Genomic DNA, 288358 nt, shown 5'->3' with positions numbered 1-288358 from the left:
AGAAAAACTAAATTTGAAAAAAATACATTGGAAAAGCACATTCATGATGGGCGGACCTAATGAGGCGTCAAAGCAAAATGTCTTTTTCACCCCAAAGTGTATTGTTGTTCTAAAATAACATTAGAGATGTGAAAGTAATGAATCCGTCTGAGACCTATCAGCGGGTGGTGGAACACTTTCACCGTATGAATTACGTCACTGAACTTGTGTAATACAATGATTTTGTTGCTGTTGATAACTATAGCAGAGTACATTTTGAAATATATCTTCCACCTGAACACATGTGGTTCACTGCAAAGTATAATCAAGTTCCTTTCCTGTAAAGGAACGGCCTCCAGTAAAACAGTTTTACCCATTAAAATAAAAGGAGTTGCACCGCCTGTTTTCTATTTGAACACATAGAAAAATCAGCGCACACTAAACCAGATGACTAGCTGTTGTCTGTCTTTTCATTCTGATACAAACATGAAAGCTGGGTGGACCGTGACATGTGTGTTGTTGATGTGCCAGATTGAGCTGGCTTGACTAAACTATGATGACACCGTTGATTGTGAATGTTAAAAGTGAGCAGATGTAGCAGTAATGTGTGTTTTGCATTACAAATTACAAAGTTGAGTTTCCATATGAATTAATAATGTCACTGAAGTGTGTGGCTAGAGTCCTTTACATGAATTATTTAGTTTTTTCAACGTATTATTACATTATTTACAAGAAATTATGGTTTTACAATTGATCCTGACAATGACTGGGCTGATGCACTGTTGTGGAAATGGAAACTTTTGATTATCAGCAGTAATTATATTTAATTTACTTTATGAGATTTGTATTAAACAGAAGGCATCATTTATGTTTACAATAAGTGTTTGTAGGCTATTGCTAAATAGTTGCAGCCAATTCAATCCAGGCATTTTACACATTCTGCAATCTCTACATGTCAAGAGAAGTGAAAGTGAAATAAATGCCAAATGAAAAGACCACGTGATTCTCTTTATAAGTTAGTTATATGCTTGTAAGTTTGCGATACAAAAAAGTATTAGAAATCATTTATTTTTCTCACAAGGGGACACAGTCTTGGAACCATAAAATCTATGTGCCACAATGGAGGGAAATGCTCCAACACTGTAAAAGAAATAATTCAAAACATGAAAGCCTTAGCAGAGAACAACTGGCCCCATCAAGCAAAAAACATAACTCTAATGTTACTGCACTATGTTTTCCACTATGCATTCAAACCAGACTAAACTGCCTAAAAGAATGGGCGGTGCATTGCAATGATTTTGATTAGTACTGCCTTTGATCTGTGAGCAACGTTACATCATTAAATTCTGCATTCTTTGTTTGTTTTTGTTTCGTTTCACTAACTCAATAACTCTGGTTTTCTACGAGGTTGGACCAATTACATCAGCAGGTTTATATTGATGGTAATCATTTGAGGAATGCTTAATCAGAATCAGAATCAGAATCAGAATCAGAATCAGAAACTGTTTATTGCCAAGTACGTTACACATGCAAGGAAGTTGGCTAGGTGATAGGTGCGTACCAGTAAACACAGTGCAACAGCATAAGAATTTAAAAAAAAGAAAACATGAAAACGTACAATAAAGTATGGTAATCAAACAAACAAATAAGAGTACATCAAAAAAGTATATTGTTAAAATTAAAGTGTATATTAAAAGAGAAAAGATGTGCAGGGGTGTGTAACTATAAGACATTGCCCTGGGGATGTAAGTAACTGAGTCAGTGGGGGTCCCGGGCTTTATTGAAGAACCCATATGCAGATGGGAAGAAACAGTTTTTCTGGCGTGAGCTCTTTTTTTTCGCGTGAGTCCTGATGGACGGCAGCCTCCTGCCAGAGGGGAGGGACCCAAACAGTTTGTGTCCAGGGTGATAGGCGTTGTCAGGGTGCTGGATGCGAACAAGATTAATTAACCAAGTGACAGCTTTTTGCCTCAAGAGCTGAGGATAGTCCTGGGCTGTGTCTATGTTGCATGTTTGCTTGCTAATACCAATTAGACACGTATGAGCAGTGCACTGTGATGATACACTATTTTGGCGTAAGTATGAAAGAAATAATGTCAGCTGCAGTAAAGGATACAAAGTGTGCACCGATGGGCGTCAACTTCAATATTAGTTTGGAAGTGTCATTTCCAAATCATCAGTAAAAAGCTGTTGAACGCCAACGCACCCAAGGTTTTTTTACTGAACAAGCTGTCAACAGAATCGTCACACTATGCATACCGTAAACCACAACTTTTACCAGCTGTGAACTGCTTCTATGTGTCAAATAGTGTCAATCAACAACATACAGCATTCCAGACTCAGAACTCAGTCAGTATAAGTATTTAGTGGGATCAGAATACACACCATAAACTTGGCAGGTGTTAGCGCCGGTTGGTGCGTGGAGTCACTCTGCAGGTTGCTGTGAGTTTTATTGCATTTCCCAGGGAGAGCAATATGATGTCATCTACAGTTAAGACCCCTTTTCCTGGTTGGACAGCTGAGCTGGGGATAAGGAGTTTCTGTTCTCATAATAAACTCAACCAAAAGTTTCCTTCCTCGCTGTTGCGCTCAGTCTAGGTGTTTTCTTTTCTCACTCTGACTCTACCCACACCCAAACAAGCACACACTCTGTAGCTGTACCATATGTCTGAACAAAACTGTGCTTTAGCTGTTGACACAACACTTTCAGTTATTTGATCCATTTTTATTTATAAAATGAAGCCGTTCAAAATATAGCCTGCATTCATCGTAACTAATGAGACGTCAACAATAGGTAATAACATTTAATAATTTCTGCCTTTGTGAGAAAACACTGGCGTCTTACAACAGAGTCTTTACAAGACAAATAATTTAAGGACAAAATTAAAACATCAAAGAGGAGAGGAAACTATGAGCTGCTGGCTTTGTGCACAAGCTTAGGGCAGTCTCCACACATACATTTATAGAATCTTTAATATAAAAATAATCACAAAGATCACTCTTGAAAGAACTGACAGATGTGTTGACATGAATGATTTGTACTGTATCTCATTCTGCAACAGTAATGCTGTGAAAATGTTAGATTCACTTGATTGTTGTAGAACAATATTTGTCAGTTTAAAACCCACTTATAAGTCATGAGGAGAGATAGGTTCAAAAAGTCCTGTAGAAGCTGCTGTTTGGGTGGATCGTAATGCTGGAGCCCTCCATCTTCATGTCTGTTACACTTTCAATGTAACGTGTAGACAGTAAAATTCAAATTAGGTTGCCAATATAAGTTACTGTTTTTGCACCACAACAAACTCCAACTTTTATCTAGAATGTAGTTAATAAATACATTTTAAAAAAGCTCAGAAAGTGTTTCAATAGTTAATACAGTAAATATAAATCTGCAATTTTTAATCCAGGTATTATTTTGGTGAATGAAGTCCCAATTTGCAACATTTGAAAAAATGTAATATTCGTTAAATATACACGAAGATTAAACAGGATTATATTGTGTGACCTGTAGACATTTGTGTGATCTTTATGTGATGCTGTTTTGTGTCTACAATGTTCAGTTACCAAGTCAGTATAATACTGTATGATCCACTGTACTTCAGTGTCATCGGATGAATATGTAAATTAATGAAATAAAGCAATCTGGTAAAGTAAAGCATGTTTGTCTTTCAGCATCACCAACACGTTTTTTTCTTTGGTTCAGCAATACCTACATTTAAATAAACAAAGCACAACAAATAAAGAGTACCTTCAGCTAAATGAAACAACCCTCCTCAAAAAAACATTAACTGTTTATGCAGAGATACATGCATGACGCTACATCTGCAGAGAATATTGCAATTCTTGATATAAAAACAATACAGCATCGGAAACAAAGTCATACATTACAAATACGTACATGAGACATATACCGGTTTCTAAGTACTGTCTTTTCTGAGATTTAACAGTGTCTCCTGAACGGGGCCTTGCAGTTCCTTTGGGCATGTGGGACGCATACAGTGTTAGCAGCAGAAGAGTTCATTCACCAGTACAGAAGACTGGTGGTGTCTCCGTCTTTGTGCTGCGTGTTCATGTGTGCGTTTGCTTCACTCTGTTATATAACATGCAGATAGGTCGCCTGGGTGTCCACACCTATTACATTTTTGGCGGTGCATCTGTAAAATCCTGTATCCCTACTTGTCGGGTTTTGTATCACCAAGGAACCCTGTGGACTAAGGTAGAGGTTGCCATAGATACGAGGCTGACCCATCACCCTCAGCTGTGTCAGGTCTGGTGTTTCCCACGTGATCGTCGCCCGGGGTGTGGCTATCGTCTGGCACGGCAGCTCCACAGCAACCCCGGGGCGTGTGTATGTCACAGGGGAAGGCCCTGCTGTGATTCGTGGCGGGTAGGCTATGACAATGACGGGAACCGTGATGATGGAAACTGAGGAGGAGTCGCCACTGGTGGATCTGCAGGTGTAGGTGCCACGGTCGAACACAGTGGCCTGTCGCACTGTTAGTGTTCCATCCTGTTGGACAAGGTGCCTGTCAGAGTCACCACTCTCACCCCGAGACAGTACCTTGCCACTGGGCATGGTCCATGAGAGAGCACCCTGGGTGGATCCATGGGTGGGAGAAGCAGAGCAAGGCAGGTGAAGGGTCTCTCCATTAATGATGCTCAACAAGGGAGCTGTTCTGGTGCTCACTGCTGGCTCTTTGACAGGGCTAGTCACAGGGCTAGTGAAGCGGGGTGGAGGGCCAACTGGACGGGGTGCAGCAGGTAAAGACTGGGCGCTGTGTAGAGGCGCTTGAGTAACTGGGATTCTTGGATGGAGTGTCTCAGGCAACACTAGCTTTGAACTTAAGGATTGTGCTGGTTGCGATAAGGATCCTGAGCGAGGCGCCTCTCTTAAACGACTTTCCTGCACAGGCCTTTCCACAGCCGCTCCCCTGTGTGGAGATCCGGCCTCTTCCTGTGGCTCAGACACCTCCAGCTCCACCTGTATTCGCGTCTGTTCTCTCTCACCTCTCACCACACACACCAAGGTCCCTCCATCGCTCGCCCGCACTCCTCGCAGCTCCAAGGAGCCGTTTCGGTGCACAGTGAGTCGGCTGCCATAGTAAGGAGCTGGCAACACACCGTTACCGGGCAGAAGCCAGGCCAGACGGGGGGGAGGGGAGCCTCGGGAGGGGCATGGCAAGAGAACAGTTTGGCCTTTCACCACTCGCTGCTTCACTGTCGTTACCACAGCCAGAACTGTGTTAGTAGAGTTTTTAGTAGCTGTATCACTAGCAGATATACTGGTACTACTACCGCTGCTACTCCTGCTAAACGTATTTCCTCCGAGTGCGCCAGTACCAGCTCCATTATTAGACACACTGCTGCTAAAAACTCCAACATTTCTAGAAGTACCACTTATCCCGACATTGACTCTAGTGTTAGCATCATGACCAGCCTTTCCTGCAATGACTTCATTATTATTAGTTCCAGGATTCCTTTCTACACTTTCTCCTCTAACTGTGCTGCGACTGTTAACCACACTATTACTATTACTCACAATGCCAGGTCCATTTTGATTTATTCCAATGTTATCTGGTTTGATGTCTATATTCCTAGCCACGCTCACCGGACCACTGATAACACTGCTTCCAAGTTGTGTTGAGATTCCACTGACTGGCCTGTTCAAGCCATCTCGACTATGACTCCTTAAGGCCGGATTAAAGCCACTTGGTGATATAATAGTGCCAGTGTTTGGAACAATGTTCCTTATTCTGCCATTATGATCACTATAGCCATTGTTGCTGCTGTTATTGCTGCCATGCTTGCCATACTGATTTATCCCTGCATTATTAATGCTCACCCCTGATCTACTGTAAGGACCACTGCCAGGCCCATTGCTAGTACTCCAACCTCTTCCTCCGCTCTGGCCACTCAGTCCATGGTTAGGATCCTCCACCTCCAAGCCCACCACCATAGTCCTCTCCCCGGAAGGGTTGCTTGCTCGACATGTGTAGTTTCCCGTGTCGATCTTTTGAGCCAGACGCACCTCCAGAGTTCCATCTGAAATGGCCACAACCCGCTGAGGATAAAAACCAGATCCCAAACTTCGTGGGATGGCACGGCCTGTCGGGGAAAACCATGTAACTGTCGGAGCAGGAACTCCTGTGGCCTGGCAGCGGATTGTGGCGGTGCCCCCCTGACGTACTTTGATGACTTTGTGGCTTTTGTCATCAGTGAAGCTGGGTGGAGATGTCATCATGACCTTTACTTTGACCTTAAAAGATTGAATTTGTATGAAGGAATGAATTACTGATTTAATTTGCACTTTTATTTATTCCATGTTTATTGTGAATAAGTAAATCAAAGCATAATTAAATTATGTTATTATTATCAGCATGAGAAACTTTTTTACCTTCATGGTGTCTTGACCTCCTTGATTCTCAGCGTAACACGTGTACTCTCCCTCTTCTCCCATACCCACCGCTGGAACCAGTAACGTCCCATTGTCAAAAACAGTTAACCTCCGTGCTCTCCCGCCTCTGTCATCCCCCTGCAACACACTGTTCACCATGGTTCCATCCGGTAGGCTCCAACGGACTGCTGGGTCAGGCAGTCCTGATGCCTGGCAATCCACCTGCAAGGAATGGGATAATAATTGTTATCACTGAGAAGTTTTGTGGCTTTTATTTTGATGGAAGTTGAGCTGTTGAGAAATAAGATCTTCTTTTGTAAGGAGGATTGATGCATACTGTACTCTATTTTCAAGCTGTTTTAAGGCTGTATTTACACCCTTAAAAAAAATAAAACCCACAGTAGAAAAACACGGCTAAGCAACTCAAATTTAAATGCATAAAAAAAGCATTTGGAGCTCATTAACGTTTAAATGAAATCCTCTTTCACCCCGCTTGACATAGTTTTCATTAACCATTAAATATTTATGTGTGAGGACGTATCCCCTCAAGGCCACTGTTGATGATTCATAACAGGCTATGACCTGACAGGTTGTTCTTTTCTTTTTGAGTCAAAAAAAAGAAACAACCAAAGACTGCTTGAAGCTGTAGAAATGTTTGGCACCATGCCCAGTGATAGAAGACACCCAACACACATCACTGTCTACACAAAAAATGAGGAAGAAAGTTCAACTTTCTTTTAAGTTTTAGGCATGATTTGTTTCCAAAAGATGTGATCTGTTAATAACTGCTGTTTTTGTTAATTTAATAAAGATCATTATTGGGAGCTAGACAGGGATGAAAAATTATATAGATTTTTTTTTCATTTAGCTCACCTTCAGTGGCTTGCCCAATGACACCATCTGAGTGAGCGGCTGCTTAGGCTCGATCTTTGCAGGCTTGGTAGCCACAGAGACACGCAGGAGGCGATAATCATCTGAGACCTTGTTCCGGGCAATACAGAGGTAGTCTCCAGCATCCTTCTCTGTTACTCTCTGGACTGACAGAGTGCCATTAGTGTGCACCTTCAGACGTCGGTCAAAACTGAAATTCAAATTTGGAATACACGTGAGACATGATACTCAGGGAATTACCGCAATATAATTGTACAACCAATACAATTTAAGTGATTTCTTTTTTTCTCATACAGCCCACATCCCCAGTACCTGAAGTGCATGTCCACTAGTTTCCTGCTGGGGGTCCTCCAAATGATAATGGGTGATGGGTTGCCAGTTACAGAGCAGTGGAGCTGCAAAAAAAGCCCGTAGTGGACAGAAGTAACGGAGGGTGATGTTGAGACAATAATGGCCTTACTGAAGGGGGAGACAGGTGAGGGATGCAAAGCAGCTGAGGCTCTGCTTTTGTCAGAGGAGGAAGAAGAAGTAATTCTTATGTTGTTGACAATGCTGGGTGACACTTTGGTGTTATTCGTGGGCACTGTGGAGGGTGGGGAGAGAGAGGAGGGTTTTGTTTTGTTGGTGTTGGTCAAGTATGTGGGGGAGGCAGTGACTGTTTTATTGATTTTAGGAGATGAGTTAGTGGAACTGGGTTTGTCCTTATGATGTGAAGTTGAAGGAGATTTTTTTTCAGTAGCAACTGCTTTTGCCCCTTCACTTCTTTCTCCACCTTGTCTTCTTTCTCCTTCTGCCACCCCTTCAATTTCTACCCTCACTGTCCTCTTAACGGCCCCAACAGCATTACTTGCTGTGCACTCGTAATTCCCTGAGTCCTTTGGCCCCACTCCTCGAATATGCAGCGTCCCATTGGGCAAGACAAAAAGGTTGCCATGCAGAAACTGGGATGGGCGAACCAGAGTCCCATCGGGGATTCGCCAGCGCAGAGTTGGTGGCGGCGCACCTCGGGCAGAGCAGTGAGCATAAACAGGCCTCCCTGGAGACAAGAGCAGGTGTTCCTCTCTGGGTTGCTGTATCACCGGGGGCAACGAGGACACGTGAACACGAGCAGAGGCACTGGCAGCACCTGCTGAGTTCGAGGCCACGCAGCGATACACCCCTCTGTCACTTGGTAAAGTTACTGAGATGTGGAGGGTTCCATTCTTGTCCATAGTGATGCGGCCGGTGGAGGAAGCAGTGGAGGTCAAGGCAGAGCGATCAGGAAGAACCCAAGACAGCAGGGGGCTGGGAACGCCATCCGCCTGGCACTCCAAGTGCACCTCTCCACCCTGATGAATGGTAGCTTCTCTGTAGCTGGCCAGCTTCATCCGAGGGGGGCGGGTCCATACTTCCAGGGTGGTTAGCAGTCTATCATGGAAGAGTAAAGCACACACAAACTCATTTTAAAAGCTTGCACACATTTCAAATACACGTGAAATGAAAACAAACCATTAATGTCATACGACACATTAAGGGAACACCCGAAGGCATGCATACACAATTAGAACAGGAATCCTATAAACATGGCCTTGAAAAACATATTATTCAAGTTAAACACACATATTGGGGCATTTCAAACAATGTCATATAGAGCACATATTTCATAATACTCTGTAATGTAATTACTACAGAACATATTTCTCCCCCTAGTAATTTTAACTAAATAGTATACTTTGCATTAATATTCTGGTATCAATAGCCTCACCTGTCACGACCCAGAAAACTGTGTGCACTGCAGATATATGTGCCCCTGTCCTGCAGCTGAACATTCTGGATAACAAGGGTGCCATTTGGCAAGACCTCAAAACGGTGAGCCCTGGAGTGGATTGACATCACTGCTCCTGAGAGAGAGAGAGACAGTCAGACAGACAGCAAGCAAGAGAGAGCAGCAGTGAGGAGACAGAGTGGAAAAACAGAGACAAATTGGGGAAGAAAGTTAGAGAATGAGTAAGAGACAGAGGAAAGGAGGATCAGGGACATGCCGAGTTGCACAGCATGTCGTAAACCCAGTGATGCAGTGCACAAAATGTTCCATTACTTTCATGCAATATGTCTTTCCCACATGGCAAGCAGGAGAAAAAGCCTATTGTGTGCAAGCCAGTGCGTAATGCTGGGTGTTAATGGGTTATTTCATCAGTGTAATATGTGTTCATATTCATTAAGTTATAGTACCTACTAAAACTGAGGCTGATTTTCCTTTCACATCTATGACCTCAAGTAAATACAAACCTTTACTTATTCTGTTTTTAAAGGTAAGGTCTGTACTTTTTCACAGCATAAATGAAGTGTATATTCACACATAATTAAACATTTCTATTTTTCCCAGCATAGTTGAAAATGTAGGCCTGAAGTTTCAGAGAGCGGGTTTATTGAGTAAACTGGAAAACTTTATTGAGATTTTACATCAGTCCATGAACCAGATTTGAAATGTAGACATTTAACTTAAACATAAGTGAAGATAAAACTGAACCCTGATTTATACATAAATTAATTTAAGGGTGTTTATTTTCTTCGAAATATGCACATATGTGTGTATGCTGAAAAAAATGATGCTGCACTGTCCGTACCTGTGGCGACCTTAGTCCATGTGATGGAGGGCTTTGGCTGTCCTTGAGCTTCACAAGCCAGCCTGGCAGTGCTTTCTGCTGGGAACGACACTGTCCTGACGTGTGGGTCTGCAATCATTGGTCTGGATCTCAATACTGGGGCCTATAAAAACGATGTAGTAAAGAGATTATAGTGGCATAGTAATGGATACTAGAATTTATTAATCTAATCTTAACAGAAATGAAAATAGTAAAAATAGAAAAATTTACATTATTACCAAGATGTGATCAAACATAATTTGGCTGACTGTATAAAACAATTTCATAGAACAATACCAAACCAAAACAACAGATCAATAAAAACTTAGTTTAGGGGATACGTTTATTCCCAAAGGTTATCTAACTTTAAAACAGAGAGTAACATGAATATGTAAACCCTTCAGTAAAACCTTTTGAAAAAGTTTGTGATTACTATTATTTCATTTTTGAACAGTAAATATTTTTAAGCATTGTTCAGGCTCATAAATACAATACAGCAATACTGTAATCCCAGATTTAGAATCATTTGGGGTGGAGCCAGTGGATTGGTCTGTTGCATCTTGCCAAAAGAGCTCTGGAAATGAATTAACAATTGATTATCTCAAATCCCTTGTGATTAGAGTCTCTAAACACATAATGTTGCTGATTATGGAACATGTGTTTTTCATCTCTTATTTAGATCTGGCAGAGACTCCGGTAGAGCTCTGGAAAAGCCATGAAATTGAAGAATTGTCATAAACATCCCTTCGATTTAATAGCAGGTCCTGTGGTTAAAGATTAGACTATTTCCAGATCTATTGTGCATTTCTGTTTTACCCAAGGGCTTGCACAGTCGGGTGTGGTGTGTTTGTTTGTGTGTGTGTGTGTGTGTGTGTGTGTGTGTGTGTGTGTGTGTGTTGTGTGTGTGTGTGTGTGTGTGTGTGTGTGTGTGTGTGTGTGTGTGTGTGTTTGTGTTTGTGTTTGTGCACCCGCACGTATGTTTTTTATCTTTTTCTGGAACAGCACTCACTAAGAAAATAAATGTTAATTTGAGTTCTACTTAGCTGACACCAAAGAAAAATAGCTTTATGTAAGGTATATGAACTGCAATCTACATTTAACAGCACACTTAAGGAATGACTAATTAAGTGAATGACTGAAAGCAAGGAGCAGACAAATGGGAAAACATTACACAAATTAGCAATTAAATTAACAAATAAAGAATACATTGTCACTCTAACTTGGCTCTTACTCTTGTTATAATCTATGTGCTTGTTTTAAGATCCACTTTGGGTACTAGAATCCACAAAATAGCATTACAGTGTTATATTAATTGATTTGAACTCACCCCAGGGGTAGCAGGAAGCAAAGGTGAGGGGAGCCAGTGTGGCCTGCTGCCGTGTGAATCAGGAATAGAATTGGTCACAGGGTTCTTCCAGTCAGGAGAGGGTCGACTCTGGCTTGTACCCCCAGAAACAGGCTTCCTTCTGGGATCAACATGGACAATGCTCGGCCTCTCTCTGGATGATGCTGTGCTACTTGTTGATGTCATTATTGTTGTTGTAGTAGTAGTTGGTGATGTACTGGGTATTGTTGCCCTTGCAGTAGTTGGAGAGGTTTGGACTGAGGTGGCAAATCTAGTACTACTAGAAGAAGAAGTAGCTTTAGTAGTAATAGTTGTAGTAGTGGTGGTGGTAGGGTTAGGAGTTGTGGGAATAGCTTTAAATGAGATTGTAGTACTTGTAGAGGTAGTAGTAGTAGTAGTAAAAGAAGTAGTAGAAGGTCTAGTTGAGGAAGTACTAGTGGAAGTGGGAGTAGTAGATGTAAGAAAAGGAGTGGTGGTAGTAGTAGTAGAGGTAGGAGTAGCTTTAGTACTTCTGATAGCGCTGGGTGTTGGGATAATAATTGTAGTTGTAGTGGGCATGATGGGACTTGTAGTCATAGGAGCACCCGTTGTGGGAAGTGTGTCATCACTAGCTGTAGTAGTGGATGTACTTGTAGTGCTTCCATCAGAACTAGTAGAATGAGTGCTCTTGAGAGTAATAGAAGGGGTTGTTGGGATTTTTGCAGTAGTTGTTGTGCTGGGGACTGTAGAGGAAATACTGGAGGAAGGAGTGGGTGGGAGGGAGGTGGAGGAGTGGGACACATATGGTACACCCGACAAATTCCTCCACAGCTCTTCACTGTGTTTGCTTGGGGGTATATCAACATGTTTGCCTAAGGCTGTGTGTGTTTGTGTGTGTGTCTCTATGCCATGTGTATGTGTCCCGGTGTGTGTGTATGGCTCATGTGTCTGTGCCATTGCAGTGTGTGAGTGAGTGGGTTCTGTTGTCGCTGTGTTGAAGAAAGTGGACCCTGCAGTGTCTGGGATGTTGGCTGAGTGAGTCACCATGTCTATATGTATCTCTGTGCGAGAGGGGGATAATGAGGTTAGAGCAGAGGAAGCTGAAGTCAAGGAGGGGGAGGCAGATTTTGAAGTGGAGATACCATTAGTGTTAGAAACAGGGGGAGACAGAAGATTTGGTGACACAGTAGTCCAAATATGGACACTCTGTGTCAACGAAATAGCTGGAGATGTGGTTGTGGATGCCAGCAACATCACATTATTCTGATTTGTGGTAGTGTCCGGTGTTGCAGTTTGTGACCTTGGGTTCGTAGCGTCAGGGAGAGGTCGGGGTGGGGTCAAAGGGCGCCCCCTGGGCCTGTTGATGATTCGTCTTCGCTGTCCGATTCTCCTGCGAGAATTCCAAGGGCTTTGAGGCCGCGAGTTTGGTACCAAATTAGGGAAGAGTCCCTGTCGGGGACTTTGAGGCCTGGCCCTAGATGGGTTGGTGTTTGCTTCTGGCTCATTTCCTTCACCTGGTTCTGGGACGATTTCATTTGTTCCTGAGATTGGCTTAGAGGTGACTGGTTCTTTCTGTGTCTCTGGGTTTGTCACTGTCTCGGACTGTGGAGATGCTTTCTCTGTCTCTCTCTCTGCCTCGTTCTCACTATTTGTCTGTGTATCTGTTGCCGCCTCTGTCCCTTTATTTCTCTCTGTCTCTTTTTCAGTGTCTGTATTTGTCTCTGTGTGTGTTTGCATTTCTGTGTGAATGGGATGAATGAGCTGTAAGCCTTCCTCATGTAGATCAGTGCCATCAACAGATGACCCTTCAGTTTCTGCTTCCACCCCTGATCCATTAGCTCTACTGCTTTCTGTATCATGACGTCCCTCCTGTCTTTCTGTGTTTCCACCTTTGCCTCCTCCCTGTGGTTCAGCTGTGGGCTTTCCTGCTTCAATGGGCTGGCTGTTATTGGTCTTTTGTCGTATCTTAGCCAGGAGGTCAGCCCATTTCTGAGGGTCTATCCTTTGTTTGTTTGTGGTAACTCTATGTTTGTTCTCGAAGCGATTTCTTCTCCGGTCATTGGATGGTAGTGGCCCTTCTCCTCTTCTCAGAGAGCCTTCTCTAATAGGTCCAAGTCGTCTGGGTTTTCCGATGGGATAACGTCTGTTTTGAGGAGGTTGTAGAGGTCTTGGGTGCTTCCTTTTGCCAAAAAGATTGATCTCCTCTTCTTCCTCTTCATCCCCCGATCCTTCCTCCACAAGTAATGGAGCTCGTATCTTGGTTGACCTGCCAGCGGCTGACTGTGGCCCTGTGGGAAATGAAGTCCTAAGCGGAGGGAGGTAACGTGAGTTTACCTCCAGATGCATGGACAGAGAGTCACTACCGTACTGGTTCACAGCAATGCAGCGGTAATGACCAGCATCCCTCCGTGACGGGTTAGGCAGAGACAGACTTCCATTTAATTGTAGAGTGAGCCCACCTGATACAGCTAACCCCCACTTTACTATGTTTCCATCTGGTAACACCCAACTCATATGAGATGCTGGTGAACCAGATGCCTTGCAGGACAGATTGATAGGCTCCCCAACATTTCCAATGACAGGAGGTCCCACTTTCTCTCCTGAAGGCGGTACAGAGGACTCCTCCACTGCCAGGCGCAGGGGGAGAACATCTACATCCATGCCTGCCCTGGCTATGCAGTGGTAAATTCCTGCATCTGAGAGCTGTACTTTGTGTAGAAATAAACCAGAGGCCAAAGCCTGGAGCCTACCATCTAGGCTGCTGGAGGGGGAAATTAGCATGGATCCATCTGGGAGAACCCACTGTACTTTGGTTTTACCAGAACTTAAAACAGGGCATGATAGCTCCACCTTACTTCCTGCTACCGCCGCCAGGGCCGTGGGGGTATGATTAGTTGAAATAAGCACCCATGGGTGAGAGGTAGGGGCGGACGTTGAGGGATGAGAAGCAGGGTCCGGATGAGCAGCGACTCTTGTTGAGTATATAAGTTGGACTTTGTGTGGGTTAGACTGCCCTCTGTTTAGTTGAATGCTAATGGCTGGCTGTAGCAGCCACTGTGGAGTGGCTTTAACAGAAACTTCGACTCCAGTGTGATAATATCCATCTGTCTCTGCTGCCTGCCTGTAGCGGTATGCCAATGCCGGGGCTTTACTCAGCATGATCTCCCTCTCCAGGCGAACCGCAGTCTCACTGTAGTAAGCGAGAATCCTCCAAAGATTTTCATAGCTCTGTTTCTCCACAGGGCACTCCAGGGAGAGTGACAGAGCAAGGGGGAGAGGAGAAGAGGAGGACAGAGAGAGATCTGGAGGAGGAGCGATATCCTGGAACTCTGAAGAGTGAGTGATGTTGCATCCCAGGTCGACACTGTTCCCCTGTTGGTCAGACAGACCCAAATAGGCGGTGCCTAAAGGCTCTCTGAAGGATTCACTTGATTGGATTTCACTGAGGTCTGTCTCTAAAGGTGTGTCTCTTCCTGGGGAGGAGATAACAGGCGAGGTGCACGATAGGTCAGTATGGTCAAGCAAGCCCTGACCTTGAAGGGAATTGGGCGAGGCACAGATTGGACACTGAGGGCCGCTGGGACATTTCATTAGGCCTAATTGAAAGAGAGAGGCAGAGAAAATCATGTCATTAAAAGAATCCTCACCATCTCTGGCATATCAACTGTTTATAACAGCATAGCAACTATACAAACATATTAGTGCACATTTAAGCTATCTGCACATGTGGTGTCATATATTAGTCATGCCGGCTCATCTTAAGCATCTATTAACCTCTCTATATTTTACTAATTCGTTATGGTTACTTCATCTACTCATAAATCAGAAAATTGCATCACTTCATTATTACACAGGAATCATTAGCCTATTTTTTTTTTTTTCCCCCACATCAACGCTGTCATCATAGATTAGTCATGGCAGGTTAGGTCTGCCATAATGAGACGCATTTCATGGTCCAGCCCTGTTTCACATCTCAATAACAGCCACCAGACACACTGGATAAGAAACAGAAAATGAAGGAAAACAGAGAAGTGTGTGATGGAAAGCAGGTGTAGAGATAACAAAACCAGATGTGTTATAAAGTGACTTTATCTCATTCTATAATCTGGTTGGATCTAGATTAAATAGTTTATGGACTGGAATTATCAACAAATTAGTCTTCTCTCTCTCAATCCCTCCCCCATGTTCCTTTTCACCTTATCTCCTCATCTATTTCTTCTTCTTAAGTCACTCAAGCAACCACATTTTTGCATCTTTTTTGACTGAATTAAACTGGCTCAGAGGCATAATCAATGACCACTATAAAATGTGTGTGTGCACATAGGAGACAAAACAACAAATAAAACAAATATTTTTTCAGACGTGACAGTCACCTGGATGAGCCAGACTCCAAGTGAGAAACCAAGTCATCCTACAGTCACAACTCCACGGATTAGCCTGCAGCACAACAGTCTCCAACAGAGGTGCTGTCGCCAAGATCTCTCTGGGCAGAGTGGTTAGGCTGTTGTTGGACAGGTCTAGGTTTCTACAGGAGGGGAAAACAGAGCAAAGACCAGATTGTGGTCAAAAGGGGAGGGGAAACACCTAGTTTTAATAAAAGTCATGGATGAATAGATGAAAGAATGGTAGTGGGCAGTGAGAGGACACAGGTTAGGGGTAAGAATTAAATGTATCATTTCTTATCATCACCTTCATATTCTGACCAAAGTTATGCCAATACAAGTGGATCAAAAAACTGGTAAAGAAACAATGCTGTAGCTTTTAGTCTCAGAGGTGTATTCGTCCAAATACCAATAAACAGCAATAGAAATCTTACCTTTTTTCATCAGGCTATTAGTTTTCTTTGAAGAGTGTTTAAGGATATTACAACAATGATTATTACATTATGTCCTTTGAGTGTTAAAGCTCACCTGAGGGTAGAGATGTAATATGTATTCAGGAGGGATAGTGTGCACAGAGTGTGAGGGTGCAGCTGATGCAGCCTGTTCCCCTGCAGGCGCAGCAGCCTGAGGCTAGTCAGTTGGAGAAGTGCCCGGGGGTGGATGTGCTGGAGGAGGTTGTGATCCAAGTACAGACGGAGCAGTGAGGTCAGGCCAGAGAAGGTCAGAGATGAAGAGATCTCTCTCAGCTTGTTATAACTCAGCTTTAGTATCTGTGGGGGAGGGGGAGGAAACGGAGTGAGCGGAAGCAATGAAGGATTTAAGGAGTAATTAAATAATAAGCATCAAAGCTGATGAAAAGACCAAGTCTTCGCAATGATCATGAGTGGACACCACATGCTTTTAAATTTGAATTTATGACAAATGATGTGAGCGGAATTTGAATGAAGATGAAGGGGTGAAAAACTCTTTGTAAACAAAAATTACTAGAAGTCTACGGAAAAGTCCCTTCCACCAGCACATAAACTCACATGTAAAAATTGCAACAACAGCCCACAGCACATAACCAGAAAATGTATTAATGCTGTGTGATTATCGATTCAAAATTGAAATGATATGAAATGTAGCCCTTTATACTCTAGGGGATCCAATACTATTCCTGTTATGCATTGAGAACCCACTACATTTTAAGAAGGCACACCACGAAAACCATGTTGTGGAATTGTGTTTCTGTTAGGCTTATGATAAATCTGCTCTGCGGGGAGGCGATTTAGGCAGACTTTGGCAGAGTTCCAGCTGCTAACAGATCTTACATGTGAATATGTCAGCATATGGAAATATGGATGCTATTATCACACGATGGCAGATATATCAGCTTCTGCCTGTGAGATGAAGGGAACAATTGCTTGTTGAGTAATATCACTTCCCCACAGACTGTGAACTGTCTGTCCTTAGGTAGCTGCAAAAATGTCCAGTGTGTTTCCCCTCACTGAGCAGTGAAGAAGAATGACTGCACATCAATTATGCATTAGTATGCTGAATAATGTGAACAAAATCATATAAACTGTTATAATTAATTAACTATATTAATTTGCATACTGTTATCCCAGATAAAATGTAAAATTAATCATTTTATTTATCCATTTTTATCAACAATGTAGGGACCTTTCCTAATTGTACTATTTTGACAAATGTTATATATCTTGATTATCCCTGCATTACTCATGGTGCTAAAAACGTCATCTTCAGTTTAATTATACTCATCTCTCTAAGTTAGGGAACTATGTAGATTGTAAACTATATGTACAACACAAATAGAAAGTTTAAGAGCTGAGCTTTCTGTAACAACAAAGCACATTTGAAATAGTGCAGTAGCCCCTGAGGAATGATTTGAGTACATTCTATGGAGAATTTTCACAACCGTGCACATCAAATACCTAAATCTCCAAAGAGTCATAGGTTCAACATGTGAGGAGACAATGATTCATTTTCCCCATTAACAGCCATATATTTTATAATCCAGCATCAGTAGTTTGGTATGGCACAGGACATTTCAGAGCATTTTCAATGCTGGTTGCTGATAAGTCCAGCTCCATAATGTAGAACTGTACAACAAGAAGATGCCTCCGTAGAATCATCTACACTGCCTCAACATGTTGGGTGTCATCATCCAGTAGTTTGGTTTTGATTAGAAATCCCTCTCTTTTCAGTATTAAACCAGGATATTAATATAGGTTCAACACATGTTGGTGTTGCTCTTCTTTCTGTTTACCTGTAATGATTTCATATCTCTGAACGCTGCATCTGGGAGATGGTGGAGGTCGTTGCTGTGGAGCATCAAAAGCTCCGCCTTCCTAAGCCCAGCCAGAGAACTGTCATGGATCCTGCTGATGCTGTTGAACCTATGGGGGCACAGAATCAGAATCATCAACCTGAGAAGTCAGAAAGTCACCTAATACTATTATTTCCATATTAGCACATTAATTAACTTCAGCTTGACACCTTGATCCACACTCAGGGTAAATAAAAGCACTTTATCGTAAGCGCATACATCTATTGTGTATGTGCTTTAAATGCATTCCCTTACCCTAAATTTATGCGGCGTGTGTGTATAGGCAAGCCAGAAGGTACAGTAAGCAGGGAGCGAAAGGTACAGTGGACTTCATTGGCCTGGTAGCAGTTGCAGCTCCTGGGGCAGGCCTGCCCCATCGGCACTGCAAGTGTCAGCACCAGGAGAGTCAGTGGCACACACACACTCCAGTACATCTTCACTCCGCGAGAGGAGAAGCAACGCTGGGATTATCTCTGCCAAAAAGAGAAAAAAAGATCAAGATTGATGGAGGGCAGCAAAGTACACCACAGTGACATCTCAAAATCCAGATGAGAGCCTCGCTCTCCCCTCCTCTCTTTCTTTCTTTCTCTCTGTTTTATTCAAACAGCCCCCAAAACAAGGGGATTTGCAATCTGTAGCATACAACACATGAAAAGCTCTATCCGTAGATCCACACTAGACAAAATAGACCTTTGGGTTATCTACACACATGGGTGTGTGCCCAGTAGGATAATTGAAAGATATATTTCACCGCATAAACAAAAAAAAATGTGCAGGAGGATTTAATGAGAGTAAAGCAAAGGCATCAAATTAAACCCCACAGAAACTATCCATCTCTCTCCCTCTCTCTTATCTAATCTCACACAAGCGAACAAATGCACTTAAACCATTCAAACTCATCAAACCAACTGCAATAGCTTCGAGAGTTTTGTTTTTTTTAAACTCTAAACTGATTTTAAAGTAAATTACTCACTGTAACAAGAAGCATCCGAGATTGATTACTGTAATGCATAGCAATGGTTGATAAGAGTATACCTTGAAATCCTTTGGAGTTAATTCCCAGAATGATTCATTTTGCCCTTCAAATACTGGTTTTAATCCAACTGCACGTTTCGGAAATTTGATATGCAATGAACCAGTTCATTCAACAATAAACTCCGACATTGTTGAGCAAAGAAAGTCCCCCCCCTCAAAAAAAAAAAGGTTGTCACACAGGATGTCACTGAGGAGAGAGCGAGGAAAATGTAAAGTCAGACTTTTGTCAACTCCGCACAACAAGAAAAATCCTCAAAGTAAAACCCAACAGGTCTGCTTGCGCGTCTCATGAAAAGAAAAGTAGCACTGGAAGCGGCAGGCTGTGTGTGCGCCTTTGTGCGGATGACAGCGGATGTGTGTGAGTGTGTGTGTGTGTGTGTGTGTGTGTGTGTGTGTGAGCTTAGGGAAAGCGACTGGACTGAAGTGAACTTTGAGTGACGCTTGGGCTGAGGGGTTTGTCCAAGGAGGGGCTTTCTGGAAACACAGAGGTAACAAGTAATTGCGCTTCTCAGATCTTTTTACGCAGCATTTAAGCCAAAGAAGTGGACGTCCTTCCTCACGAGATGCAGCTCATTTTACATCACTCAATTGCTGCACAACGCGTTTTATAACTGCTCTGCACACTCCATCTGTGGTCACAATTAATTAGGGGAATGGTTATGTGGCTCTAGCTAGATGCAGCTCATCAGTGTCCTTCAATAAATACACTTTTCTTACATTTAGTAGAGCTACAAAAAGTGAGGCTGAGTAATTTCTTCCACCATGACTCCCACCTCCCCAGCTGTTTGGTGACCAGCCTAGAAAATTACCAAATGCAACTTCCTGATTTATTTATTTTTCTCATGTTTGGATTTAACTGTTCCATTATATATCTTCCGTAAAGTTAATGTCCCTTCGTAAATGTCCAGTAGCTGTTTCAATGTCTTTTTTGCACTGTTATGATAAAAAAAAAAAAACTCCATTTCATTCCCTGGTTTAATTTAATATTTGGTTGCCAAATTTCCTTGATGAAAAAATCTACCTAGCACCTGCTGAAGTTGTTTCTGTTTAGAAGGTTTGGGCCAATTATGACTTTTTTTTGTTTCTTTAAGGTCTCCAGCTACGTCCATTGAATCCCCATTTGACTCCATTCAGTTTAAGGGACAGTGGGACAATGAAGCCCAGACTGAACAAATACTGAATGTTCTCTTTCAGTAGATTCCTCTGACATAGCTCCAGACAGTTCTCCTGAAATGTGGGGTTGGGCAACTAAATAAGGGACTATTTACTTCATGTGATCTCAGATTCTCAGGCACCAGATAATGATCACACCTCCTTCTGAGAGACTTAAATGAAGGGACAACAAAAATAGATTGATGCTCCTCAGCTGTTGTCTCCTGTAAGCACAGTAACCCCCCACCCACCATCCATTTATGGCCTGCCTTTGTATGCCTGTGTGTGTGCTAGAGGCCCCTCCACATGTGTTTAGATATAAGTTTTTAACATCCACATTAAGTTTCATATACAGTTTAAGTCTGTTGACATGGGGGCAGCAGTGCGAGAGAGCAGCAGCAGATGTCAGAATAGGGTCACCACTGAATTCACACATCAGCTGCCTGAATAATGGATTTAAAAATGAATCTTGAATGACTGTTTACCCCCCTAGCTCCCAGTAATCTAATCTCCACCACCCTATAACCCTTGTCACTGGAGGCGGTGTTGGTGTGTGAGGGCATAGCGGTTCTTATGCTGCACCGATTCCCTGTTGTGATATGGCTGTGAAAAGCATTAGGCCCGATCCCAACCACTTCGTTATAATAGTCATCACTGTATTGGAATGTATTGGACCATAATAAATGAATCAGTGTCTGTCTGACTGGAAGGAAAGGAAGAAATCAAGACGTAATGTAATATCAAAGGCCCTTTGGGGGAGGTGAACCACTGAATTGATGATTGACTGAAGACAGAAGGAACAAAGAAAGAAAATGGAATGAAAGGCATTACTGCATGTTGTTGACTCATCTTACGGACAGAGATGCTAATAATTGTATGGATGAATAAATCAATGAAACTATGAGTGAAACGCTAACTGCCTTACAGTCCAAAATAAGTAAAGTTACAGTCTGGCTCTCTATGTCTGCCAGCGTCTCACACTGAGACTTTAAAAAGTACATTGGTCATCCCTTCTCTCTATCTTTTTGTCTCTGGGGTTTGGTGCTATCTAGGTCAACCAATGGAGTGCTGAGTCATGAATTCAGGAAGTAAACAACTCAGTGCAGCGATGAGACCAGCTTGCCGATACATAATTTCAAATCTTGTGCATTATGTATTCTTTTTGATCTGGCTTTGATGTGAGAATAAACTTTCTCTAAAGTCCTGGCTACAAAAATCATTGCATTCAATTAAGTAATGTTCGTCTCCCAGCTCTGATATTCGCATTATTGAACTTGACTGCAAAATGTGTTTCTTTCGTTAGTGTTTTGTCTCTTTTCTCTAATTACAGTACATTTTGTATCTGTTCTCAGAGTGTAAGAAAAGCTCAGAGCGATACTAAATAGTGGAGGGAGAAGAAGTTTTTGTACAGAGGTTCTACATTAAAATCAATGATCATCGTTTAAGTCATCTTAGTTTATGCATCTTAAAGTTCACATGGTGCACATTGCAACAAAAAAAAAAGTAAGAGAAAAGAAAAGAAAAATCATTATTACAAACTCACCCACTCTCTGTCAAAGTCATTCCAAAAAGTTAAAACAGGAATAGAGGGCTCAGAAATGGCAAGACGCCAACAGCTTTCCATAGAAAAAAACAAGACCTTTAATTACGTTGTTCATGACCTCATGGCTCCAAGCAGGTCGAGGCTGTGGGCTCATAAAGTGCTGGTTTAAGTCAAGAACAGGTTGTCACGACACTGACCTGACAGACAAAACACTCTCATCCAATCAGTATTCTTGAATGGTCAGTTTCCTGCTTGTGTAAATGCAAGATTGATATATCCAATGTGAATAAAGCATTAGTTTGATGCAGTTATTTCAATTCAACTAGTTATTTCAATTCAACTAGCTCAGTATGTAACAATGTTACAAATACATACACAAATATAATGCCACCTGAATTACCTTTTTTTAATCAAATAATGAGAAAAAATGTCATGTCCAGTTGCAAGATATTCAAACTGAAAGTCAAGTATATTCAAAATGTTAACTTCCAGACATATTTCATTTGTTTTCCCCTCAAAGTCCAGTCTTGAAATACAATAAAGTGCTGCAGGAATGAGTCGTAAAACACAGAAATGAGTCAGCATTTTTGCACTTCTGATGCCCTCGTCTTGAAGTCAATGGGTTTTTTAAATGTGTTTTTTGTTTTTTTGTGTTTTGAACATGTATCATAAACTTGTGTTTGCTACAGAGCTTCTATTTCCTGCAATAATCCAAATTCCAATGGAAAAATCAATTGGCTTTTTGTCGAGGGAACCAGTGCAGTGCTAACTTTCGTGGTGGGCATAAACAAATGTGCCATCCCTGCAGCACTCTATATCTGGAAGTCGTAACTAATGCAATCTTGTTTGGTACTCAAAGCACTCGGGCAGGTTAGGGAAAGATCATGGTGTTCAAGTATTGAAAAATTCAACAGTGACTGGCAGCATGTTGCCTTTATTACTATTTACCCTGAAAAGACAATCTTTCTTTACACACTGTAAATTACCAGGCGATAATTATGCACAATTTAATAAAATGTTAATTATATTGCATTAATCAATTCTGGCTAACTCTGTCACAGCCTTTAGAGATTCATGGTTTTCATGACAGCTAACCTTCCTGAGGTCTGACTTTGAAGAAGCAGTGTTCTCTCAGAGGGTCACACTGGGGCACCAGGTCCAGGACCTTGTGGTCTATTATTGATTTGAGGCTCCAGCACTCCAAGAGGTCAAGGCTTGCCTGGCCAAGTGAGAGCCTGGAGCTTAGCGGGCCATGGCAGGGGCCCACCGGACTGATGGTTGGATGGTCACAAGGACTTTCTTTTTTCTTTTACAATGTGTTAGCTTTTCTCTCAGTTGGAAACAAAGTTATTTGAGATGGCTAGCAGTGTTGAAGGCGATGTGGTTAAAGCCTCACTGTAGCAATTATGCTAAGCAAACACAACCTCCCTTGTGGCCTTGCTTCTGCAGTTTTTCTTGTACTAAAATTATAAAATGACAATTAATTCAATAAATATTTAGGTTTGATAAGTTTGTTCCAAGATGAATTTTGGGGGGTACAAAGAGAGGGGACAAGCTTAAAATCCAAACCCATGTACATGACAAATATGTGAGACGAAACTGACAGTATTTACATTGCAGAATAGTCAGTTACATTTGAGTTGTAGTTTCTCAGTTGTGTCTGGACACTGGCAAGCAGTGCTGCAGCCATATAAGGAGATACATCTGTGGTCACTGGTCATGGTCTGAGGGTCACATGGTTGGATCAGGGGTGATACATTCTGGGGGAAAACAACAATAAGATTTTGAGGTACTGTGGAGAAATGTGTACTATATGTAATGATCTGTGTGGTGTATACAGGGGACTGGCCCTACATTGAGTATAATTATTGGAGGTTGAAGAGGTTGAAGTCATTTTGTAATCAGTAAACAAACAAATGTTTGATCCTCATTGTACAACAGCAGGTTATTTGATTTCTGAAGGAATGTAAATCAGCTACACCCTCAAGTAATTGTAATACATTATACAAAAAAAGGAGTGTTATGACCCATAACTAAAGCAGTGACCCATCCTCAGCTGTGTGTACAAACTAGCTGGCAGGGTGGCTCTACAGTTACAGAGAACATGTTACAACCAGGAGATTAAAGCGTGCAAAAATTCATCCTACAGAAGTGTCTTTTTTTAGCATGATTCTGGATCTCTATCAGAGATTTTGTATCTGTAAAACTAACAGCAAGAATTATCATTATATGGTGTACGGCAGTTATTCATGTCATAACAAAAAAATAAGGATCTGAATGCTTGAAGGAGAACGGGGATCACTCAAGAGATGCACAAATATAGCCAACAAATTCCTCTTGTGTTCTCTTGAATGACACACAGAGCTTGTTTGAGTAAATCTCACACATGGGCAGCAGAGAAAGACCCTTGGATTTTGACCCTCAGGGCAGAAGAGAGAGGGGAGGAAAAAGAGTGAGCAGTTAAAAAAGAAATGGAGGGGAGAAGGTTAAGAGGGGTCCATCAGTGAGCAGGAGGTCTATTGTCTTCAGATGTAGCCATTATATTATCACCAGAAGGCAACAGTAAATTGCGGCAAAAAAACCACCCCACCCTCAGAAAGGAACATTTATTTTTTTTATACAACAGAAAATATAAGGGAAAGATCTGAGAGGAAAGATCTGGCAACCAGTTGTTTTCAAGTCTTTATTATAATTGTCTTATTCACTTGTACATCTGAGCAAGTGTAAATAAAAAGGGTTAAGAACTTGATTTCCCATGGGACCACCCATAATGAAACAAATCAATCACAGTACTCTTGTTGCGGATAAGGAAAGAATGGCCTTCAAATGTTATAAATTAAACCTAAGTCTTTCTGGTTGTGGTTCATGCAGGCTCTGACTTCCGGAAGAATAGAAAGAATAGATCAAATCAAGAGGAGGCGAGAGAAAAGGGGGAGGAAGACAGAGATATGGACATGGGTAGAAATATTGATTCGACAAGGGAGTTAGAAAACAAGTTGGTCCAGGCCAGGTGAGAGTGAAGGAAGGGAAGAGCTGATAAAGAGCAGAGACCGAGGGGTTTCAGAGGGGGTTGACAACAGTTGAAGATTTTAAATAGTGAGTGTTGTCAAGAGAGGTGGGGGCTTCTGTGTGGGGATCCTGGAGGCATGACGTCTGGTGGCCTGCCGTCCTTTACATATGCGCCCCATATCAGGGGCTTTAAATCAGCATGAAACACCAACCAAAAGAAAATGTCAATAACAAAAGCTTAGGTGAGACATTCCTTTTCTCTTTTTTTCTATCACACCTCTCCTTCGCCACTTTCTTTGGTTTTCTGTTGCTCCAACTGCAGTCAATGTGTTTGTATTTGTACACAAATTCGTCCAATAAAGATGATTCTGATTCGTGCTTGCTCTTCGTAACTGTTACTGTGACGACAGCTTATTAGAAGGGTTACACATGATTTCATTATACTCAGTGACCGAACAACATAAATGACTCAATGCTGTGCTAACTTGCTCTAATTAGACCAATGAATTATTTATGAAAGATGATTTGATTTCACGTTGTACTTTAATGTTTCTATGCAGAGAGAGCAGAGAGAGTTTTTTTTAACAAAACCAGTTCACGTTTGATTTATATGTCTATTGTAATATCAAGTGACATACAACCAATTATGTTGCTCATCTCTTATATGACGTAGATTTTCCATCTGTCTATCAAATGTGAAATCTATTGTCTTTGACATTTCTTTTCTCTCTTTGGATTAGTCAGAGTCTGTTTTGGTAAATCCTCCCTAACCATTGGTTAGATGGGGTTCATCCTGCTGTAAAATACACAAAATGTTTGACATTTTAGGAAATATGTTAATTTGCTTTCTTGCTGCGAGTTAGATGATAAGATTGATCACATTCGCAGATATGAGATTCATATCAATCTTCACATCCAAATCTGGGCATCTCTAGGATCTTGCTTTGACATATAAAGGATACAATTTGAAACACTGTTGCATTTTGGATAATGTCTGTGACTTACATTCATTTTGAAGATAAGCTACTGCATCGGGCTTAGACCCCAAATTCTTTGGGGGCCTGTTTTCTGCTGTGGCCCCTCACCGATAAGCACAGCAGCCCTATTTTATTGAATCTGGATCCTAGATTGAAACAAAATAATTCTCCAGTTGCCCTTGAAACAGTTGAGGAACCAGCAGTCTAAACAAGCACAGACTAAAGTGTTTCTTCTTAATTATCTGATACTTAGAGGTGACTTCATCTTAGCTGCAGCTATTTGGACAGTCAATTACTCCAACTGGTGCAGCTCAGCGCTCAAGTCCATAAAGTCCATTCACATGGAGGTGTGAATAAGCTGTCGTGCTAACTATCTTAAACACTTGGTTTTTAAGAGGTTTTCTCAGCTCCCTTGAATTCCTCTGGTCTTGTTTCCCAAAGTACTCATAGCCTGAAGCTAAACTGGAAGTGCAAGACCCTAAGAACCAATTTAGCAACAAAGATGACATTTAAGACATCTGAGAAAAAAGCAATGAAGCAGAGGTGTCACTTTGACTGTAATAGGCACTGGCATGGTATAAGTGGGCTTAATCTGGTTGAAATAAAACAAAGTGTAGATGTGTGTTGTCTTTTTTGTTTTGCTTTCCAAAATGGCATTATTTTTTTTCTATAAGTAAAACGTCTCATTTTAATGTTTGAAAAAGGACAAATGTGGTACTTTATTGATGCTCCAAGGAAATGTTTTCTGTACTGCAATCCCTCAGTGACCTGGGTTTAAAGCTCATGTTAACATACACGTGGGTGGGTGAATGTTAACATGAGCTTCAAACCCAGGTCATCAGTCCTCTACCCAGATCCTAAATTGTAGCATTATATTTGTAAGAATGTGTAAGAAATGTTGAACGAACTAAAAACTGAAGCCTTCACATCGTAGAGGACACAGAATGAGTTGTCACAGCGGTGACGGGTAATCCAAATTTTTCATGTTTTATTTTGGTTTAATAAGGTCAACATTAATACATTTTAAACTACGTCTTAAAAGTCATAGGTCACAGCTTGTCCAATAAAGGGATTCTGCAAACACAATTAAAGGCTGAGCTGACACCTCTTTAAATAGGAAAGAAATGGCATTTCACAGCTTGCCACAGTAATTTAGCTGGTTTACCTAAGAGTGCTATAAGTGGCAGCCAGCCAGCCAGCCCACAGACAGGGGTTGGAAAGGCTTAGCTAGGTTATATATGTGCACAGTGTCTCAGATCTGTCCTATTGTACTATTTGACAGACACAGACAGCTGGAATAGAAACATACATCTTAAATAGTACAATAATGGAAGATTAATCAGGTACATTATACTGTTTCAGACTGCAGGGTGAGATAAGGTTTCCTCTGGAGATGGGACTTTAATTTGGACCCAGACTATTTAAAGGGGTGGTTTCTCAGTGTAACAAATGGTTTAATGAAATAACTGCTCTTTCCATAAATTCACATTTACTCACAAAGACACCAGCGATACTTGAGACACACAGGGACACAGTTTTTATATATTCTCTCACTCATATGCACATCAGCACTTGAAGACATGCACAAAGGCACCGGAGCAGACACAGACAGAATCTGTAATTATCTCAGTGGAAATCTCTGACTTTTGCATTGAACCTTCACACAATAATCTAGACCATTTTATATAATAGCTAGTGTGCTCAGAAATGTGTTACCAAATACTAATTAAACTAATTTATAATATCACACAGGTGTAGCACATATTAGTCTCCTGACAAGGTTTATTGCATAATTAACAGCTAGCATTGCACTCACTTCACTACAGTATTTATCACGTACTTGGAAAGAAGAAAAAGAGATGCTGCGCTGAGTAACAGCATGTATTCTGCTCAGTGGTTTGGTCTTCATTCTGCCTCATCTTTTGAAAATGTTCCAGCTCTCCATCTGCATGATGTACTGCACATATTGTTTCCAAATCCAAATCATACTTCAATCCAATTTTATGGTGTTGCGGAATTACCCCTGTGCATGGCAGCCATGTGTGTCACATATTAAAGGGACTTGCTGGATTTAGCGAATAACTTTTGTAACCCATATTTGCATTCGCTGTAAACAGTGTAACCAGGATTAAATCTGCATTAAAGGCCAAAATTGGGAACAACTGCTCAGTTAATTCACAGGCTTTGTGTGACAACAAGACTAACACCAATTTAAAGTAGTTTAACGGTCTTTGTCTCCTCATGAAACTGTAGCTCTGTGTGTATGTGGCGCTGTGCTCATAATTTACTGTATACACTGCTGCTACTGTCTGACGTAGCTGCCATACTTCACACCACAACAATGACGCCAGAGAATGAAACAATGAAGAGTCCTGTGTCTGTGAAGGAAGTCATTTTAACTAAATGATTATGCTAGATTGGCAACATGCCCACAATGACAATGTTGGAAATGTTATTAGTTTTGCAGGTATTTGGTCATAAACAAAAGTACTGGATCAATTGAAATGCTGACCAGATGATGGAGCTAGATGAAAAATGAAGGGATCATAAAAGTTGTTACAATTCATCCAGAAGCAGGCAAGAATTTGTGTACCAGATGTTATTGCAATCCATTCAGTAGTTGCTGATACATTTCACTCAAAACCACAGATGTGGACCTCCTGATGCTGCAAACATCAAAGTCAGGGGAGCACCAAAGTCAGTAGGATTCATCCTCTGGGCAGAGGTGAAACTATTAACTAACAGCATTGCAATCCTTAGAGCCCAAGCACTTGTATGGCTCAATACAACTAAGTTTGTAGGAGACACATCGAGGTATTTTGACTTGTTTTCTGGTGCACGTTGAAGGTTTGTGAACAACAATTAATTAGCTTGAAACGCTGCTAGGGCGTTTGTGTCATTAGGGAGCTGAAGAAGTCAATTTAATTCAGTTCTGGTAGAAATACGATTCTTCATCTACTACAAGATCTTGTCTTTTCAATTAGCTCTAAGTGTGACTGAGATGGAGGGAGCTGATAAAAACCACTCTAGTGGAAATACTATCCTTCATACACAACAAAATTTTATATTTCTAATTACTTCAGACGAAAAAAAGTTGGGCATCTATCATTTTAGCACAACTTTCACATAGGGTAAGACCACTGTTTAAATATATGGGTCTGTTTCTAAATGCAGAAAAAAATACAGATTTGTCAACACATAATGACCTTGACCTTAATTCACTACTATTTAGGTAAAACCCAATTTTGGTGGATTAAAGCTGCTATAACCAATATTCTTGTACTCAAAATGGGTGAGTACCTGAGTTAGTAGAAACATGATTGTACCAAATTTTTGTGTAATTTCAAAAGTTTAGCTGACTGTTGAAAGTAACACCCAGGTTTTACATTACCTATGCAGCTCTGTAGTTTGGCTAGCTTGTTGTATTCAGAGGGTTTAATGGAGAGATATAAATGTGTGTCGTCTGCATAACAGTGAAATAAGATGGTATGGTGCTGAATGATATAACCTAAAGGAAGCATAAACACAGAGAAAATAAGTTGTCCAAGAATAGATCCTTGATTTATGCCACGTGTTGTCTGTGCAGTTGAGGAGATGAATGAATCAATTGAGACATAAAATGTTCTATTTGGGGTTAGGGTTGCAGATTAATTGTTGCAGCAGCAGGGAACAGGATTTAAAGACTTTTAAGCAATTTAGCTACAGAACCGAACTTGGACAGACATTTGTCTAAATGGAAAAAGACAAAATCTCCTTTTTTTGTTATTATTCTCTTGTGGGGTTTAGGCTCAATCAATTATTCTACTTTCTGCTATTCCTTCTTTAGGAAGCCAATAAATAAATAAATAAGGAGATTATTTCATATCCAAGATATAACAAATAAAGTATCAGCTTTTTTGACTACAATAGTTCTGTAAGTGAGATCTCCGTAGTTAGGATTAAATAGTTTTCACTAAAACAGTTTACAGTAATTGCTCCCATTATTCTCTGTCCTTGGGAGAAAAATAATGTATTCTGAATGATGACAGTCCAACAGCAGCATGATACTTACTGCCATTAAACCTCGTATAGATCCCTGTGCCACTTCCACTCCACCCAATACCTCATTCCTTATCTCCTCTCTCTTCTCCTACATGCAAATTTTTCACTACAGTAAAGACAGTATCTGTGTGTGTGCGTGTGCATGTGTGTGTGTGTGTGTGTGTGTGGTCTTGTCATTGTGCCTCAGCCCGTCTCCAGATGTCAGGGGCAGGAGGCCTGCAGATGGTCATCATTCCCCTCTGACAGCGACAGGAAGAGAGAGATTGGGAGAGAAACAAATAAAAGATAAATGAAGTATGTGACCATCACAAGAACAGAGAGAGAGAGAAGAGAGAGAGAGAGAGAGAGAGAGAGAGAGAGAGAGGAAACATAAATGAAGTATGTGACCGTCACAAGAACAGAGAGAGAGAGAGAGAGAGAGAGAAAGGAAACATAAATGAAGTATGTGACCAACAAAAGACCAGAGAGAGAGAGAGAGAGAGAGAGGGAAAGAGAGAGAGAGAGAGAGCAATAAAAGACAGTAAAGAGACTTTTCTCATCACAACAGTGGCAATATTGCTAACACTCCACTCTGCTTGAGGGGACATTCTGTACAAGGAAACTGGTGAAGTGAAAACACATCAGAAAGTTGTTCTTTACACTTGTAACCCTGCTTTGAAAAGCTAACACCACTTTTCTCACAGTCAGACTGAAGTCACACATTAATTATTTAAACATTTGCACTTGTTTGGCACATTTTTAAAGATGATTCCTTTGGAAAAAATGATGCAAACAACATAATAAATTCAATGAAAAAAGATTGTTGATGCAAAGTAAAAGTATTTTAGACGGATTATTTTTTTACACACAGTGATACTGTGGTATTTGGTTTTTCCAATATAAAGATGGCAGACCATCACAAGGTGATTCTTCCTGACCCTTTATGACCCAAACAGATTTTTGATATATATATATATATTTTTAATACTTCCCTATGAAAAGAGAAGATAAGCTCAGGGGGATGTTGCCTTTTTTCCAAGGACCTTGATAAACGCACATATCTGTCCATCTATCTATCCTTCCATCCATCTATCTTTTCTTTCTTTCTTTCATATGTGTGTGTGTGTGGATTTTTTCAAATGAGAAAAAATTACCTTGAGCACAGATGAAAAAAATCTTTAAGTAACCGACGAAAGCTTTAATGAACAAGTAGATTACCATAGAGAATATTCTTTTGATGTGAATGTTGGCATTTGGAGAAGATGAGGCACTGAAGAATGTTGGATTGGGCAGAAAGAGGAAAGAGAGGAATGGAAAGATGAAGAGAAGGTTAATGAGGAGTCTGACGCCCTGGGGAAACTTTCCTTGGCTCCAGACATACAATTGCACACACACGCACACACGCAGACACACACACACACACACACACACACACACACACACACACACACACACACACACACACACACACACACACACACACACACACACAAACACACACACTTAAACACCATGGTAAAAAAACACAGTAAAAGCTGTTAACCTAAAGCTCAGCTTATCAACAGGCCAACAAAACAGGAAGGCTAACCTCATTAACACGCTTAAACATACTCGCATCGCAACACAGTAACAGGACAACAGGCACTTTTGTGAAATGAAAACAAGCATACAAACAAAACATGACAAGGCAATGGCCCAAAGCCTGCTGCCTTGATGGAACTCCATAAATAAAGAAGAGGATGTACGTATTTCGAAGTGCTGTTGGTTTGGCTTACAGCATTTGTTTAGCACACTTGGACCAATGGGGTGTTTGGTTGTGATTGAATACTATTTTTTTTTTTACAGCTATATTTGTGAAAATACTCCAAAGTGAAAACATTTGAAGACAGTGCCCTCAAATTGTAGGGTGGACAAAAAAAAGATGATACAAGCTGGAAATGAAGACACTGGATGTGATGAAGTTTTTAAACTGTCTGTGATGGTATTGCGTGTATGTATTTGCAGCATGTTTCTTTATGTTGCAAATGCAAATGGGAAAATGTAATATTGCTTGTACCTGTATAGCGCCCTTCTTGTCCTCCTCGCACTAAAGGTGCTTTAACACTACATGCCATTTACCCATTCACACTCATTCATACATTGATGGCAGGCCAGCATGGAAGGTGCCGTCATCCATCAGGGCTAGTCAGCCATTCACCATGCCACATCGACTGGAGGAGCCGGGGATCAAACAACCAATCTTCTGATTCACGGACATGAATGTGTTTCTTAATTTGCTTTTGTTTCTTTTTTTGTTAAACATGATACAAGTACTGATGCCATTCCCATCAGTCTCAGCTTCACTTTATGTAAAGTGCTTATTAAAAAATGTTAGCATGCTAAACACTAAGATGGGGGACATGGTAAATATATTATATGCTAAACATCAGGTTTTCTTGGTGCGCATGTTAGCCTACTGATGTTAGCATTTAGCATTTAGTACCACAACAAAGTTGCTAGCATGGCTGTAGTTTCTAACGGGAGTGCATGTCAGGATGGTGTTGAATTTCTGTAAATTTCCCAAAGCAACAATCCATCAATCACACCAATGTCATTCCAATATTGGCCGTCAATGCAGAGGTATAAAGAAAAGCATGGTTTGAACTTCTCTCTTCTCTTCTTCCTTATTTCTATCACTTTTCTGTCTAAATGTCCTCCATTATTGCCATATTTAAACAAATATTGCACTTGTCCATTTGACGGTCTTTGACCGGCCTTTAAGTGTGGTTGGTCAAAACTACTCTTAGTCTTCTCTCAATTTGCTCCTGTTTTCTTAAGTAAGTTGCAGTGCCTTGAGCCCTCTGTAATCATTGTCAGGATGGGTGGCATCAATTGAAAGGACAATCCGGAGAAAAAATGTGTGGACTTTTACAAAACACAACACTCAACAGCACTTCCAGATTTATCCATATATGTGTGGGCATAGTCTTACTCAGAATCTTTCCCCACAGCCTCTCCTAAGTGACCTTATTCTCTACCTGACAGTATTTTAATCAGACATCTCATAGTCCTAATAAAACAAAGAGCATATCTGAAGAAGACGAGAAGGAGAATCATTCCTTTGTAGTGCAACCTTGCAAATATGAATCATTCATTGACCCTGTTTAAAACATCCCGCCTGGAGTTCCAGAATCTTTGATCATCACTGATGTCTGTCTCTACCTTTCTGTCTTCAGCTCTTTCCTGCAAGCTAAATGATAAAGATTTCAATCCGCAAGCTGCATTTAAAAGAATAGTGTGTGTCAAATGTCAGTGGGCACAATGGGTTTGTGTATGTGTGTGTTTTGGTGGAGGGCATGCTCTGTAACCTTTGAACAGCTGTAGTGAAGAGAGGAATGTTTCAGCTTTGTGGTGTGAAGTGATCGGTGCCACACACACATGCACTCACAATTATTCATGCCCACAGTCTCTGTATGACCTACTCAACAAAACAGGAAGCAAACAGACCCACAAAGTAAATATAGAGATTGGCGAAGGGTTGAAATTGTAATGCAAACCATATTAAACCAAACCAAACCAATTTTGTTGGTACTGAGGCACACTTTGGCAAAAGTGAACTTGGTCTAACTGGGGGAAAAAAACAATGAAAATCTAGTCATTAATACTGTTCAAGTGAGTTCAACCTTTTTTATTGGATATTTATTTTAGCACAAAATACCGATGGACAGCTGAGCATGCACAAATGGCCTGCCCAATACTGAATTGCTGATGTAGAGGAACTTAAATTCTGTTTGAGTTCAGTTATCCTCTTTTGGGCTAAAGATAATAACCGGCATGGCATGGTGCTTCAGACAACAATCAGACAACCAACCAGCGAGAGAGAAGAAGATAGAGATAGAAAGCTTAGATCCATTAATACATAGTCATAATCAGAGTTCAGATGAATGTCTGTGCACCATTTTGGAAGGGCTTCTGATGCTCTGTGGTATTCTGGATAAGGATATATGCTGTTTGAAATCATCAAATGAGACAGGGGATTTTGCATCCAGAGCCCACAGCGATCCTGAGATTCTCTCATGCTGGCAAGTCATTGAGAGAGTGGCCAGGAAATGAAAGAAGGACATGGAAAGAGGTTTAGTGGAGAGAGAGAGAGCATTATGAGTTGAAAGGATGAGGAGCCTAAAAAGAAGGATGAAAAGTAAGGTTGATGTAATTCTTTAGAGGGATTAGTGCTACCTTCCGCAGGGTTTTATACATTTACACATGGTTAAGCACACATACACACACACACACACACACACACACACAGCCACACACTTATATATATATACCTATGAGCATACACGTACACACAAGCAGGATTATCCTTATCCAGTATTGATCAAGTCACATCTGATGCTTTGTTCATGACTTCTGGCAACATGCATACTGGCTGACTCTGTCTGTGTGTTAGTGTGTGTGTGTGTGTGTGTGTGTGTGTGTGTGTGTGTGTGTGTGTGTGTGTGTGTGTGTGTGTGTGTGTGTGTGTGTGTGTGTGTGTGTGTGTGTGTGTGTGTGTGTGTGTGTGTGTGTGTGTGTTTGTGTGCACATGAATTTGCTGTGAGATAAAGCAGCCTAATCCTAAAGGAATGGAACATCTTCTCTCTTTCATCATTCCAACCCTCTTTCTTTTTTAACAACATTTAGGACAATTCAATGCTCCTCAAGAAGGAAGAGAGGAAATATAGAAAAAAATTGGGAGATAAATGTTAACAGAGATGAAGAGAGAGAGGAGATTTAGCAAGGGAAAGAAATGTCTATATTATATCTTGTCTCTTCTTTTTTCTGTTTTCATTCAATATTTCAGAATGTAAAAACAAGATGTCATATTACTGTACTATATACACAACATTATACAAAATTATTATTATTATACTAGTAAGAAAACAAATTGTTACAAAATCTCACTGCCATTTTATATTCATGATTTGTTTTTGATGGAAGCTTCTCTGACTGAGTTACTTTATAACAGTTGGATGTAATGGTACTGGTAATTGTGAGAGGCACAGAAGAAAGAAAATTCAAAAGATTTTGATGCGTCTATTAGAATGTCAAAGTGAATATTTAATTTTGTTTGAGAAAGTATTGAATTCCAGGTATTTGAGGTTTTTTTTGCAAAGAACTTGGTTTGCATGTCTTTATACAGACAGCAGTGTTACAGGAAGTGCTGCACTGCACATAATCGGAGACTTGGTACTGATCATTTTTGAAATACCATTGAGTTTACCTGTTTGTAGATTTCCAATGATTGGTGTACTTTTCTGTTATTCAGTTGGTCCAGAAGGGCTGTGCTGGGTGCTACCCTCTCTCCTGCCCTCTCTTTCCCTATAGAAAGTGACGATAACATGTGCATCCAGTTACTGCATAGATTTTACAATTCGAGAGAAACAGCCAAATACTAAATGAAAGGCAGAGTAAACCCAGAAACCGCCATAAAATACACACAACTGCACGTATATCAACAAGCACCCAAATACACATATATAGATAATGAGCGTGTGCACGTGTAAGAGTCGAACACACACATACGGCATTAAGCATCCGCTGAACGTATACAGAGCCCTTCACAAGACAGATGCGTTGGTAGTGCAAAGGAAATGACGCAAACAGGAAATTCTCCAGGATTTCCCACAGATCCCCTCCTCTTTATGTGGTGGATATCTGGTGGCTCACGCTTGGCCGTAAACATGTAAATAGACAGAAAAAGCTGGTTTGGTGAAGGAACAAAGGATCTGGATCAGACTTGTGCTGATGATTTTTTCGGTGTCGGAAATCAAAATGTAAGAAATGGCTTTTTGAATCACAACCCTGTTCTTGATTGAACAGGAACAACGACTGCACACTGTGCAAATAACACTGCTAACCACAGCATAGAGGACGTGAGCAGCTTCAGAGATGATGATTCCTTCTGTGAGACATCTGTAAGCCAAATAAGAACCTTGACTTTAAGATTTACAGGATAATTGAGGAAGGTGCAGCTTTTTAAAAAAATGTGGGATGAAAGGTTGCACGTTAAACATCCTGGCTAGCTTGGTCATAAACCACAAAGACAGGTTACAGTGTTAAGAGAACTACAGCAGAACGGATTTGCTGAGGATGGAAGGAATAGTTTGACATTTTTGTAGATTGAGGATATAACTGAATGAACCAAAATTGACCAAAATAACCAAAATGAGCTGTTATGCAAGCTGTGTGCGTGCGGTAACACAGGGGAGCAGAAGATTTCCATTGGGAAGAAACTAATACCAACATTACTTATGGTAAGCGTGCACTTATTCACCATGGGTGGTCAGTGGATTTTGAACCCTTAGCCTTAGCAGTGTGTTTTTGCCAACTCTCATATGCGACCCAAAGAGATTGATTAAACCTAATGCATCTGAGTAATCTTCAGCAGATTTTGCTCTCGGTTTTATGAGATCATCAAAGCTCTGCGTCCACTGAGTCACAGTCTTCTGTACCTCTGATAAAGAGCACACTTCCCTCCAATCTGTTCTCAAAGCATGACCTTTGAGAAAAACTCCCCGTGGCTAGAGCCTGTTTAGATCTCACTAATGCCTCTGATAGGAACGTCCACTCTGGCAAACACGCAGCAGATTTATGACCACACCATCAAAAGCTCTGTGATTACTCCACTAATGCAGACTTAGGAAGGGTTCGGTTCAAATGTTGCGGCCAAAATTTAATGTATACAATTGTGTAAAAAGCATTCATGTAAACAAAACAGATGGTTTCAAAAACCTTATGAACCTCAAGGAAACAATGAACACGAGTTTTAAATGTGATAAAATGTAGCTTTTGGGAAATTAAACAGTGAGAAGGACAGAACTGGTAAAGGAAGACAAAATAAACATTGACAGATCTTGTTATTTAGATAAACATTAAATACACATGAACATTTATCAACAAGTGAACAAGACTGAACAACAAGATTTCCAGCTGTAGTGAATGAGTTTAAGCTGCTTTCCGCCTGAAAGAAAACCACAGATCATCAATCCTACTGACACACACAAGCGCTCACACAAACTCACACACACACTGACACCGAGGTCCCAGGATGGTAAAATCATTGGAAATGTAAGGGCTTCTCTCCATCTAAATCCATGTTGCTATGACGACCACCATGGAGAGTATGTGTAAACTCCCGAGTTCGGTCATGGTTATGTAACAGTCAGTTGCTCCACATGCTCGGAGCCTGACTAGCTTTTATTTGTCACCATGAAAAGAATCAGATGATAACATCATCACTTCTGTTTCGCCTGTATCAACTCAGAGTAAAGGTGTGACACATATCTGACAATCTTTCTGGTTTTTGAATTGGAAGAAGCCACTTTGTGCCCATTTAAACGGCTAAAGGTGGATAAGATATGTGCTGCTCCTCCTGAAAAGGACATGAGGTCTGTTGCTGTGAGAGAGAGCTAAACAAACAAAAAAAAGGAGATCATAAAATAGGCAAACGTAAAGTGAAGACAAAATTTGTTTCCTAACAGACCACAGCCCAGTTCCCAAAATCCAACTAATGCAAAAGCTCCTTAAGTAAAGTGCTTTTTTTTAAGTGGGATCTTTGAAACCTGGTGTGTTTCTGTGTATGTTTGTATGTTAGAATGGGAAGTCACACCTCATTTACACATACTGCGCTTGTTCAGTATGAATAGGTCCAGTGTTTCGTGTAGTAGAGTAGCTGCTGGTAGCAATACCGATCACTGATCCCCAGGTACCAATACCCTCTTCGCTGGCCTGGAAACACACACACACACACACACACACACACACACACACACACACACACACACACACACACACACACACACACACACACACACACACACACACACACACACACACACTCAAAAACACATTATATAAACTCATACACAAACACACAGCTAACTAATATTGAAGCACTCATGAAAACAAGAAAATCACAAAATTATAATCAAGAAACAGACAAATAGCACAACCTTGACCACTGACCCCGCCCTCCACACCACCACACAGACACACACACACACACACACATATACACGGTTGTGTTTCAATCACTTTAGAGGAGATATCATTGACTTTCATTCATTTCCTGGAGACTTACCCTAACCATAAACGCTACCAGCATAATGATAACGTGAGGCTTTACGTTATGGGGGTTTTATCCACAAAAGGATGGCGAGTAAACAGATTTATGTCCCCACAACATAAGTACTACACGCCCACAAACACAGCTGTACAGGTATTACTGTAAACATCTCCTCCGGGCTCTGTGTGACCACCTACAGAATAATAATTACTGACACACGGAATCACTTTCACACAGAAGGGCTAGATACTATATGCACACACACACACACACACACACACACACACACACACACACACACACACACACACACACACACACACACACACACACACACACACACACGTTACGATGTATGCAGACAGGGCAAACACATACATATAAACATATGCAAACACTTAAGTGTACCAAGAGACTTGTTACATTTGCATTTTATTTATTTTTTCTGCACACAAAATATGCATATATGCACGATCCAACACACACACACACACACACACACACACACACACACACACACACACACACACACACACACACACACAAACACACACACAACCGTTCTGCTTAATCTAGTTTGTTTGCTCTCTCCTGGTGTGGCCTGGCTTGACCAGGTATGGTTTGGTTCTGTCTACAAACAGCAAGGGTATGCAGTGCAGAGAAAAATATTTTCTTCTCATTTTCACTTCAACCCAATCTCTCGAATTATGAACCATGAAAAATGATTAATCATGGTTGAGGCCCACCAATTTATATTCCTGTAATCTACTGCCAACGTTGACAGCTGTTTGTGTTCACTATTGATTAAATGTTACAAGCTGATTGGGCACGTATTCTAAATTATAGTTTCCTTTTGGATTGCTTATTAAACATAAAAAAAGAGAATTAGATCAAATTTCATCATTTATGTCTTGCAATGGAGAAACCAGACACACCCAGTGCCATGCGTAGGTGAATAAAATCTCAGCACAGATTTGTGTGTTTACTGGACTCCACGTTGTCCTGGAGTGACGCCTGAGCTGCAGGGAGAACCAGAGCCAAATATCCGGTTCACATTAACAGCAGTCCGCTCCAACACACATAAATGCACGGGTGCTTCCACAAACTAAATTCAAATTTAATTATTTCTCCTCTGTGTTGCTTTTTTAATTTGTGAAATAGGTTAAAGGTTTCATTCAGTCTAAGTTGTGTTGAAAGAATTAAAGAAAAGCAAGCATCTCATGAGTGTCTACTACTGTTTAAGCCAAAATTTGATCCCATGCACCTTTTCACAGGGGATTAAAAGCCAGAGTAAACTGGCCAATTTATTTTGAATTATCAGTAATGTTCTCAACAAAATATGGGTGAATTATGAGCCCAATCTTGATTGAAAACTGAAACAGTGGACCTTTCAGTTTTTTCCAGAGGCCCACTTCAACAAACATGACCTGTGGTGCATGAAGACACTCACAGCCACACACTACACTGCAGAGACATAGCATCAATCAGGTGAAATTGTTTGTGAGAAGATCAAAGAGTCAGACAAGATGAGGAGTCAGACAGAAAGGCAAGGATAGTTCATTTCCACAGTCAGCCTTTCACTTGACACCACCTTTCACCCTTAACACCTAAACCTTGACCTGAAGTGGCTGTATACGGACATAGAGGCGGTTCAGCACTTCTAGGTAAGTGCTAAGGTCAAAAATAGTTCATGTTTGATGAGTAAAGTTGACAGAAGGTCAAAGCCTTGGAAAGCTCCATTACGGCAACAACTAGCAGGACCAAAGTCACTGGGGGAATGCGTGCTTGTGATTTGAGATGAGAATAACTGATAGGAAAAGGGTGCATTTAAGACCCGCACACACCGGAGGATAAACAAACATCTCTTTCCATTGAGTTTGTATATTAAGGGGCCTATTTGTCCTTGTTACAAACACAGAAAATGCCTAACAGCCAGAACTAAGTTTTTATAAGCTGTAATACCAAAAAAACTGTGCCTTTAAGAAGACAAAATTGAGGCTTCAGCAGGAAGAATGGGAAAACTGTGGGATCCTGACACTCAGTTTGCCTACGTGTGCAGCAGGCATTTTGTCAAAATGTCAGTTTTAGGCTAACTTTATTACTGTAAGTTGCGCTTAACCATTTTGACAGTGTGCAACTTGTGTTATAGAGGAATATGGGTAAATCAGAAAGCTTTGCTGTCTTATGATTGCAAGTGCCTTAGCTGGCTCAAGTAGCTAGCTAACACATAGCTAGCATTGGAATGCTATTTTGTCCAATTATTATTTATGTTATTTACTGCACCCCTAGTAGACATAGGGCTTAATTAATGCTTTGACATTTTGTTTCAGTCCTTGGTTGCATATTATGGCGCCGGTTGTTTTCCCAAGCCGGTTGGCATCATTTCAGAGAATGACTGATGCCCTCTGTCTCTATAGAGTCGAGCAGAAGGCAGAGTTTGAACAACCTGCACGCTGCCAAAGTGCCTTTAAGAATCTGGCCTCTCTCGACAGATAGCTACAACCTGTAAGGTCATGTGACCCTCGCTATTGCATATTATTGTTTAGCAAATTCTAATTCACAAAGGATGTTACAAGTTTTTCTCTGTTCCTTAATAATAATAATTAAGCCTTTATTAGTCCCACAATGGGGAAATTATTTCTCTGCATTTAACCTATCCCGGAGGAGCAGTGGGCTGCAATGAAGCGCCCGGGGAGCAACTTGGGGTTAGGTGTCTTGCTCAAGGACACCTCGGCATGTTACCGGTAGAGGGGTTTGAACCACTTAAGGACTGGATGGTGTAGAAGGCCATCTTAAAGAAAAGTTGATGTACATTAAACTAAGCCAAGGTCACAGTCACATTGATTCCATATATCATAAGTCAAAGAGTTGCCCTAAGAATGGAATTTACAAAAAATTCTGGGGTTTGATGTAAATGGATGCATCTTATCTAATTGCTATTTCTTTAAACTGATGGCAGCAAAGTTTTTAGGCATAATTCTACATCGCTTGATCTTTTATATTACTATAAGTTATTGATCCCTTTGTAATTTATTCCTGTGGCGCTGAGTGTGGTTAATGTAGGAGGAAGAGGAGCCTGTCTGCAGAGGTGCATACCACGATCCAGAGTGTTATCATTTTTATCTATTCTAATGTGTGCGTGCACGTCTCCAAAAGCAATTTGTATCTCTTCAAGCTATAATATTGCAGTTATATTTTTCCTGACAGAGCAAATTGCAACTTGAGTTTCAACCCCGCAATGGTTGAGGATTAAACTCAGATGAAAGATGGTTATTCTAAGCAGGCCATTGATTCCAGTAAGAGACAAACCTTCCCTGCAGAGAATGTTGTTTGTCTAAGTGTTTCTCCAGCCAGAGGATATCAAACCACCCATGAGTCTGAATGCAGAGTAACATGCAACAAAAGACAAATGTCTCTGTCTGAAAAGTAGAATACCGGAGTAAATTCTCTGGCTGAAGGAAGAGCTACATTCCCAGACTCATGGCTATTCCATTGCAGGAAAACATACACAAGAAGAAGAGATTATGCAAAACCTCTTTTATATCATTTAAGGTAGAAAGTCTCACTGGTACCATTAAAGTGAAACATGCTGCTAGACAAACACACATGCAAACACACACGCATATAATGTCACACAAAGTCATGTGCATGCAGGGATGCAAGAGCTGCACACACAGAAGCACAGTCAGGGTTTTATTGGGAACAGAGGTAGTGGTTTGTACTGTGAGGGGCACTTTGAGAGTCACTAATGTCAGAGCTAAAACTGAAACACAGCCTCCGGTGGAACACGCCCCTAGACTACCTGTGAGACTCACACACACATACACACATACACACACATGCACCCAGTTACACTCCTACAACACTTTCTTGCAAACACACACCTGTTTGAGGCTCATGGCCTTGTTTCAACTGGCATTGACACACCTGCCCTGAAGTGTGAATCCATCAGGTTTGGCTGGGTCCATGTTTGTGTGTGTGTGTGTGTGTGTGTGTGTGTGTGTGTGTGTGTGTGTGTGTGTGTGTGTGTGTGTGTGTGTGTGTGTGTGTGTGTGTGTGTGTGTGTGTGTGTAAGAGAGAGGGAGAGAGAGAAGAGCGATGAAAAAAGATAGGACAGCAAGGAAGTTGTTTGAAGTGAATCTGAGTATGAGAATTTGTAAAACAATTGGATGATGACCTCTGCTGTGCAATGTTTAAAAAAGTGTTTTTTTGTTTGGCGTACAGCAGATATTGAATTCCATCGGACAATTTATACAACAGAGATCTGAGTTCTCTACAAGTTGTACAATAGTAGACTATTGTCTCCAATTCAACACTCAGAGACAGAAAAACAGGAGGACTGAGAAACAGACCCACATTCCTTCTGAGCAAACCTGGACTGCGACAGACGGGCTGTCGAAGCTGAAAATATTTTTCCCGGAGAAACCGTCTCGTTAAAGAGGGAGGAGAGTTGGAGTTGAAAAGGAGAGGGAGCAAGGAGGCAATAAAGCATGCAAGCCAGGCAGAAAGAAAAAAAGTCACAGCGAGCGAGAGAAGGGAGATGAAAGATTGCCGCTCTCCTAGTGTGCTGCGGCAGAGGGAGGAGGAGGAGGAGGAGGGGGTGGAGGGAGACTGTGAGCACCTTAACATCAAAGAAGAATATGAGTTTGACCTCTGCAGTAGAGGACAACAGGGTTTGACCCCTGGCCTCTGTAAAGATACAGTTACTTGGAAACATCTATGATATGACCTTGCACACTGAGTGGAACAAACACAGTCATTATCTGCCATTTTCACTTTTTGGTCTCTTTTCTTTCTGTTCTGCATGACTTACTCTGCATCTTTATCTCTCCTCTGTCTCACCCAAACAAATATATCCACTCAGCCTTTATAGTAAATAAAATAACCGCTAGTCAACTTTGTCTTTTTCACCCTGAAACACAAACACACACACACACACACACACACACACACACACACACACACACACACACACACACACACACACACACACACACACACACACACACACACACACACACACACACACACACACACACAAAGTCAGAGGTAAGCACGGGTGTGCTGTGAATGAGATTTCAATATTGCAGAGCTTAAAAAACAACTACAGAATAACACACTTGTCTCATCAGCCGAAATCACAGAGCAGAGCTACACTAGAGACAAGTGTCACCTTCTCTCTGATTGAGAAACTGCAGATTCACCCTGTTTGTTCAGATTATTAGTATTCTGTTGCAGAGCATGAGCACTGGTAGGAAGTCATATCAGCATAACCATCAAAACTGAGGAGCAGAATACAAAATTGCTACTAACCGGATCAACAAAGCCATATTCACCGACAGTTCCTGAAGCTTTTGGGGGGGGGGAAAATTCTCATTTCCTGAAGCCACCAAGAAAGAAGATATTAAAGTCTGAGAAGTGAACAGCATACTGACATGATGTTTTACAATTTATGGATAATCAAGTTCACTAGATTCAATCCCTTGCTGCCTTTTGAAGGTGCCAAAAATACAAAATTCCATTAAGAAACACTGTCTGTATTTTATTACTCTAAACAAGATATGTTCATTTTTTATTTTCAGACCAACTTGACTTCCACTGAAAACATTGTGAGATCAAGCAAACATTCAGAGGGACATTGTAGTAAGTTAGGAAGAGGAAATATAAAATGAAGCGATTGGTACACAATTAATCCCTGAATATCCAGGTTCTGGACGACAATGGAAGTAGGATTGGAAAGGTTGATTAGCACTCAAATATGTTTAGACTTTTTTTTACCATGATAGCAAACAAAATCCCAGTTAGGAACAACCCTATCACATTCTGGGGTGTTTGGTATACAGGCCTATGATCAGACAGCTTAAGGTGTGAACACTGTAAGGTTTACTCAAGGCCTCTACTACAGGCAGCTCAGAAAACTTTGCACCATCACAAGGTGAAACGGGAATACTGTTCAGTTATAATCAGATTTTTAGAACAGATTTGGGAAGTGTAGAATATTTGGAGAATTAGCAGATACACATCCAGGTAGGTATTTATCCCCCCCAGCTGTAAGCCTACCAACCTGAGTTACATCACAGCTCAGAGAAACACCTGGGTGTACTTTACATAACACACACACACACACGTGACCTTGCACAAATGCACCAAAAAAACTGAAGAATCATGTGCGCACAGCTTCATGCACATACCATACACAGCAATGTAAATGGCTGTGCACGGGTCTGGAGCAGGCTATATAAAATTAGTAATACATGAGTCTCTGTGGACTGCGGCTGTGCATCTGTCGAGTGCATCAGCACTCAGACGGTACAGTACCTGGCTGGCTGGCTAAGTGATTCTGTGTGTCTCATCTGTCTCTACATGACCAGACTGGATAAGCAGAGCCATTTGTCTAAAAGAGTCCTGTCAGTGAAATCACTGAGGCCAGAGCAGCTCCACTTCCTGGATGGATAATGAGCGAATGCTGTTAGGTGACAAAAACAGCTCCCATGAGAAGTGAGTAACCGTACTGCAACAGTAACAAAAAAGGTTTGGCATTGTTGGTTAACGACATTCAGTTAAAACCAGGTAGTAAAAACATGATTTTGCTGAAAGAAAGGCACACTATAGAAAATATAAATATATAATATATAATATAATTTCACTGTGAGCTATAATAAGATATAGGTAGCTCAATCAAGAATACCACATTTGAGTATTAAATTCAATGCATTACTTTAGTTAAGGCTGTCAAACTTTTGAAGTATCTCATTTGTCTGAGGCAGAGATGAATGTGACATTCTAAACAAACTGGCCTAGTTAACATGCATTTGTTTGTACAGTACAGTACATCAGGGTATGAGCACAATGCGACAGGCGCTCTGTAGCTCCTGTAACCATTATAAGGCAGACATTGATTTGATGGTTGGGGCTCTGAATTAGTAAACAATCACATAGAAAATGCTTGCAGTGGATACCTAGACAACAACATGCTGTACAGACAACCTACAGATTTTATCGTGTGCTTTGAGGGAAGTTATCGGCTAAACAGCTGACAGCAATTTACAAAATGTTGCCTCAGTTCAGTGTGGCTACTGTGCTAAGGAACAACCAACATGTATGTAATCAGCTTCTATTGCGTCAAGTAAAGTCAAGTGAAGCGTATTCATGTATCTCTTTATCAGAAAGCTCTTTCACCAGATTGAACTTTTAAAGTTAAAGCAAACAAGACAAACCAACTTGGCCAAGCCTAACACAAACACCAGCAGTGAAGCTGAGAGGACAAGGATGAACGCACCTGATAAAGCTCTTCAGGGACAAAAATGGAGGAAGCTTGAATAGAGGTAGTCAGACATGCCATGGCTGAGGCAGCGAAATGTGGCAGGATAAAAGAAAATGAGCAATAACACAGACAAAAACAATGAGGTGTTCTCTGCATTAATTTACCACACCGAGAAATTTATCTCATTTTAATATAGCGAACATAGTGAAAATGTATAAATGAGACCCAGTGGGAATACAGAGATACGCTGCATCCTGGAAATTTGGAGAACGGTGGCCTTCAGTGTCACATAAGAGGTTACATTGCAATACCAATTAGGTTGGTTTCCAGGGTGTTTGGGGGCAACATCATGGCTTACTACTGAGACCCTATATGTAACTGGTAAAAAGAAAACAGAAATAACTTTAGTTTTCTGCTTGCTAAGAAAAAAAAAAAAAAAAAGTCTGCAGGGTGTGAGATGATCGGATTTTATCTTCGCAGGATCACAGATAGCTCAAACCCTGGTAATGGTCCTACTGTGTGACTGTGCATGTGTGTGTGTGTGTGTGTGTGTGTGTGTGTGTGTGTGTGTGTGTGTGTGTGTGTGTGTGTGTGTGTGTGTGTGTGTGTGTGTGTGTGTGTGTGTGTGTGTTTGATAAGAGAGTTTTTGCAGTAAGGAAAGTCAAAGCCAAACTTCCTTCCTGTCTGAGTGATATCCCAGGCCAACAGTTACACACACATACTGTATTTTCATCTGTCTATCTCCCTCTCTGTCTCTACTTAAGGGCAGTGCAAACAGATCAGACAGGGAACATCCATGTGAATGGTACAAAAACACACACACACACACTCCTGTCTAGCGCCAGGACAACCTGGGAATAGAGGACACACTCTCCTCCACCCCTATTTAAGAAAAGATAGAGGGACAGTAGAAGTATTTTATTTCTCAGCAGAGAGTCTAGAAACATGAAACACAGACAAAAAATGTAACCATCAACCATCTGTGCAGTACATTACATGCTGAAAAGGAAAATGTGTTACAATCTCCTGACTCCTATAATTGTTTATGTTTAAAAGTTGATCTATCTGTACTATTTTTACCAGCAGATGTGACTGCTTCACAAAAACAATTTGCCAAATTATCCTTTTCGCAAAAAATACTCAAAACAGAGGCAGACATGGCTCACTAGAATGCACAACTGGCCTGAAATGTGTGTTATGATTCTGCTCAGAGTGAGCAAGCTTTAAAGAGACAGTTCACATAGATATTCCCCCTTGTGATCCCATAATTGTTATGCACTAAAATAAACAAAAACAGCACATTAGGCTGAAATGGAGGCATCCTCTCCTGCTGTTAATTATCAGCAACAATGCTGACCTCAGCTGGACCAAGTGTGTTACTGCTGTTGTTTACGCTCCTTTTTGGAAAGCAGCGGGCATCAGAGCAGGCTGAATTATGTAGAAACTCTGCCACAGAGAATAGTCTGATGGAGCATACAAACAAAAAGAGAAACGGACAGACAGACAGACAGGCATGCAGACAGAAAGATAAAAAAGGGTTAGATAGGCAAGACAGAAAGACAGCTGTAGCAGATGTATAAACATAGCAATAGAGAGGTGAGAGAGAGACATGGTCAACAGACAGAAAGCAAGAGAGACAGACAAACAATAAACAGCATCCCACGCTTAATTAATTAGACAGCGAAAACACCGCGGGGCTCTCGGCTTCTTGAAGGATATTTAGGCGTGTAACATCCTCACAGCAACACACCCACACTCAAAAACCCAGACACGTGCAAAAGCAGGCATGTACGCACACACGACAAGGGAACCTTGTATCACATCTCTTCACAGCTTTTAAGATGAGGAGAGGGGTGAAGAAAACAGGGATGAAAGAACAAGGAGGGAAGTAAATGAGTTGGGCAAAAAGAGGGGGAGCGAGTGTGGGAGGAGGAGGGAGGATGTGAGAGCGAAACAGAGGAAAATTGAGAGGAGAGGAGCAGAGATGGAGTGAAGATCAGATGAGAGGAGATGAGGCCCGATGAGGTAGAGATTGATGATAGGAGAAAAAGGAGAGGAATAGAGTGTGAGAAGGAAAAAAAGTGAAGGGATGCAGAGAGAGGAGGAGGAGGAGGGCAGATTAGATGGAAGAATGAGCCAAAAAAAAGAAGAGTAGTGAGATGCAGAGTGGAGTGGAACAAAAGGCGCAGGCAGGTGAGAAAAGAGGAGAAGAGATACTGGAGACGCTGTGACCTCACATGCTCGGCTGCAGTGACGCTTTGAAGATCATCTCAAGGTTGTTAGATAAGAGGGTTCCAATCCAGACGAGGGGGGTCGTGATAGTGGAACACAAACGGGAGGAGGGCCAGGAGTAAAAGGAAAAAGCTGAGGAGAGGAGGCGAAAGGAACCGTGAAGAGATAAGACGAGGATAGTGTAACATTGAGAGTGATAAAGACCGTAGAGAAAATGAGTCAGTGACTGAAGATGCTGTGAGGCATGGATCTGTGTGTGTGTGTGTGTGTGTGTGTGTGTGTGTGTGTGTGTGTGTGTGTGTGTGTGTGTGTGTGTGTGTGTGTGTGTGTGTGGATAAATGCATTGTCAGGCAGGCATGCATGAAAAGGTGCACTGTGTGTATGTATCAGCGCAATGTGGTATGTGCGTGGAGGCACACATTTGCATATGTGGCATATGTGACATGTGTGTGTGTGTGTGTGGGGGGGGGTGTCTTGGCAGGAGTGATTAAGTACAATGAGCTTGCCAGCCAGTAAACAACCAGACATGCTGTGTTCCATTCCTTAATGAGTTACCCTTATCTGTTAGCCTCCTCTCCTCCTTCCATGCACCCCCCCCCCCCCCCACACACACACACACACACACACACACACACACACACACACACACACACAATGACGGTTGACCCCCCCGACCAAGCACCTGCAAATTAATGTTAATGCCAACACGGTAAACATTGTTGAATGTTAGCATATTAGCATTTTCATTGTAAGCATGTTAGCATGCTGAGCAATCAACTCAAAGCATCACTGTGCCTATTGCAGCCTCACAACTCCACATTACACACGTATGGAACTGTAGACTCGTAGTCTTGTTCAAACAATGCTTTAGTTCAGTCTTTGTTAAACCATGGGGAGTAAAACATCCCACTCAGAAGGTGCCGTAAATCTCTGCTCTGCTTCAAGCTAACTTCACCTCCACCAAGTGACATCTAAGCTACAGTACAAGACAGGCAAGTTTCCACAATGGTCATTGCCACGAATCTGAGCATGGACTCCCTGACCAGGTTTTAGTTTACAGCATGTCATGTGATGTGGACAAGATTAATTAAAACTTAGATAATAAATGCTTGAGATTTAGCAGTCATCAAACACCAAAAAATATTACCTGTAAATAGTTTCCAGATGCTTCTCATTCCGATTTTTTAAATATTAGTCAGGATCTGTGAAAATGATGTGTGTACCCAGAAATGATGTGTGTACCAAGGTAAGTCCAGCCATCTGGACTTATCTTGGTACACACATCATTTCTGGGCTGCACTTAGCAGATGGACTTCACCACCTCTACAGTAAAACATATCCTGCTGAAATAACCTCAATCATGTTGCCACCATTCAAGAGAAAGCCAAGGTACAAAATATAATATGTTCAATTAAACTGAAAATGTGTTTCTGTGGCCAAGTGACTTTTGATTTAGTAAAAATATAGTCCACCATGTAGGCCGTTGCTCTGGAAATGTCAAATTGAAATGTCAACGTTAGAATGATTTTTCTGTTCTGCGCACCTAACTCTGGCTTCTCAGGTCCCTTTCTGCACACGCTGACATCAAACAAAAAACACCTGGTCATGACTTGAACTCATGCTTTCTAATGTGTTGCTGGCCATAAATCTAATTAACTGCAGTTATATCAGGTAAATGGGATTAGAGCTGGGGCAAACTGTAGGACACATCAATCTGGTCTGGAAGTCAGCCATTAATTTCGTTCTTTCACATCTTACAGGGTCTCCTTGGCCAGCTGGCAGGGGCTTCTGGTCCCAATGATTTACAGAAAAATCGCCCTATTTTGCTGCAGTAAGGACCTAAGTAATTACACAACATGTGCACTATAGATGCATACTATAGATAATCCATGTAGAATTATTTTGACAATGCTTTGAAATCTTCAGGAATAGTTTGATATTTTGGGGAATAAGCTTATTCGCTTTCTTGCTGAGAGTTAGATTAGAAGATCGATACCACTCATTTCTCTACACTAAATATGAAGCTACAGCCAGCTGCAGATAAGCTTAGTTGAGCATAAAGAAATAAAGCAGCGGAAAAAAGCTAGCTTGGCTCTGTTAAAAGATTAAAAAAAGGCTACCTACGGGCACCTCTTAAGGTTCATTAAAATTAAAATGTTTTATCAAAATACACCAAACAAAAGTGTACAAATGTTGGTTTTACAGGGAATATGTACTAAAACTATTTCATGGCCAAGAGCAGTGACTTCCTGGGGTCTTGTTATCACCATGAGTGGAGACTCCAGCAAGCCACTTATCCAAGCCGAGAAATATTCCAGCACATATTTACACAAAACACAACATTTTCTTTTGTTTTAAACAAGATTTAACATGTTAATCTGTCAGCTTTAATTGTGCTCTTGGATTGTTTTGTTATCTTTAGACAGAGCCAGGCTAGCTACGTTCCCTCTCTTTTCACTCTTAATGCTAGGCACACCAGCAAGAAAGCACATAAATGGGTCTCAATGTAAATTCTACCACTTTGTTGAAAATGTAACTTATTGATAACCAAAACCCAAATACCAATTTAAAACATAAGAACAACAATATCGCTGCTAATTTCATGTGTACTGGGCATCACTTGCCAAATTCTGTGGTAAGGAATCATATTAAATACTAAAACCAGAGGATGCATTAGCAAAGCTCTCCACATCTCTCTAAATTCCTATGAACAGTACCATACATATTCTGAATTAATTGATGACATACAAGACATTTAAAATGCTCATAAATTGTAAAATACTGATATTTTTATTTTTTCAAAAATGCAGCAAAAATGTTTTATGCTTGACACAATCCAGCCATCCGCTGAGTCAATAAACCCATATGAAAAAAATATTCAGTCAATCAAACATACATTAAATGTTATTTTTATATCATTTTGTAAAAGTTCTTTGCTTGTCATCCACAAATTGTTCAGCTTTCATTGTTCATGTATTCTGTTGACAATTAACTTAAATCTCTCATGAAGAAGATACTTAGGATGAGAGGAGGTTAAATAGGCCACACTGTGACAAAGCTGCATGTAGTCGCACAGATGAGGCTGGGAGGGGAGGGCAGGGTGGGGGTGCACGGGGTTAGGGGAAGGTAAGAGCAAGAAAAGAGGATAAACAGGGAAGTTATTAACAATATCAGGATTAGGGCCTTTGGTTAAATTACTGGTTAGGATCAAGGTTTGTGAGTTCAGGGTTTCCTGTTTAGTTGACTTTTAGGGTTTTAATCTTCATATCAGACAGAATTTGAACATTGGTAATTTCCTAATGGCAACTATGACAGTACCACATCTCTGGTACATGAATTGTCGATATGAATTGGTTGAAATAGATTTTCTTAAAACTGCAAATCTCAATTTGATGACACATAAAAGTAACCACCACCACCGTTCTCAAGCACTCGCTGTGAAGTCAGCAGAAAAAACCTTCAACTTCTCTCTGAAATTAAATCCATCATTATTTCCGCAAGATGTTGGTGGTGGCTTTTAATAATTCAATTCAATTCTTTTAAATAATGTGTAGCTGGCAATTTGAAAAAAAGTATAGCTCCATTAAGAGGATATTGAGGATGGGGAAAAAACAGTAAGTTTGGAGTTATTTGCCTTCAATGTCAAGTCAAACTATCAAGCAAAGACACGCTGATCGTCCCTCCTCACCTCCACCCAGGCTGCTTCTAATTAATCAAATTTGGCTCACAATAATTGACAACATGGTTGCAGATAGCAAACCAAACTCCAGGCTTTAAAATGTGGGTGACAGATTCCCGTTTTTCTACAGATTATGGGAGACACTGTGGAGATTTGTTAAGCTTTAGCAATTCTTGGTTAAACAAGGTTTTAGTCAGCATTAGGTAGTCAAACAGGGGATCTTCCAGAGCTCCTGGGGCCCCTGGTAAGATGTAAAACAATCAGACGGAGAAAAAAAGCATTCTCAACTTTTTTTGGGACACGCTGTGACTTGGAGCCCCCTGAATCTTCACCACCTGTCTGTCTGCAGAGACATTAATTAAGGTTGGGGTTATTAAGAATTAAGGGTATAGCCTTTAAGAGAGTTTAGGAGCAAGGGGGGAAGGAGAATGGGAAGGGATTAACGGGTTATGGTTTTTGGCTGGTGCTCATTCATCAAACCAATATTGCATTATCTACACAGTACTAGCTCATCATCAGATGGTCAAACAAATAGACAGTAGATGGTGTGAAAATGGCCTATACTTCAACTACTAAACAAGTATCGAGATGTTTACACAGTTAAGAATTATTGAAATGACTGTGCATAGCAAATATAGCCTTTAAATAAAAGTACTGTGCACATACTACCATTGGTGAGATAGAAAGACAACCAGCCTTGCTTCAGGACACCTATACAATAATATAGTAATATCTGAAATGAAAGCATTTATGTGGTTAAATAAGTCATGTTTTAATGCAACAGCAGGTAAATGCTATAAATCATAATATATCATCTGTATCTTTCCATTCTATTTACAAGAGTTTAACACATAGCTGGTTAGAGTGATTTGTCAGTAAGTCTGACAACACTTCAGAGGCCCTTTCATCTTCTGAAGCTAATTTCTGTCTCTTGGCACACTTTCCTTCTCTGTGTTTTCCATATCACTCCATCTCACTTCGTCTTTCTCGCTCTTACAGCTGTTAAATCCCTCTCAATAAAATCTTAATCTCTACCACCTTCTGACGAACTTTTCCTTCAGCTAATCTTTTTTTTTTTATAATCCCCTTTTCCTCTCTGTCTTTCCTTACATCCATCTCTTTCTGAAATTTGTTATTTTCTCCTCAGCTTAGTTTGATCCTTGGCAGATAGGGCCTTTGATCTTTTTAATGGAAAAAAATGCTACATTCACATTTCACAGGTTGTTCAAGTTGACATCAGCAGTCTGTGTGTGGTACTTCTTAACTCAGCTCTGCATCTACATCTGCATCTGCATCTGTGTGTGCTCTGATCAGTCTCAGCACTGCTTCAGCGTGCAGCACAGGTACAGTAGGAGATGTAAACTTATCCATTACTGCCCCTTTAGCCACAGCACTCCTCCTCTTCCTCCTCAGGTGTAGAAAAAGCAGAAGATTTGATATCCAAAGCAGGTTTAGAGACATTTGATGGACGCCTTGACTCATCTTGTGATGCATAGAACTGCATCTCCCGGGATCCAGTTTGTCTTAGTTCCCGACATGCAACACACAGCTGTCTGTCTTTTCATCCTGTTACTGAAAATGTCTTTCTGTCCCTCCATCTGAAACAATCCTGCAGGGTAATTAGTAGAGGTATTTAAGTCTGTTGTTGTATGTGTATGTGTATGTGTGTGTGTGTGTGTGTGTGTGTGTGTGTGTGTGTGTGTGTGTGTGTGTGTGTGTGTGTGTGTGTGTGTGTGTGTGTAGGTGGGTGGATGCGTGTGTGTGTTTGTGCATGTGATAGTATGAGTATGTGTGTTGTAATTATGTCCTTGTGTGTGCAAGTATCTTGCTGCGGTTATACACGAGTGGTGGAGTGTGTGTGCGTAGAGATGTGTGTGTGTGGCAAGTGTGTATTACTATATGGGCTATGGTGTGTGTATCCCTGGTGCGGATGCCCCATCCTCATCCCCACCACTGATCCAGGCGTCATGGGAGTCATCGGCGTCGCCGGGGTAACAGGGTGTGACCCGGGAGTCACAGGCAGTGATCCTGGGGTCAGAGAGGTCATGAGGGGGACGTCGTCGGGCGAGCGGCGCAAGGTGAGGGTGTAATCTGGCGGGCAGGTGAGGCGCACGGTGTCCAGTGTGCTGTAGATGTCCTGGGTGTCCATTCCGTCCAGGGCGTCCAGTGTGTCCAGAGTGTGATGGTGATGAGTGTTGTTCCTCTCGTCTGCTGATGCAGCATCACACTCCAGCTGCTTCACCTAAAAGGTTGAATGGTGAAGAAATTTCAGGAGTTAAAGTAATGGGGGACACAAAGAGACTTTCAGGAAAATAAACTGAATAATCAAATAATCAATCACTGCTGATACAACGGAGTAATTTTAATACCAATCAATCTACCAATTATTTTCTTCAATTATTAAAACGATTTTCTATAATCAATTATTCCTTACTATTTAATAGCATAAAATGTCATCACTATTTTCCAAAGCCCAAGATGACATGTTCAAAATGCATGTTTTGTCCAACCAACGGTTGAAATCCCAGAGAAAAATCAGCAAATCTTCACGCTGGATCAAAAGAATGTTTAGGCAAAAAGCACATTTCCTTCATTTTGGATTAATCATAGTAATTTCAGCTGTATAAGTCCCATGTTATTATGGTTGTGCTATAAGGCCGAAATCAATATCATAATATTATTCATATTTTTTTTGTTGAAATATATATTGATATGGCAAATGTAAGCATAATCAGGTTTAAAATTAAACTGTGTTCCATTGCTTTGCATTTCATCAGAAAAACAGGTGTAAAAAAACATATTTTAATACCATTTTCTAGAGCTAATGTGAAATTATCATATATTCACAATATATTCCCAAAATATCTATAACTAATGATGCTTAATTTTCACCCAGCTTTACATATAAATGAAAGCTATTTTAATTCAGGATGTGTCTGAAAATCATCATGTAAAACTCAAAGGGCAGTAACTGGCAACCACTATATCTGTGTGTTATTATCATTGGTTTGGAGATCTGTCAATCAAGCAAACACATCCCCAAGCCCTAATGTCTGTAAGCCTTCACTTCTTAAAATCAGCAACATGACTCGTTACAATTGAAATTTTCTGTTAAGATTCTAACTTCTTTGAGTAAATTGAGGGTTTACTCCAGTCAGATTTGTTCCAGATCCATCATCTAACAGTCAATCAAATCAAACTGTATCACTGCTTTTCGTCATCATTTAAACCACTCCTGACTTATTATGAATAATATCCAGGAGATTGACGCATATAGTGCCTAACAAAAAGCTATACTAATTCAAGAAGATCAGAATTTTTCTTGTCACAACAGGTTTACTGATGGGGCCCAAAAAGCTGAAAACACCACACAAAGATATTTCAAATAATCTAATGCAATTATAAAAGCAGCTGCGATGTCAAGCTTCATAACTGTGGTTTAATTGACAATTAACAGTATTTGTCTACTTTATACGACATCTGACATCTAGCACTCACTGTGGGAGATTTCAAAGCCATTAACTGAGCTCAAAAGAGGCCAAATAGTCAGAGGATGAATTGGAGGCAATTGGAAGCAATTCAGGCAATTGGACACAGCTCTCACACGCACATGCATCAAAACACACTGACGAATACACACACAAACACACACATCCTCGCACTGATGACGCCTGCAGATGACAGGCTGTGGCACAAGTGCTCTACTGGCAGCTTCTCCACTGGCAAGAAAGTAGTTTATTCAGTCACAACCTCAAACGGGTTTGTGTTACTTAAAATAAATATTATCATCATAATAATGTGTGCAATTATTAACAATAAGCATGATTATGTTGACTATAAATTAAATGTAGCTACAGCAGCAAACAGACACTCCACACATTGGCTTCAGTTATGGTAAAAAAAGAAATGCATACACAAGTACAGTGAATACAAAAGCACATGACTCACCTGTAATGACATCAGTCCCTCCCCTTGCAGGTGGGCAGCTACATCTGCAGGCGTGATGTCTCGTCTTGGGGGAGGAAGCGGACGTGGACGACGATGCTCCAGACGCCTCTTGTCTTTCTTGTACAACAGTGCTGCGAACGCGAGGATGTTAAGAAACAACAGTGAAGCTCCCACCGCAATCGTCACTGAGAGTTCAGTTGAGTAGTCCTCATTAGGGACGCGGACCCCGTCTTCCCCTCCACCTTGGCCTAACGCAGACTCTGGCGGCGGTGGAGTACCTCCTTGTGAACCTGGATGACGTGTACTGCTAGGCGGCCAACCTTTGGCTAGGCGCTTAGTGTAAGAATAAGGAGTGTCGTCCTGTGGGGAGGGACTGTGTGTGAAGGAGGACACCGATTGGAGAAGCTCATTGACATGATGCAAGTGAGGGACCAGCTGGAGCCAGAAGGAGATTTTGGTGGCACGGTAGTGGTCTCTGACACGGGGCTTTAGGCCAATATGGAGATACAGCTGCTCCTTAGGGGTGTATTTAGACCAGGCCACTTCTTCAAAACGGTTTGGTTTAGTGTGGATGAACTTAGTATCTTGAGGAACCGGCTGGTTTGGATCACTAGAAGGAGTGAAACATAATCAGTTATTAAATGACATCTGGATGGGTTGGTGGTTATGTACTTTTTTGGTTCTGTTGATATATATATATATAGAGAGAGAGAGAGAGAGAGAGAGAGAGAGGAAGTGAGAGAGAGACAGAGAAAAGTGAATACAAAAATACAGTTTCCACCCACACATTTACATTCGTTTACAAGGGTTGTATTTTAAAGATACAGGAATGTAGTGCAAAGACTGTGTGTTCTACCATAAAAACCAATATCTCATGCTTTTCAGTTTTGCAAATGTCAGAGACTCCTAACAGAGCTGCTGAAGAGTTTTTCTCAGTTGGCTACCCTCCTCTAGGGATATGACTTTCTCTCATGCTGTCCAATAGTTTCACCAGAGCTGGCACGAATCTTTCTTAATCAATATCAAAGTAACAAAAGGAAAAACTCTAGCAAGAAATACTTTCACAAAGCAAAACAAGTACCATATTCATGTAAACATAGCTCAAAGGTGATTCAGTTGCAGATCATTGATTTTTTCCCACTTAATATGTCTATTACAAAACCATTCAGTTACATAATGCACAGTTGAAACTCCTGCAGCTGTGTGTTGATAGTTGCCCCTTTAAAGACTGTAAAATAACGGATTCAAGGTGGATGTGTGTGTTGCAAAGTGAAGAAATCCTGAAAAATCACCTCTCTGACACATACGGACAGGCATTTATTTGACAATTTACGACTTATTTGTGTCAGCTGCGCAGAAAAGGCGTAAATGAAAGAGCGGCACATCTTCACAGACTTGCCAGTTACATTCTATATGCTCACTTGTCAATCAACACCTTATGAACGGCACAAAAAGGCAGCTAGCGTAAAAGACCTACCAGCACACAAACACACATGCTCCAGCTGAGGATTTATACACAGCGACTTACAAAATATACATCAGGGAGCATCATATCCTCTCCCCTAAATGGAGCCGTCGCAGAGTTCCATTACAATCTAAGGTGCTCTCAACCGGGTGAAATCTTTCTTCAGAGAAAGTTCCCCATTGATAATTGAGGTGCGCACTGAAATCTTTAAAACCCTCCGAGGTGATTTTGCTCTGCAGCTTGGTGGCAATCTCACTACAGGCTTTGTGCTAGAGACAGCTAACTTGATGCAATGTATTTGCTTTAATGAACCTGCTTTTTCAAATGCCAGAGTCAAAATATGTACAAGCACTGTCCTAATTTTGTATGTTGTGAGATAGCAAGGCTCTATGGTGATTTAGATCAAGGTCTAGACTGCAGATGTCTCTGTAAATCTGAAGAGCTCTCAATGGAGAGAGCCTCGATTGGATTAATTACTGGTAATTACTCACTTCAAGCACTGCAGAAAGAGGGTCCATCCTCGACAATTACTTTTATCTTGTATATCATGTCAGAGTGGAGAGATAAAAGGTGCTCTTATCAGTGTGGACTGTCAGGGTTCTTAAAGTTTTAATGTGGATCCTTTCTACAACTGTAATGTTCTTAGCTACCGGCAGATGATTTCACTTTCAATTTAATAAATTGGATCTCCAGAAGCTTTTTTAGCCACTGGCAGATCATTTTAATTTTGATTTAACGTATTGAATTAGCTCTCTGTAACATTGCACCAGTTTTGATCATGACTGAATCAGGATGCCAAAAGAGGGAAGAGAAGAGAAGAGAAGAGAAGAGGAGAGGAGAGAGAGGAGAGAAGTAGAGGGAAGGGAAGGTGAAATAGAGACAGAGATGCTCTTCCCCTTAAAATGTGACTAATGTAATCATATCAGAGTGGAATACTTTAAGAAATTTGATTTGTTAATCACAAACTTCTCAGAGCTAGATGACAAAAACAACAGATTCTATTAGGACAGAAAATCTAAGCTGCACAATATGTGACTGCATGTCACAAACTGAGGGACACATAATTAAAACATCACAAAAAAAAAAAAATTGAGATAGTGGTTGATTTTTAACACACATCCCCATGCACACACACACACACACACACACACACACACACACACACACACACACACACACACACACACACACACACACACACATATTCAGACCGTTTGGTTGATATATATTATATTGTATAAATGTTGTGTTATGGCCAATATTACTGTTTTTGCGTATTGTATAAATATATGATCAAAGTGTAGTTGCTGAAGTTGTTGTATGATGTTTTTGTAAAATTGGTTTTAAAAGGTGCACGCCTGTAAAGCCCTTGAATTGACTTGAATTGAACTCAATTTAATTGAATTGAGTTGAAATTGGGAAGAGAAGAGAAGAGAGAAAAAAAGAGCTGTAAAGAGAAGAGAAGATTAATCAAACAGTGGCCAATCTGTCATTCTTCTTTTAGGACATGGGCTTTGCTTTCCTCAAGGACTTTTACAAGGGGGTTCTTTTACTTTCTCAGCCAAGGTCCAAAGAAGAAAAGCAACATCAAGATTTTGACATGACAGAGAACCTGTGAGCACCCTCTGCCAAAACTACTGCTGCTTTCATGGTTGTATCTAAAGTACTGTCTTCTCGTCAGATGTCAGAGACCATTTGAAAGAAAAGACATTACATATCTAGACAGGCAAAGGATAATAATATTTCCTTTGCCTGTCAGCTCATTATTTTTGTTGCTCTAAAATTCAGGTGTTTTCCTCCTAATGCATCATTAAATCGCAGCTTCAATCAGTTTAAACTTCCATTTCAAATGAAACCTAGTATTTCTGAAAAACTTTAGTTTCTATCCAATTAAATTGTTACTTATCTTGATGGGGTAAAAAATGATAGAGAAATGGATTCAGGCTGATCTGTCTCCTGCACAAATTCCTACAAATTGGCACCAATGCATTTCCCCATGCATGCTATGTGGGAAATACATTTATAGTGCTTAATGCTAATAAAAACCTATTATCATCTCCTCGACGTTGTGCGGTTTTGCTAGTTCTCTCGTTGTGTGAACCCTGCCAGATAACTACACCCTATGTCCATGTTCATGCTAACTATCCATCAGTCCAACAAATTAAACATAAAGAAAACGTATAAGAGAGAGGCACTATGCTGTTTTTCTTGATGACACCACAGACTTGAGTCTTGGCTGTCTTATTTCGAGCCTGGAGGAGATTTGTTCCTGTAAAATCGAGAGTGAGCTGTCCACAGTTACAGCAACAACAGTCTGCGTTGCCAAGACCTTGTCTCTGCAGCGCTTCCAAGATGGAGGGTAATTTCTTCCTGACATCTGTGCATTTTCTTTCATGTTTTAAAATGTGATTAATTGGCCAGGCTTTCATTTGTTATCATGAGACATTTTCTACATGTGGGTGTGGATGAGATATTGAAAGCAGAAATTAGAAATGGTTTTCTGTGTCAAAGAAAGCAGGAATAAAGAGAACTGAGTCATGCTGAAGCTGTGCTTTGTTTGGTCTTGTTTTCTTGATTGTCTTTATACGGTATAGTCAGGCAAAAGGGGAAAACTCTTCATCCGACGTCTCACATCAGTGAACATTTTAATAGCTCACCCGGTCTTGGCAAAGTTGGTCCAGTAAGTCATGACAACGGCACTCAGCATCACATCGTTCTTGGAGAAGTTACAGTTGAACAGATCGGTGGGTCCCACCATGGGCACGCCGAACACGTAGGGCACCTATGAAGTCATACACACACTTTTTAGGATAGCGTACAGTAGGAGCCAACAGATTTACATTAATTCTCTTGACTGTAACTGAAAACCATAAGTGATTCATGACTGAATAAATCCATATTCAGTTTTCTAAGTCATCCCCAATCATCTGGAGTAAAATCCACCCCCACAAACCAGCAACAAATGCATGAACATACACACATTCAGGGCGCTGAACATAACATAAGCAAGTGTACACGTATACAAAGAAATATGGAGATCAAAGGTTTTCCAATTTGTACAGAGGAAAAGATTACTGTTATAAACTATAATCATCACAGCAGTAAATATACAGCAGCTTTTAAATCAGACCTGCTGCAAAATACATTCCATGAACACTTCAAGTATTTTTTGCTGTAGAGGATAGCTTGATTCCACTTATTAAGCACTTTGAACAAATCAATATGAAGCAGCACTTCACGGGTAATCTAAACCGAGAGCTCCTGATTCATCACATTAATATTTCTAAAATCTTTGGGACATTAGTCATCTTCATTTTTTCCTCGGTCTGAAGTACCCAAACCAAAATGTCCTATGTCCTTGGTATTTAATGTCATGTTTTGTTCTATCACTTTCACTACACTGCTACTACAACTGTCACTAACTTTATCTCTGTAAAGCATCAAAACACTTTCGCATCAATTTACCTCATCACCATGGGCAGAGTCAGCCCAGGGCGGCGTTGCGTCACTCTGGCAGTGGTGGTAAAAGGAGTAGAAGTAGGTGGGGGATCCATACTGAGCATGAAGGTCAGCTGTGGCGATCGCTGGCGCCACCCACTGGTGGTCCGTGAAGAGCGCTACCAGAGTCTTCCGCCGGGTTTCTGCATTGTCACGGTCTGCCCAGTCCGTGTACATGAACCTTTAGTGTACAGATAACAAGTTAGCTATCAACGAATCTATTAACAATTATTTTATTGTTATTAAAGTAAATAAGGGAATAAGTATATTTTGAAAACTATTCTTTTAAATATGCATTTGAAGGAATAGTTTGACAAATAGAGTTATTGGGTCTCTTACAAAGAGTTAGATGAAATAATTGACACCAAGTCACATTGACAGCAAGATTCAAAGATGTCACTTCTACCGGACAAGAAATAGTCCAACAACATAACCCCATGTTATACCACAAATTGTCAATTTTACACTGTGGTTCGTTGACCAACCAAAGTAACGAGATATTACATTTTAATCAGTAAACTGTAGATATACTGGTCGGCAGATTTAGTTACCATTGGACAGGTCAGCTGCTCTCTTGACTAGAGCTTCATATTAACCAAACGGAAATGACAGTGGTATCATGGTTTTCATCTATCTCTGAACAAAATGTCAAACATTTTCCTTTCTTTCTTTAAACTATTCCTTAAATACATTCAGACATTTACAGACTCACTCACCTTATGCTCTCTCTCAGCGTATCTCGGCCTTCTGGGTATCCATACAAACTATCCACAAAGTCTGACACTGCAAAGTCAAAGTCCTCAGCCGTGACACCGTCCTCTGAGTCCACAATGCCCTCCACGAACTTCACGCCTTCTCCCTGATTAACCCCCAGCATCACGTCGTAGTTCAGAAACTCTCCCTGCTCCATCAGAATCTGGGGGTCATCCGGTATAACGTCACCATCAATCACCGGGGCAAAAGCCGTGTGATATTTGGCCGGCGTTATGCTCTGCTCCACAAGTTCGCGGTAACTCCGGCCCTGGAGGCAGGCGACCAGTTGGGTGCTGTCGTCGATGCCGCAGCCCACCCTCTCGCCGAGCTGCCGGGCGTACTTGCTTGGCTGGTAGTTGACAGCCCAACTGGCCAAAGCGCTGCCACTCTGGATGATAGCTCTGTGGAACAGGTCTGAGATACACATGAACACACACACGTAAATACAAATATTGGTGTACGAGGCAAATACACTGAGGCATACGCATGTATACATTCATGGATGCATATGCACCCACACATGCATGCATGAATGCATCCATATGATTGCACTTTTTGCATTTGCATTCATAAACAGATGCAGAATAATTCCCACAGCAGAAATGCATTATTCAAAAGGATGACGGTTCATGGTTAGAGCATCTGGTTCAAGTAGGTAAGGGTTAACAGTTTAAAATAATACAGCTCTTAGCTATATGAGTCACAGGCAGGCTGTATTATTCTGAGAATTCAAAGGCTTATTCAGGCATTTCTACCAGTAAATGAAAGCTGTATCGGTCCACTGGAGACCATGAAAGGTTTCATGACCAGGAGGGTCACAGCTTTCACAGCACCCACCTGTGTGCTAATCATCATAGGTGCCCAAGTGTCTGTCGGTTAAACTGAATGAATCACACAAGGTGAGCAGGATTTCTGTCCATGGTTCTTCCTTACCCTCGGAGTAGTGAGACAAGGTGAGCAGGCTGACGCACGAGGCTCCAGCCCCGGATCCGAACACAGTGACCCTGCCTGGGTCTCCTCCGAAGGCTGCGATGTTCTCCTTCACCCAGCGCAGAGCCTGGATCTGATCCAGCAAGCCGTAGTTCCCTTTTGCTGCCTGGTCACCTGTACTAAGAAATCCTACAGGCAGACAAAGGGGGAGATGTTGTTATAAAATACAGTAGAACACAAAGTTCTTAAGTTAAAAGACCTATGAAATAAAAAAAAATGCACTGAGAATAAAGCAAACTATGCATAAATAATAATTAGATCAAAAGAGGATAGTCCTGCTGACTTTTTGGAAAGTCATCTTACAATGTACAAACACACAGGGATGTAATTCCCAAATTATGGCATCCCCACTGTTAAGATCAATTAATGCATGATAAAAGATCCTTTCATTTTTATCATCATAGAAGCGATGTTAATGAAAAACTAAGGGCCTCCCCTACACTCCCTTGTAAACTGACCTAAATCAACAAGGAACAACCGTCTTCATGTAATTGAAAATCAACTTACACACAACTCAACATAAACCTACGCACACATGCAGTTACAACGCAGCTATCCCTTATTCCCTTTACTGCTGACGGTGTTAAGTAAACAAGAAAGGATCCTAATGGCTCACTCCACTACAGTATATCTCATTGCTGCAGGAGCTAAATTCTCTGAACCTCAAGCTGGCCGTGAACACATACTGTAAGAGTATAATGAGTAAGAAAGGCGACGTTGTTAAAAGTATACATTTCATCACTTATGTGAAATATGTCAGAATTGTTTTTATGCTAAACGGACATTAAAAGTAAATTATAAGAAATGTCAATGAAAGAATTGTGTCAGAATGCCTTCATATATACTGGATGTACTTTCATATGTTTCATTTTAATCCTTTCATTGGAAGCATGCCCCAATTCCAGAAGAGTACAGTAAGTTTCACTTTGCATATATGGGCTCACCTCATTAATCCAACTTATGATGGCAATGATGAGGAAGAAGGAGAGGAAGACACTGCTAGTCGTGATGATGGATGATGATGGTGGTGATGATGATGATGATGATGGTGATGGTCGTATTGGAGGTGGTGCAAACACAGAGGATGGAGATGAAGACAAAAAGAAGCATGTTGGATTGGCTCTATTTAGCTCGATATGTTGATTACATCTAGAAAACAGTTTTATCCCCAAGGTCAGAATGAAATAGTACTTTCAACCACAAAGCAGATGCGGATTTATGACATAAAATCTATATCTAATAAAAGGCTTGAAAGCTTCTTAAATACAGAAAAGAAAGAATGGATCTCATGTGTTTTAATATTCTTTTAATCTTTTAACATGTAAACTCCACTCCACAGAATTGTCCTTCCCTCTGGGATAGAAATATCTCTCATACAGTATTAATATTATTTGTGTGTTCACATGATCTATAAAATGTGCGGAAACTGCATAAAAGGGTAGAAAACTAAATAAGTGAACTAAATAATTAACTGAAAGCACAGCCAAATGCTGTAAGAATATTTCCTTTACCGTTGCTCTTTTAAAGGAAGTACATATTGATTGATAAATCTACATACACTTATTCAAATACATGTATCATCTCACTGTCTGTAACGTAAATCAACGATACAAGTAGATTAAAGGCCTAATGGTATGTGGATTAAATCATTTTTAATAGGCTAATTTCAAACATATTGCATGCACACATTTTAGAAACTTCCTGGCGCATTTTAATTATCAAATGAATTATTAAATAGGGGCAATGAGATCCTAATTAGAGTGAGGACATGATTTAACCCAGCCAATGGTGTGATCTGCAGCGTGTGTATCTGACTTAATCAATATGAAGTTATGCTGAGCTCGCACAAACTACTCTTTACCAAAGTATCTGATGCCTTCAATGTCTGTTTTTAACCCCCCTGTGGCCTTGCCCGGGCTTTGTAATATTAATAATTACAGCTGCAAAAAGCCTTAATAGCAGGATTCTAAGATATTCAATTTATTCAGCCTGTCTGCTTTGCATAGCTGTCTAAAATTAGAAAAACCACAGGGAATCAGATTTTCGCTGCTCAGAGAGCAATGAGTCAGAGAGTCATGGAGGTATAAGGGATCAGATTTGAGTCAATGCTAGTCGTGGGAAAAATGGCTTCAGGGGGTTTATTTCCACTAGGGACACCCATACTGAACATACTTTTACAAAAAAAAAAGGCACTCTGGGTGAAAACAACTTACTAATGTTTTTCTCATTTCATAGATGGCTGAAGGATTAAACAATCCAGATTGTGACTATAATTTAAAATCAAAGAAATATGTAAAATGCAAGTGAGGAACTAGTGCAGATAAATAAATAAAAATTGTTGAAAGAAACGGCATTTGCATTGCATCAGTAATTATCATTAGCTCTTTACTAATAAATAAGTCACCCAATAAAAACCTGACAACCGATAGCAAAGTAAAAAATAAAAACTGAATTGCAACTCTGATTATGGTTTAATATAAAAACATAATACGTGAACATTAATCAATCAAAAGTTGAGTGTACATTGCATTTACCCTTATTATCCATTCATCGCCTAAAACAGAAAATGAATGACTACAGAGTGGGTGCATGATACCGCAGCGATATTATCAGAATACCCAGAGCACCTTGGCAGTAATTGTACTGCTGATGTTCCTGCTCAAAGGTGGAGTGTGGTGTCGAAGCACAAATACAGCCATTTTAAAATGTGGATTGTTTAACTAAAGATTGCTTCCTGGTTGCATGTGCCCAAAAGGCATGTAACTGTCAAGATATAGTTATCTCTATTGCAGAATAGCTCAATAGAGTGAAAAAGGATTTGAATATAGGAACAAGAGGTATCCTTAAACAGTGATGCAAATAGCCTTGGGGGTTTATTTTGAAATGCAGCTACACCAATATTAAACGCATATTCAGTTATTTATTAAGTACCGGGTGTTCAGCAAATCGCATAAATATAGAAGATATATTATATATAGAAGAGATATCATTTTACCCAGTACTCCTAGGCGATAGTTGAGGGTTATGACAATGACGTTGCCGTAGCTCGCCAGCACGCTGCCATCCATCATGTTGCCAGTTCCTTCTGTGTACGAACCCCCGTGGACGTAGACCATCACCGGCCGCTGACCCCCTCCTCATGGATGTCTGGGGGAGAGAGAGAGAGAGAGAGAGAGAGAGAGAGAGAGAGAGAGAGAGAGAGAGAGAGAGACAGATGATTATAGATAGATAGATAGATAGATAGATAGATAGATAGATAGATAGATAGATAGATAGATAGATAGATAGATAGATAGATAGATAGATAGATAGATAGATAGATAGATAGATATTGTCTTAAAATCAATGTTCAAGGTGACATCACTGAAGCACTTGATGCCAGTGCTATTCAGAATCACTTTTTGTGCGTGAGTGTAGGCACAGATCCTCCCACCTTCCTTCTGCCTCCATTCTGTCTGTTGTTTGAATAAATGTCCATGTCGACTGCATATATGTGTGTGTGTGTGTGTGTGTGTGTGTGTGTGTGTGTGTGTGTGTGTGTGTGTGTGTGTGTGTGTGTGTGTGTGTGTGTGTGTGTGTGTGTGTGTTACACTGACTGTCCTTCTCTCCATTTGTATGTATCTCTGCCTCTAATCACTCGGTGGGTTCATACATACAAAAACAGGACGGGTCTGTGGCTCTCTTGCTTCCCTATGCTTCGTATCTCCCTTCCTTCATTTTTCAGTGGGTGGATCTAAATTGGGGCTGTGAGTGTTCATGCTTGCCATTGTGTGTGTGTGTGTGCGTGTGTGTGTGTGTGCAGGGTCACATGCATGTGTATGAACCAATATGTATGCATGAGTGAGTCTGTGTCCTTCCCACTTTCCCTCCACAAGTAAAGGCGTAAACCCCTTGGCGACTGACGCAGGTGTCTGCATATTGAGTGTTGGTTCAACCACAGGCGTGCACAAGAGGGGTGGAGGGGAATGGGCTCCAATTTAAAAAAATTAATAACAATTTATTTATTCAACAAGGATTTGTCTCTGACCCTGCAGGACACTTCCATATTTAATCATATGTCACATTCAAAACTATCTTGCAGCCATTCTAAGGTTATGCAGTGCTACTTTGTTGCCACTCTGTTTTGACCCTGATTCTGAATGAACTAAAACAAGTAATTCTAATTCTGACCCTGCAGAGAGTCTGTGCACACCTTTGGGTTCACTCACCTTCCTCAGTGGGCACGTAGATGTTGAGGTAGAGACAATCTTCACTCTGGTGAGTAAGGTACGTCGCGGCTATATCCAGGTTAGCCGTGAGCCAGGACGGCATCATATCTCCCAGCATGCTCCTCTCATCCAGTGACTGCGGGCACACTGGAGCAAACTGCGTCACATTTCTTATTCCAGGCCAGGGCAAAGGAGGCTCTGGGGCCTGGAAGCGCCGGTCTCCTGTTGGAGGTCTTGCGTATGGTACTCCCAGGTACTGGATGACGGGCCCCAGGAGGTCCGAGGGCAACGGGGTCAGTATGCCACGGATACGGCCCTGCACCGTGGAGATGACAGGCACGGTCTGCTGCGCCGATGAGGAGGGCGGATAGAGGGAAAGGGTGAGGCAGAGGGAGAGGAGGAGGGATAGAATCCCAAATGGGGAGTAGAAGGACAGGAGAGTGGACGTTGGAGAGGGAGTTCTCCTGGTCCTCAACTCGGACATGATGGTGGGTTTAGGGGCAGTTGGGAGATAAAGGAGGGGAGGGGAGGAGGAAGGGGCCTTGGGGAGGCCGAGGTAAACAGCTGTGTTGACCCTTTAGAGATATCCAACACTCACACACAGCTGCTGCTCAGCTTGGCCCGTAGCACACACAAAACACAGTCCAGACTCCTGCACACAACCTTTTCCTTTTTGTGTGTGTGTGTCCGTCTGTGTTTGTGAGTCAGTGAATCTGTGCCTCTGAGTGTGTGGTGACTCAGTCAGCGAGTCCCTTGAATACGTGTCTTGTGTGTGTGTTTGTGTTTATATGTGTGGAAGTATTTAAGCGAGTGTGTATGTCCTGGACTGGCAATTTAAGCATGTGTGTGTGTGTGTATGTGTGGGCGTGTGTGTGTGTGTGTGTGTGTATGTGTGTGTGTATATGTGAGTCTCTCGTTATGTAAACAGTAGCATCACTGTTCCTCTGTCACTCTCTTCTTCCGGTCACCCCCATAACAAGCCCAAACTGCCTCCTGGAAAAGAGACGTAGAGGCAGAGAAATGGAAAGAGAAGGAGAGAAGGATTTAATTAGTCTTCATTAGAATAATCACAGTGTCGAATAGATAAAATGCCACACACGCACGCACACACACACACACACACACACACACACACACACACACATACGCAGCAAACTTACACACCACATCAGAAAAATAGTCTGTGCTACCTCGCTGCTGTCCGTGATAAAAATAGATACAAGAGCGATAGATAGGGCAAACGAGATGTTGTCCGCTCAGCTTAACTCGGTGTCAGACTGTCAGGGCTGCTGTGTCACACAGGAATGGCATATGAGTGACTATGTGTGTGTGTGTGTGTGTGTGTGTGTGTGTGTGTGTGTGTGTGTGTGTGTGTGTGTGTGTGTGTGTGTGTGTGTGTGTGTGTGTGTAGCTTTTAGCCGCAGACATATGTCACATCCTCACAACACACTATTTCACAGATCACAGGACCTAGTTGGTGGGGGGTGTTGGGTGGGGGGGGTGGGGGGGGGGGGATGGAGAGTCACTTCACATGCTTAATTAAACCCTGAATACACCATGGGGCTCCTGACCTGCATGTAGCATAAGGTAGGAAGCCTGTGACACACACACGGATACACACACTTTGTTCTCTTTTCTCTTCTCTCTCTCTCTCTCTCTCACAGATGTATTGTATGCACACACCACTACTTTATGTCTCTTTGATAATACACACACACACAAACGCACACATATGGTTGTTGTTTTTTTCTCTATCCAAAGATGCGCACACACACACTTTCTTGATCTCTCTATATATGCTCACACACATTCTCTTTAACACACACACACACACACACACACACACACACACACACACACACACACACACACACACACACACACACACACACAGCTGCTCCCCGGCCGACACTGCTATCTCTCTCAGAGGGCCTTAGGGCAGAATATTAACATATACACACACGAGAGCAGCAACATACATTTCCGTGTAATCACACACACACACACACACACACACACACACACACACACACACACACACACACACACACACACACACTTAAACACACACACCCACCCACATACGCGCACCCATACTAAGCAGAACATATATTAGAGTGTCAACATGATCAGTACTATCGCTCCTCCCATGTTAGATTGTATTGGTGTCGGCTGTCCGAGGTGCTAGTTAACATTCCGGTGGTGATCACACACACGCTGATGAATAACGCTCCATTTATCAAGGCAAGCCCGCTTGCCACCCTCCCCTTATATGTTTATACAGAGAGAGAAAAAACAGATAAATCCGCGATGAATTCTCATTCCAATTATTAATACGGTATAAGAGAAGAACATGAAGGAAGTGTAGTAACAAAACGCTTGCTTGTGAGGTATAATATCCCGACTGAATCTCTATCTGCACTGGAGCTGACTACGGCAAAACACACTCACACACACACACACACACACACACACACACACACACACACACTCAAATGCAAAAGCCTCAACCTGCATCCTCGCCGCAGTAAAATAAGATTTAAAAAAAAAAATCTAATCAGAATATATATGATGTAACGTACCAAGCCAGGATAAGAGGTGTGAAATCTCAGGGACCATGTCCACCGCAATATTCGCCTTGTGTTTTCGCTGCTGCAGTTTATCCGACGTGCCTGGGATGGGATATTGGGAGATATTCCTCTGCTGCTGTTGCTGCTGCTGCTGCTGCTGCTGGTGGTGGTGGTGGTGGTGGTGGCGATGGCACGTCTCCTGGGTGGGAATAACCCCAATAAAAGAAACAAGAAGAAAAAACTCAAGCCTTCAGTCCGAGAAAAGATGGATGTGGGGGAAAAAAGGAATACGTTTTTGGATGTAGTAGAAATTTAAGCGTCTCTTAAAGGATTGCAAGGCCCAGGACGTTCAAATGATCAATCTCCCTCTCTTCCTTTCTTTCTCCTCCCTCCCCCATCTCTCTCTCTCTTTCTCTCTCTTTCGCTCTCTCTCTCTCTCTCTCTCTCTCTCTCTCGCTGCCTCTCTCTCTCTCCCTCTCCCTGTGTCTCTTCCTCTCCCTAGATGCGATTGGACAGTGTGGCGGGCAGCAGCTACTGATCCAATGATACGCACCTATAGCTCCATGAGGAAGCGCAGACTGGGGAGAATGGAGAGTAGAGGACCGACCTGTGCAGGGAAACACACACACACACACACACACACACACACACACACACACACACACACACACACACACACACACACACTCACCCAAGTGCACACCATCGCACAAATCCCATATGGTGCATAAACACACATTGCAACACACATTTTTACACACACCTGTAGAAGGTCCCATTACATGTAAAATAAAAACTAAAAGAAGCACAGACAAATGAAAGATCTTGAGACAAAAAAGAAAACTCAATGCATGCTCACACAAACCTGTAGCAAAGACATGCCCACACACGCACATTTTCACACAAATGGTGCTGGAGTACACAGTGACCTCTTCAGGACCAGGACAGGTGATTCTGTTCTCTATTCAGCTCTGCCTGCATGCAGCTTTCTCCCTTAGGCCCTGAGTGTATGTGTCGATGTGTGTGTGTGTGTGTGTGTGTGTGTGTGTGTGTGCGTCTTTGTGTGTGTGTGTGTCTGTGTGTGTGTGAGTATGGTAATGCAGTGGGTCTGCAGTCGCTACTAACTGTGTTTGGGAACACTCCTCACGTCAGCACAGCCTGCCGCAGCAGCATTCAGAACTTTCTATTCCTCTCCTCAACAATCTTCCATCCACACATTCATCTCTTTGTCTGCCCGTCTGCCTCCCTGTCTGCCCCTGCACTTGCTTGCTTATTCCTCAGTGATGCCCCCCCCCCCCCCCCCCCCTTTCCCCTCTTTTAAAGCAGGTTGTCTAAGCATCTTTTTAATAAGGCAAAATAAAAAAAAACCTAGAGGTCAATTTGCAGAAAAGGCTTTATTTGTCCAGTGGACGGTTTGAGATGTGATTTAAGAGGATGACATTGACCTATAGTCTAAGCTTTACAAAGCCATAGGGCATTATACTCATTCTTTTTCAGCGCCCCAAAAAAGCACTGCATGAGTATCTGAGGCTGGGCTCAGGATCATATGGGATTAAAAGGTTAGGGATGTAGCCAGAGGTTAGCCCCGAACAACCCAAAGAAGTTATCAGTAAAATCCGAGGAATAACTCTAAAACTGCCAAGCTTTGAATGTAAGGGCATACATTTAAACAGAGACCTGGATCTGTTAGGGGCGGCAAGTCCTCATACTTGGACGTAGGGACTTTAAGGGGCAAAGCGTCACCTATGTTTGTCATCACTCTCCTGTTCTAGCCAAGCCTGACAGAATCATGAGGCGACATCCCTAGTCAATAATGCACAGTTTTTAAAATAAATGTAATACATTTGCAGAAAGAAGATACATGTATACATACGTAATAAGGTCTGTTTTGATTTGATGATAGCCTTCATATCAAGATAATCAATCCATACCTGATTAACCTAATTATCAAAAAGCCTAATAAGGCTTCATTCCATTCACAAAGTCCATGTAGGCAGGAGGTTGAGATGGATGGATGGGTCAACAGCTGTTTGAAATGTTTTTTTTAAGCATGAACACAATTGTTCCATAACCCTAACCATGTGTTTATTATTGTAACCATGACAACAAAGGTCCCCAAATCTTGAAAAAGTTATTTTAACCCAAACCATGATGTTTCCCTAACCTTGACACAGTTGTTTTTGTGGCTAAACCTATTCAAACTTTACCCTATAGAGTTGTCAAATCTGAAAACAGATACATTTTTCAACAGTGATTTGGTTTTGGAGGAGACGGATAAATGACGTCCATAGTGCTGCTCCTATTGGAACAATCTGTACAGACTGTAGCTCCTGCCATCCATGTCACAATAATTCAAAATTATATTAGAGCTGTTCCTTTTGTCAACTGAGCCTGCTTAATATTTTCATACATGTCATAGAGTATGATAGAAGACCGATGGCTTAATTGTCCATACAGTGCACCTGTATGGAAGCATCTTAATAAGTCAAAGTTCTCTGATCATTAATTATTTTTTGTTTTCTTTAAGATAAAATAAGAAAAGAAACACTTTATTTTCCCCAAAGGCAATTTTGTCTTGAAGGAAAACCTGAGAGGAAGGGCACAGCCTGAGGGGAGATGCTGGTACTCAGGGTGGAGGACATGGGTGGGGTCTGAAATGATCTCCTGAGCCTGCCTGATTATAGTTTAATCAAAGACAGCACCCAGAGTGGGATGCTAATTCACATTCCATGTCTTTTGTTGTAAATGTGTATGCCCAGGTATCTGTGAGAGTCAACTTGGGATATAATATTATTTATTAATCATAAATCTTCTCTTTAATTGCACCAGTTACACAAATGAATGGAGCTCTGTGTCATTGAGTAGATAGGTGGCACATGGGATAGAGAACTTGAAAGGGCATTCTTTTACAAGCCTGGATTGTACTTTTCAGCTAATTGCCCCTTCACCAAGATTACAAATTGTGCAGTGTTGAACAATTAGTTGCTGATTTTAAGTGCTTTATTAAAGTCTTATGTCAATCATGCATTATGCATGTTAAAAACCTCTGAATGCATATTATGAGTCCTAGCAGGAGAGAGTAGCAGTGAAAGACTGGAATGCACTATGAGATCAACCCACTGGCATCTTTGTGGCAGGTGAAAGTTGTGTCCTAGTGTGCAAATAATGGTAATATTCATGCAAGGCACTCAAAAAGCCTGTAATTAAAGTTGTATATGTAATTAAAATTTTTACATTTATACCCCCAGAAAATATTGTTATAATAATGTTCACTGAGACTGCATATGCACGAAGGTCTAGGATTTTATGCAACAACCCTGAGTGAAACCATAAACAAACAAGCAAAAAGTCACTGTAAAATGATAAAGGGCCTATGCGGATTATCCACACTCCTGTGAATAGTATCTCCTTAATTTCATTTTTTGAGTATACCTCTACTGTTTGACTCATTATGTTATTACAACCAGAAGCTGGAGCTGAGCTGCAGCAGGAAGTAATTTGGATGGAGATAAGTGGAGCTCAGCTCATCTCTGACAAGCTTCAATTCAATTTAATCTCTGGTTTTAAATCACTGCCAGTATCTGTCAGTCTTATATTACTCAGATAAAGCATGATTACTGCATTTAAAATTGAATCCTGAGGTACAAATACAACCACTCATTGAAAGAAGGACATTTATATTCAAAAGGCAAGACAAATTTTTCCATAATTTTTCCATAGGTCCACAATGTCATCAGGACCAGTTTGGCTTTTTTTTTGTATGAATGTAATGCTTTGATGCTACCTGAAGAAAATTGTCAATCTTGAAATTTCTTGCAACCAGAGCAGCTGACAGACTAATCCCTTTTATGCTCTTATTGTCTATTTGTGCCTGGATCTGTGCTCAAATTTAGCAGATTTGATTCTGATTGACTGCCCCTATCTACTTCAATTTGTGCCCTAATTTCACAGCAAAGGGACAAATGAGTGACCCTAGGGCTCCTCTGCTCAGCTCAAGTGCTCCTAAAAGCCCCTCTGGTCAGTCCAGATGCCCTATACCCCTGGTCATACCCCCTAGGGCCTCTTTGGTCATCGAAAGTGCCCTCAAGTAACCTCTGGTCGGTCTAAATGCCACCTTGCTTAGCTCAAGTGCTGCTCTTGTTTGACATCAGTGCAAAAAACGTTGGAGAGGTGGCCCTTGTTTAATTTCACTATTGCCTGATAGAAATCAGTGTCCGGAGACTGAGCTCGTCCGTGCACACAATTTTAAATGATATTGCTTACATGTTTCCTGTCCTAGGATTCTTATTTCTCTGTTTTCTTCTTCCAAACATCATCAGGCTAAAGTAAGTGTCCTGACCTCTAAACCATTTAATTACATCTGTGAAACCACACACACAAAAAAAACACACACACACACACACACACACACACACAAACCTTAAGTTAGTCACAAGCCTTAACAGGTTTGGGGATTTTTTTAACATTGCACAATGCATCTCTTTGTCCGTTCATTCATCTTATTAAATTAATGTCAGTACTTCTCTCCATCGCTTAGTCCAGATTAGTCTGCCATTCATTCATCTCCCATCCCTCCAGCTTTTCCATCTCTCCTCTAACACATTTGCTCTATTCGTCTATTAAATTATCTCTTCGTCGCTCAGCAGCCCAACTCTCTTTCAGTTCACCCATTACTCCCACAGCTCCTGCTCTCTCTTAAAATATTCATTGATGTCTTAAACACTTTTTCTGTCTCTTCGACACACACTACCAATCCTGAACTCGTTCCCTACTCTGGGTAACCTTCAGACATTAGATAACATCGCACATTTTTTGAACTCACGAGCAAGGACAATTAATTTACATTAATTTGCATGCATATTCACATAATTCCTCATTTCATTCAAACTTATTATTCTAAAAATGCTCTTTAATTTGATGCTTAACTGTATTATAATAATATGTAATATACTGTTTGTATTATAACAGCTGTATTTAGACTCAATATATGCTGAGATTTTTTGGAAAGATATGTTGAAATGGATACTGGCATCATGACAGGTGTTTCATCATTCTTTTTCCAAATCTGTAAAGAAAAATCATAAAAACAAGTGGATGTTTGTAGTGCTGTAATCGCATTAGAACCAAATCCAAACTGTGCAACAGGGAAAAACTGAGAAATTATGAAAAATAAATAAATAAATAAGTTTTCTCCTGCCATTTGATTACTTAAATCTGTTGCATATATTTTGAAAATGCTGCTGTTAAACTACCCTTTTAAAACCTGTTTTGAATGGACACTTCAAAGCTCAGAGCTACTGAGAAAACCTTTTCTTATTGCAGTGCACAAAAATTCAAACACTCACACACACACACACGTATAGATGAACACAATTTACAGATAAAACCATCTTCATTAGAGCCATCTTCTCTTATTCAGACAACGTGATTAAAATAAAAACAAGTGCTCTATCAATGGACTCTGCATTCCCGGCGTACATTATTAACATGAGATCTCAATTTAATTCATGAGTGTTCCAATTAAATTTTCAGTCAACCTGCATAATGCTGTCTGAAAGCCTCTCTCATCCTGCCCTTCTCCATGACCATGGTTCACTGGTGGAGCCGTGCTTCAAGAAGTATTTTTATCCCACCCATCATATTATTTGCCGGGCAGTCAAATCATGTAAGATTTATTTATAAAGCACTTGTCACAGAGTGCTTTGTCACAAAGAACTTTAACAAAGGAAACACAAACAGATATTAAAACAAGGGCCAATAAAAGACAAACGCAAGAACACACAAACCAGTTTGTATGTGCAAATGCGTCTGTCACAACTTATCCTCATACAACGGCTCGTCTGATATGGCGAACATATTAAAGCAAACAGAGTCTTCTGGAGACATAACGCGGTATGTAAGAAATCAGCCAGAGAGAGATGGACAGAGATAACGCTGCTCTTCATCTAGGAAGCTTGTAGTACTTAATGGGCGTGTAGTCTGACACGTTGTCTAAAATGATTAAATGGGTGGACTGACATGGAGATCTGCATACTCTGAGAGAAAATTACAGCACAGTATCTGAATTATAAAACATCCTCAAGCTATGGCAATAGACAGGAGAGAGAACAGAGAAGATGTTTTGAATCTAATTGGCCAGTTCAGACTAGTTGAAGCCCTATGCATTCGCTCTCTCTCTCAAGTACTTAACAGATACCCACATAGGTGCATGTATCCAGTTAAGTTACATGTGCAGGATATCAACAAATGGCTACAAAATGATCTAATATTTAACAAAAAGAGTGCATCCCACTGGGTATTTAAACTCTGTGTATGTGATGTGATGGATTATGACATTTCCAGCACTTGTGTTAATCTTTGGAAGTTACAATAACATTAAATAACCTGTAATTGATATTGAATAGAATGTAATGAAAGTTAAAACAAAGGGATCACAAATCAATTGAGTTATTGGCATTCATTTAGATTGCCTTAGGATTCTGCTTCATCAGCTGTAGTTGGATTGTCACTCGATACAACAGGCATATACTGAGGGGTGTCTTTGGGTATAATACAAAGTATTCAACCGTCAGCCTCATTTTACTTCATGTAAAACATATTTCTAATCTGCTGAATACATCACCCACACATTAGTCACTATCCAAACAATTGTTTCCAGCAACTAAAACCTTGGTTTTTGGCTTCCATTGTAGGTAGTTATATGCCAAAACTTGATTTTCTCTGTATTTTGTTTTAGTTTATTTCCAAAATGTCCCCTACACACTCCCACGCTGTGTTGCGTGTGTAGGCAGGGGTCGGCTGTGAAGTCAGTGATTTTCTGCGCGATACGGGCCTGCTCAGTGCAGTTGCTGCACTCTTGCAGGTTGCAGGAGAGTATGAAGTAGTGGTGCATGTAGCACCGGCTACAAACAGGCAACCTCCTTATTGGTATTTCTCACAATGTTAGAGGGGAGGGGAGGATGACAATTAGGCAGTAAATGGCAGATGTCAGATGGGAACAGGGGGGAAAGGGAGCAAGTAATGGAAGGTTGAATGAGATGGAGATGAGGAAGAAAAGGAAAGGAGAAGAAAAAGCATAAGAAAGAAGAAGATCAGGAGACCAGGAGGATAAAAAAGCAGGGTAGGCAAAGGAAAATTGGTGGTGAAAGTGAGAGACCAAGGAAACAAATGATTGAGAAATGAGAAAAAGAGGGTGAGAAGATTGAGCTAATAGAGAGGGCTGAGGGTGTTAAAAAGCAATTAGAAGAGGTGAGAGCGATGCAATGATAGAAAACAATATGCTGTAATACACAGGTGAAGATGAGTATCGATTGACTGTGAACATACATCCAGAAGCTGGGAGGAAATAGACATGCCAGATACTTGATTGGGGCGAAAATAAAAGCCCCATAATTGGTCATTCTGTGGACTGTTTGGGCAGAGGTTACAACCAATAAAAAACTATGGAGAAACTGATTGTTCACAGGACCTTAAGAGACAAGAATATCTTGTTTAAATGTTATCATTTAAACATGAGATAAGCAGAGACTAATCCTAATAATCAGATCAACTTTCCATTTGGTTTAACTTAATTAATTGAATGACTGAACAAATCAGAGATATGAGAATTGATTCAGACGTCTGGGTCCAGGCTGTCACCGCGAGGAGTTACAGAATTATGACTCATGATCATTGTATTGATTGACTGATTACTTGTCAGACTGACTTACTGGACTGGTTGATTGGTGTCTTGTATATTGGTCTGAGATTAGAAGGCAGGTATGGGGAAAAACAAATAAATGGCTTTTTTTTTTTTTTTTTTTATAAGACTTTTATCTGAAACACAGATTGGCTGTGGTGCATAGTGCAAATACATTCTTGGTCTAACACCTGAAGCCTATAGCATCTATTCCTGTTATATTTGTAACTCATAACCCAATGTTGGTATTTTTGCCTTTGTCCCAGCTTGTTTGCAGGAAGTACTGCCCATGCAAATCCACAGTGCCTGAAATTGATGTCTATGTATCGCAGCCCTAAAGGGGCTTCCTGCTGTCATCTCACATCAAATGTAAAAAAAAAAGCTCTCAGCGCTCAGGGACGAGAGCTTCTATATTTCAAAATATGTATTTGGGTAGCCACAAATGTGTATGAGCTAAAGCTCTAGTTTATCCAACAAGTACACTGGATTGTAGCAACGAGCGCAATGTGAGAGGGTTGTGTTTGTGAGTGTGTTATGTGAACATGTGTCTAATCTTTATCTGTGTCAAGAGATTTATTGTGGAAGGTACCTCTGAGCTACAAATAGCCACCGCTGGGGCCCCTGAATTGATACGGCAGCTGCTCAATCAAGCAACCTGTGGGCACTGCTAGGCGACAAAGCCTCCAGTAGAGCCGGTGAAATCCTGTTGTTTAACTTGAAGATCCCTCTATTCTCTACCGATTGTCTCATCCCTCTGTCAGCTTTGTGTTGCGTCAGTGCATGAGTCTCTGTTTAAAGTTCCTGTGTAAAAATAAGTGCATCAACTCCAATTTGTCGAATCAGTATGAATTTATGCAGAAGCTCCCGCTGTGTTTACTTAAGCAGTGTTCCAACAGAATTAGCATTATAATTTAGATTCTTGTTGAGGAAAGCTGTTTCATTAGTCTGACGGCTTATTGTCAACCAGCAAGATGGGACCTTTGTCAAGGTCTTGTGAATGTGTGGGAGGTCACAAAAGTAATCATGCACACACTAAGGATCATATTAACACATAACTCTCATGCATAAGATCTGATTAATAACCGATTGATACCATATCAAGCTTTTTTTGCGCATGGTAATGTACAGCAAAATGAACAATAATTATATGATAATAATAAACATTATTTATATATGACTTTTCAAAGACAGAAGCATTCAATACCTGAAAAATACGAGTTTAAAAATAAAACAACTAGAAAATCACATAAAAACAAGACAAAAACCTGGTTTAAACAGTAGTGCTGAAATCCAGGGTTGTGTTCAGGACCTTTCTAGGGAGGGGAAGCTCAGTGATCGATGCTGCTGGCTGTTGACCTCGGTGTAATGTATTCATTTGTGTGTGTGAGTGAGTGTGTGTGTGTGTGCGTGACTGTGCGCAAACCCACCTTGGTGGTACAAGCACGCACAGAGCATAGATCGCACTGAAGTAAACAAGGCTGACGGGCCAATTTTGTCCAATGGTTGATCATCTCCAATGTGGCTTTTGAGCACTGCCTCTATCAAACCCTCTGATGTTTCTAAGGCAACCTCATTTCGAAGGCATGCTTTCCCTTCCAACTCTCTCTCACTTACACAAACACACACACACACACATTCAGGAGCACCACAGCACAGACACACAAACACAAATGAACACATGATTACACAGAGCCACAGATTTAAAATATGCAATATGTATGTGCATGTAATGTACTAAATGGTTCTTTGCATGTTGCATGACATGCAAAGAAAAAAAGCTCATACCTATATATACACAGAGAAGTACGTTCTTCACAGTCAGGACCATTGAAATAAAGTATTCTATGGTAAGGACAATTGCAGATAGAAAAAAATAAATTCCAATAATAAAAAAATACCATGTTGTACATTGAGATAGTGTCAGTTATTTAGTCATACAGTGTACTTACTCGAAAATAATAATCCATGGGATTAGACATTTTAGAAATATTCCACCATTTATGTTCTTCATACTATTATTTCCTGTCCAATTAGGAATAAGATTTTTGATATCAGTAGCTACATTAATCATCAAAAGCAGCTTCTAAGAAAATAATGAAATGTGATGGGCTGACGTGGCTCACATGGGTTTTACATGGTGTAAAATGTTTGCTGTTCTTGGATTTTCTGCACAAGTTATCCAATAAGTGCATCTTTTAGAGCAAAATGGACTTCCACCAACATGGAAATCTAATTGAGCTGCAACTCTGGCAAGTCCCTTATTTCCTACTTTTATACAGTCTATGCTTATTTCCCTCATAAATGAAGTCCCAGACCCAAGTGAACTATGACCTGTGAGGCGGCAGCACATTCCCTGAACAGGCTGATAAGCATAACTGGAAAGATGTCGTCCTCCTTCCACACATGGATTATTATAATGGAAATTAGATTAAAGGAGTTAATTAAATGGCTGTAATTTAAAGATGAATAAACCGTTAACAGCAGTTTTATTATACATTCTTCCAGACCTGGGAGGGGCTGCTGCTATTGGTGGGGATCCCATTATGATGATCTTTTTCCAACAATAACAAAGTAGTTTCAGTTGCAGATCTGAAAAAAACACTCTTATGAGTCTTAATGCAAACAATCTATTTTATCATGCACGTATAAGGACTTGTTGGTCTTACCAAGAAGATGAGACAATCGATATCAATTTGTTATCTCAGTGCAGAGGAAGGTCAGTAATGGGTTTAATCAAGACGAGCTGGAAATTGGTCCTATTTGTGGAAAAACAACACCAACTTAATTGTGTGCATGAAACTCCAGTTATACTGTAAAATTATACTCTGAGAAATGCAGGAAATCCGGAACAGAGGAAAAAGTAAACAAAACAGGTTATAAAAATGTAGATAGCTAGAACACAGCAGTGCAATATTATGGGACAAAGACGTGTTATATGCTTGTGGTAACCTAGCAACCCCTGAAATGGAACGGCAGAAAGCAGCATAGTTCAGATCAGAATTTGAGGAGGAAGAAACGCTGCTTTAGTGTTTAAAATATCTGTCCTCCTGTGACTACTTATCTTTTTTTTCATATGAAAATTTATTCAATAGTGCAGCTAAGGCAATAATGTATCATCCACATTCATACCAATAAAGCATCCTGTAATTAAACTGAACTGAGAAAGATAGAGAGAGAGAGAGAGAGAGAGAGAGAGAGAGAGAGAGAGAGAGAGAGAGAGAGAGAGAGAGAGAGGGGAGCAGCCCAAAGATACTCAAGCTTACATGTACGGGCACACAAGTGTGAACGAAAGAAAGATAAGGAGATGCAGAAGAGTATATGGTGAATATAAAGTAGAAAAAACTAGATTCAAAATGAGAGGCAAAGAATTCCTGCTAGTTCTCTTTGTGCTGCGCCACACTGAGTCCATTTGCCATAGATTGTTAGTCAGTTGGCTAATAAGAACAGTTTAGGGGCAAAGAAGGCCGATAACAGCCTCTACAGCAAAGCACTCTTTTCACAGATACAGATAAGAGCTCTCAAATTAAAAGCCTAGGACTAAATGTCTTAACTTGTGGAAAAAACCCACTGACAAAAAAAGGATGTTCCATATCAGAGGGACTGACATATTTATACTTGCCTCCCTATGTATTTGGAGATACTTTGGCTACAGAGATGTATTTGGTATGTTTTACTATATGCATGGAAATAACCAATGAAAAGGCCATCATCAAATCCATCAAATCACGTTACTCTTAAAACCTGTGTCCTCTCTAGATACTTCATTCATGACAAATAATGACAAGACGATTCTTTTCTAGCAAATGGCAGTAAAGGAAACACTAAAGATAAGACTCACTGTGAGTTAGCATCTAGGAGACAAATGCGATTCAGTGTTGTCATACAACAAGCATACAATAGTGGCAAACTGGGAGACAACAGGGGACAAGCCAACAGACAGACCCATGTATTCTCAAAGTCAAACGTGTCCTGCAGGGAAATAGAAAAATAACCAATGACACATCAGACTTCCTGTCCTCTCTGTAATACAGCACAATGTTTCTAGAAACAGTTACAGACTTAAAATACACATAGGAGCTGTTCTTTGTGTTAAACCGTGACATAGTCTAGAAACAATAATGGATTGCAGTGTATTTGATAGTTGATACAGCACATACTTAAATATACAAAATGCTTGCTAAGAGTTAAAATCACAAGCTGCAGATTCCACCAATTTTCTGTTATTAAATTACAGTACAGTGTCTCAGCAGTACTAACTTGATCACCTTCTGATAAGGGGTGTAATATCCACCTATAAGCAGAGGGGCATAATGTCATAAATTGCCTGATTTTAATTTCTCAGGTTGGTGTGGGAGATGGTCGTAAGCCAAGTCATGTGAGCCATGACCTCCACAACTCCACAACTGCCTCAGCCACACAATAAAGTTGCAGATCTAATCTATTTTGTATGGACACCATAATTAATGCATGCAGCAGCAAGCAAAAAACATACATTTCTTGGCTGTCGTGCTTTGTCAGAGAATAGTGAGTTAACTTTAAAAGAGCTGTCATGTTTAAAAATCACACAAGTACAGTCAGAGGTAAAAAGTCTTCGGACAGCAGCAGAGTGAAAATGTGTGTTGCTGTCGGTGAAAGTGAGTCAGCGTTTAACACCTTGCATGAATAAAATGTGCTAAGTGCAGTCCGTAGAGAGAAGCGCCCGACATAGAGAAGAGACAATTGTCGTTTCTGCTGCACGTAGAAAACACTTCAATACCTTTGCCACCAAATGTATTCTTGTAACATACTTTACGAGAACAATGTGTATTGAGTCCGTGTTGCGTGTCAAATTAGAATAAAGCTTTTCAGACAGCCTGCAACAAACAAGACACCCAAGACAGTTATGTGTACTTTTCTGGTTTACACCTGTAAAAGGGTAAGATGTGACTTAACTTTAACGACATACCAAAGAGCGAGAGAGAGAGAGAGAGAGAGAGAGAGAGAGAGAGAGAGAGAGAGAGAGAGAGAGAGAGAGAGTCATCCAGTTCACATTTAAATGGCTGGGATGAATAGAACATGAAAGCTGTCAGAATGTGAAGCCAGTAACTATGGATTCATTAAATGGGTTCAAGTCCAGCTCTTTAGATGTCTCATCCTCCGTCTTTCTCATCTTCTTTGTAACTCCCTTATACATCCACCCATGTTTACTGTGACTTTAATTATTGCCATTGTCCTAAATATTTAGAAAATGAAGATGATCTATACACTGGTGAACATCATTTTCAACTGAAAGTTTAGAAATGGATACTCTCTTTTGACGAAAGACAAAACAAACATGATCTAATGAAAGAGACGGTGCATTTAACCACCGTTGTAGGAAGTGACTAATGAGTATGGCAAAATAATCATGTTTATAATTTAAGATTACACCAGTTTATCCAGGAATAGAACTTGTTATCTCAAAGTAAGCCGGGGAGACCACTCAACTTACTAATGTGAGTACCTTACAGCCCTGTGGCAAGTATGAATAATTCATCAGCCAGTTGCAGATTTTAATATTTGATTAGCCTGTTGCAGGTAGGTAAAATGTGAAACCTAGATATTTTAATCACGGATGGAAGAGTCCCCATATTGCGTTTACTTTTACATTGATCAATATTGTTGTAGCAGCAGCCTGTAGGCTAACCATGCAAACTTTTTCCTTGACAAACATTTTTGACAATCGCTAATTAATAGAGCTGTTTTTTCATAACAGGCTTTTAATTGGCAGCCTGTTTTGTATGTTTGGGTAACACATGAATATTATGCAGGTAACTGTCAAAGCACCAACATGAAATGGCAGCCACTCTAACAGTATGTTGTTCCTCCTGAAGCACGTGCAAGCTCTCACACACACACACACACACACACACACACACACACACACACACACACACACACACACACACACACACACACACACACACAAACGCCAACCCCCCCCTCTTACCTTTATGCTTTTGTTGTTTAAGTCAGCGATAAACCAGATATTGCTGCTGCACAAGCCCCAAGCACACACACATACACACTGCTGCACCACTCTACCATGTCGTATCATGACCTTACATCATTTTGTGACTGTGACACTCTCCTGATATTCTCACTATGAGCCCTAACATGGGCGATGGACTGGAACGCCCATGACTCTGTAATACGCACGTCTCAGCGGTCGGGTTAGGTTCACTTAAAACCTCCCATACAGTATATATGAAATACACACATAGAAGCACACATATATTACTGTCTAGTAATAAAAGTCCCTCATTAAAATCGAATCATTTGAGGTTACTATCGATTTATGTATATGAAGAAAATACAATTTTGCTGCCAGCCATCAGTTAGATAGGAAGGTGTTACCGCTGACGTTTCAGCACAGAGTCTCACCTTTGACATTCCAACACATGCTAAGTTAATCAGTGTAGACACGTGAGGAACTTTCCTTCCCTGCAGCTAATATGCACACACACTCACATATTAACCTTGATCTACCTTGATCTGTGTGGACGTCATCATGGGTACTCCCTCCATTCCTGTAACAAACAACACACACACAAACACACACAGAGCACCACCTCGGCTCTCATTCTCGAGCAATGGACTGGAACTAACATAAACATTCCTGTGGCTGTCTCACACACACATACACGCACACACACGCACACACACGCACACACACACACACACACACACACACACACACAGAGGGAGTGAGACAAAGAGGACATGTGCACAAATACATGCACACAACCGTGCTGCTGTGTTTGTTCAATGCACGAAAAATACACAACCTTACAGACACACATACACACTATGATCTCTGACTCACACACTCTCTCCCTATAGAAATGAATCACTTTGAGTCTATTAAGCCAGACACACACACACACACACACACACGTACACACTCACGCACACAAACTGTAGTGCACTACCTCGATGTTCTCATCATTCACACCAACGCTGGCTAAAGTCAGGAGGCATCCGTCTCTGTGGCTGACTTCATAGGTCAACTCTGCGACAGTGGCCAGCATGTCCTCCGCCCTTGTGGAAAGTGTTTGATGACCCGAGTCCAGCCAAGATGACAAGAAGCCATATTTCAACACTCCATTTGTAAATGTGACATGAAATTAGATACACAACACACAAATATTAGAATACAAATGCAAGAAAACCTTGTCTCTGCAACACAGCTTTTGCCTTGATACTCGACTGATTTGTTGTTTTTGTTTATTTTCTTAAGAAGTGTAACGTCATATAAAGGTCAAATGGGAAACCTCTTCCCACGCAGAATCGCTTCTGTCTGGTGCTTCAGACCAAGATGACATCAGCCGTCCTAAATGACCCACGCACTCATTAAAAAAACAATCAGCTCTACTATTCTATACAAAAAGATTGACAGACACAATCACATTCAAATTAGCAAGTTCTCAGATGTTGTGTATCTTTTAATTGAAAAGTGTTGTAGAGAATTTAAGATGGAAAATATTCATGTTATTAACCATAACTTAGGAGATGCCTGAACATTTCAATATCCTTTGCAAATGTGTTAACATATACATATTTCAATTTTCAATCTGAAATGCAAATTGTAAGGAATATTTTGAATTTAAATTTTTATACAGTTTGCATGAATATTTCAATTGGGTTAACTTCACTCATCCAAAAATTAAGATCCAAAGCCCTCATTAAATATATATTTGCATGTATGCAACATGTGGGCCTTCATTCATAGATGAGCTTACTATACTATTATTACTGTAGGCTCTCCTGCTTCCATACATTTTTGGTCTAGTATGACTCTTTCCTGTCGAGGACAGTGAAACACACACACACACACACACACACTTGAACTGAAATGTGCACACACACAGTTTTGACAGTACAATGAAGCGACAAGTACAGTCAAAGTCACAACCTTTATTCTACTCCTCTGACCAGTACATGGACACTCACAGTTACAGACACAGCTCACTCGGCAGCGCTCCAAATCCTCCTGAGTAAAATTAGGCATCTTATTTTTCTCTTTTGTTCTCAGTCTTCCCTCTCTTCACTCTCGTCAGCTTTTATCTCATCCAGCCCCTCATTTCTCTCAAATCCTCTTCCCTCCCTTTCTCTTCGCTGTCTCTGTTGTCTTCGTTAGTCACATTGTAGTGAAATAATTTCCACTCTGATCCAGAACTCCACCACGGGCTGAATTCATCGGCTTATCCAGTGTGTGTTTGTGTCCCTGTATGTGTGTATGAGTGGGTTGTTAAGCAATGTATGGAGAGAGAGTGTCCTGAAACTAGAAAGCAAGGGGGAGCGAGAGAAAATGTGCGTATGTGACCTCATTTCCTGGATGCCTGACAGAGTGGGTCGAGTGCTTGGACTGGGTGGTCGTCGCAAAGTACTCGGCCATCCATCGACCCACAGCCATTGATCTGCAAAAATCCAATGACTCATAGCTTCTCAGCATGCAACCCGCATACTTATACATGCAAACGGGGCCGCTGTGTGTAAACAAACAAACGTGCAGACAATGACAGGAAGCCCTATAACTGTAATTACTGATGTAATGTAATTGCAGTCCACAAATTAAATGAGGAGAGTTGGCTAAGAATGTGTAAACAGAGCTACTCTTTCAGAGATTGCAGTTAATGCAGATTACTAACCCTAACATAGTAATTAAGAAAATAATATTGGAAGAGAGGAATTAAAATACTGGCTCTGCATTTCTAATTAACACATCTGTTGCTATTGTTTTTTGTCCTCAGAAAGCAGGGAAGGTCGTTACATTTTTCCTCATCCTGGATTTATATTGCATGTATGAAAATAATCAAACAGTTACATCAAAAAGATGGCGAATTTCTAAACTTCTTTAACTTTAATTGACACTATATTCAAGCTCCCTCCCAACCCTAAAAACGTATAAACAGACCCTTGTTTTTTTCTCTATAATACAACACTACAAGATAACCTTTTACTAATTTGAAGGTAAACCTGCTAGTGCTTCTAGCGTGCACACATATTATTAGCAGGCATATGATTGTGGATAAAGAAATACATTGCATGGTCAGATTTGCATTCAATGCTCGTCTTCCAAATCAACCAATGATTTTCAGAAAATCTCGTGAATGAAATCAATAAACATGGTCTCCAAAATGATTAAAACTTAAAAGGTATCTGAAAAACACACTAAATCAAATCTTATCCTGGCTTCAACACCATCAAAACAAGTCGACTCTTGAAATAATTGCAAAAAACAATAAGGACTAGGGCATGTTTGTTTCATTTATTTTGTGTTTGTTTCATTTGAAGAAGAACTGTTCTGTTCAAAGCCCTGAATTCATGACTATTGTATTTTTCATCTTAGTGGTTTGTATTTTAATAAACCTCATGATAGGGTTTAAGGCGGAAACTCAGACTCTGGAGTTTTTGAAACTTTGTATCCAAGTCAGTGTGCAAATCTACAGATTAAAGCATTTAAAGCTTTCTTCATGAAGACTCCCCTGGGTCGTTCCTCTTTGTTATCTGAGTAAATCAGACAACTTCTAAACTGAAAGTAAAGTGTTTAAAGCCCTTATACTTTACTCACCTGACCACTGTACCTTCATCCGTTAGAGCTTTACATAATAGTGTTTAAAGGCCCTTTTTGTTGATAGAGAGCTTACAAAATTCCTTTAAGTCTCTGACCTCCTCAATAACAGTGGAAACAAAGAGAAAGTGCACCACTTGTAGGAGGGTTTCATAACTGCAAGTGTTTTCTAGACTGGAACATTTTCTGAAAAAGGACATTTTAATTATCCAAGCACACAAGAAATGAAATTGCTGGCATGAAACACAAAAACATGCGCTCATATTTACCTGATCTTTATCTTTCTCTCACACAAACTGCCCACACACAAGCATGCGGTCTTGCAAATCAATAAATTGTACGGTCAGGTTTCCGCTGTAGTGCTCCATCTCTGCTGTGAAGGCTTTCTTTATAGATCGGAACGCTGGTAACTCACTGCTGAGCAATGCACAACTGGGCCAATGTCACTTCACTTAACAGTTATCTCAGTATTAGAAACAGCAATCATAATTTGGTACTGTCTGATCAATATCCAGTCTTTTACCAAAATTATTTTCATAGTTTGAGTTTGATACACATTTTGGCTTTAAAATATGCCGATAACACAATAGATATTCTAATGTATGGCTCAAAAGCAATGTGCCAATTCATCTGTATTTAAATTATGATGGAATTGATGTATTTTAATTCAGTATATCTGTCGCCCATGCTTAAATTGGTAAATGTGGATTGATACACTATGAAATCTAAGTAAACACAACACACAAGAGCACAAGAACATACAGATCATTGAGGTTTTTAATAATCAGACACATTTATGTACAAAGCAGGCAATGTCATATTCAAATGACCCCCCGAAAAAAAGAATCCTAAAATGCATTTTCTTCTTTTTGTCATTAAAACAGCTAAAGATTACCTCAGGGAATCAATTCAACAGTTCCACTACGCTTTCAGTTTACAGTCAGTATAGTTACAGTTTGACAAAACCGTGACAGGTTATCTTCCACAGCCCCGGGTGTGGGATGGATCCAGAACTATTTCTCTCTCCAAAGAAAATCAATGAGCTATGAGTGCAAGATTCCTTAAAAACCTCACCCCTGCTAGTTTTCCAAAAAGCACCAAGTACATTTTTGTTCATCAGTTATCCAATGGGACAAAAGCATTCAATGAAACATGGACCCCGTTTACCCAGAGACAGCTCACACAGAAGACCTACTAGGGGCCAGAGAAACATTAACAAGCGAAGCAGATATTAAATGAGTCAATGGAATAAAGGAAAAGGGCTTGTTGGGTTTTTCCACAATGTTTGCAGTTATCTAAATATTTCTCTCCTATTTGCCACCTGAATACAATGCTGCAAGATGTGTACATTTAATGCCGTTTTAGTTCTTTCTTCAATAAAAGTATCTTGAGACAAGGACCTGATTGTCGAATACACAAAACCTACAAACTCAACTTCGTACATCCAACTCTTTAACCAGTAGAAGTACTTTGTCACCCCCAAGCACAAGAACATGAATTATGTACTCTGTGTGCCTCTCTAAAGTCAACGATAGAAATTGTGTTTTAATTAAGTAAACAGCAACAAAAAGAAACATCTAAAGAACATCTAAAGCGTATTTAAAAAAAACCAACAAAAAAAACAAAACAATTGTTTATCATGTATGTATACTGTCACACTGAATTAAAAAAGATCTTCTAAATGAATAGTAATTACCATTTACAGTGTAAAGTTTAAAGAAAATTACATTTTTACCCATCTGTTTTCTTATTCAGCTAAAGCTTGGTGGCTGAAAATGGCCATCAACCAGCATTGCTTTCAAAATCAAACCCCGGTGACAAATGACAGAAAAATACCTTTTAAATGTTTTTCTAGTTTTAAAATGCTATCGTAGCAATTCCCAACAAACACCAATGGTTTGCTTTTTCTGCATCTTAAAACATATGATGTATTACAGTGTTTTGCAAATAACACAACATTGCATGTCAAGATGTTGGTGTTAAAAGAGTGGCAGATGAAATGTCCATTTAGATCTCGAGCAAACATGTTTCCAAGTTGGTAAAAAAAAATCCCAACAAAGCCCAAATTAAAGACATGGATAGAGTCAAAGATTAGGCTGGCTAGGTTTAAAATAGAGGGAACAAAAATTGACACCCAGGGCAGTGCTAACTGAATTAGTTACGTTTTGTTTCGTCATAGCTAATTTCTTTTTGCAGCCAATATACCATTCCTTCGAAAATAATCAGCTCTGATACCCTGTTCCAGGATTCACATGTGGTCTCACGCCCTGGACACCCAGGCTTTTGAAAACAAATCACATGTGAGCATCTACCAAAACCTTTGTCTGCATTATTCGTTTATAAAACCAGGGACTAGAGATAACCAAGGGGAATACAGAAGAACAAGGAAGCAGTCTCCACTTAACACAATTATTTTAGAAAGCATAAAGTAAAACAAATTTCGAGAAACTAATCTTTTACAAAAACACTTGCGCCACTAGTAAGTTTGGTTTGTGTCCTCTTTAGTCAGTGACCGCTTAAATGAGCAGCAACATTGAGGTGGTGAAAGTCACTATATTTACACACACACAGACTCGCACTCACTATACAGTCACACAACTGTGCACACATGTCAGTGTGTGCACAGTTTACTCAGTGGTATCACAGTTGACAGTCTGTTTCTCTCTCTCTCACACCAACAGAAACAAACCGGGGAGCTGGGTGGGGCAGTGGCTCGTGCCCGTACGCCTGATTGTGACAACTTGGATGCTCTTTTTCTTCTTGGTGGCGATGGTTTATGAGGCTCAGTCTGGTTATCTGGTTGCCAAAGGGAACTGTGGGTAGGTAGGCCCTACCCTAAAGCATTCGTTACGCTTTCCTTCAGTCCTTTGAGGGGATTGGCTCTGCACAGACAAAGAGAGAAAAAAAAAAAAGGTCAAAGTTCGTTCCCAATTTAATATCTACATAAAACAACATTAGGTTTCATTTTAACTACGACTTGTCTATTTAATAGGCAGACGACCATCACAGTGAGGAAAGGTTGATGGCATGTAACACATGCAAGAGAAACGCAACTGAATAGTTAAAAAACAGAACTGCGGTTTAGTGACTTTGCCTCTTTTTTTGATGAGTTATCTTTGCCCGAAATGGCATAAAAATCATCTGTGCAGTGGACATGTCTGCAGCCAATGTAATGAAGGATGCTTGAGTGCAGTATTAATCATGCAGCGCTAGACAAACAGAAATAAAGCGAAATACTGAAATGCACTGAAATGTTGATATTTTACGTTTTATGATGAGACCCAAAAATGAGACCCTAAAAAACAACTAACATCCACTGCAGAAAAAATAAAACACTTACATAAAGAGAAGGATACAGACAATTTTTTTTGAAGAATAAAGATAAAATTTTTTACCTTGAGAGCTAATGGATTTTAGCTTTCATCATCTGAGACATGGGGTTTAGCAATGGCCATCTCTTCCTTGCTATTTGCAATCATCTTGCACTTCTACAGAAACACAGAAAAACATCAAATCAGTTACTTTAAATTTGGTCTTGCACATAATATCCTGAAAAAAACAAAACTTCATTACTCACTCTCCAACATGCTTTCATTGAACATTGCTACTATCAAACATGTGCACATTAACATAATCTTCGTTTACCTCAGTAAGCTCCTTTATGGTGTGTATGTTAGCTTGCTGAGTAACCTTCCTCTTTGCCTCCTCGATGTGGTCCAGGTTGAGGGTTGGCGTTGGGGGAGCGAGACACGGCGGAGGCTTGTTAGTGATGGTAGGAAGCGGGGCGAGGGGAGGCATGGCTGCCAGGGCTCCCATGTTGGTCAAGGCAGCTGTCATAGTAGCTGCTGTCATACTGGCCATAGCGGCACTCATCGTGATATTTGACATGTTGGGCATTCCCATATTGGATAACCCCATCTGACTCATCTGACCCATCTGACCCATATTGGGCATCCCCATGCCCATTGGGAGAGGTAAAGGCAGTGGTAAGGAGAGAGGGGTAGGCGATGGAGTGGGTAGAGGGAGCTGGAGGATGGCTTTCGGTCGAAGACTCTCAGGAATGGGTACCCCCGCCTTAGCACACATCGCAGCAGCATTAGCTTTGGCTATCTCCAGTAACTGGTCCTTATCTGAAGAAAGAGAACAACAGGGCATAGAGAGGGGAAAGGGGCACGATTAAGTAGTATACACTTAGAAATCTCTGTAGTAATTTGTGTCCTTAGTTACTATCAAAATGTTTTACCCAGCTCAGTGAGGCGTGGAGGAGTCTTGCTGGTGCTCCGTCGGGGCCGGGACCCAGAGCGGCGCTGTTTGCGGAGGATGAGAACCGGAGAGTGGCTGGGTTCTCTTTTCCACCTGTCCCGCCTATCGAACGAACGACTGCGGAACACCGGGCGCCTCCTCGACCCTCGACCTGGACCTGCGTCTGCGATCAGTAGAACGAGACCTTGATCGCCGGCTTCTGTCTACTGATCTTTTTCTGCGGCCAGTGGAGCGGCTCTTGGATCGCTTGCTCCTGTCTGTCGACTTGGACCTCCTTCTCGCGCGGACATTGGGTGAGCGGGATCGTCTCTTTCTGGTTGGAGAGCGGGACTTGGATCGCCGGATTCTGGTCCGTGACTTGGAGTGCGATCTCTTGCGCCTTGCGGGGGAGCGCGACCTCCTCCGCCGGGCAGGACTCCGAGATTTAGACCGTCGTTTCTTCCTTTCCAGTGGAGAGACCGATTCTCTTTTCCTCGGAGGGGACTTAGACCTGAGAAAGGGTGGATGATAAGAAAAGCGTGCAAGGATCATAAATACTGAGAGCGCATCACTTCGGATCGGATCAGCACGTTTTTTCCCCACCAATAAAAACTTGCCGATCGTTGATGATGCTTATTGGCCAATATATATAATTCTTGATTGTTTTGTTATAGTAGCTGATATTCAAGGCTCCAGACTTTTTTTTCCCCCACCACTGTCCCAAAAACAATTTCAACCACTCTGAAGACAGTGTAAACCATTAAAAAGGTTCTAAAGGATATCAATATATTGTAAATATCAAATAAATTGTGTGAAAACTTGGTATTTTCAAAATAAAGTGCACAATGTTTGTCTCTGTTTTATCCTTTTACTTTGTTGTAGTCATGTGTTTATAGGTCATAAAAGACTGTATTTTTATCATTAAAAAAAATCTTTAGCCGTTTCAATTAGGAATCATAAGCTGGTTAGAGCTATGGTTAGGATGTTAAACAGGTCAGGACCCACAGAACCCTGTCATGTGTGGACACACACTACAAACCTTGATGGCTTCCTTCGGGATGTAGACTTGGATGTTGATCGTCGTGGTGGAGAAGGGGAGCGGGACGGTTTCTTCCGATCCGTCGGTGAGCGCGACTTGGACAGCTGCTTAACTGGAGAGGAAGAATCCTCTTCTTCATCTGATCCTTCTGAAAGATCTGACCGATCTGGGCCAGCGACGGGCTCTCTGGAAGCAGACCTGGACCTGGAAACATCTCGTTCGTTGGATGAGCCGACGGCCTCCTTCTGTTCCTTGTCGTGGTTGGGAGAAAGCACCTCAGGCTGCGCTGGCAATGTATCTGAGGAGCTCCCAGCTTGGGGGCTGGTGGCTGCTGCTGCGGGCATCGGCTTCCAAGCACCTGCATGGTACGTTAAGACATGTTAGGTCATTTCAATGCAACAGCAGCACAAATTACTGGGGCTGGGGAGTATATACTTTTAAGTTCTGTCATTACATGTATTCAATAATAAAAAATTCACTACTTGTTAAAAAGAGCAAACGAGGAGCAAAATCATATCTAGCAATACTGATCATCTTGGAGGCCTGAGGGGTGGACGGTAACCTGACACCTGAATTTGATAATGAGTAAGGTCCACACAAGTCAATGTTACTCATCAAATTGATTTACAAATGTAATTTGCCAGTTTGTGGAGAATAGAAAATTGAGTTTCAATTTTGTTTTTGTAAAAGACGGATGACACTCTTTAGGAACAATATACATTAATATATATTTTTTACACTTTACTGTAAATAAAAACTGACCTGCTGCAGCTGGAAATCCTGCAGTTTCTCCTGCTGTCTCGGTCTCTGCCTCTGCCTCAGGCTCAGGCTCAGGGGAGGAAGGTTTAATCTCTTTAACAGGAGAGGATGATGTTGATCTGGCTGGGGAAGAATTGTCAGACCGGCCATCGCTTGACTCCGACCTGGATCTAGATCTGTTCAAGCCTGGCGAAACGGATTTAGACTTTGACCTTCGTCCACTCCTCCTAGGAGATGTGGACTTCTTCTTGACAGGTAGGGGGGAGTTTGACTTTGACCGATTCCTTCGGGACAACGAGCGAGATTTGGAGCGTTTGCCAGACCTTGGTGGAGAACGGTTTCTCCTGGCGGGGGAACGGGTGCGCCGTCGAGAGGGAGGGGTTCTGGATTTGGTTCGTTTGCGAGGAGTCTTGGATCTGGAGTGCCGGTTGCGCTTAAGGACAACGACGGAACGTGACCGAGTCCGCTTGCTCCTGCGGGCCGACCGGGAGCGTGAGCGGCGGGATCTGGGCGGTGGTGACCTCTTACGCCGGGACAAGGAACGACTCCTGGAGCGCCTACCTCCCGCGCGTCTTACCGGTGTCCTGGAGCGACGAACAGGACGTCTTGATCTAGAGCTGGAGCGGCGGTTTTTTGTAACAGAACGTGACCTTGAACGCCTCCCAACCGCACCACCTCGCCTAGGTGAGCGGGCCCTGGAGTGCCTTCGACTTCTCCTTGGAGACCGAGAGAGAGAGGGAGACCTGCGACCACCGCGTTTAGGGGATCGGGACAACTTTCTTTTAGGAGAGTGGGAACTTCTGCGTCTCTTTGGAGAAACAGACAATGAACTCCTCCGGCGTTTAGGAGACTTGGACTTCCTTGGAGACTTGGACACCTTCTTCTTGGGGGTGAGGGAGCGAGAGGTAGACCGGGACTGGCGGTTATCTCTCTTGAGAGGCTTTGGGGAGTGGGAGACGGACTTCCTCTTAGATTTAGGGGACTGAGAGCGGGATAGCTGCCGACTTTTTAGAGGAGTTATAGACCGTTTTTCTTTAGATGTTGACCTGGAATGGGTTCTTGACCGTTCTTTCGTTGCTGCTGCCGTTTGACCAGACTGCTCCCTACTAGGACTAGGTGTTGGTGAACGACTATGACTTGACCCAGACCGCTTAATGTCTAGGCCCATGGGAGGGGATGGAGACTTGCATCTGGATGATTCACGCTCCATGAGCTGAGCCCTCTGAACTGAATTGGACTGATCTTTCAGGCCTGGGTCTTCTCTTGGGGTAGCACCTTCCTGTTTAGGGATGATGTCAGGGAGTTCCTGGGCGTGGCTGAATGAACCCTCATGACTACCCTCTGTCTTAACTGTTGCCGTCTGTGTTATCTCATCCTGGCCTGCAGAGGGAGACCTCATATCCTTTTCTGTTTGATTGGTATTGCTGCACTTCTCTGCAGATGGAGACACGTCGTTATCTGATATCTCCTCTTTCTTCACTCCAAGCTGTTCAGATTTATCTCCTCGTTTGCTTTTGGAAAGCAGTTTGGACACTGGTTCTTGAGGTTCGGATGCTGCAGCTGGCGAGTATTTTCCGTCACCAACCACTTTCCCGCCTTCACCTTCGGACTCGGAGCCTGAAGCTGAGCTGCTTTCAGATGGGGAGCGAGATGGGGATTTTTTCCCCTGCTTTTCGTCTTTCTTCCTCTTCTTTTTCTTCTTCTTGGCAGCGTGTCTTTTGTGTTTTTTGGATTTTGCATCTCCCTCCGTATCTGCACGATCTGAGAGGAGAAGTGACGATTAAAAAAAGAAATAACAGGAAACAATACATTACTTTTAAAGAAATATTAATCGTGTTTGTGTGTGAGGGTCTCCTACCTGTAATGCCATCCCTTTTTCCCTCCTCCTTCAGACCAGCTTGGTCTCCAGGTCCTGTAGATGCTGCCAGTCTGGCACTAAAAACACCAAGAAAAAGAAAACATTGTGGTTTTTCTTTGTTTATGTGTAGAACTTAGGCACTATAAAATAGATATTTGAGATGTAAAAAAAAAATCAAATATCAAAATGTTTTTCAATCAAAGCAAGTACTTAAATAAAACTTTCCTAATTTGTATTATGTGTTTTTATGCAAATAACGACTAAAGATGAAATAACAAAGTGAAAGGGTAACATGTAGGTTTACACTGACTTGTGGACAGTTACAATAATTTTTATTTGGGGGGGGGGGGGGGGGGATCCCTGACAATATAAAATATATTATATATATATATATATAAAAAACATTGAGCCTGGAATGTCAATGATGTTTTTAAGAAAGAAATTCATAATCAGCAAAAATTTGAATTGACAAGTCAGACCTTTGAAAAAATCTGAATTGGCCAAGAAAATTGCAATTGGCGCATCTCCAACAAGAATACATTTTGTAATGGTAATTCATGTTCAAAAACTGTGGCCGCAACGTGAATATGAAATCTTAACAGCAAAAGATATGAAACATTGACAAAAAATATTAGTAACACATTCAAATAAGATGTGCTTACTATTTGCACAAAAAAGGATTTTACAAAATGAAAAAAATTAGGTTGATGGAATACTACCTCTGCCAAGTCACAGTCGACAGTACATTTAGTTTACGCAATGTGATTAAATTAAAATTTCTCCTGACCTGGCTCTGGTGGTCCTGACAGGCTTTGCAGGTGCCTGTGGCTCCACATCAGACTCAGCACCAGATTCGGAAGTGCTCTCCTTTTCCCCCTTCCTCTTCCGCTTCTTCTTTTTGCTCTTGTGTTTTCTGTGCTTCTTGTTTTTCTTGGGGGGTGGCTCATTCCCTTCCTTCACATTCATATCGTCTTTCTCAGGTGCCTCATCCTCACCTGCACAGAGCAGCCAGTATTTCAGATTACACAAGAATTTCACAAATCCATGACATGTAGAAAACCTGGTGTGAGTTATTTTATTTGGGCTGCACTTTAAATGAGTAAACTAAATTTAGCTGAAGGCTTGTGTTGATCATTTTATTCATGTTCCTGTGTAAAATGTTCACGGTACTCAAACAGTAGAGTGATAAATGGCTACGGGACATTGGGCAAATATTGGTTAGCCTTTCAACTTGACAATGAAGCATTCAGTATAAGGCTCTTTTCCATAAAAATGGAATACTCATAACAAACCAAGGCAAAAGAAACTATACAATTATATATGTGCGACTCTTTTCTTCATAACGATGAACCTTGCTAATGTAGTTTATTCCTACAAGCAATGAAAACACGTAACCACATCAAAGACCATGCACAGTAACGACCTTCTGACATGAAACTTCAAAAATACAGCTGTAAAGTTGATTTAGGGGGAAAACTTTACTGACTATGTCAATAAAAATGCAGCAATCATGTCGACTTCTATGATGGGCTAACATTTTAAACCTGAAATCTGGGGAATCCAGCAGTAAAATAAACAAAATTAAAATGTGTCAAAATTTGAAAGACAAAAAAGTATTTGTGTTTTCTCCATCACTCACCTGAGGGGATTTCAACTGCACAGTCCATTGTGCTGGTGGCCCTGATTTTGTAAAATGCTCTCCTAACGTCTCTGCCGTGATGCTCCCTCACTCAACACTGGCAAAGGAAACAAAGTTATTGTAACTTAAACAACAAATAATGCAGCACCAACACAATAAGATGCATTTCATAGCCATGCTACAGTTATATGCAACCAACACCATCTTTATGTTAATACCAATAGGGTTTTTGCCTGGGCCTTGGTAGGTCTGCTTTGGCCACACTATGCCAAGCCAAAACAAAAACCGTCTCCAGAATTTAAACTGAATTGATACCTCTGTTAAGCAGTTTGAACAAAAGACTGAACATTATAAACTTCATGAAGTTAAGATTTAGACTGCAGTTGTAAATGAATCCTCTGTGACTACAATGCAGTAATAAAATATACCAAGAATATCTTTGGATTCAGGATTGGAGGTGATCCATTTCCAATTTGCACTGAAATAAAAAAAATACGCAAAAATAAATGTGGAGTTGTCATTCACTCTCCTTCCTAAGTGGGCATTGTGAGGTTTGTGATATTCATTTTTTAAACCAAATACTGTTGCCAAGATCTTAATTCTTCTGGTCAACAACCCAACGGTTTAGCTGGCAAACTAAGACAGCTTGTTTCTAAACACACAACCCCAAGGCTCAGTTTAACCCAGAGTATGTCTCGGCACAAATGACGAAAGCTGACTGTATCACAGAGAGGATAACAAAGTTGAGGATTACCCCCTGCTTCTGATTTTACAGTCTGCAAACACACTGTTCAATTAGTTTCCAGTACAGTTACACAATTTTGAAAGATTCAAATAAGTAAAACGAGATCCAAGTGAAAAGTGCCGTGTAACCTCCAGCAGATCAGCCATCTTCAAGGAAGAAATAGTCTGCAGGCAACCAACATAACATTAACATGTCTTAACACCACTGATTGAAACTAGGCCGGAGGTGTAAAGACACATACGATTCAATGGATCTAGGACCAAACAACCAACCAAACAAAGGTTGCCTCCCCTGCATCGTCTCACAGACTAAGTTGGTTCACATTTCCTGACACCAAACCCAAACTGAGTGAAATGTCTTAAATTAGGAAGTGACCACATGACATGACTATAACTGTTAAGTTTTAATAAACTCAACATGAGCCTTGCTATAGCTGTGAAGAAACACGGCTCAGCTCACGCGACGTTACTCAAACATTGTCAATGAAGACACAATCTCAACCCTTTAGCACCTCAAATGGCATACACGTGTTATATATACACAAAGTACTTACATTGAACAATAGTCGCGTTAGTATGGTTGTTTTATCCCAAAACAACCATACTAACAGTGTAAGACATCAGCGGTTGTGCAGCCAAAACACGAAAAGAGGGAAAACTTTCAACCAGCAGCACACACATGTTAGATAACACTGAACAGGCCTGCACGGCCGTAAGCAGCGGTAACATGCATGCACAGACCACTGCAGCTAGCTCTCCATAACTGGATAAATACATTTGTTTTTCCTTTAAAACTGTTAATCCCTGAAAGGTAAACTAATTTGCACAACGTATACGGTGTGATAGCCAAACATGCTGCCTGCACGCCGCGGCCGACTCGTCCACCGCCTTCGCCGCTAGCTAGCTAGCTAGCTCCTTAGCATGCGCTTCTCTATTCACAGCTAGCTCGCTAGCTAGCTCATTTAGTAACAAAGCAAGCTCGCTCACGCATCACAGCTATCGATCATGTCGCCAATAATTACCCAGTGTTTGTCCTGTGGATGCTGTCCGTGTGTAGAAAACGCCAGATAGCTACAGTCATTCAATGCGGGACACCGAATAATCGTTGAATATGCTAACCGCTCACGTTAGCCAACTACTTGATCCGCCATGATGGAGAAAAGTATCCCGGCATGCCATGCTGCGCGGTTTCAATGGCGGCGTTACCGTCTCCTAGGCAACTACGTGCTCCATGGTAGCGAACCTATTTACGTCTTTGTAGCAAACGAGCAGTCTGTCCTGGTATTTATTATTTAATGTAAAACAAAATAAAAACATATTGTTCGTCTACATGGGTGTTTGTATCAGATTTGGATGGCATAAACTTTTTTATTTTTTTTTATTTTTATAAAGGCATCATTATGGTTTGCTGTTCTTTATGCCCTCTATGCACAGTACATTTCAGCTACAGTTCTTATAGTTGGAATAACAAAAATAAAAATCTGAAACCCTTAGTGTTGTAATTGTGTTCCATGCATAGACTGTGTGGCTCTTTCTCAATACCAAGTATTGTCAAGTTTGGACTTGCAAACTTGCTAGTTCAGACTTGGATAGTTCGAACTCGGGAGTACAACCTCCCGAGGACGCGAGGACGCAGTACGTCATTACGTCATTCTGCAATCGGAACAGCAGCGAACTCGATGACGTCACCAACTCAGCTCGTCGGTCCTGTCTACTCCGGTCATCTTCACTGTCATTTATATATTGACAATAAAACGAAATATGATATAAAACACAACCCTGCCTTTTTTTCGTTTTCATTTAGAAAATATTAATATGTATATATTTAGTGTTACAAGATCTGTAGCCTACATATAATAAAACGCCAATGGCGGGGGACAAAGGTTAACATTAGAAAATTAGACAAAATTACACATAAGACATCAAAATGGATCAGAGGCTGGTTGCCGTTGCTGTCGGTGTGCTTTATAGAGAAGCTGAAGAGGAGGCTGCACAACTGAGGCGAAGAATTCGTCAAAGAAGAGCCAGGGTGCGGAGGAGGATGGAGAGGAGATGGGCCATATTAGCCTGTCTCTCTAGCTTTGTACGTTTGTATAATCATCCTATGCTTTTTAACCTGTCTACTATCATTTATATGTAGACTTGACAGTTTACTTGGCACACCTAGGTTAAAAACTAATGCAGTTTAATATTGTATAAAGTCTTTATTTAATGTTTTAGAGGTGGTGGTTTATTTTTTGTGTCAGCTTTGTGGTGCTGTTGAACTGTAACGTTATACTGAGAGGTGTTTCTAATATTTAGTCTACCCTTCATATACATGGGATGGACCAACACCTCTGAAAAACTATTTACATTTAAAAAAAGCAACATTATAACCTTGCTGAAGTTAACATGTATATACAGGACTACATTAGCTTTATCTAGGCCTACCTGATAAACTGGCAAGTACAGGGGAGGTTTGATACTTTAGTTTAATATTGGAATGGATTAGCATACATTCCACATACTGACCTGCCATTTGTCTTCTTGGTACTCAACATAAAGAGGCTGATACTCAGTCTGACAGGCCTTGTACAGTTAGGTGCACAAACATCATATATTTTGTCACTAAATTGACAAAGTTTTGTTTTTTTTCAGTGCCACATTTCTCTTTAAGCTGAGACATGAACAATATACAATACATTACATTACAGTCATTTAGCAGATGCTTTTACCCAAAGCGACTTACAATAAGTGTATTCAACATAGGTATTCAAGAGAACTACAGTCACCAGAAGTCATAAGTGCATCTCCTTTCTTAAACAAGCATCTAAGAGCATAAACCAGAGCAAAAGTACAGTGCAGAAACAAACTAATACGAATACAATAAGTGCTAAGTGGATGCTATGCAATACATTTGTGTAGAAAATTGACCCTGTATTTTGGAGGGCTGTGTGGATTATAAGACTCATTTTCTCAGTCATGTACGACTTCTTTGTCATAAAGTCAGGGTTAACCACATTTAACTTGCAAACATTTCAATTATTCAATTAGGTGTTTATATTGAGTTGTTTGTCTGTGGGAAAAATCAAGTGGGCCCACTGTCACAGTATTTAATGCTTTTCTTGTAAAACATAAGATAAGATAAGATAAGATAATCATTTACCAGCCCCACAGTGGGGATATTTACAGGATTTACAGCAACATAGGGTATAGTGCAAACAAGAGACATAGTATAAAAAAAACAAGCTCAAAACAAGTATTATAAATAAGCAAATAAGCAATAAAAAAACAGATAAGAATCCACAAAAACATCAGGACAGCATGTGTTATTCTTGTTTTAACTTGAAGAAATGTATTACGCAGCAACTGTAATGTTAAAGTACTGCCATTTTGGTAGTCAACTGTCATGCCCATATACAGTGAACACTTAATTATGCCTTTCGGACATGTTTGGAAATATACTGTTGTGAATAATAATTAGTGTCTGATATAATTTAATAAATAAACAAATATATATATATATATATACAGTACCAGTCACACTTGGACACACTTTCTCATTCAATGGTTTTTCTTTATTTTTTTTTTTTTTTTTTTTGTAGATTAATATTGTAGACATCCAAATATGAAGGAACACATATGGAATTATGTGGTAAACAAACAAATGCTCAACAAACCAGAATATGTTTTATATTTTAGATTCTTCAAAGAAGTTGAATGAGAAGGTGTGTCCAAACTTTTGACTGGTACTATATATATATATATATATATATATATATATATATATATATATATATATATATATATATATATATAAAATTATAATGGAAACGTGAGAATAAAGTAAAATATCAGAGAGTTATAATTGGTTGAGAATTGAATATTTTTGATACGTTGCTTTTATTCTGAAGGAATCGGGTCGGAAGTCTTGTTGTGTTGTTGCTGTAGCTCCTTAGACATCCATGGTGGTGTAGCTCTGTAAGGAGAGCTCAAGTCAAGAGGATAGCTGTTATGTTTTCTTGAAAAGTCATCATCAGCTAGAAGACATGAAGAAGAGGTTCAACATCAACCTGGACGACACTGCTTTCGCCAAAGAAAGAACACCGGTCGGTAATTTGATATAATTACCTCCAACTTTTTACGACAGCTGGCTGGCTTTCCGGCTGGCATCTGCAACCATACATTCATATTTTGAAATGGCTCAACGTTACCAACCATGCAACAAGAGGTTTTGCTGCTGAATATGCTTGTCAAAAACGCCAGTGTTTGTTTTGCATGATGCATTTCATAACTCTCGACTCTCAGACAGGATTATCATGTCATTGTTTTGCAGCCAAAGCCGCAGTTTCAGCCTTCATCCAAAGGAGGACAAAACACCTCAGACTCTACTTCAGCTTCAGCAAAGCCTGCTTCTGTGCCCGTGGAGCAGCCAGTTTCCTATGCAGAGTACATCGTCCAGAGTAAAAGCAATGTGGCTGCTCCCCTTCAGAGAGAGGGTTCCTCCAAACCTCTCAAGACTGTAGTTGCTGAAGGTACCAATCAAAAGAAAAGTGAGTCAGATTCAGTGTCTTCTGCCTCTGGCGGATGTGAAACACCTCAGGACTGTGCTGAAGGGAGTGAAGGTGGATCTGAAGGGGTTAAGAAGAGCGATGACCCACTGGTGGCTGGTTCACATCAGAAAGAGGGGAACTGTCAAAGGTCAGACCCAATACCAAATCTGGGCCCAAAACCAGTGGGGTCCGGGAGCAGCATTATTGTCAGTCCTCGACAGGTACGCATAACCTTAGATTTGGGCAGGAAATTACCAACTATCTCCATCCTTTCATCCATCCTCTGCATATTCCCCTTTAGAGTCACCAGGTTTACTTGATAATACATTTGTTGATACTACTACTACCCATGTTTCTTTATAAGCGTGGAATAGATTGACTCTTTTCAGGCTTGTTAGCTGGCTTGCTCAACAGCAGGTACCTGTATCTAATTGCATATTTCTTATCATCATTATGTTCTCATTCAGAGGGGAAATCCCATCCTGAAGTTTGTGAGGAGTGTCCCCTGGGAGTTTGGAGAAATTGTACCGGACTATGTCTTGGGCCTGACAACTTGTGCTCTCTTCCTCAGGTGTGTGTTTGTGCCTCAAGTATAGTGTATGTTTATGTATACGAGATGAAGATGATGTGTTTGCATGCGTACGTAGATGAACAGACACTTTTATTTTTCCGGTTGTCCAGTGTGTTGTCATAAACAAAACTTTTTAGTTTTAATGACCACTGATTGTGAGATTGTGTGATGTTTTTTTTAACTTGTATATTATTTTGCTGCAATTTTGTTTTTGGGCCTGGCGCAAAGTCTGAGGTATCACAATCTCAATCCAAACTATATCCACGACCGCCTGAAGCAGCTTGGACAGAATTTTACCCTGCGAGTGTTACTGGTGCAAGTAGACGTGGTAAGTAAAAACAAAAAAAAGTTTTGTAATCCGTACATTGACATTTACAGATTATATTTATTCACATAGTCACACATCTTAAACTGCTTAAGTGTTTTAACTCTTACAAGGCAATATTCTATTCTATTAAACTTCACAGTTGTAGAGTCCAGGCCCAATCATTATAATCATTATCAGATCCAAAAGAGACATATTTTAATTATTGAAAGCGGTACATCAACTCTGATCAAATTGTTACATTTTGTTTGTTTAACCCGCTGTGCTCCAGCTATGCCAGATGTTTTAATGTTTCTTAAATGTCCTATTGTACTCTGTTAAAAACTAGTACCTATTTCTAATATACAACATTTTCAGTGTTAAATTATATTAATTGCTGCAATATTACCTTTAAAAATGAATTAAATTAATTGATAAAATAGACTTAATAGATTTATAACAACATAAAATTAAGTTTTTAATCCATTTTTTTTCTGTTTTTCTTATTGTGGTTAACTCAAACCTCAATACTTCAAAACCTATAAAGTGCTGCTGTTTTGAGAGCTACATCCGAACTTGTATTATTTTCTTGTGCTTATGCTTGCAGAGCGTTTGTCTGAATTTGTTCAAAGCTTACGGCTTCCACAGTTCAAGACTGATGCTACTTTTCTTAATGTTCATGTAAAAAAAAAAGACCTTGGGAATATCTGGTCAGCTGTTCATTTAAAAAAACATAGCAACAAATTGATAAAAAAAAAAAAAACTAAAAATGTCTACATTTTAATAGGCTAGCTAGTTAACTATTACAGCTCTCGGGTAGGTAATGACAATTTATATTAAAAAGTACTGACAAGGATTAGAATGCAATGTTTTAGTTTCGGTTTTTATGTTATATTTAACAAAATGGAATAATAAAAAATACTAGATACTGTATGAGAGATTCAGATCTGGTTCAAAAACTTTTCCAGAACATCTCCATAGAGATCTATATAACCCCAAGTTCCATTTATAGAGATTAAAGATAATGTGGTTTTTTCCCCTGTTTTTCTTTTTTTTTATCCCATCACAGAAAGATCCTCATCATACTTTGAAGGAGCTGGCTCGCATCGGCATCATGGCTGACTGCACTCTCATCTTGGCCTGGAGGTAAGAAGTGCAACATATTTCCAAGTGGACTGAACAGCTACTGACAGGACACAGACATAGAGGAGAGTGTGCTTGGAAGCTCTTTTAAATGTTTCATTTTCTCAATAATCCTGGCTTTGCCACCTTAAAACGTGTGTAATCAAAAGATGAATGTGTTATGTAATGTCTCTTTGGGTTTGTAATGTGTTTTAATGTCTTTCCATACCATTCAATTGTAACATTCAAGATATGTTGTTTTATTATGTTGTTTATTCCGGCCAGGATCAACAGATAGAAATTTGAGTCCTAGACAAACTCCAGTTTATTCTCTTTTTCTGTTGATAAGGGAACATTGTGCTTGATAATAAACTAAAAAGAATAAATAATGATAACTAATATTTTCTTCATGTTGATTTGGCAGTCCAGAGGAGGCAGGGCGTTACCTGGAAACGTATAAGTCCTACGAAAAGAAACCTGCAGACCTACTGAAGGAGCAAGTTGAGAAAAACTACCTGTCAAAAGTGTGTGGATTTCCTTTTTTTTATTTAAATATTGAAGTTATTGCTATTTTTAATGGGATCAATTGACAATATGGAAGACCTTTTTATGTGATTGACTGAATATTATGCAGTCGCATAGAATGTAAAGGAAAATTGAATGTAAATGTATTTGCAAAAGTTGTGTAGGTTTTTTTGAGTCTTTGAACAATGCAATTATGATTTGATTGGTTTGTTTTAAGGTTACTGATTGCCTGACCACTGTGAAGTCTGTAAACAAGACCGACGCCATTACCTTGCTGTCCACTTTCTCAGTGAGTACCACTACAGCGAAAATGATTCCTCAGATTGCTGTTGTACTGCAATCAGTGAATATGGACAGACATATCCACAGACTGATTTAATGGTGTACTCTGAACTATTAATTTCATACTGAGATGAAGAATTGTGTGCTTTTTTCAGTCTGTAGAAGGAATCATCAGTGCCTCTAAGGAAGACTTGGTTCTCTGTCCAGGCCTTGGACCACAAAAAGTGAGTGAAAACACAAGTGCACCATTTGAATATACAGAAAGTAGATGGAACATTTCTTTATATAACCATGTTGACCTTTTGTGCTTACAGGCACGGCGACTCTACGATGTGCTCCATAATCCCTTCCTCAAGTCAAAGACAAAACACAGCTGAAACGTCTTACCAAGGATCTGTGACATGCGCACAAACATGCTCTCTAGAGGACGGAATTTAATACTATAAACACTCTTGATTTTCTAAGGTGGTGAAAGAAATGTGACTTCTCTGAGACTGAGAATCAGCTAGGGGTGTTTTTTTTCGAATTTTAAGATGTGAACTCTTTAGCTGTTAGAGCTGTACACTGATTCTATGCTGTATTGATTTAATATTTGATGTCATTTGTTCATTGCTTAACTATTTTTTAACGAAAATAAATATTTTGTAATTTGTTTACTGTAAAGTGTACCTTAATTCTTTATTACTTAGCTCTCAATAAGGAACAACCAGGGAGTGCTTAAATGTCATTTATTTATATATATATATATATATATATATATATATATATATATATATTTTGTATATACACACACACACACACACACACACTAAACTGCTTAAGATGACACACAGTTGGAAGAACAGAAAGGTTACTGGAAAAATAAACAAAAAGCAGTAGGGTTTTTTTTCAGTGGATCTTTTAATTTGAAGACGACACTACTAACAGAATTTAAAATGAAGTGCTGCCTTTAGGTGCCTCATTCCATGTTCGGAAGTTTAACTTTTGAGTGGTTTGATTAATAGGGTTTATATATATATATATATATATATATATATATATATATATATATATATATATATATGTGTGTGTAAATTAGACTGTAGCAACAGAGAAGATACCTTGACAATAAAGTTAGCTAATTTGGGAAAATTAGGAAGAGTCATATACGATACTTATATGTCAACAAAACGAATATAAAGACGAACTAAAATAAGGGGACTTATCATTCCGATATTTCCGACAGCACGTGAAGACTCGGTAACCGAAACAGGAAGTGTTTGTTCCACACCAGTGGAAGTCGGTGTTGTTGTTGTTTTTTACCGCTCATTTCCCAGTTACGTTAAGTACACAATGTTCTTCTTTACTGAAACATGAACCGTGTTATTTCGTGAAGCGGTTTACTTTATTTCTTTCAGGGAAACCAAACAGTAGGCGAGTCGAAACAACCGCCATGCAGGCAGAGAGAGAGGATGAGGAGGATGCATCTGGTGAAGAGTATGTCGCCCAGTCTGACTTCACTGGAAGTAGCAGCGAGCAGGTTAGATACGTGGGAAGACATAACAACACCTTTACCAGAGAGTTTAAGGTCTGTTAGTTCTAACTACGGGTTTCTCCCCCCAGCTTAGTTTCTGCAGCGGGGACAGACTGATCGTGCACGCCAAGCCTTCATCAGAGTGGTGGTGGGCAGAGCTGCGTGGGGTCAAAGGTTATGTCCCCGTCAGCTACCTGCGCCAGGATGCTGAGGAGGAGGAGGAGGAGGGGCAGGACCCATGGCAAGATGAGGAATACTTTGGGAGTTATGGGACACTGGTTAGAACCTGTTTAGGATCATACTGTTTTGCATAATTATTTACTAATAGCACATGGTGACATTACAAGACTTTACTATACTGATTTATACACATCTATACACATCAACATGCAGAAACCTGAAACCGACGTGAGATTGGTAATCCATCACAGTAAACATACCTTCTATTGTCAAAGTTATGTTAATCCTATAAAGTATTGCAGGTGCTATGAGGCACTATTATTTGGTTGGGTGTGTAAGGATATCTTCAGAGATTCCAGAGAGCTGCAGAAATGCATTACATTCACAAAAAGATCAAATCCAGAATATATATTTTAATTTAATGTAAAGGTTGTGGTTCAGCTGTTGACTTTCAAACCTTGGCAGGTCAGCATTTTCTAGAATGCACCACGCAGAAAGACACTGCGTGGTGCAGTATCACTACTCTTCCAGGGGCCAAAAAATATATAAAATCTGTGATGGATTACCTTTCAAACAAGTTTTTAAGTGTCCATGCAGTGATTTTCTTTATGTACTAAAATAACTGTAAACAATACCCGCCTGGAAGGTAGAAAATGAAATGCTTCTGCTCTCTTTGAAAGAGATTTGTTAATTATTGAAAGTATGCACATTTTTTAGATAATGGATAAAGGAGACTTTATCTATGGAGACTCAAAGTGTTCAATATTAGATAGAAAAGACAGCATGAGATAAATATTAATATGAAAAATAAAGAAAACGATTAAATGTTTTTTGGGTTTTGATTTCACAACAGCCTTTTTCTGAATGTCCATTTTATTTAATAATTCCACTTTTCATCACACAGTCTCTCAATAACACTTTGGACTCCATAAAAGATCATGCAAAACTGTCAATATTGTTTTAACAACAACGTGTGTCATGACTTGTCACTGACTTAATATACTTTTTAGAGTGATCATATCTGCAAATGATATCAGTTTAATTTAACTTTTTTTTTTCATCAAACAGAGGCTTCACTTGGAGATGTTGTCGGATAAGAGCCGCACTGAGGCGTATCGGCAGGTTATTCTCAGCAACAGCGCTTCTCTGAGGAATAAGGTGGTGATGGATCTTGGCTGTGGGACTGGCATCATCAGCCTCTTTTGCGCTCAACTTGCAGAACCCTCGGAGGTAATTTAATCAATATGGCTGGCAGGAAAGTTGCTCAAACACTGATGCTCTTTCACACAAACACACAGGTTGCTGGTTATACAGTGAGTCTACAGTATATAGACAGCCTCAGATAACGTGACATATATAATAACCTTAAACATTCCACCTCCTTCCTTTTCAAAACCTGATGCCTGCATTACCCACGATGCAACTCCATTGTCGACAGTTCTATCAGGGATTTGGGTGTGTTATGATATTAGCAGCTAATGTAGCCAGTTATACAACTTTTTACACATTTGCAGTAGTACTCTCCAAGACTTGTTAATAGACTTTGAAGTGTAAAATTGTATCAACAATTTCTCAGCCCATCTGGCGAAACAGTTATCTAATTCCAATGTTTGGTGTTAAACCCCAAACCCTAAAATCATTGCTTAAAGCTCTAAGTACACCTCAAATTATAACACAATTTCTAAGAAATGTGACAAATGTGGAACGTCAAAATCTCAGGTCTCTGTAGACTATAAACATTGATATATCTATACTCCCATCTGCTGGACAAAGTGTGTTGCTACATGGGTTAAACAGCGTTGTATATACAATCTCTAAGTTTATCTGTGGTGTTGTAGGTGTATGCTGTGGAGGCAAGCTCCATGGCAGAGTACACCAGACAGCTGGTGAAGCAGAACGGCTGTGAGGAGGTGGTCAAGGTGCTCCAGGGACGAGCTGAGGAGATCGATCTACCCGAGCAAGTGGACGTCCTGGTGTCTGAGTGGATGGGAAACTGCCTGCTGGTAATAATGACAATGTCATTACTAATCATACAAGTAATTGTGTTAAGATTTGTTCTACTTTAGATGCTTTATTTCAGTGTTATTACAGTTTATTGATCCCATCGTGCTCTTACAGTCAGTCCCATTCAGGTTTGAATATACCACATTGTGTTTCTGTCTCTCCTTTCTCTGGTCCAGTTTGAGTTCATGGTTGAGTCAGTACTGCTGGCCAGGGACCGCTGGCTAAAAGAAGGCGGCGTCATGTGGCCCTCATCTGCGGCCCTCACCCTAGTGCCATGTCAGGCCAACGGCTATTATGCAGAGAAGATGGCCTTCTGGGAGCAGCCCTATGGCCTGGACTTCACTCCTCTTCAGTAAGGGCCATTAGTCAGCTGTTCTCTCTGAACACTGTCCTGTCTCACATTTACTTTTTCTTGCACTAACAAGGTCACAATATTGAATATCATTGTATTCAGATTCTTTCAAAGACATTATTCTCAGATGTGAAGTAAAAACATTTGGTGTATTCATTTGTGGTTCCAAGTGGGGATGCTAGATATGCTAGAGATGGCCTGTATGTGTGACAGTCAGAATAGATGCCACATGTATGGAAACCATTTTACTTGAAGTGCAATAAAACTCAAATTGGGCTTTTGTTAAAGTGACTGTGAGCAACAAATGTATGTGTATCAGTCAGTGTATGTAATGACTCTTCATGCCTTATCACATATCGTTTTCTACAAGGAAATGTTGATAAGTAAATGACACCCTTTATATTGTAGGACATTACACCTTTAATTCATACAGGTTTGTCTAGTTAGGTTGTTACATTGTGTACAAGCCCCACACTTCTAGTTTCCCTCAGTGTGATAACCATTTATAAAGTTTTCTGTTTTAGGCTGATTGTATTCAAAATGTACCAACTTCTCCCTCATAATATTTCCTCTTTTGAATATAACTCTTGACTTTTCAGGTTACACATAATTTTTTTTTTATCAATTAATTTTCTTGTCATATGTGTATATGTTGAGGGGGATTGTTTTTGGAAACTTTGGTATATTTACCTTTGATACAGGGTCTCCCTTTGTTTCCTATCAATTTCCTTAAAACATTTGTCCGTATACCCTTTGCTCCTGAACTTGTTTTAAGTCTCCAGAGGGTGAAAGTGTAATTTATTCACTCTATTGTTGGGGAAATAGTTTAATGTTTTCAATCCCTTCATGGGGTATGTTAGTTTAAAGACACACAATAGTGAAAGGTACCTGAATGGCATTCTCAGGAAGTGGATGAATGTGTTCAAACTGGAAACAGCTTCAGGCCCCACCATGATGAAGGCAAGATAGTCAAAAGCATTTGGTGAATAAAGCGTGGTGCACTTGAGTGGAGTTGTGAAACATATATGTACCGTAAACTGCAGTAGTGGAGAAACAAGAGGTCATAATACAACTAAAGGATATGACTAAAGGGATATTTGCAGGAACAGTACAAACTGTAGACTCAGCAATTATTGAGTAAAGCCTGTTTTGACATTCTCAAATAATGTGAGACTATTTGAAGCTGTTGTTCAGTAAGGCGTTGCAGTTATTTTATCTACTTTGTAATCCATATTTAAATGGCTAGTTGTGACCATTAGTAACAGTTGGGACTGAATGCATGAACAGGTTCATAATATATACTGTTTACCAATATTTCTATACAAATACAGAGTACATCACATATTGTATGGTTAAAATTACTACTGCAGTTTACGTTCTATTCTTTTTCTTAGTTATCTTAAGGTATGTAAGATAAGATAAGATAATCCTTTATTAGTCTTATGGCAGCATAGAGTAAAGTGCACACAAGAGACATAGTAAAGAAAGTGTAGTCTATCTATCCTTCCCCCTGTTAGTCATATAAGTTATCTGTTGCAACAACCTCATTTCTCCGTCTCTGCAGGCCCTTGGCACGGCAGGAGTTCTTCACCAAGCCCAAGTTCAGCCACCTCATTGAGCCCAATGACTGCCTCACTGCTCCCTGTGATGTCCTTCACCTGGACATGTACACGCTGCAGGTCAAAGACCTGGAGGTACTGTGTGTCTTCATTTTATTAGGAATTGTTCCACTCCACACACATTAGATTGTTGCAACAAATGGAACCCTGTGTTTCATTTCCCAGGAAATAAAGGGTCAGTTTCATTTTCATGTAAAAACGTCTGGTGTTTTCCATGGATTCACCGCCTGGTTCACTGTTCATTTCGAGAGCCTGGAGACGGGAGGCGCCTCTGTGGAGCTAAACACCGGACCTAACTCTGAGTATAACAGCAAAAACACTTACTAACTCATGTTGTGTAGTTAGAAAATTAAGCAGGGTAGTTTATTCACGAATGCCAGTGCTCATGAGTCCTTAGAGCAATTTTAACAGCCCATACAGACAATTCAAATAATCAAAACCTGTGAGTGGCAAACATGCACATACTTTGTGCTTTATAAACAATGTCTGAGTATATCTCTGTTACAGGCTGTAAAATCATGTTGTTTTACTCATACATCTTAGTGTCTAAAATCATTCTCTTTTCAGGCCCACACACTGGAAGCAGACTCTGTTCATGCTGGACAGGCCAGTTAGTGTGAACGCTGAAGACGCCATCAGTGGAACCATTCGCCTGCACAGGAACCCGGTCTGGAGACGCCACATGACGGTTACCCTGCACTGGAGCATTAACAGCAGCACAGGGGAAACGGACAACTGCCAGGCAGACATTTAATCTTCACTTTGTGCTCTCATTATCTAAATTTAATGACTATGTCCATAAATTGGTGGTTGATTGTTTTATTCTGTTTTCACATTTGTGATTCATGCATTGTGACTCTGTTACATTCATCAGCCTCCCAAGAGTACTAACTTGTCCTTGGATTTGCTCACTTGTATTTTTTTTTATGTCTGTCTCTCTCTCTCTCCATAGGTTGGGACAAAGACTTTCCCCATGTGGAGGTGACAGATTCTCCGTCAGCAGTGGAGATCCACAGATACAGTCCAAATACATCTTCTGTTGAGTTTAAGGGTCAATGAGGTGACCTGGAATGAAGTGACGCTCATCTGAACCCACATGTAGCCCCGTGGTGTTAAGCGTAATAACTACAGGCCCAGGTGATACATACAGCACACTGTGAACCATGTTATAAGAGCAGATTAACAATTAAGTTTCATGAAAAGAATGAACTGTGGTGCGTTTCTGTAACTTTGACTTGAATGTTCATTGGCTAGGTGGAAAAAGAGGCTTTTTAGAAGACTATGATCGATGAACTGACAAAAAAAATTGTCTTGAACACATGGTGCAACAAAAGAAATGGTTCAGTCTTCCACACTATGCTTTTATGCTTATTTTTAGTCTATGTGCAGATTGTTTTACAATAGGCATTTCATTTACATAGTAATTAGTTTGGGTGCTATACATGCTATTAGGCTTGTATGGGTTTAAGAAAACATTAACCATGAATATAATGTTCAGAGATACTTTTTTTTCTATATTCAAGATTAGAGTGAACCATGTACGCCAATGTAATCCTACTGTCACAAATGACAATTAGCCTTATGAGCTGAAATGGGCATCCAAAAACAACATTGTGGTACTTACAAAGATAATTAATCAATCCCAATAAATTAATAATTTGAAACGAAATATCTGGACAATTGGTAAACTTGTGTTGATATCAATCACATTAAAGTATTTTGGGAGTGTTTCAACTACTAATTTGCTCTTTGACCCTTTCTTAAGTCATGTGTAAACATTTAACTTTTTATTAGTTCTGTTGGTTTTCTGGTTTATTTTTTGAATTACATCAACATGACACTACAGTTATTCTTAGTAAAAGAGCATTTTTGTCTCGGTGTATGCACTCCTCTTGGTCATGGCTCCGTTTTACTCTTCGCTTTTGCTCTGGACCGCGTGTTGACCTCCGAGGTTAAAGGCTGAGCGGGTGAGGGTTCAGCAGGAGGAGGCCTTGAGAGAGGAACAAACAGGGGAGGTTTCACAACTTTGTCTTTATCCTCCTTCACCACACTTTTATCCCTTTTCTGCCTCAAGTGTTTATCACAGTGGTTCACAAACGTATCCAGCTTCACAAAGGTCTTGTTACACACTTTGCAGTGATAAGGCCGCTGTCCTTTGTTGAGGCGTATGTGCAGCCTGATGTATGACGATCGCACAAAGGTGCGGCAGCAGACGCCACAATTCAGATCCTCGTGGCTACTCTGTGTCTTCTCGGGCTGGTTCGGTGCCGGCGCTGACTCTGGTTTGGCCTCCCCGGCGGATTCCTCGGCCTTGTGTGAGAGCAGGAGTGACAAAGAGCGAAAACCCTCACCGCACTGCTCACACTTGAACGGCCGCTCCCCCGTGTGTAGACGAACATGTGCCAGGAGCCCGGCCTTCTGTGTGAATGACTTGTCACAATAGGTGCACTTGAAGGGCTTTTCACCCGTGTGGAGACGCTGGTGGGTCTTCAGATGTGAGGCGCGGCCGAAGGTCTTACCACACTCCGGGCATTTAAACGGCCTGTCCCCGCTGTGGATTATCTTGTGTGCCATCAGGTGGGAGGACTGATGGAAGTACTTGCCACAGGTGCTGCATCTGAACTTCCTTTCCTTGTTGTGAGAGGTGAGGTGAAGGGTCAGGTGGGCGGACGAGATGAAGGTTTTGGAGCACAGGCTGCAACTGTGAGGGTCCAGGCGGTGGCGGCGGTGTGGACGTCGCCCATTAGGGAGGCTGCTGCCCGCCTGGCAGGTGGGACATTTGGAAGGACTGGCTGCTTTCTGCCCACGCTGCTGTTTAGGAGATGCCGAAGCGTCGGTGGAATCAGAGTCGGGCTGTGGCAGGCTGCATCCACAGTCTGAGCAGAGCCCGGTCTGCTGGTCTTCATCACTGGCTTTATCCAACATGGTGCAATCTACATTTACAGTGTCACCGAAACATCACAGGGACATCTGAAAGAGATGAACACATCATGTTTGTTATGCTCGTATAGTGGTGCAGCTGCTTGTGCACCACTGTACGAGGCACACCTATGGCACATCAGATGTATTAAAACAGATCGAGGCTGAACCACATTCTCTTTTCTCATTAGTTACGCGGTACTGACGCCATGGACACGATTGTACCAAACATGACCTGATTACTAGGCTTGGTGAACTGGTCTAACAGGCAGAACATAACGTGAGACATGCAATTAAAAAAAAACAACCCAGAAAACCACAGATCAGCTGCAGGCCCGGCGTCGCCCTGAACAATGGGGGGATCTTCGATACGAGCAATACGCACCTACATGAAAGCTTGTACATACCGTGCTCATGCTGTCCTAAAGAGAATGTCAATGTGTTGAAAGTGATCGTCTAGTAACCGCAGTTCAATTCGTATATTACAGAAAAGCACAGGCAGATTGTAACGGAGGGGTGTAGCTGTTCATGCTCTCTGCGTTTTCCTGCAAGAAGCTGCCCGGGGTTCAGCGACGAGCGGCCGCAGCCTGCAGCAGCATCTAGCGAGAGGAGGAACAACTGTCTGCTTATGTGTGGTGGTGATGATGTGGAAGAAGTCAGTACAGGCAGAAAACACTAAATACGAACTTCATTGAAAAATGAATTTTCACTGACAAAAGGTTTGCTTTAGTAATCCAACATAACCCGTTGTGTACAGATCCAACACATAGGAATAATATTGGCTATTGTTTATTCTCTTATGATGTATTGTCTTTGGGAATGGGCTGTAATCAGATACTTTTCGATGGACATGATGACGTCCTCTTAACTCACATTTATTAGTTTCGTTTCCTTTTGGATGTTAGTAGAAACGGTCTGTCGTTTGCTTTGAAGTGTAATTCTTTTTAAGTTTCGTTTTGCCAGAAAACGAGAGAAACAATAAGAGGTGTGTTGTTGGGGTTGGACACCAGCAGCCTTTATAAACAGCAGAAATAATTCACCATCATTCATTTCTTTGGCGAACTTGACGACAGCAGAACTGATGCGACTCTTCACAGATATGCCTGAGGTAACTTTACCTTTTCCTTTTCTTCAACCAATGTGTAATTATAGTTATTAGCATTTTATTCCGCATCAGAGTGAAACATAACCCACATACAGGGTCATTATTGGAGGAAAATGCATTCCACAATAGACAACATCAAGAGGAAACTATTCAACGCAAGATAAATTATGAAGAATATTTTAATTCCTCAACAAACAAACAAAAAATACTGGAATTGTATTTTTTAATAGATTAGAATTCATAATTTCAGTTTTTTCTGTACTTTTCGTTCAAATTCTTGAGCTTTTTTCTTGTAGATTTTACTTTAAATTTTAACTTTTACTTTCTTCTCTATTTTATTTTCTAGGAATATCACCCCCCTACCAGATCCGTATTTATTATTATGTTTACTTACTCCATCGAAGGCTAATTGATGTAGTTATTTTGTATAAAGTCTATTTATACATATATATTTTTAGCCAGTCTGGATCCATTTCCTGGTTTAGTGTTAGCAGATTGATAAGCTTCAATAGCCACCAGAAAGGGATAGGAACTTTTCCAGTATCATCAAATCATTATACTGGTATTTCCAGTTCAGAGTGAGCATAGACAGCCGCTGATAGGCTCCCAGTCCTCCAACTGGGAGTAAACTGGGTCGCAGACGGATCACAGGTCAAATTTAGGTCGCTTTAGTTTTCCTTGTGGGTCACTAGTGCTCGAGTTAGTTGGAGCTGCAGTGAAGCAAAGATCATCAGTTTTATTTTCCCGAAGCTCCATAAACCTGTTTTGTGAATAGATGTTTACATATCTTACTCATATGAACAAACTTATGATCAGGAAACATTAACTTCTTGTTCTAATGTTGTCAGTCTGTGTAATAAAATACTATAAATCAGTTAACACCTTTGCATCTGTAATCTGTGTCCTGACTATAAATGTCTGAGCCACGCCCCTGGTTTTCATACGGTCAAACAAACAGAGAAGTAAATACACATGAGTAAACTACAAATGCAGAAATTAACAAACTAAACCGACTTAACTGACCTAACAAAGGGCGGCTGTGGCTCAGGTGGTAGAGCGGGTCGTCCTCTAATCAGAAGAAGATTGTGGTCCATCGGTGTGTGTGAGTGTGTGTAAATGATCAGTTAAGATTCTGTTGGTCAGTTGGCTCCTTTCATGGCAGCCTCTGCCTCCAGTTTGAATGTGTGTGTGTGTGTGTGTGTGTGTGTGTGTGTGTGTGTGTGTGTGTGTGTGTGTGTGTGTGAGTGAGAAAGGGGTGAACGTTGGTATGTAGTGTAAAGCACTTTGAGTGGTCAGAAGACTAGAAAGGAGTTGTATAAATGCATGTGCATTTACAGATCTGACCCAATGAGCTGAGGTCAGAAGGGGAGAACATATATGACGGGTGTTCAGACCACAACACAGATGTAACAAAGACAATCAACTCAATAAAACAGGAGAATATGTCTATTAATATACTGTAAATATTTTAACAATTAACCAAAACATAAATCACCAACAAAACTAATGTACTTTAAATATATAAACAAAATCGCTAAGCCATTAATCCCAATCCCCCCATGACATGGCGTACACTTGATACACTTCAATTGGCCACTTCCTGTATTTAAAGGCTCCCCTGTAGGGGGCGCATATTTTGCTCCAGTCTGCCAATGTTTCCAGCAACAGCACCCTCAGCACTGGTAACTCAAAGAAATTTAGAACGACCTAAGTCACCAAAGTTATCTAAAAACAAACTTAAGTGTTGCTGTTAAGAAGTTCACATGTGCACTACAGTACTAAATGAGTATTATGTATGTATAGAGTCATTGTGTATCGAACAAAAGCTATGTATCATCTGTTTGCTGATTTGGGTGCAATATGTATGAGGTCAACAGGCAAACAAAACTCAATGAGGGATAAATTATTTATTAGGCTACGCGTAAACTATTGAAAAATAAATAGTGTGCAGGAATGTTACTGACATGTAAATCAACTGTGTGGCAGCAGGTGCAGCCGTGAGATGAAATTGTTCTGCAATGTAATGAACTGTACTCTGACTCTCTTACAGCATCCAAGCCTGACAGGATGAGTTCTAAGACCAAGAAAAGAACTGGGTAAGTGCACTTCTGTTTTTATGTTGTTTTATGTGCCAACTTAACCAGCAAATGGAATAACATGCTATTTTGACCAAAGTGCAGTGAAGCAACATCTGATTTGAAATTGATTTTGTTGTGAAACGTAAGATTGCTTTTTTTAGGAAGGTGACTGCATATTGCCTTCATACGGAAGTTGGCTGATTCCTACGCCCTGTTGTTTTGTACAGAACAATATTGTTGCATCAGACGGATGTATAAATGTCAAATTAAACAGTGGACCTAGTGTGTTGGTGTAGAAATGAGAGCTTATTTGCATGACTGATTATTCACAATAACAGCACATGACAATGTCTTAACCACTAAGAATCCCATTTACAGGAGATTTTTGTATTAATCAATTAAACTTTTAAACTGCTGTAAGATTCAAAATCCATATCCATAATGAGTGGTGTTATAAGTGAACATTAGGTAGAGCAAGAGTCTTGTTTTAAATTCTACGATATACTTAACATTATGTCTCTGAATCAATTTTATTGACCAACAAGGAAGTAAATAAAGCACTTAATGGCTAAACATACAAGTCCATTATACATGCTGGTTGATTTATTTTAACTCTAGTTTTTTACTCTTTAATTCTCCATCTTTGTTTAGAACGTCCTTTGGGGCCACAGCCCCGCCCTTCATTGACTACCTGCAAGATATTCTCCGTCGATATCCAGACGGTGGACAAATTTTGAAGGTGGGTACCATATTCTGTCAAGTACTTATAAGTATATTTATAAGAGCTAAATGTGGTACATAAAGTAAGATATTTGGGTCACCTCGTCAGGGATGACATAAGTGATAATGATGATGTGCAGCACCAGTGTTGCAAATTGTATGCACAGGTCAGTATGCTGGCACGTAAATTTCACATGTGCACTGATAATGTTAAAATAGCTCTCTTTAAAGCCCACTGTACTCCACTTTATACAGCCCACTTGTGGTGCAGTTACAGTAAGGCAAAAATGAAAACGCTTCAGTTGGCTTTTAATGATGCTTTTAGAATCTTGCTCAAGCTCCATAGATGGACAAGAGCTAGTCAAATGTTTGTGACTAGAAAGGTAACTTCTTATTATGCTGTTTTGAGGAATTTGAGTTACAAATTTATATGTCGACTGATTGACTCAAAAAACTCAATCATAAATGTATTAACTGAGCCAACACAAAGTGACACAAGGTATTCCTCTTGTTGTGGAAACATTAGAACAAATGTCTCTATGTCTTTTAATCATTGGTGACTTTTGTACTGCAAAGACTATAGCTGTCTGTGTTTTCTCATATCGTATTGTATTTATTTGTTGTTGTTTTATCTGTTTTGTATGGACCCATGTGTCTGAAATAAAAGTTGAATATAATAAAAATGTTGTATAACAAAGATAGCATTCTTTTTTAGGGGTAGCTTATAAACATTCAGATTTTGGAAGTCTAATTATTTTGGTATAACTAGCGTGGTTGCTGAACATGTTGATCCTGTATGAATTTATTTGGAACCCTGAAAACAGGTGATTTTATTTGATTCACAGACTTTAAGGATATGAAATATGAACAAAATATTCAAATTGCACTTTTTGTCCTGCAAATGAAACCCAAAGGATGAGTCACACTCAATGAACCCATGTATGACATTAGTTTTTAAATTGTATTCAACCAGAGGGGCCCCCACCCAGGGACCACACAGGGACGCGACATCTTTTTGCATTGAATGTATTGTGCTTTGTCCTTGTTAAACAATAATAGCAATTAAATGAAGACGGTTTCTGTTTAATGTTGACATAAGGGCTGTATTCCCCACAATATAAATATAATTTGGGTTAACTGGTCAGCGAAGCAGTCCTTCGTGTCGGAGGTAAATAACCACATGTAATGTCACCGACTGTGGGAGCCTGTTAAAGACTCTGCTTGCTCGACAAAAATATATCTAATATTAGTGTCACACTGAGTAATCTGCCAATTTTCTAAACTTGATTTGATTTGCGTGGTTTCAATAAAAAAATTGCAACAAGTTGGCAAACGTGTTTCCCTGCCCTCAATCTCCCAACTATTTAGGTTTTCTTTTGCGTTACGTTAGATCTGTTCGTTTTGCTTTAATTGCTGTTTGTGTGAGAGTACTTAGTTTGTGGCCCCTGTCCAAAAGCCTTTTTTTTGTAAAACAAACTTCAAATTGATATGCAAAAGCTGCTTCTTGTTAATAGACTCAAACATTGGAGTTCTTTTCCATCTGACTATACACTGAGATACCAGTTCCATTCATCAGTGGAGGTAAAAATTATAAAATGATATATAAATATAATCTACACCTTCAAAAATTACCAGTTGTAGCAATACCTTTCTGAGGCAATGTCAACAATACTGAACATGATAAACCATATTTATCCCAGAGCCACTGAATTTAGTTTTAATAGATTTAGCCTCGGTGGGTGTAATAAATAAACTTGTAACTCCATGTCATATTGATAGTCTTATCAATTTCTCACTTTTAATAAAGTTGCACTCGGCTCACCCATGAAGGTGTTTTGAATTAATCCGGCTGATTAGACTCTTAGTCTTGTTTACGCTGGTTGGAGACGTGCTGGGATTACATTTCACCAAGCACTATGTACTCATGAGAACGATAAAGCGCTATTGGTTTCCCACCCAAACAGGTTTATTAACACCAGATAGGTGAGGGAGATTTCAATCAAGCGCAGTTTGTACACGCCTACACAGCCCTGAGACGAGGTCTTATTAGGCAACATACTTTCAATGAAAATATTTGTGTAGTTGTATTAAGAGTTAGCTTGGGCCTTAACTATCTTCTCTTGTGTTTGCCTGATTTTGGAGCTTGGCACAGTGGGAGTGGTGCAGAGGAACGTGGCAATCCTTGAGTGTTAGATTTGGTCTGCTCTAATGGTTATTGTTTTTATCTGTCAACAGGAGCTGATCCAAAATGCAGATGATGCTAAAGCCACAGAAGTGGTTTTCATCCATGATGAGAGAAGCTATGGAACTGAGAGCCTTTGGACCAATGAATTGGGAGAATACCAAGGTATGCAGCATCTTCAGAGAAAAGCCAAGCTCTTATCAACTACAGTCGTGATGTATTTTTCACCCAAAATGAATATGATAAAATTGATAAAAGAGCATATAGAAGCAAATGATGTTAGCTAGTAATAACATGTCAGCTTTGGAGTTTGTATGCGATTGTTGTTTTCATGTGGGTTTTCTCCCGTAGTCCAGGTTGTTTTGTCAAAGAGGAAAAGTGTAATGTTTTATTACTTATCACAAAATTCTTCTTCATCTTGACAATAACAGGCTAGTTTCTGGCGACCTAACATAAAGTTGGTTGTCATGATCACTTGATAAGTTAGCATTAGGGTCTGATATGCTAAAACATTTACATGTGTTTTCTACATTTCTCTACATTTACAGTAGGCTGTGGTCTCTATATAATGATATTAAAATAACTTAAAGTGTTCCTGTTTTAATCAACACTTTACAATATTGAGACCTTCTGGTGGGAAATTGCCTAATGTTTACTGTTTATATGTTACTTAATGCATGCTGGGATGGACTTCAAAATAAGCAGTTATTGAACATTTAACACTTGTTAATGTAAACATTCTTAATGTGTCCCAGTTTACTTCCTGCTTCAGTGCAAGGCAGCTATAGAAGGAGGAAGGGTCATTATGTCACTGAACTCACATTGGTGCCAGTCTGGTAGAATTCTACATGTATTTGATTGTATTAAAGTCTTTTTGTTATCATTAACTTAAAAACAATACATTTTGGATAATGTCTGTCCTATTATTGTCAGGAATCACCCAATTTTAAATGCCTGCAAACATCTAGATCCTTGTAATTGTAATTGCTAAGTGAAAATGGTGTAAGGATGATGTACTGACCCTTCATTAGTTTATTAATTCATTGCTGTGTATGTGAATGACATCAGTTGTCAAGACGTAAACATGTTATTGAGCTGAATTTCCGTTGAAACAGTCTGTAGGGAAAGTGGAGAGAATTAATGAAGACACAAAGGAATTAAATCATGTCATAAGCACATTTTTTTATCTGCAAAGGTCCTGCTCTCTACGCCTACAACAATGCAGCGTTCACTGAGGATGACTGGAAAGGAATTCAGATGGCAGGGCGGAGTGTCAAGCGCAATGACCCAAACAAAGTGGGGAGGTTTGGAATCGGCTTCAACTCTATCTACCACATCACAGGTAAAACTATAGACAAATATACTCGTAAACCAAATGGTCTTTGTTTTTGTCTTTAGAAAAGATGCATAGTAAATTAATGGGGCAATATTTGTTTTACTTCTTTCACAGATGTGCCAAGTATATTCAGTTCAGAGCACCTTGGCATGATGGACCCCCAAGAAAAAATATTTGGACAAAGGAACGGGGGTTTTCTGTGGTCTTTGTATGATACAGAACACCAGGAAGCTCTAACTACTATGCACGATCAGTTCCAACCCTTTCGAGATATAGTTTCACTCGTAAGCAAGCAACAAGAATGGTCAAAAGTCATCATGGAGGATCAGCACTTTGACGGGACAATTTTCAGGTTCCCCTTGCGCAATAAGGCATCAGATATTTCAGATAATCTATATGACTCTAACAAGGTGGTTGAGCTTTTTGATAGCTTCATTGCGGACGCAGACTTGAGCCTTCTGTTCCTGAAAAATGTGACATCTGTGTCCTTGATACATATCAATGTACATGGCAAAGTTAACACCAGACTTGAAGTGATCTCTTCAGTTTCCACAGATGTCATTCTGGAGTCAGGAGACAACTCAATCACCGAGGGTTCAACAAGGTTCAAAATGATAACCCTCAAATCAGAGGACCAAAAAGAAACAAAGTGGCTTTTGACAACATGTACCATGAAAGAAGGCAATGTAGAAAATCTTGATTCACTTGCAAAAAAGTTGAGCTTTTTCCCTCAAGTTGACTTGGCATTCCCTTGTGGTGAGAAGAGAGACTGCAGTGAGAGTAGACTGAGCTGCTTTCTTCCTCTCCCAAACAATGAATCCAACAAGACAGGACTCCCAGTATATATCAACGCATGCTTTGGCCTCACAGACAACAGAAGACACATCAAGTGGCAAGAGGAGGACCAGAAACATGACGAACATGCTGTGTGGAATGAATTGCTGATGAAGGAGGTGCTCCCACAGGCATACCTCATGATCATTCAAGATGCCATCAGACTTGCCCAAGAATCTATTCTGCCCGTCTCTTCAGTGTACGATCTGTGGCCAGATATCGCCCAGATAAAGCACAAAGAAAAATGGTATGCCGTTGCTCTGGTTGTTTTTGATCACTTATTCAGACAGAACATGGCTGTCCTCTCTCTTGCCAAAGATGAAAGAGAATTCATCACTCCATCAGAAGCCGTGTTCCCCTGTAATGGTCCAACAAGCCCTGACATATTGGCCGCCATTAAAAGAACTCTGGTTTCATGTGGAGAAAATCTTGTCACTCTACCAGGTAGTGTTGCAAGAGCTATAAAGGAGGCCTATCCACACTTCAACACCCTTAAACATGTGACTCCAACTTTCCTTAGGGACATTCTCCGTAGGATTAGTGTGGACATCATCTCTAAAGACGACAAACTCTGTCTTTTGGAATATGTCTTAAGTGATGGAAAATACAGAGAACTCAATGGTCTTCAGCTACTTCCACTCAACGATGGCTCTTTCAGATCTTTCTCAAACAGAGACGAGGACACTGCTTTAATTGACAGCAAGGAATTTCCAAGGTAGGTTTTTTATTTTCTGGCTTTATTCTCTTTACAGTCATATATTAAATAAGTTAACATAAATTTATAATAATTTAACTGTATTTTAAAGCAATTTCATCCTAAAATACTGAAGCTATTACACATTAAGTTGCCAAATGTTTACCGCGGTTCCCCAAAGCCAGTCCTAGGATCATTAGTACTGATTGCCTCACACTTGCTTCGGTATATTATTTGACAATTATAAAAAAAAAATCTGGTTAAATTGTAAAAGAATTAATATTTTTTGGTCACTCAATGTACACCAAGATTATATGCCAGTGTCCTCGTTTTTGTTTCATACACAATAAACAAACCTATCCTCTGTGCAGAGTCTTGCTACCATGCTGCAAACACCTCTTCATCCCAGATGATCTCAATCCAGCCTGCAGTACCCACCTGGAAGAACTGGCCAGAAAAAGTAGGAATGTCATTTTATATAAAAGTGATTATTAAAGTTATTTGCGTCTGTCGCTGCATGTTTTGCACTTCACAAACATGTTTGCACATATAATAAAAAAATCTATTTTTCAGATTTATTCAAGGTCATCAACATTAAAGCAGACCATGTGGCCGAGTTTACAAGGAGGTATTTGCCACAGGACTGGAAGCAGATGATGACGGGGCTTGTTACCTGGGACACCAGCAGCAGCCAACATCCACCTTTGGACTGGCTCCAAGAGTTCTGGAAATTTCTCAACACTCACTTCAAAGAGTTAAGTAGTTTCACTGGAATGCCATTAATACCAGTCAGTCCCCTGTCTGTCAGTCAGCCTGTATCACTAGCAAGACTAAAGCAAAACACAACCCTCATTTTTCAGAAAAGCAAACAGATGAACTTGCCAGAACAAATAGCTCAGTTGGTTAACAAAGTCGGTGGCACAGTGGTGAGAGGAAACGATTGGCTCACACACAAAGACCTAGACTCGTATGTGCTGGGCCCATCTCCAAGGAGTGTCATGAAAGTCTTGGCAAATTTAGATTCCCAAGATCTCATCAGAAAATTCAGTAAAGCCTCTTACAAAGCACGAGAAGAACTGAAAGAATATCTCTCTCATCTGGATTCACGTATGGATTCTCTCTCAACCTCTGAGTTAGATTTACTCTCAAAGTTGCCTCTGTTTCAGACCATGAGTGGTTCCTGTGTTGAGGCTCAATCAAAACAGGCTGTGCTTCTTATGTCTGGTCTAACAGTACCAGCAGATTTCCCTATGCCTGATTCCGTTGTACAGTGTGCAACTGAGGCTGATCGCAGACTGTTAAAGCTGCTCAAAGTTAATCTCTTGGACACCGCTGAAGCAACCAATCTCCTCATTGATTGTATCGAGAGGAAGGCTTGCAGAAAAGAAGACACTGAGAAAATCATGACTTGGATTTTACAACATGGTGATATCCTTTTCTCTCAAAATCAGACCTTGAAACGCAGATGTAAGGACTTGGGCTTCATGGAAGTGAATGGAAAGCTGAGAAAGACCTCAAGCTTTTTTGATCCAAGAATTGAAAACTTTAAAGTCATTTTTGAGTCAGATTTCTTCCCTCCACCTTTATACACTGAAACATCACAGATGCTTAAAAGCCTAACAGATCTCGGATTGCTATATAAAGAATCAGATGTGTCACCTGAGCACTTGCTTCAAGCCGCCACACTGATTGATAGGCTTCATGCTGATTCTCAAACTGAAGCTCTCAATAGAGCTCAGGTGCTCTTGAAGATGTTGGATACTAATGATCTACTCTCAAAGTTTTCTCCTGACCAGCTTCATCGCCTCAAGATGCTAAAATGGATCCCATGTCCTAAGCCTGGTAATGAAAAAAAACACAACAATGACACATATCAGACAAGTTGTTTCTTCTGCCCGGATGAAATAAGACACTCTGTGTACAAAGACATTGTTGGGCATGTGATGCCTCTGGTGGAAAAGTTCAGTGACAGAGTTAGCACCAAACTTGGTCTGAAACGCCTGCCCACACCTGAGAAAGTGTTTGAGAATTTGTCAGTCTTGACATCAATGGCTGATCCTGACACAAATGTGGATTTCATAAAGGAGTTGCATAGCATTTACAAACACATGCAAGACCACATCTCTGACTTTTCAACAATGATGAACAAAGACACACCCTGGCTGTGGAGCCACAACCAGTTTGTAGCACTTCAGGATCTGGTTCTAGACTACCCACCCAACCTTGATCTGAGCTCTTACATTGGGAAGGTGCCAAATGAATTTCGGCCATACAAGAACTTGTTCCGGGAGTTTGGCCTGAGAATGTTGCTTTCAGATGAAGAAATTATTGGTATTCTTAATTCCATCCAGCAAACCATTGAAGAAAGGCAACAGCCATTTGCAAATTCCTCTGAGGTAAAAGTGTCGATAGAAATTCTTAACTGGCTGTGGAGAGAGAAGAAGACAGTTCAGGATGACATCCCAGTGCCAGTCCTCATAGAGGGTGATCAACATACCCTAAAACCACTGTCCACCGCAGTCTTCTGTGATGTCAGCAAAAATGGGTTGAAAGAGCTTCAGTACAGCCAGGAGGACATTCATGTTTTGCATGAACAAATCCCAAAAGCAGCTGCTGAATGGTTTAACATCCGATTTCTCAGTACTCACATCCTGGATCCAGAGTTAGTGGGAATAGAACAGTGTGGGCAATCTGAACCGATAACAATAAGGATTAAAAACATTCTTAAAGAATATGATGAAGAAAGTGACATCTTTAAAGAGCTCATTCAAAATGCAGAGGATGCTGGGGCAGAAGCCTGCAAATTCTTGGTGGATTTCAGAGTACACAAAGATAGCCCTGAAAGTCTCATTGACCCTGACATGACTCTTTGTCAAGGACCTTGCCTTTGGGCATTTAATGATGAGCAGTTCACAGCTGAGGATTGGAAAAATATTGTCAGAGTTGGTGCTGCCTCCAAGGAAAACAAGGTGGAAAAAATTGGAAAGTTTGGACTTGGATTCAATACTGTGTATCATGTGACAGATATTCCTTCTATCCTAAGTGGCAACAGTCTTCTCATACTTGATCCAAATGTGACTCACCTCAAGAAGCACATCAAACAGAATACAAATCCTGGAATCAAGCTGGATCTCTCTCAGAAACGACTTTTTCATTGCTTTCCTGGTCAGTTTGGACCATATGAACGCATTTTTGGATGTCATTTCAGCAGACAAAGTCCCTCTGAGCCCTATCCAGGCACTCTGATCAGACTACCTTTCCGAACTGAAGAAGAGGCTGTCAAGTCAGAAATAAGTTCAAAGGTGTATCACAAACACAATATCATCACTTTTCAACAGCACTTAACTAACAATTCACAAACACACCTGCTGTTTTTGAAGAACATCAATACATTATCTCTACAACGTATCTTGAACAATGTATCAACTCCTCCAAGAGATAACGAAATAGAAGCCGTCCTCACTGTCTCCAAAACCACAGTGAGTACAATGAGGATTCCTGATGGAACCAATATGTCCAAGCAACATGAAGCAGAGAAATCATTGATGAAACTTGATGGAAAATGCAAAGAAGTCATTGACTGCGGCACAGTCAACATTGTCCAAATAACCAGTCAGCAATCTGGTGTAACTGAAGTCCAGTCCTGGCTCCTGTACAACTGCTTTGGGACACATCAGTCCTTGCAAATGGCCCTTCAAAAAAACAAGCAAGCAAGGTTCTCTTTACCCATCGGGGGCATTGCTGTGCCTTTGCAAAATGATCCAGAAACTGGGAAACTGACCTCATTACAAACAGATCTTGTTGGACAGGCATTTTGCTTCCTTCCTCTTTCCATTCACACAGGTCTTCCAGTCAATGTAAATGGAACATTTGCTGTGACAAGTAACCGAAAAGGTCTGTGGGAGAGTGGGGTAAAACATGACTGGAACAAAGCCCTTCTTCAAGATCCAGTAGTGACGGCATATGTTACTGCACTTTTGACACTAAAGAGTATGTCTGAAAACAAGCAACTACAACCTTACTTGTATCACACATTTTGGCCTGATAGAGAGAAAGTCAGTGAAACTTTCAAGCCTTTGGTTGATGCATTGTACTCCATCATTGCTCAGCACTCCATTGGCCTAGAGCTCTTTAGTGATGGAGAACATTGGTGCTCAATTGACAATGCAATATTTCTACATGAGAGCATCGAAGAGGATAAGGACATAAGTGCACTTGTAGTGCAGGTATGCAAGAAACATGTAAAAGCACCCAAACATGTTGTTCCTCTTCCACTGTGGTTGAGAAATGGCTTCAAACAGTCCGGCCTCGAGACGGTTCTACAGGAGAGAACATGGAACTGGGACAAGTTTTACCAAGAAGTGGTGTTTAACAACCTTGGTACCATGGATCCGAAGAGTAGAGATACTCTTGTGCTGCATGCTATTGACCTAAACAACCAAGAAATTGACAAACTACTGGACTGCTATCCGTGCATCCCCACAAAAGGTGGACAGCTCCAGCTTATCAGGAAACTTGTGAATCCTTCAGGAAGAGTCGCCTGTCTTTTTGAAACAGAAGAGGGACGCTTGCTTGGTGGTACCAAAAATGACTTTTGCTCCCCCAAAAGGATTCAACGCTTGTTAGAACTTGGAATGGCAAGTTATGATCTCCCACTGGAAGACATCACAGAGAAAGCAGGCACAATCCCCCAAACCTGGAGCATAGACAAAAAGAAGGCATATGTGCATTTGAATTGCCTTCTTGAACTTATGAAGAGTCACATGTATGATGAAGACTCTCACCACTGGGAAACACTAAGGATGACTGAATTTCTCCCAGCATTTTCCCCGGTGACACAAAAATGGAAGGAAATGTTACATTTCAAAAGCCCACTGATGTTTTTATTGGCACATGCTCCCCACTCGTAAACATGACACAACATGTTCTTGATCATAACAATCTGAAAATACACAGTGCTGATCCAGTCCTACACATTTTGAGAGTTCATGACAGCCCAGAGCCTGAGGAAGTGCTTCAGCAGCTGCAAGAAGCATGTGAGCAGTCTGAATCCATTGACACATCCATGCGTCACAAAATAGCATCTGAATGCTATAAGTTCCTGAATCAGTGGCTCATTGATTCTGGGGATTCCACTCTCATTTCACAGAGGGCAAATTCATTCCCATTCATTCTTGTTGGCAGTACATTTGTAAATGTTAATTGTGTAGCTGAAAATGGGCAAGTTGAGGCAAAACCCTATCTCTACATTCTTCCAACTGCCTTCAAAGATTTTAGGAGGCTCTGGGAAAGCGTAGGTGTTGAAAGATGTTTTACAACAAGACAGTTTCAAAATGTTCTCCAGGAACTGCACTCTCAACATGGTAACAAGGCCCTGCCTAAGAGTGATCTCAAAATGTGTCTCACAATTCTCAAAGAAGTGATATTGGAGGCAAAAGAGGAAATGACTAACGACTATCTCATACCCAACGAACATGGTGTTTTACAACCTACGAGTGAGATATTTTACAATGACAGTCCATGGATGCCAGTCACTACAGGTGTCACATTATGTCACGAGCTCATCCCCCGTGTCATGGCACGCTACTTTGGAATTAAAACTACCAGGCATCATACCCTCCAAAACTACGAAGTTGAGAACATTTCACCATTTGCCTTTCAGTTTGAACAGCAGGAACAACTAACTGTTCGAATCAAAAACATAATTTCAGCCTATCCAGCAAAGAAGGATATCCTAAAAGAGCTTATTCAAAATGCTGATGATGCAGAGGCAACAGAAATTCACTTTGTTTGGGACAAACGACAGCATGGAAAAGATAAAACATTTGGGGAGAAATGGAACCAGCTGCAGGGTCCAGCACTGTGTGTGTTCAACAACAAAGTATTTTCTGATGCTGACCTGGCTGGCATTCAACAGCTGGGAGAAGGAGGAAAGCACAACTCTCCAGGGAAGATAGGAAAATACGGAGTAGGCTTCAACTCCGTTTACCATCTGACTGACTGCCCCTCAATCCTCACTGGAGATGACATACTCTGCATTTCTGATCCCAATCAAAAATACATTGAAAGTTATTCAGACAAACCACCAGCTGGCACGGGCTATAAACTAGCTGACACTTTCAAGAACATGTACATGGATGTCTACAAATCTTTTCTTCCAGACAAATTTTCTCTAAAAGAAGGCACCATGTTCAGATTACCTCTAAGGATGGGTACTATGGCAAACGACTCTAAAATATCCCAGAAGGGAGTCACTGACCAGGATATGGAAGAACTATGCTCTGCACTCTCTGAAGATCCAGAAGGACTAATTCTGTTTCTGAAAAACATCTGCAAAATAAAAGTCCATGAAATCAATGAACATTCAGGGAAACTTGAAACCATATTTGCGGTTGAAAAAAGTGTACCAGAGAAATGCAGAGACAGAAAAGATGCTTTTGTAAAACTTCAACAAAATGCGCTGCAATCTGACAAAGAAACGGCAGAAAAGGCTATATATGAAACCTTGATTACAACCTCCGAGAAAAGGCAAACTAGATGGATCATTGCGGAACAGTTTGGCTCATTTAAAAACAATGGTGACAGAGAGCTAACCCAGTCAGACAAACTTCCCCAAGGAGCCATAGCAGCGCTTGTGAGCTCAAAAGATCAATCACCACACGGGCCTATGGATTTTAATGGACAAGCCTTTTGTTCACTTCCTTTGCCAGGGAAAACTGGACTGCCAGTGCATGTCAATGCAAACTTTGAGGTAGATTCTGCCAGGAGAAGCCTTTGGAAAGAAGATGGGCAAAGTCGTAAATCTAACTGGAATGAATCTTTGAGACAGAATGTCATTGCGCCACTGTATGCCGATCTCCTTCATTACATCAGCTGTGGCATTGCAAAAAAGAAAGTCCCTTCTGCACGTATTGAGTCATGCTACGTATGTTTTTGGCCAACTGTGTCCAAAGATGTTGGCCAGGATTGGCATGAAATGATACATGAGGTGTACAGATCAATCAAAGAAAGAGGCCTTAATGTGATTCCAGTGATGCAGAGTTCAACACTCATAATTGCAGGCCGAGAAGTTATGCAGTACTCTCTTGACTGGTGTAACGTCAGAGAAACTGAAACAACTAAGGCACCTTACCTGACACACTCATCAAGAGATGAGATCCATCCCATTTTGGAAGATCTTGGAATGAAATTGGTTCCGTTTTCCATGCACAAAGTTTGGACAAGTTTCAAATCCGCTGACATTAAAGTGAAAGATGTGAATCCTTCAACTGTCCAGACTTTCCTGAGAGAAAAAACCCTCAATGACCCAACAAAAACAGATGAGCAATTGCCGTTGCCCATAACTGCCACTCTGATCAGAGATGAAATCAGATTTTCAAAGCTCTTGAGTTTCTGCTTAAAAGATTTCGACTTTAAAAATGCCACCAAGGACAACTCAAGTTTACTCAATGGGCTTCCACTTCTTCTCACAAGCGATAAAGTTTTGAGAGTGTTTAACTCAAAATCTCCCAAGCTGATATCAAGATATGACAGTCTGTTCTTTGGCTACGAGGCGCAATTTGCAGATTATGAGACAAACAAGAGGCACATTCATGCTCTACAAAGCCTTATCAACAGTTTGACGGTTCCATGTGCAGAGAAATATATAAAGCCGTTAGTTCAGCAGCTTCTCCAGAACTGTGAAGTTGATCGACAAAGTGGTCTTCATGTCCCAAACCGCATCATGTTGGAGTGGTTAAAATCACTTTGGAAGTTCTTAATGAGTGAAATTAAAACTGAAACATCTAGTGGTGATAAACAAAACCTGACATTAAGTGATGTGAGACAACTCTTCAGTGACTGCTGCATTTTACCTGTTGTGTGTCCAAGGTTAAACAACAAGCCCTTCCTGCAAACCATGAAAGACATGCCAAGTGTGATTCATTTTGCCTCAGAAAAAGACATATCAGGCATCCTCTTTAAACTTGGTTTTATGAAGCTTGACAGTGCATTCATCACAGGGTATGTAGACCGACATGTTCACTCACTTCTACACTCAGAACTTATGGATGTGAATGATAACAGCTCTGTGTTGGACCAGGTCGTCAACATTAACCACTCAGAGTTTCCCAAGCTTTCTATTGAAGAGATGAAAGAGCTACAGCGTTTCCTGCAGTCTGGAGTATCCAAGTCTAAAGACAAACAAGGGTATCAGAAAAAACTCAAATCATTGCCATTATTTGAAACAATCCATGGTAACAGAGTGAGGATTGATGGGCCCAGAGAGGTATTTATCCTCAACAGCAAGTATTCAAATACGTTTCCAGATTTGTTCATGCTGTCCGACATCAACAGCATTTTTCTCCAATACAATCCAGATAACTGCAGTCTGTCAGAAACATTGAACATCCAAACCCTGACTGATTTGGACTATTTCATGAAGTTCATTCTGCCCATTGTACACACACTCAAAGAGATGCAGTTGCTTCACTGCCTCAAACTGTTACTGTCACCACAATTCAGTTACTCTCAAGATAGGGACAAAATCATCTCCTCAATGAAGACAGTGAAACTAATTCCCAATTCTCAAGGCAGATTGGAGACGGCCTCATACTACTTTGATGAGAGTGTCCAGCTATACAAGAAAATGTTGCCCAAAGAGAGATTTGTGCCCCAGACATTTTGGACTGAGATGTGTGAAGGACATCTACTCACAACCCAACCGAAAGGCTTACTAAGAGACCTTGGAATGAAGCATGTTGTGTCTAAAGATGACATAATACATTTTGCACAACAGCTAGAATCAGAAGCAAAAGAAAACCGTCAACTTGAGGAATTAAAACAGAAATCATCACTTATTTTCAGAGCAGCCTTGACTAGAGCGAGTAACGACAAATACAAAGAGGAAAAGTTGCTTGAGAACATAGCTGACATTGAGTTTATTTTTCCTGTGAAAATTCGAAAAGAACTGTGCAACTATCACCAACCATTTGCTTCTGAGAGTACTGCTGTTAAAATAAGAGGGTCTTTGATGGAAAGCGATGCTAAACATCAAGAATTGATTTGGTCTTCAATGCCAATTATACATCTACCGGTTTATACGACACCCAAGCTCGTGAAAATGATGGAAAATGCAGGAGCGCTTGAACAACCACCTTCACACTGTGTAACCAGGAATATGAGCAACATCTGTCAGTCGCCATGTAAAAATGACCAGTTGATCCAAACCCGTGCTCAGGTTTTCAGAAGTGCATATGCTTACCTGCAAGCAAACGGGTTTGAAGGACAACCATTGGCCGGTCTTCCAGTTGTGTTGGTTGAAAAAGACAAAGGACTTGTGAGGACTGATGATGCATATGTTTTACTTCCTCATCACCACGAGTTCAGACCGTATTTGTACAACATTTCTCCGCAGGATGTTATGTTCGCAGTCTTCTTCAAGAAAATTGGTGTAAAGGACAAACCTACTGCAGCTCAGTATTGTAATGTTTTGGCAGAAGTTTATGCCGATACCTGTGATAAACCACAACTAAACCCAAACCAGCAGAAAACCGTGAAACGTGCTGTTGAGCAGTTTTTCACGTTAATCAAAGCTCCAGGAAACCAGTCCCTTGACGATGTAAAGACTTTGTATCTTCCTGCATTAGATGGTAAATTATACCCATCATGCACAATCTACTACAATGACACAGCGTTTGAGACCAAAAGGTTAGAAGAAGCGCTTGAGAATAAGTTCCTGTTGCTCGAGAAACTCAGTGAATGCCATTTGGGCAGTGACAAATATGAGCATCATCGATTGCTGCAATTGCTGCCTCAGAACCTCAAGCCTAAAATGCTGACTCAATGCACTGAGGAGAAAGTAGTGGAAACAGACATGCAGCTTTGTGAGCTTGAAGATGATTGTGAATTTAGTGGATGGTTTGAAAGTCATCTGTCCTCAGCAGCATTTACACATGGACTAATTTGCCTGATCAGAGGGCAGTCTAAGGGAGAAACAACACATGAGGATGCTACTGACATGTGCAAGAAGACTTTTGGCAGTATTCAGATTGTTTGCTGCAAAAATCTGAAAACAAAGCTTTGGGTGAATAAACTGCCACTAAACAAAACTGTCACTGAAACAGATGTTTTTGTCAAGAAAGAGCAACAGGGTTGCATCTTTTACTTGAAACACAACAATACCACTGTTCCCAAGGTGATAAGTGGCATCAATTTGACATTGACAAAAGAGATTAATGCTCTTTTAGGTAACATAATCGAATCCATTAAACTCTTAGTCCTTGTACAACTTCTCATGTGTGACAGTCTTCAAGACGTTCAAATATTACTGGCTAAAAATGGGATCCATGACACTGCTGAAACTGGAAGTTTCCTTCTTAATCCGCCAGCCCCTGGATCAGAAATTCCAGAAGAATGGCATGATTCCTTAGACATGAACATCCTCAACAACTTTGAAGAGGGGGAATATGTTGGCTACAGCACCAACAGCAAGTACATCTATGCAATTGTTGTTGAAGAACTGCCTGGGAACTCTGGACCCTATTCACAAAGATACAAAATAGAAATTGGAGAAGATGAGCCAATTGAGGTCAGTTGTCTTGACTTGTATCAGTTTAAACGACAAAAGAAGCCAGGACCTGGAGGGAGGACTTGCACATCTGCCGAAGCTTCTGGCATGGAGCTGGTGCCACTAGCAGGATCTGTGCCCCATTCTTCCCAACCGTCAGCTACAAGTTCCTCATCTACAAGATCCTCACCAACATCTCTTGAAGAAGCCAAAAGAGAAATTGATAAATGTTTGACTGATATCTGGGTGCTTCCTGAGGAGGAGAGGCATAAAGCCATCAAACGACTGTATCTTAGATGGCATCCTGACAAAAACCTTGACTGCAAAGATCTTGCCACTGAGGCATTCAAATACCTACAGAATCAAATTGACTCTTCAGGCAGAAACTCAAATTTCAGCAACTTCTACCAGCAATGGAATCAGGAGGCCAGGCATCACAGGACTGGTCGAGAGAAATTCTCTAGAGGCAGCCGTTCCAACAACTTTTGGACCCACCATGAAAATGTCCCGAGGCCAAACAAAGAGGAGGCCCAGCGCTGGTGTCGACAAGCTCGCTGTGATCTCAACGCGGCTCACAAGGACATCGATGGGGCGAGCACAGAGTGGTGTCTGTTCAAAATCCATCAGGCAGTGGAAAAGTCTCTCATAGCAGCACACTTTAAAAGACAGGGTCAACATCCCGCTAGCAGCTCTATCTCAGCCCTTGCTGCACAGGTTTCGCTCTACAACCTCCAACTGAGAGCTCTGCCTGAAATTGTGGAGACTCTGAAGACTCTGGGAGTGGATGCCAAAAAGACTCAGTATCCGAACTATCATCCGTTTCCACACATTCCTAATGAACAATTCAAATCAGAGAATGAAATGGTAGCACTGGACAAGGCATCCGAGCTTCTCAGTAAAGTAGAGGCATATGTGAATTAAACTAGAGATTCGAGGCAAACAGACATGTCATGATGGCAATTGAAGATTTTTTTGACCTGTCAATATGCTGCTAGCCATATTGTGATAATGAAACATTACTATAAACAGAATAATGATATCACGGACATGCTTATGTTGTAAAAAGTCTGAAATTAATGTTTTTCTTTGTATCTTTACTGAAGACCATTGTATATATCACTGTGAGAATTTGTTATGAAAATGAAAATATGATTTTGGTTATTTTTGCAATGTTACCATTTATAACTACTCACAGAGGACCAATATAATCACTGTACGACTTTGTCCTGTCCCAGTCTTTTTTGGAATATTATCATTTATAGTTACTCACTTAGGATCAATGGATTCTCTGTGGCAAATTTTTTTATGAAACTATGACCTTTTTTTTGGCAATGTTATCATTTATACCTACTCATGAAGACCAATATAATCAATGTACAATATTGTTATGAGGATAGAAATATGGCAATTTATTTTTTTGCGATGTTATTTTTACTATCACTCATGATCAATGTAATCACTGAAAATGTCATGAAAATGAATATCTGAAAGTTTTTGTAATGTATCACTTATAGCTATTCACTTAAGATCAATATATTCACTGTTCAATGTTATGACAACGGAAATATGGCAGTTCATTTTTTTTACAATGTTATCCATTATAACTACTCACTTGGGAGCAATATATTCTCTGTATGACTTTATCATGAAAATGAAAATATGAAATTTCTTTGAATTTTTTTTTAAATTTTTAGAGCAGTATACTCACTGTAAGACTTTGCTCTTGAAATTAATATATGAAAAAACATTTTTGCAATGTTTTCATTTATAACTACTCATTAAGGGCCAATATAATCACTGTACAATATTGTTATGAGAATGAAAATATGGGTGTCATCATTTACAACTATTCACTTGCGAGCAATATTACCAATATATGACTTTGTCATTAAAATAAAAATCGGAAAGTTTTTGTAATGTTTCATTTATAACTACTCACTTAGGATCAATATAGTCACTGTATGACTTTGTTTTGAATATGCAAATATCTTTTTTTATTGATGATGATTTATACACGTATAACTACTCACTGAGGACCAATATAATCTCTGTATGAATTTGTTCCTTATTGAAAGGACTGCAGTTAAAAATAACCAGCTGGCTTACACTGGCACATACAGAAATGATTGTTTTGTCTTTATGAATAAATAAATAAATAAATGAAATGGCATATTATGGTTTTTCATTTCTAAGTACTCACCCTATCATCATACTTATCATCTTAACATCAGTTCCTGGTTTTTATATTATTAAATACTATAGTAAACAATGGCCGTCGATGGACACTGTATCACTCTAACTAGTTAGTTTACTCTGAAGAACTATAATCCATTGCTTTCTTTTTTGATTTTTACTGGGTTGCAGCCAACCAGTTGATTGAGATTTTTGCCATATAAAGTACTGCCAACAGTAAAAGATATTATAAAATCTGTAGGCTATAGTGTCAGCATATTTCAAAGTAATATACAATCTGTGAAAGTTGCTTTGCTGTTGCACCCCAAGTCAGAAAACTCAGTATGAGTTTGTGGTAATATTTTCATATTGAGCCGTAAAGCAGCCACGATAAACCCATGCAGAAGATTTAAATTATTTAGGCTGGCTAGATCTCAGAACTGTGTGGGTGTTCATGTCTCATTGACTCGTTTGCTTTGTTAATAATGGATGAAAGCCCCACAAATCGGCAATGGGTGTGCACGTTTTTTTTACAAGAAGCTTGAACTGAAATATGTGTTCACTACGACCTTTAATTGTATCATTTTTTATAAAATCCTAACTTAAAAATTCTTATTTGACACCTGAAAGTTCAGTGAAGACAAACATTTCAAGTTAAAAGCACTTTTTTATTCATTAAGAAATCATGTTATGAAAATAATGACAACTAACCATATATCAGACAAATGTATCTTTTCATATGTTAACAACAATAGTTTGCTCTGGAGGATGTGACATCTCGCCAGTCGTCACAGCGTTATCTGTCTTCTCCTTGTGCTCGGAGTGGCGGCTTCCCACTGCTCTCTCTCTCTATAAAAATGTTTACAAGGCTTTTCGTGTCTCTTCCCGATGTCAACACATGAGAGAATACGTTTTGAATAATTTTCGTCTGTGAGGGAGAAGTTCACATATATACCAGATTCAGTCTTTGTGTTAAGCTTCCTGTCGTCTCCTCCATCTATTAATAATTTACATAAAACCTGTACATACTTACAGCGGGCCGGAGCCTGTTTCTCAAGGGATGTGCACGTAGAAAAAAGAAGCGACATACAGTGAAGTGGATCTTTGCCAAAGTCAATGTGATAAGGTGGGAGGTCAAGCTGTTACTAGCAGATTAGACACTTGCCTTCATAGGATACATGCAACTCAACATTTTACAACTCTCATTCAACCGTATGGCACTCGATGTGCGGCTATGACATTCTGCATCAAACCTTTACCAACTGCAAATCATTGCAGACTTTTGCTTTACAACACACATTCAGTACAACAAACAATAGGGACAGACATTATTAAACATATTTATGGAGTAAGGGTGTTTGTAATGGCTGATGTTATGATCAAGTATATTCATCTTGGCCAAAAAGATGAAAGACTTTGGGTGCAATAAAAGCAGGATTTACGATACCTCACCTCCCTCTGCATTTACACTTCCTACCCAACAGCTGATAAACTTCACAAAATTAAGTCAAACAGGAGCTGGAATAGGATCAGGCATCTGAAAAAACACTTAAGGCTTAATTCATATCATTTGGCACGTTGCTAATAGCAACGATTATATTCCTCGCCATCTCACAACTTTGAACGATCGGCACTTATTGTCAGCAGTCATTCAAAATTCATCTTTCACATCACAACATATTGCATTTTGTTCAGATAAAACAATAAGTATATTACATATTTTAGATTTAGAAAGGAATAGATTAAGTCAAACCACAACATTATTTCTACACGTTCTATTACTGACACCACAAACTAAAGTACTAACTGCCGGGATGAGTAACAAATAAAACCAACTGCCCCTCCATCACCACAGCTGTGTGACTCTCTGTTGATGCAACAACATGATCTGAACCGAACCGGAACACAAATATCAGGGTTCACCTCAGGGTGCAGCCGTAATCTGGAGAGCTGCTCCCTCAGAGGAAATTACAATATACGTGTGATAGACTTTTTTTCTATGAAAAGCATACGACCTGCAATGGCACAGGAGGCTCTGTGGACATGAAACATGTTCGAGCTAGTTTGAACCAGTGTTCGGGAGTCAGTCCTGTTCTATGGCACAAGTGTATAACAGACACAACTAACATTCATAAAATTGGAGGATTGACAAAGTAAATGATGTTAATGGCACAGTGTAGTATCATACCACAGCCACCTGCTGTACTGCTAGTGAGTGTCCCGGGTTTAAGGAGTCAGACGCAACATTTGTTGAGGCTAGAAATCACAGGGAGACAAAATCATGAGGTTTGTGTCGATCTTATCTCTCTTGGGACTTCTCTCCATTTTGCTGTCCAGTTTTGCATCCCCGTTTCTTTCATATTTCCCGTCCGTGAGAAAGAAAGAAGAGCTTGCTTTCTTTCAGCAGAAGCCATACAGACCACCGGGCCTGCTACAATTATGTGCCCCGCATTTACTGCCCTGCTTCTTCTTCTTCTTGTGTGATAAGTCACTCGGAGGGGTAACTGTCCTGCAGCGGGGCCCTCACATGTTGTAAGCCACATATATGGGGTCCAGCTGGTCGGCCAGGAATCCGTCTCTGAGGTGCATGCGTTGCTTCTCCCCTCTGGAGTTGATGGGGATGACGCCGGGATCGACCACCACCACCACTCCTACGATGAGGTAGTGCTCCTCCAGGACAACGTTGGTGACCAGGGCCACCAGGTCCAGGGCCTCCTGCTCCGATCCTTCAAGCTCCACAACCACCACAAGGAGGTTGGTCCAAGTGAACACCGCACTGGAGGGAGTGGGAGGGTGGAGGAGTTATGGAGGGAAGGGGAAAAAAGGGAAGGGGAAAGAAAGAAAAAAAGATGGAGAAGTTAGTAGTCAGAATTCATGTTGCTTAACTGTATTTTGAAAATTAAAGGGATACACATCTGACTACATAATGAATAATTTAAACCAAACAGTAATAAAAGTATTGATGTAAATTTCTCACCATTCAGCTATGCTCTTGTGAGAACGGATAACGGAGGTCTCGATGTCAATGGGGTGATACCTCATTCCCCTCAGCTCCAGAGTCTCATCAAGAGAGCCCACCACATAGAGGGCGTCATGGCGCTCTGAGACACACAAACAGTCTTAGATTTAGTCTTATAAGTTATATAAATCGAGTTTTGAGGTGATGTTTGAGACATTTGAAACATATTTTTCTGTGGTGCCAAAAATCGAAGTACGAGTCCAGCTCACAGCAAAAGCAATGAACAGAGTTAGAGCGAGCGCTGTTGATTCTCACCTCCACTGGCATCCGTCAGCTCAGTGCGCCGCAGGAAGCCCAGGTAGCCCGTCCTCGCCCACATAGTCTGGGTGTCGCCAAAACTGAGCTTGGTGTTGAAGTGGTCGGCGTGCAGTGCCTCCTCGCCGTAAACTGTGTAGTAGCCCGTGGCATTGTGAGGACTGCTCACCCAGATCTGTTACACACACAATAATGACAATTAGGAACTGTTACACAGATGATCATAAACATCTGTCTCTCTGTTGATCAAAGTAATGGATCTAGTATGCCATTATCCGACCATTATATAAAAGGAGAATAATGTATTCATTGGTCTTCATCGGTATTAAAATTACAAATAAAAAGTTTGCAACATTTTGTTGTTTCTCTTCTGCTTTGAAAACTTGACCTGTCATGCACCTGCATACATGTTAACATCTGATAAGAGACTCGTTTCTGTGTGTATGTGCAGATAACTGGTTGTCTACTAGAGAAATCTAGCTGGAGGTAACCAGGTTGTTCTTATTTTTTAAAACCAGATTACAGATTATTTTTGTATTTTATATGACGTCATCTGTCAGATCAGTTAACAGCAGAATGTAACCTGATAACAAGTGCACATACATTGTGGGTCACAACCAGGTGGAACAGTTGACGGTGAAACAGGAATGCTCTGTAAAAATCAGACAACGTTGTGACTCACCTCTCCTAGATGGGAGTCTCCCAAAGGTCCTTTAGTCTCTGTGTTGGCGATGATGACCTTCACTCCTGGGAGGATCTACAACAGCAGACAGCCATTATATCTCAGAGCTTGAAGCAAAAGGCAACCCATTTGCAGCATAAGGTCACAGCTGTTTGTTGTGATTTAGTTTGTTTACATGATGACGTACCTTCCCAGACTCCATCAGTGGCAGGCTGTGTGGCGACCCTCTCTCTACCAAGCGCACCCTAAAGAAATAGAAGGAGAAAATGATCTCCATTTTCATTCCATTTGCTGACAATTTCGACAAAAAATAGAAAAAAGTTAAATTCAAGATTTGACGACTATATTGATATGCTATAAAATGATGTGCCAGCTCTATAAGCATACAATGTGTAAGACTGTATCTACAGTCTGTCAGGGGACAGAAGTCCACCTTGATGTTTCAAAGACAACTCCTTCTTGGCCGTGGTCAGTCCACATTGCTGCAGCAGCGCCCCCTACCTGTCATGTCGTAGAGCTCTCATGTCCACATAAACGGTTGTGGGGTCTGGTCCGGCCGTGCCCTGGAGAAAAACAAGCAGAGAGCAACATGAGTTGATTATTTATCTCCTACGACCCTGACATGGACGCTGTATGTTGAGTGGAGGGGAGGTGGGAGCTACTTATGATACAACTGTATCATACAAAGCGGGGGGGGCAGCCAGAAGCCAACCAGCCAGGCTACGGTAGTTAAGACTTCCTGAAACTCAAACATGTAGCCACAGACATCGTAAGTACCAGCAGAGTTAAACTGAGCTGCTCTAATGCTGCCAGTTTGTTTTCATACGAGTGTACGATGGGTGGGGAAAGCTACAGTCCAGTTCCTAGAAGCCTCCAGACATTATAAATGAACTGCAGTTCATTTCTTTCAGATGTTTATCTTCTGTGACAAGAGAATGCACCCCAATGTCTGAACATTTCTAACCGAGCACCATTTGTTTTGATTAAAATAAGTTCTAATGGAGCCATTTCTGAAGTCTGATTCTGGCCGATTCCTTCTGCTTTAGTGCTCTATGACTAGTCAATAGACATTATGGTTTCCATTCCTTGTTTTCCAGTGCGTAGCCAGAGCACAAGCTAGCATCGAGTCACCTTATGGTCGTCTGTGAGGTCAAAGCCAAACACAGGGCCGGCCGATTCAGTTTGTGGAGCAAAGCAGAGGTTTCAGCAACAGAGCGTTTTTGGAAAACATCAATGAGACTCAGTCCAGACATCAGTCTTTGCCAAACAGATAAAATGAATATCTCTCACTAAATGACTACTAGTTTGAAAGAAAAGTCAATATAAAGAGACAATATATTTTATATAAATAACTACATAATAAATTAATGAATCCACCTACTACCACTCACACAAAAACCAAGTGTGGTAAATTGTTCTCAATGAAAGGAAAATTAATAAAAAAATGTTCTGGCATAAAGGTCATAGGGTTTGACATGACATTCCCAAATGAACTTAATCAGAGCAGTTCATGCTGCTAGCTCATAGTATGATGTAGTAGCACATCACATAACCTAACCTAACATAACATAACATAACATAACATAACATAACATAACATATAGTCATAAAGCAATGGTTGGGAGCCAGCCGCTACAGTCAAGGCTCAGGCTAAAATTAGCAGCGGTAAAGAAAAGCCCAAGCTTGTCAAAGATAAAGAAAACCAAGAGAAAAAATCTGAGTTAAGTGTGTTCAAAAAAATCATGCAAGATTAACAAACACTCACATGAACACACAAACAAACACACACAGACCCAGCGGCAGCCAAATGAGTAGACAGCAACTCCTATCCTACGGGGTTACCTGCTCAGCCAGTTTCCCTAACCTGTTGGGCTGACGGGACAATGCAGGACAGATAAATAAAGATATATATTTATAGACCTGGATCCACATGCACACGCACACAATCAAACAAGATCTCCGGGGATACGATTAAACAAATAAAACAGAACATCAAACAGAAAAGAGAAATGTCAGACTGAGAAGCAGCTCAGTGCATGGTGTTTTTGCAATCGTTCAAAAATATTATATCTATGAAATATAAAGCTTTATACATTTTCATCTGCCTCAAATTAGTTGGTACATTTTTTTTATTTATTATTATTTATTATTATTTTTAGTAAGCCATTTGCATTACATCAACACAAATATTCACTCTACTGCAAATCCTGTGTTTTTTTCCTACAATTTCTTGGATGTTTATCTGAATCTTTTAGAATCACACTCAGTTTTGTCACTAAAACATTTTGCTATGGACTCCGGACCTCTCCAATCCATCTCCTCCTCCTCCTCCTCCTCCTTCTCCTCCTCCTTCATGCTTCACCAGCAGCTTACCTGCAAACAGATGGCCACGTTCACCCTGCAGCCGAAGGTGGTGCTGACGGCGCGCGTTGAAAGCCCCAAGTCCTTGAAGATCTTCGAGAAGGACTGAGTGAGAGCTATGCGGGGCCTCTCCTCTGCTACCACCATGCACGTACGCACGCAAGACAGGTTCACATTCCGCAACTGGAGATAGAAAAAAAAGAAGAAGGTTGGATCAGCAGAAACTACAAACATAAAAAATAAACATGATTATTTTAATAATTTCACAATTCTTCTCAATTTGCAAAGCCGACTGTGGGTGCATGTAAACTAGGAGCTGATGAGAGAAATTGAATGGTTGTATTCATATAATATAACTTTTATATTAGATAGATTCTACTCATTAAACCACAGTCATGATCCGTAAAAGAAATCCCAGACTCAAGTGCTGCAGACAGTCATCAGAACACTGATACAGAGGAGTGAAGTGACCCTGACTATGTGTTGATAATCACAGCGCTGTAGCAGGAGCACCACAGGGAAATGTGGTTATTGAGGGTTATTGCTCCCCTAGTTACATAGCTCAACACCTGAAGAGACAAACTGACCCGCAGTGCTTCCGTCTGTGAACCCAGGCCCTTGGTGCACATCTCCATGACTGAATACGAGCAGAAGGTGACGCGCACTTTGTACTGGCTGACCGCCGCGAGCCACAGAGACGCGTTGCTCTCCAGCTCCAGAGGGGGAACCAGGATTGACTGGTGGCCCGAGTACACACTGAAACCAGACACATACATGCAGACAGTGAGGCTGAGTGGGACGACAGAGAGAGAAAAAAGGCTTCACTCAAGAATAACTTAATGTTTAGGTAATTCATTTGTTCAGAGATGTTGGTTTACCTGCAGAGGCACCAGAGGGCGAAGCCCAGGCCGCAGTAGGGGTCCAGACAGATGGCGATCTGCCGTGAAGGGTAGAGCTCACACTGCAGTTTGATGGAGCGACACAAGGCACTGGTGGCAGTGTGAGACATCTAGAGGAGGTGATGTGACACAAGACTGATGCATCAAAACTGGATCCTTAGTTGAAATTCAAATTAAAAAAAACACTCTTTGGATAAACTACAGACAGAGACGGTGGCCCAAGTGGCTCATGTGAAACTTTCAACATTCAACTTACTTTGACTCCTGCTAAAATGCCTGTTGTGGACACACTGAAGTCCAGGTAAGCTAACATCTCTGGGGTCGGGGGCTTGTACATCTGGGGACTCTTCTTCCTTGGCAGGTCGTCTGGAGGATGAACAGAGGGAGAGCATGAAGCAGGCATGGAAATCCCAGACTATGGCCTTTCTTTACTCTTTAATCTACTCTTTGGTGGCATTATGAGAATTTGAGTTTGTATGATTCACCTGTGTCCAGCACCATGGGCCAGCTCTTGATGTCCACAGCTGCAGCAGCCTCTTTGGATTTAAGCAGCTTCATTATTGCTTGAGTGGTCAGGATACACACCGACTTACTGACCTTTAACACACAGACACTGCAGTATTAGTACATATATATATATTTCATTACTTCAATTCACCCAATTTGCATCTCTAACGGAGCAGAGCTGACTTTGTCTTCAAACTATACCTTCACCAGGTTTGAATGATTGTAATATATGTGCAGAGAGGGATTACATTAGCATTTTGATGCAGGACAGTTGACTCTCTGTTACCTCAACAATCATCTTGACGGTGGGCAGCGTGGTCGCCAGGTTCTGGGGGTGGGGGGGTCTGACGGTGACCGGCACACAGCCAGCGTACAGGCAGCCGTAGAAAGTGGCAATCAGGTCGATTCCTACACATAAATGTTTGAACTTTCAGTCATTAGCATTTTACACCTTCTAACTGATGAAAAGACAGTAAAAAAAGCTTTACAATAATATAAAAAAAACAATTGAGTCTCTTCTGACGTGTGATTATGATTGACAGACAGAATTAAAAACTGAACACAGGGATAGTGAAGACAGCTGTGACGTTAAAGAACAGAACTAAAAGTACAAGTAGCACAGTAGCAGTAACACCTCGTACCTGGTGGGTAGACGAGTGCTACGTGGTCTCCAGTGTTGAGGCGTCCCATCAGCGCTGCAGCCACCCGCTCTGCCCGCTTGTGCAGCTGCAGACAGGAAGCTGTACTGGCCACAGTGCCCTGAGGAGCAAAAGATTAGAACATATATTAATTTACAATGCTATGCTAATCTTTACTTAACAGACATAAAAGTTGTAAGTTCAAGAAAATGGCTAGTCTTCTTTATCCTTATGATTCATCAAACAGTAGAGGTTTCTATCAAGCTTCCACTTTAATATCTCCTGGTGTGTTTGCAAAGTAAGTCTTTTTTGAAAGTCAATGCAAGAAAGTGCATTGTTATATCAGTTATTAGCCAAAACAGACATAACTATCTAATTATCTATAAACAGTTTGTCAACTGAATTTCAAGGGAATGAACTATACCCCAATACACACTGCCTAAATTATACAAACAGTGACGAAAAAACAGTACCTTAGCATTGAGAACGAGGAACAGAGGATGGTCTGGAGTGGCCTGAGCTCTCCATTGCAGCACATCCTGTATGTACAAGAACTATATAGGGGAGAGACACACAAGTTTATCTCAAGAGAACACATAGCAAAGATCAGCACAAACTGAGCCAATGATCTACACAAACCATGCAGCATGAATAGAGCATGGTGGCACAAAGCTGGGTTTCTTTGTAATGAAGGGATGACAGATGTATGTGAAGCTTAAAAGAGTAACGGGTGTAATGCATGATGGAAGTGGTGTCTAAATTACACAACACCTGTGTTCATACAGATAGCTCAGTCAGCAGGGAGGCTAGACCATGTCCTCTCCATCAGCTGTATGTAATTCAGAGTCCACTCCCTCCAGTATGGATCCTTACCTGTGTCTGCAGTGAATGTGAGGGGGTGATGAGCGGGTGAAATGAGGATGACTCTCTACCTTACGTGCCTGGTCATTGTCCTCCAGTTGGGCCACGTCTCTCCCACAGGCCTGTGCTATCCTCTTGCCTGCCACCAGGTTGCCCACTATCATAGAAGCAGGACCGACCTCTGTCAAAAAACACAACCACGTTAAATGCAGTTCGGTCTTACATTCATTTATTCGACATTACATGAACACATTTTTATGATATATTTGTTTTGAAACTCGACCCATGCTGGGAAATCTAATGGTCTACCTGGCTGTTTTTGTCTGGGCTTGGGCAGGTTGGTGACGCATGTGTGAGGGCACATGAGGACGTTGCAGGGGTGCAGGGCGCCCTCCAGGAAGCGCTGTTTAGTCTCAGATATATGGATGCCGCCCAGAGGAGCCTTAGGGAGCGTGTTGGCAGGCACCAGAGCCAGGCAGTACACCCCGACCTGGTGGATGCTGTCTATGGCCTGGAAACAGACAGATAATGCATGCAAAAACAGAGGAGAGATGGAGATTAGCAAAGTTTTCAAATCAAGCAGAGGAAGTTTCGTGGCCCAGTTTTAGTCTCAGTAAACATAGTGATGTTTTCACTTGCAGTTATTCTTGTTTTTATATTAATCTTTTTATATGCATATGTAGATTGAAAAATATACCAAATCTAGACAAAAATATTGACAATTCTTCAGCTTTGACTTGGATTTAAAGGGAATATAACAATTTTCCAAAACATGACATATGATTGATTGATTTTTTTATTGTCAAGCTGCATAGCAATAGTGTCTTTGAGAACCGTTTTTAATGCATTCAAGGAACCTTCAACATCACAGATTTAAGATTATTTAGGGCTGAAACATTTATATAAATATATATAATAGCATTTATTTTGACTGATTGAAATTGAGATAAAAATTGCAATATTAGAGAGAAATATAATTTTTACATCATTATTTTCATTTTCATTGAAAAACATAACAATGATATTGCTGTAATATTTGTGGGGGATCTGTACCAAACAAAGATGTTTTTTTAAGTCTGTAGAACATGACGTGTAGACCATCTCTGCAGCATGACACACATTTGGCCTCCTGCTATTTGAAAATTGCAGTTGGCCCTATTGCGTTTGCGATTAAATTTCCAGCTCTCGAATAAATCATTGAGGAAGTTTAAAGGTTTTTCAAGTTAGTTTTTAAAGGGAACTGACATGAAAACCAATGATGATTTCCTTAAAGGTAGAATCTATCTAAAGCCTTGTGACGTTCTGTAGAAAGTAAGAGGTGATATTTACCAAACAAACCTGATTTACATTTACTACAATAAAAATAGCAAACCTGCAGCTATCGTCCAATTATCTGTGACTAAGTGATAAGATGTGAAGAAGACAGTGAGCACCTGAAGGACGCGGCTCATCCACTGGAAGCTGTCCTCCTCAGAGGCGTCTGGCCTCTGCTCTGCCACAACGACGATCCTCTCATCATGCAGCACAGACACAGAAAACACTGCTATCCTGCAACACACAACATAAAAAAACACTGTTAAAGCTGGACTGTACTCATGAAATGAAAATGCACAGTTGCTGCTGTCCTGAAAGCAAGATTATGAAAACAGTGCAGATTAGACTGACTCTATATATATATGAGTGAATATGTAGAGAAGTGTGAAGTTTGCTTCCACTTTTACCTCCCCCTGTAAACAAACTTCATGGGCTCCACTGCCAGCGCTGTGGCAACCACATCATCGGCATTGTGTCTCCGCCCACTGACCACCATCAGCCCTTCCATCTTCCCCACAACAAACACAAGGCTGTCCTGGTGGGAAACAAAAAGCACATAGCTTTAATTGGATAGATCTTGTCATTTACCACAAACTAAAGTACAGTGTTAATCTATACAACTACCAAGTGAGGTAACAGTACATAAAAAGAACACTGCTTTCAGCTCAGAAAAATAAAAAGCATCAACACTTGATTACTCATGATGTTGACTATTTTAAATCCAATTTTTGCTTAACTGATTTTTGACTTGCCATGGGTGAATTTAGCTTGTGGCAGATCTCATTGCAGATCGGCTGTATATAAAATGATTCTCTCCCTCTCTGGTTTTAAAGTGTGAAGAAAGTGACAGTTGTTGGTCTAAAAGAAAAACTAAAGCTTTCTCAGTAAACAGTTAACACCTCTTTTTATTGGAACTACTAAAGAAATAATTGCCATGAAAATTGTCAACTGTGAGGTCTGTTAATGATCCTGAGTTACTGGGATGTTGTTTCTGGAAAGACACACTGCCGTTGAATTTTCTTTCAAATAATAATTCAGTAAGAGCCTATATTTACATTTTCACAGGCAGAGTTTGGCAGTGAGCAGTATGTTAGCCTATTAAAAGGAAGCCTTTAGGTCTTTTTATTTTATATTTTGTGGTTAGAGAAAAAAAGAAAAGATTAACCAAAGAACAAAAAAAAGCTAAAAGGGACAGTGATAGAGCGTTGGTGGTGCTCATGGACACACAACAACTAGATCCACAGGATCCGCAAAAATCGACACAAAATTAAAGTTCCTTGTATTTGCATATCACAATTCATATGTTAAACAGGGTTATCTTAATGCTGTAAGACAAACATCAGAGTAAAGTTTTAAAAAATTACGAGTTGGAACTTACCGGTCCCACAAAGCCCAGCAGTGAAGTCCTGGTAAACGGTCTGTCGCTGATGGGAATCCCAGATGACGTTACTGGGATGGTCTGCAAATAGAAATCGCACTGTTAAAATTCGTAATGAAGTTCAAAAATAAATGTCCATTGCTTCTATTTAAACGAAACTCTTCAGGTGGAAGTACACAAAAGCATTTGCACTCTGCATTTATTTGAACAGTTCTTGAAAAAAGACACGGACCTCAAAGATGTTCTTGGTCATGCCGGGGAGGCCGTAGTACGCGATGCCCGTGGTACCTGAGCTCACGCAGATCTCTCCAACCTCGTCTGTCTGACAGATATATGGTGTCCCCTCCACCCGCACCACACAAACCAGAGCTGGAGACACACAACGATGATCAGGAACAATAAAACTAACATTTAAAGTAGATGTCTAAATTGGTTCTTAGATTCCTGTTTGGATTACATACGTATTAACTTCTAAAAAGAAAACTAACAAGTTAAAGTTGTCATTGATTAGAGTTCATTTCGGCAAATTCCATTTTATTTATTAGAAGAATTGCTTTATCATTGTATATTACAGTTTAAACAAGAAGACTTTGGGCTCCCTAATGTTCTGTTATAAACACCTTCATACCTCAACATAAGCAGACAGACATCAATGCTAATGATCACATTGTATAAGATAGTTAAAGCATTATTGATAAATAGTTCAAAATAAACATTTACAAAAGGTAAAAGTAAGAACCTTCAGTTTAGTTTTTCTTTTCAGTAATATAAAACTATAAAATCTAGTCTGGTCACCTCCATTTTCTGGAGACACAAGGTTGTGTCAATATGAAAATTCCATCTTTCATCTTAATCTCCAGCATTAAACTCACTTACAGCAGCAAAATGTAAATTGTGCAATGCGGTGTACTTACCGCCAGGCATGACCTGTCCCACATCCTGCACTGTGAGGACAGAGAGTTTCTCCTCTGTGTCCACACGGATCACACTGTGGCTCAGCCCACCCATAGACAGCACCGCCTTCCCTGGAGGAGGAACCCCCATTTCTGGAGGTCTGAAAGACAAAGACATTATTTCAATGACACTCGTTATTAGTATACATTGAAAGACTTGCAGTTAAAGACATCTGTCACCTATTCCTCTTAATTTCCTCTGCCTTTCTGGCTAATGAAACATATGATGACAGTTCTATCTTAGTTCATCAAATACAGCTTTTGTTAAACTGAGCCATCCACTGCCTTCGTAAATTTTCCCTCCATTTCAGCGGTACTGACACCTTCAAAAGGAGGCATGTGGTTTTGGTAAAATATGAAAACAATGTGACTCTGTGAGATACAGACTCTGGATCCATTAGAGCATTTCTAGACTCTAACATATTTTGTTAAAAATAGCTTATTTAAAGGATGTGTTTTTAGTCTGCCTGTCACCCTAATCCTTCTCCATGACTAAGCTCTGTGATCAGGCACAAATCTCCCTCCTCTCCCTGCAGAATCCAGCTAATGTTGCAAACGCAGTGGGATATATTAGCGCGGTAAGAAAAAGCGGTGGCAGGTTGCTCTTGTTCTTCATCGCTGCAATAACAGCAGCTCACCTGCGGATGGCGACAGTCATGGCTTCTGAAGAGCTGGCACATGGACAGATCACCTCAGGACGCAGCCCACGTGCCTGAAACACGTTTAGGAAGGCGTCGCAGGAGGATATCGACCCTGTGGTAACACACATATACACACATACAGAGACAGTCAGACAAATACAAGCACAACACAACAAATCAATGATAATCTCTTGCGGCTTCAGGGTTTATTAAATGAGAATCTGCAGGTGGACTCACATGGGTTCGCTCCGTCAGCTACGATGAGCATACGCAGGGAGCTCAGGCTGATGTCTCTTTGGTCTCTCTGGGCCAGCAGAGACCAGTGCATGTCCCTCGACTTCACCACTGCAACCCTCGCTGTGTAAGGGGACACGAAGACAAAGAGATAGGCTCACAATACAATCACCCAACCAACAACTCTGTTATTCAGCTTGACAGCCAATCGCAGATCACAAAGTCTGACAGCAAATAGAAGCACAGTCTGACTCAGTTGCCAACAGGTGACTCAGCAAAGCTCGGGTCTATGGCTCGGCCCAGAAAGGAGAAGAATTTTATTCAGTGCATCAGGCTTCCTGTCCTCACCCTCCACCGGGGTAGCACAACCGAGTCCAACAAACTATTCCTTTAATCCATCCTCCCCTGTCAAACGTGCAGTGAGAATCAAAACAGACTCTCTCTAAAAGTTAAACTTGGTCTTATTTAGGCTTACAGATAAAACAATAAAGTGTGTGGTAAACTACCATTTCACCATGAAGCATTTCCTTGTGAATAACCTGTACATACTTTGGAAGTATGACACAATGCACTTAAATAGATACTAAAAATTCCCATAATAAATAGCAACAAATAAATGGGTTTACCCTACAATTGGATAAAACTAGGTTTGTTTGGGCCGTATTCATTCCCTCTTCATTGGTTCTGAGAGGCAACGAGCATAGTTACGGTGAAAAGTGATGGATGCCAAGGTGGATTGATCCTCACCTTTGTATGTGTGGACCTTCTGTATCCAGGAGAGGGGGTTGACTTTCATCAGGGAGTAAGGAATGCTGATCACGTGCATCCGATTCATGACACTCTGCAATGACAACAGAGGAGCAACATTTAGGCACCAAAATATGTCCGACGTGTATCATAACTACATGATGTCACTGTAAACTGGCTGCGAGTCAAAACAAGATTCATCACTCAATGTTTGTGCATTTGTTTCATTTACAGGAGTTTAAAAGTGTAACTGCAGCTGATATAAATGTATGTGTGTAAATTCCACAGCATGTCTGAAATCAGAGCTGGTATGAGGATGTGTTAGAAGAAACCGAATCTTTTGACTGTTTTAAACTCGTGAGTAATAATTATATAACTCTCCTATTAGCTTTACCAGCAGGTTCAACACCACTCACAGTAAGAACGCCGTGCCATAATCCTGCTTCTCTCTTGAAGTCCAGGACGTTGGTAATCGTCTCAGCTGCAATTCAAAAAGGAGATTTTGTCAAGATTACAGTTTGAAACATTTAATATAACATTCATATTCTAAACTAAAGCAATAGCACATTATCCAATTACTTTGAACACAAAACAAGCTCTGTAATGATGAATAAATCCTGATTATGGCAGGATCGTATTCAGTGAAGCACCAAACTAAGTTGTAGGAACAGACCTGAAGAGTCTCTAGGGGCTGCTGGTGCGGTCGGGAGTTATTTAGAGCAAAACTGGGACACTGGAGGAGAGGAGGTGATTTACGTTCTCAGAAAGAATCACAACTAGCTGAGCGGCTGCATTTATCAAACTAGACTGTAATTAACCTTTGATGAGATGTGTGAGCAACATGGAGAAGAAATTCTATAATATCACAGATTATAAAGTAGGTTTATGCGATAAATATACTCCGCATTGTCTAATCTGCAGTACAAATAAGAAGGAAAGATCACAGCAATTAAAAAAAGTCAAGCCCAATTTTTATTAACTCCTTTTTGCATATTCCTACATTTTTATCATTACTAAATCTGGTTAAGTGGTCTGTTTCTTCCTCTCTCTCTCTTTTGCTTTCTCTCTGTCTCTGTCTCTTGCACGCTCTCTCTTTTGCATATGCAAACACTATCAACTGGATGCCTTTCTTCGTGTCAGGAGAATGAATGGATGATGGAGAAGACAAGGAGCAGAATAAAGTATGAGTACTTAAGAAGTAGATGCAGTCTGTCCTCCTTACCTTCAGTGTAGCCGCAGGCCTGTGAGAGGGCGTGACAGTGGGCCAGCATGGCTGAATGAGACACTGTGATCCCCATGGTGCTTCCTTCCTTGCTGGTTTTATACTGGATGTAGAAAACAAAGAAAACCATCAGTAATTCAAAAAATGAGACCCAAAAAAATAAGCTTAGAATTAGTAGGTCAAAAAAATACCCCAAATACATGAAATGTAAATGAAAATATAACAAATCTATATTTTCTTCACTGGTAACATCAATGAAACCACACATACCTCTATGTAGGCTATGTCATTACTGGCTTCCCGTATCGGAGGATGCCAGTCTTTCGGAGGCTTCACAACATGTTTTCCATCTGTCACAAACCACAGCAACCGTGGCCAGCCTGCAGAGACGGAGCCATGAAGTCAGTACAAAAAAACAAATGTAACTATGCAGACGGACAGTCAAAATGAGAGCGTACCTTTGAACGTGGCTACCTCCCCCGTTTGTGCTTTGGGCAAGCCTTTCTGACAAGCGTCGGTGGTCAATGCTAACGTGACGCCACAGCTGCCCAACAGAAAGCCAATCTGTTGACTTCCTGCATCCTGGGGGACCAAAGAGGATGAAAGCTGAAGTTCATACTGGTGAAAACTTTGGCAAACAGCGTGTGTCACACAACAATCATCAAGAGCGATACAATTCAGAACAGGAAGGCTTTGAGAAAAGATGCTCTGAGGGAATGTGGGAATTGTGTTCTGGAGAGAAAGAAGGACGATGACTGAAGGAGAAACCTCAGAGCACCGTACATCAGAGAAGCAGCAGGTGAGAAGGCAGATTGACGGCTAATCACCATTAAAAACTCTGTCGCGGAGCATCAAAGCCCAATCATAGCAGGAATAAAGCCCAGGATCTGACACACACTCACTCATATTTGATTGGCTGTGCAAATTAGTTTACCGCCAGATTCACTCTGAACAAACCCCACTGTGCACAAAAGCAGGAAAAAATGTGAGATACTGGATAGGAGCATCAAAAAAAAGAAAGAGGCGGGGAAAAAGGGGAAAGAAAAAAGAAACAACAAGATTGAAAGTAGAGAGGGCGGAAAAATGCGTCCGACTCCCAAGAACAGTTGGCCTGTGATCTAATATTTTGCCTGGGATTACACATCATTTCACCTCACTCAAATCTCATTAATTACAGCACAGTGTCTTCCAACAGCATGCTTATAAAGAGCAAATGAGAACAGGCATAAATATTCAGATTGTCTAACTAATCTGGGTGAGTTTGGTTCAGTTTGAGCTGATGATGTGCTGGAAACTGGGATGCATCACATTGCAACATGATTAGAACATTTAAAAGGTAATGCTGCTGCTACGGTTGTTACTGTGCACAACTTTAAACACTCATTCAGGGTCAATTGTCCAGCAGAGGTCACTACTGCTCTTCACTATCACAAAGTGTCTAAAAATGTCCTCACATTCCCAGGAAATTGTATTGGCCTTTACCTTTCGGGTCAGCGGCACTTCGATAGGCACAGGTACCAGCTCTGCCAAGAGACAGCCGTAGAAGGCCACCATGAACATCACTGGGTCGTTGTTGGGGAAAACAAGTGCAACCTACAGGTGCATCACAAACACAATATGTTACAGTACGATGTTAGGTTGTTCCTGTTTTAAGTTTAAGTATAGGAAGCAAGAGGTAATGGTGTGTAGAATGTATCATGAACAAGATCTGAAAGCAAACATTTGCTTCCTTTCACGAGTAATGACGTTGTGATATTATAAAGAAATACTAATAACATGAGTCCTTGATGGTTGAAAACTGAGCACTGAGAAGCAGCCTTTTGTAAGGGGGCATCAGAAATATCAAGTAGGCTGACATGTAAATAAAATCTTCTCGCCATCAACATTTCCCCATTTCATTTTTAACAATACTTCATGTTCAGGGAAATACAAAATAGCACTTGCAGAATATTGTTTTAGTAGCCTCAGCCAAATACCTAAAATGGAACAAGGAATGAACTGAACACAGATTTATCTCAGGACTTACTCTGTCGCCGGGCACGAGCAAAGGCTCATTTCTGGTACTCAGCTTGTTAAGAAGAGTGTAGGCCAGTTTCTGACTGCGGGTCCATAGTTTACCTGCAGAGGTTGAACGACCAGTGTCAAATATTTAATTTGATTTAACAACCCCAGACCCACAGATCTGCATAAAAACACACACAATAGCTGAGAATAACAGCAGATTACAAAATAATCCGTTATTTGTACAGAGAAAACCCAGATAAAATGCATGACAAGAGATGATATGTCTTTCTGTCTCCAGTTTAAATTGTGAGCCACTCATTCACAGGTTGATACCTACCATAGGTGAGTGTGTAGACTGGCTTGCCAACATTGTCGAGGGCCGTTAGACAGGGGCTCTTGGGCTGAGTGGTGCCCCACCGGTGTAATGCTGCTGGCAAGGAGGGAGGCCAGTTGTTGACCCCCCCAAGAGGCTCTCCTTCCAGGGCACTCATATGCTGGCCTTCTGGCTTTGGCTGGTTGGGATCTGGCTGCTGAACTAATTAGGGAAGAGAACGGGGAACCAGTGTGAAGTTCAAAGTTTTCGGTTGAGTGAATAAAAAAATAAAAAAAAAAGGTAGATTTCTCAATAATACAACTCTGCTAAAGGAAGGCAGGGTAATAAAGGGAGAGTGAGGATCGAGAGACACCTAAAGCTGGAGGATTAAATGTGAGCCGGGTTCTGTCCTTATCAGTCTTAGCTGCCTCAGATACCAATTCCTGAGAAACTTAGAGAAACCTGCGCCTTTCAATAAGCTGTAGCTCCCTTTATCCTTTACCTTCCGTCCCTCCAAAGCACCATACTGACTCTTTGATTTGACTTCGATCTCTCCGTCACTATTCTCCCCTCGCACTTTCCTGAACTCTGGTAAGAGGAATTCAGAAATTCTTAACTGAGCTGGCAAGATGTCCCCCGCCCAAAAAAACACCTCTATCAGGAACAAATAGGGTTAAGCCTGCCGCCATTTTCAGCTCCGTTTGTTTTTCTGCTCTCACCAACCAGACCACCAAGCAGAGGCTTGCCATGTCACAGTTTCTGTGCCAAACTCAGGGAGGCTTTACAATTACCTGCTGATGTATTACTATTCCTGCTGCTTTAATATTTTCAGTGTTTATTCAGCCTGGCAGAGAGCCACCCTAAACCCATGATGGGCTGGTTGGAATGGAGGAAATGGTTGGACGGGGCTGGTCCACTGTGTGTGCTTCTGTGTTCACTAACCACTCCCTTAACACACCTGGTGGTCTAATCTCCACCAAGAGACAAAATAACAACCACTGATCTAAAAGTGTTCCTTGAATGTGTATTTGTGAGGCGTGGTGAGGTCAACATGATATTTTGATCTCGGCTGAAGCTGGAGAAGTACACTGAAAGCTACAAAGAAATTTGACAAAATCTTAAAGCTGGTGTGGTTGACACACTCAAAACAGCAGGAGTGTTTGAATCAACTACAGCCTTTAACTGATGAAGTCTCCGATCAGTATGCTGATCACATCACAGGAAGATGGATGGGTTTTTTCATGAATTATTGATTTGATAGAAGCCATGTAATTAGTTTCATGCCAGCTTACCATCCAAAAGCTCCTCAAAGTCGTCGACAAAGAACTCTCGCAACGGCGGTCGCTTTGGTCTCTTCAGAGTGTTGAGCAACTGCTGGATTTTGGAGGAGACGCGACTGTTGACTGGAACACCTACAAAATGAGATTTGAAGGGGATGAAAAGAGAAGGGAAGGGGGGAAATAAACAAGACAAGGATATGGAGAGAAATACAGATATGTAGAAGAAGAATATGTGGGGTGGAAATAGATAGAAATGTAGACAAATTGAATGAGAGATGGATGAAGTAAGACGAAGACAGAAGGGGGAAGAAATGGAAGGAAAGAAAAGAAAAAAGGTCAATGTGGCGCTCTAGAGGACAACCAGCAGTCACTCACATGGTAGCAAGACAACAAAACAGTGGACCAAGAGGTCCTCTACAGTCACCTGGAGGTCAAAGGGTTACAGTCTGTCAGTCCAGATTCTCTCTAGAAATCACAGACAAACCCCACAGGCTCAATAAAACAGAAAGTGAGGAGCCTCCTCGCCTGCTGCCTAGCAACAAAGATGTCCTCCCTGCATTTAGTGATTCATGAGGTGTCTAAAAAAGGTGTCTGTTTCACATACGCTCTGCTAAATCCATAATTGTGGAGGCTAAAACCAGCTATACCCCAGTTAAGTCAAAAATATGTAAGTCATTTGAGGTGTTAAAGTGTTAGAAATGCTGAACCAGAACATAAATGCAATAGTCAAAAAAAAAGCCAAATCACAGAGACATGGAGCTTTGTAAAGACATAAGGACATAAATGAAGGAGCATGAGAGAAGAGGGGAGGCGTCAGGTTAGATTTCTTTCACATTTTAGACATGGATGCACAGACTATAATCATCATCGGGCATCATTTCCTCCATATGAATAAATACTAAGTTCGGGAGGGGTGGTCTGTGTCAGACATTCCAGACAGCCACAGGAGACGAAGGCCACAGCTGCACGTATCCTTGCCTGATCTATCTTGCTATAATAAGCCCGGCTCAGACAGACTCTGCCTCCTCATGAAGGGACAGATGCACAGGGAGTAGAGGTGTTTGGGGGTCAGCGCTGCACCTGATGGGCCAATTAGAAAGCCCTAGACAAAGAGTGCTGCACCTGAGGGCCCTGAACCCCACCCACTCAAGCGCCTCGATCATTAATATCACAGCCAACCAGGACCCGCATGTGATGATGACAATAATTAACAATTTTCATAGTTTGATACAATATCCACCCACATCATTACTGTAGCAAACACTGGCTCTTGTTTATTTTTGGGTAAAAAAAAAAATGGCACACCGGGTATTGGCAGTAGAACAAGCTAAGAGCATAACTACCATTACCTTACAACCGTAGCTGTAATTATTAAAAAATGTCTCACAATATATTGTTTCATTTTTAGAAAGTCAATTCCTAAAACAGCAGGGCGCTGAAGTTCTTAATCAAACGTTACTGATTGTTTTCAGCTGCAAATTGATGAACATTTGGTGCTCTAGTGAGTATTTACAGCACAAGGACGGTGTGTGTTGGACTGACTCATTAACTACGGTGCATATGTTTATCATAATGATGGAACATGTCACCCAGTGGAACAGAGTGGCTCATTGTTGTGTTTTTAACAGTTTTTGAACAATAATTGAGGTTTATCGCACAGAGGAATACACTATATCAGACTGTGGATACACAGATAATACTCAATAGTAGGATTAATTGTTTGTTTTGGTCTTTTCTTGGAATTTGTTGACAGAAAAAGCCCCACAGTATGCATGCTCCATCAGGAAACCAAACCATACAGCGTCAAAAACCGAGGTCTAGATGGAACCAAAGTTACTGTGTGGCATGTTTTTCATGTGTTGTTATCAAAATGGAAACAGTGCTAGACGACTGCCATCAAAGAACCCACTGTGTAGCTACAGGCTAACAGGCTTGGTTCACAGAATGTAGTGAGATACATAAACTGACAAGTCTGAGCGTCTCAGTGTGAGCGCAGAAACCAGCGTATTGACACGCTAATTATTCATAACCCCGAATGAATAGTTGAGTCACTGAAAACACCTTCTCACACAATCTGCTTCAGCATCATCAATTTGCAGAGAATGGTTAGACATGGCATGGAGATGCTATAAATGTTAAGCCTTTGCAACACACTCAGCTATACACACACACACACACACACACACACACACACACACACACACACACACACACACACACACACACACACACACACACACACACACACACACACACACACACAGGTATCCAATGACTGAATTCACTGCAGCTTTGCGTATATTTTTTTGAAAACACACAAAGTTTGGACGAGGGCTCGAGCTGACAGTGGAGGCGAAGGCAGAAACACACAAACATAAATGCACACGCAGCAGAGTGCACATATAGAAGACTGCCATAGAGTCGGAGGAACAGATATAAATACCATCCATTAAACTGAGGGATCCTTCACTTCTCCACTCACAGCCTGGAGGAGAGACACATCAGGATGTCAATGAAACAGTCCTGCTAAGTTTGTGTGTGAATGTGAATGTGTGAATGCTCGATAGAAAAATCTACCTGCAGCCAGACATATGTGAGAGCAAAGACATACACTGTTGTTGTGGTAGTATATCAACAAAGATATCATTTCTTGCCATTTTTTGCTATTTTTGTCATTTTTTTAATTAATTCTTTGTGAAAAGCATTTGCAGCGTGGCTTTGAAAAATCTTGAACACCAAACAGAAGGGATATAAATGTAACTGTTGACATCTTTTTAAAACTACCTTCCCCTTTATGTGCCAGCTGGGCTGGTTATACATTTATTAGCAGTGAAAACCCAGACAACGCACACATTCTTAATGGCAGAGAATGGATGGGCAGGAAGCTTATAGATCTGCTGAAGCACTGTTCCAGTTTTCTTGCAGCTAGATGATACATCAGACATTAATTCAAAGCTGCATTCAGCTCTGATGTTGTATGAGTGGGGATGATTGGTAGTTACATTGGCACTGCTTTTAACGACTGCTCGACAATATTGTCATCTGTGGTAACTCTCTGAAGACATAAACCTGGTGCTTACACTGTAAAAACATCTAAACGCATTACACAAGTTCACCTATTACCAGTGAATGGCTAGTTCAGTTGTATATTTTAAACATTGTAATGACACATCCTCTTGGTTTGATTTCACTGGTTATCCATCTCACTGCATCAAATTGCCCATATATCCGATATCCCATCTGGACACTGCTGGCAATATTGGGGCGTCTATTAGATGGTGCTGCTTGAATAATGGATGATGTTCGGTGATGTTAATTTTATGCACTCAATCTCTAATAAGATGACAAGAACTGAATCACATGAATCAATGTTCCTGTACAAATCATTATCAATCATGTGTTTTTATTAGTGTTGCAGTGTAACCATGGCAACATAAGGGGGTCAGTCAGCAGCTTGTGCCAGTCTGAGAGGCAGACTTGCTAAGCAGAAGACAGAGGGAAAGACAGCAGGGGAGATAGGGAGGTGACCGGGTTTGTGCGTGTGTTTGTGTGTGTGTGTGCGTGAGAGTAAGAAACTCACCATCTGCAGTCTCCATGACGCTGGTGTGGTGGATGTAGCCCCGGGAAACGCCTCGCACTGAGGCCACCTGGGGATGCTGCGCATGAAGCGAGGTACGCTCCGACAGCCCCGTCACATCGGGGGGCGCTGAGTGGTTATCTGTGGTGAGTGGGGCGTCGGGGGTCAAAAGGTCAAACGCCAGGTCTGTTATCGGCTATGGTTACTAAATGAAAATCTAGTTCATGAGCTTGCAAACAAACTGATTTGACAGGTAACGAATTTGATTGAGAGGCTTAAAACCATGGTCATCTGCAGGTGGAGAGTCTTAAATGCAGAAGAGTTTTGTTTATCACAGTTTTTATATGTTTTACCTCCATTTTTACTTCCGGCTGTGATAAAAAGTGTGATGGCCTTCCAGTCATTGTCTACTGCTGAAGTGAATGACAGACAGGATCATAGTTTGAGGGGTCGAGGAACAGGATAATATGGGAGATTTATTTACAGCTTCATTCAGCCCCAGTCACTGCTGCGATATTTATGACAGCAACCTTGAAGGGAGACAGGCTGGACAGAAATCTGATGGCTCCATCCTAACAGGATGTCGTTCTGCCACACATGAACACACACACATCCACAATCAAGACACCTTCTCACAATTTACTGCCGCATCAGAGACGAATAAGGATGAATTCACCGAATCGCAAAAACTAGTTTGGGACTCGCATTGCGGCTGTGACACACGAGAAATGGCTGTGAGCCCTTTCACATGACTGACATTGAGATGACTAATTAGAGAGATGTAAAATAAGCGTGTTTTCACACCTGTAGTAAGGTTCATTTGATCAAGACCAAGGGAAAAAAAATATGAAACATTGCATTGTAGTTCTGGTTCGGTTGCTGTTCACACTGACTTTGTTGTGCGATAGGCAGCTTTCACACGAGCCCAGCCTTATGCCGGATTTATACGCTGTGGTTTGTCTCTGCCACTCTGTGTGCTCCGCAAACCATCTCTGCGGGTCATGTGTATGTCTGGCAATAACAGAACGCACCAAACTTCTGCTGTTATCAGAAAAAGTAAGACAATGGGAAAAAGTAAAAAAGATTCTGTCTGCAAACTCTGTGATTCCTGTATTAAATTGAAGATGGAAACCATACAGGTAAGCAGGGGTTTCTGCAGGCTTGTTAAAGGACTATGTGAATGTCATTTTACCGTGAAGGCACGGAAACTTTAATCAGAATTCTTCCACCAACACACCTGAACAGAGAGAATACCATACGGAAAAAATAAAATTTCAAACACTGAATACTGGTTTCTGCCTTGGCATGAAAACGTTATCTCAATCTAGTTATACAATACTTTCCTACTTCAGCTCACAACCACCTCTGGACTACAAAAATGAGAGCGCTGCATCAGTGTAAAGGGGACAAGACCATACAGATTGACCAGCCGCCAGTTGATGGCGTGTTGGACTGCGTGTGTGTCACTGACCTAGCTGGGTGTGTGCCATAAGGTCAGCCAGTGCGGTAGCTGCGGCGTTGGCGTTGAGGGCTGCGTGGGAAGTGGTGTTGGTGGTGTTGACGGATCTCCCTCCCGGGTGGGATGAGGTGGATGACGCGGAGGATGAGGTGGACGAGCCCTGGATGACACGGTTAAACCAGTGCTCAACGGCTGGGTGGCCGTGGCCCTGGTAGGGCGTCGAGGTGGCAAGACGTCCCTGCCGGCGGAGTGAGCCCTCGTCTTCCGACGCTGAGGAGGTGTCTGTGTTTGACAGGTCAAGACAGGGCAACGTCACAACACTGGACTAAGACATGGGGCTGCAGGATTTAGATGATATGCTGATGATACATTATTTTACTTATACATACACAAGAGTGTACATATAAGCAAGTGGGATGGTCAGATGGTTTCAATGGAGATGGAAGTTGTTGAGTTTAGGGATGCTTGTATTATATTAACTATAAAAGTAGCCATACCAACAACATATCGTCATAAAGACATCTCACCGCAACAATAGGTGTACTATATTTGAATGATAAAATGACATAGACTCTGACAATAAACAGACCAGAGTGTTTCATATTAGTAGACGACGACAGAATGAAAAAGGAATATCAATAAAAACAAAGGAATACAACCATTAAAGGCAGCTTTTTAAGAGAAATATCTATGGTGCAAACTATACAAAGTTAAAGTAAGTATACAGTCGCTATAACATGGCGGTTATAAGAACTTTCTGACATACCCAATACTGGTATTCTTGCTTGAAGTTGATTTGAAAAAAACACATACTCTACTTGCATATAATACGTACGCAACCTAAAATAGCCTGACCAAATATCCTTTTCTAATGTTGGTATAAGACTTTGGAAGTGCAGTGTATGCTTAAGTTTTTGCTTGGACTCAAACACAGTCACTGATGATTTTACCGTCTGTCCCTTGAGACAGCCGTGAGCAGTTGGTCACCGCAAAAATAGCTCGAACAGGAACAACTTCAAAGCAAAGTCATGGTCATTCAAAATGAACACATTCCATTTCATCTGCCAAGCTCCCTGAAACGACTGTACTTTCAACAGAACCATTGAAGCTACACAATAGCAGGCCAAATTAAGATTTGCATTCTGCAGAGAAGCCCCACATTATTCATGATTAAGGATGTAGCAGCAACCCTGGTCCAGTAGTCCATGGAACTGACAAACTGTCTCCTTTGAATGTCGGTGTAGGCTCGCAAAGCCAGAAGCAACACTTGTAAAGTGATGATGCAGTCCGTCATTGTCTTTCTGCTTAAAGTTGGCCTAGACAGTGATGTAATGACTTGGCACTCTAGTCTGTGGAAAAGCAAGCCAGTTCTTAGACGATTCACTTATTGAACCAACTGTGAACTGGCACCAGCACCAGCCAAGAACCAGAACTAGGTTTGAGTCTGAAAAAAGGGGCTATGAGAGGATGAGAGAGAGACATTAAGAAAAACAGAGATTAAGCCTGTGTGTGTGATTAGCACATGCCTGAGGATGTTCTCTAAAGTAATGAGCCTTTTTGCAATTAATCTACCTCCTAATCCCTCACAGTATACAGTTACAAGTAAAGTCCATCAGCTGAGAAACTTTCAAAATGACTGAAATGCTTTCCAGTGGCCTTGCAGAGGCTGCCAAAGGAAGGCTGGAGGAGGTTTGATCATAACAAGCTAGAATTTAAGGTCTCTACAACCAGCGGACTCGGGGGTGGGGGGTTAACTTGCATTTATGTGTCTGTTTGTTATTCCTCTGCCTCTGTCCAATCTCTCTCCCAATCTCAGTAACCTTGACAGAGTAACACAGAGGGAGAGGAGAGAAAACCTAAGCAGAAACAGATCTTAGTTATGCTTGTGCACGGATGAAATTTTATGTTCAAGCAAACAAAGACAGGTATGTTATTAAAGCTTGAGCTTGGCAGTTAAGGTAGTGAAGCATATTCATAGTGGTTTGTGCCTGAAAGTGACACTACACTGATATACTTACATTAATCACAGGCATTGATGTGTGTGTTATTGTAACTGTTGGTCGGTACACTGGCTACATTTACTGTGTGTTGTTGGAATAAGGCTTCTAACTTCCAGCCACTGTGATTAGTAAGACAGGAGATGGAAAAGGAAAAGGTTAACCAATGAGTGTTAAATACAGATACCAACAATAGGGGACTTGCTCATTTAAATATAACTCAACAGCATCATTAGTGGCCAAAAAATCCATTAAATCCACCACCTTATTACTTCCTGACGAAATTTTGTTAAAGCGGTCGAATGAAACCATTTAAATTCAAATCGCAGATCAAAAGTTAAAGTAAGCAACACAACCATGCCAGTGTGTGCACACCAACACCTGCAGCTGCCATTAGCCTTGAAAACATAGCAGAGCCCCAAATGATATTGTATGTACAGTATATGATTATGTCGACCTGTTAGTCATACCTATGAACTTTATCTCAGTAGATCACTGAGTGTCCATGAAGAGACTCCTCCTTCTACTGTTCAAACCCCAATGTCTGAGCACTTAATCCGTTTAGTTGCTCCACCGCTGTGTCCTCTCTCTTTACCCAAGACATGAGGCTCTAAGGCCCCCCACCAATTAACTCTTATACACCATGATAAAACCACTGCAGTGATAAGGGACTGGAAAGTTGGATGTCATCAGATCTTGCACAAATATCTCACAGACTGATTTGAAGATTGATACAATTCTTTTTTTGGAAACAATTGTGCAAAACTAACAATACAAAAATAGTTTTTCGGCCTTGAAGATTACAAATCAAAAAGCTGCAGAATGTAGTAAAATTACACTGGACCACACAAACTCACATAAAACTGTTATATAAGCAGGCGAAAGGTCGACATTTTGAGATTATGTTAAAAATCTGATTATGCATCCATTATGCAACTCATGTGGGAAGTCTGCCTGGGAATACAACAGCGAGAACTGAGCCCTTTTGAGTCACACAGAATGGACACATTCATCAAATTGCATATTTCTTTCCAGTAGAAAAAAAGTTTGACAACATCCTCTTCCACCACTGGACACAACCGAGTGTCAGCATCCTGCACTCCAATGCTCCTGGAAACAACCTAGTGTAAGCATAAAACCAGGCTGTGTGTTTACAGGATAAACCTTGCCCTTGGTGGACAGTGTTACAGGAACAGAGGTCTTACCTGGCGGGGTGCATGCCTCAACAGAAGACTGGACTAACACGGATCGCCTCTTGGAGGGCATTGGCATCTTCCTTTCCTTGTACTTTGCCAAAGCTGCTTGGACGGCTTCTGTGTGCAGATCTAAGAGAACACATCAACACAGTTAAGCTACAGCACTAAAGAAGAGCATCAGGCATTTAAAAACTCTCAGGCAGTATGGAGACATGATTACCCGATCTGAAGCGTTCATCCCGGGTGTTGGCAGCCCGGGACTTGTTGTGTTTAGAACCTGGGAGAACAGCTTGGGAGGAGGTCTGGATCCTGTTGTCAATTTGCAGAGAAGGATCTACACCTGTAGAGAGACAAGACCAAAGCAGGGAGGGAACAGTTTGTGAATACAGATGAACAAAATGTATACATCCTCTAATGCTCATAAAGCAGAAATATAACTATCAGAAATATGAGCATATACACTCTTTGCAGAATGTGCCTTGGAAACAGAGCAACACTTCTGAATATTGCTCGACTAGATCAAGTATGCACAAGCTTAATGGTAATCCCTACGTAGGCCGCTTTCTTCTAATACAGTGGCTTGGAGTTGAGAAAGTCTTAACTTAAATGAATCCAGTCTCTCTCGCAGCTTTCCAGCTGCCTTCCAGCTTTCCAAGGCAGGCAAATGCAAATGACACAGACGTCACAGACATGAGGTGATTAAGCACCATGAATGTCAAACAGACGACGTCTTCTAACTACAGCGTTCTAAAATTATCAAACACTCAAACTCGTCAACCTCTCTGTGCTCTGCGTTACACAGGCAGTGACTCATCCTTTTGATTATGCAATTCTCATTTGAGCCTCATTAAGTTACTAGTGGTTAACATCAGAGGGGAAACCCAAGACTAGCGCCTGAAGGAAGGTTGTGGTTCGAGCTCTATTTGTAGTCTTCTCCCAGGCTTTGGCTTCACTTCTTCTTCTCATGCTTCTCATACTGATGTGTTTGATGTATGCAAGTATACTTACTTCAAATACATCAGGGGATGTCAAATATGACTAAATGAGATGAATCTCATTTTACTGTACATCACAAGTTTGATCCAGATAAACTTGCGAACCCATTAATTATCGTCAGAAAATCTTCATCTTACCCCTATAGTGATATATTATGTTCTGCATATTAAATATCGAATTTCCCTACATAAATATGTAGTGAAATATATCATAGGAACACACAAACTTAAGGAATCTCCCACAACTTGCTTGTGTTTCCGTGTTGAGTACTGAAAGGCCTTAGCAGTTATTTTGGGCAGAGTTTAGGAACAACCATCAAAGTAACAGCATCTGTACTATAACTCAGAAATACCTCTGACAGCTTTATACGGTATGTTTTCCTGACAGTGGGACAGAGTTGTTTTTTAAGAGATGCTCCTGTAGTTCCCTTGCTCTGTCTCAATTAGCAAACCATCTAGTGCCATGTTTCCACATCCTCCTGCTGCTTCCCACCTGTACTTTCAGTTTACTTTCTGATAACTAAACACTGTATGTTTTATACTTACAGATAGATCAAAACAGCAGCACAACAAATAACTAGATACATTACATTTTTGTATGAATAAGGTACTAGAACCCTTGTGGAGGTAACAAACACTAACTTAAAACCTCATATGGTCAGGTTTGTGCTACAGAGATGTTAAACAGGAAACACAGCTTGTCTTTTATCACATTGAATGAAGCCTGCTACCTGATGCTAAAATATGCAGTACAGAGACATTAACCCCTGCAAATCCTCATATGCAAACACAGCTAACTAAGGTCATTGCAAAGCATAACCAAGCCAGCCAGGTACAAATACCACAAATTGATTCCACCAATTTAATTTGAATCCTACCACTTTTGGAGGCTTCCTTCCCCAGAGGAGTGTTTTGAATCGCTACAAAGATGAGTAATTTATAGAAAAAAAGAATAAAATTAAAAACACATTCAACCCGATGACACAACATGAGGGACTCGACATTAACAGTCCATCTATATTCATACACTTCTGCCAAACATTTAGGTAGTCAAAGCCGCGTTCTATCATTGGCTAGTGATTGAAAGTTGTGTATTTATGGCTGTCGTTACACGTGTAGCATTAGAAAACAGCCCTTTGAGGACAGAGTCCTCCCAATGCCATATTCAGCCAGCTAGATCCAACACCTAGCTGGCTGGCCAGTCAGACACCCGGCCAGCCAGACAGCCATCAGCCTAGCCTGGCTTTTCAGCAGCAGCTTAGTGGGGATAAGCGAGCTCCACACTGTCAGCAACTCTCAGGCAGCAGCAGCACACACACGGAAATGCTGAGCAACATTCACACACGCTTTGACTAAATCTATTCAATAACACTTTAAAATATTAGACACGCTTCAGGTCATTTTAGGACCCATAATGCATGGAGTCTGACACACACGCATACACACACACACACACACACACACACACACACACACACACACACACACACACACACACACACACACACACACACACACACACACACACACACACACACATGCAGCATCCCCCCTGGGCATGGATAGACACATCAATATATTATGCTGGTCCCTTATATCGCTCTGACAGCCCAGTCACACATCAGCCCTCTCCCTGGCACCTGGAGGAAACAGGCCTATAAAAACAAGCCAGGACACCAGAACCCGGTTGCTGGGAAGAACACACACTTCTGAGACACACCGCACAGAGCCAATCAGAGGCGTGCACCGTCACAGCAGATGTTGTTATTGGTCCACGGCGCTCCCTGATCAATTTTTAGAACCCGTCTGATGCCTTCACTTCACTGATGACACAAGTGCGGTGTGACATACGCATGGCTAATGATTTTCCTCGATTACACAACTGTATCTTAGAAAAACAGAGACATTAATGAATGACTGACATGACATGTGCTTAATATAAATGAATGGATGGCAAATTCATGTTGAGTGAGATAAGATAAAACAACACATACCTGTATTCTCAATGAGGATGGACAAAAATTCCCCCACAGAGCTCAATTTGACGCTAATGAACGTACATTCAGAACTATTCCTAATTGTTTGACTTCCCAGTATGGTCAACACCTAAAGCAATTATTTCCTCTCAAAGCTCACAGTGCAGCTCCAAAACGCTCAAACAAAAAACAAAGGAAATCAATCTACTCTGTCATAGATCTAAACAATCTGGCTTTGTACCCTACTTTATCCGACTTGGCACATGTACAGTCCTCTGACTACGGTGAAATATAAGGCAGTAAAAACGGCTTGGGAAATTTTGCATGGAGCTCAGAAACGTTCAGTCTATTGGTCTCCTATTTCAACCCTGCAGCTGTTAAACCCTAACCCACTGATTCACCGTGCTGGATGGATGTGTCATTAATTCCCAACTCGTCCATTCATCCTGCTTGGAGAAAGTCACCCATACCAAAGCCCATCTATTTCAGGCCAATATCTATCACTTCCCTTTTGAAAGTGTTAGGATTCAGACATAGTGGGCCCTAAAAATGAAGGACAGAACAAAAACGTATGAATCCACGATAACAAGAAAGGGAGAGAGAGCAAGAGAAAGACATAGATTGAAGGAGATGATCCGACCAAGCTGAATAACAGGCCTGCTAACTCCAGTGGAAAGCCTTGAGTGAGCGGCCCACAACAGACTCTGGTTTCCACTGAGGCTTGCCGGTCTGATAGCAGGCCAAACCAAAGACTGCCATGGACCCAGGATAAAGACAGGGAAGCATGAAGCATACAGACAGCAACTACTCTCTGGGATTTGGGCTGAATGACTGACTGACTGACTGATTGACTCAACTGGGGCTAAAAATACACTGAATTGATATATAAATGCATGTACACCCAGTCAAAAGACTACAAGATAACAAGTTGTGACATACATCTCAAGCCTCCCTTTTTTTTCAAAGTTAATTCTTCTCAAACGCCTACAGCCTAAGACAGGATGGCAGGCACTAATATGCAATAATAACAGACCAAAGGATAACAGAACCACAGTTAAAGTCAAGACCTGAAGAATAAAGGGCACAGCGGCAGACGTATCAAATCTAACCAAATCTAACCAGACAAAGCGGTGTCAAAAGCATCCATAGTATCCTTCATGGCAACTTTATGACCATGTGATCGTCAGACTGGTATCACTTATATTAAAAATACTCAATTCAATCAATAAAAAAAAGGTCTACTTCTAAACTAGTTTTGGATTTGTTGTATGCAGATTGTTTAAGTTTTGGGATTTTATTTTTGATTTCTCTTTCTTTTACTTGTCTCTTGATTTTTTTTTTAAATATACTGTTTTTAAATGAAGATACACAAATAATCACGAGTATTACAATAAGAAGATTATTTTTCCCCTATTCTGTTTGCTCTTGCAAGGACACAATGCTAACTGCTATGCTATCAGGCAGATAGGGGAAAAATATAAAACCTGTTCTGGACAGTAAACTCCGTGCAGGCCTGTCTTACCTTGTATCTGTGGGATGTACGGGGCCAACAGCTTGCCTCTTTTCTTCTCATAGCCCTTCTGAGTGATGTCCCCTGTACAGATAGAGACAGAGTAATATAGAGGAACAGACAGACAGAGAGAGGAGAAGAAGGGGGGGGCAGAGAGATGAGTCATTAGCTCAGCCGTGCCCTGGTGGTGTGTGTGTGTGTGTGTGTGTGTGTGTGTGTGTGTGTGTGTGTGCAAGCACGCGCACAAATGTCTATGGATCACACTGCCAGGCTGGTTGCACTGGCACCGCGGGGCACCAGAGGAGGGTTGTGGTAGGAGATTACCAGCTCTCACCCACTGGATGTCTCTCTCTCTCTCTCTCTCTCTCTCTCTCTCTCTCACACACACATACACAGGAAGTGACATTGCAAATGTAAGATGTTTAAGCTGACAGATGTTGTAGAGTGAAAAATTTCCGACCGAATACTTGAATGATATCATCGATGAGGCAAGAGGCATTTAAAAGATCATTTGTCTGGTGCGCTGGGGTAACTTTTTTCCCTCGCAGTGTTTTTACCAGAAGTAAAAAAAAAAATACTGCTGATGTCAGCATGAACTGGATCCCCCTCACTTGTCTTCCCACACATAATTAAGGCTGTTAAGTCTGTTAAATAAGATATAGCTGCATGTTATTTTTAATAGCCCTATTTGAAAGAGATGTTTGTCAGGCCTAGAATTTAACTAGAAAGAGAAAAATGAGGGCTATATAGAGGCAGAGAGATTGGGTAAAGGTACAAGGAAAAGTGATATAATGGCATTGGGTAAAGGTACAAGGCAAAGTTATATAATGGCTCTGGGTATATAACTTAACTGTGCTAATTGTCTCTAGACTTGGCGAGCTGTAGAAGAGATCCAGCGAAGATAACCTTGTGTCTGTTGTTAAAATGGTGATGAGAAAGGAGAGCATGGTTTGCATTTAGACATAAAAACACGACCCGAACAATGGACACAATACTATAACAATCTGACAAGAAAGAAATCTTATCGGTAACCGTAGCGGCAGAACCGATAAATTGAAGTATCAGAATCACAGAGAGGATTGCTTCATCAACTTTTCAGAATATCTAGTGGCATTTAATTGCCTTTTTTTCCAAGAAGTTGTAAATCAGTGAAATACAATATATTTTTATAGGATTTTTGACATGAAATCCTATAATAGCTACTGAACTAAATGACGCTAAATGACAGTGTCACCAAAATTCCCAAAACAATGTCCACTTGTTCAAAATACAGAGACTTATGTCACTGACTTGAGTCTTCTGGCTGCTTGTGGTTGATTCTGGGATGTGAGATGTCACTGTGTTTCTGCTTATTGGACAGAGTGGGATGAGGCTGAAGGGATGGAGGCTCAGTCTTTTGCAGACAAAATAATTATTGATTCACTGAGAGAGGGATGACTGACAGCACCTCTAACACACAAACCATGAGAATGTACAAATATATAAAACCTCTCAAACAAGCCCCAACGAAAAAAAAAAAAAAAAAAAAAAAAAGGAAGGAAGGGTCTCGTGGAAAATATGTCAGTCAAACAGCCGGGCTGGAGGGACTGTCAGAGTCAACAGACACTTGACGTGACATATGCATTGTTTTGGCAGGAAGCTAGAGCTGCTCACAGAAGTCAACACAAGACTAAGTGGTGGGATTTTCCACTGGTTGTTACCAATGGAGTCCACTGAATGGGGGATCTCTCTGCACCCAGTGGGGGTCATTCGGGTGGAGGTCAAGTGGAAAAGCAATAAGTTCAATAGGCCTATCTGAACAGAACAAATTGATTAAAACCGCTCCCCATTTGATCCCATTTTTTATCTCACCATGGGGAATATTGATTTGACTTGCTTCTTATTGATGTGTTTTACTTATATCAATTCATAAAAGGTAAACAGTGACTGTTTTTTTTTTCACCTTTCTCCTTTCAACTTATAGCCCTTCATATTGATAAATCTTTATTTAGTTATGCTTGTAACTAAATTAATGATAATGTATTATTTGAAACATTTCCTACACAAAATATTCTTGATTTATCTTTGCTCCTCAAGCCTCTTGAACAACAACAGTGTGGTAGTGTAAACGCAGGTGTTGTTGGTCACACTGGTCGCCGCACTGGTCCTGAGTCACCAGTATAACAGCTGAATGCCCGCACTGTTAAATGTCCAGGAGAGCTGGAGGCTGGCAACAATACAGCGCTGTTCACAGGCCGGGGCCGTCTGACCTGACACGGACTCTTTCTGGTGATAAGTGTCTCTGTTTGTATGCGTGTGCATCAGTATATGTTTGTGTGCATGCCAGCACGTCTGAGTGTGCGCACCACAGCAGCCAACCGGCCTGACAGCCACACAATGGAGGGCTATTCTCTGCGGCGGCTCCAAATTCTGGCTAGCGGCCCCGGTGACCGAGCGGCCCCTAGTACACACTGATCCATCAAGTTATGTCTCAGTGAAGCTAATCTTTTCATCTGGGAACAAACAGCTTTGTCATTAAATATGGAGGAATGGACTCCAGCATGCAACGGTAAACAATGAACCTTACCCAGAGTCTTGAAATGGAAAAAACAGAAAAAGTTTACCGTGCGAGTGTGTATGAACAAGTGTGTGTGTGCATATGCTTGCCCTTATATTTGTGTGTGCATGTTTACAAATTCACAGACAGATGCTCCATTTCCTTTCCCTGCTTGAGCTTTGAGTGCCTCCGTCGGGAGGGAAAAACGGGAGGATTCAAAGGTCAATATGTGGCCCTGCCGCCTGGGGAATAACTGAGGGGGGAGAGGGAAATGAGAGAGAACGATGATGAATGGTGGGAAGCGTAGCACATACACCAAATTGCACAGTCACAAGGGCCATGATGTGGCTTACAGTGAATTTACAGCAGAGTGGGAAACACTTTTTTTGACCCCCTTGACCTTTCTGTGCTGACTACAGGCTTTACCATGTAATTGAGCTGTAAAGAAAAAGGAAAAGGGTGTATCTCCAAACAAGCACCTGGGGGGGGGGGGGAGTGGTGGGATGGAGTAAATAAAAACTGTGAACAAATGTGTCAAAGAGGGAGGTGAACCCAAGCCCGAGAGGGAGGGGTGAGAGAGAGGAGGCATTTCTCATGTCGTGATTTGTTAAAAGAGCATCACCGTGGGCTCAGCTGGAAGACTGTTTTTTATTTCCTCAACCTGCATCTACCTTCATCTAAACCGACCTCCTTTATGGCCTTGATCCCTCCACTCTAACCTCCTCACCTTCTTCACACTAAGCATTCTAGTCATCTTCTATCCTCTCTTTTTAATTACCTGCAGCAGTTTTTGCTGGAGGGGGGGGCGGCATTTTTAGGGGGTATAGTCTGGGGATATTAACCTCCATCCATCTGAAGTGGCAAGATCATATTTTCCAGAGACCAGTGGCCTTTTTATCTGACACATCATCCAATGTTGTTAGCGTAAATATTCCTCTCACCCCGGCACTGAATCCAATCTAGAAAAAGCGACGGTCAATCTCGTGACACTCTGATAACAGTGACAGCAAGAGAGCCCACTGCCACTGACTATAATTGACTGATGGCTATTGAGCATAATCGACTGATGGCTATTGAGCATAATTGACTGATGGCTATCGAGTGGAGCTGAGGCCCATTAGGAGAATTACCTTGCATCTGCCCGGACCGAGCCTTTCAATTGGGAGGGAAATACTGAAAACACGGCACATTCCTCTACAAACACATTAAGGACGGATAATGACGCTCTGAATGAAGATGGTGAAATTGGCTTTAGTTAAGATGGTGCAAGGCTTTTCTTAACAAGGCTAGTGAAAAATGAATCCGTAACAGGACAAGATTCAGACATTAACACAATAGCACACGTCTCCTCTCTTCTTTTAGATGTAAAGAGCCACACAGGGATGTTGACTCTCGCTCTCAAATGTCTGCTGGGGTATCAGGCAGACGCACACAAACGCACATGCACACAAGTAACAGAAACTATGACAAAAAAGACAAAATATGTCCATAAAGGCCACTGCTAATCTATAATCCATAATTCTGCTTTACCCTGAACTAAAACAAAAAACCCCTCCTGTCTTTGCCACGCTGTCAGCTGCTCCACCTTCATGACAGACACCAGAGAAGGTGGCCCCACCCACCCTTAATGTCAGTTCCTACACCAGGCTGACCCACATTGTGCCAACACTGCTGCCAAGCCAGAAACCAAGCCGTCTGCCCTTCAGCCACAAAAAAAAAAAAAACCACAGCTAAATATTAAGGCAGGGCAGCATTCTCTCTCTGGGCTTTTGTGCTGCCTCCAACAAAAGCAGATGTTGCCAGCTGTCATTTAGCATTAGCTCTCCGGCATACAAATGTTAGTTTTACTCATTTGGATTGGGCTTTACCCCAGACAGGCGCAGAAATGTTGTCTATGCCAGTGCATATTTGCTGCGGACAGTTTATTTGAGCACCAGACGTGACCTATTTCAGGTGTGTGTGGTCAACTGTTATAACGGTAATGGTCTACTCGCAACTTCTTCCTCACTTATCTCTGACAGATGCAGAAAATGTACCAGTTAACGCTGAGTAAAAGGAGCAGAGATATGAACGAGGGGCAAAAGAGAGGAAGCAGATCCCCACCACGGATTCAACCCACATGTCTAGCTTGCTTGTCTGTCTACTTGACACAAAACACTAACCAAGCTGCAGGAAAAAAAAGTACAGTGTGCAACGACCACATCAGACACCATAAAAAATTTTTTTTAACACACACACACACACACAAAACTGAGGCAGAATAACTCACATGCAGAAGCCAGGGAAGCACGCAGAGCAGCGATGAGACGTCTTCAGCAGAGAGAGAGAGAGGGAGAGAGGGAGATGCACGGATGGATGGGGGGAGGGGGGGGGGGGGACGAAGAGGCCAGCAGCTGAATACAGGCAGGCAGGTCCACGAATGCTAACCAGCTAACAGGCTAACAGAGGAACTCTATAAAGTCCCGCTGACATAAAGTCAGGCCCTTCAGCATCCTTTGTTTCCTTTCATAGAGAGAGAGCAGGAGAATGAGCGAACCCCATCTCTCTCGATCTGCCTTCCCATCACTCCCCTCCCTCTCTCGCCCTCTCTCAAAAACCCCACGCTCCCAACTCCCCCTCTTTAAATCGACTGCCCCCGACACCCCCTCCTTCTCCCGCTGCCTCTCTCGCTCTCACTCTTTCCATCCCCTCTCTCCTCCCAGCTAAGGTCTCCACACAAAAGCCAAACTAGGCTGCAGGATTAGGGTGTCAAAGCAGACCCCTGCCCCCCACCCTCCCACATACCAATCTCACACACACACACACGCACACACGCACACGCACACACACACACACACACACACACACACACACACACACACACACACACACACACACACACACACACACACACAACCAAACTGTACAGGAACTGAAGAAGAGGCTTCGTTCGCCTGTTACAACACGTTTATACAGGTCAAGTTGCGGAGCATGGAAACCTTGTTTCACTGTACAGAAGAAGCCTCCATACTGGTGCAGTCAACCACAGCACTAGAGTTAATGTTTTCTATACAACAAGACAAAGACCACAGCTGAAAAATAAAGAAGTGGACATGACAGACATAATAACCACCTGGGCAACCTGCATGACAATATACCGGTACATTGTTCCTAACCGCCATGTTGATTCTAATATAGCCAATACGAAAACTGCTTTGTGAAAACCTAATCCTGTATTGTAGAGTGAAGGAGAAGCTACACTGAGATAACATTGGCCGTGTTGGGATGAGGACTTCCCTGTGTTAACAAACGGTTGGAGATGGAGTACTACAGCAGTCCCAGCAGGCTTATCCCCCAAGTGTGCATGTGTGTGCATGTGTGTGCATGTGTGTGCATTCATATTATAATTTTAGAAATTAGACCTACTTACCCTATGGCAATCAATTTCAATGAATAGCTGCATATAATTAGGCTGAATAACTGCTTGCTAGCACGCACATTAATGGATATACACAAAGACTCCAGCAGACGCCCACACAACAGATCATCTCGTCTGGTTCTAAAGAATGAGTTGAACTACACGTCACCTTGGACTAGTGGGTCAGTCACCTTCTCTATGTTGGCTTAAACTCAACTGATAAGAGCCTATTCAGATGTTAAACAACATATAGTCTGAAAGGAAATAGGAAAACCCCTTCACAATGAAATTATTCCAATAGAAAAGTACTGCAATACAACATTTGTTGAACTTTTAGTCAGTCAGTTGAAACGTTAACAACTAGTTTGATAATCAATTCATAAGTTATGTAATTTTTCAAGCAGAAAATACTAAATATATGTTGGTTTCAACTCAGTTTTTTGATTTTCCGGTAAGAATGCAAGAATTCAAGGTAATGCAGTGAGTAAGTGATAACCAAATTGTGGTTTTACGGCTGAAATATTCCTTTAAAGTAACATACTGAATGTAGCTCTCAGCTGAACACAGCATGTTCACAGTGCCTTTTCAATAAAGCCTAGAGAGGTCATCAAACCTCAAGGACATAACAAATATATGAAGGTTTTATTCTCTTGTACAGCTCAAGTCATACAGAATAACATGAATGCACATCCAGAATCGTTTATGCGACACACACACATCCTTCTGGAAGGTTAAAGACGGTCAGGGACGAGAGGAAAAAGGGTAAGTGTTGCAGAATAGAGGGGTGGATTGAAGATGACAAGGAGCTTGACACTGAGAGCCAGCTGGAGAAACGGAGGGGGGTAACTGGAGGGGGCTTTGAAGACAGAAGGGGGATGAGGAGAGAAAAGGGAGAGGAGGAAAAAAAAAGGATAAGGAATAAAGGAGGATATGATTAAAAGGTAATGACTTCCTCTTCCTTTCTCTAGACACACAGACACACGCTGACACACACACACACACACATACACAGATTGCCCTGATCCTAAAACACATGGGCGTCTCTTAGTCTCCATCCATCAGCTGCTCCAATCACATATCATCATCATATCGCTTTAATTAAGTAGTGCCAACGAATTAGGCGACCGGATGAACCCTCCGTAGCCACTTTGTTAATGCATAGCCCCCTCATCTCATATGCACACACGGTCCCCCAAAAATCCCCTCCATCCCCCCCGGCTCTGTACGGCTGGTGAGCAGACAGACAGCGTGAATAATAAGACATTAGATGCAGCGCTGCCTTACTCAGGGGGGCCCTGCAGCTGTGCACTGATTTGGGGAGCAGACAAGGGGGTGGGGTGGGGGGGCGTAATTAACAGTCACAAATAAACACTGATACTGTACGCACACACATCAAAGGGAACACACACACACACACACATGTGCGATGCTTGTTCCGGCTCTCACAAAGAGACGGAAGCAGATCAACTCAAGAGAGCAGATACTAAAACAGATGAGGAGTCAGGCCATTGCATGCATGCACACACACACACACACACACACACACACACACACACACACACACACACACACACACACACACACACACACACACACACACACACACACACACACACACACACACACGCAAACCTCACTCATTATTCTCACTGATTGTGTCAAATGTGAAAGCATTGCGCCCTAGTTGTGTGTGTGTGGTCTTGTGTGTCTTTCTTTGTGAGGACCTATTTGAGTTTTAGACCCAGAATGATGATGATTTTTTAAGTATGGACTTTTATTTATTTAAACTGATGGCCGTTACAGGGTTAAGACTTTTTGGTTTGGGGTTAATTATGATGGTTAAGGTTAGGGTGATGGGCCAGGGATGCATTGTGTCAATTGGTATCCTCACAAATCCTCTAAATATATGTGTGTTTGTGTGTGTGTGTGTGTGTGTGTGTGTGTGTGTGTGTGTGTGTGTGTGTGTGTGTGTGTGTGTGTGTGTGTGTGTGTGTGTGTGTGTGTGTGTGTGTGTGTGAGAGAGAGAGAGAGAGAGAGAGCTGGCTGCAGTTCAACACTGAGCTACAACGGTAACTGAGCGATGTGCTGCTATTCTGGCTCTCAGCCAGAGTTTCATGATGTTTAAACATGCGTGAGACACCTGCATGAACAGCAGCAGAAACACTCTTATCCAACGTCACACAGTGATTCTGTAAATAAGGCTCAATGAAAGCATCCAGACCAATCACAGCGAAGAGCGCTAGTACGGGGAAGAATAAACCTGATTTGTAATACGGTTTTAACTACTCAAACCAGCTTGACAGAGTTGAGAAATGTGATGTAAAATTGGTATTTCAGAGTAGACACTCTCATTCTCTCAGTCCTTTCATGTCCCCTGTGTGTTAGTGTGTGTGTCTCTACAGAGTATGTGTGTGATTTGTGGAGCAAGACATCTGTGTGACAGGCGTGACCAGTGTGGGAGCCCTCAGGGTAAAGACTCCATGAAACACAAGAATCTGTTCACAGTCAACAAGCACAACTCTGCCCTAAGCTAGGTTGTAATGAACCAACTACTGTATTTGTACATGTTTGGCTCACGAGTGGCAACATAACTGCACTCCCCGGCGCTCCAGTTAGTTGATGGAATGCATATAAATCAGATCTGCTTGCTGGTGGTGACGGCTTCAGCTGCAGAAAACATGGGTACTAGTGTCGTTTGGCTGACACATCCTTCACCCTGATGGTGTAGTTTGAGTAAGCAGAGCTGCAGTGATCAGCACAAAAAGTAAGACGAGAGCCTAACTCACCGCTAATGAATATCTCAGTCTCAAACAGGAGCTCTGTCCAACCTGCCCTCATTCAAAAAAAATGCTGTGCTCAGCAGTTTTCACTTGAGCTGAAAGCAGCCTTCACACACACCGATCCACCCCCACTGTTATGTGACATGATTAGGAGGCTGAAATCAGACTATGTACATTGTGAGCAGTTTTTGAGAAGTAAGAAATCAAGTCAAACTCAATCTCACTAACGCCCCTCCATTCAGGGCGTCACAGCTCTATTCTGAAACTCCACAAACTAATCCGGCGCAATTCAAAAAAAAAAAAAAAAAAAAAAAGAGTTTCAAACTCAGAATGGCCTACCCTGATGGGAAATCTTGTGCCATTGTCCGGACGCTATTCAATGTGCTGCATGCACTCCGACTGGATTCCTCAAGAGACTCGTTAAAAAACCCGAGCAGGAAACTGACTGCTTTGTGCGTGAGCCCGAAAAGGGCCAAAAGCCACTCAGATCATCATTACTTCCTTTTTGCTCTTTTAGCCTACTGCCCTAATTAAGAACTGATGCTTCTGAATATGGAAACCACCTTCTTGGCGGAGGAAGCTTCCAGCATGTACCTAGGCGGATAGAAACGCTGCGTTTGAGATACGAGTGGTGACGGTGTGCCATCTGAAGCCCTCAGCTCTGTGGGATCTGCTCACTCCTCTGTACGGTCTCAGAGGATGTGTCGAGATTTATTGTCTCCTTCTTTGCCTGGTTATTTCCATATGAATGACCATGTTTTCACCAGCCTGACATAGGCTTAGCCATTAAGCTCCTTGCATATATATACACACACACACACATAAACACCTATGTGCTACAGTGAGAGAGGGGTAGCGGGGCGGGAGAGAGCCGGGTGTCTTTGCGTGAACACACAAAACAGCCAAACATCTACGCATAGGCACCGTGGCAATCCAATTACAGGGTGCACACACAGATACACTCAGTGGTATGAGAGATGCAGGCTACCACCCCCGACTGTGCATTTGTGCATCCATATCTATATGTAAGCAGCCTGGGCTAGCTCTCCTACAAGTCTAACAAGCCATAGTCTTTTGTTCTGTGATTCATGACCCGGTCTTGGAGGGGAGCCCAGTAGACCAGTGTGCTGATTACATGAAAGCGTATGTGTGTGTGTGTGTGTGTGTGTGTGCCTGTGTTTATCCTATTTCTACACACAAACATACCATAGGCCCATTATTTCTTGTTGTCGCTGCTAACGTGAAATTGTATGTTTCCAAATATACGAAGCGCTTTACGGAGAGCAAAGCAGGGAACTCCAGTGAGAGAGAGAATCAACACAGCATCTGAGCAGGTCAACAGAACAAGCAGGTGATCACACAAGATAGGGCAAATGTGCACAAACACATCCATGACGCATGGGAGTCTGCAATGCATGTACCAAGAACCACAATGAATGGTGACAGTACTGTTGGCAAACAGCATTGTTATCCAGTATCTCTATTACAGATTTTGATTATTTAGCTTATAAAATGATAGAAAATAGTTTAAAAAAAAATGACCATCACAATTTCCCAGAGCTCAGGGTGGCGACTTCAAATTGCTTGATTAATCTGACTACCAGTGCACATCTCAAAAGGTATTACAAAGTGACATACCACAGAAAGGAAAGATGCAAATCCTCACATTTTAGAGGCTTGAAACAGCAACAACACTATTGCAGATACAATGCTTTTACTCAGTGATATGGTTTACATCTAGACAGACAGTTTGAGGTGTCTTATGGTCTTTTGCTCACGTACACGTAGCAATAACTAGCCGGTCGACGGCCATTCTCTCTCGTTCTAACACACACAAACAGTCCAACAAGCCGATCTCACCAGGCTCTGGACAGGATGACCACAAGCCTCGCCTCCTACCGAGCACCATCTGTTCTTCTCTTTCCATTTCCCTTCCATCTCTGCATCACAAACCCCCTCGTTCCAAAAACCCCAAAAATATACAGTACATTACAAGTAACCATGGGTTTCTATACAAAGTGGTGTCATGTATGAATCGAACCAGAACATTGACCTTGTTTCTACAAACCCTTCATTTCATTCTCAAACCTACCATGACTGTCATGACACGAGAATTTCCACAGTGAAAAAATGTAAAGCTCCCATCACTTTACAGCAAACCAACATCTTGAGAAAACACGTTTTTTCTGCCTTGTTCTTTCTCTTCCATGGTTACTTTTCCCCTATTCCTCCTAACTGTCCTCCTCTTGCTCTGATTATTTAGTTTTACATCATTCACTATCAATGTAATGGTGATCCTCCTACACAGATCATATGCCAAAGTAGAAAGTTGAAAGAAATAGAGACAACGTTAGATGTTAATAAAATTCAGAGGAAATTCAAAATAGCTGCCACAACCTTCAAGAACTTTAGTCATGTGGTCCGTTTGGGAGATGTGTCTGTGTGTATGCGAGCTTGTGCACACACACACACTGTAGCCCATGTATGCATGTGATTGCTAATCTATAATTAAGTAGTGTGGCACTTTCACTTTCTCCAACACGCGACCGGCTGAACTCTGCTGTTCTGGCTGCGTTCGAGCAATTAAGTGGAGCAGTGATAGCGCTCTCAAGGCTGGGCTTAAGCCTTTTAAATTTTAACACCACAGCTTAAAACTGCCCCGGCCCTTGTTAACAAGACCAGGGCTGTCTGGAACATATGGTTGCCCTCAGACTAGATATTTATTACTGAAGGAGAAGAACAGGATATGCTGTTCACATAGTGAAAAACAGCAAGTTTGTGTTTAGTAACAACAGCAGATGTGTAAGTTGTTTTTTTTGTATTTAGAAAAATTGGACATCCTTATTTAGATGTTACTTTGTATTTGGATTAGAACTTGGGCTAATTTAGAAATGAAGGAAAGTGTGTGTGTGTGTGTGTGTGGGGGGGGGGGGGGGGGGTGTGTGTTAGAGAGAGAGAGAAATAGTGTCATCTAAAATCCACCCCCTTCACCAAACACACATTACTAGATGGGTTATAGTGTGGTGATAAACCCACTAAAACACTTCAAGACACACACACAAAGTACAAAAGCTGAATATTTACATCTATGGCCACCTCAACTCAAAATGATACACACATACACACACACACACACACACACACACACACACACACACACACACACACACACACACACACACACACACACACACACTTAGCAGTAAAGGTAGCATGAAGAGGCAGTCCAGCTGGAGCACATGTTCAGAGCTCCTGTTATAATGAATCCATTAGTCAGTGACACAGCAACCACAACACAACTGCTACACACACACACACACACACACACACACACACAGCCAGGTAGGCAGGCAGGCACACACACACACACACACACACACACACACACACACACACACACACACACACACACACACACACACACACACACACACACACACACACACACACACACACACACACACAAACAGAGGCAGGCACAAACAACACACACTTTTCAACATACACATGATTTACATATTCACAAAATAAGGCGTCCTCTGCCCCGGAGCTACAATCAGACCCACACTAACATGACACATTCATTTTGCTGTGATAAATTGATACTCCACACAGCTAGAAAACCGGATAGTGCTCCTGTCAAACAGGCTTATCGTGTTACATGATAGCATCTCGTCCAACCCCACCAGAGTGCACGCACGCCGACAGTAAAATAGTGGTGGGCTTTTGTCCGATCCGTCCAACAGAGGGTGCTAGAGCGATGTGTAGACTTAAGGCTCCCACACCGACCCTCCTCTGACCACCGTGTCCTTCATCTAATCTGATCTTGTCTCCTCATACTCCTTTATCTTCTCTCATCTCCTCTTTTCTCCTATCAGTATCTGCACACACAGTCTCCTATTTAAAGGGAGTTTCTTTATGTGTATGTTTGTCTATAGTTACATGTAAAATGTCAGAATTTGGTCATCCTGAGCGGCTGACTTGTTCTTTAAAAATGTTGAGTATGTCCAGTCTTGCGTAAAATAAGAATATTTTTTTTAATCACTGGAGTATAGCCGTAAAAACTCTCATGGATAACACCCCATTACACCGCTACTTGAGACTATTAAATCGCTAATTTGATAATGGCCCGAGGCTGCGCTGTAACGAGTGTGTGAGTCAACCTATATCTGAGCACCAGCAGCTTTCACACAGAGCGTTACAGTCATATATGGATTGACAGAGCATGGAGGTAAACCCTGGCTTCAGTGTATGCATGAGAAGTGGCAGCACTTAGCCTGTGCTCATCCATCAGTGGTTGTATCTCGTGTGTGTGTGTGTGTGTGTGTGTGTGTTTTCTGAAGAGTGTGCTCTTAATGAGGCTGAGCTCTGTGTGATCAGATCTCTTCAACAAAGGCCGAACGTATAATCACTTTACCTCAACAGCACAAGCAGAGAGGTATTCTTACACTAAATATCAATAAATATCTTGACCTGTCCAGGCAAGTAGTAACCCTCGTCTTTCCATATGGGTTTATATTAACATGACTGTATTTACAGCTGGGCTGCACTAGCAGTGCTGAAATGATAATCACTATTATTTTAAGAGATATAATCCATTAATCTATGGGTGATCTGCTGCAGGCAGAGATCAGATAGCGCTGTTAAAGCCGCACAAGACTTTTGTTATTGTAATAAATAGAAAATGTGAGACAGTTTTTTTTTATCTGTATCAAGATCTGTGTTTTCATTAAAGTTACAGCAATAGTTCATTAGAAAAATAGTAAAGAAAAAAATGAAAAGGTTGAGTTCTGTTCTTTTCAGGTTTTATTACATCCGTCAACTATAATATTTAGTATACTCCTTACAAACGGACCAATAAACAGAGGTGATACATGTTACAGTATTGTTAATATGCCAATATTCTATGATTGTTATTGCAGCTGTGAATTGTTGCTTAGATCATTGACTAAATATTTAGAGCATACTCCATGTATTTTTGATTTGATAGTGGTTGTATGAGCCCAGCATCGATCGGCTGCAACACTAATACGATACACATTTGCAGACAGGAGCAGATACTGATCCCAGTTCAGAGTGCTGGACTGCCTTTGAGATCAGAACTGAAGCGAGCGATCTCTCGTTATGCGCAACCATAGTGCTGAGAATGCAGATGTGGGCCATTGCAGACAAAGAGAGGTGGGGGTGGAAAGGAAGGCTTGAGAGGGAGGGCAGGATGCAGTGGTGAGTGACAGATGTCTGCACTTTACTGTCCCTACGAGAGAGAGAGAGAGAGAGAGAGAGAGAGAGAGAGAGAGAGAGAGAGAGAGAGAGAGAGAGAGAGAGAGAGAGAGATGCCAGCCTGTGACCTACCCTCAAAGGCATTCACATCGCTAATGTAAGTGCACAGCTCCCGTCACGCTAAACTAATCTGTGCAGCACACTGGACATTAACTGAAGGTCACCACTACTGACTATTGTTCTAAGACTTAAATGATCTGAATTGAAAAAATGCACATTTGTAAAAGCAGGCTATTTTAACTTCAAAACTGTCCCTTGTTCCGCTTGGTAGAAGTAGGAAATCTGATATAGTGAAAGCTTGTCATTGTAAAGACCCACAGTTAGGCCTGATATACAATCCAGAGTGAAGGGAGATATTATGCGGTACAAACTTTAGCTGATACTAAAATAGATGCCATACAGTGCCTCTCAGTGCTGCCTGTTTTGCATATATTTTTTCTGCTTTGACAAGTGGCTTTATGGCGTTTCCTGGAAAATAGATACTCCTCTAAGAATAGTTTTGAACATGGAAACTAAGAAACAGAAAATAGAAATGTTGGTCATTGCAGATTACAGCCTTGTTGTTAGTTCTCAGACAGATCTTTCCTTCATCCTCATGCAACCAAAGGATGCCTCGTGTACATTTCACCAACATTTATCTATACATTCCACCAAGTATGACATAATTCCTTATAAGGGCCATCACTTTTTCTAAAATCCCTTTGCCAGGTAAGATGCAGTGTGTTTCCACGCTGCTCTGGAACCTCCCCTGAGGGATTACCTGGCCTTGGCATGAAACGTGCCTACCCGCCCGGGCAAATGACTGCTAGGAGAGGAGGAGAAATGCCTTTGATGTCTTTGGACTGTTGGGATTCACTTGTAGAGAGAGGGGGGGGGGGAGAGTAAAACGGAGGGAAGGAGCAGGAAAGGGAAGAGGTGCTGGGAGATTGAGGACGGCAAAGAGAGAGAAAAGGCAAGAAAATATATCGATTGAACAATGGACAGAAGAGAGAGAATACAAATAAAGGTGGAGAGGGAGTGAGTTTGTAGACAGGAAAAAGAGGAGGGGGCATGTGCTTTGAAGACCAAAGACCTGCCTCTCTGGGGGAACGCCCGGGGAGGGTTGGAGCCTGGGATCGTAAAGAGTGGATGGTTGGAGAAAAGGGAAAGGTGATGAATCATGATGGGCTCGATAAGAGCTGTAGTGGACCTCTCTCAGTCGCCATTTTTCCATATTGTTTGTCTCTGCACTACATGTTTTATCTGTCAAAAGACATAAAACCTGAACCACTTTCTTCTTTGATGTCTTTACTGCCATTCACTTGCTTGACTGTTTGCATTACGATTGCTTTCTCTTTGTTGTTTTCTCTTTACAGACTTTGGCAGCATGTGAGTCTGATTCTGTCAGGCCAGCAGTGTTGATTTAACGCAAGGCTTTCAGCATCTGCAGCACTAGTCTAGAGCTGCTCTGCTGTCCAAGATTGTCTATCCCGAGCAAAGGTCACCATGGTGACAGCATCGGTGCTGCCCAGGGTCGTCGGACAAGGGGGTCCAAGGGGGAGTGAATATACTGAAAAAAGATTGATTGTTCCACTCTCACTGAGAAAACAACAAATGAACAGAAACTAGAAACAGTGTCTCCTTTGCATGCTGTTAATTCAAACCGCTGTGCATCACTGAAATCAGAAAAAACGAAAGAAAACAAGCCGTCAACTCTAAGAAACTAGATACATCTGACAATAGGAGAAAAAGAATGTGCTTTAATCCTTTTAGAAAAGGACATAAAGAGAAAATGAACAGACAAGGGTCAAACCCCTGACAGACAGGGTGATGGAAAATGACAGGCAGCCATGAGAGGGGGAGCGGGGAAAGAAACAAAGCACTTTATAGGACGGAGGGAGCCCTTTATCTTTCCTTCTCACTCCTTACAGTTGCCAGGCACTTCCTGTTCCATTGTGTGTGTAGGATGCTGGCTGTACGTACAGGAAGTGGGCTCTTTGTTTCCTCTCCCCTTCCTGTTGGTGTCGAGCACACTGAGGAGAGGAATGTTAGTGGATCTGGGAGGAAGGGACAACACACGCTGTGTTTGCAAGTAACCAGGAAGCAGCTCCCGGTGAACAGTTTTGCAATTTGGAAACACACATACACACAATAGCAGAGTGTAAGGCGCTATTTCAAACATAAGGTGACATCAACAAACAGGGGGAGGCATGTTCAGTCGACGCACAGTTGGCCTCGATACCAGATACTTAATATGCGGACATTTAACGCAGGCATACAGGCAGACAGCCACATGCCCAACATTAAAGCCTGTCTGATTAGACACCTGACCCTTGCAGATTCATTTGATCAGTTTCATGACTCATCAGGGACCGAAAATAAATCATCAATGGCAGGCCTCTCAGCAACAACATATGTCATGTCAGCCGACTCTATTTACCACTCTTTATTGACTCGCGCCTACACAATAGCCTCTGGAAGAGTGGAGCTCTTTTTGGGCTTAAAATATCCCGTCCATCCACCTCTTAATACCCTGCATGGCTGATTGCCAACAAAAAAGAAGAGAATTTATTGCAACGCGCCATCAAAAAGATTAAAAAGCTAAGTACGTGGCCCCAAATCGTTCAGTGTGCTATTGCAGACACAGAGACATCCTGCTGTGATGCTGCGGCTCATAGAATAAACCTACTTCTCTCCTCAGTGAAGGTAAACAAGGTTGACAGTAGATCCTGTTAATAAGCCACAGAGATCTGTTATGTAAGCAGCTCATCAGCTCCAAATTTCCTCCTCGCATCACATTTAAAGGATGTTTTAAAAGGAAAACAACTCAACTCGGCTCAGAGTCTGGACAATATGTGTGGTTGTTTTTAAAGAATCTGTTGGATTTCAGTGTGATTTCACACTTTCACACTCCATTCACATACATTTTTGCACCGGGCTATAATTTGCTATCTGTAAATCTGTCAACAGTCGGCCAAGTGAGAGCTGGTTCAATCCAACAGGCCGCACGGCAAATATGGCACACCTTTGTTTACAATATGCTTTATTTATATGAATAATTTGTGCAATAATAACAATCATTCTGTCTGTTTGCATAACATTTTAGTTATTGTTGTTTTTTAACGTTTTTACTTGATGATTCTTGTTTGCACTATTCACTCCGCTACTGTAATCCTGCAAATGTCCCCGCTGTGGAACTAATAACTTATCTTATTTTCATTTGCAGATTTATGTTATTTTTGTTCTACTGTTCCATCAACTGTAGTTGGCCTATTTGTTTTATTCTGATACATGCTCCTCTTCACCACTGCACTGCCCCACTTTATTTTCATTTGAGAGATAATGCTTTGCTCTCAACTTTGTGGAGTGCAATTTTCATTTAATTTTTATGGCCGTTTTTTTTTAATGACAGAACGTAGAGCAGAGAGAGAGAGAGAGAGAGAGAGAGAGAGAGAGAGAGAGAGAGAGAGAGAGTTCAATAAGCTGCCAACAATAACCAGAGAAACTAGTACCACTGGACGGACGGGTCAGAGAGAAAAGAAAAGAAACGGAGAGATGAGGACAACGAGGCAAAGGAGCAGTGAGGCGGCATGAGAGCTGCTGTCGGAAAGATTGATTTAAAGAGAGCAGAGTAACGACAGCCCGGCATCATCTAATCAGACCCTTGTTTCACCAGGCTGACAGAGCAGGGAGAGAGAGTGTGTGTGTGTCTGCATGGTAAACTCTCTGAGGACAGGAATAAAAAGAAATACAAGAGAAAGAAAGGAGGAGGTGAGAGGCAGGGAGAGGAAACCTGGGGTGTTCTGTTGTGCTGTCAGATGTCACTGTTAGTTTCAGGATCTGGCACATCTCTGAATAGCAATAAAAAATAATGGGGGACACAGAGGGAGAGGCAAGAAGTTTGGAAATCGATGAAGTTTTGGATCAGAAGGTGCTTCTCTGTTTACATTACATTACATTACATTACAGTCATTTAGCAGACGCTTTTATCCAAAGCGACTTACAATCAGTAGTATATTACATATCATTCACCCATTCACACACTGATGACAGGCTACCATGCAAGGTGCCACCATCAGACTCTAACTAACATTCATTCACATCCAGTCCACACCGATGGCAAGCCTTCGGGAGCAACTTGGGGTTAAGTGTCTTGCCCAAGGACACATCGACTGCCGAAGCCGGGTTTCCGTTTCCTCAAGTTCAGTTGGCCTAAAACTCTACCATATACAATAAGAATATTAAGCAGATCTCTCTCACCAATATAATCTCCCTCTGTACTGTTCAGTGAGTTCTATAAAAATCTACAGACATGCTGGCAGCTTTGTGAAGACGCACATCAGTGCTTTGAGCTACGTGCTAAGATCTGCATGCTTACATGTGCGCACTGACAATGCAAACATGCTGATGTTTAGCAGGTGTTTTTAACATGTTCCTCTTCTTATTTTGGCATGTTAGCATCCTAAAATTTGCTAGCACAACAAACAAAAAATAAAATGACACTGACGGGAATTATTTTATGCAGGAAAGAAAAAACAAAGTATTGGCAAACTGGAGTTTGACATGATGATGCGCTGTTCCAAATTTCATGGAAATTCTTCCAATAGTTGTTGAGATATTTCAATCCGGGCCAAACTGGTGGATCAACCAACCAAAAGTCTGACATTGCCAACCATGACGCTGTGCTGGTAAAATGGCTGTAATCATAATGATATTCAGCAACTGAAATCTGTGTTTCTGTTGTTCATGTAATATCATTTCATTCAACTGTGTCTTATTTTCAATTAAATCAAGCTTGAAACTCAAACCAAGGTCCCATTTAAATGACATGTGTCTCAGCCTACTGAACTATCCCAATGCTAGAACGGTTAATTACAGGTGAGCTGACCTCCACCCGTCAGCCCTTAGGTCCATCTCCACCCAAAACCTCACATCCAGTACTGGAATGTCCTCCCTCAAAGCAAATAGTAAAAAAACAAAACAGAACAAATAAGATGAACCATCCCTCCACTGTCAGGCTCTGTTCAATGTTGTAGTCACTTCCAGCGCTCTTATCCCTAGCGTGTGTGTGTGTGTGTTTCCAGATCAAACAGTGATCTGGAGGCAAGATGACCCTGTGCATGTTCATCTGACTATAAGTGTGTGTGTGCCTGTATTGTGACCTGAGGCACACATTAAGATGATGAGGATCTGGAGATTAAACCACAGAGGAGACAGCTGGGCTCTTGACTCGTGGCTATCTCAGCCGTTCATGGGAGTTTAATGGAGTGTGATAATGATGGCAACTAATCTGGAGGGGGGGTGACGGGAGGTCAAGAGACCCTGATTGACTCGGGGTCAACGCAGGACGAGAAGAAAGGGAGAGAGCATGTGTGGGTGCCACCTAAAAAACATCACCAACAAAAGCACACCAGGAGATGAAATTGATCTCTAACTGAATGAGATTTCTCCAGAAGCAGCACACACAAACACAGACAACAATACAAATCAGTTTTTCATAAAAGTGACCAGGAAAAGAAGGCGGAGCTCAGGGAGGCTGAGATACAACACAGAGAATAGACTCTTTGATGTCTCTTCCCACAGGGGTAATCCCCTCCGACAGGACTGACGTGTAAAACAAACAACTGTATTATCCTCCCTCCTTTTCCCTGTGAGCTCATTTTAACCCTGCACTACCCATTTGCCTTCTCTCTTTCATTGTCTCTCTCCCTTCCTCTTCTTGTCACATGACCTCTGTGTCTAAATGTTGAGAAAAAACAAGGATATCTAAACACAATTTTGATTATTTTTGCATGTTTTGTTGATTTTGCCATACGGGAGATTAGTGCAAGAACAATTAGTCAACCGATTGAATATTTGATCAAGAAAACGCTATTATTTTCTGACATTTTTTTTTACATACCAAAAAGTTTTCTGGTTATATTTTTTCTCAAGTGTGAGAATTCTATCTCCACTATCCTGAAGTACAGCAGTCCTTCTAATTGTTAGCTCTCAAAATCCTTGTAAACTGTAGAAACTAAAAATCACGGCACATAAGTTTTACTGTGAAGCCCCGACTGGAAATCTAGTCTCTGTGAATGGACAGAGCAGTGAGTGGGAGTTAATCAGCCGTTGCTTAAAAGAGGAAATACTCCCATTTCCCAGCTGCCACCTGTCACTCCACCTCACACCTGCCCCACCGGCTTTGTGTCTCACACACACACACACACACACACACACACACACACACACACACACACACACACACACACACACACACACACACACACACACACACACACACACACACACACACACACACACACACACACACACACACACAGCAGAGAATGCCCTCAGAAATGTGGTCTCATATGACGACATGAGGGCTTGCATTCTAAAATCACACGGTGGGAAGCCAAAACAAACCGGTTAATACACATGTACACACAGTCAAACCCATGTTCCTGTTTGCACATGCTATAGGAAACACCTTAACATAACAGGCAGACAGAGAAGCAGAATGTGAGAGGAACACCTCAAAGGAACAGCGACACAGAAGGCTTAAAGACTGCAGGACCACACACACAGTGCAGACACACAAGCATCCGTAATTATACACAGAGTCCAACGGAAACCCTCGTTTGACTTAAACACAGTTTTTGTGTGAATTACTTCACAAAAGAATGGAGGAAATAAGGGACGCAATTAGGAAAAAATGCAAAATATGGCCAATTTAGTTAAATCATAAAGAACATTAGAAACATTTTTCCATCACTTGATGTGGTTAATACATAGCTCATGTCTTATATCTCTATTAAAGTGATTTTTTTTTACACCCCTAGGCCACACACACACACACACACACACACACACACACACACACACACACACACACACACACACACACACACACACACACACACACACACACACACACGAGGCCCTAATCCTTTGTTTCACATTTAGATTCCCTTCAAAAACACATCCTGAACTGATCCTGATGCAGACCTCTGACTCACAACCCATTTCCCTTTTTTCTATCAGCACTCTTATATCTGTGTGTCTGTGTTTTTGTGTACATACAGTGCTTGCGTGCTGTGTGTTGCGTTTTCTTACAAACCCCCACCTTGCAGCCATCCGCCGACTCCAGATATCAATGTGGGTTGTGTTTGTTTTTTTGTGAATCTGTGAACTTGGCTGTGTGTTTGTCCTGAAGTCCTCATATCTCCACTCCTAGCAGAGAGTGAAACCAGCTAAGTGAGTTTACAGCCAACTGCTGTCGGATCAATGCTCACTCCTCTACGTGGCAAAAAAACCCAAAACATACATCCATGCGGACACACGCAGATACATGCATGCATTAATGTACAGCCACGTCAGCACGCGATGATTCACCGCTCTGCTCACACACCACATGTGCTCAACAAATGCCATAACACAGAAATGAGAGCACAAAAAGAAATGACATACAATAGCTTAATCCTTACTCCTAATCCCCCCCGGATTCTCATGATATGCAGACATAACCTAAATAGTGTTCAGCTTACCTCATAGATCCCTATTAAAATGTTGACACACAGCTGTTATTATCTCCCGTCCAGCACACTGTCCGGGTCTAATGAGTGACATGAATGACACAGATCCATTGTGCTGGAAGGATTACTAATGTAAACATGTGCTCTCTGACTCAGGACACGGTCTAGCAGCTGCACCGACAGACTTGATTATTTCATCTATCTCAACTGTTCGTGGTTGTTAAATGAGGTGTGTTATGGTAGCAACAAAAAAATAAATGGGCCTAGATCTCTAGCAGAACTCAACAAGCTGTATATAAACACATATGCTGACTCAAGTGATGAAGGTGTGCTATGTAATGGCTAAAGGAAGGCCCAGAAATGAGATGGAGGAAAAGGCATTACAATAAATCACCATCTTAAAATCTCCCTGAGGCAGCCTGAGCTCTTTGGATCACATCCTTATAAGGACCAATGGATTGGTGATGCAGCAATACAGCCGGCGTGCTGTAGGTAAAGAAAAACTGCAGGAAGTTTGACCTGAATAGGAGCGGAAAGAGAGCAGGGAGGACTGGAGGCAGGAAGAACGAGGGGTGTGTAAGATGGCGAAAGGAAAAGAGACGGAGAAGTAAGTGTGGAAACATTAAAATGTCTATGAAAAGTAAGGAGGAAATCATAAGGTTGACAGACAGATGAGGTGAGGTGGGAGATGGGGGAAAGTGAATGACAAGAAGAATGAGAGCACAGCTACACGAGATAAACACACACTGACATCAGGCACAGCAAAGTAGGCCTTCAACAAGAAATGAGTCATGACCAGTCTACCAGTATCAGCTCAGACAACACACACTGACCCCGCCCCCTTTAAAAACACAGACACAAAGAAACAAGACCGACAGAAAAAGACACTTCAACAAAGTAACTGACACTGACAACACTAGTGTTTACATCACAAAAACGCAGACTGTGCTTTGCTGTTTGTGTTCACCAACGGACTTTTGGATTTCAAAGTAAAAGCACCAGCATGATAAAAAAAACTGAGGGAAGCAAAAACTGCACATAAAACAATTAATTCAACTCTCAGTACGTCAGTAAGGAGCTGATGTTCAAAGTGCATTCTTGACCTTGAAAACAGCAATGGAAAAAACAATTAAATTTGTTGCAGTTCTAACGCATCTGATTCTTATTTCTGTTTCCAGGGTACACAATGGACTTTGAAACAGATTTCAAACAGACACTAAAGGATCTAAAGATACCTAAAAGTGGGTTAACTCCATAAGAAGAGCATGTGAATGCTCAAGAACAGCTACTAAAAGCAACTAAATGTTTAGACTGTTTAACTAATGAACTTACCCTTTACTGTATGCTTTCAAATCCTTTGTTTTTAACTAACTAAGTGCTGCAAAATGACAAAGTTGTTCGCCTGTAGAAGCACGATGTATAACATTGTCCACGTCTGCACTTACATGAAGCTGCGGTTTCATGCTGGCCTTGTAAATTTAATTTCTCTCGGGATGAACAACTGAATCATATTATCTGGGTCTGATACAAACTACAGGCAAAAAGATTTTTTTGTTCCTTCCTTCTTTCATTATCTGTAGGCAACAAATAATTCCCTGTGACCATGTATGGTGAGAAACAATCCACACTACATAAATGGATAAAAATCAGTCATCTGGTTGCCATACCATTTTGGTGCTACGCTGCTAAGCAAGATGCTAGCTGAGGTCAGAGATATGTTAGATGACATCAGGGTAAAGGCAGGCTGGAGATCTGCCACGTATATCTTCCCAGAACAGCGGAGGAACACTGGCCTGTATTTCTTGTCTTTCTCCTTGTTTCCCTCTGTGCCCTTTCTTTCTCTACGCCCGTCTTTTTTTCTCCATGTTGCCATCTGTCTTCATGTCTCTCCTTTATGTCTTTCTCAAATGAGCTCTAAAAAAAGAGGTTCACGGTGTCCTGAAGGGAGATTTGTAGCTTTGTCTCATCTTTCACAAGTCCAACCTCCATCTCAACCTCCTCGAGCTAGAAGTGAGAAAATGGAAAGTGTCTTTTGTTTAGGCTCGGCTATATGACTCATGAGAAAAAAAACTATAACAAAGATATATAAGGGAAGACTATAGGACGATTTAATACAGCGCTGTAATCCGCTCTCCCTCTCTCAAGTGGAGGATACAGTGATACAGTTTTATGCTCTTGATCCTAATGAAACCACTGTTCCATTAATGTCTCCCACCAGAATTCAATAACATTAATCCCCAGCACCTTCACTCCTTCTCTCTCTCGCAGCCTCATGCGCTCACTGATAAACCACGCACCACACAACTGATGTCATGAAGCCAGGCTGCCTGCCAGGTGTGACCTCATTGACCTTTGGCTAGTTTGGTGGCGCTTCAAAGCTGCAACGGCTCATCTGAGTGGCCTTTAGTTTAGCGGCTATGAGGGGACTTGGAGGTATATTTGTGTAGGCAAAGGATTGAAGGTCAATCTCAGGCCACAGCCTCTTTTGAAGCTGATGGCCCCGGACTGAGGCTGAAAAAGGCCCCGCAGCAATGTGTTTGTGACACATGTTTTGACCTTAGCATGGGAATAGAGCCGGTCAGCTACAAAGTGAATATCTGAATCCATCCTGGCCATCCTTTTTCTCAGTCCTGCTCTAGAGACTATGAAATAAGTGTTTGTAAAGAAAAACACACGCTCATCAGTGCGTGACCTTTTAATATCCAACTTTCAAACATGGAACAGGTCCCTGCATCCAAAAGTCGGAAATTCCAGCGTGACAGAGAGCCTAAGGTTCGATCGCTCAGCTGATGACGGACACTTCCTCCTGCAGTCTGCCTGATAACACTGTTTACAGCGGTTACATATCTCCTCATCCAAAAAGACTTTACCGCACTAGCAACCAGTGGAACAGGCGAAAAAACCGAATATGTCCTATGAAAGTTTCAGCCGCAGCACAGCCTGGGTTCATTTCAGCACAATACCTGCAGGAGCGTAGCACTGAATTTCAGGACGTAAAGGATTTAATAATGTGTTTTACTTACATGCCCGTAGACAACAAGCATTTCAAAGAGGTTAAATATAATTTGGGAATGAAACTTTTGTGTTTTGTTTAAGCCTCAGGACTGTTCTTTTGGCTGGCTGTGCACTATATGACACCCAGAAGACAACCCAGAGTCCTGTGCTGTAACAGAAGATTAATCCTTAACCAAAAAGTCTACAAAGCAATGACTCGAACAACACGCAGAGATTAGGACCACAGGTGAGTGTCAAAATATACATCTGGGGCCTTTGTTTTACTTCTCAGTTGTCTTTGAAAAACGAGCATTTCATGATACACCATCATATTCTCACATTCAAGAAGAGTGAGATCCAGTGACAGAAGGGAAAGACATAATTTGCCTCCTCTGAGAGTCAGTGGAAATGTCCTTTAATGCCGTAACCTTTGCTCGACTATTCAGTGAACACCACAAAGCAATACCATCATCATAAAAGCGACATCCACACTCTGACTCATCAGATAATCAGAAGGACCTTGCTACATATTGAAGGACAATGAGGACAGGAGTGTAGTGATTCTTTGGAGGGTGGTGTTAACTTCACCACAAGCCTCTGCAGGCAAGCTGCCCAGTTCCTGGAGAGAAAGAGAGAGAGAGAGGGGGAGGGAGGGAGAGAGGGAGGGAGGGAGGGAGGGAAGGAGGAAGTGTGTGACTGACTGAGGCCCTCGCTGACTCGTGACTGTGCTTTGCTTTGATTGCAGATGCTAATGTAACGCACATTCCAGTCTGCAATCACTGGACACACATCATCCACTTTCACATTCGCCTGAGCAGGCAGAGTGTATATGCATATGTTCACACACACACACACACACACACACACACACACACACACACACACACACACACACACACACACACACACACACACACACACACACACACACACACACACACACACACACACACACACACACACATGGACATACACTCCAAATAGCTCACAGGGGGGAGAAGAACAACATCTTACACAAAAAAAGTGTGTCCCAGCTGGGGATGCCTGGCTGCTCAGTCACACATCCCAGCGCTGGGACAAAGCCACTTCTGAAGCCCTTATCTGGGGACAGGAAGCACACAAATGGCCCGAATGGCCTAAAGAATCAAAGCGAAAGTGGTCCCCTGTGACCTTGGAGGCTCATTATTTTTAGTGGACAACAAGTGCTATGGGACTAAGTGCTGTGCAATGGGACCTAGCTGGCTCACTTGCATTTATTGTGTGTTCAATTAGGCTTAAACTAAAGTGAAGGAGATGAGCGCGACACTTCCCTGTGTTTTCTGATGCTGCATTTATGTCGGATCTACACAACACAAGACATCCATCCATCCATTATATAAACCCACTCATCCAGGGCAGGGTTGTGGTCGACTGGAATCTATCCCAGCATGCATTAGAAATCGCCAAAAGGCTTAAAGTGTACACCCTGAACAGGTCAGGAAATTGGTTAGTGGGGCTGGTAAGTGTCAACACCCCCCCAATCCCTCAATTGATCACAGCTATAAGTGATGACACAAGACCAGCTGGTCAATACGAACTTAAGACTGACTTCAAGTCACTGGAGATTCTCATGGATCAAACATGTTCCAAGTGGTGATCATCAAACTGACTTCAGCCTGGTGGTGTCTAACCAGCAGGGCAGTTTTTTTCCCGTACATCTGTGAACCTGATTGTGACTGATTGAGCTGTTTTTCTTTTCTTTGCAAAAACTCAGAAGGCTTTATTTTTTCCCCCCCCAAACATTGCATTGCGTGCTCTGATTAATTACTTGCGAAAGGAACATACGATTGATCGATCTCCTGCCCGTCCCATCTTGTTATTGATGAAGCGACTAGATGATGATTTAGACAATTCATTCCTTTCATTAAATGTGAGGCCTTCTCTGTGTGATGCAGCACTATTATTCCTTTCCCCCATAATATGAATAATAACACGTTTCATAGAAATGTAAGAATGAAATCCAGTATGAACTGCTTCAGGAGACCTGAAAAGAAATCTCATCACTGACTGCATTCAAGTTAACCACAAATACTTACCCGATACTCAAAAGGGCAGAGTATCAGATTAACATCTCAGTCCTCTAGTGATGTTGAAAGAACCTGTTGGATCATCTCATCTGTGACCGTGTGCAAACTGACACTATCGCTAGTACACCTGCTGGCTGAGGTAATCTAACCATCCGGCAGAGAGACTTTTTTCACAGCCCGATCGTTTTACAGTGAAGTGATTTGGAGCTTCTCAGCATTGCTTTGAGTCCATCTTTCTCATCCTCTTTCATTGGGACATACTGTACCTGAGCCGAAAGTGAGACATTGACAGGCCGGTCCCATAGCTGACATAGCCTGAAGTCCTGGTCTGTAACACAGACACGCCTCTATCTACACAATGTACAGTAGTTGATGAGTCTCACATTCCTGTGAGACATCAGTTCTGTAGGATGTTACTGATTTATTGGCTTTTTTCCTGATTTAAGATAACAATTAAAAGTGTCACTCTCTCTCAGCTAGATTTAGGGCTTGGGAGAGAATCTATCCAATTCAAATTATTTTGCATAAAATAGCCCTTGTCATTGATAAGCAATGCTTCCTCCAATGGCATGTTCTCTTTTTTTTTTTTACAATGGTGAAGAAATATTATTTTACTCTTATTTCAAACATCACATTCTCATCCTTTGTTCTATTTCATCTCAGCAGCTCTCGTTACCTTCCCTCTATCCTTTACTTCCACATAGCCATACATGCTCCCTCTCGTTGCCTGCCATTACTCCCTTTATTCACAGTCTCCCTCATTCGGTCCGTAGCTTTTTGCTTCTCCATCCTCCAGCTCCTCAATCAATATCCTTCCTGCTGAAATCTCAAGCGTTACTGTCAGTGGTCAAAGCCATGGGTGAGCCTCACAGTGAGGAATCTGACAGGAAGACAGAAAGACAGTTACCCAGAAATAATATAGTAGAATCCAGCCTGAGGTGAGCTGAGGTTAGCCGCATGCTACATAAACTGTGCGTGAGGGAGAGAAGAAAGAGAAGGATGGACAGCAGACACATTCTGAACATCTGTGCTGCAGTGACACGCAGCAATGTGCCTCGGAGGAAACGCAACATGTCCTGAAGCTAAACTAAAAGGTAAACCTTCATTCTGACAAAGCTTCCTGGGTTACCTTTAGAGCGAAAACTCATTATTTTGTATGTGAACAATGCCACAGACGTGCGATGGATAATTGGTGTTATATCATGCATGCAAACAGAATAGCAGCAGCCACATGGGCTTGTTTGCTCATGTCTGTCAAACAGACAACAGCCTGAGGTCCATTTCACCAGCTTCCTGAGGTATTCTGCCAGCTCTCAGTGCTTCCCCATACATGGGGAAAAATACTGAATAATATGCTTGTTCTAAAAATTTCGCAAAGCCCTTCCAGGCCTTTTTTTTTTTTTTTTTTTTTTTTTTTTTCAGCTACACATTCCAAATACGCCCGCAATTCAAAGTCAGGCAGCCTTCGGAACCAGGCAGCGGCACGGCTGCTCACTGTCCTCCAGGACATGTGGGAGATAAGACTGAGGGTCAGCTGTGGTGATATTGTTCTTGCTCAGTAACACTAGCCAGCTGATACCGTCTGCCAACTCCACTGCAGGCTAATCGGCCTCTATTAGCTGAGGCGGTGAAACCTCCGCTTCGGAAATAAAAGTCGTCCCTCAGGAGTTCATTAAGTAAAGTTTTTTTTTTTAAACAGACCTGTGTCAAATATTTTGCAATTAATTCATTGCAATAGTCGCAACCTGCTTGGAGCGAAAGATGGTTGAAGCTGAATGTGTAAGAGAGTGCCAGAGAAATGGGCTGTTTTCAAAGTAAATAAAGTAACACTTTAGTGTGGCTGACATTGTTAGAGAAGTAAACAACATGCGAGTGGTGAACTAAATATGTTGAGCTCAACCTCAGGAATTATTGGCCATTCTTGAGGATCTCTTCAAAGCTTTCACCGCAGGAATGGTTGAACTTCTGTAAACTATTGTTTTAAAAATAATCATCTCCAAAAATGCAATTAATAAATTATAGTCCATTACACCAGACAAAATATCCCGTATTTATGGAACCAGTGTTAGATTGCTCAGGGTGGGGTTCGACTTGTTAGCCGATACTTCAAAAACAAGTGGAGCGGATTCCAAGACAAAAACAAACTCTTGTCCCGGCTAAGTCTTGTAATAGCATTTTTTTTTCGCAGAGCAAAGCATTCAGTTCTTCAAACCCTCCACCACTGCTTACTCCTTAAAAAGACTGAGCACCAGAAGAAATGGTCAGTTCCACAGAGAGACAGACAGACAGACAGACAGGGCCGGCCAGCACGGGGTCTGCTTTTGCACTTATCCCCACACACATGTAAGCCAAGGGCCAAATCCACAGCCTAACTCAACAAACATGCTGTGACACAAAGGAAGGGTGAAGGAGTATCTGTGTGTGTATTTATGTGCACACACATATACACGTGCAAAGCCTGCCGACAGAGAAACAAAATACAGAACTAAGTCCCAGATGATTGTCGGCGATAACACACGGCCTCGAGCCAGAGGCCAATTCCTTTTTGCCCTGAAGAGAAAGTGCAGATTGATGGCAGCCCCTCTGAAGCTCAGCATTAGCCTCCCATTCGTCTTCTGTGACCTGCAGCGGACACAGCGCTCATCCTGACGCAGCATCAGTAACGGAGGGTCAGAGGTCAAAGCCTTGAGGACGACGCTGCTGAGGCCTGTAGACAGTTCATCCTCAGAGCACTTAAAGAAGACCAAAGGGTAGTGATGCGTGATGCAGATGTTGGGAGGCTCAACTACAATCCAGTTATGCTTCTATAAGCACAGATCTTTGAAAAAATCTCTTTAGGAGTAATTCAAGACAAAAGATCAAATTAACAAAATAAAAAAATAAAAACTTTTATTTTTTGTGCACCACCAAAAGTTGGTAAATAGCAAGTGCTTTTGATAAAGCATACAATGTCCTGTAGTCTGATTGAGGGGATGAGGTGTGTCAGCTCTACTGTTACCAACTCTCTGTATTTAAATAATGTCTTTTTTTAGAAATAATGTATTTTTACTACTCTACAAGGCCAGATAAAATGTTTGTGAATACATAGCCTTAATTCTTAGCATTTGTTTCAACATTGTATTTACTGCATCCAGGATAACTATAATCAGAAATAAGTCATCCCAACAAAAGATAGACTTAAAATAGTTTTCTGTGTTTGTTGCTAGTATTCACTGTTTTAGTTTATGTGGAGAAGCACACACATCTGTTACAAACAAGCAATATTAATAATTGTAACCAATGTTGATTTCCCTGATGTCTGACGTACTCCAGCTGTTCCTGTGTAAGGGTACACTGAAATCCAGGCCTCACTGTTCCTCCCATTCCTACTCCCTTTTTTCTCCTCCTTCAGCTGACTATCTGGATACAGACATGTTAATACTACAGGCTTTATGGACTTGACTTGGAGGGGAATGACTTTAACCTCAGAAAAAACAGACCAAACTGAAAGTCTGGAGTGGACTGGAAAGGCATGTCTTAAAGTACATGTGTGTGTTTTAAGTGCATTCTCAATAGCTTGGTCAACATGGCATTAATTCAAACATTTCCCACAAACATGAGTTAACTGCTCCTTACACAAAAGGCAAAGGTAGAAAAATGAAATGTATACGATGCACTTTTCAACGATCAAAAGAGTTACACAAGACGAGTTGCACAAGTTGAGAACCAGCAGGAATTTATGGATTCAGTTGTAATAAAGGTAGATGGTGTGTTTTCTTAATAAACAGCAAGCCCCTGTTTAGTAAATCCTTCTCATTTTAGTCCTATCGATCAGACCTTCATCAGACAGCGCAGTTGTGCAGGAACTCATCCTCCTCTTACAACTCTCCTCTCTCCTCTTTCCGCTTCGATTATCAGAGTTCTAGGATTTAAAGTCCCGATGGCCAAACATAAGCCTGGCCTGACCCAGAGAACAGTTAAATAAATTCAGTTTATCTCACCAAATAAGATAACAGGGAGGGAAGGCAAGGAAGCAGCAACTCTGTCATGGGTTAGCTTTTTTGATTTTCATGTCACATGGCTTACCCACTCACTCACTGACACCACACAATTGGCAATTACGCTGAGAATTGGAGGCTGCAGTAGTAAGCCTCAGGAGAGAGTTTGCACTTAAGTGTGTGTGTGTGTGTGTGTGTGTGTGTGTGTGTGTGTGTGTGTGTGTGTGTGTGTGTGTGTGTGTGTGTGTGTGTGTGTGTGTGTGTGTGTGTGCCATGAGGGCAGGGCATGACACACTAGGTGACCTTCCAGCAGCTATCCGCCACTTGTTGGCATTTCTGACTTGACCGCTCCCCCCCCCTCTCCTAATGACAGAAGGGGTGGAGTCAGCGTGCACAGTGTTCGTGTACATTTGGACTCACTGAACTTATTTTCTGGCATTATTAAAAATCTTGAATCATGAACTATTACATCCAAATGTTATGGCAGAGAGACAGTTTAGCATGACAAGCCCTCAAGCAACTTTTTATTACAAAGCCTGGTGGCTACTTCAAAATGTGGGAATTATTTGAATATATGAATAATCATTGGTTGTATCCTAGCACACACAAATACACACCCCTGCAGAACACACACAGACACCACAGTCGACATACTTAAACACTCAAATTCTGTAAAGAATCAGCCCCACTCACACTGAACGCCACACTCAATGCCTGAAATGCTTCATACCAAGGGAAGTATATGAAAGGGTAAACTTATACTTGGCAGGCTGATGAGTTTCTCGGATGGAGGCAATAAGGACGACGGAGAGGGGGGTGGGGGGTTACGAAGAATGAAGAACAGGCTTCTGAGATTCAACAACTGAGCTCCAACTGTCACCATGAGGCCGGTCGCACACATGTTATGGGGCCGCAGCCTTGAGCATCAACCGCAGACTGCAGAGGCCTGTGACCTCTATTTCGAGAATGTTGTGAGTAACAGCGCTGAGACGTGACGTGTGCATGTGTGTGTTATATTAGATTACAGGTCAGCTTAAAACTTGTATCCATGGCATTGTTCCTCCCCAAGCGCCTGGGATGCCACAAGTAACACTGTGTCAAAAAAGGGAATTCGAAATGTTTAGGGTGTGTTGACAAGCAGCAAAACTCTGCTAAGTGCAGTCACAAAAGGGGTGTATTTCATCAAAGTATTTATTAGCCGGATACTTTACTAGCTTCATTTCGGATACTGCTCATCACCCATGTCACTCGCTATGATTTAACATGAACAATGAGTATAAAAACTTGATTTTCGAGTTAAATGGAGGTAAAGGTACGAAGAATGGTTCAGAAAGGATCTCCAGCTGCGGTCTAGATGCCTCTCTGAGCTCCTTATCGGTGAAAACATCTGGTGTGTTAGTGGTAGGTTCAAGGAAAATATTACAGCCATTACTTCAGGCCACGTTCATACATCATTACACAGGAACGGAGATCGGATCCAATCTGCTTGGATAGTAAGTCTTACCTGACTATAAAAAAAAATAATGTTTTGGTTATCTCTTAATAATTACAGACGAATACAAAGAATATAAGAGAAAGGCTTTAGGGTACTTATTGATACTAAGAATGCAGTTGGAATAACAAGGTGCTATTATCAAAAAAAAACGTCTCTCATCAACAGCTGTATCCAAATCACAAGAGAGGTGAGGCTCTAGTTCTTCATGGCAGTCTCAACCTTTAATTGTGTTATTTCATGGCTGAGGGGCATATATTCATATTCAATATTGTCCAATCACAATTTATCATACATGCACTCAGACAGGCAGCGCAGTAATAACTCTCTCTGTCTCGCTCTATTTCTCTCTCAAATGTGTGTGGCTGCCGGCAGATGGTTGTGCAGTTCAAAGCAAAATAAATAATAATAAAAACATCTATATATCACTATCTCCTTACCTCAGCATTTAAGAGTAATATCAGTTTATTGCAAGTAGGGTCTCTTGTCAGTAGGCCATCATTTCTAGAGGCCATGACAACATTCAGTCGATCAGACATATAAGATATCTTATACCACAAATGTGGAGGTAAAACTGATAGTGAGACGGCCTTAAATGTCAGTAGTAGTCCCTCTTTGCATATGAAAACTGTGCATGGACACAACTTCTGCAAGTATGGTCAAAGTTGAACAAGATCGTTGTGGACAGTTTTGGTAATAATATGTTTTATCTTTGTTTTCTCTTCCAAATGAGTTCAAACTTGCTCAGTGTTCTCCTTTAACTGCTTTAACAAGCTAATATTGTTCATGTTTTGATTTCACTAGTATCTTCAGTTGCTGTTTCATCTCCTACCTGCATGGTACTGACTCGGCCTGGTTGAGTGCCTGTACATTTCACCCCAGGGTGCTTCTAATGCATATGCACTAGCTCTTACAGATATGCAGGAACACAAAACTGCTTAAGACACAACTTGGATGCTCATCGAGATGATTTACAACTGTTGACTTACAGGTATTAGTTAGTAGCGGTTTGTTAAATGCAGAAAGAGACTCCGCACCATGTCAGTTATGCCTTAGGAGCTTTAAATACAGTCCCGACTTGCCCACTTGTCTTTCTGGCTATACAGGTACACTTTGAACAACACACTTGGAAAAGTCTCTGGAGAGCGGCAGCAGCAGCAGCAGCAGGGCTTGCCTAAAACGGAATGCTTGCTGGGAGCACACAGACTGAAACTCATTTTCTGGTATGTGAGCGGACTTAAGTTTTAGATCTGACTTCAGCCCGACAGTAAAAATACGAAGTTTTATTTTTTTCTTTCCTTCGCATATTCTACTGGGACACCTAAGGAAAGAGAATGATGGGGGGGGGGGGGGGCAACTTGGCCTTGTTCTTTTAAAAAGGCTGGGACAACCTGCTATGCTACGTGCCTGTTTGTTGTGTGCCCTCCAGCAGTGATGGGGATTTGGAAACCCCTCTCCTCATGGTTAAGTTGATAGGTCACAGCACATTCCAGGCATTTTCTGTCTGTTTGTTTTCCACCAGATCGGCTCACAATGCAGCTCGCTGCTGTTACAAAGGGCTCCGTTTGTCTTTGATCTGCACATCACACCTGAGTAGGCCTAGACATTGATTCAAAAAGCTATGGTCTTCTGGGATATCTCTTCAAAAAACAACAACAACAAAAAAAAAGTACATACTTGTTCTAGTTATATTGAACTATAGTCAGAGCAATGTGATTGGGCATCACTCTTGGCAACAATCACCCAATCTGAATTATACATTTCTTGGCACAAAAAACCTAAGGTGAGTAAAGCAGCAAGTATTTACCAACTGGGTTTCTCAAAAAGTTCCCCTTTGTGGTGCTTACAACTCACTGATGCTGATTGTTGGCCAGCTGTTGATGGAGCTAAGTTCATAGACTCCACTGTCCTGTCATACGGTGGAGTCTGACCTCTGCTAGCACCCGGCCAGAGAAGGTCAAGAGAAGCTAATAGGTGTTGACGCCACTGACCAGTACATAATTACACCACCTCTCTGGAATGAATTATCATCACTTATTTTAATTAAACACGGCCAACTCCTGTAATTGGCAGCCTGTTTTTAACTGGGATTCCAAACAGCACCATCAGCAACACACTGTGATAGACAGTCAGAAGCTTCTGTGATGCCTCTTGAGTTGTTTTCACATTAGCAGCCTGTATTATGAACATGACCGGTATTATGTGAATAGGGAGCCAATACGCGAAGAAAGAAAAACCAGTTAGAGCAGCTTGATGTTTCAAGAGTATGTAATAATATCACTTAAGTTAAAATATGTTATTACGACGTGAACAGTACAGGAATACACAACTCCAGCTCTGACATGTGACACTCTTTTGCTCACATGTGCAGTACACTCACAAAGTGTTCAGGAGATGATGAGAGTATTGGAGGCTTTAGAGTCAAGGCAAAGTAGGCTACAGAATGAATGTGGCAAAGGGCATATGGGTTTGCTAATCAAGAAAACAAACAGGAGATGTGAAGAAGGACTTCATTAAGTTTTACCTTGGGCTCTCAAAAACTTTAAATATGAGTATAAAGGCTCTCTGAACAGCTCACTGACCTTCTATCCTCTGCAAGTAAATTACTTAGTACCTTGATAAGACTGCTGTACACTTCTTTATCTTCTGGAGGTGTGTAATTCACAGCATTTAGAGATCATTTAGCTATCTAGAGGAGAACTCTGTGTGTGTGTTTTACTGTGACTATGATTGGACAAGAGAGGACAGATTGAGCTATGGGGTTATGGAGCTTGTTTTGAGAGCAGGACATATTGATTTCACGTTCAGATTTTGAAATGCTTTCAATCAAAACCTTATTCTCACACTCAAATAGGCCCTGCTTGCACTTGGATTTGGTCTGCTTCTGCTCAAACTGTATGCTTGTACTCAGGTATGTTGTTGATTGCACAGATTTCCTGCGTTACAGCCTCAGCCCTTGTTCTCACAATCCGGCTGCTTCTCTGCGTTCAAGAAAGGTTGATTCTAAGCATCCTTGTCAGCGTATCACAAGAAAAAACAGTTGGTTACGGTAATGGTGTTATTACAGTAAAAAAAAAAGTACAAATAGTCATTTTATTCCAAAAAGTCATAAGGAAATCAAGGTCAGAGGCTATATAAGAAAACCTTGGTGAGCTAAAGTAAAAAAAAGAAAAGAAATGCCATTGGTCAAAACTACACCTAGCAATGTAAAAAAAAAAATCCACGAGCTGAGGAATAATCTGAGCTCAGACGTTTCATGAGCACACAGAAGCAGCCTGAGTGTGAGGAGAAGGGTTGAAGCTGGAGTGAAGGAACTCTGTACAAACAACAATATATCTGTGTGGAGGCATACAGTTTGACCAGAAGCAGACTAAAATCCAAGTGAAAGCAGGGGATATTTTAGTGTGAGGACAGGGTCTGGAGAGATGGATTAAAAATCTGAACATTAAATCAATTAGTCATCTCATCTCAAATGGAAACACCATGCTCTTGAATAAAGACAGGATAAGCTCCATATGGTGTTAGCTAGAGGGGGGAGGCTCCATAGCTGGCATCAAACTATAATGCTAAGCCTCTGTCTCTATCAGATTGGCACAGAGAGGGTGAGGGATAAAAAAAGCCACACTCACAGGTAAGAGAATGGACGGCAAATAATTAACAACAGAAAGCTGATGGAGGCAGAACAAAAGCCTTGCTGGGCAGAAGAATGTAGTTGCACAGAGCGGAGTGAATTCTGCAACGTGTCCTTGAAGTGGGACATGCAGCTTGTTTCGGTCAGCAGATCTCCCTGCGTCAGTGCCCGCTGCGCTGCACTGCTCTCCACTGCGTATGCCATCCCCCTCGCAGCAAGGACACATGCAGTGTGTGACCATGGGCATGGTACCTGGCACCCGACAATCTCTGTTTGAGTGCTACAAAATGCACCTTCTGACCAATCACATAGTTGGTCTCTCTGTGGCAGGATGGACAGTATGGTGGCCTGGCAGGAGGTTGGCACTGTCTTTCTACAAAAGGGCCAAGTCTTTTGTTGGCTTAAAAAGATAAACTTCCTGGTTCTATACAGCCATCTGATTTAAAAAGGTCAAGGGAACTCAACTGCAGAAGACTTAAGACAACAGAAAATGCAGAGAGACATTTTAGTTTTATACAATAGGAACCAAGGGTTGGGTGTTGGCTGATGCAAAGCCAGAGTCTATGATAATGTATTTATTAGAATACTGACAGAAGCTTTGATAAAGTGTAGTCAGCAGTCATTTTTAATTGACTATGGCACTCAAAATAATAGCGATTATAATTATCTCTGTTCATTTGTTTTTCTAACACAAGTATGAACCATTTGAAAGATCATTAGCTTCCCATTTAGCCAGCATGTATTTTCAGCGTTTAATGTCGTTAAAGATAATGCCACTGCATTTATCAATGAAATATTGGAACAAATGTTGTAGAGTTGATTTAGGTGTTTTTTTAAGTAGCTGTCTTTGACCGTAAACACAGGTCCATGTCTGAGCAGAGTAATGAAATGTACTACATGTCAATGAGGCTTCACTGACGGTAAATCTAAGATTCTCTTTCACTGGCACTTTTAACTCTTGTTCTTTCTTACACAGTACATTGTAAAAGGCTGCTGTTTGTCAAAAGCTGGTGGCTGTAGGAGTGTAGCAGTGTAATCAAATTGTGCAGCGATTTGTGCCACAGCAATAAAGCGCTCTCTGCGATAAACCCTGCTGAAATAGCACCAGTAAATCACTTTACGGTTGAGTCGGTTGAGCGAGAATGAAATGTCATATTTTTGGCATGCCCGCAGAGAGGAGAACTTTTTTGTATCTTAAGTTTCAGAACAAACTTTTAAAACTTTCTGAGCCAAAAACCTTTACAATCCTTCCACAGGGATGTTCAACGTAGCTGTGAATTTATATAAATCATTATAGAAACAATTAGTTAATGCTCATTCTCATCATGTAAAAATGTAACGAGAGCAAAAATGATGAGGTTGATCGATGTAAGTCAGTTGAAAAAAACCTTAACGTCAGTTGTCGAATAAAAATATGGAGGGAAATATTTACTGCTTTGAAAATAAGATGGATTCTGTTCTCTATTTCATGTAACCTTTGCATGAAAACCTTTGTTTTTTTTTTCAATTTTAAAAGCTGCATTATTAAATAGTTAAATGGGTTAAAAACAATAGATCAATTGATAATGATAATCAATATTGAAAACCTTAAATTCCAATGAGGAACACCACAGGGACACCAACATCTCTGTGCTGGCAGAAATCTTACTCTGTAGACTCACTCCACAATGAATAAACAAAGAGAAAAACAGACATATTTCTACATATTACAATCCCATTCCATTAAATATTCATGGCTCCTATAAGGACAGAGACAGGATGTTGAAGAGCCCTCTAAAGAAAACTAACAGGCAGAACTACTAGAGCTACAAACAGTAGTTGAACCTCACAATAGCTGGTGATGTGGATCATTCTTAGGCTAAAATTAAACAGCTCTGTGGTTTTGTAAGGAGCACTTTAACAATCCACGAGCAGAAAGTAAACGGACCGAACACGCACTCACGCACACACTTCCATGACTCTCATATACAGGCAGAAGCGTATGAGAGCAGCACAAGAATCTGAAGCTCTACTCTGCTCCGAGGCACACCCTTGAAATATTTATGACCCTCCCCGTTCCATCCTCCACTGTGGCGGGGGCACGGCATAGCTGCCTCTTTATCTCCGAACTGGACTTTACAGCAGCGACAGCGGCCAGCTAGCTCGCTCCAAGGCTCAACATTCTTCTCCTTTGGATCCTGTTACAGAGCTACCCGGCAGCCATGTACAAAGTCCCTTCAGTAATCGTCCTAAATCCTTCATGTTCTCAAAGCTCTTGATGCAGAGTGAGATTCCACATTCATCGAATGCTTGGTTTTGCATAACAATGGCCTGAACTCACTGGGTGAGCCCCTTTCTTCGTGAGTCGGCGGTTGGACTAGGTGACCACAGAGAGGAATGAGTCAGGACCAAAAGGCAGTCCTTCTCTGCATTGTGTGGTCTTTCCTTCACAAACTCTGTAGTTCAACTCGCTCGGGTATCCTGTACACTCATACTTTCCTGAAAGAGGTTTTATGAAACTGCTGGCCACCAAAGCTATCCACTAACCCCGCCTTGTACACAGGTCTATGACCTTGGCTTGATTGTATAACAGGCTAATATAATTCTTACTTAAGGCTCTGGGTAAAATGTGTCATTAACGACCACACGTATTGTGAATAGGGCTAGGCAGTGAATTACATACAGTACCAGTCAAAAGTTTGGACACACCTTCTCATTCAATGGTTTTTCTTTATTTTTATTTTTATTTTTTTCTACATTGTAGGTTAATATTGAAGACATCCAAACTATGAAGGAACACATATGGAATGATGTGGTAAACAAACAAATGCTCAACAAACCAGAATATGTTTTATATTTTAGATTCTTCAAAGTAGTTGAATGAGAAGGTGTGTCCAAACTTTTGACTGGTACTGTATAAATGAAATGGACAGGGAATTCTGTTTCACTTATTGTGGGATAAGTTACAAAACAGCTTTTTTTTTTACAGCAGTACATGGATATTAGTTGAAGCTAATAGTCCTGTAGCCGTAGAAGTCTCAGACAGCTGCCGACTTGTTATAAAAAATAATGATCAGCTGCAAAGAAGGCGAGGCTTGCAGCCTCAGGTCATATAAATGTGTACAACTAATGAGAAACTCATACCAACGTGTATGAAAAACCATCATCTGCCAAATTGACATCAACAATTTACTGGTTTGCTTTACTCATTTTGTTCTCGTTTCCTCTCTCTGACACTCATTCACGTTTTGTCTTTTTGTTTCTAGCCTCTCTGCCTGTCTAATTCACATGGTGTACGGCAGTCTTGTAATTTCAGATTAGGGAGAATTTAAGAGCTCTTTTTGATGAAACGTCTCTCCCTGCAAATACAAATACTGCAGATCATCACCATCTCGTTGCTACAGTAACCAGCACCTGACAGCACTGTGTCAACTCTTTACCTACAAGTCTACAGTGAGGGAAGTTTCACTGTGTCTAAGTGATAAGATAAAGTGGAACTTAAATGATTTCCATTGGGAAATTAGGTCATTGCAGGAGCAGATACTAGGATATAGATAAGAGTAAGAACAAATGAAAACAGTGTCTACCATTAAACAGTCCATTTGGATAATCTCACTTGTAATAAAGACATTTTTCATTATGCATTTGCAGAAGATTTGCGCAACAAAGTAGCCACATTCACGCTGCTGGATCTTCTTCAAAACACCTCAAACCCGCAAACCATTTTATCTATGAAAACAAACAACCACAAACAAGCCAGACACCACGTAAACTACCAGAAACCTGAACTGCTCCTCTGTTAAATTATCACTGAATGCGAGCAGGAAAAACAAGCGCAATGACCAACCAGGGGTTTGGCAGTTTCTCAGCAAACACCAGCACTGAACTAAAAATGACTTTGTAATCAGAGGGTTTAGAGAGCAAACAAAGGAGGAGGGAGGAAAACCAGGGAATGGAATAGAGTGAGTCCATGAATTACTCAGCAGACACGTCTCTCCCTCTTTACTCCCTGCAGGAGATAATGGGGATCATCCATCTTCTTGCCCTCCTTTACGCCCATCTTTTGACCACTCATCTGCATCCAGGTCAGCTGAGAGATACCACATGTCCTCTCCAATAACTGTGATGTGCAGAATCTGGTAGGAGGGGATTTCAGTACGGTAGCAAATGGTAAATGGGCTGCATTTAAAATAGTGCTTTTCTAATTTACCGGACAAAGCGCTTAACAATTTGCAAGGCCCTAGCCAGCCCATCGAGAGCAACTTGGGGTTTCAGTGTCTTGCTCACAGACACTTCAATAAGGGAACAGGAGGAACTAGGGGTCGAACCGCCAACCTAGTGATTAGAGAAAAAAACGCTCTACCTCCTGAACCATAGCCACCCCAAATTGACTTACAAAGGAGAATTACCAAGCTAGTACGATAACTGATTAAAAGGCCCTAAAAACACACTTTCTCAATCAGCTTCTTCTGTGAGTGGCAGAGTCCGACATGAATACACAATTCAAGTTTTTGGTTCCTTGACATGAGAGATTTCCGTATTGTGGGCAGAGCTGAAATAGTAATAGGTGATCTCACACCTGTCTGTGCACCAATCAGGATTTGGTAACACCTGATTCAAAAGCTGATGACAGTTTGTGGGTTGTTTGGTTTTCCGTGAATTCATTCTGATCGAACCACACCCGCACGGTCCTGATGAAGCAGATTGGCTACATTTTTCACTGTTAAACACTTGAAGGAATTTTGGGAAATGCAAAAATGTGCTTTCTTTCCAAGAGTTTAATTAGAAGATTAACATCACTCGTACACTTTGCCCCGTGCAGCAAATATGTTGTTGCAGCCAGTTGGCGGAGAGCTTAGCGTGGCACAAAGACTGGAAACATTGGTAAAAGCTAGCCTGGCTCTGCACAAAGTAGTCAAAACAACTTTCACTTATTAATATGATATATTTAGTTTTTTTAAATCCGTACAAAAACTGAAGTGTTAACCAAACAAAGCTAGTAACCCCACTTCCCCTTATGTCAAACCATTCCTTTAATAAATAATGCCTTTTTGCTTTGATTGTTGCTTCTTTAGTTATGAATATTTTATGTTATGAAGGAAGTAAATTGCAGAGGTTTTAAACCTAGAAAAGCTCTTTTACTTACATTAAGTCCATTTTCCATATTTAAAGCGATTCCAGGTTTAAGTCAGTGAAGGTATCCAGATTATTTAGTAATCCTGCTTCACGAGGCAGGCCTCAAGCATACACAGTGAAGTGCTCTTCATATTACTAAACATGGACACACTGAATAAAAGAGATGCATTGAGTGAAGGTGTAAATAAAAACAAGAAATACACAAGTGACATAACTTGGACTACATGCATGTTTATAAAAAAAAAAATGGGTTCTCATCTAACACCTAGAACATCTAACAACTAATCATTTTTACTAAGAAATAAAAACAGAGCAAGATAAATTGAAAATAAATCCCTAGAGAAAACAGCGTGCATTATAACCACAATAAGAGAGCATGGATTGTTTATTTCACTCATCAACAGCCCAGAACTGCTGACGCTGGAATATTATCTAACTGAGCTGCTGGATTGTCTCAAACTCAAGTTATTCCAGTGGCTGCTGCTTCTAAACTGCTTAAGTAAACATACATGACACATCTATTCAACTTCATGAATAATACAGTGTTCCTGCACACTGACACACACCTCCCGGCACACTCAAGCCGAGAGATGTGTCTCTAAGTGTGACGCAGACACGCCTGACTTTAAATTCCCTCTAAGCCAAGCTCAGTGAGAAGGATAGAAAAACCTGCAGGACCCACAAGCTCTCATCTCCTTCCAATAAAACAAGTCGTCTATTCTTTCCTGAGACAGGATGTAACAGGGAGGCAAGCAAAGGGCATCATCACGAGGTGAAGAGTTCACAGCAGCGTACAGGAATAAGACCTCAGAGAGAAAAGGGGAGGTTGATTTCACTTTACCCAAAAGAGAATTATATTTTTCTTCTTTGATCAGGGAGAAAATGGAACAAATATGGAGATTGGGAGTCGTGGAAAGAGTCAGTGAAGGTGACAGACAACGGAGTGTATCAGTGGAAGAGAAGCAGAAGGCAACAGAGTCAAGGAGACTCGGCTATCAGAGCTCCAACATGGCAGGATGTGACATGTGGAGAGCAGGAAGAGGAAACTGGACAGATATAGATTAATTTGGTCGCCGCTCCTGAAAACATGTCTATCCCATTAGAGGCCTCAGTGGCAGTAAACGTGCTTAGCAAAGCGTGCACCTTAGGTCTTTTCCTAACCATGGTACAGGTGCTGCTACACACAGCTAGCATGGAGAAAGAACGAGTGAACATTTTTCTCCAGAGTTGGCAAGAAATAGGGTCACACCCTGGGGTCAAATCCCAAATCTAATCAGACCAGTAACTAGTATGACTTAACCACAGCTCAGCAGATTTTAACATGTGAGTACTGCTTAAATAAAGGAGCGGTTAAACAATGAGTCTCATCTAACAAATAAATAAAAAGAAAAGCTTTGTGAAAAACAAGCGCCCTTGTCATTATTTACGTTGTACTGAAAGGATTTCAACACAGCAGGAGAATGAGCCTAGCTTTGTGTACTTTGTAGAGTGCTGAGAGACTGCTTTTAGCTACAGAAGGTTACATCCAGTAATAGTGACAGAGACATTTGTCCTTAAAGCAATATCAAGAAAAGTGATTATGGTAGCGTAATAAATCATATCAGTAAACATTCAGGACTTTGTACAGCCACATGATATGATGTCATGGTGTTTCTGTCAGCAGGTGTGTATGATAGTTAAGGGACATATTTTCTGACATAAATAAGGGGAGCAAGTTCAACCATAAATGGTATGTTTGTGTTCATCATAGAGGTACACACACAAACAAGTATAGCGGTGAGCAATATCAGAAACTCTCAAACAAGGATCCTTAAAATTCATTCACATTGAAACCTAAAGCCTATGTTACATTTGTTAAGCAAAGCAAGGACATTGTTCACTGTTTTTTTCTCTTGACCTTGCAAATTCAGAGAGAGAGAGACGTTTATAGATCAGGACACAAGTCAGACAGTATGAGAATGGTCGATGGTAGTAATATGTGAATGGGTTATTAGTTGCTAATTATTAGTTAGTTACTTAACTTTTTTTTTTTTTTTTACTAACTTCAAATAAGAACAAACACAACTTCTGAGAAAAACAGAGCCCTAACAGCAGCATGGGTGTGTCAGCTGACTCAGCTCAGATAGCCATCTGATCAAATATGGTATTTGGAGTCTAATCTAAAGTTCCAGGACAATGGGGAACATCTGGTCTTCATTAGAGTTTAAAAGCAAAACAGACTATCCACCTATTCATTATGTCATTTAGTTTAGAGACCCCCCTGTGCTGCAGCAGGTAACAAAAACTACAGCAGAAGTTCAGTTTTTTGGGAGGGGGGGTTATAGCAGCAGAGAGGCTGTGGTGATGCTGGCATGTTTTCAAACATGAGCCACAAAGCCAAGATAAAGGGCGGTGGTTCTGATATCTGTCATGTGCATGAACCATGTTTAAAGCCCCTTCTAGAAAATAAAATAAATAAAATAAAAAAACAGCATGCATTGGCCACACATTGGTGCAGTAGTTTGTGTTACATGTTGTTGTCAACTTACCCTCAGAGAGCTCCAGCTCCAGCTCCGCCAGCTTCTCCCGGACCTCCGCCGGCAGGGTCATCGCGACAGCCGGCGTGGGCTCCAACATCATCGTCAGCAGCCCGGTGGAGGTTCTCTCAGCCATGGTGCGACGCACGGATAGGTCCACCGAGAGTCGCCGGTGTTGAGGACAATGCGACTAGAAAATTAAAATAAAAAAAATAAAAAATAATAATAATAAAAACCAACAACCCCTCCTCCTCCTCACTTGGTTTCGGCTCACGGGGACAAACAGGGTGTTGGTGCTGTTCTCGCTGCAGCGCCGCACAGATGTGTGAGATCTCTTATCTGTGCGCCTGCAGACACACCTGGATGTGTGTGTCCATGTAGTGTGATAGGACCGGGGAGAGGGGGGGCTGTCAGTGTCTCCGTGCCCGCTGTCTGGTCCCCTCCGCACCGACGCACTGTCCTGGTTGTCGGCGGCTGCTGCTGCTTCACTCCAACTGTGGAGGGAACTCATTCAACTCCTCGCTGCTCGCTTCCCACGGCGCAGTCGCCATTGCATCACAGCAACAGCGGCCCCGACCGTGCGCGTTCACGAGCCCTGCCTCGTGTGCGCGCCTGCCTATGTTCGTCGTGTTACTTGGCTGCCTCCTATTGTCAGAATGACCATGCTGCTTGACACGGAGGTATTGATAAGATAAGATAAGATAAGATAAAATAAGATAAGATAAGATAAGATAAGATAAGATAAGATAAGATAAAATAATCCTTTATTAGTGACGCAGCGGGGAAATGTACAGGATTACAGCAGCATAGGTTATAGTGCAAACAAGAGACATAGTAAAAGAAATACAAGATAAAATAAAGTATTACCAAGTATTATAAATAAGCAATAGAAATCCACAATAACTGAAATATTATATATACAGACAGAAAACTATTATAAACGTTATGTTCACATGTTAAATATATTTTTTAAATGATATACAGTACCCGTCAAAAGTTTGGACACACCTTCTCATTCAACTACTTTGAAGAATATAAAATATAAAACATATTCTGGTTTGTTGAGCATTTGTTTGTTTACCACATAATTCCATATGTGTTCCTTCATAGTTTGGATGTCTTCAATATTAATCTACAATGTTGAAAAAAATAAAAAGAAAAATAAAGAAAAAACCATTGAATGAGAAAGTGTGTCCAAACTTTTGACTGGTACTGTAGGTTATAGTGCAAACAAGAGACATAGTAAAAGAAAAACAAGATAAAAAAAAACAAGTATTATAAATAAGCAATAAAAACAGTAAAGAATCCACAATAACTGAAATATTATATACACAGACATAAAACTATTATAACTATAATTGTAGGCTATGATTGAAAATGTGTGGTGTTTATTTTTGCATTTAGTCATTTATTTGATGTCACAAAAAAAAACGTTATGTTCACATGTTAAATATCTTTTTTAAATGATATACAGTACCAGTCAAAAGTTTGGACACACCTTCTCATTCAACTACTCTGAAGAATCTAAAATATAAAACACATTCTGGTTTGTTGAGCATTTGTTTGTTTACCACATAATACCATATGTGTTCCTTCATAGTTTGGATGTCTTCAATATTAATCTACAATGTTGAAAAATAAATAAATAAAAATAAAGAAAAACCATTGAATGAGAAAGTGTGTCCAAACGTTTGACTGGTACTGTAGGTTATAATGCAAACAAGAGACATAGTAAAAGAAAAACAAGATTAAAAAAAACAAGTATTATAAATAAGCAATAAAAACAGTAGATAATCCACAATAACTGAAATATTATATATACAGACAGAAAACTATTATAACTATAATTGTAGGCTATGATTGAAAATGTGTGGTGTTTATTTTGCATTTAGTAATTTATTTGATGTCACACAAAAAAACGTTATGTTCACATGTTAAATTGTTTTTTTAAATGATATAGGTACATTCTATTTCTATATTGATACAGGCAAACTAATTATCATTCTTTGATAAAATAATGTATAAGTCTGGGGTGCGCTGTTTGCATACAGTTGCTGCTACTAGTCATTACACCAATTTCACCACCACTTTTGCATTGTGATTTCGTCTTTAATTGCTCGTGTAGTTTATATGTTTACTTCTAATTGTGTTTAAGTTTTACATTACTCCCAAAGCTAAGAAATAAATTGAGAATGTGGCTGAAAAGTATACAAGATACTGATATATAAAATCTCTCTATGTCTATCCCTATATACAGATCCTATATTTACAACTAGAAATTGGCAAATTTTCAGAAGAGAATGTAAGTGTGTTTTTTGCTGACTGAATTAAGTTGACGAGTCAGTAAGTGTAAGCGCTGTGTGAAGCTGAAGTTGAGTTGAAAATTACTCTGAAGTTTAATCACTGAAATGAGAAAAAGTGTAGGTGATGAATTGAGCAATATGTTGAAGTCCTGAAAAATTAGTGCAAGTCCATGAAATGAAAGACAATGTCCGTCGAAGTGTTGGCTGACACTGAACATATTTCAATAAATGCTCTTTAACTTTATTTTAATTAATCAAACATAAGTATTGGTTTAACATACAGTACCAGTCAAAATAAAAAAAAATTGAGAAAAAATCATTGAATGAGAAAGTGTGACTGGTACTGTAATTAAATGTGAAATGAGTGGTTTTATATTGAAAAAGATATATATATATATATATATATATATATATATTTTATATATATATTATCTATATATTATTATTTATTTATTTTTTCCTTCTGAAGGGTTTTACAAAAAGACAAAACCTAGGCAATGGATAATGTCAAAAAAATACAATAAATACAAAATGATAACATAAAGGTAACAATATATATAATAACTGCAATTGTAGCTCAAAATATTTCCTTCATTCAACTAATAACTCACATTTCTACACACAGGTTAAACAAATTGTATAATAATAATTAAATACAAATAAAGGCACGAACGGTTTCAGCTGCACTGTATGAGGCAAGAAAAGGCAATTCACATTAATACTTCGATAAACAAAGCGCAAGTGTTTTAAGTTCCTACAACCACTAGGTGACACTGCACACACAATAAAAAAAGGTTCTTCTCATGCAAGGAATGTGCAACAATAATATGTGGGTATAGTGAAAGTGATTAATCCTCTATTGTAAATAAAGATCTTTCCTTAAAGTATGCTTCAGATCGATGTGGTAGTGTGCTCCAGGATTCCTCTTGTTATTTTCATAGACGGCCCCATTCACCTCGATATGAACGTTAATAAGATGCGTTTTCCTGTCAGAACACAAACTGTTTAGTCTTAAGGCTTACATGAAAACTGTCTGATGCTGAAGTGTTAAAAAAGTGTTTTTCCTGTACCTTCTTTGACCTTTGTGTAAACTCTCGGTCAGAGCCTTCAGGTAAATGGAGCGATGGTTTCTTTGCTCCAGTTGACCTTCATCTGTCCAGCAGTGACTCCAGAACACATCTGCATCTTTGGGGATGAATTCACATCTGGACAGCCCATCAAACCCGTCTGTCTCCAGATCCTCATCCCGGTGCTCCATCATGGCACGGGGCAGGCACTCGGGGACTCTGTACCTCTGGATGAAGAAGAGTTTGGGCTTGCCGGCCAGCATGGGACACGCGTCAGCAGTGAAAAGACGTCTGACATCGTCCAGATGTAGACCTGCGCCGTACAGGTCTGTTCCCAGGAGATGGTTTGCCCCACCACGGCTTATGATGCAGCAGACAAAGCTGTCGCATTCAAGGTTCTCTCTCTGACTGAAAATCCCTCTGAGAGCTGAAAGAGTGTCATCGGCACTAAGCCATTTGTAGAGGATCACTTTGAAGTGAAGAGCCTTAAATGTCTGTTCCAACATGTCTGAGGGAGTAAGGAGAGGTGAAACAGAGTTTAACTTTTACCTTAATAATAAGTCTCTCAAAGATCAAGGGGAAAACGCTGTCAGACCATGGCTGTTACAAACACAACCTAAAGATTTTCAGTTTACTATCACATGAGACGACACTCAAATTTCTCACATGGTTTCATTTAAATAAATGTTCAAAACCAACAAACTAATTTTTTTCTTTTCTTTTCTTTCTTTCCTCTCCCATTAAGGGCAGGGTTGGTAATCTTAAGTATGTAAACAATGAGCACGGCTCTTGTTGGTTCTCACAGCTGTCAAGCCTGCAGCTTGCAGAAGATTACTGTGATGAGAAATGAGTGCACAGACAGAATAGATGCAGGCAGGCAGGCAGGTAGGTAGAAAGGTAGGTAGCCTATCCAATCATAACATTCAGGGCCAAATGAAATGATTGAATGGTCCTGCCACAGCCTGAAACACAGGATTGCTTTTCTGTTGTTGTTTTTTTTTGTCAGAGCATTTGATTCATTCTTTGCTCTCAGGCTGTAATGAGAATTTAAAAAGAAAGTCAAAATTGTTTTTGAAGATAACCAACACTACCTTTAACCATTGCACTACCCCTCATATTTATCTTAGGGCCCCTGGTTTAAAACTAATATAGAAAATAAAGCAGTTAAAAGTAGCCGCACCTCAACCAGCTACAGAAGGAAAATGCTCCTTACACATTAATGCATCAGTATCCGTTTTTTTCTGCAGAATGACTACTTTTACTTTGAAACTTTAAGTACCTTTTGGCGATGATACTTTTGCATTTTTACTAAAGTAGGCTTTTAAATGCATGCTTTTCACTTGTAATCGAGTAATTCTACATTGGTATTGGTACTATTTATTCCAGCACTGGATTTATAACACATACATACAAAAGGTTTTGTGTCTCACCTCCGTCATTACCAACGCAGTCTATGATAACACAAACTCCTCTGGGGTGAGTGTTAAATTTGTAACAATCTAGTTGACTCTGCAATGAGTAAGCAAACAAGTTTTATAAATGCACTTTACTTATTGAACACACTCAAACATGTAGGGGAAAGAACTGCATCAACAGTGAGTAAAAACCTTACCTGGCTGTTCTGCGCTCTGCATACAGGCACTGATATGTTTGTGGCTGCTGACACAGATTAATGACACAGATTAATACGGTGTTATAAATATCAAAGTGAAAAACAATGAGCGTCATGGGGCTTTCCAACTCTATTTACTGTGTAAATATAAAGCCCAATGTGAACTGTATTTGCTTCTGCTTGTTCCATTGGTTTGAAAGAGGTACAGTACCAGTCAAAAGTTTGGACACACCTTCTCATTCAACTACTTTGAAGAATCTAAAATATAAAACATATTCTGGTTTGTTGAGCATTTGTTTGTTTACCACATAATTCCATATGTGTTCCTTCATAGTTTGGATGTCTTCAATATTAATCTACAACGTAGAAACAAATAAAGAAAGAAAGAAAGAAAAACCATTGAATGAGAAAGTGTGTCCAAACTTTTGACTGTTACTGTACTTCCTTTACAGTATCTCTGGCAATTACATATCATTTGAAAGTTCATATGATTTGCTAATATGCAGTCTGTCTTACCATTGGGGTAGGAACGTGCTTGTCTTGTTTGCTGTCGAGAATAGGAACCATTTGAAGGGGGGAATGGACACTAAAGAGAAGATGTTTTTTCCAAAGTATTAGTTGTATAAAAGAGAGAAAAAATGTAAATTGTTGAATAACTTTTGTACACTACTTACAGGAGATCTGTGTCTTTGCTGTATAGATGAATGTTCTTCAGATGTTACAACTGTGAAAGGTTTGGACAGAAATACAAGTGAATACAAGTAAAATTCAAAGTACTTTGTGATGATTCTTTCACATAAATCCACTTTTAAGAAGGCTGAAAGTCCGAACGTTTAACACTTGGTTTGATAAAAACAAAATGTAGTCACTGAAAATTACGTAAAAAGAAAAGTGCCCAAAAGAAAAATGTATGTGTCCAACTGAGGTATGTTACCAGTAGATATGTGAACAGGGTATAATGCTGGAATCAATGAACAAGAGAAGCTCTGTCTGCTTTGGGTTGAATTAAACAGAAAATGAAATGCATTTTGTTTTATGCTATACTATATTTAAAGAAACACAATCACCTTTTGTTGAAACTTTTGCATTTTCAAAATACTGTCTGGACAATGCATGTTCACTTAGAAAAGAAAGTGTTGTAATGGCAGTTTTTATATTTGGTTTCTTTTCTTTGTAAAAATGTGGTAAAATAACTATATATTTTCTTTGGCACTGGCTAGAAGTTTTTCTTCTTCTTCATAAGCTCCATGGACCATTTCAGTGGTATGAGAGACACAAAAATATTATTTTTCAGCTGTAGTTTTCAGCATTTTCCTGCTTCAACAATATGTAAACATTCCATACACATGTACTACACAGTATAAATGTTAAAAACTCCACAGCTTGCCACCCTCAAACCTCAAACAGTAAAGGGGCAGTCTCACCTGACGTCTTGTACGCAGTCACTTTTTTGGCTAGGTCAACCCTGCCAATGTTTCTTAAACATTCTTCCACAGAGTCGACTCTTTCAGGCGAAACTATATCCAGCTTCTCAAGTTCAATGACCACATCTAGGAAACTCTGTCAAAGGAGAAGGGGAAGTTGATTATCTCTGAATGAAAGTTCAAATTACTGTGTAACGCATATTTGACCCACAGAAACTCCCCTCCCACACTCACAAGAATGGGAAATTCAGTAAGTGAAAACAAAACTTAATTCATAGTCACCTGTGCTTTATCCATTTTATCACGGGGCAATGTGCCGCTCAACAAGAATTTCACACTTTCCAGATCATCATGGGCCATATCCTCATTTATATTCGCCATCAATACTCTACAGTAAGATAAATCATGATCAATCACCTAAGACTTGAAGTTTATCCAATTGGGATGTAGCATTCATGACTTCACACAAGGTACACATCTTACCTGAATCTTGGCAGAACCTTTCTGTGTTTCAGAGCCTCCTCCACCTCAAACCTGTTGGTTTGATAGACCTTCTTCAGGATATCAAAACGTCTCAAATGCAACATGAGCTCAGTCAGGAACAGATGACTCATCTCGTGGCACATTACTTTAGATTTGAGCACTTCTTTCGTACACGCCACGCTGTTATCCGTGTCCAAGTTCCCGCACAGGTAGGACATCCTACTGCGTTCACAGCCATTTAGAGCCTCCACTGTTTGATTAATGACCTGCAGCTGACGTTGGTTCAGAGTAGCCATTGACTTTTGTAGAAGAAGAGTGAGAATGCCTATAAACTGGACCAGATTAAACACTGTGTTAGCTCCGAATAACCATTAAAATATAACAATCTGATAAGAGTAATGAAATAAGCATACGATACCTTATACTGTCGAAATCGGAAGACAAAAGGGACCGACTGAAGAGGAATTTATATATATAAGTATGAAGAAAACCCGTAGTGGAAAGATGACGTTAGTAGGGGAGTACCATACTTTGACTTCAAACAGAAACTCCCTTTCAACTTGAGCCGAAAACCATATAAAGTTCCGTTTCCCACAAAATACTACGCAAAAGTGAAAGTAAAATTGTGTACGCAGTACTGTGGTTACTTAAGGAAAAAAAAAAAAGAAAAAAACCTTAAAGGCACATGCGCTGTTTGGGCCCAAAAGTACTTTTAATGAAAATGTATGAACAGTTACAACTACAGACCTGATGGGTTCAGACCCTTTATTAATAACGTATTAAGGTTTATAACTGCAGTTACGCTGGTTTACCGAAGAGTGAGATACACATCAGCATTTATACATGTTTTTTATGATATTTATAACTGTATTACCTAATAGAAAAGAAAACCCCAACCAGTGGATTTTTTCACAACCTGGCATACCCATTCTTCCTATTAATGGCTTGTTAATGATCTGTAGAGCATTATTAAGACCATAAATATAACCATTAGATTCAGTTAACCTTTATAAAGGTGACCATATTTACCGCAAAGATAATGAACATGATGTATGATACAAGTTATATTTTGAAGCAGGCTGTTTTGTGGTCTTTATCAACAAATTACAATTTTCTCTGTAATCAAATGATGTTTGGTGGCTGCATAGAGGGGGGGGGGGGGGGGACAATAAGTCATTTCTTATGTAAAAAAGTTTACATACAGTACCAGCCAAAAGTTTGGACACACCTTCTACTACTTTGAATAATCTAAAATATAACATATTCTGGTTTGTTGAGCATTTGTTTGTTTACCACATAATTCCATATGTGTTCCTTCATAGTTTGGATGTCTTCAATATTAATCTACAATGTAGAAAAAAAAACTTTTGACTGGTACTGTATATATATTATTATTTCTTTTTTTTCTGTTTTACAAAAAGACAAAACCTAGGCAATGGATAATGTCAAAAAAAATACAATAAATACAAAATGATATCATAAAGGTAAACTCACATTTCTACACACAGGTTAAACAAACTGTATAATAATAATTAAACACAAACTTTTGACTGGTACTAGTAATTAATCTTATCAATATGATCATTTATCTTTTTTTCTTTTTTTCTTTTTTTTTTTAAACACTGAAGCAGTGCGCTTGCTTGCACCCGCGATGCTGAGTTTTCCCGATAACCTTGAAGGCATCATTTCTGCTCCCCGCTGCAGGTCGCCACCAAAGCGCAAAGGAGTTCCGCTCTCTCTGGCCAATCGTGTTGCGCGTTGTTCCTCAGCACCATTGCAGTGTGGAGAGACCGTACGGAGGTGTAGCGTTCAGAAGAAAGACACTCGACCTGGGTGACCGCTCCGAGTACACCACCACCCCTCGCTTCCCCGGTGCAGTCACCGTGTGACATTGCCCACCAGCCGCTTCAGTCCGGGTGAGTATTTGGTTCCCATTGAGGATGATCCAGGGAGTCGCATTCACGGGGCTGCTGGTGACTTGGATCTTTATTAGCACTGCTGGTTTGGATGTAAACCCACAGTGAGGAGGATTCAAATAGATGAGGAGTCGATGCTTTCGGCCTGGTCACGACTGGTGAGGGAGAAGGAGCAGGATGTCCACCGGCTGCAGGCTGCTAAAGGCTGGCTAACGTGGACGCGCAGGTCCCTGGATGTCGTGGCAGTGTTGTAATGTAACCAGCAGCTAGTGGGCTGTTTACTGTGTGACAAACAACTAGATACAATGTTGCAGTGTTCATTTAATGTCATTGTATCCTTACATGATTTCCACTGAGGCTCGCTTGAAGTTGAACTCTCTCAAAAAAAACAAAAAAACACTGCAGCTTGTTTGTCTTAAAAAAAATATATATATAGTTTATTTTGAAATTATAAACGGAAGTCTAGTAGTTTACATGTAACTTTTTGGTGCAGCACAGTGTTCAGTAGTTAGTCATCATGCCATCATGTGTGTGAGTTTACAAGCAGTCCATGTGAACTAAATGACCACAACATACCTGTATGTATGTACATGTGTCAGGGGTTAAGTTGTGTCAGGTTTGAAGACATATTAATTCATTAAATACACATTAATTCATTAAATAAAGGGGAGCGTGCACAGTGCATGGTCTGTTTGGCAGCATTAGACCAGGAGCCTGGTGGGGCTTTAGCTCTTAACACGGAAACATTTAATCTAGGTATCTGTTTTTCAATCTGGCTGCCTATATCTACACAATTTGACAGGCTGTCACTCATACATCAGTGCTGTTTGGCTGTGCTTGGACAGAGCAGTGTTTTATATCAGACCAGTAGTGCAGTTTTCAAAGTGAACAGCAACCAACAATCTTTAGAAACAGCAACATCACAACTCCCTTCTGCTCTTCCAAGCCAAGTTTTACTTCAGCCAAGTTGCTGAGTTGTTGTTTCTTTGCTGTTGACACGTTGGTGTTTTAAAACAAAAAAAGAACGACATTAGTTAATAACATGAATGCTGCTTGTTGTGAATTCGGTCATGATTAGTAAACTACCCCTCAAATGATGGCGTCATCATGGGCAAAGATATAGAGCAGAAGATCCAGATAATTCCATGCCATCTGCTGCTCATTCTCAAACATCATCCTCCTCATCCTCCTCCTCCTCCTCCTCTCTCCTCCTGCAGTGCTCCATCTCTGCCACCATGTGTTTTGGGACTAGGCTATCATCAGAGCTGTAGCCTATTTTAGACAGGAACTCCATTTACCCACTTAATCTTTGTTTCTGTCTCCAGGAGTTGAGGTTCTTATATTGCTCATTGTAACAAACGTTAAAGTGTTTTTTCGATGAGCAAAAGGCCCTAAAATGCATCGTGTTATATTGTTAGTTAGTATACAGTGCTTGAAAGGTCAAGTACTGTATAAGACTCATTTCAAAGGGGATTCACTAGATGCTGAGGTAAAGTCTTACTTTGATTGGACTAATAATGGACAACATTGTCATTTTCTGCCCACATGTCTGCAGCAGATATGGGCTTATCGAGACAGCTCCAAACCCAAAACAAATCTAACCGTAAGTGTATTGAGCCCCAGAGTGCGTTGCCTCGCTCCCACCTATGGTGATGAACACGCCTAGGGGATCAAAGCTGTAATTAGCTTGCCATGGATTAGCAGTGGGGACTATTTTCCACTGTACTCGCTCCCACAGAGCTAGAGGATCACACAAGGCTGCCAGCCCAACTGTGCTTCCTCTCCTTCCAGTAGAGGAAATATCCGAATTGCAATGTTTGTTGTTGAACCCCTTGAGGCCAAGCAAACAAGACACATCAATATTACCGCCATGGAGAGCTTGAACATGGGGCATTTTCTTAAATTGATTGCGGTGCTAATAAGTCACCAGTGGAGCCATGCTAGTCGTGTTGCGTGCAGACAGTCTTGAGAATCAGCTGGATATGTGGTTGGCATGCAGAGAGAGCTGTAGTGTTGCTGACTCACTGCACACTGCCAGGTATGAGGTCTGTCTGTCTGTTATTTGGCTCTCTGCATGATGTACAGTACGTCTCTCTGCCAGCACCCCCCCCCCCCCCCATGCCCAGAGACCTGTCTCTCTGTAAGCCAAACAAGAGTTCATACTGTTCCTCGAGGGGAACCAAAGAGGCGGAGCAGCATAATATGTGTACTCTCTTGTTTGTAAATGAATCAATGCTTTCAGAAATGATTGCAACAAGGTTTGGAAATCACGGGATATATTGCCCAGGCTAATGACTGTATGACCATAGGGGCATTTTCCAAATTGCAATGAAAATCAGAAGAGCGAATGCTTTTTGTTTAGGCCTGCAGCAAACAATATTTTCATTATCAATCAAGATGCAGATTATTTTCTCCATGAATTGATTAGGCTGTAAAATTGAAAATAGTGCAAACTCATTATATATATATATATATTTTTTTTTTTTTAACCAAATGTCCAAAACCCAAGTATATTCAGTTTCATATCATGACAATGAAAAGCATGAAATTCTCACTATTAAGAAACCAGAACAACCGAATGTTAAGTGTTTTTTTTCTTTATGAAAATGGATCAAATCCATCAATCAGTTATGTAATAGATGCATATTATATTTAGTTAAATCAACTAATTCATCAATTAACAAATCCTATGGGAAGTCCATAAAAAGACATCCATGCTTTTTTTTACCAATGTATCAATAACCTCTTTAAAAAGAACACATGGTGGTACATTGTTCAATAGTGTTCTGCTGTACAGTATGACCGGTTGTTTGCCGTAGACTCTCATCTCCTTCAGTTCATTTCAGTTGGAGCTCTGTTTGCAACCCTCCATTATCCACACAGTGCTGTGTTGTCAGATCAAGTGGGCAACCTTCAATCAACCACAGTGGATTGGACACAGTGAATAGGTCATTTACTGCACGTATTTTAGACAAATCCGTCTGATACACAGTTGATAACAAACAGAGAAATATAGTTATTAGCGTTACTGCACACTTAGACATGTTTTTTTTTGAGCTGTAGACTAAATTGAATGTCTGTACTGTAATGAAACACATGAATGCTGGTGTTAATATTAATACAGATGAACACACCATGTACTGTTTTTACCTCGCTGGCAGGCCAACATTAGCTACCAGACAGGAACAGACTGAACTAAGTCCAGTCTGAACAGTTTCATAAGACTCCAGTGTTTACACTTCTAGTAACCAGATAAAACTTTGTCAACAAACCCATTCAAGATGCCAAAATGAATTTGATATAATGACCAGCACTCTTTCCGCCCAACAGAACAAACCCCAAAGTATTCAACTTTGCATCATAGGAAAGCGGCAAATCCTTTCATGAGAAGCTAGAGCCTGTGAATGTTTGACATTTTTGGCTGATAAATGACCGACCCAGTTGCTCTGTAGTTAGTGCCCCAGAGGCACTAACTACAGACCCAAACAGGTTTACACACTGGGACCAAACTCACTGAAAGGACGTGTGTGGAAGAAATGGTTAAATTCCTTTTTTACTTAATATTTTACAAAGAAGTCAGCACATAAAGTGTGTCGAATGAGTCATCTTGTTATTTAAGACTGTTCTCTGCTCTCTCTGTTACAGCTACATTGAGCAGTTTGACTAGATAGCCTCATTTGACAAGCTAACGGCAACTCCTGAACTAAAGGAAATGAATGATCCTGCTGTTGACCTGAACACACTTTACAAGAGACTGAAAGGCACCTGATCTTTTCCACCGTTGTACTGGATGGCGGTGTGGAAACACAAGCCCTGTATCACAAATGTGACAGCGTGGACGGTTAGTTCAAGCCAACATAATAGGTCATCATCCTCTCGGAGCCGCTGTGTTTCTGCTGGGCTTTGCCTTCCCCGTCGATCGGCTCTCTGCTCTCTCTCGCTCAGCTTGCTGGTCACGACTCGCCGCCTGTCTGAAGTTGAACAGATGCCAAAGCCCGGTTGATTTCGGGAGCCTTTGAATTATTGCCAGTTATTTGTTGTCATGATCTGTTGGGAAAGACATGGAAGGAAAGTAGGGGGCTTTTGCCGGATCAAGCTGTGAGCTATGTTTACAGGAGAGTGAGGCACATGTCTACAGAAGTGTTCCCTTACATTTTTCGTGAGGCCGAGCTGCTATAATGCTGCTAGTGTACCGAGCATTGTTTGGTCATGGGGGGGGGGTTATGCAGTTATGCAGTTATGCAACCTGATCAAATCTAGACGGATAGAAGAAACGGGTTGCATTGCATAATGACATTTGGAAAGCTAAAGTCTGGCCAGGGCTCCATGGGTTATATTCAATAACTGTAAAGTTTCCTTCAGAACTCTGTCATTGTCCAGCTATTATAATCTCTCTGCGTCTGCTGCAGTGGGGTAGATGGAGCCAACATGTAGCCCACATTATTGTTGTTTTTCATACTGGAGGAAACGATTTGATTCAACATCCATTATGAGTCTCTCTGGGTGGTTGAGAGGCCAAATTCTCCGGCTTTATTTTCTTGCTATTCAGCGGTTTTGCAGCCCCCCAGCCCCCGCCCACCCACCATCTGAGGTGTTGGTGTAATAATGCACCCACTCTCCTCTATTTCCCCCCCTGGTTGATCCTTTGGTCACGCAGACTGCGGTCTCAGGCCGGTGGGCCGTGCAGCGGTCTTGGCATGTCACAAAAGCTCAAGGTGGCCCATTGTTAGAGGACTGCTGAGCAGCTTATTTGGCAGTGACTCATTTTATTCCGTTTCTCTGGAGTAAAGTTAAATGCTTACTAGCCCCCCCACACACCGTGCACCAAGTCAGCCGCCGTGCTAAATACTGTGGAATTACTAGTCATGTGTCTGTAGCTTGAACTGTCAGTGAGTGAACTTGTGACTGGCCTACGCTTTCATAAAAAAAAAAAAAACAAAAAAAAAAAAACAAAACAATCCGCTCCACCTCATGGACAAATATATGCAAAACAGTACAATAGCCCGGCTATAAATCCTACTTGTGAAACTTGTAATGTCCAGTTTATGTTGACACCTTTAGACAAACAATGATTAAACTTTATGGTATTCTTTGATGATGTAGCGAGTGGTGGTGCTATATTGTACAGCATCACAACGATGAGGTGTTTTGTTATATTTATTCCGATATGTACACAAAGGAAACATAATATTAGAAATATCTTTTATTAGAATGCAATCCAATAAAACTCCACAACTTACAAAATTGACTGACAGACTTCTTTGACACAGTAAAACCATCATGTGGATTTATTGCCCCACAGTGGTCCCCCGGAATTACTTCATTTTAAGGGGGATTATTATTATTATGAGAGTGTTGTACACAACAGCCTATTATATGTTATCCTGGATGAGATCAAAAAACTAAATTATTGGAGAATAGGAAATGCCATTTGGATTTTACAAGAGTTGTTCCTCCTTGATCCCAGCCCTAATATGTGTAGGTGAGGTTATTGTGGGGCGCTGTGGACGATATATATGTGTGTGTGTGTGTGTGTGTGTGTGTGTGTGTGTGTGTGTGTGTGTGTGTGTGTGTGTGTGTGTGTGTGTGTGTGTGTGTGTGTGTGTGTGTGTGTGTGTGTGTGTGTGTGTGTGTGTGTGTGTGTGTGTGTGTTTATCCTGTAGGTGTGTTCACTCAACATTTGCATCGAAAGCATTTGTATGCCTCAGAGGAGCAGAGAGGAAGGAGGCACGATGCTGTTGGCATTCACCTGTGTTGATGTGTGTTGTGGCTCACCCTATCTAATTGGTGGAACCGTGTGTGTGTGTGTGTGTGTCTGTGTGTCTGTGTGTCTGTGTGCGTGTGCGTGTGTGCTTATTTGCAACACGGGCCCATCCCAACACGTCTGGCCCTGCAGCTGCAGCAGAGCTAATTTTAGCCCAGGATGTGCGTACGCCTCAGTTCCCCCTAGCCTGGCCTATGAGAGAAGAGGAGAGGATGAGGGGGGGGGAAAAGAGTAGCCAATCTTTCAGTCTCTCTTTCTCTCCTCTATTCTGTGCACCTATCTCTCTTTCATTCTTTCTGTATTATTACCTGTAGTATGTATTTTTCATGCATTTTCTATGTCCACGGTTCCTGGCGTCAGCACTATTGATTTGCGCTGGAACATATTGACTGTAGTAAATGTTGCCTGCCTGTTAGTGACCTTTACTCACCAGAAGTCCTTTCAGTCAGTTGGCGTCTCACTGAGGCGTGTGCACCTGTCGGCCTCACTATTCTACTATTCTGCTATTACTCTGTATAGAAAACCAGGCAATGGGGGTAATTTTATAGTGCTGTATGTGCTATTAATACACCGCTTTCTATTCCTGTACAGACAGCTACTCCACTGTTGAGTAGCTGGTTCTTCTTACGAAATAGAGAGGCAGCCGGGATGGAGATTATAGCTGACTGGTTCACTATGGTCAGGTATTAGAATAATCCTTCTACCTAGGGGAAAGTGTCTGGATAAAGTGTGTGTGTGTGTGTGTGTGTGTGTGTGTGTGTGTAGGATGATTGTGTGTATCACGAAGAATGGCTACCGGCAAACATAAAATCACAAAAGAGGACGAGTAAAAATTCCCTCATGACAATGTCAAACCACATGTGTTGAGGAATATTGTGTGTTTTTTGTGCTTGCTGATGCATTTGGACTGTGCTACGTGTTTATGTGCAAATCAGCAGCCTGAAACGAAACTCTGTGGTCATGTGACCGCCCCAGATTCTTGTAAAACCAGGCTTTTTTACCCTGTGTAGTCTCACCTCAGTTTTATCATTGGTCTAAATATATATTTTCTAATTGGAGAAGTCAAATGGCCCTAATTTATAAAGTACAACATATTAAAATCTCATAATATTTGTATATATATGTGCTCTATAAGAACAGCATTACACTATTGAAACCGCAAGGTGATATCGTATAGGCAGAAAGATATCTTCCTCTTGTAGAGGTTTATCACAAAGAAAATTTCCCAACAATAGTATTAATAAATGAATAAATTGTCACACCATCATTGTTGGATATTTAGTTTGTCATGGTCACAGCCAACAAACGCGAAGGAAGACGGACAGCGGCAGAAGTGGCGCGAACAGAACAGGCACAGAGCTCGCTCAAGCTCAATAATTCATGGCTGACTGAGCTAGGTTGACCTTGAAAAATCCCCAGAGTTGGACTGTTGAAACCTGGCACTGCTCATTTAGGGCAGAGAGGAGAAGTTGAGACAGACAGAGACAAACTCATGTACATTTGTTTTCATCAGTTTTTTCTTCTTCGATCACAAAAAGCATTCATTTTGGATTTCCATTGCTGTTATTCACATGTGCTCTTTATTTGATTTTGGTTGTTTTTCTTATCTTCACTAGGTTTGAGTTCACATGTGAGAGATAAACATGTTCCAGTACTGTTACTTATTGTGTCACAGTAAGGAAAGAAAAGCAGCCTGCCTTCTGTTCTAAGAGATTTTATTGTGAGAAAGCATCAAAAAAAGATTGCAATAGGTGACATTTTAAGGCTATGAAAAGGGGATCTTGACCAGCAAACACTTCTACAGTCTGTACTCATTTTCATATTCAGCAATTGTGTAAAGATCAGGAAAAATGAACAAAGGCAACCGGCACAGACCCATCATGCTTTGCTCCTCTTCTAAATGATCTCACTACCCCATGGCATGACAGTTTGCCTAATCTGAGTCTGATAACTTAACTCGCACAAATAATGCTGTGTGGATATCCGTTTTGATTAAAAGTTGTGGTTTGTGTGCTATGGAAACAAACAAAACATGAAAATTCAAACGCGATCGCACAAACTGTCCGGAGTTCTGCAGCACACAACAACAACAACAACGCTCTTTTGCTCCAGTGTGCATTTCTCTACTTCATGCTGAAGAGTATGGCACCCAGTTATCACACCCCCGGACTAAGGCTACTGCCACATTTGCATTTGTAAAAACGATGCATCTTTAATTTTCCTTCCACATTTTCCTAAATTCGCCACTTTGACGGATTTTGTGATTTCTCACTTTGCAGGCTCATGTTTGGATCCGACTCATGTGGTGAAAGTAGTTGACATCGTGGGGAAATTTGTTTCTTTCGATCACGTAGCAACTGCACCAATGCTCAATAGAAAAGCGTTGATTGTGTCAGATATTTCAGTGTTTCTTAAGGCAGTTCATGACTGTCAGTTGTTCATTCAGAAGCTAAGAATGCTTTTGTAAAGCCAAATTCACACCTGAAATCGTGGTTCTCACACTACCTGACTGACCGCCGATAGGGGCTCAGACACTATAAGATCTTTCACCAGGAGGAATCCCTGATCAGTAGCCTAAGTCTGGTCTCCAGACTATGTTTTGTCAGGGAAAAAAGGCGAGAAGTGACGGCGTGTATTATGTAATACCATGCATGTAGTCATGCTTGTTGATGTCGTTGACACGTGTAGCCTGTTTCCACACCTCTTAACTATTTATTTATTTCTTCCTCTAGGTGCAATAACAACTTTCCTCATATCTGGGAAATGTATCAGTAGGCTCCAAAAACTGTTAGTGATGGAAAATCAGGGCCAAAGTCGTGCAGCTTGAACTAAGCATTACACAACTAAGGGCAGTTTCTACTTTAGACAGACCAACTATATAAATCCTCCATGTCCGTCTCCTCTCCCCTGTCCTGGGTGCAGCTTCGGTTTAGAGTAGCTCTCTGCAGCTCTCTGTGACCTTGTGTATATTTACATTGGTTGAATGAGTCACTTAGTCCCGGACACATTTATGATTCATCCGTCTGTAGTGAATGATGAGCATTGTTAGCTTCTCGAGGATCCATCCTTTATGGACTCGCTTAAAAAAAATCACTCGGGTGTTACTAAGGGGGTAGCTCGTTGGCTAAAGCTGCGTTGTTTATGTCGTGCATTGTTAGTGAAGTGTTCTTTTTATCGTCATACTCATCAGTTGTGCTTGATCCTGCCGACTAATGCTGCAGCTGTTGTTAGTCCTGTACGTCGTGGCAGAGACGGAGAGGACTGTCTAAGACGTTGTGTGGGTAATGATCGAGATGTTAATCTTGTGTTGTTGTTGTTGTTGTTGTTTTGGACTTTAGCACTGACCATTTTTTTATTTATTTACCAGCTTAGCCTCCAACTACAGAACTTACTATGAGTCATGAGGCTGCTGAGGTTCCAGGCTCCAATATGAAAACAGTCCCAGTCAGATTGTGAACAGTGAACGCTGCTTTCCCCTCCCTCATGAGTGCAGTTAGAACAACGTGCATGGGCTGCTCACTAGCCCTTTACTCAGTTATGTATTAATCAGTGGCCCTGTGGAAGGTTCAACTATTTCAGTCCCATAGCATCTACATAGGAAGAGATGTATGCTGTGTAGAGACTACGCCGTGGTGCTTGTGCACCGTTGCAACAGCTATTTGGATTCATATTGACGATGATAATAATGATAATAATGATTCACTTTGACAGTATCTTGACATGCTCGATGTTTTATTTTTAAATGTGCTTGCAGCTGGCAGCGCAGCTCTGAGGGGTTGATAGTTTTGGTTTAAGAAAAATACTAGTGGATGGATTTTAATGAAATTTGATAATATATTTATGATGCCCATGGTGCTGAGATGCTGAATCCTAATGCCTTTGGTGATCCCCAAACCTTTCCTTCAGCGCCATCAACAGGTTACTTATCCAGTGAAATATTTCATAATCTGCTCGATCGATCGGCAAACAATCTGGACAGGCGTCCGTCTGACCGCAGATTCCCATTGGAACATATTGTGTGTTCACTGCTCCGCCTTCAAACTAAATTCACAAAATACACTCATTGGCTTAGTTTCAACCGTGTACACCGTTGAACAGTGTGTTGAACAATCTCATTGTGATTCTGGGTTTGAAGTGCCGTAAACAGGATGGGCTGGCACTCTCCTATTCCCTGGTGAGCCTCGCCGCGGGACAATAAGCAGGTCCTTCATAGAGGAAGAGCAGCCCTTGAAGGAAACTTTGCTTATTGCCATTCGCCAGGCCTCGTTAGCTGTATGACATATTTAGCAAACAGTGACGGCTGGCTGGGGAGCACTGTTGTTACTAGACACTGGAATACTGGGGTTAGATGGATGCAGAGTGGGGAGGAATTACACCGGGGTCCAAAGGTAAGGTTCCCTGCTTATTATGTATTGTTGTAACCAGAGGGGAGGACAGAATTGTCATTATTCCTGTTACCCAGCTTTAGCTAGATGTTTACTTTGTCTTATTCCTGCTGCAGGTTTGTTTTGACAGTGGCATTTTGTTTGCATGGGGAAAACTCTACCGAAAAGCCTGGGCTTCAGGTAAAAACCCTTTTAGTTAGACGGAAATTGTTGAAGTGAAGAAAATGCTTTTTTGTTACATACATATACCTTTTTTTTCCATTTTACACCGTATAATTTGAGACGCCTACAAACCACGTCTGGCTTGTAGAATAATTCAAAGACCAATCCACTGCAGCTCAAATGATGTTGGTTTATTTCACTTGCCTGTTATTCTGCTCGTAGAAACGGTATGTGTGGAGATACCTCCTGCTTTCTCTGTTCATTATTGTAACAGAGTTGGGCTTTTAAAAAAGCTGGACGGAAATAGACAGCGGAACGAACTTATGAAAGATATCGTATACATTTATTTTAAAAGGTAAAAGAGGATTGTTTGCGCTAGTGTTGGCATTGTGGATTTAATCCTCTATTCAGTATATGTATTTTTATATCGCAAAATCAATGTAATCGTTTAACTGTAATATACAGTTGCTGCAAAATCAATGGAGGAATTGAATAGAATAACGCAATGCATTGACTGGTTTGGGCTTATCCAGCTAGTTAAATGCCTGATAAATCAAAGCACTGCATTACACTTTGCCCAGTGCCCACAATGGCCTCATACACCCAGATATATTAAAGGTAGATATACCTCAATATAAACCAAATGTATGAGCCCACTGCTGTCGTTTACTGTTGTGTCATTTCTACTGAATTTATGGTGTCAGATAGATACTTCAAATTTGGTTGATCACATTTAATGGGTACTTATCTCCTAAAGAACTCAAAATACGTTCCCGTCAAACCTTTACCATGCATAATTAATCATCTAATATAGTATATTTGAGTTTGTGTCGTGTTGTTCATCCCTCGTCCCTCCCTTCGCTGTATTTACTCGACCTGGAGCCTCTGTTACCCTCGGCTTTGATGAGTCATACAGAATAAGTACGCGTTATCTGGCAAAGGAAAATAAATACCACATCACTCTAGACAGATGGGACTTCTGCGTGGTAATTTCCTTGAGTCTTTGTGATGAATTGTTAATGTAAGAGTCCTTCAGATAAACACAGGGCTCTGTTGAAAACGCTCAGCATCAGCTGTGAGTGCTCCGTGATGTGGCTCAGTCCGCTTCTCAGAGACCGGCAGCCGAGCGGAGCCGGCTCTCTACTGATTCTTCTTTTTGTGCCACCGAAGCCTTGATTCATTCTGCCAAGCACAGTAAATACCATGGGCGTGGATCCTCAGGATGCATTTTTAGCCGGCGAGGACAACAAGTTGGTCAGCTGACTGTTGCTATGCAACAATAGGAAAATCGACTCCTTGTATCATGTCTCAAAATAACCTTTAAAACAAAGCTTTTGTTGAACAAGTGCGTATTTTTTTTATTATGAAACAAAATGCATGTTATTGGTGATAATGTAATGCATGCAGTAAGGCTTCTTCTCTGCATCTCAGTTCTTTAATGTTGAAACTGCATCATTAGTGGATGGAGGGCGGTGCTGTTGTAGCAACCGTCTGTTGGTTTCCAAGTCTCCCTGTTGTCAGCTGCTTTGTTCATTGTCTTGACTAAGTATCTGTTGAGTATGTTGTTTACTGCTGCCAATGGAATTTTTATTTTTAACAAAATAAGATTTGAAACCGTTCTTTGAAGCATTGTTTGAAATGTATTCGTAATAACTTTCTAAGTCGTCAATCTTTCTTTTACCAAACAATCGATGAATTGTCTATAAAACTTCAGAAAAGTGTCAAAAATGTACGCTTGTCTGAAATAGAATTTTTTTTGGGCCCAGAACCTTTATACTAGTCAACAGCAAATATTAAAATCTTCAGCCGGATCTTCACTCCTCTGGTGCTGAATACTAACCTCTGTATACAGCGTGGACTCGTGTCATTACAGCAGCACAACTCCAATGTCACACAGAGAGTCTTCCCTCACACATGTGTATACGATCAAAATTGAAGGGACAAGCTGTCCTTGTTGCCGACTTGGCGACTTTTGTGCTAAATTTAGCAAACTTTTGTTACCAGGAATTTTTACTGGAAGTATAGGGAACACTGGGCTGGTTTCTTTGATTGGATCATTTAAAAAAATCCAGCGTTTTTTGTTAGTTTTTCAATATCACCAACTCTAGCTTAATGGATCATGTCGTTGTTGTTGCAGGTGACCCTCAGTGATTGACAGATGTGTAAAACTGCGGAGAACCATTTGCCTCTCCACGTGGAGATCTGAGTTCTGGGACACTGAGGTAAGCTCGTTCTTCTTTATGTGGAATTCAAAGGTGTGCACAAGTTATATATAGATTTATAATTAAGTAAAACGTTACTCTGGAAAATGGCTTTATCGTTATGACTCATGATGCCAGAAAACTGCAAATGAGATTTAAATACGAGCTGTTGATCTCATTGATGGGTTTGTTTTTTTCCTTAATGTTTCAGTAAAAGGTTTTTTAATGAAGGTTTTTTATTCCGGTTTAATGTCATTTTTATGTCTTCCCTAGTAATTAAAACCAAAAAAGAACAAAAGTGGCCCTCACAATTTAACGTTATGTTGCTACTGAAATTTAAAGGATAACGACAACAGAATTTGACATTTTTTTCAGGTTTCTTACACGGTCCAATATTAAATGTGGAAGAGTAGCAGCTCATCTTTAACCTGACACTTACAGCACCCCCTGTTATATATTGGTAATTAGAGTCGATTTTTACAAAACGGACAATTCTTTTTGGTGGATATTTGCCATTGCATGAAAGTCATTTGACTACAGTTCCCATGGTAACTGATGAGCCTGCCCTGCCAATGGAGAAAATTCACATCAGCGTGTCTTTGACAGTTTGACAAGCCGGAGGAAATGAATGAGTCAGCCTTTCATGAAGAGCTGAACAAGCTTACTAAACGGAGCCTTTTCAATTCTCACACTCGGATTTAATGAGTGCGCTCACACACAAAGATTTGACTGGTTCAGATAGTCATCTGCTCCGAGCAGCGACCATGATCTCTGTCTCTTTTAGCCTCACAGCAAATAGGATACTTTGCTCCCCTAAGCCTGCTTTGTGACATTTTCAGGCTTATCTGTACACTTCAGAGAGCCTTGCATCGTTTTATTTTGGATTTGTTTAAGTCGATAACCTCTAAACTCTGGTTTAAAACACTGAAGAGCCTATAATCTGTTACAGGGTACCGGCAGTAGGTAGTCCAAGGTAGAACTTTGAAGGGGGATATGTTTATAGATAATTAGTTAAGCCTCTTTAAAACAATACTCACATTATATCAGTTGAGATATAAACAGCTGTTTATTCAGTGTGATATAATATGGCTAATAACAAAGATTGGAATTACACTCCCGAGAAAACTTGGAGCTTGTGCAAATGTTCTGGCCATTTAACTACATTGTGTTTGAAATCGCACTTCGCAGACCTTGAAAACAGCTTTGATTGCAGCATTTAATTATTTGAACAGTTACTGCCAGACAATTCTTTTTGCGAGCAAAAGTAGGAAAGTTTACATAACTAGTCTTGCAAAATGAAAACTGTCAGAAACATGAGAAATCCCGAGAACACTTGGAGCTTGTGCAAATGTTCTGGCCTGTAATGATTTGGGTGTACCAAATCTGATTAAACAGGGGTGTTGGTCAACATTAAGGCGTACTGTGGGAGTGAAAATTAGAACTGTGCAGACAGTTTTACACAAAAGAACAGCGTGCAAACATCTTATAAGCAGGGGTTGCTAAATCTGTCTGCATCTGTACGCATATTCCCAATTTTGTGCCCACACAGCTTCTCTCGCCTCTCGCCTCTCAACTGTTTCATAAGTCTTAACGGTCTGCATAATCTCTGTGCTTTGACTTTATTCAGTTCCGTACGTGTCACAAAGTTAACTGAGGACACTGACCCAGATACAGCTGCAATGAATTTATTTACAACACTCTTCTGTCACATGTTGCACACTGTGGGGGTACATGTATGTGTCAAAGGGAGGAAGACAGGGCAGAGGGAGGAGTGAATCGGTCAGATCTTTAGATTGTGATGCCTCTAATAGTGTGAAGGCATGTTACTTTAATTAAATAGCTCATTACAAATATGTTTAATGTCTGCTTATCTTTTGTCAAGGGTGTGGCATCTGGACACTAACTAATATTAACAGTACAAATGACATGATGGCACCTGTAATCACAAATACATTCTTTCTTGTATAAAAGTAGTTGTTACTATGATAACCTACCATGGCATACTGCTTCATGAGCATGTATGTGCTACACACTATATTCAGTTAATTTGGGACAATTGAACATCCACAGTATTTGATAAATAGCTAAGACCGAGCGAACTGCCTTGACACCTTTACAAAAATGCCTTACAATCTGCCAGCAGAGGCTTTTCTCCGAAATGTTAAGTGGGATTTTCCTACTTTGAAATGAGAATATATTGAGTTAATCCTAATCCCTGATCCTGCCAACTCAAAATCAGAACAACTTTGGGAGCCACACAGTATTTCTAAGGGCAAAGGCTGTATTGTCGCTGTGAAAGAACACAGGAGACAGACGTAAGAAACTCAACTCCAGTCTGAGGAACTCGTTTTAACAGTAGCAACGTGATTTTGAAAGGACAAGGTCATCGAACAATGACGCAAACCCTCAAGCATTTCCATAATGAAAAGATAACACACGGAGCATGTTGAGGATGAATGTCGTGTGAAGTGAAGGATTTTGTTTTCAAACGCGCTCCAGTGTGACCTTGGCAGTAACATTACTGAGGCTGTAATAGTTTGCCTATGTGTTTAGTTGCTCAGGTTTGGTTGCTTTGCCATTCAATTATCCAATTTCTACCTTTTTAATATCTTTTTGACTTTGCCACCCAGTCTGCGTTGATGATAATAAAATTTACTTCACACTTTGGCTTATTTATTTGATTTGTTTCTAGTCTTGTTGCAGGTTGTTGTCACATTTATCGTATGGGCTTTTGGTTTTGTTAAAGGATAACAATGGTAGCTCAATAATGACTGTCTTAAGTTGTCAAATTGTGTGAAAGGATTTTTCCACTTATGGTAAGATATACCCTAAGTCTAAAATTCAGGAGCATTGTTTATGTCTGTCATTTTGGCAGCTTGGCAGCCTGTGTCACTTGTTAACGCCTACAGTCTGAATTCAAACTGTCGCTGGAGTCTGACTGCTCCACCTCTCACTATGCTAATCTGCACACACTTACATAGATATGTGCCTCCATCATAGCTGGCCTTTTCTATGGGATAATTAATGAGAATATATATTTTCCATGTGATGAAGTCTGAAGGAGAAATGGCTTCTTTTTTTTTTTGGGCAGTTTGCTGGAGTTATTTTTAGCTGCTGAATACAGAGAACAGTGATAACAGTGTGCCTCTGCCTGGAGCTCCAGATCAGAATATGTATAAAAAAAGACTGGGGACTAACTGTCTTATGTTATCTCATCTCTCCTGATGTGCTGGGAATGAATTGTGTGCGAACATTTTGGAAATTCAGATCCCACATTTATGCTTTTAACATCATTGCTGGTCACATCAGTGGTTAAAAGCTGCAGGGTTCTGTGTCTGATTCACAGGTTTTAATAAGAATGCACATGAGCAGAGGAACACAAAAGACTGAACAGTCAAAGGGAAAAGCTCGTTGACTGCCTGTAGTGGTTCATGTTCATGACATCACTTATCTATGGTGACAGCCGAGGTCACCTAGGTAGCTCCTTATGTAACGGTGTGGTCAGCACAACAGCTTCCTCACTCATGTTGTATCTCATTCACTACAGTGAATTTAGCTGTGGAGCTGTTTAGATTACTAATTACTGTTTTTTTTATTTATTTCAACATTTAAGACTTAAAACAGGTAATCCATTTCAGTGAATATTTAGTTTCCTTTACTTTCAATTTTTCATTTTTTACTAGGGATACACGATATGGATTTTTTTTGTCAGCAGATACTGATAATTGCCTGCTTCCCATGGCGGATACCAATAATAAGATTATCGATTATTTCACATTATTGTATTTAAAAAAAAAAAGAAATAAGGGTTTATAACCTTTAGTTTATGTTCACCTGAGGGTAAGACGATGCTAAAATGTGGTTAGCAAAGGTGGATGATTTAATGAAGTACATTAAAATAACCTGTATTGCAGAATGCAGTCTTGTTGTCTTCTACCAAAGCATCCACACCCATGTTTTTCTCTTAAGTCAGCGTACTGCGCTTGCTCCTCTTCTTCTTCTGTCTTTATTGGACGCATTGCAAACCAACTTCAAAGGTACATACCGCCACTTACTTTATAGTAAGTGTGCAGATGCTGAGATTTTTAAGTGACAGTAATTTGGCCTTGTATTAGCGGACAATTTATTGGCTATCATTTCACCATCGGAATTATACATAATAATTGTCGGCTGATAATTTATCGGTACCAATGCATATCGTTCATCTCTAGTATTTACCATTGAAATGCAGATATAGTTACAGGCTAGTTTCACAAAACCTTACAGTTAATGTGCATAACCGCAACATCTACTGTTCATGCAGGTTTTAAGTTTCTGCTAGTTAATTTGCATACAGTACTGAACTGAACTAAAGAGAAATGTCTGCCTAGTTAGTAGGGGAAATTCATTAGAAAATACTTAATAAAAAATAAAAAATCTTTGGAAAATTGGCAGTAATATGAAGTGCTTTTACTTTGAAACATGGGCTAACTATTGTCTTCTTTCCTTCTCTTCCACTCTGCCTCACCCATGTCTCCTCCTCTCTCCCAATCTTTGTTCTTGTTCTTCTTCTTCTCTCACTTTATCTCCCCTCTCTCTCCCTTTGTCCTCTGTCGTTCTCTGTCCTCCAGGCAGCCAAGGGGGGGGTCTCTGAGGAAGATGCTGGGTTCAGAGCGCAGTGTTGTCGAAGAATGGCTCTCAGAATTCAAGGTAAAAGTCGCTCCTCTCCTCTGTTCTCCATCATGACTCATGTCAATGAACTATTCCCCTCGAGGCCATCCTTTTTTCTTTCTTTTTTTTGCTGAGAAACCACACGCTGTAGGTGTAACAACTGTGATGAATGTGAGTGTTGAGCGTGCAGGCTTGTGCATATCACCTCTTCAGCATTTCAGTGCTTTGTAAATTCTTACTCATTTCAGTGAATGCAAGCAAGAACTGTAGGTATTTAGGACGGTTAAGACTCAGGGTCAGCTCTACTTTCATCAGTGAGCTGTGAAACTGTGCCATTACGCATAGTTCATAAATATTTTTCCCCACTCACAGAACAGATGCACTTTATTTAATCACATTACATTAACAGTATCATCATGCTTTCACTGAAACACTGAAAAGTATACTTTATACTTTAGTATGCTAAAGCCTTGCTGTTACCACCATTACAGCCTCATAATGTTCTCTCAGGTGCTGAAAGCTGATGACAAAAGACTCAAAAATATGAATTGGTGAACTTCAATAACCCATAACTGAAACTGAAACATGATAAAATAATGGCAATAGTTTTCCTGCTGTTTGTTGGTTTGTTTTTTTTTTTTACCTGACTATAATGTCTGAATGTGAATGCCCTCAGCTTTTCATTTTACTACATTTCCCTTATACTTAAGTACAACAGGGTCTGACAAAGTTTATTTAAACATGAGGAAATGCAGCTATACGACTGACGCAGACCTTTCCTCCACTGTCCACAGGACATGTTGTCAGCTCTTTTTTCTACTGCGGCGTCTTTACTCTTATTTCATTTATAAAAAAATAATAAAAAAAATATTTTTGATGGACTAGCTTTTGACTCTGAAGAACAAAATTCACTCTTGAATGTATATAAATGCTTATATAACTTGTAAACTCACAATATAAATATATGTACTAAATGTATTCGTTATTGACTTGGTCTGAAGGGGAAGAAACAGTATTGTTTTCCTTCGAAGCAGTGGGTTGCAAACATTCAGTACAAGTGAAGCTCAGTAGCAAACTGTTACAATCTGTTACAAAGGAATATTCGGGATGCTTCTATCACACAAAATATCAGCAAATAAACAAACAATATTGGAAATGTGGCAGCTTGAAAATTTACACTGAAACGTGGGTAAACATGACAACACATGGTTCCGGACCACTGTCATTTTAATATTTGAAATAATCAGTACGAGATCTAAGGAAATGAAAAAGAAGACAAGCTAAAAAGAAGGACTTGGTGTGTAGTGCAGCAGAGAGAGCACTAAATTGTGAGAGAGAGAAAAAAGAGGGCGTATGATGAATAGTGAGTGAGATAGATTGGTATGACTCATTGTGTGAGTCGGTGCAGACGGGCACATTGTGTTCTGTCCTCAAAATGACCATACTTAGGCTGTTAGGAGAAGATATCTCTGACTTCTGTCATCTGCAGACAAACACACAGTCTTGACCATTTAAAGAATTCCACCACAGGATATTCTCAGCCTGTCAGATATCATCACTCTGACAAGTGATTTTGGGATTCCTTTTCATGAGTATTATCCACCTTCACTTAGCCCGCCTCACTGAATTGCCCGGTCAGTATTTTTTTTTTTTTTCCACATTTCCGAGAATGTTTTTTTTAACTGTACCCAAGAGACAAGGCAGTCCTGGCAGAAAAAAAAATGTGAATAACACAATTAATGATGACCGAATTCAGTTTAGCTGCCTCAGTTTCCTGGTGTCCTGGTGTTGGGCCTGCTGGCTCACTGTCACAGCTTACTGTTTTTTTTTTTTTTTTTTTCAGTCAGTCTTGCAGATTAGACCTTTCATCAGTTTGACGTTGGGGAAATTATCCACAAAAAAAATTAGCATCCACAGCATTTACACTTCCTTCTTCCAACAATCTCACAATGCAGTTGTATTGAATTTTAGAGATCCGTAGATTACATTTATATGTTCCTAAACTTGTCATCTATGACTCAAAATGATGATGATGATTAGTAAAGTAAGTGTCCAAAAACTAAATTTACTGCTCCCTATTGTGTAAGTTATTGAGTGTTTATTATGACAAGAGAGGTGACACAGCTAATGATAACGGTGTAAGCTGTCCTGACCCAACAGTTGCAACAAAAGCAACAGAGTGATGAGGGAGATGTGAATTTATCGCAGTTGTACAATCAGAATCAGAATCAGTAAGCATACGAGGAATTTGACTCCGGTTTCTTACGCTCACTAGTACAAAGAACTGACAAATAAAACAAAATACAAGAGGAACAAAGAGGAACAAAGAGCGCACGACCCTGAGAAGAAATCCAATAAGGCAACATTAGTGAAAACACCTGAGTGCATTGGTTTTAAGTTGTAGCGGGCAATCTCTGAAATCTAAATGTGCACTGACGTTAAACCCAAGTAGGGCGTATTTTATTATGAAAACCCAGTTTCCCATGCATATTACAATGGGGACTAGCTCGAGGGATGAAAGGGGAAACGATGCAGTGATGCGTCATACCACTATTCTGAGGAAATGTTAAAAAATCTTCAAACCTTTTCTTCTCTCCTCGCTCCAGTCCTTACCAGAAACCCGCATCCCCAGCTACGCCGGCAGTCTTCATCTAAAGAAGTCCCTGGTGCCAGCTCTCTACAGAGTCATCCAGGACCCCAACAATGAGGTGAGAGGTCACAGAGAGACCGACCCAAGTAAGGCTGTTTTTAGCTCTGATGCTTGTGACTCATATGAAGTAGTCCTAGTTGGCAGTGAGCAAGAAACTGACACACCACTGTGTCTCCGAGCAACACGCGCACATTAAAACACAAGCACACAGAGTATGATGGACGGGCGCTTCTAGCCAGCTGCACTACTTGTGAGAGATGGCACACAGTGTGTTCTCTACACACACACACACACACACACACACACACACACACACACACACACACACACACACACACTCACACACACTCTGACAGACGGGAACATCTGCTGCCCATACTGAAAATATTCATGTCTAATCAAAGACATAAACACAGACTAGGTCACAAATCCATTTTAATATTTAGTGTCCTGCAACACACAAACACTTCACTGTTCACTCACAAACAAGTGTTTTCTCTTTAAAGGACCTAGTGACACAATTCTTTCATCAAAGGCCTGAGGCTCTCAATGAGACGGCACTTTAATTTCACTCTCATGATACAGTTGGTGCCTCCAATTCTCTTCACCCCCTTTTTCACCCTTCTATGGTCCAAATTGGGTGTCAAGCAACCAGGGATCTAAATTCTATTAGCGTTGTCAATCTGGCTGCTCAATCCCATTAATGGTTGGACAAGTGATCCAATAGGGAGAGTGTGTGTGTGTTTGTGAGGGAGATATAGCGAGAGAGAGAGTGTGTTTGTGTATGTTAAAGATAGAGAGAGAGAGAGGTTGCAAAGTGTGCTTGACCATTGCGTGTTTGGGTGTTTTTTTGCCGAGGACATGGAGGGCCAAATGCCTTGCCAACTTCATTAATGAGTTGCAGCTTATTTCAGGGTCAGCCACAGTGCATCAGACACACACACACACACACACACACACACACACACACACACACACACACACACACACACACACACACAAACACTGCGTAGGCACGCACATACAGAGCACACTTCACTGACCCCTGAACAGCACAAACACATTGGCTCAGCTGCTGACTCCCCTGAGAGTACATCTGACCAGACTTCCATTGTATTGATTGATCCCCTCTGCTCCTGCACACCTCACACTATTGACGAGCAGCAAAACTTTCCCTCCATCTGTCCCAGCGTATATAGTCAGGATAACGTTCATTCATGTTTTGAAATAAGAGCTGTGAAGGAAAGACACTGTTTCAATGTGTTTCCTGATGGCTATTCAGAAAGGTTTCCGCTGAGGCTGAGCGCTTTCCATATGAGAGCGGGCGGCTTATTTAGGTTTCTATCACCACAGGCATACATACGTTCATGTTAATTTGATGAATATTGTATTTCCACTTGGGGCTCAGACCTGTATGTATGTATGTGCATTGTTTTGTATGCACTTGCATTTACTTATACCCCCACCCCCTTCTATCCAGCTGCTGGAGCCTGTCTGCCACCAACTGTTCGAGCTGTACCGGAGCTCCGAAGACCGCCTGCGCCGCTTCACCCTGCAGTTCCTGCCCGAACTGGTGTGGGTATATCTTCGCATCACAGCCAGCAGGGATCGCCAGAGCAACGGGTGCATTGAGGCCCTCCTCCTGGGCATCTATAACCTGGTGGGTGTCTGTAGTGGGGCTTGAGGAGGGGGGGCAAAGGCAAGACCTTGTACAATATGTACATTTGAGGCAATCAGTTCTTAACATGCTGGCTGTGATATGGACTTGTGTGAGCCATTTTGCATCCACAATTCAAGAGGAATGTAAAAAAGCAACTGCAAGGTGGCTGCAGACAAGGAACTAATATGAAACGGAACGAATAATCAGTAAAGAATAATGGATGATTGTCCTTTTTCATGGATTGTGTGTGCATATGTGACTGCAGACATCATTCAGGTTAAGTATCCTTTAGGGAAACTCTGTTTCCCAGCAGCTTGAGGGATGCTGCCCTGTATCTGACCCTGACAGAGAAGCACACCATTGTTATCCCCATCGTTATGGCGATGGCCAGCAGGGATGGCCTCAGTGTCCAAAATTCCTGCAGTTGAACTTAACTCTTCAAACACATGATGTGATAATTGGCTAGTCAGGATGGTGTGGCTGTTAAATTGCCACATCAGTCAGTCGACAAAGACGGACTCAACTCTGTCCAGAGCTCATTCCACTCGTACATGATTCATTAAGATCCACAGTATCATACTTTGAGGATGGCATAATAGTATGTACATTTTTTTTTTACTGATCAATATGGATGAACATAGTTAGTTATGATATTTTTAGAGGAAAAGGTTGTGCTTTTCTTTGAAACATATCCGGTGACATTTGTTTCTACAACCGTGAAGATAACTAGATGACTCTTGTGTCTGCACCAGAACGTTGATATGCAAATCCTTGGTTATCGTTTTGACCAAATACAGGTAGAACATTAGTGAGGCTGTGCATCTGTTGACATTAACGACGATCTACAGGGAAAGCCCCACTTAATGGAAAGAGCCAGGGTAGATTGCATCACCAGGAAACACCCTTGGGGAAATGGGCTAAGAGCTAGAGATATCAATAGAAAGAGTTACATGTCAACCAGCAACGCTAAAGGTATATCCATGCATAATTTACTCCTCTGTCTATACCACTCGGACACACACACACACACACACACACACACACACACACACACACACACACACACACACACACACACACACACACACACCGACACACACTCTGTCCATGCTCATAGACCTCTCTCATTGATGACTGAGTTCTGATGAACAGCTTTGCTCTCAGCAGTCCCATCAGATATTCAGAGATGTACTGTGAGGCAGTGGAGGGCAGCACAAGGCCTGAACCGATTGTAATGGGAGATAAAAGGATAAAAAACCTTTTTGGTACCACATTTCAAAACCTAGATTATGGATGCATGGACGGGTGGATGGATATATGGTGATTTGTTGTTCATCCTTACTTAGACAAAGCCAGGAAAAAAAATCTGACCACTTTGATCAGCACATGTGGAAAAAGAATTGCAGTAATAGCGCATGTATCCATATTTAATGTATGATATAGGATATAATTCCCCTAACAACCACATCTTCCAAAGATTATATATTATATATATATAAAACTAAGGAACACTCAAAGAAAGATTGAATTTATTTTATGCCTCTCAATCAGTTAACAATGCCTTTTTTATCTGGCGTGCAGTAAAAACAATTGCCTCGATAACTCTTACACACCAATTGAATCCTCCTCAGCTGCACATAATTGGTTTACAGAGCAAAGTAGGAATAACAAGTGCTTTCTGCCAAATGAAGAATGCTCAACTCAATTTCTCTCTGATTGTCCTTCCTTATCGTTTTGACCAAGGTTTGTGGCTGGTGGAGACAATCAGGTGTTACTCCCAGAAATGGCATCATTTTTGTTCATCACAGTGTGAAATTGGAATTGAGACGTGCGGGTTGCTGGCAGTGACATTTAATCTGTCAGAGTCAATAACATGCACCAGCAGAACGGTCCAACACCAGCTCAACAGTGTGAGGGACAGTGGACTGTCATCTGTATGCTGCTAAACGCTTTCCCCAGTCCACAGAGAAGGGCTTACCTGGGTATGGAGGTAGAAATCTGATTTCAAAATCAGACATTTGCTGACTTTTATTATAAATGACACTGCTTTTCTGTCCGTCCGTCCCCCTCTCTTTGGTTTTGCAGGAGATCGTGGACAAAGATGGCAACAGCAAGCTCCTCTCCTTCACAATACCATCTCTGTCCAAACCATCGATATATCACGAGGTAGGGCTCTTGTCTGTACTATTTACCTCTCCTCTTAGTATACTTCCTCGTTTTGGCTCCCTCTGTGTCTCTTTCTCTCTGTCTGTGCCTTCTTCCTAATGACTGTTGGAGCTTTATAGAGATTTATAGAACTGGTTATTTGGAAGATGACACCTCCTCAGTGTCCAAAGCGACAGGAGGTCAATTTTCATTAACCTCACCTCCAGGGCTTATCCATCTGTGCGTTTCAAGGTGGTAGTTTGTGTCTGACATCGGAACTGGGGGGACTTTCCATGCAGTTACTTCTGTCACTTTTTGTGGGTACAACAAAAAGCTTAATCGTTTACCTCTTATCTTTGTCTATGACGTCCGGGTTTTCCCCCTGCCTTCATGTGTAACCTTTTTGTTTTGACGGTCCTCTCTGCCAGTTTCTCTTTTGCTATTCTGTGTTTTCTACAAGTCTAGCTTTGAAAACATTAAGCATGGAAAGTTTGGGCAGGCCAGGAAAACATCCTTTACAGTTTGCACAAATACTCAAACTTTTCTCTTTCCTTCAATATTTTTTATATATATTTTGAATGAGGTGACTTTTTACTTTGGTTTTCAGGCCCCCTTTATTCAGTTTAAGTTACTCACTCTGTCGTGCTTGGCATGTGCAAACTCCTAAACTTCTGACCTGACTGCTAAAACAGGGCACAGTATTGACTATTGTGTTGAAGTGGAATTCATTAGGTGTTTAACAGGATATGCTGACCTAGCACTATTTACCGAGGGCAGAAAGAAGCAGTGTGTCTTGTTGGCCAGATTTTTTTTTTTTTTTTTCTCCTGCTACCCAAAGGGAACCAAACCATGATATTTTCCAAAACCTTACCAACTAGGTTCGTTACCTGAACCTAAGGAGATTTCTGACAGAACATGCTTTGTGTACAATATATTATATTACAATATGTTAGCCATTAGTGTGTACTACTGTGCTACTGTGTGTTAGTGAGTGTTGATGAGACTACAGCATGTGCTGAGGGTGATTTATCGCTGTGATTACAAGCTTCAGAGGCTCTCTCTTCCACGCTGTGAAAATGAAGAAATCATAGAGGTGGGGAGAGGAGGGGGTTTTGTGTGTGTGCGTGAATCTCAGCAAGCATCCTAAGCAGTAGTACGGCTCCACACATCACAGGGCCTTATCCCCAGGCCTCCAGCATTAGCATACACTCCAGTCTCTCTGTGAATTGATCCGTCCTCTCCTTCCTTACTCGTATCACCTCAAAGACACAGAATATCATTTCAATTTAGGGGGGGCACATTATCAGAATATAGTATCCTTGTGACAATTTCTCAGCTGGACCATAGATCAGTCATTGGTTCCTATTTCCAGTTGTTACCTGTTCCACTTCCTCATTCTATCTGATCCATGACGGACAGAGAAGTTAAAGAGTAATTTATCGTATCAACAATGTTTGCTTGGACCGTTTATGAATTCTCTGAATTGACTCGATGAAGGACAAAAAGTACAGTGGGCTCTACATACCTGTTGCCTTTAATTGTATAATAAAAAAATCACAATTAAAAATGACCTCGATGAGCAGAAGATTGGAGGTTTTAAACGAAACAAAAAACAGGAAATTGTTTAGCAGAAATGGAAATCCACTGGGTTGCTGACGAATCTCATCTCGTGATCAGTTTAGTGCTCTGACTCATTAAAGTATCATCATCAGTCATTTGATGTGTGAAAATGTTTTATTTCATCATGTTATGTCAGGTGAGGTGGCTTACTTCCAATAGTATACAACAGTATAGGTGTGCAAAGGCCTTCAAAAAATGTGGAGAGGCTCAAATAGAAACATGATTTATGGTTGAGAGAAACTTTGAGCTTAATGTTGCGTGAAGGACGTTGTAGAAGATATAGGGAAAATGCATCACATCACTTTTTGTGTAGTTGTACAGTCAGCAATCTATCAACTAAAACGGGTGACAAATCTGGAATTTGGAAACTGAAAGAAGTGAGGTGCGGCCAGCTAAATCACTCAGAGGTGAGAGTTTGGCAAAGGTCCTGTAGTAAAATTTTACCACGGTAATAAAGGCTGACTATTTATCACAGCAGGTTTCTTTCTGAGCACATCAAAGGCCCAGTTTGTCAATCAGCAACTTGAAAAGTACAGCCGCTTGTTTGCTCCCGGCTAAAACGGCAAGATCATCACTTCCAGTTTACTAGCATGGAGTAAGCCATCAAAGTGTTAAATTAACTTTGTTTTCCTTTCTGTGTGTGTAGCCTTCTAGCCTGGGGTCCATGGCACTGACAGAGGGGGCCCTGTGTCAACATGACCTGATCAGAGTGGTGTACAGCGGCCTCCACCCACAGAGAGAGACCTTCACAGCTCAGAACAGGTACCACTCTTGACTCCACCAGCTGTTAACAGAGGGGAAATAATCCGAGACGCCGGAACATCACGAAAGAGATTAAATAGCAGCAGTTTAGAGACGTTGTGCTCAGTCTGCCGTACTGAATGACTTACCAGAGGGTGAAACCTTTTGTTGCTTTTTGGATGCAGAGAAATGGCAGCGCTGAAGGCCTTTTTAGCCTCAGCAAACACAGGTGGCACTACAAAACAGTCATCATTCTCTGTCTTATCTGTTTAGTTGCTTTCACCTCACATCTCATCCTTTCCTGCTCCTTCCCGATGAGATGAATAAGACCTTTTAAGATGATCGGAGCATAACCCTCGACGCTCATCCAGCCTCCTCTGGCCAGACTCGGCCGGCCTGAAAGCTTTTTTGGCTCTCGCGTTCCCTCTGCATCTGTGGATGGATGATAATCTTAGCATAGTAATGAAGAATGCTGGAGCTCTGCCAGAAAACGATCCGCTGTTTGCAGTGACACATGCGCAGCGACACACATTCGCCATCTCTGACACTTCAGATGTATAAGAGGAGCACAGATCGCTCTGGTCATCCCGGGCACGTTTTGTCCAGAGCAGTGTGTGGCCCCTCTGCCACGATGAACATAGAGCGTCATAAATATAGTGAATGGATTCCAGCAGGGCCAGGCCTCATAGCTTATCTGGAAACCCATTTGTGCGCACGGGCCTGAGATGGTGTTTATGAGAAGAAAGCCCGAAGCTCCCGAGAGGTTCCGGCTCACTCCGACTGATGATATATAACCAGGACGTTTACCCCCCCCAGCGCAGAGTCAATTATGGCCCTTACACTCGAGGTCCTCCTCCTGGTTGTCCACCATCAACACACACGCACACTAAAACGCACATGCACCGAATAGGAATGCACATTACTGATATTTGGACCGATCTGAAAATGTATAATTTCAAGTAGATGGTTTTGTTTTGCTCTCATCTCAATACCATCAGTTCTCTTGTCACCATAAGAAACAGTGTAGTCTACATTATTATACCATACACACACTGCTTGTGTTTAGATTGATCTCTAAACAATGCACTGCTGTCAAGTATATTGAGTCTGTCAAAATACACAATCATAAATCACTTAAACTCAAATGTAATGTTTCATTTTGGCTCTACATTTTTGCAGTTTTTCTACTCTGTGTAGATTTATGACAGCTCATCACATTTAAACACAAATGGCCTATTATGGATTTAAAAAGGGCACACTTATAATTAACATTTGAATAATACCCATAAATTGCAATATTTAGGACATAATTCTGATGTCCGTTCCAGTACAAATCACTGCCTTATTGCCAAATAGTGTACCAATGAACTATAATATCACTTACCCTGCATTTAGCCTGACTCTACACCACTGACACGGTGTGTGTTGAGAGTCTTAGGATGATTACCGCAGTACAGTAGGCTGTGTGTGCATCTACATTCAGTACAGTAGTTCACGATGAACAAAACTGCTTAGGCAAGGCGTTTGCTTAACCGACTATTTTACAGTTCATAGTTCATAAATTGCTTCAGCAGATCTGCATAATTGTCTACAGCAAAGGTGTCACAGACATTGTTGGATCAAGTGTTTAACAAAATTGGGGCTTTGCTGAAATCAGGTTAAAACTGAAGCTGAATTTTAATATGATATTGGTGCTCTCCCTTTAAATGAGTTCATTAGACCTATATAAGAGTCTCTATTACTGTGCTTGATTCATACTTTTTTTTTTCTGGTTGCAGGTTTGAAGTGCTGTGTTTCCTCATGCTCTGCTACAACTCTGCTGTGGTGTACATGCCCCTGTCTTCCTATCAGTCCGTCTGCAGAATGAGCTCAAGGTGAGGAAAAGCATGTGTCTCCTTTTTTTTTTTTTTACTTATATCACCAACAGTTTTGTCCTTTCTGTACACAATTGTCGACCACCCTCTACTCTTCCTCCTCCATTATTCGCTCTACTGAATCGACTGTTAATCACCTCCCCCTACCCTGTAGACATGAACTGACCTTGATACAGACTGTCCTGGTTGCAGGAGGATTTGATAAGTACGATATTTCATTAGGGTTCAGTAGAAAAGGCCAGATGAAAGCATCACTGCTGAATACCTGTCTGAGTCTCTCCGTCTGGGAAACAATGAGATGCCCCGGAGTTAAGAGAAAGGATCAATGTGGAATTCACAATATGAGGCTCTGTAGTGGAGCCGCCGCTCGGCGATTGTTCCACCGCAGCACGCAGACTTTTCAGGATATGAAGACTTCCCCACTGTGACCGAGCAGTCAGACAGCGCCTGAAGGTCTAGACAGACGGCAAACTGTGACTGTGAAGCTCTCGGAGCACGATGCACAATGCTCAGTGTTTGAGTTCAGCCTCGATGTGTAGACCCCAGACACCCCGTCGTCTAACCTTGCCTTGAGTGTGAATTTTTCCCATCTTGCTCACTGTTTGACGCGTTTGCTCTTTTTATAGTTTATTCTGAAAGTGACTGATGTTCTCTTTAGTTTTTAGTTTTTTTTCTCATCAAGGCTCATCTGATCTGTGTTACCTCTCTTTGCAGTATGTTTTCACTCACCTCCCTAACGTGTGTGTGTGTGTGTGTGTGTGTGTGTGTGTGTGTGTGTGTGTGTGTGTGTGTGTGTGTGTGTGTGTGTGTGTGTGTGTGTGTGTGTGTGTGTGTGTGTGTGTGTGTGTGTGTGTGTGTGTTTTCCCTCTTCAGGCTGTGTTTATGTGGCTTCCCCCGGCAGCAGCAGAAGCTTTGGAGGGAACCGTGCAACCGCGTGCTGCTGGACCCCGAGTTCATGGTGCAGATGCTGACTGCCGTTTATCACGCCATGTACGTATTTATTTTTAAGCCGCTATTACTGATAGCTGCGTTCAGCTTGTGAACAAACATTTGTTCATTTACACATCCAGCACTTAAGGAGCAACATGAAAATTAATTTGGTGTTGTGTTTGGGACCACCTGATGAATAAAAGTCCAATACTCTAAAATCAGAATCAAGTTTATTTTCTCAGGTTTAAATATAATGTTATGGGAGCGTTGAAATTGAAAGAAGCAAACAGTAAAGGTGTAGCCTGACAGTTTAACAATGAGCTGTAAGATGCTATAAATCTCTGTTTAGCCGAACTGCAGATTCAAGTGATAATTCTCACTTAAAAATGATAGTTCATCACTTAAAAATATTTCAATTATAGCTGCTTTAAGTGACTTTCATCCATGTCCTTTACCTTCACCGCTCTTTATTGGAAGATCAATGAATAGCACATAATTAGGAGGAAGATAATCTTGTGTTTTGTCGTTTACCTTTCCAGATACCATCATGTACATAAAGAGTTCTAGGGGTTTTGGTCTTAGTCCAACTAAGACTTTAGTCAATTAGTCTTTTTATGCTTTTTTCTTGCTTACTGATTTATTTCCAAGAAACTTATGAGCACCTCTCTGGTAAACAAAAGACGTAAAGTGGTGCTTTTGTTCGATTGTTTGGACTCAGTTTTACCGATCTGTCAATTAAATCAACAAATCAATTAGTCTACAAAAGTAGTTTGAGTGTTTGTCTAAGAGTTTATTTAGTTGTGGACAACCCTAATGAGATCTTTTTTAAGCTACATAACACAACGTGTCTTATTTTTGTTCTTGTGCCTCTGTGGGACGTCACTAATAAGCAGTCTCTCTTCTGGTTTGCTGCCATCTACTGCAGAAACTCACACAACAACATATGCCAGCATTCTGCCAAGGATATAAGCTCCCCACTGTAAGGACTGATTACATCAGCAGGGCATTGTGTTTCATCCACTTTGAGGAAAGTCGTTGCGGAGATGACTACGGCTCCTGGACGATAGCTCGTCCTCGTAGATGGATCCCCTGATATGGTGGTGACTGGAAGAAAAAAAAAAAAATTTTTGTTAAGGATGTAGGAGCAAAGAGAGGGTTGAGGAGAATGAGTATGCATTCTGCCTCAGCGCCCCCATGATACACAGCAGCGATCTGGAGATTGGAGCAGTCGATGCAGCTGGAAAAAAACAAAACAGACTGTGTGTGTGTGTGTGTGTGTGTAAGCATAATAGCCTTTTTAGTAATCCTGACCATGGGTCACCTCATTGCCAGCCTGAGCTCTCACATTCACCCTAAGCCCGAGCAGGCGCACATGAAGGGCAGATAAACATGAATTCACAGCTCCACGCGTGCAGAGGGACCTTGGCACTCGTCAAGGATACTCTGGGATTTAGGTTAATATGTCTGCTAATGCTACAGTGCAGTTACACCATACGGAGGGAGAGAGGGAGAGAGGGAGAGACACACTGGGATATGTGAACAATACCCCCCCCCTATCAGGTTTGAAATGTATTCTGGACCGATTTTCCAGCCCTAACAACATCAAAGATCCTGTTTTTACCTGCCCATTCATTCTATCCTTTTCATCTTGAGTCTAAAGGGAACCCCATGCATTTGTCCGGATCAAAGAAAGTTCAGCCGTGCAGTTCTTTTCTTTCTCTTTACCCTGTCCTTTTTTCTGTAGCAGAGTGCCAGTTGATAATTTACCTATAAATGCACTTAGGTACATCCTTTATTCAGAACTATTTGCATATCATTTGAACTCGTGGACTTCACACAAATTAGCAGTTTTAACAGTTTCATTATTGCTAAATATGCAAATAATTTTGTGCATGCCTTTTTTGTGATTGATGTGGTCCCTCTAAAAAACATTTCTTACAAAACAGACCTCTTCCCCTTCCTTCCTCATTGAAGTTGCAGACATTACTAAATAACTAATAATAGTTCACAGGGATGTGACTCCGACATCAAGGCGCCTTGTCAGACACTCCTGTTTGCTTTAATAAGCTCACAACATGACGCAGTGGATGCATTTGTGTTTTTGTGATGTGTAGATACAATGGAGAGTGGGAGATGGGACGGGAAGCTCTGGAGGACATTCTGTACAGGGCCCAGCTGGAGCTTTACTCCCAGCCTATCTTGGTAAGAGCCACAGCACTGTGGAGTTTGTCTCATTCGACCTGTCTGCAACTGTTCCGTGAGCTTGAGTCGAATCCAAAACGCTGTAGTAAAACAGATCTTCTGCCATATTTCACACAAATCAGCACAGGCTGTCTGCAATCCTTAAAATCAGTGGTGATGGCTCTATCGGGTTCCTAATCAGTAATACCATCCTGCCTTTATCATGCAACTGCTTATCGATCGGCCTCTGTGCATGTGTCATCTCCAGCTGGCGAATGCCATGAAGAACTCGCTGCCAGACAGCGCTCCAGATGAGCCGCGGGGCCGCAAAGTGCTCCAGGTGGAGGTGACACCCACCATCAGCCGCATCTCTATCTCAGCCATCACCACCGCCTCCATACGACGCCACCGCTGGAAGAGAGAGGGTAAGACTGCAGCAGCCATAGAGACGCGAAGACCTGCCATCATGGCTGCATCACACAAAGAAGTGAACCAGGCCTCAGTGCAGGAGAGATCACAGTAGATGTGACAGCACAGTAGATCCATTACAATACTTATGTTGTATATGTTATGCAAGTAAAAGCACCAGTATTCAGTTATGATTTAAGCTGTAAACTCACAAACTTTTTTTTTTTCCGATCAAGGAAATGCCACAAGAGGGAACTATTTGATGATTACTTTTCTGGCGTTTGTTCCTTCTCACTTACTAGTAAGAAGGAACTCTGTTTCTGTGTAAACCGGTCACACCATTAGCATCGTCCAAATGGTGTTTCGTGTCAGTTTTTTGTGTGCTATTGTAGTCATGTAGTCTCTGTGTCGCAGTGCTTGTGCCACTCACTGCTCCCTATTGTTCTTATTTGCTCGTCTTGTCTCTCAAGTGTGTGCTGCTCTTTGTATCACCAGTAAACGTTAAGGTTTGTAGAGATAATGAGAAACCCACGACAAAATGGGCGCCTGTAGATTCCACTGACTTTATTTTACCCAGTAGATGAGCGATAAATGGGGCAGTTCCTTTATTAAATATCACTGTGTTCTTCTTTTTCTATATCTACAAGTGAATTTACAAACAGCCGTTAGGCCTGCTGTGCCCCATGATGAGGCCCAAAGCGGTTGAGGCTCGCTGCCACTAAAGAAACACGTTTCCCCATCTGTGTTGTTGACTCCCAGATTGTTTTGACTACTCAACCGCAGCAGACTTGAGCCTCATCGTCAATCCTCCTAGCCTCGCCAAGCACTACAACCACCACCACCGCCACCACCAACACCACCCTCCCTGGGACCCCACAGCCAAAGAGGAGAGAGAAGGGCGGCCTCACAGCCACCACAGCAGCAGCAGCATCATTCCCCCCATCACATTTGAGGGTAGGGGACAGGGGCGGACACTCAGAGCAGAGAGGGTCTCAGGAGGAGGTGCCCCTTCGATCTGTATCCTCCCAACCCTCCTCCTCCTCCCTCCCTCTCCTCCTACCCCTCCCCGACTCGAGGGCGTTAACTCTGCCGTTCCCATATTGGCCGCCTCTTCACTTCCCCAGAGTATGCTAACTCACCCAGTCTATAAGACACTCAGCCGACAACCCTTTTACTACAACACCACTACTATTTTTTCGTCTCAACTAAGAAAAGAAGTCTATTCTGGGTTTGAAGGAAGTGTGGCTAGTGGCCATTTTGCATGGGCCCCGTCATCATGTCATGTATCCTCTCTTTTTCCTCATCATGCCTCCAACATATTTGAGACTGCTGCCCTTGTCACTCACTGAGCATGTTAAGTGCCCAGCCTGCAGCTTGACCTTTTAATCCAGGCTTTGTCAACTCTCAATGTCTGATAATTGGTTTTATAGATATCTTTTCTTTATAGTTTTAACAGGAAAAAAAAATACATCCGTTTGGCACAGAGCACCCCGACATCTTGTTTCTCTCCTCGCGGTGTTTGACAGCACCACAAGTTCTGGGTCACTCAGGCCAGCAGCAACCATCTGCTGCCGCCATTCTGCAGGAAGAGGCCTTCCATTTCGCTTTTTGAGTCCAGCAGCTTTATTGTATGCTAATTTTGTGTTCTGCCACGTTCCTTTTCCTCCGCTCAGTGAGTGGGAACGAGCCCGTCATCATGCATGTGCACGCTACAGCAAGCTTTCCAAAATGTCACGCGAAAACACGAAACCCCTGGAACACTAACATATCACGTGACAAGGCCAAGTGAGCATACTGAATATTGTAGTGGTTTACAAATCCAATACTTTGAACTGCAAAGCCGACTATAGTGCCAGGACATACGGCCCATTTTGTCTGGTTTAATGTGTGTCCGTATACATGTCTGTTTGCTACATGTTTTGAAATCTCAAAACTTCATTGAGATCCTTTTGACATGACTGAAGATCAGCTCGTTTCCTGGCTTTACGGTCAGCGTTTGAGCGCCACCCCATCTTCATAAAAGTATGCTGAAAGTTTTTTTCATTACATAGAAATCTGCTACCCAGTTCAGAGAGAACTGATTATTTTAAAGGTGATCAATCACTCGCTGTCTGTGTACAACTACTGGACATTCTGTTGCAGAAAGAAATACCTACCTGTCCTTTAGTTCGGGGCTGCATTGCAGTGATATTGAAAAAAATAACCGTACTGATGACTATGCATATTTAATCCTGTTTACTACAAATTTACTTCACAACGTCACAAACATTTTTCCACGGTATACGACACATGTTTGATTAAAAGTAGATCCTTATTAGGGAAAATCAATTCCTTCTTGGAAGCCATTGGTTTCCAGTTATTTTACATCACAGTGGATATAAATAATGTGCAGACTCAAGCTAGCCAATCTATTAGTGAATGTTTCGTCACTTCATTTTTTGTTCTACTGGTAAGAAAAGAGACATTTTTTTCATTTGGCTGCCCAACATATTTTTAAGACCAACGCCCACAGTTGATTTACGTTGGATTGTTGATAATTAAGCCAAGGTACTAAAGGCTTTTTAACTTAAAGACTTGACTTGAGTTTTGGACATGCTGCCTCATTATGTGCTTCAGACGATATCTGTCTCAAGCACATTTCAGTCTCTGTGGATAGATTGTTTTTGTGTTTTGTAGCCATGACCAGAAACCAATAGCAAGCACATACAGTAAATGAGTTGCGCAAATAGGCAAAGTATAGTCAACAGGCTCAAACATGCAAAAACACAGTCATGGTTCTTTAACTGCAAAGCTTTGAAGAACTTTTGAGCTCTTCTTCTGGGTTCGGGCTGACTTGTTATGGCTTGCAGACTGGCCCATTTAGCCTTGAGGGCTGTCAGCTCCAACTGGAGTGCTATTGATCTGATGAGGTGTTCGGACTCGCCTCAGTGCTCTCCACAGATTGGCAGGCTCGTCTCGGGGCCAGCCAACCATCTGACTCGCCGGGCCGGTGCTGAGGGTGAAACGAGGGATGGGGCCGGAGAGCATGTGTCTTCTCCTCATGTTATGTGCATGTCAGTCCAGACCTTTTTCTTCTCGGTTTCTCCGTTTTTCTTTTCCGGTGCTGCCTGCGGTTCCCCTGTTGTCTAATTTTGCTTGTCCCAACGATGCATGACGGAGACAGACGGCTGATCCTCTGTCTCTCCTGCATACTGTATGTCAATAACATGCTTCTTTTTTTTTCTAACTTTATCATCTTTTTCCCTTTCAGCCTTTCCGACAATGAGGTCATAGACGGATTGCCAAATGTTTCATTGTTTAGATGTCATCATGTCAATGTTGTGCTTGTTCTATCAAATTATCCGGAAATAATCTAATCCAATATATATTGAATATGACACCTTTTTGCTAGACAAGCTCTGCTCTCTTAGCCAGAAGGTTATTGAACTCTCACTTTTCCTAAACAAACAACTAGTCAGAATTTAGTCGATCGGAATAACATCTGATGAGCTAAGGTCAAGGTCATTGGGAGCTGTATTGAATAGTACTTCTGTGTGGTGCGTAATGAGTGAGCTAATGAAGCAGCATGGTCTGATGATTGAGTGTTAGTGGTGGCTTGCTAGAAGGCTATTCATTCAGTCTGCTAATGTATAATGTATTATCTATAAACACAACATTTTAATCCTATTGCTCAAATTGATCAGAGTTTGTCTCAGGCCTGTTATTAATAAACGATACTACTAACATAATAAACCAAAAGCCTTTCTCTCGAAAAAAAGATGGCATTTTTTTCTAGATTCTTAACTATCAATAGTCATTTTGGAAGTTGTTTCAACATGCTGTGTCAAACTTTCCTTTTAAAAAAACCCTGAATATGCACCACAGGACTTAGAGTATTAAGGTTAATTGTTGTTTATGGTCAGATTTGACTTAACTTGCATAACCAATCAACACAACCTCAGTCGTTTGCCTTGCTCACTTTTCTTTTTTGTCTATCATGCTTTCTTTTTGTCTGTGTCCGTGCATGTTCATGTCCAGAAGCTGACGGAATGAGCGGCGGAGAAGATTCTTTCAACGTCAACGACCCGGACGAGGGTTTCTCCTCCGGGGCGTCCAACAGCAGCCAGCCCAGCGGCACCAAGGCGGGCGGCAGCATGGGGCCGAGGGGCGGCAGCCTGAACAGCAGCAGCAGCAGCATCAAGAAAGCCATCACAGCCCGGCTGTCCCGGGACAAGGAACGGAAGGGGGAGGCGGAGAAACAGGCCGATTTGTCGGCGGATCACCAGGTTGCTGTGAGGAGGCACCACCAGAGGCAGCAGTCGCCTCCGGCCGGCATCACCTTGGATGCCATCCAGCTGAGCCCCATTAAGAAGCACCTGAGCTTCCCTGTGGTGCCCGCGTTGGTGCGGACTGGAAGCACCATCTCCAGCAAGTCCTTTGACTGCATGAATTTCAACCTGAACGGAGGCGACGAAGAGCGAGAGGAGGCGGCGGGGGCTCTGACAAGGAAGGAGAGCGTCCAGCAGGCGGCTCCCACCGTCTCTCCACCATTAGCCTGAAGGAGGAGCACCTCATCAGGCCAGAGGACGCCCAGGACCTCCTGTCTCCTGGAGCTCCTCTCACCAAGCAGTCTCGCTCCCCCAGTTTCAACATGCAGATCATATCACAGGTCTAATGTGCAGTGCAGGGCATGGTACACATACACATACACACACATATACACACACACACACACACACACACACACACACACACACACACAAAATACCTGTTCATAACACTCACACTCATGCAGTTTTTCAATTTTTAACAATCCTACTACGTCAACCTCTGTCTACCTATCTGTATTGGTGTGTGTGTGTGTGTGTGTGTGTTTTGTGTGTGTGTGTGTGTGTGTGTGTGTGTGTGTGTGTGTGTGTTTGTGCTCAGGAGTTGTGTCCCCACCCTCTTAACATCCATTACAATCATGATCTGCAGTCGTTGCTGGTGGGTTTAGCGTTACTGAAAATGCTACAGATGAGTAGATGATGACTGTCCGCTGCTGTAACTACAGCCCAGCATGTCACTGCATCCTCCCGTCTGACCAAGCTGAGCGTTTCCACACAGAAAACTCTCCTCAAAAGGAGGGAACGTTGAGATAAAACGCATCAGGATGCCACGCTAGCTGTAGGCGATATATATGACATTTTTTTTAGATTTTCTTTTTTTAGTCCCTGACTGAATCAGTCAAAAAATGAATCAGCAATAACACTTACCGTCCCTCATGTTTGAGAAGAGCGGGCATTATTGCTCCTTCTCTTCATTCCTTCCCCTTTCATTCCCGGGCTCACGTGCAATCGATCTTGCTGATTATCTTCCTTGTTAATTGTTGTTTTTAAATAGGCATAAATGATTTCAATGATTAAATTCCTTTAAATGTTTTTTTTTTTTTTTAAATCACAATCCAAAGAAAGTAGCGTTTGTTTTTCTCTTCACTTGTTTGACAGTGATTTGGCAGAAATCAGTCGGACCAAAGTGATTCTCTAGTTTTCAGCCCATGACCTTCCTTTTTATTCTGCAACTAATCAAACTCTCATTTTGATCTGTAAAATCAGACTTTAAAGATTGTTGTTAAAAAAAACAAAACTGAAACGTGGCGAGGGTTTGTCTGGCCCCGAGCTTTCAGCTGGACAAATCTGAAGAAATCACTACTGTGCAGCTACAAGAGGAATGAGTTCATCTTGTGACTTGATTTCATAATCTGACGGTGAATCTTGGGGAAGAACTGGATTAAAAACGATGTAGACGTTGCAGGTTTGGGCCTGAAGCTAAAAGGCAATGACTGTATTTTATATTGGATCGTAATTATGGTTCAAACCATTTAATGGGTCCTTCCATGTGAAAGCACTTGTAGGTGTGTTTGTCGGGCTCTGGCTTGTGTGTGTGTGTGTGTGTGTGTGTGTGTGTGTGTGTGTGTGTGTGTGGTGGCATGTCTGAGCCCGGTGACGTACTGCCCTCCGCAGGCTCGTACTAGTCGCTGCTCTTCGGCCGTCACCGTGGTGATCGTCTCCCGTTCTGTGCTCTGATTGGATGCTCATGAAACATTTTGTTCTACCTCATTGTGTGTTCACCCTGCCACTCGGACACTTGTCTCCCAATCAGACGCAGGATTTAAAGACCCCATTAGGTTTGAAACTGGAGCGCTTGAGCAGTTTGGGGGGAGGGTTAAATAGTTGCGACCAAACTGGTTTCACACTAGAACTGTAACGACGCTGTAAAATCTGAGGAGTTCTGACTGAATATCTCGTCCTTGCATTTCAGTTCAATCACACCATGCACTAACCCTAGCTGCAAAACAAGAACGCGGCTGTCTACAGGATTCTTTCTGTCAAGTATCAAACACCCACATCGGGATAAACCTGATTCTTCTGAATTCCCTAGAAATGTCCGGCTTCTATTTTTCTTTTTTTATGTAATGATTTTTGAAGTGCAATTGTTTTGGTCCTCATGTGCATGGAGTTGGAATCTTGTCTGCTGTTAAACGCCTGCATCTGCGCACAGTGCTAGCTAGCCTTCTGTAGTGCTCCCCGCCCAGGCCGAGTGATTTGAACATGGCGTGCTTGCCTGCATGTTTAGTGCCCTGCAAAGCACTGCTGTTTCAGATGTGTGAAACAGCCAGCGAGCCAATCCCAAGTCTCGTCCTTGTCTTTGCCAGATGTGCCAATACACATCCTCTCCTTAAGGAAATTCTGTTTCGCTTGGGTGTCTTAAGTTAAAATGCCTATTTTTTATTTTTTTTTCTGTTTACTGGTCTTACTTTTAAGTGAAGAGACAAAAATAAAGGGATGTTTGGACGTTTGGCTCAACGTGCCCTTAGATGCAGCTTCACCTTTTTTTTTTTTTTTTTTTTTTTTTGGCCATGAATTCACTCTGACAGGTGTGTGTGTGTGACACACTCACTACTTGCTGTTCACATATAGAAGCAGTATATTATGCGTCCGTGTACTGTAGATGTCAGCTGTTGTATTGCATTTCCCATGTCTTGCTCATGTGCTTGTTTAAAAAAATGAGAATGAATGATTAATGTATATAAACGTGAGTTCAGTCTGCAGTAAAAGTCCCACACGGTCATGCTCCTGCTGTGCTGGAAACCCTTCACAGCTGCTGCTCCTGGTCCTGAGTGAGTCCTGTGTGTGCTTCAGCCTTAAACATTTCAGGCCAAAAAAAAAAAAAAGCCTCGGCTCTTTGGCCTCACGTGCTCTTCCTCCTCCTCCTCCTCCTCCCGCTGGACTGTAGATGAAGAGGAGAGGAGTGCAGCTACAGTTCACACTCACCTGGTCTGTCTGCTGTCATCCCTGTGCTGTGTGGCTCACAACGAGCCGTGTTTCCCATTTGCTGTATTTTTGCCGTGAGTTGAGTGGCACCTTTTTTTTCCTTTTTTTTTTTTTTTTTTTTTTTTTTGCTGTTTTAAAACTAGTGACGTGTTAATGTCATTAATATGAGTGCCCCTGACCAAGGTGACCAGCAGCCATGTTGGTACTGTATGTTGACTTATAGAGTATCGGATAGACAATTATTCCTCAGTGTCTGGTGTTATTTGCATGTGATCAGGGCGGGAAATGAACACCAGCCAGTGAATGTTGATGAAACTTGACTGGGGCTGGAAATGTGATCTGCTACTCATTTAAGTAGACTAATAGGCCAAGAGCTCCACATAAGGTCCACTTACATTTCAAAAAAGTCTTAATTAGGTAGTAAAAAGTTTTACTACCGCTGTCGCTGGTGGACAAAGTTCATTTCCTGTCCTGCATGTGATAACTGTGGGCTTTGTTTTATGCACTTTAATCCACCCCACCTCTCCTCAAGATAGTTATTGAAATTATATATATATAGATGTGTAAACGTGTATACACTCAATGCAGGGTTTTAGTCTCTTTAAAGTAGTACTTCTATGTGATGTCACATCCAACACAATGCTATTTTTGTTAAAGTCTAAGGGTACAGCTACTTATTATTTTTTCTTTTTAAAACCAAAAAAAAAAATGTTACGGGGGTCTGGAAGGTCTCAGGAGTTTATCGAAAAGCCACATTAAAAAGAAATGGAAGCACCAAAATTTCTGTTCTTAAAGTCAGAATTGATTCTATGCAACATGTTTTCCCCTTTTTTTAATTTTTTGGTGGTACCAGCTTTTATTGATTCGTGTCAAGAGGGACGAGGGAGATGCATTTAAGCTGATTTTTTTTTTTTAAGGTGCAAGTCCTCAACGGCGTCCCCATTCTGCGGTTCTGTTTATACACCCTGATGTGGTGTTACAGAGCGAAGGACTTCTCATGTGGGTGAAATTAGTGGACCATCCATTTGTCATCCGACTGCCCTCAGAGAGAAAAGCCACACCGGGACTCTTGGTGCATGTCGAGCCCTTCTGTCAGTTTGCTGCTCTGTGGCTCCAAGACGTCAGTTGGTTTATGAAATACATGCAGATTATCAATGATGACTCTAATGTAGTTGCTTCGAGGGAAGCTGCTGGACGATGTGATGACACTGTACTATTGCTGTTGTATAAATGGAGAGAAAGACTTATTTTAAATCTTGTAAATAGAAAATGTACAAAGGTGAAAGCAAGATAAATATAAAAACTGCAGATCAGTCTGAGTTGTAGAGAGAAATGAATCTGTATATTGTTGAATAAATATTGTGCCGTAAGGGATACGAGTGTCTGTCTGCTTCATATATAGAACTGGTTTGATATAATAATATCCACATCACAGTTTAGTTTTACTACTTCTACTACTACTAAATGCTGACTAATTACAAAAAGAAGCTCCCTTTTTTTCTAACCTTTAAATTTTATTGTATAATTTAATAGATCTCTTGACAAAATAGTTCCTATATTGCTGATGATGCAATAAATGTAAAATATAATAATGTTTTTTTCTATTTTTATCTTATATCTATTAACCAATAGCAATCCTATTTATAGCAAATGATCTAGAATAAAAACAATAAGCATGGAATTCATATTGATCAGTTAAATGTTTTTTCGTTAAGTTTATGTAAATTGAGCTCATATTTGGTCAAACATTGTTTAATTTGTTGAATTTTCACTCAGACATTTATTTATTTATTTATTATCCTATTTTAAGTTGTTGCTGTTTGCCACACTAAGTTAAATGTATTGCAGTAAGATATAGAATCTAAAAAAAGTAGACCGAGTTGAGCTGGTTCCTAGCTTGTGATTGGAGCTGTGATCAGTGGTGAAGTGCTGACACCTAGTGGTGGTAATTCAGAACAACAGTCAGTATGCATGTAAATCAATTCAACCTGAAAATGACATAACACTTCCTAATAACTAATATAATTAAGTGATTGAGATCTTTATCCAAAATGTACTTTAACTGAGGTTTACTTGGTGTTTGAAAGAAACGTATTTGCATAATTTATTTTCCATTGTTGTGCTTTACCACTCATTTATCTGAGCTCAAAAGCCTGAACGCTGTGCTTTGCCTCAAATGTCCCATGAACAAACTGCTGCTCACTTCCTGCTGCACACCTCTGGCCCCTACAGTACTTGGTCGGATGGGCCCTGACCCCTGACCCCTTTTACTGGTAGTTACATATACTGCAGCTTTTACAACAGGGACTTAACTTAATAGTCAAACATTAAAATGCTGATCTATAGATTTGTTTTGCTCTATAAAGATATTAAGATAAATTAATATTTAACACTACCTTTTTGATTTGTTTTACTTTTAGAGACACTTGAGGTTCGTTCAATAGTTGAGTTTTTCATCTCAATTTCTAATCCGGCTTGGATGCAAGTGAAGCTCATCAAGGCAACTGTCAATCTAATCTGCAGAAAACGAACAACAAAAATTATTATTATTGATTTATTAATATAACTACCACCATTCTGCTAACTGCTAACATGCAAATGCTTGACGCAGGTATAACTTTAACCATGTTCCCCATGTTATCTTAGCATGTTTGCCTGCTAACATTAGCTAATAAGCACTTAACACAATGTAACCTTGACAACCAAGATTGCGTGAACATATATCAAATTACCTGTGTTGTGAGATTGTTTTGTTAACCGCTGTTTCCAAGGTCGTGAATTAACTTTCAATTGCATCTTCACAATATGTTACCAAACCTGCTAACTTTATTTAGCCTAATAACAAAACAGGTGGACTCGGATCACTTGTTGTATTTAGTAAACAGTACCAGAATAGTGGACCAGACAAATAATCTATACACAGCTGAACTGTCAAGCTCAGTTACAATTAAACTGACAAACCGTGATTGTTTTAATGAATGGCAACCATAAACACAAGTATATTGTAGCTGCCAGAGCCAATCAGAACTCAGAGTATTCAACAAGATCCCTAGTTGAATACTGGAGGTGTCACCTGGCAACAGGGGCTGTAACACCTGGAGAACGACATGAAACATAGCTCTCACACACGCCTGAAAGTGTTGTGTTTTGTCAAATTAGACACCAGAAGAGACTTCATGTTGATGCTGTGGTTCATCCAAGTGAAATGAGGATCTGAAGGCAATAAAAAGGGTAATGTAGGATAAATTATACCCTTTTTTTCGGTGGTTTTGAACCAATGTTTGCAAAAGAAATGATCTTTCTTTCCTTCCAACTGGGGTCTGAAAACTGACTGAAATGCGTAAAGGTATGTGTATGAAAAACTCAAACCTGTGAATCAAACTGTGTTAAGCTCCCTTTTTAAAAGAAATATATACACGATCATGTGGTGGTAATGTGAGGTCTGACTGGTAGTGCGGATTATCTTGATGGGAGGAGGTTAATGTTATGTTTAGAGGGTGGAGCCATTTATCAGGGCATTACAGGCTTTCTGTCCAGTTGAGATCTCAAAGGATTTTGTGAGAATGCAGGATCTGATGATGGAATCCATGGGTTAGTGTGGACTTTACATATGTGGTATTACAGGTATAGGTCCTTAATGAGTTTCCTGCTGTTCCAGGGGCCTCAGTGTAGATAATGCAGAACAGGTCATATTTCAGCAAGATAAAGGAGTATGTCAGATTACTAGAGTGCCAGGCTCTGCAGGTTTATTTTGAGTTCATAATTGACTAGATGCACACTTTAACACGCTTCTCTTCAGACTTACGCCACAAGAAGCACTTCTTCCAAGAGGTTGGGTTTCAGTTGAATTTTCTTTTCTTACTTCCTCAGAAATGCTTCCTAAATTAGAGAGTAAGGTCCACCCGTATCAAACGGTCAAGCGGCTGCATCAGAGACTTGAACTAAATCAAGTGGCTACCTGTTTTAAAAAGGTGAGTGTTTTCCCGTCTCATTCATTTCAACTTGCCAACAAACATTGTGATACTTAACTACTAGTAAAAGTTCTGCATTTAGAATTTAATTTAAGTTGAAGTATAGAAGTTTTTTTTATTATACTTCTGTCTTGTTTTGTTATAGAGAATGGCCCCTTTCAGTGTTATTAAATTATTGGATCATCATTATTGATGCATTATTATGTAGGCTAAACAGAGGTAAATATTGCAGTGAAATAAATGTAGTGGAGTCAAATGTCCAGTATGTCCTGTTGAAATGCAGTGGAATAGAGGAACAAGGTACCATTCAATCTGAAGTGTGACAAGCCTGAACTCTGTCCCCTGCTTACAATTACAACAAACTGCTGCTTTAATGTGATTAATCATTTACTAAACACACAGTGTATACTTTGATCAGAGGTGTAATTAAACCACTCTCAGTAATGCAGTTATCTATCGATCCAGGACTTGCGCCCATGCTACTTTCTGTCCCATAAGTGGAAGGTTTAATAGAGTTTCAGCAGTCCGCTCATCTTTAGCTCAGCTCTGACGTCACTGATGCAGTGCAGACAGAGTAAGCCAGCAATCACAGCACTGACTGCAGAGGCTCCTCTCCCTCTCCTCCATCATGCTGTGAGCTCTCAGCAAGAACCGGATCTGTGCACTGTAGCACCCCCTCTCCAAACTTTCCCATGTTGCATTCATGATGGGGGAAGCTGTGGTGACACGGCGGTTTCATTATTTGGCAATCAGCGCATTCAAACCCCCTAAGAATGTTGCTCCATCCCCTTCTTTCCAGCGAGGTGCCTTCATGTCCTGGGCCAAGGACAACATCCACAAGAGGGAATGCTGCTTCTTTGAACAAGGCGTCAGGTAGGATAAGCTGCTCTGTGCTGTGTTGGCGATGAATGTCTCTGGACTGACTCTGTAGATTGCTGCTGCTGCACAGTAACATAGAGACACTGGAGTGTTGTGTTTATGTGCAGGGAGGCATCGCCCTCATTTGCTGTGAGGGCAGTTATGTTAATGTCATGTTAATTAAATCAGCTTGTTGTTTCCAGTTATTGTCACTTTCCTCAAACTGTCTGTCTGCATGGAAATATTACAAGCATAAGCTTTTGTTTCTCCCCTAGAGAGGATGTATGCAAGTGTGGATACCCAAAGACCAATCATGTTGCTGAAACAATCAAGTCAGACGATTTCACAGGCGAGTCCTGGGACAGATACAGACATGTCCGTGAAGTGCCCACGGATGCTTTTGGAGACATCAGCTTTGGTGGTTTGGGACAGAAGACTGGCAAGGTGAAACCACACTTTCTTTCTACTATAATGACGTTACATGTGAATGCCTGCCTATGTGTGTGTTTTAACCTTCACCTTTGCATCCGTTTGTCATTCTCAGTATGCACGAGTGTCCACAGACACAAGCCCAGATATCCTGTACGAGTTATTGACCGAACAGTGGAAGCTTTCCCCTCCCAAACTGCTGATCTCAGTGACCGGAGGAGCCAAGAACTTCTTTCTGAAGGCTCGACTCAAGAACATGTTCCACAGAGGTCTTATCAAAGTGGCCCAGACCACAGGTGAGCCTCAGATCTCAAGATGTGTCAATGATTAACCAGAGAGTCTGTGAAAGCACGTGTTTTATGGAGTGTGGGTGTTTGCATGTAGTAAAATATAATGTATCCGCCTCAAAGTTCCAAACCTTCTGCCAGACCTGAGTGCAGTGTTTCCTCACTTACTGTATGAAATTGACTGCATTCAATTTCATACTTCCCATAATCTAACTGGATTAAGTATATGGTATATAGTGTTTATACTATATGCTTAAGTATATACAGTGTACTATTGTGTACTTAAGGATGCCAGCTATCAAGCTACTCACAGCTGAAAAAGAGTAAAACACATTTTAGTTGGTAGCGGGACAGCGACAGAAAGATTTAGCAAACAAATTAATTATTTATTTATTTATGAAATAAATGTGTCCTTATTTGAGTACAATTGGCCGTAGCATTCATAAGCATCACTGCTTGTATGCTTACTCCAAAAAAAGAACACTAAATATGGGCACATTCTGTTTTTCTTGGTTTGGCCTCAGCCCCTTAAGGGACAGAATAAGGGACATATTAACGCTACATCATAAAATGATATGTTAGACAATAGTGTGCTTTCATATTTTGTCAAGGATTTTTAGTAGTTTTAATATAACAAAACTACCATGCAAACAGCAAGGTTCCTAAACTATTTTGGTCTGAGTTTTGTTTGGAAGATGTTGAATAGGCCTGCACAGAGTTCTGACTTTAACCTATAGGTGAAATGAATCAAAACACAGACTTCAAACTCGGCCTTATCGCCCAATCCAAACAGTGGGCGATCTCACTAGTGCCCTTGTGGCTGAATGGGAGCAAATCTATGTTGCTACTGTAGCTGCCAAAATATTGTGGAAAGACTGTATAGCTGCATATTAAAATAATATTTTGCTTTTTTGGGAAACACGCTTATTCGCTTTCCTGCTTAGAGTTAAATGAGATGATTGATACAACCCTCATATTTTCTGTTTTATATGAGTTAGCCCGGTATCTCAGAAGATAACAAAATCTTCCTACCAGCACCTCTATGTCAATTGTGTAATCTGTACAAAAATCGAAGTGTAAAACAGACAAGTGGAGGTTTTTTGAGGGTTTATGTGTAAGACTATTTGTCGGCTGTGCACAGTGACCAACCTGCAGAGACTCTATCCAGAAAATGTCTAACTATTCTTGTAATGCCCATGGTTTCATTTAACAGCTGTGTGTATATCCACCTATTTTGCTCATGTAATATTTGCACATACTGTACATATGCTTTATGGACATAAATATATGGACATTTAGATGTGTGTGAAAAATGGGACCTATGTTGTACACAGGAGCGTGGATCATCACTGGGGGTACGCACACAGGTGTGATGAAGCATGTGGGGCAGGCGGTGAGGGACCACGCCTTGAGCAGCTCCATGCAGGGCCAGATTGTGGCTATCGGAGTTGCAACGTGGGGAATAATTCACAACAGGGGCGCTTTGGTGCATTCAGAGGTATGATAAAACACATTCAAACATGTTACTCATCTCTTTCTCTAAGTGAGATTCATCACCTGCATAGCATTAGTCTTCCTTTTACTTTTTTCTCACCTCCTCCTCCTCTTGTCTGCAGGGTCGCTTCCCAGCCCATTATGTGATGGACATCAATGGCCAGGGCCCACTCTCTTGCCTTGATAACAACCACACCCACTTCCTGCTGGTGGATGATGGGACCCATGGACACTATGGAGTGGAGATTGAACTGCGTAGCCGTCTGGAGAAATGCATCTCCGGAAAGCGTCTCGGAAACACAGGTTAAGAATAGCTGATGCAATGTTGCAGATAACATCTCATATCCGATCATCTTTTATCTGTCCTGCTTTTAATATTGATTTTTTTACTGTCTTACCTCCAGAAAGTGGCGTGACCATCCCTGTGGTGTGCGTGGTTCTGGATGGAGGACCGGGCACTCTAAATGTGAGTCATCAGTTTTCCGTCTCTCTCTTGTCTCTGTCTTGTCTCTGTCTTGTCTGACTGTCTTGTGTGTCTCCTCTCAGACCATTTATAACTCCATGCTGAATGGTACACCGTGTGTGATCCTAGAGGGCTCTGGGAGAATAGCGGATGTGATTGCCCAGGTGGCAGGACTGCCATTGGCCCGGGTCACCATCGCCCTCATCCGCCAGTTAATGAAAAAGTTATTTGGCCAAGAGTATGAAACCTTCAACCACCTCAAGATCATAGAATGGACCAAGAAGGTATGTGAACATACTGAAGACCTCAACAAATACAGACCAAATTTAGCTACTGTTTCTTTTCTTACTTCAGCTTACTACTAACCTTAAGTTACTGTGAGGAACTTTTAACTGGTTACTGTTACTGTAGGGCTTCATTTGATAGTGTTGACCATAACATCTTTATAATTGCTTTGAAAAGGCTCTGGTCCTGTTCCAATATTATCTCAATCATAGATTGTTCCCTACTACTATCTGTGATGCTTCGTCCTCCACTTCCCATCTCACTTGTGGTGTGCCACAAGGCTCAATTTTAGGTCTATTTTCTGCTCTCTCTCTCTCAATTAAGGATCTTAACAAATTCAAGGAGACGTCATCACGTCACCACTGTCTTAGCCTACCTTCTCAGGCTACCAATTGATTTCTGAATTGATTTCACAAATTTACTGATCACTTTCACCGCTAAAAGTGTAAACCCAAATACACACGATGACTCTTGTTGCCATATGAAAAAAGATCGGGGTCTAAGACCCCCTGGCATTGGTCTGGGTTTGATGTGAAACCCAACTCGTTGTGTCTCCTAACTGTGCCAGATTCAGGACATCATCAGGATGTCTCACTTGCTGACAATATTCAGTACAAGCGAGGATAATCATGGAGATGTGGATTTGGCTATTCTTCAAGCACTACTCAAAGGTAGGGATTTGGTTTTCACTCGGATGCTCAGTACCAGACTACACTGACTATAGGCGTACAACACAGCTATAGGTATGAAGACAAAAGAGGCTTGGTGCCAAACTAGCTCTTAGCAAGTATAATGTTGTTTCTCAGAAGACTAATTGAATGGACTGTGGTATCAAATGTGCCGAGCTCAAGACTGAAAACCAACAGAGATAGTCTGTTTTACAGATATTTTCACCCAGAACGATTGCTAGCCACACTTCTATCATAAACAATATGAGTAGATTCCTCCTAATACTGTTCCTGAGAAAGACATTGATGAAACCCATTTAGAGCAAGCTTAATGCAAATTGTTGTAAAAGCATACTGACCCAAAGTTCACTAAAAGGGACTCTACATTCACTTGGAGTTTTGATTGTGATGATTCATTATTCATCTAAACTGCTTTGGCTGTAGTTTCCATCTCTGAGCTCTATTAACAATGGAGGAATTAAAATGCATCACTCAGCGAAGTAATCCACTGTCTCTTTTGGTCTGTGGCCAAGTTCTAAATTAAATCATTTTTTTGTGAGGGAGGCCTAATTGCTGCTTGACCATGAAGTGTGACTCCATGTTATGTCTTGTCAAAGAATAAGTTAATTTATTGATTAGTTGCTTGAGATAAAAATTATTCATCAGCAAGGCAATCATCAAGGCAAGACTGCAAACTAGTTCCAGCTTTCAAAATTTGATGATTTGCTGCTTTACTCTATCTATATGGCCACATAGCTGTAATTGAATAATTTTAATTGAAAACAGAATTGGGTGTCACATAAATCTTGTCACTATAAATTCTCCTCTCAGCCTCGAGGTCCAGCGAGACACTGGGAATCGATAGCTGGAAGAGGCAGCTGAAGCTGGCTATAGCCTGGAACCGGGTGGACTTGGCTGAGACAGAGATCTTCACCGAGGAGAGGCAGTGGAAGGTGGGTTTGCCTGTTATACAACATACTGTAACACCAATACCAGCAGCAATCTTTGTCAAACTGTCAGGATTGACAAATAAAGGCCCCACCCTGATCTTTACCCTGTGGCACATGAGGTAGAGCGCTTGACCCGCAACCACAAGGTCGGTGGTTTGAACCCCTCTACAGGCAACATGCCGAGGTGTCCTTGAGCGAGACACCTAACCCCAAAATTGCTCCCCGGGCAGTTTCATTGCAGCCCACTGCTCCTCCGAGATGGGTCAAATGCAGAGAAACGAATTTCCCCATTGTGGGACTAATAAAGGCTTAATTAATTAAAAAAAAGTTGCAACCACTCTTGTTTTTATTAAGATAAGGAAGTGTAATGGACTGACTGGGAAAACATGGGAATTCATACCATGGTAATAGTCAAAGGATAGGTTGCAAAAGTTTGAGCGGTGAACATTTGTACATGGAGATTTCAACCAATAGCAGCATAAAGCCAATTCCTTGTATCATAAACCTTTTATGATATGAGGGGCAGTGGACTATTGTATTATAAAATCCTATGAATAGTATCATAAAATACTGTGTTTCTCTGCACACTGTTATTGCAGTCAACAGCCAAAATTGTGTAATTTTAAACAATCCTTCCTGCATGGTAACCTCAACATCCAACTTTTCTACATCAAATTAGAGAAGTGTGTTGCTCTGAAAATAACTGTTGTGTTTTCCTTGCATGTTCACATCCAGTCCAATGAACTCCACTGGGCGATGTTCTCAGCCCTAGTTGGCAACAAGCCTCAGTTTGTCAGTCTGCTGCTGGAGAACGGTGTGAGTCTGAGGGATTTCCTTCAGGACGAGGAAACTCTGTGTGGCCTCTACAAGCAGCTGCCCAGCTGCATATTTCTCCGCAAGCTGGCCAAGCGAGTCGCCAGCAGTTGCCGCAGGAGGAGGAAGGCCATCCGCATCGGGCCTCAAGGTCAAAGGGGGAATGGTGAAATGATCTCTATGACTCATGTGTCGGATGAGGTGCGCCACCTGCTGGGCAGTTTCACCAAGGCCATCTACCCTCCCTCCGACATGACATACCACTTCGACATTTCTACATCTGTATCAGTGAGTTTGTTTATCCATTATCTATGACTGAATGAATGTAGTTTTACAAGCAAAGCAAAGCATTTCATAAATACCTTCTAATCAATTTAGGCACCGAGGTGTCCTCCCTTAACCAGGGGTTTTATTTCACTGGGAGGATTTTCATTCTATAATTCATTTTTCTTTTTACTTATTTCATAATTCAGTATTGTGGACAGGTCGTTTAGATCTTCACATTTGGAAATACAATTAAGAGGAGGTATAATTGAACAATTAGCTAAAATAATGAAGTATGAAAAATCCAAATTGATGTCTGCACATGCCTTAGAAGGATTTGGACTTATGATATATAGCTCCATTCATAAACCATTCAATTAATGCAACATATTACTTCCCTTTTAATCTAGCTGTCTCAAAGTGTGGCGGGTTCCAATGCGCCACTCAGGGAGGACAATGCTGAAACACAGAGTGACCCAGGCAGAGACCTTTTCCTTTGGGCTGTGGTCCAGAACAATAAGGAGCTGGCTGAAATCGCCTGGGAGCATGTGATGAAAACATTTAACCTTATACATACAAAGTTTGAAAATAGTTGTGTGTTTGTGTGCGTGTGGTTATGGTGTTGCATCTTTCTGTATCTGTGCACAGTGTATAGACTGCATGTCTGCTGCTCTGGCCGCCAGTAAGATCCTGAAGACGTTGGCGGGGGAAGGAAGTGATGCAGAAGAGGCAGAGGACATGAAAGAGCTCGCCAATCACTATGAGAAACATGCCATTGGTATAATACCACAGACACAACCTTACTGATGGGAAAGATAAGTGATATTTCAAGGTCAGCATGTGTCTTCATTGTTTGTGTGTGTGTGTGTGTGTGTGTGTGTGTGTGTGTGTGTGTGTGTGTGTGTGTGTGTGTGTGTGTGTGTGTGTGTGTGTGTGTGTGTGTGTGTGTGTGTGTGTGTGTGTGTGTGTGTGTGTGTGTGTGTGTTTCACAGGTGTGTTCAGCGAGTGCCACAACAGCGATGAAGAGCGCGCTCAGAAGTTGTTGGTTCGTGTGTCTCCGTTTTGGGGGAGGACGACGTGCCTGAGGCTGGCACTGGAGGCTGACGATAAAAGCTTTGTAGCTCAGTCAGGTGTTCAGGTTGAGCAAACATTCTGATTTTCTTTTCATGATTGAAGAACTCAGGAGTTTTGACATTTTGAGACTTGTCTGTTTTGCCATCTATTTGAACTGTAACTTACAACATTCACAGTTTAATTCTTAATTTGACCTCATTTTTATTTTGAAACCCAAATATGAGTCATCAGTTTTTAATCCCAGCAGCATTTAATTGCTGCGGATTCAGTCTGATAAAATGTCTGTCTTGTAGGCTCTTCTGACACAGATCTGGTGTGGTGAGCTTTCAGTGGACAACCCAGTGTGGAGGGTGCTGATCTGCATGGTCTTCTTCCCACTTATCTACACTGGTTTTCTGGTTTTCAGGTGAGTCCTATCAGTTACATGTGTGAAACTGTAAGAGCAGCCATCTTATCAAAGTCAGTCTGGCCAGTGATGTTCTGCATGGTCATACAACAGCCGTCACATCTAAAGCAACATAATGTTGCCATATCATATCAACATAAGATAATGATGCCGCCACAGATACTCAATAAAATTCAAAGAGGTTTAGGATATTTGGATGAAGTGAAATGCTTTGTATCACTCCCTTTGTCATAAAGTAGTTCCTGTAGTGCAGGTCCAAGTCCACCTCCTTTATTTTCCAAAGAACAGATACTGTATATACACGTTACTTCTTTGGAAACATGCTGTAAAATTTGACTTCACCAAGTTTAGGATTAAGTTATATGACCAGGAGTAATACCATCCACTACAGATGCATACATTTGTGTAATATAATATAGTGTATTTTTAATGTATTTGCATTTGTATTTATTTGACTCCACCTGGTGGCAGTAAAACATTTGTTACTGTTCTCTTTACTAACCATAACTGATACAAATTCTTTATATTTTAATATCTGAATGTATTAACATATTTGTGCAACTGCATAACGGTTTGTTAATGACCGTTTGCTTCATTATTCTCCCTAGACGTGATGAAGTCATTAATAGAGAAACTGAGAAGAACCAGGAGATCAAGACAGTGGAGTCAGCAACAGGAAGTACAATTCGAACAAAGTATCGTAGCCCGTAAGTAGGCAGTCGCCTTTTAATAGACTAACAGCAAATGAAACTCTACCCCGAACATTTACATTTGTGTTACTGTAAAAGTAGTTATTTTGCAGGTCAGTTAGGGGAAAGCAAATAAAGGGTGTCCGTAATGTCTCTGACCCTCAGTGGCCTTTCTCTCCATAGTGACCGCTCCGGCCCGAAGCACCCCATGACTCTGAACTGCTGGGAACGGCTGGCCCATCTGTACAGCTCTCCACAGGTCAAGTTTTACTGGAATATCGTGTCCTACTTTGCTTTCCTCTTCCTTTTTGCTGTGGTGCTGATGATTGACTTCCAGGCTATGCCCTCTCCTGGGGAGGTGCTGCTTTACATCTGGCTGCTCTCTCTGGTGTGTGAGGAGGTCAGACAGGTGAGAGGGACACGAGCACGTCCTATTCTAAGAAATATTAATATCACTACATCACTTAACTGCTAAATTCAATGTGTCTTTTCTGTCTCAGCTGTTTCATGATCCTGATGGCTTTGGATTTCATAAGAAAGCCAAGATATACTTCAACGAACTGTGGAATATTTTAGATGTTCTGTCCATCCTTCTCTTTATTATTGGCCTAGCATTTAGGTTTGTTCCCTTCCTCCCAGACAATCCATTTAGGCCATGAAGTGCTCTCCACCCTCTTGGTTATCTGTAAATCACCAAGTTTTTCCATTTCAGGCTGACAACGGAGCTGTTCTATGCGGGTAAGATCCTCCTCTGCATTGACTTTGTGGTCTTCTGTCTCCGTTTCATGGCCATCTTCACCATCAGTAGAACCCTGGGACCCAAAATCATCATAGTCAGGAGGATGGTGAGAGGCTTACATACAAATGTGATGAATGCCGACCTGATGTAACGCTAGGGAGCAACTGTGGAGAAATGCTACGCTCCAAAACACCTTTTATCTAATTCAAAGAGAGGCTTCTGCCTCACTGGGCCTCCATCTGGTGTCTGCAGATGCTTATATGCTGAATAAAAGGTGTTTTGGAGCAAAGTGTTTCAGCTGGTCTGTTTGTTCCCAAACAGTCAGTCAAGCCTCCTTATTGTTTGTGCAGAGATTACATGTGGAGCAACAGGGCAAGGTTTTGAATACTGAAACATGTCACCGTTAAATATATAATCTGTTATATGTGTGATGCTTTAGGCAGCGTGCTCCAGCTCAGTAAAAGTCACCCACCAGAAAATGAAGTCTCCACTGTTCACACATTACATGTCACTGGTTGCAGTGTTCAGATGTGTCCAAGTTTTTCTGTGACTGATGTGTGTTTGTCCTTCAGATGACGGATATGTTCTTCTTCATGTTCCTGCTGAGTATCTGGGTGGTGGCATACGGAGTGGCCAAACAAGGCATCCTCATCCACAACGACGTCCGGCTGGACTGGATCGTCCGCGGGGCGATTTATGAGCCGTACCTCATCATATTTGGGAATTTTCCCACAAATATTGATTGTGAGTTTGGTCGCAACGCTGAGATTTTGTGTAAAAAAATGACCTAATATCTACTAACGTATACGAGGCTCAGACCTGGTTGTTTAATTCAAATATAACTGTGAAGAAAACAATCTCTTTGCCCTCTGCAGATGCTGCGTTTGACTTAGACTCCTGCAGCATGGAGGGCACCGACCCTCTGAAGCCAAAGTGTCCTGTGCTGAACGAAAACCAAACGCCAGCCTTCCCGAGTGGCTCACCATCATCATGCTTTGTATTTACCTGCTCTTTGCCAACATACTGCTGCTCAACCTGCTCATAGCCATCTTTAAGTGAGTTCTCCTCCACATCTTTGTGTCTTAATTCAGTCGTTATTCAAGCTTTTCTCTGCAATAGCTCAGATGCTAATGCCTTGTCATATCTAATACCAGTGTGCCTTTCTCATCCTCTGAATCTCTTTGTGTTCCTGCACAGCTTCACGTTCCAGGAAGTTCAGGACAACACGGACAGAATATGGAAGTTTCAAAGATACGAGCTGATCAAGGAGTACCACAGCCGGCCTGCTGCCCCTCCTCCTTTCATCATCTTCAGCCATCTCTACCTCTTCATCAGGAACATAGTGCCGTGCAGGACCCCCACCATGAGCAAGGAGTTTAGTAAGTGTTGACTCGTTTATTTCTGCCCATGCTGAAAGCAGACTTTATGTTTATATGCTGCAGACTATCTCTCTAATTGTGTCACTCTGTTAAAAGGCTTAATGTATCATACAATAACATTTTAAGACTACAATGATGCATTTATAAGCCAGATTTTTGTCATTATGGTCAAATCCTTGATTCAAAAATGTCCTATTCAAGGTTCTGCTTTGGCAAAACAAGCATTGAATGTATCTCTATTCAGAGCATGAAGGTTCATTATTGACCTTTGAAAGAGTTATTTGCAAAATCTCAAGCACAACATCCACTTTATGGAGATTTTCCCGAGCTTTCAGGCACATCTCATGGCCTCATCGGCAGGTGAAGTTTACTCTGCCGTCACGGAGAGGGTTTAGTTTTTAATATCATGTGACCTAACTATGATATTTCGGTTTTGTTTACGAGGGAAGATTGCAACACTTGACCTTTCTCCGGCCATCCAATGACCTTTGACCCCTTCACAGTCGATGCTGTGACGGATTTTGCATTCACACATGCGCAGTATTAGATAAGGTACTGAAAAAAGCATGTGACGCTGTTTTTCAGAAAACGAGCTAACTCTGATGGAGGAAGAGGAGCTGCTGTCCTGGGAGGCCTTGATGAAGGACCGATACCTGATGTCCACACAGCAGGAGCAGAGCCAGAGCATGGAGCGACGCATCCTGGACACGGCCCAAAAGTAAAAATCCCACAGAAATGTCGTCCAGTGTAACTGCATTAAACTGCACTAAATTACAGAAACATTTTTTAAAGCAGATGTAGCACTTTTTAAATCATCTTTATCCCATTAATCACCTTGTTAACCCTCAGATTTATCTAAAGACGCCCTGTGGAAGCCTGACACCCAGTTGGAAGTAAACTTTAAAGCTTAGTTCTGAAGTTCCCCTCAGCTTTGTGGAGTTTGAGTGTCTTTTAGCACATTTTTTTGGCTCTCAAATTCTCTTACAACCAACTTTTGAAATATTACCAACTCATTTAACTTTGTTCAACATGTGTCCGGGCCTACGCATGAACTTGGTCACGCTCTTGACCTTGTTTTTACCCTCGCCCTGACTTTGAACTCCCTTTCTATGTTTGAGTTTGTCTCTGACCACAAAGGCATTGTTTTTGACACCATGCTTCAGTCTTCTGCTCGACCACAGAAGCGCACAGTACACTCTCATTTCCTCAACGCCCACTCTGCAGCTACGTCTTCATCCTGTTTTTCTGATTCTTGTATCCCCCCACCTGACCTCTCTAATGTTAATGATCTTGTAACATGGTTCAATGATGAGTGTGTTTCAGCACTAGATACCATAGCTCCCCACACTACCAGGTCATTTTCTACAGCTAACTCTTGCCCCTGGATCAATGACAACATTCGTCAACTGAAAAGGGAAGTTAGAAGAGTGGAGCGTAGTTGGAAGAAAACCAAACTCAAGGTCCATCTTCTCCATCTGAAAGAAATGCTGTCTATGCTCAACCAAATCATAAAAGAAGCCAGAGTTGCCTACTTTGAAGGCCTAATTAATGAAAACAAACACAATCCTAGGTTCCTGTTTAAAACCATTGACCGCCTTGTAAATCTTGCCCATCCTTCTGTATCTGCCTCCTCCCCATTAGATTGCGAAAATTTCTTGTCTTCCTTTGTTGACAAAATCAACAACATTCGATCCAATTTTAACACGGCTACTGTCTCCTCTGATTCATCATTTCACTGTCCTACCCTCTTGTCTGATTTCTCCCCTATCTCTCTGGACAATCTTATTGATACGGTATCCCATATGCGCCTGTCCTCTGCATACTCTCCATTATTAATCTCTCTCTCACCTCTGGCTGTTTTCCTGACGGTTTTAAGATGGCAAGCATCCAACCTATTTTATCCTATTCTCTGGAACAGTCTCCCTCCCTCTGTTAGATCAGCTGAGTCTGTAAACGGTTTTAAAAAACGTCTCAAAACCCATTTCTACCATCTTGCTTTCCTTGTAAGGGGTCTGTAATTATATTTTTATCTTATTTTATTTTATTTTATTTTTCTGCATTTAACTGTATTTGTACGTTGTTTATTTCTCTGTATTATTTTTCCGTATCCTTTTTGTGGATCCACATTATGTACACCACTTTGTAACTTCGTTTTAAAAGGTGCTATATAAATAAAATCTTACTTACTTACTAATCTTACTTAAGGTTTTGGTTCCTCCTGCACTGCAGTCCTCAGCAAAAATCAGTTACTACAGTCCTAAAGGAATAGTTCAACATTTTTGGAATTGTGCTAATTTGCTCTCATGCCAAGAGTTAGGTGAGAAGATCAATTCCACTTTCATGTTATATATGTAGCTAGAGCCAGGAAACTACTAGATTAGTTTGGCATAAAGACCAAAAAAGAGATTTTGTTACTTTTGCAGAGCAGATAGTGTAGCTCAGTCTTTAACAGACAAATATGAGAGTGGTTTCATTTTTTCTCATCTAACTCTTGGCAATATTTGACAAACTATTGCTTTAATGCAGCAACATTGTGTATGTTTTCAGTTAAATGTTAACTCTCTGAAACATTGTGTATGTTTTAAGTAATATGTCAGGTTTGATGAGGGTCAAATTTTACTTTGCATTAACATAAAGGGCATAATGTTGCATAACAGACACCCACACTGTGCCTGTTTGTTTCCTGAAGGGTTAACACCATAACTGATCGACTGGAGAGGGAAGAGGAGTCGAGCTCTGCTGCCGTGGTGCAAAGACTGGCTCGACTAGAGGAGCAGGTTGTGACCTGATATTTGGTTATCACTGATGTTGCACATCTGTCTGTGACATTTCACACTATGTGGGAGCATTTATGTGTCCCTATGTCTCCGGCGGACAACCGCTCATCTTGAGTTTTGTCTTAGCAGTCATCAAAAGTATTTGAAACACTTATATATTGTCCCACCAGGTCGTCCAGTCAGCCAAAGCCCTGCAGTGGATCATGGACAGCCTGAAATGTGGGGGTCTTGCAGCAAAAGAATCGCAACCGCCAAGTCAGCAACCAACTTCCTCATTCATTTCTATTGTTTACATATTGCACGTCAAGTCTCCTCTTGTTTGTGCTCACTTTTATCCTTCCCTGCAGCATTGACTACAACAGACGAGTCCCCCGACACTTTGAGAAATACATCAGAGAAAGAGGACGGGCTCCACGTCAATGCCCGTCAGTTTCACTACCCAAACAGCAAACTCACACGCTTTCCTGTGCCTGAGGAGAAGGTGCAATGGGAGGTATTTCACATACACTTTCATCACAAAATCCACCTGCTGCTGGTGCCCCACAACACCACTGCAAAAAAAAGATGGTTTATTGGATCCAGGTTGGTTTCATGTGCTCCTTTTTCAGGTCAGCTTCAGCTCATACATGCCGGCTTATTATGCCTCTGAAGACAGTGGGGACCATGTGGATGGGTACGTTTGTTCCAAGACTGTACATGATGTTTTGTTCCTATTTTTTTATGGGTGTATGCATGTGCAGTTAAGACAAATTATTATGGGTGTTTTTTTCAAAATATAAAAGAGTTTCCAGCTTATCTCTTATGGTTTATTCATTCCTTCTCCTTACAGATCAGAATCAGAAGACTTGGAAAAATACATGTATGATACTAGAAGAGACACACAAGGCATCAAATATCACACAAGTAACTTTACAAGCATGCCTTGATGTCTGATGTGTGTCTGATCTGTCATTAGAAACCCGGGAGGAAGGACTGGCATCATGGGACGAGGTGCACTAAGCCGCCTTGGTCCAAACCTGAATGAAGACCTTGTGCTCACACGGTAGGTTACCTCATGTCAAAAGTTGTTCACCACCATTGGATTGCATGACCTGATCTGTGAGTTTGAAAACTGATTTTTAGCTGGCGAGACAGCGAGAGATCAGTTTTGGAGTGCCTGGTGGTTTTGGATGAAAGCCAGGGAACCTTGGCTTTACCTGGGGTGAGTCCAGCTGTTTGTTCGCCTCAGCTGTTTTTTTTTTACTTTTGGAGTTTTTTTACTTTTAAAAATAAATGTACCTTTCTGTTTTCGCTTTGAAACCTTCAGGGGCCTCTCCAGTCTGCTGATCACCTGCCAGAGACTCTTAAGAGAACCTTGGGGAAGACGCTGTATGGAAAAATAAATGCAAATGTTTCAGAGGGAACAAGGGTATGTCAGTTGAACACTTTGGTTTGACTTTAAGGAAGTAGAGTGTTCTCAGAGGGGGTAATTGGTTAACAGACAGACGATTATGAAATTGAAGTTGAATAGGAAGCAGCTAGAAGAAGTCACTAGGTGCAGCCACGGGTTATTTGCAGCTGGTAGGAGAGATTTTGTTGAAAAAGCCAACCAATAAGCTAAAACATGTTAGGAAAGTAAGCTAAACTACAACAAAATGCATTCAATCACATATTTGAATCAAAGACAAGCAAGAATTGTTTAGCAATAACAACAAATCGAGTCAAGGAGTTGATGAAATTAATTTAACAATGATTAGGTCTTGAGATGAGTTTGCTAGTCTGACCTCCAGAGGGAGAAATTAATTAGAAGCCATGACAGTAAAAGAGCAAGGCACAACAAGGAGCCCTTTATCTGATCATCTGAGAAAAACCTTGTGGACTTGATTGGGATTAAAAAAAAGCCCTTATGTATATGGAAACCAACAAAACTGGCAACTTTAGAGGACTAAATTACTTTGAAGAAAGTTGTCATTTAGAATGTTTCAATTCAAATTACCCTCACAAAACATGCTGGCATAAATGTATATCTTTTAGGATTTAATCAAATAGAATCAAATAATCTTTGACAATTTAACTATCATCTTATTGCACATTCTTTCAAATGTAAACATGATTACATGTAATCAATTACTTCCCAAACCTGCTGGGCAACAAACACTCGGTTACCAGTTTACTAGATCCATCTAGCTGAAATGAATGCAGTCTTAATATAACAGTCCAGTATTAAATCCATCCAATTCCATTAAAACTGCTTTAGAGAGTCTTCAACTGTATGATCATTTGGTAAACTGCAGTTCGTGGTACTATTGAGCTGTTTAGCCTTATACTGACAGTTTCTTAAACTATGAACTTATTGATGGACAAAAGCAAAACATCTGATCACAACACAGTCTTCTTCCACTGACATGTTTTGCATTTAGTTGAGTCTCTTTTCATCTTAAATTAGTCAGTGCCTTGTTAAGGATGAGTGGCTGTTGTGAGGGATCGAACCTGTTGTTTTGATTTCTGTCTAAGAATAAAATGAATTAGATGGATGATAATTAATAAACATGCTTTTCTTGGTTCTGACACAGAGGAACTTGTTGATTCGGAATTTCAGCTGCTGTGTTGCTGTGTTTTAGGTGTTTGAGGGTTATGTGGATGACTGCAGGAACACAGATAACGCCTGGGTGGAAATCACCGTCCTAAACATTCACCTGGACAGAACGGGCCAGTTGATGGATGATATCAACAGTCTGGTGAGGACATTATTATTATATCAGTGTTCTAAATTGTATTATTTTACAGGACGGATTATTCGTTTGCTCTGCATTTTTGGGTGATATTTGGGGATGAAATTCAGGTCATGACTTCCCTCCAGTGAAGATAGAATTACTTCTTGTTTGGTGATTATCTCTGACTCAGGTGGCGAGCCATGGCGCTTTTCAGTGGCGGGAGGTGAGCAGCAAAACCCAACTTAGCTCAAACCAAAGAGACTCTCTGCGGAAGGTTGCGGAGCGGCACAACAGGAAGTTCTGATCTTCAACAATGTACAGCTTTAAATGTGCCTCTCCATCGGCAGGGTTTCTTCTGCCGGTTCATGTGGCCTTTGAAATAATTCAGTTGCACTGAAATCACTTGAAACAAAACACTTTAAAGCCATAATGTATGCTGCTGTGATAGGTTATTTATTTTTGCGCAAATGTTATTGGACACCAAACTAAATATTAAGACAACACACTGTCTTTTACACTTCATGCATGTGTGAGCAGGGGTCATATACACTATGAATAACTACCAAACAGTACTACATTTAAGAGGCAAATATGGTCCTTTTTCCTTCCCTACATGTTTATGACAATACAGTTAGTTGTTACTTTTCTATACAAAACATACAAATGCAAATCATCATCTTACTGTGTATAAATCCATCATAATAATAATGCAAATACAACATTTAGAGTATAACGTTATAACAATATAGACCTCTAAAAGGGACCATACTGCATAATGAGGAATGAAACAGGAGTTTCACACAGTACTTTTCCTTTGTGGTCCTTTTCTGTTGCTTTTATTTAAGTAAATAAATAAATAAATTGAATTGTCTTGCTTTCTTCTGGTGTTTATTAGAAAAGCATGTGTTGTCCCAAATTGTTCTGCAGAGATATTAAACTAAAGCTGAACACTTTGGGAGCATGCTCTTTATTCTTAATTCTACAGAGCGGCCTTGTGAACTGACTGCACCTGAATAAAGACGTTTTCCTGTAAAGCAGTCTTGCTAGAAATTAATATTAACAAGTTTTATCTGTTCTACCAAAATCATGCCTTTATTATGATTTGTCCCGGCACCATTGAAAACATACCGGTGCTATTTTTAACCACAGCGTCAAAGAGGAGAAAAACAAAGAGCTCCCACTCTGTTCGTATTTCACGATACCAGAAATACAACAATGTATTTATTCATTCTATATGTCTACGGAAAGCAAAGATTTAACTAAATTATCAGAGAATCTATTTGATAATGCTCGAGGAATACAATACATTCTTTAATTTATACTAATACTACGTATTGAAAGTATACACGGTGCACGACTTATGCAAATATATAGGTCTACTGTATTATTTAGTTAATAATGAAGAAATTAAGGTGTATCATTTTATTTGAAAGAGAAGTTTGAATGAGAAAACCAATTTTAATTCTGAAAACTGTCAAATAGCAGTTAGTGTTGATTTAATTATTGTCTGGTGTAACCTTTATGGCATACAACAACCTTTATATTATATTATATTATTCTAATTATCCTTCATTTGCATTAGGAAAAGCATGTCATTAGTTAGCCAATGACAAGGTGTCAGTTCAAACTGCTGCACAGGCCAGAAAGTTAAGAAACTACAACTCCCTTTAGTCTTAGACAAAGGTGCACTTTGTCTCATGGGACAAAGTGCACCCATGAGGTGTAGTGAAATACCAACCAAGTAATAATTCTGGTTCTTTTTTTTATATGCTGAGATACTACAATTTTATCAGCAAGTACATGCATCTAATGGGAGCATCAAGGTATTTTACTCAAATAAAGGTGGTAGGCCTATTACCCCAGTATTGAAATACTCCATTACAAGTAAAAGCCCTGAATTCAAAATGTATGTATGATGTATAAGTTTCAAATTGAATCAAAGTGTCAAAAGTAAAAACTAATTTAGTTTTTATATATATATATAATATATTCTATATATAAGGCCTATTATTGGAATAATATCTATGCCTTTATGTAATAATTTGAACTAGTTACTTAATATTCTGTTCGAAGTAAAAAGTACAATATTTCGAAAAGTAATATATAATATATAATCGAAATGTAGTGGAGTAGAAGTATGAAGTAGCAGAAAATACAAGTAAAGTACAAGTACCTTTAAATCGTACTTTAGTACAGTACTTTGTCTTGACTCAAAGAGCCAATAACTGATGATGATATTACTTGCATACGTTATATAGTTTTTACTTCAATAATATATAAAAAGAGCAAAACTTTTGCACTCCAGTAGGACGACAGGTGCGTAGAAGAATACCTTATGTAGACAATATAGAACAAAAAACCCCGCACACTGTCTTCTTCACTTGCGTATAAATATATTTTAGTAACAACGTTTCGGTACGTAGACCTTCATCAGGTTATTTTACATGGACATGAGGATGCATTCATTAAATAGAACTTGGGGTTCGTAAATAGTTTGGTAGACCAATCAGATTGCCCCAATCACATGACATCAATCAGTCATCCACGAATCGGAACCATCAACAAATAAAGAATCAATTTACATTACATTACATTACATTACATTACATTACATTACATTACAGTCATTTAGCAGACGCTTTTATCCAAAGCGACTTACAGGAAGTGTATTCAACATAGGTATTCAAGAGAACTACTAGTCACCAGAAGTCATAAGTGCATCTCCTTTCTTAAACAAGCATCTAAAAGCATAAACCAGAGCAAAAGTACAGTGCAGAAACAAACTAATACGAATACAATAATTTACATTCACATTATACAATGGCACTAAAAGCCTACAAACAACATGAAAACATACACATAATACATAATATCATATAGGAGGAATGTCTTCAATCAAAAAACACATAAAGAAGATAATTATAGAAATTATAGGAAGGCTGTAATGCCAAGATCAATATTTTTCTTTTATAGGACAGGATTTTTAGGAGTTTGCAAAGGTTTTCTTCTACAGTCTGTCCCTAGAAAAGGAAAGAAAAGAAAGAACAAAATATGTCACATTATAAAGAACGAGTATTACAAATAAAATGAAATCGAACAGTGCATGGGAAAACTTCAATAATATATAAAATAACATTTCAAAAGAATGACTCATCTCTTTCTCTAACACACGATCTTTGATTACGTGAGGGGTTCACAGGTGCACGGACCGGAGAGGTCCCGGAAGTGACGTAGCACGCTCACAAAAGCATGCTATTGGATCGGACGATAAATAGATGAGAGAGAGAGAGAGAGAGAGAGAGAGAGAGAGACATGGAGAGAGAGCAGCAAGAGAGACTCAGCGGAGCTTAAAGGTAATATTCTTTATTTCATGTGACATTAAAAAGCCTTCACGTGTTTGTCTAGTTTGTCTAGAAATGATTAGTTTTGATGAAGCTGAGGTTACAGTGTGCAGCAGTGGAGATCAGTGTACAACATCATGCAGGAACACGACGACGATGGCTCGTTAAAGCGAATGTTTATACAGTTTATGAGGTATTTTCATTAAAAAAAAAATAGCACATATAATAAGACAGTACCACTAGTTTGAATCACTAGGAGTCAAACGGCATATATAAAGTATTGAGCATGTAAGTATTAAAAGGTTAGAGTTATTTTTCGCTTTATTATGCAAATAAAGTGGATATAAACTAGAAAAACCACTCTTTCCTTCAGAGTTTTAAGCAGGAGAAGCAGGAAATTATAGGCTGCTGCTGCAGGAGAGGAGGCTAAATTATAGTGGGTGGTGAAGTGTTTGTTTTTCACTAAGGTGGTGTTTCTCAGAATGTACTTTTGTTTAGTATTTTGTGACTACGTGGCTAAAAAAAAAAAAGAAGATCCTTCAGGGTACAGTTTGGCTCTGAGTTATTATCCTGTCTTTCCATTCTGTGCACTATTTCCTGCCAGTAAATCCTGCCTCCATTAAAGGTTTTTATGTTCAATTGTTTAATCTGTTTTATATGAAACTTGTAGTTTGGATAGATTTGCATCACAATAAGATGTGTTTCTTATAATTTGTCCACCCCATTTATATCTTATAGGGGAGACTGAATATTATACACACTTCTCAGTATAATGCAAATACATTTAAACTGCATTTCAAACCATAAATATGTCTCAAGTCTTGCTTTATGAAGTCCTGAGACTAATCTAAGTCATAAACAGGTAATTATGCACCCTTCAACAAATTTAATGCTATTACACAAATAGTAATTGTATTATAACAGAACAATTGCCCTTTTAAAAGTCGTAGCTATGACTTTATATACACTTAATAATGTTTAAAAGCAAAATGATCAGGTTTGTCTTGTTATTCCTGTGACAACATTTCTGAGCCACATGTTGTGCATGTTGCCTTCCCCTCCAACTCATACAATGTGTTTGTAAGGAGTTGATTGACTGCACACCTTTTTTTTAATAATATAAATTCAATAGTTCGGCTTAGGGAGGACATCAAGCCATTTAAAAAAAAAAGAAAGTTCAAACCTTTGTGGAAGTCAGTGGTGTGATATTCAATGTCAGTTTGGGGATTTTGTCAAAATGATTCTAAATTCTCTGTGTCATGAGTCTACACTGCTGTCAGAACCTGCAGACCAGAGAGTTAAATCGACACCAACACAAAACAGTTTCAACAAAAACAGAATATTAAATCCTGCATACACTGCGTTACTTTTAGCGAGGCGTACCTAATAAACTGGTGACGCCTCAGATATGAGACTGATAACATCTCACCCTGCAGGCTCTCTGTGAGCAGCTCTCAACAGACATCTGAAACAAATCACAGACGATCATTCAATCAGTCTTTCATGGAGACTTTCATGTCACAACAGTTCATTTCTGTCCCACACTCTTGACAGTCACTCAGCGGTTTGAAGGCGTTACATGACTGAGTGCTGGATGTTGTGTACTTGTCGCGGCAGCAGCAGCATTGTGTTCGGGCCTCATTGTGCTGAGTGCGACATTTCCAGCATGTGTTCATGTGTGTCACTGACGGCTTTGCCTCTTTTGTGATGTGCTGCCCGTCTGAGGTGCAGTTACAGTTCACACGCTCGGCCCCAATCAGCCAAATGTGGTCCCCCACCAACGGCGTGTTGAAAGCTACACCGCTCAGGTGTTTCTTAACTACGGCACAGAGACAGCAGCTTTACGGCAAACATGAGCAACTGAAAGTGAGGCCCAGCTGAGCCTTTTGAAGCTCTTTTTATTCTTTTTTATTATGTAGGAAGAACTTTATTATACAGGGAGAACATTGACATTTACCAACAAAGGAATGCAATTTCACATTGTTAAATTGGGTTCCTTTATTACCATAAATATGGACATTGTAGTTTATTTTTGCTCAGCCAACACCATCCTACTGCCAAAAATACTCACTAGCATACCAAATGTGTATTAATCCGTGACTGAAAGTAGTCCCCAGCAAATGCACTTTGACCGCCCTTTCATAAAAAAAATCTAGAGTGACGTTTTGAAAAAATGAATTTGAAAAAAAACAAAACTATGTTTCTGTTGACTTCCTGTCCATGTTGGCTTATAATATGAATACATTTTTGACCCAAATACTCAGTAGAAGTGAATGGGCTGGAGTGGAGCATCCAAGGCGTAGGAAGGGGCGGTCCTGATTGCAGGCGTAGAGACAGGAAGCTGTATTTTATGTAATTGACATGCGTAGCGACAGCAGTGAAGCCCTGCAGCTGGTCTGATTTCTGTAATCGCAGCCCCGGAGACTCAGCTTGTTTGTTTTGGGTTGCGTTCACACAGCGGTGACTCCAGTCGGTGTCAAGTCCCATCAGGCTTAATGAATAAGCTCATTGCTGTGTTTCATAAGATGAAACAACAATTAACATGTAAGGTTCTTATGTGTCATCAGTGGTGTGCTGCGCCTGATGACGATCAATTATTGTATTAAAAAAGTAGTCTTCGCTGATTTGAAATGTTTGTTTGATTGAGTGATTTTCTCTTGTCTATATTTGGTAATCCTCGGTCCGTCGGAAAATTATTACATAATCGCCTGATTGCAATTATTGGACCATTTTGCATAATCATTGGATTCCACAATCAATGGAATTTAAAGCCAGTGTTACACATTTGGCAGCAAATAGAAATTAAATGAGGTGCTTTTCAGCTGGGCCTCTCTGAGGGCAGTTTTCACTACGTGGTAGCATCCACCCAGCTTTTCTAAATCTAGTAGATTCACATACAAATGTTTGGATGGAAAGCTCAGTGTGCAGTGTGAGCATAGCAAGTGACGTTAGTTGGGATCGGAGCATAGTTTGGGTCAAAGTGCTGCTAAAACATTAGCAGTTTAAACTGCCAAGGTAGGCCAATATAAAAGATTTAGAAAAAACTATTTTATTAAAAACATTATTATTATTTGAAGACACTCCTTTGCCAATTACCGCATCATTTCGATGAGCAATCATTGAAATGACCATGGACAACACATGGTCCAGAAATATACAATTATATCTTTAATAACATATTTTTTTGTTTGCCATTTAATCGTCAACCGACATGAATGATTGTGACAGCCGTAGTTACTCCCCTACACCCGTGGTTCACCTCCACAGGTGTTTTCACTTTGGGTTGATTAGTCTTATCAACCCAAAGTGATTGATTGACATCTCCATCACTCTGCCGTCAGCTTTGATGCCATCATGACAGCAGGACAAAGCAGAGCAGAATAACTGAGAACACCTATGTGGGTCTGCAGTTTGTTTTCTTTAGTTGTGTTATGCATTTGGACGGTAAAACAAAATGCAATATCTGTTTTCTCTTTTTATTTGTTTTTAGAAAATTGACATTGACATTACCCATCATGTTGATTGAGGGCTACATTTGGGCTCAGTGTTGCTCAATGTTGTCCATCAAATGCAATTTTCAAGAAATCACTAGATGCTGTGAGACAAAGAGGTCCACACAGAGATACTCTGTCTAAATATGCACTTTTATTCACTATGATATGTTGGACACCCAACAAGCGACTAATCGTCAACAATTTGTCAATTATCAATCAGAAATCCTGAACATTCTCATATGGGTTTCGGAAGACTGTAATGGGAATCTTTCATAAATTGGTGATTTTCTATAGTTTGCGTCAAAGTTAAAAGGTGCATCATTCATAATCTCTCTCAGGTTTATTGTGCGGTTCACAATGATTCTTGTTAAAAATAGACATGACATTGGTTTATGTGCTGAGGCTGAATGGTCACATGCCATCTATCACAGCCATTGAGGGGCAGTTGAGTGGAAAAAGCCAAACAACAAATGTTGGGCCAAAGGAAGTGAACATGAATGTGTAACCCCCTTTTCCTTTCTGTCCCTTTTTTCTCTCTGTATCATCATACTCCCTCCCCCTCTCTCTCTTCCTCCCCTGCCTCAGGCCCTCTCCTCCCTTCCCTCCTTCTGAATGACATTTCTGTAATGACACCGTCGGAGCTCCTGCCTCCATCCCTTCCTCAGCTATCTGAGCACCACACGCAGGGCCAGCGTTGTCCCACCGAGAGCCCGCCTGGGACGCCTCACATCTATATCAGACCACATAATAACAATAATGGCAACTCAGCTTGATTAGGAAAGTAAGAATCCTCCGTCATGCAGGCACCGACAGTTTTGTTGGCTCTCTTGGAGATAGAGTTGTCGTTTGCCAAAAGGGGTTTAACAAACAGTCTCGCAGACGCTGTGCTGGAGTGGCTTGTTTGAGGATTGGGATTCTATTGAGAAGTGGGTTTGGTCCAACATGTCTTCATATATGGGCTGGGGTATTCCATTATTTTGACTATAAGATTGACTTAGCATTGTTGAACCCTAAGTGTGCCTGGGCTTTGCTGCTGATATTATGTAGGTTTTACTTCCTGGAGTGGATGATTTTTGAGATTGGTCGGTTTCTGCTGGCTATGGGTGAGTTATGAGTGAAATATTATACATTATTTATATTAAATGTGGCCAAAAACCATGAAAACCCCTCACAAGAGAGCAATTGTATGTGCGAAAGTTTGCTTAAAATGCAGTTAACTTCAATGTTTAATTTCTATACAAACATTGAACCATTTTTTGGTAGTGTGAGTGCTTGCTTTGGTTTGTGTGCATCCACTTTATTCACGCAACTGCACATGGCTTTAAATGTACTTCTCTCTTGTGATGCGTCTGCTAGCCGAGCTTCTATAATTACCACAGCCTGCAGCACCTCATGGGGAGCATATTAACACACACGAGTGGAGGAGCAAGAACCAGAGCACATGCACAAGTCATACAGGCTGTGTGTGTGTGTGTGTGTGTGTGTGTGTGTGTGTGTGTGTGTGTGTGTGTGTGTGTGTGTGTGTGTGTGTGTGTGTGTGTGTGTGTGTGTGTGTGTGTGTGTGTGTGTGTGTGTGTGTGGTGTGAGCACTATGTCCATGTGTGCATCTGTAGAGTAGTATGTGAATAAAAGGGATGCACTGTTAATCGTAGATCACAGTGCCTTCTTATTTGTCCATGTGTTATGCTTGTCTCATTTTTAAAGGATAATTTCCCTAAGTCAATCACAAGGTGTTAGTGTGCAGCATGCACCACATGACAAAAACAAATATTAAACTGGAGCAACAACAGGCTTAAATAAGAGGCACACTATGTGTATGTACCCGACCGATATGCGATTCTTTTGTAACTTTCATAATTTTTTTTTAACACAACTAGAGCTGTTTCAAACAGTTGATTGTCTATCAGAAAAAATATTGGCAACATTTATGATAATTAGTTAATTATTAAGTCATTTATCAAGCAAATTTGTAAACATTCTTCAAATTCCGTCTTCTCAAATCTGATTTACTCTGTTTTAAACACCATAAAATGGAATATATATAGATATAGATATATATATATATCTAGATATAGATATATCTATATATATTATTTTTTTAAGTAAATTTCAAGATGGGCTTTGGGAACTTAAGATGGGTATTTTTCCACAGTTTTTTTTACTTGATCTCATACTAAACGATTGATCAATTAATAGAAAAAATTTGCTTGGTTGATACGATTATTAATAAAGGTTAGTTGTAGCTAAACAAACATTTTTGACAAGGATACATTTATCAAACTCATTACTACGCCACTTTTTTTCAGATAATCATGCAGCTGTTTACAGTGCAAATACTTTATCTCCGGTGTATACTCTGCATTGTAGCCTCCTCCCCTCTAGGCACATGTAACCTCACTTATTCGTCTAACCTCTCACTCCAGCACCACCGTACACCTCCAGCTACACATTTGTAATCTCAGACAGACCACCGCTGCAGCCACACACTCCTTCTCCCGTCCTCCATCCAGGGATGTGGAAGAAAGAGGTGACGTGTTTGTGAACATGACATCCCAGAGTGTGTTCATCGCCTTCCACTGTAATTCTCTTCAGTGAAATAATTAGCAGCAGGAAGGTTGGAGAGATGTCATAAAACTTTGTGTTATCTAAGACTGGCTGCCTTGTTCTGCATTATAGCTCTGCACGCAATCCCATAAATCACACTCGGGATTAGCAGGTGCATTCAGTTTGGAGGGGAGGATAGCACAGCAGGCTTTTCTGTCTGCCGTCCTCATCTGTTCACTCCTGCAGTCCGCTCTGAACTCGTTATGAAGAGGCAACCGGGATGGATGGATAGTTGTGGTGCGGGCAGAAGCCTTCGGGAGTGATGAACAGTCATTGTTATGTAATTTCCTCTCGGCGTGGATTGGTCGGGCTGTGGGGTTGTTGGTGGGCTCAGCACGATAATCTCACTAGCATTATCTGTCTCTCAGCATCAGCGGTTGTTGTGGGAGGAAGACTCACTCATCCATGGCTGCTTTTGTAGAGCGACCAATGAGCCAGGCCGGGCTGTTTCTATCATCCATCTTAGCCAAACAGGTTTATCCTTCTGCATGAAGTCAACATTCTCAGGACCAATCTATACTCATTAGTTAAGGCTTTTCCCTGTCTCATCTCACTTTCCTCTCTCCAATTACCCCGTTTTATCCAACGGCTGACAAGCCGGCTCTGGGATGCCTGATATATATTCACAGTTTGTACCAAATAAGCATTCGGTAAGAGTGCACCTTGATTTAATTTCTTAACTACAGGAAATGGCAGAAAAGGTTAGTAAAATTAGCTTTGACCTAATATATGTGTGTGTGTGTGTGTGTGTGTGTGTGTATATATATATATATATATATATATATATATATATATATATATATATATATATATGTAAATGGTCAAAAGTGTGATTGTCATATAACATAGATTGAGAAATGGAGCTCAGTTTGCTTCAGTTTTCTAACAAAGTGAACTCTCTTGAATGTCTGCTCTGTCTCTGTGCAAACAGACTGTTGCCGTGCCGACGATAGACCTTGAGGCCATCATCGTGGCTCAGAGAGGCTTTTATTGACAGTTTAATTGCAAAACCTATTTCCAAGTTTAACACATTGATTGTTTTAGAGATTGCTGCTTCAGTACTTTTTCAGTAACTTAACATAGGCCTGTTTCACAATGTGTTGTACAATAAATGATCTCAATAAAAGATAATGTCATTGCGAGACCAATTTATGGCACTGATACAATGATTATACAATAGTATAATGATAATGCAAGTATACCCTTTAAAGGAGAACTTTAAGAACTTTTAATTCATAAAGACATTCAGACATTTGAGTGGAATGTGAAATAAAATATCCTAAATGAATAAAATATATATAAAATAAAACCACACAACCAAATGGTTTATTCTGGCATTATGTTGACTGAAATGTTTGTGGTGACATTCTTAATGTAAACAAACATGAATGTAAACACAGGCAATACCGAGATCAGCAACAATTATATTATAATATTGTATGATAAGGCAGTATAGTAATTTTTTGGACGTTATCGACAAAATTAAATGTAAAATGTTTCCGAAGCACAAGCAGTTGTACTAGGGCTCTGCCTACATTAAATCATTTTAGATTCAAATCAGAAGTTTTCTGATCAAACAAGCATACGAGTTCAAGAAAATGGTCTTCGCTTCTATTCACTCTTAAAAACGCTTTTTTTAAAATGAACTAATCTGATTTTATTTAATTTTTTAAAGTGGTCGTTTTAAAAAAACCTAGCATGTTTCAAAAAAAGAGGAGCCATAGTCCTTCATCTGGACAAGGATTTAATCTGACAGTGAAAGTGACCTATACTTTTTTCAAAGAATTTGCAAATCATTCCACTTTTATTATGCTTTTATAACATTTTCATGGCAGGCAGTGTGATAGCCACATACCTGAACATGTCAACGTTACTGTAAGACTGACCAAACCTCCATGAAAGTCTTATTTATGTTTTTGTAATCATAGTTGTGTGTGTGTGTGTTGGTATTTGTGTGTGTGTGTGTGTGGGCCAGAGTGTCTATACCTGGCCGCTGCATGCGATGGCAGATTGTAAAGGTAAACCACTGTAAGCTGCGATGGTGCTGTTTCTCTTATTAATGCGGAGGACACAGGAGCTGTCAGTGCTGTTGTTCCGCTGCTGGTGAAATAGTAATGAGTGTGTATAACGGAGCTCAGCCAGTGTGCTTTACAGCCCTGTTGGACTTGGAGGAGAGCCAGGGCACATGGAGCACTGACTGGCTTTACATCATGTATGTGTACCGCTGATACAAGGCAGAACAGGAGGCTTTGGCCACCGCTGTAGGAAAGCTAATCGTATTATGGAGAAAATAAAATATCACAATATTCTAGACCAAATATCTCAATATTGATATTGGGACGATATTGTAGGGTTGACAATTGGTGCTTTTTACAAAATAAGATCTCATTGAGATTTTTGATTTAATGACTAAATGGG

General features: G+C 41.0%; 12 protein-coding genes across 16 annotated transcripts in view; 6 read left to right on the top strand and 6 right to left on the bottom strand.

The window, feature by feature from the left end:
• Positions 1-2742: 2742 nt before the first annotated feature.
• On the bottom strand, positions 2743-18357 carry LOC129104933 (matrix-remodeling-associated protein 5-like). Its single transcript, XM_054615797.1, has 13 exons — positions 18179-18357; positions 17864-17993; positions 16123-16364; positions 15586-15737; positions 13017-14808; positions 11216-11354; positions 9871-10012; positions 9009-9144; positions 8059-8671; positions 7577-7719; positions 7247-7454; positions 6374-6595; positions 2743-6235 (listed from the first exon to the last, which is right to left on the bottom strand). Exons 1-13 carry the CDS (start codon positions 18355-18357, stop codon positions 4073-4075), a joined length of 6261 nt encoding a protein of 2086 aa, XP_054471772.1. The 3' UTR covers positions 2743-4072.
• Positions 18358-52757: 34400 nt separating this feature from the next.
• LOC129104423 (neuroligin-4, X-linked-like) lies at positions 52758-66269 on the bottom strand. The gene is given in 9 exon segments (XM_054615099.1): positions 52758-53165; positions 54872-55481; positions 58994-59118; positions 59802-60015; positions 60551-61001; positions 61521-61706; positions 64573-64713; positions 64716-64724; positions 65786-66269. Coding segments are annotated over 9 exon segments (2628 nt in total).
• A 20123-nt stretch (positions 66270-86392) lies between these two features.
• sona (SON DNA and RNA binding protein a) lies at positions 86393-97128 on the bottom strand. The gene is made up of 11 exons (XM_054615585.1): positions 96929-97128; positions 95163-95259; positions 94311-94518; positions 93524-93600; positions 91669-93426; positions 90907-91264; positions 90068-90378; positions 89869-90033; positions 89271-89755; positions 89021-89113; positions 86393-88507 (listed from the first exon to the last, which is right to left on the bottom strand). The coding sequence occupies exons 2-10, from the start codon at positions 95188-95190 to the stop codon at positions 89039-89041; spliced, it is 3465 nt and encodes a 1154-aa protein (XP_054471560.1). The 5' UTR covers positions 95191-95259; positions 96929-97128; the 3' UTR covers positions 86393-88507; positions 89021-89038.
• Positions 97129-99804: 2676 nt separating this feature from the next.
• Positions 99805-103868, top strand: ercc1 (excision repair cross-complementation group 1). The gene is made up of 9 exons (XM_054615612.1): positions 99805-99994; positions 100222-100659; positions 100906-101009; positions 101238-101337; positions 102383-102459; positions 102860-102959; positions 103178-103249; positions 103398-103466; positions 103557-103868. Exons 1-9 carry the CDS (start codon positions 99935-99937, stop codon positions 103617-103619), a joined length of 1083 nt encoding a protein of 360 aa, XP_054471587.1. The 5' UTR covers positions 99805-99934; the 3' UTR covers positions 103620-103868.
• Positions 103869-104499: 631 nt separating this feature from the next.
• On the top strand, positions 104500-109949 carry prmt2 (protein arginine methyltransferase 2). Of its 2 annotated transcripts, none has more exons than XM_054615878.1 (9): positions 104500-104761; positions 104845-105033; positions 106004-106165; positions 106774-106938; positions 107116-107291; positions 108856-108985; positions 109076-109212; positions 109478-109652; positions 109863-109949. In XM_054615878.1, exons 1-9 carry the CDS (start codon positions 104675-104677, stop codon positions 109893-109895), a joined length of 1254 nt encoding a protein of 417 aa, XP_054471853.1. In that variant the 5' UTR covers positions 104500-104674; the 3' UTR covers positions 109896-109949. The 2 variants fall into 2 exon arrangements, with proteins under 2 accessions (XP_054471853.1, XP_054471854.1); XM_054615879.1 differs by having other exon boundaries at positions 104680-104761; positions 104850-105033.
• On the bottom strand, positions 109842-112601 carry LOC129105014 (zinc finger protein 708). Its single transcript, XM_054615880.1, has 2 exons — positions 112237-112601; positions 109842-111880 (listed from the first exon to the last, which is right to left on the bottom strand). Exon 2 carries the CDS (start codon positions 111833-111835, stop codon positions 110807-110809), a length of 1029 nt encoding a protein of 342 aa, XP_054471855.1. The 5' UTR covers positions 111836-111880; positions 112237-112601; the 3' UTR covers positions 109842-110806.
• A 172-nt stretch (positions 112602-112773) lies between these two features.
• Positions 112774-125779, top strand: si:dkeyp-118h9.7 (sacsin). The gene is made up of 7 exons (XM_054615922.1): positions 112774-115030; positions 115664-115751; positions 117968-118079; positions 119110-119256; positions 119365-120799; positions 121150-121238; positions 121352-125779. The coding sequence occupies exons 1-7, from the start codon at positions 115002-115004 to the stop codon at positions 125686-125688; spliced, it is 6237 nt and encodes a 2078-aa protein (XP_054471897.1). The 5' UTR covers positions 112774-115001; the 3' UTR covers positions 125689-125779.
• An 8370-nt stretch (positions 125780-134149) lies between these two features.
• dip2a (disco-interacting protein 2 homolog A) lies at positions 134150-209152 on the bottom strand. Of its 3 annotated transcripts, XM_054614841.1 has the most exons (39): positions 208807-209152; positions 165527-165598; positions 161254-161373; positions 161043-161162; positions 157853-158122; positions 156385-156522; positions 155248-155289; positions 152817-152936; positions 151549-151746; positions 151234-151325; positions 150690-150800; positions 149666-149789; positions 149478-149587; positions 149208-149310; positions 148402-148466; positions 147986-148079; positions 147242-147361; positions 147002-147116; positions 146325-146464; positions 145643-145779; positions 145411-145491; positions 144440-144567; positions 144152-144266; positions 143028-143229; positions 142790-142899; positions 142331-142411; positions 141861-141978; positions 141506-141627; positions 141198-141309; positions 140969-141078; positions 140692-140822; positions 140401-140569; positions 139826-139996; positions 137954-138015; positions 137640-137697; positions 137453-137527; positions 136771-136945; positions 136474-136597; positions 134150-136272 (listed from the first exon to the last, which is right to left on the bottom strand). In XM_054614841.1, the coding sequence occupies exons 1-39, from the start codon at positions 208928-208930 to the stop codon at positions 136020-136022; spliced, it is 4812 nt and encodes a 1603-aa protein (XP_054470816.1). In that variant the 5' UTR covers positions 208931-209152; the 3' UTR covers positions 134150-136019. The 3 variants fall into 3 exon arrangements, with proteins under 3 accessions (XP_054470816.1, XP_054470814.1, XP_054470815.1); XM_054614839.1 differs by lacking the exon at positions 155248-155289; XM_054614840.1 differs by lacking the exons at positions 155248-155289; positions 156385-156522.
• Positions 209153-211562: 2410 nt separating this feature from the next.
• On the bottom strand, positions 211563-216274 carry LOC129104638 (CASP8 and FADD-like apoptosis regulator). Of its 2 annotated transcripts, none has more exons than XM_054615417.1 (10): positions 216102-216274; positions 215684-216015; positions 215483-215588; positions 215201-215336; positions 214451-214500; positions 214293-214362; positions 213777-213823; positions 213595-213673; positions 212168-212672; positions 211563-212083 (listed from the first exon to the last, which is right to left on the bottom strand). In XM_054615417.1, the coding sequence occupies exons 2-10, from the start codon at positions 215977-215979 to the stop codon at positions 211954-211956; spliced, it is 1419 nt and encodes a 472-aa protein (XP_054471392.1). In that variant the 5' UTR covers positions 215980-216015; positions 216102-216274; the 3' UTR covers positions 211563-211953. The 2 variants fall into 2 exon arrangements, with proteins under 2 accessions (XP_054471392.1, XP_054471393.1); XM_054615418.1 differs by having other exon boundaries at positions 213777-213820.
• Positions 216275-227515: 11241 nt separating this feature from the next.
• Positions 227516-253809, top strand: LOC129104494 (hyccin 2-like). The gene is given in 13 exon segments (XM_054615201.1): positions 227516-227751; positions 230048-230132; positions 234722-234800; positions 237368-237469; positions 238892-239071; positions 241157-241237; positions 243483-243598; positions 245356-245451; positions 246325-246441; positions 248496-248583; positions 248831-248987; positions 252988-253437; positions 253440-253809. Coding segments are annotated over 11 exon segments (1623 nt in total). The 5' UTR covers positions 227516-227751; positions 230048-230132; positions 234722-234749; the 3' UTR covers positions 253625-253809.
• Positions 253810-260147: 6338 nt separating this feature from the next.
• trpm2 (transient receptor potential cation channel, subfamily M, member 2) lies at positions 260148-277380 on the top strand. The gene is given in 34 exon segments (XM_054614791.1): positions 260148-260233; positions 261033-261106; positions 261367-261535; positions 261636-261816; positions 263142-263305; positions 263424-263604; positions 263706-263767; positions 263848-264048; positions 264618-264720; positions 265549-265670; positions 266403-266768; positions 267155-267292; positions 267393-267522; positions 267737-267882; positions 268112-268224; positions 268833-268931; positions 269097-269322; positions 269414-269532; positions 269626-269758; positions 270225-270396; positions 270528-270614; positions 270617-270707; positions 270850-271031; positions 271617-271749; positions 273721-273808; positions 273979-274063; positions 274156-274301; positions 274417-274481; positions 274638-274667; positions 274764-274850; positions 274931-275009; positions 275115-275216; positions 276409-276525; positions 276692-277380. Coding segments are annotated over 33 exon segments (4293 nt in total). The 5' UTR covers positions 260148-260233; positions 261033-261044; the 3' UTR covers positions 276806-277380.
• Positions 277381-279808: 2428 nt separating this feature from the next.
• The window catches only part of si:ch211-45c16.2 (mitogen-activated protein kinase kinase kinase 13), a 27645-nt gene continuing 19095 nt past the window's right edge, over positions 279809-288358 (top strand). The window contains exon 1 of the mRNA XM_054615430.1: positions 279809-279854. The gene's annotated coding sequence lies outside the window, so the exon portion shown is untranslated. The remainder of the gene's footprint in view (positions 279855-288358) is intronic.

The sequence above is a fragment of the Anoplopoma fimbria genome, chromosome 16 (assembly GCF_027596085.1).
Source record: "Anoplopoma fimbria isolate UVic2021 breed Golden Eagle Sablefish chromosome 16, Afim_UVic_2022, whole genome shotgun sequence".
In the NCBI taxonomy this organism is placed as follows: Eukaryota; Metazoa; Chordata; class Actinopteri; order Perciformes; family Anoplopomatidae; genus Anoplopoma; species Anoplopoma fimbria.
This window is presented reverse-complemented; position numbering and strand designations above follow the sequence as displayed.

What these genes read in the sequence shown, in the direction of transcription:
- si:dkeyp-118h9.7 (XM_054615922.1), top strand. Translation starts at nt 115,002, where the DNA reads ATGAGTTCTAAGACCAAGAAAAGAACTGG. An exon ending in TGAATTGGGAGAATACCAAG is followed by an intron (nt 118,080 to 119,109) that starts GTATGCAGCATC and finishes TTATCTGCAAAG; the next exon opens with GTCCTGCTCTCTACGCCTAC. An exon ending in GGAAGAACTGGCCAGAAAAA is followed by an intron (nt 121,239 to 121,351) that starts GTAGGAATGTCA and finishes TCTATTTTTCAG; the next exon opens with ATTTATTCAAGGTCATCAAC.
- LOC129105014 (XM_054615880.1), bottom strand. Translation starts at nt 111,835, where the DNA reads ATGTTGGATAAAGCCAGTGATGAAGACCAGCAGACCGGGCTCTGCTCA.
- prmt2 (XM_054615878.1), top strand. Translation starts at nt 104,675, where the DNA reads ATGCAGGCAGAGAGAGAGGATGAGGAGGATGCATCTGGTGAAGAGTAT. An exon ending in CTGGACTTCACTCCTCTTCA is followed by an intron (nt 107,292 to 108,855) that starts GTAAGGGCCATT and finishes CCGTCTCTGCAG; the next exon opens with GCCCTTGGCACGGCAGGAGT. An exon ending in AACACCGGACCTAACTCTGA is followed by an intron (nt 109,213 to 109,477) that starts GTATAACAGCAA and finishes TTCTCTTTTCAG; the next exon opens with GCCCACACACTGGAAGCAGA.
- dip2a (XM_054614841.1), bottom strand. Translation starts at nt 208,930, where the DNA reads ATGGCTGAGAGAACCTCCACCGGGCTGCTGACGATGATGTTGGAGCCC. An exon ending in TGCTCGTGCCCGGCGACAGA is followed by an intron (nt 150,801 to 151,233) that starts GTAAGTCCTGAG and finishes ATGCACCTGTAG; the next exon opens with GTTGCACTTGTTTTCCCCAA. An exon ending in GAGACTCCCATCTAGGAGAG is followed by an intron (nt 136,946 to 137,452) that starts GTGAGTCACAAC and finishes TGTGTGTAACAG; the next exon opens with ATCTGGGTGAGCAGTCCTCA.
- LOC129104638 (XM_054615417.1), bottom strand. Translation starts at nt 215,979, where the DNA reads ATGGCTACTCTGAACCAACGTCAGCTGCAGGTCATTAATCAAACAGTG. An exon ending in ATAAAATGGATAAAGCACAG is followed by an intron (nt 215,337 to 215,482) that starts GTGACTATGAAT and finishes CTCCTTTGACAG; the next exon opens with AGTTTCCTAGATGTGGTCAT. An exon ending in GACTGCGTACAAGACGTCAG is followed by an intron (nt 214,501 to 215,200) that starts GTGAGACTGCCC and finishes AACCTTTCACAG; the next exon opens with TTGTAACATCTGAAGAACAT.
- sona (XM_054615585.1), bottom strand. Translation starts at nt 95,190, where the DNA reads ATGGACTGTGCAGTTGAAATCCCCTCAG. An exon ending in TGCAGTTGAAATCCCCTCAG is followed by an intron (nt 94,519 to 95,162) that starts GTGAGTGATGGA and finishes TGCTCTGTGCAG; the next exon opens with GTGAGGATGAGGCACCTGAG. An exon ending in TCCCGAAGGAAGCCATCAAG is followed by an intron (nt 90,379 to 90,906) that starts GTTTGTAGTGTG and finishes ACCCTTTCTCAG; the next exon opens with GTCTAAGTCCCCTCCGAGGA.
- LOC129104933 (XM_054615797.1), bottom strand. Translation starts at nt 18,357, where the DNA reads ATGTACTGGAGTGTGTGTGTGCCACTGACTCTCCTGGTGCTGACACTT. An exon ending in CATTGGGCAAGCCACTGAAG is followed by an intron (nt 6,596 to 7,246) that starts GTGAGCTAAATG and finishes CATTCCTTGCAG; the next exon opens with GTGGATTGCCAGGCATCAGG. An exon ending in GAGGTCAAGACACCATGAAG is followed by an intron (nt 6,236 to 6,373) that starts GTAAAAAAGTTT and finishes CAATCTTTTAAG; the next exon opens with GTCAAAGTAAAGGTCATGAT.
- ercc1 (XM_054615612.1), top strand. Translation starts at nt 99,935, where the DNA reads ATGAAGAAGAGGTTCAACATCAACCTGGACGACACTGCTTTCGCCAAA. An exon ending in TACTGGTGCAAGTAGACGTG is followed by an intron (nt 101,338 to 102,382) that starts GTAAGTAAAAAC and finishes ATCCCATCACAG; the next exon opens with AAAGATCCTCATCATACTTT. An exon ending in CCTTGCTGTCCACTTTCTCA is followed by an intron (nt 103,250 to 103,397) that starts GTGAGTACCACT and finishes TGCTTTTTTCAG; the next exon opens with TCTGTAGAAGGAATCATCAG.